General features: G+C 51.4%; 61 protein-coding genes and 1 non-coding gene across 63 annotated transcripts; 33 read left to right on the top strand and 29 right to left on the bottom strand.

The window, feature by feature from the left end:
* Window positions 1-5,047: 5,047 nt before the first annotated feature.
* PV07_08759 (uncharacterized protein) lies at window positions 5,048-5,239 on the bottom strand (the record flags this gene model as incomplete). The annotated part of the gene is made up of 1 exon (XM_016395953.1): window positions 5,048-5,239. The coding sequence occupies one exon, from the start codon at window positions 5,237-5,239 to the stop codon at window positions 5,048-5,050; it is 192 nt and encodes a 63-aa protein (XP_016245809.1).
* A 123-nt stretch (window positions 5,240-5,362) lies between these two features.
* PV07_08758 (uncharacterized protein) lies at window positions 5,363-5,629 on the bottom strand (the record flags this gene model as incomplete). Its single annotated transcript, XM_016395952.1, has 1 exon — window positions 5,363-5,629. One exon carries the CDS (start codon window positions 5,627-5,629, stop codon window positions 5,363-5,365), a length of 267 nt encoding a protein of 88 aa, XP_016245808.1.
* Window positions 5,630-12,056: 6,427 nt separating this feature from the next.
* Window positions 12,057-12,500, bottom strand: PV07_08757 (uncharacterized protein; the record flags this gene model as incomplete). Its single annotated transcript, XM_016395951.1, has 1 exon — window positions 12,057-12,500. The coding sequence occupies one exon, from the start codon at window positions 12,498-12,500 to the stop codon at window positions 12,057-12,059; it is 444 nt and encodes a 147-aa protein (XP_016245807.1).
* A 3,551-nt stretch (window positions 12,501-16,051) lies between these two features.
* PV07_08756 (uncharacterized protein) lies at window positions 16,052-16,354 on the top strand (the record flags this gene model as incomplete). The annotated part of the gene is made up of 1 exon (XM_016395950.1): window positions 16,052-16,354. One exon carries the CDS (start codon window positions 16,052-16,054, stop codon window positions 16,352-16,354), a length of 303 nt encoding a protein of 100 aa, XP_016245806.1.
* Window positions 16,355-16,382: 28 nt separating this feature from the next.
* On the top strand, window positions 16,383-16,668 carry PV07_08755 (uncharacterized protein; the record flags this gene model as incomplete). The annotated part of the gene is made up of 2 exons (XM_016395949.1): window positions 16,383-16,393; window positions 16,455-16,668. 2 exons carry the CDS (start codon window positions 16,383-16,385, stop codon window positions 16,666-16,668), a joined length of 225 nt encoding a protein of 74 aa, XP_016245805.1.
* A 483-nt stretch (window positions 16,669-17,151) lies between these two features.
* On the bottom strand, window positions 17,152-17,925 carry PV07_08754 (uncharacterized protein; the record flags this gene model as incomplete). Its single annotated transcript, XM_016395948.1, has 1 exon — window positions 17,152-17,925. The coding sequence occupies one exon, from the start codon at window positions 17,923-17,925 to the stop codon at window positions 17,152-17,154; it is 774 nt and encodes a 257-aa protein (XP_016245804.1).
* A 12,866-nt stretch (window positions 17,926-30,791) lies between these two features.
* PV07_08753 (uncharacterized protein) lies at window positions 30,792-31,591 on the bottom strand (the record flags this gene model as incomplete). Its single annotated transcript, XM_016395947.1, has 2 exons — window positions 30,792-31,051; window positions 31,141-31,591. The coding sequence occupies 2 exons, from the start codon at window positions 31,589-31,591 to the stop codon at window positions 30,792-30,794; spliced, it is 711 nt and encodes a 236-aa protein (XP_016245803.1).
* A 1,122-nt stretch (window positions 31,592-32,713) lies between these two features.
* PV07_08752 (uncharacterized protein) lies at window positions 32,714-33,322 on the top strand (the record flags this gene model as incomplete). The annotated part of the gene is made up of 1 exon (XM_016395946.1): window positions 32,714-33,322. One exon carries the CDS (start codon window positions 32,714-32,716, stop codon window positions 33,320-33,322), a length of 609 nt encoding a protein of 202 aa, XP_016245802.1.
* A 1,041-nt stretch (window positions 33,323-34,363) lies between these two features.
* Window positions 34,364-34,762, top strand: PV07_08751 (uncharacterized protein; the record flags this gene model as incomplete). The annotated part of the gene is made up of 1 exon (XM_016395945.1): window positions 34,364-34,762. One exon carries the CDS (start codon window positions 34,364-34,366, stop codon window positions 34,760-34,762), a length of 399 nt encoding a protein of 132 aa, XP_016245801.1.
* A 1,890-nt stretch (window positions 34,763-36,652) lies between these two features.
* On the top strand, window positions 36,653-36,943 carry PV07_08750 (uncharacterized protein; the record flags this gene model as incomplete). The annotated part of the gene is made up of 1 exon (XM_016395944.1): window positions 36,653-36,943. One exon carries the CDS (start codon window positions 36,653-36,655, stop codon window positions 36,941-36,943), a length of 291 nt encoding a protein of 96 aa, XP_016245800.1.
* A 2,169-nt stretch (window positions 36,944-39,112) lies between these two features.
* PV07_08749 (uncharacterized protein) lies at window positions 39,113-39,532 on the top strand (the record flags this gene model as incomplete). Its single annotated transcript, XM_016395943.1, has 1 exon — window positions 39,113-39,532. One exon carries the CDS (start codon window positions 39,113-39,115, stop codon window positions 39,530-39,532), a length of 420 nt encoding a protein of 139 aa, XP_016245799.1.
* A 208-nt stretch (window positions 39,533-39,740) lies between these two features.
* On the bottom strand, window positions 39,741-40,187 carry PV07_08748 (uncharacterized protein; the record flags this gene model as incomplete). Its single annotated transcript, XM_016395942.1, has 1 exon — window positions 39,741-40,187. One exon carries the CDS (start codon window positions 40,185-40,187, stop codon window positions 39,741-39,743), a length of 447 nt encoding a protein of 148 aa, XP_016245798.1.
* Window positions 40,188-43,462: 3,275 nt separating this feature from the next.
* Window positions 43,463-43,944, top strand: PV07_08747 (uncharacterized protein; the record flags this gene model as incomplete). The annotated part of the gene is made up of 2 exons (XM_016395941.1): window positions 43,463-43,824; window positions 43,881-43,944. The coding sequence occupies 2 exons, from the start codon at window positions 43,463-43,465 to the stop codon at window positions 43,942-43,944; spliced, it is 426 nt and encodes a 141-aa protein (XP_016245797.1).
* Window positions 43,945-44,252: 308 nt separating this feature from the next.
* Window positions 44,253-44,884, top strand: PV07_08746 (uncharacterized protein; the record flags this gene model as incomplete). The annotated part of the gene is made up of 3 exons (XM_016395940.1): window positions 44,253-44,588; window positions 44,662-44,697; window positions 44,783-44,884. The coding sequence occupies 3 exons, from the start codon at window positions 44,253-44,255 to the stop codon at window positions 44,882-44,884; spliced, it is 474 nt and encodes a 157-aa protein (XP_016245796.1).
* Window positions 44,885-47,531: 2,647 nt separating this feature from the next.
* On the top strand, window positions 47,532-48,159 carry PV07_08745 (uncharacterized protein; the record flags this gene model as incomplete). The annotated part of the gene is made up of 3 exons (XM_016395939.1): window positions 47,532-47,553; window positions 47,598-47,693; window positions 47,798-48,159. The coding sequence occupies 3 exons, from the start codon at window positions 47,532-47,534 to the stop codon at window positions 48,157-48,159; spliced, it is 480 nt and encodes a 159-aa protein (XP_016245795.1).
* Window positions 48,160-51,117: 2,958 nt separating this feature from the next.
* Window positions 51,118-51,437, top strand: PV07_08744 (uncharacterized protein; the record flags this gene model as incomplete). Its single annotated transcript, XM_016395938.1, has 2 exons — window positions 51,118-51,339; window positions 51,375-51,437. The coding sequence occupies 2 exons, from the start codon at window positions 51,118-51,120 to the stop codon at window positions 51,435-51,437; spliced, it is 285 nt and encodes a 94-aa protein (XP_016245794.1).
* Window positions 51,438-53,454: 2,017 nt separating this feature from the next.
* Window positions 53,455-54,030, top strand: PV07_08743 (uncharacterized protein; the record flags this gene model as incomplete). The annotated part of the gene is made up of 1 exon (XM_016395937.1): window positions 53,455-54,030. The coding sequence occupies one exon, from the start codon at window positions 53,455-53,457 to the stop codon at window positions 54,028-54,030; it is 576 nt and encodes a 191-aa protein (XP_016245793.1).
* Window positions 54,031-56,790: 2,760 nt separating this feature from the next.
* Window positions 56,791-57,183, top strand: PV07_08742 (uncharacterized protein; the record flags this gene model as incomplete). Its single annotated transcript, XM_016395936.1, has 1 exon — window positions 56,791-57,183. The coding sequence occupies one exon, from the start codon at window positions 56,791-56,793 to the stop codon at window positions 57,181-57,183; it is 393 nt and encodes a 130-aa protein (XP_016245792.1).
* Window positions 57,184-59,085: 1,902 nt separating this feature from the next.
* PV07_08741 (uncharacterized protein) lies at window positions 59,086-59,730 on the top strand (the record flags this gene model as incomplete). Its single annotated transcript, XM_016395935.1, has 3 exons — window positions 59,086-59,223; window positions 59,270-59,510; window positions 59,570-59,730. 3 exons carry the CDS (start codon window positions 59,086-59,088, stop codon window positions 59,728-59,730), a joined length of 540 nt encoding a protein of 179 aa, XP_016245791.1.
* Window positions 59,731-60,060: 330 nt separating this feature from the next.
* PV07_08740 (polyubiquitin) lies at window positions 60,061-62,783 on the top strand (the record flags this gene model as incomplete). Its single annotated transcript, XM_016395934.1, has 10 exons — window positions 60,061-60,315; window positions 60,361-60,709; window positions 60,769-60,998; window positions 61,081-61,237; window positions 61,510-61,671; window positions 61,756-61,920; window positions 61,974-62,065; window positions 62,138-62,325; window positions 62,388-62,626; window positions 62,698-62,783. 10 exons carry the CDS (start codon window positions 60,061-60,063, stop codon window positions 62,781-62,783), a joined length of 1,923 nt encoding a protein of 640 aa, XP_016245790.1.
* A 10,179-nt stretch (window positions 62,784-72,962) lies between these two features.
* On the top strand, window positions 72,963-73,160 carry PV07_08739 (uncharacterized protein; the record flags this gene model as incomplete). The annotated part of the gene is made up of 1 exon (XM_016395933.1): window positions 72,963-73,160. One exon carries the CDS (start codon window positions 72,963-72,965, stop codon window positions 73,158-73,160), a length of 198 nt encoding a protein of 65 aa, XP_016245789.1.
* Window positions 73,161-74,140: 980 nt separating this feature from the next.
* On the top strand, window positions 74,141-74,735 carry PV07_08738 (uncharacterized protein; the record flags this gene model as incomplete). Its single annotated transcript, XM_016395932.1, has 2 exons — window positions 74,141-74,597; window positions 74,659-74,735. The coding sequence occupies 2 exons, from the start codon at window positions 74,141-74,143 to the stop codon at window positions 74,733-74,735; spliced, it is 534 nt and encodes a 177-aa protein (XP_016245788.1).
* Window positions 74,736-79,591: 4,856 nt separating this feature from the next.
* Window positions 79,592-80,219, bottom strand: PV07_08737 (uncharacterized protein; the record flags this gene model as incomplete). Its single annotated transcript, XM_016395931.1, has 3 exons — window positions 79,592-79,831; window positions 79,929-80,028; window positions 80,125-80,219. 3 exons carry the CDS (start codon window positions 80,217-80,219, stop codon window positions 79,592-79,594), a joined length of 435 nt encoding a protein of 144 aa, XP_016245787.1.
* Window positions 80,220-84,477: 4,258 nt separating this feature from the next.
* Window positions 84,478-86,244, top strand: PV07_08736 (uncharacterized protein). Its single transcript, XM_016395930.1, has 3 exons — window positions 84,478-84,841; window positions 84,895-85,175; window positions 85,228-86,244. The coding sequence occupies exons 1-3, from the start codon at window positions 84,619-84,621 to the stop codon at window positions 85,930-85,932; spliced, it is 1,209 nt and encodes a 402-aa protein (XP_016245786.1). The 5' UTR covers window positions 84,478-84,618; the 3' UTR covers window positions 85,933-86,244.
* Window positions 86,245-87,881: 1,637 nt separating this feature from the next.
* PV07_08735 (uncharacterized protein) lies at window positions 87,882-89,338 on the bottom strand (the record flags this gene model as incomplete). The annotated part of the gene is made up of 6 exons (XM_016395929.1): window positions 87,882-87,966; window positions 88,025-88,142; window positions 88,203-88,573; window positions 88,632-88,773; window positions 88,830-89,107; window positions 89,166-89,338. The coding sequence occupies 6 exons, from the start codon at window positions 89,336-89,338 to the stop codon at window positions 87,882-87,884; spliced, it is 1,167 nt and encodes a 388-aa protein (XP_016245785.1).
* Window positions 89,339-94,363: 5,025 nt separating this feature from the next.
* On the top strand, window positions 94,364-95,044 carry PV07_08734 (uncharacterized protein; the record flags this gene model as incomplete). The annotated part of the gene is made up of 3 exons (XM_016395928.1): window positions 94,364-94,514; window positions 94,613-94,664; window positions 94,720-95,044. 3 exons carry the CDS (start codon window positions 94,364-94,366, stop codon window positions 95,042-95,044), a joined length of 528 nt encoding a protein of 175 aa, XP_016245784.1.
* Window positions 95,045-96,894: 1,850 nt separating this feature from the next.
* On the bottom strand, window positions 96,895-98,087 carry PV07_08733. Of its 2 annotated transcripts, XM_016395927.1 has the most exons (3): window positions 97,973-98,087; window positions 97,842-97,917; window positions 96,895-97,772 (listed from the first exon to the last, which is right to left on the bottom strand). In XM_016395927.1, exon 3 carries the CDS (start codon window positions 97,464-97,466, stop codon window positions 97,137-97,139), a length of 330 nt encoding a protein of 109 aa, XP_016245783.1. In that variant the 5' UTR covers window positions 97,467-97,772; window positions 97,842-97,917; window positions 97,973-98,087; the 3' UTR covers window positions 96,895-97,136. The 2 variants fall into 2 exon arrangements, with proteins under 2 accessions (XP_016245783.1, XP_016245782.1); XM_016395926.1 differs by having other exon boundaries at window positions 97,842-98,087.
* A 6,977-nt stretch (window positions 98,088-105,064) lies between these two features.
* Window positions 105,065-105,373, top strand: PV07_08732 (uncharacterized protein; the record flags this gene model as incomplete). The annotated part of the gene is made up of 1 exon (XM_016395925.1): window positions 105,065-105,373. The coding sequence occupies one exon, from the start codon at window positions 105,065-105,067 to the stop codon at window positions 105,371-105,373; it is 309 nt and encodes a 102-aa protein (XP_016245781.1).
* A 670-nt stretch (window positions 105,374-106,043) lies between these two features.
* PV07_08731 (uncharacterized protein) lies at window positions 106,044-106,349 on the top strand (the record flags this gene model as incomplete). Its single annotated transcript, XM_016395924.1, has 1 exon — window positions 106,044-106,349. The coding sequence occupies one exon, from the start codon at window positions 106,044-106,046 to the stop codon at window positions 106,347-106,349; it is 306 nt and encodes a 101-aa protein (XP_016245780.1).
* Window positions 106,350-110,772: 4,423 nt separating this feature from the next.
* PV07_08730 (uncharacterized protein) lies at window positions 110,773-110,955 on the bottom strand (the record flags this gene model as incomplete). Its single annotated transcript, XM_016395923.1, has 1 exon — window positions 110,773-110,955. One exon carries the CDS (start codon window positions 110,953-110,955, stop codon window positions 110,773-110,775), a length of 183 nt encoding a protein of 60 aa, XP_016245779.1.
* Window positions 110,956-111,180: 225 nt separating this feature from the next.
* PV07_08729 (uncharacterized protein) lies at window positions 111,181-111,801 on the bottom strand (the record flags this gene model as incomplete). Its single annotated transcript, XM_016395922.1, has 1 exon — window positions 111,181-111,801. One exon carries the CDS (start codon window positions 111,799-111,801, stop codon window positions 111,181-111,183), a length of 621 nt encoding a protein of 206 aa, XP_016245778.1.
* A 2,524-nt stretch (window positions 111,802-114,325) lies between these two features.
* Window positions 114,326-115,997, top strand: PV07_08728 (uncharacterized protein; the record flags this gene model as incomplete). The annotated part of the gene is made up of 2 exons (XM_016395921.1): window positions 114,326-114,761; window positions 114,820-115,997. 2 exons carry the CDS (start codon window positions 114,326-114,328, stop codon window positions 115,995-115,997), a joined length of 1,614 nt encoding a protein of 537 aa, XP_016245777.1.
* Window positions 115,998-116,625: 628 nt separating this feature from the next.
* Window positions 116,626-117,207, top strand: PV07_08727 (uncharacterized protein; the record flags this gene model as incomplete). Its single annotated transcript, XM_016395920.1, has 1 exon — window positions 116,626-117,207. One exon carries the CDS (start codon window positions 116,626-116,628, stop codon window positions 117,205-117,207), a length of 582 nt encoding a protein of 193 aa, XP_016245776.1.
* A 1,388-nt stretch (window positions 117,208-118,595) lies between these two features.
* Window positions 118,596-118,979, top strand: PV07_08726 (uncharacterized protein; the record flags this gene model as incomplete). The annotated part of the gene is made up of 1 exon (XM_016395919.1): window positions 118,596-118,979. The coding sequence occupies one exon, from the start codon at window positions 118,596-118,598 to the stop codon at window positions 118,977-118,979; it is 384 nt and encodes a 127-aa protein (XP_016245775.1).
* Window positions 118,980-121,413: 2,434 nt separating this feature from the next.
* Window positions 121,414-122,381, bottom strand: PV07_08725 (uncharacterized protein; the record flags this gene model as incomplete). Its single annotated transcript, XM_016395918.1, has 2 exons — window positions 121,414-122,266; window positions 122,317-122,381. 2 exons carry the CDS (start codon window positions 122,379-122,381, stop codon window positions 121,414-121,416), a joined length of 918 nt encoding a protein of 305 aa, XP_016245774.1.
* A 6,172-nt stretch (window positions 122,382-128,553) lies between these two features.
* PV07_08724 (uncharacterized protein) lies at window positions 128,554-131,689 on the top strand (the record flags this gene model as incomplete). Its single annotated transcript, XM_016395917.1, has 9 exons — window positions 128,554-128,811; window positions 128,951-129,406; window positions 129,474-129,622; window positions 129,689-129,964; window positions 130,020-130,226; window positions 130,281-130,499; window positions 130,563-130,923; window positions 130,985-131,379; window positions 131,416-131,689. The coding sequence occupies 9 exons, from the start codon at window positions 128,554-128,556 to the stop codon at window positions 131,687-131,689; spliced, it is 2,595 nt and encodes an 864-aa protein (XP_016245773.1).
* A 1,215-nt stretch (window positions 131,690-132,904) lies between these two features.
* On the bottom strand, window positions 132,905-133,225 carry PV07_08723 (uncharacterized protein; the record flags this gene model as incomplete). Its single annotated transcript, XM_016395916.1, has 2 exons — window positions 132,905-133,084; window positions 133,136-133,225. 2 exons carry the CDS (start codon window positions 133,223-133,225, stop codon window positions 132,905-132,907), a joined length of 270 nt encoding a protein of 89 aa, XP_016245772.1.
* A 9,481-nt stretch (window positions 133,226-142,706) lies between these two features.
* Window positions 142,707-143,105, bottom strand: PV07_08722 (uncharacterized protein; the record flags this gene model as incomplete). Its single annotated transcript, XM_016395915.1, has 2 exons — window positions 142,707-142,899; window positions 142,957-143,105. 2 exons carry the CDS (start codon window positions 143,103-143,105, stop codon window positions 142,707-142,709), a joined length of 342 nt encoding a protein of 113 aa, XP_016245771.1.
* An 8,126-nt stretch (window positions 143,106-151,231) lies between these two features.
* On the bottom strand, window positions 151,232-154,524 carry PV07_08721 (uncharacterized protein; the record flags this gene model as incomplete). The annotated part of the gene is made up of 8 exons (XM_016395914.1): window positions 151,232-151,781; window positions 151,841-152,102; window positions 152,768-153,093; window positions 153,277-153,371; window positions 153,432-153,480; window positions 153,722-153,981; window positions 154,316-154,437; window positions 154,503-154,524. 8 exons carry the CDS (start codon window positions 154,522-154,524, stop codon window positions 151,232-151,234), a joined length of 1,686 nt encoding a protein of 561 aa, XP_016245770.1.
* Window positions 154,525-155,149: 625 nt separating this feature from the next.
* Window positions 155,150-155,422, top strand: PV07_08720 (uncharacterized protein; the record flags this gene model as incomplete). Its single annotated transcript, XM_016395913.1, has 2 exons — window positions 155,150-155,331; window positions 155,389-155,422. The coding sequence occupies 2 exons, from the start codon at window positions 155,150-155,152 to the stop codon at window positions 155,420-155,422; spliced, it is 216 nt and encodes a 71-aa protein (XP_016245769.1).
* Window positions 155,423-155,811: 389 nt separating this feature from the next.
* On the bottom strand, window positions 155,812-156,397 carry PV07_08719 (uncharacterized protein; the record flags this gene model as incomplete). Its single annotated transcript, XM_016395912.1, has 2 exons — window positions 155,812-156,309; window positions 156,389-156,397. The coding sequence occupies 2 exons, from the start codon at window positions 156,395-156,397 to the stop codon at window positions 155,812-155,814; spliced, it is 507 nt and encodes a 168-aa protein (XP_016245768.1).
* Window positions 156,398-158,949: 2,552 nt separating this feature from the next.
* PV07_08718 lies at window positions 158,950-159,036 on the bottom strand. Its single transcript has one exon. It is a non-coding gene; the product is annotated as a tRNA-Gly (tRNA).
* A 2,325-nt stretch (window positions 159,037-161,361) lies between these two features.
* PV07_08717 (uncharacterized protein) lies at window positions 161,362-163,167 on the bottom strand (the record flags this gene model as incomplete). Its single annotated transcript, XM_016395911.1, has 5 exons — window positions 161,362-161,606; window positions 161,668-161,933; window positions 162,205-162,720; window positions 162,801-162,969; window positions 163,071-163,167. The coding sequence occupies 5 exons, from the start codon at window positions 163,165-163,167 to the stop codon at window positions 161,362-161,364; spliced, it is 1,293 nt and encodes a 430-aa protein (XP_016245767.1).
* Window positions 163,168-164,140: 973 nt separating this feature from the next.
* Window positions 164,141-164,680, top strand: PV07_08716 (uncharacterized protein; the record flags this gene model as incomplete). The annotated part of the gene is made up of 1 exon (XM_016395910.1): window positions 164,141-164,680. One exon carries the CDS (start codon window positions 164,141-164,143, stop codon window positions 164,678-164,680), a length of 540 nt encoding a protein of 179 aa, XP_016245766.1.
* A 3,047-nt stretch (window positions 164,681-167,727) lies between these two features.
* PV07_08715 (uncharacterized protein) lies at window positions 167,728-168,087 on the top strand (the record flags this gene model as incomplete). The annotated part of the gene is made up of 1 exon (XM_016395909.1): window positions 167,728-168,087. The coding sequence occupies one exon, from the start codon at window positions 167,728-167,730 to the stop codon at window positions 168,085-168,087; it is 360 nt and encodes a 119-aa protein (XP_016245765.1).
* A 9,621-nt stretch (window positions 168,088-177,708) lies between these two features.
* Window positions 177,709-177,909, bottom strand: PV07_08714 (uncharacterized protein; the record flags this gene model as incomplete). Its single annotated transcript, XM_016395908.1, has 1 exon — window positions 177,709-177,909. One exon carries the CDS (start codon window positions 177,907-177,909, stop codon window positions 177,709-177,711), a length of 201 nt encoding a protein of 66 aa, XP_016245764.1.
* A 7,165-nt stretch (window positions 177,910-185,074) lies between these two features.
* On the bottom strand, window positions 185,075-187,701 carry PV07_08713 (uncharacterized protein; the record flags this gene model as incomplete). Its single annotated transcript, XM_016395907.1, has 2 exons — window positions 185,075-187,524; window positions 187,593-187,701. 2 exons carry the CDS (start codon window positions 187,699-187,701, stop codon window positions 185,075-185,077), a joined length of 2,559 nt encoding a protein of 852 aa, XP_016245763.1.
* A 3,830-nt stretch (window positions 187,702-191,531) lies between these two features.
* On the bottom strand, window positions 191,532-192,008 carry PV07_08712 (uncharacterized protein; the record flags this gene model as incomplete). Its single annotated transcript, XM_016395906.1, has 2 exons — window positions 191,532-191,714; window positions 191,775-192,008. 2 exons carry the CDS (start codon window positions 192,006-192,008, stop codon window positions 191,532-191,534), a joined length of 417 nt encoding a protein of 138 aa, XP_016245762.1.
* A 941-nt stretch (window positions 192,009-192,949) lies between these two features.
* Window positions 192,950-194,114, bottom strand: PV07_08711 (uncharacterized protein; the record flags this gene model as incomplete). The annotated part of the gene is made up of 2 exons (XM_016395905.1): window positions 192,950-193,157; window positions 193,819-194,114. The coding sequence occupies 2 exons, from the start codon at window positions 194,112-194,114 to the stop codon at window positions 192,950-192,952; spliced, it is 504 nt and encodes a 167-aa protein (XP_016245761.1).
* Window positions 194,115-196,807: 2,693 nt separating this feature from the next.
* Window positions 196,808-197,579, top strand: PV07_08710 (uncharacterized protein; the record flags this gene model as incomplete). The annotated part of the gene is made up of 3 exons (XM_016395904.1): window positions 196,808-197,270; window positions 197,316-197,433; window positions 197,471-197,579. 3 exons carry the CDS (start codon window positions 196,808-196,810, stop codon window positions 197,577-197,579), a joined length of 690 nt encoding a protein of 229 aa, XP_016245760.1.
* A 3,753-nt stretch (window positions 197,580-201,332) lies between these two features.
* On the top strand, window positions 201,333-201,515 carry PV07_08709 (uncharacterized protein; the record flags this gene model as incomplete). Its single annotated transcript, XM_016395903.1, has 1 exon — window positions 201,333-201,515. One exon carries the CDS (start codon window positions 201,333-201,335, stop codon window positions 201,513-201,515), a length of 183 nt encoding a protein of 60 aa, XP_016245759.1.
* Window positions 201,516-201,898: 383 nt separating this feature from the next.
* PV07_08708 (uncharacterized protein) lies at window positions 201,899-202,557 on the top strand (the record flags this gene model as incomplete). Its single annotated transcript, XM_016395902.1, has 2 exons — window positions 201,899-202,157; window positions 202,388-202,557. 2 exons carry the CDS (start codon window positions 201,899-201,901, stop codon window positions 202,555-202,557), a joined length of 429 nt encoding a protein of 142 aa, XP_016245758.1.
* A 6,209-nt stretch (window positions 202,558-208,766) lies between these two features.
* PV07_08707 (uncharacterized protein) lies at window positions 208,767-209,703 on the bottom strand (the record flags this gene model as incomplete). The annotated part of the gene is made up of 2 exons (XM_016395901.1): window positions 208,767-209,316; window positions 209,369-209,703. 2 exons carry the CDS (start codon window positions 209,701-209,703, stop codon window positions 208,767-208,769), a joined length of 885 nt encoding a protein of 294 aa, XP_016245757.1.
* A 431-nt stretch (window positions 209,704-210,134) lies between these two features.
* Window positions 210,135-210,986, bottom strand: PV07_08706 (uncharacterized protein; the record flags this gene model as incomplete). The annotated part of the gene is made up of 3 exons (XM_016395900.1): window positions 210,135-210,387; window positions 210,444-210,604; window positions 210,663-210,986. The coding sequence occupies 3 exons, from the start codon at window positions 210,984-210,986 to the stop codon at window positions 210,135-210,137; spliced, it is 738 nt and encodes a 245-aa protein (XP_016245756.1).
* Window positions 210,987-215,266: 4,280 nt separating this feature from the next.
* Window positions 215,267-215,587, top strand: PV07_08705 (uncharacterized protein; the record flags this gene model as incomplete). The annotated part of the gene is made up of 1 exon (XM_016395899.1): window positions 215,267-215,587. The coding sequence occupies one exon, from the start codon at window positions 215,267-215,269 to the stop codon at window positions 215,585-215,587; it is 321 nt and encodes a 106-aa protein (XP_016245755.1).
* A 387-nt stretch (window positions 215,588-215,974) lies between these two features.
* Window positions 215,975-217,097, top strand: PV07_08704 (uncharacterized protein; the record flags this gene model as incomplete). Its single annotated transcript, XM_016395898.1, has 3 exons — window positions 215,975-216,327; window positions 216,401-216,419; window positions 216,465-217,097. The coding sequence occupies 3 exons, from the start codon at window positions 215,975-215,977 to the stop codon at window positions 217,095-217,097; spliced, it is 1,005 nt and encodes a 334-aa protein (XP_016245754.1).
* A 2,034-nt stretch (window positions 217,098-219,131) lies between these two features.
* On the top strand, window positions 219,132-219,978 carry PV07_08703 (uncharacterized protein; the record flags this gene model as incomplete). The annotated part of the gene is made up of 2 exons (XM_016395897.1): window positions 219,132-219,234; window positions 219,299-219,978. The coding sequence occupies 2 exons, from the start codon at window positions 219,132-219,134 to the stop codon at window positions 219,976-219,978; spliced, it is 783 nt and encodes a 260-aa protein (XP_016245753.1).
* Window positions 219,979-220,752: 774 nt separating this feature from the next.
* PV07_08702 (uncharacterized protein) lies at window positions 220,753-221,103 on the bottom strand (the record flags this gene model as incomplete). The annotated part of the gene is made up of 1 exon (XM_016395896.1): window positions 220,753-221,103. The coding sequence occupies one exon, from the start codon at window positions 221,101-221,103 to the stop codon at window positions 220,753-220,755; it is 351 nt and encodes a 116-aa protein (XP_016245752.1).
* An 11-nt stretch (window positions 221,104-221,114) lies between these two features.
* On the bottom strand, window positions 221,115-222,092 carry PV07_08701 (uncharacterized protein; the record flags this gene model as incomplete). The annotated part of the gene is made up of 5 exons (XM_016395895.1): window positions 221,115-221,462; window positions 221,519-221,622; window positions 221,700-221,807; window positions 221,885-222,006; window positions 222,064-222,092. The coding sequence occupies 5 exons, from the start codon at window positions 222,090-222,092 to the stop codon at window positions 221,115-221,117; spliced, it is 711 nt and encodes a 236-aa protein (XP_016245751.1).
* An 18,482-nt stretch (window positions 222,093-240,574) lies between these two features.
* On the bottom strand, window positions 240,575-240,934 carry PV07_08700 (uncharacterized protein; the record flags this gene model as incomplete). Its single annotated transcript, XM_016395894.1, has 1 exon — window positions 240,575-240,934. The coding sequence occupies one exon, from the start codon at window positions 240,932-240,934 to the stop codon at window positions 240,575-240,577; it is 360 nt and encodes a 119-aa protein (XP_016245750.1).
* Window positions 240,935-241,334: 400 nt separating this feature from the next.
* On the bottom strand, window positions 241,335-243,439 carry PV07_08699 (uncharacterized protein; the record flags this gene model as incomplete). The annotated part of the gene is made up of 7 exons (XM_016395893.1): window positions 241,335-241,495; window positions 241,606-241,894; window positions 242,024-242,099; window positions 242,194-242,531; window positions 242,757-242,933; window positions 242,988-243,290; window positions 243,320-243,439. The coding sequence occupies 7 exons, from the start codon at window positions 243,437-243,439 to the stop codon at window positions 241,335-241,337; spliced, it is 1,464 nt and encodes a 487-aa protein (XP_016245749.1).
* Window positions 243,440-260,086: 16,647 nt separating this feature from the next.
* Window positions 260,087-262,709, bottom strand: PV07_08698 (uncharacterized protein; the record flags this gene model as incomplete). The annotated part of the gene is made up of 2 exons (XM_016395892.1): window positions 260,087-262,314; window positions 262,367-262,709. The coding sequence occupies 2 exons, from the start codon at window positions 262,707-262,709 to the stop codon at window positions 260,087-260,089; spliced, it is 2,571 nt and encodes an 856-aa protein (XP_016245748.1).
* Between the last annotated feature and the right edge of the window lie 12,462 nt (window positions 262,710-275,171).

The following is a 275,171-nucleotide window of genomic DNA, read 5'->3' as shown; positions in this document are numbered from 1 at the left end:
TGCTTTCCGAGCCGCTGCTGACCACATTCCAGGATTCCCGCAGTCGTCGAGGCGTTGTATTCAATAGGGATGAGCGTTCTGCGTATGCCGGCTTTGAATTCTTCCTCTTCGTCCTCGAGAAGACCCTCCACGTCCGCAACATTGGCACTTTTTGTGCCGCAGCTCCCAGGAACAACTTGACGCGCTCCTGCAGGGCGCGGTCCGTGAACACGGTCGAAAAGCTAATTTGAGCACTATGATGTTTACATAGGAGAAGGGAGCAGCGAGCAGTTTTTACAAAGCTGTTGATACTCCTGGAGCCGTCTTGAAGGAGCAGAAGTTGTTGGTGCCTGACGCGCCGCGCAAGAAGGCCATTGAGCGAAGTCTCAAGGACGCGGGGTTGTGAAAAATAAAAAGACAACGCTTCTCGCTCTTCCGGCGGAGTCTCCAGCACAGCCTTGGGGCTCACGCGGTGGACGAAGCCACCGAAGGACTCGAGGGGGATCTTGCTGGTTAAGCTCGTGGAAGTGGAAATCGTATTGACCGCCGTGCTGGCCTTTTCAGTTTTGCTGGTTGAGCCTTTTGTGAAAGCGCCTTCATCCTCGGAGGATGTTCGTCACCTTAGTGGCGAGGACCGTACCGACATCTTCGACACGACCTCGCTCGCCGCGTTGACCAAGAGTGTCAAAGGCATCGACAACCCCTCCATCTCAACGGTTGGGCCGAATGAGAAAGTCCAGCCGAACTCCATCAATGCAGACATTGACCAACATTCACATTATGGTCGGTCTGAGAAGTGTCTTCCTGATCGGCGACGGGTCCGTTGGGCAAGGAAGCGGAAAGCAAGATGGTCCTGGAGAAGAAACTGGTCGGGTATGCGCGGAGATGGAGGATATTTCGAGTCTGCGTCGAGAACCAAGTCAAGTCCAGGAGTGCCCTGCCGAGACAGCGGTAGACTAGCTGCGCTGAGTGAGTGAGTGAGTGGATAGGTCTGCGCCGGGGAAAAAGTTGAAGTTCTGGGAGTGCCCGTCGAGTGTGTGTTTGATCGCCAAACCTTTCGACTTTTACAACTTTTTGACTTTGGCAACTTCAATGCTTGAAAGTCCCGCTCTAGGTGGCATTATGGCTGATGGTCTAGTCATAGAAACCTACTCTCGTCGATAAATGGCCTGCTCCTTCAGAAGAAAATCTTACTCGTCTCGCTGATGCCGGAATTCCGCTCGATCGTGAAGCAGACAAGTGCAACAACTGCGGAAAGCTCGGTCACACTACCAAGCGTTGCCCCGAAGAAAGAATCGTAAGTGTTCAGCCCACTGTTACGCCCATGGAATCGAGGCTCGGCAAACGGCCCTAGAACAGCCTTCGACCACATATTTCAAGGGCTGCGTAAGTGCGAGGTTCACCACAATGTCTGCAATCACACATATCTGGTCCAAGAGCCACTGCGACTGAGGTCGTCGTGTTTGCGGTGCAATTGCAGTCTTTACACCATCCACGGACGAAGCAGAGAACATAGCCTTCGCAAGGGGGCACCAGCCGGCACTGACTGGGGTGATGCGATCTCCCAGACCAGGGACCAAGATCAGGACGCCGAGGAGGAAAGTGCTGAGGGTGTTGACTTGGAGCGTCTCCTCCCAGCCATCACTGCCCTGGAGAGATTTGGAGTTCATCATCCCGGCGTTCAGTATGGCCCCGTCGATGGCCGGGAATTCAGATCTGAGACTCTCTGCAAATTTTCCGAAATCAATCTATCAGCACCAGTCGCGCCCATCTCTGTGAGCCGGTAGCCATCCAGATCCTCCGCCGTTTAATCTTGCGTCAATCCTGTTCTCACAAACCCTGTTTTCCCTTTCCCCGAAGGCCCTTTTTTTCCCCTTGGCCACCAACCTCGGAAACGTCCTGTATTACCACGAGGAGTCGGCATTAGAGGGAATGCCAGTTACGAGCTCTGGACGGGCCAGAGCCTTGTTCATGACAGGGCGTCGTCGGGCAATGAACTGCAGATCCGGCTGCGGTCACCCCAGTGCCGCAAGTGGTGATGAATGGCGTCTTGGGGTCAAGGTGCTTGATCTCAAAAACCTTTTTCCACTCCTCCTGAGGCAGCAACGCCTTGGCCTCGGGATCCAGCAATTCCCGGAATGGGACGGTGTTGGGCAACGGATGCGCCCCCGCCGGGGTAGATCTTCAACTTTCCGTTCTTCTGCAACTTGATCGACTCGTGGGCACTGGCCGCGATGGGGACGATCTGGTCGGAGCAGGTACAACTTACTCGTGGACACACGCGGACACGCTCTCTCTCCCAACCCTTCTACATCCATTTCGTAAACGGCTTGTAGCCTACCCTTTCCCCCGCAAACGGGTATCACTTTGTCGATAATAGGTTCGTTCAGGGGAGGCGAGGAGCTAGGGGTATCGCCAATAGATAGGGAGCTTTCGTAGAAGGTCTAGTAGGGGGGTTAATCTTGAGTAGTAAAGTAGTCGAAGGGAGTAAAGAAATCGTCTGCTGCCGTAGGAAAGCCAAAGCACACTATCCTCGCCGATCCTGTTCTAGTGGGGGGGGGGACCCGAAGATGTCGATACCGCGGTCGTAGCGGCCGAAGCAGTATTTTCATTCTTCAATAGTCTCGGCTTCGCTCATCTCGCAACCTTTGCAACTACAAGCCCTTTCTTGATGGCTCGGGTGCCTTTTTCGAAGGTTTCTGGATCTAGAGTATGTTGAAGTCGATCCTGTTCGACCAGCTGCGGGTCAGACAAAGCTACACAGGATCAACAACTCAACAGCAAACAAAGCTGGACAGGAACAATGACTGCACAGCAAGCCCCGGAACGAACGGCTGCGTAGCAAACAAAGCTGCACAAGAACAACAGCTGGACAGCAAGTACCGCAGTTACCAAGCAGCACAGTCTGCCTGCGCAGTTTGCATAGCATACACGTGCACACGTGCCCAGCATGCACGTGGACGTCCAGGCATTGCCTCCTTCCCTTTTCTCGCACATTCTACTTTGTCTTTTCTTCTCTACACTCCTATCCTCGACGCAGACTCACCCACTCATCAAGTTAGCTACAAGATATTTAGCCTCCAGCACCTCTTCCCCTATTGGGATGAGCCTGCCCACCGACTTCTCCTGCACTTGACGTAGCTCTCCCTCTCTATCCTTCCCAGAGACCTCAGAGATCGGCCCAACACAGCAGCACACACGCCATCAAGACAATTGAGTCAGTACGACTCTCAGGCCATTGCGGCCTCTTTCCTCGTTCCAGCCAGCGGTTCCTCCTCCTATCTCACCAAGCACCGACGGCATACCTTCGTTGAATGATGCAGCAAAGATCGAGATTCTTCACAATGGCGAGGCGTACGAGGTGAACACTCCAGCACTGACGCTTGTCCATGATAACCCTGATGGTATCCTCGGCCATGATATTCAAAGTACCTCTACAGATTGGTCCGACCACCCGAGTCGCGGAACATTCGAGCAATGCCGCTCTTTCTGCGGTTTGGCGAGCATTGCAATGTCTGCGTCGTTACTACGACTCCCGGAACCGGTCCCCTCATCTCGCCAATCGTCTCGAATACTGCGGCGGCAACATCGCTTATTACGCTACGCTGTCCATGTACCGTGCTGTATCCCTGCAGATTGGGAGTAGATGTTGATAGACGCTTGTCTTTGACAGCAGCCGCAGCTGTTGGTTCTTGCCGTCCCTCTTCATCCTCCTCCTTTGCATTGCCAAGCGCATGCATAGGTGGGCGTCGTCGTGATACGCAGCAAGCAAGATTCATTTCAGTGAGTCCAGTTACGGAACCACCCTACATGAAGGCCCCTTGACTCTTTGGAAAAGCACTCACGAATTTTCCAGAGGTTTTTTTTGGCGCTGTTCTGGCGGTCCCAGTTCAGTTCCTCCACGTCCTTGTGACCGACGCCAACGTACCCTTTGTTGGACCACGAGATGCCATGGGCGTGTCCGGGGTCCGGTCGGTAAAAGGACACATCGACGTGCTGGAAGGCCGGCTCTACGAGCTTCGAGTCGTCCCTGCTCCGAGTCCTGCCACTGGTCTTCCCCAACGAGCAGCTGGACGAGATCACGGCCTCGATCCCGCCCCATCCCCATCCCCAGCCCTATAGAGGACATCTATTCAATTCCCGTCGACGCCTCACCCGCAGATCCAGGGCGATGGCGACAACCCAGAGTCGTCCATCTTTTCGCCGAGCCTAAGGGCTAGCTGGCCTCGGCCCTCGTTGACCAAGTCGAGGACAGTGGAAGCATCTGCGATGCCTCCGCGAACGCCACCTGTCGCCTTGTTGTCATCTATCGGCGGCAGTGGGACCTACGCCGGCAACGTTCTCGGACCAAATCTATATACATACTACGGGTGAAGTACCGCTCCACCACAGAGGATTGTTGTCAAGCTTGTCCAAGTACGTGGAGAAAACTGCTCCGCGGGCTTATCGCAGGATTTAAGTCGAGGACGCCGCTGGGCCCGGACCGGTCCTTGCCATTCCGTTGCCGATCCATTATCGCTAGTCATTAATGTCCAGCTACAACTTTTTCCCCAAGGGCCAAAGTTGCAAAAGTCCCAGAGGTTGTCAATCAAACACTCAAACACACTCAAGGAGCACGAAGAGTTACTTTTGGGGGGGACAGCTGGACACAAGCTGAAAAAAAGTGGTGTTTGGGTCGACAGTTGGACCAAAGTTGCCAAAAAGTCGGTGTTTGGGACGCAAAGTCCAAAAGTTTGGCCATCGAACACACTTTGGGGCGACAGTTGGACACAAGTCGAAAAAAAGTGGTGTTTGGGTCGAAATGTTGAAAAGTTTGACCATCAAACACACTCATGCTTTGGCAAACAGTTTGTGGATGAGGTTTCGGATGGAGGCCTCTGACACTGCGTCGAGAGCACTCGGCACTTCGTCGAAGAGAAAGATACCTGTTGTTTGTCCCATGAGCCCCACCCGGGCAAACCCCAAATGCTGGCGCTCTCCACCCTCCAGAAACCCACGAGACGGAAGGCCATTAGCTGAAGTTCAGGGTAGGTTGTGCAGCCTCACCACGGCGGCAGCAGGGTCGAACTCACTTTCCGTCATCTCTAATCGCTGCGTCGTAATTTTGTGCTCGTTGCATGATTGTATCGTGGATGGCCGCATTCCGACCTTCCTCGTGCATCTCTTCGTCCGTAGCATCCGGTTTTCCGTACGTAAGGTTCTGTCTGATTATGCTGTTGAACATAAGGGAATGTTGGGGCATAAATAGGACGTACTCCATGACGCTAAGCACGATATTCGTCAGCGAGAACGCACGGATGGGAATCCTCCTTGCTTCGAACGGGGGGCTCTTAACTCACGAGCTATGCCTGGCCTTCTGGATGTCCTGGTCTCCGATGAGAACTTAACTAGATGTCGCAGTAAACATGCGTGCTATCAAGGATAATATAGTCGACTTGCCGGCACCGGTTGGCCCGACAAAGGCAACTGTCAATCCTCCTTCGATGACGAAGCTCATGTTATCCATGATGAGAGAGCTGCCGGCCACTGCTCCGGGAATTAAAAAGGTGACATTCCGGAACTCAATGGTACCCGCCTTAAGCTCGAGCTTAACACCAAGCTCGTACAAAAGCCCTGCGACCCAAACTCCATCGAAAACGAATCCTGACATGCCTGCACCACAACCGCAGAAGGCGGGGCCAAGAGAGGCTGCGCCGGTGGTTCGGATTCGGCGCACTTCTGCCGCTAGATACACCAATTCACTCTTCTCCCGTGCATGATCCGGTCATCATAACCGGGTAAACAGCTCGGATTTGCCGTATTAAGCCCTCCTGACGGGCGGCCATGCCGCAGCTGTCATATCCCGAACCGCGAAGCAGTCATTACGGCAAGCATGAGTAGGCCAAGGATCGGCGATTCGTCGCGGACCGTAGTCCAACAGTATATGGGCAATCTATTGGCGCTTTTTGGCGTCGGCCAGGTCCAATCAAAGTCTCCTGCAATGTACAATTCCTTCTGCCTCCTTATCTTGGCTCAACAAAAGCAGTTCCTTGCGCCCGATCCTTAGTTTGGCATAAATCGCCTTTTGCGCTTACGGACGGTTAATGCATGCTGCGCTCTTTTCAGAGGCCGAGGCTGAACAGCAGCCCGATGGCCCCTGCCATGTCCCCTCCCTTCTAATTCTACGCCAATGCCCGGAAGTCTTGCACTAACGAGATGATCTGGAGGCCCTCGGGGTCTTAGTGTGGTGCGGAGGATGCGGTCTCGATTCGCGGCCAGACCTGGAATTCGGTGGCCAATGTCAATACTTCCTGAATATCAGCTAGCCAACCCCGACATAGATATGGAAGACCAGCAAGACTCGTAGGGGTGAAAGAGGTGCACCAGGCCGTATGGGCATCGTTCGAGCTCCCGATATGGTTAGATGCTTCTACCCCGCCCCGGTATGGGTTTCCTATATATGGCGTTAGACGTCGTAGTAGCTTCGTAGGGAACCCGCGCACCCGCAACGACCGCAATTGGATAAAGAAAAGTCCATAGCTTTGAAAAACGCCTCGACGACTCGCCTTAGGCGCTAGCTACGACAAGCTATGAGCCTATACCCCGCTGTAGATGGGACTGAGCACCAAGCAGTTCTGAAAAAGCTTCAAGCTCTGTTTCGGCCAATACTCCACCTCTTCAGGAATGGAAATAGCGACTTTTTCTTTTCGGCCCACTCTTCTGTCCGAGGCTCCGAGGCTTGTTATGGGTTTCGGTGCCGTGCAACCCCGCTAGCTCCTTCAGCACCGCAGCCAGTCGCTGGGGAGCGTTCCGGGGAAATAGAGGAGCGGGTAACGACTCTCAGATCTGGGACAGCATGCATCATCAACATCATCATGAACTGTTGCAGCCCGATCAGTCCACTGTTGCCGCCGCTCATCCGGGAAGGCGTCGGTCGTGAACAAGAGGTTGTTGGGCCATCAGAACCGCTGCCAGCTCTCTCTCCAACCAGATGCGATTCGGTCGGCGACTTCAATGGTTCCATTGGCTCGACCGGATTTTGATGACAGTGTATCATTTCCTCCTCCGTGCACATGACTTTCTGGACTCTATGGAGCTGCAACATGCAACCTCGAAACAACATTGGTCGGCACTATACGAAACGCAAGCTTGTGGGTGCTCGATACGGTCGCCGAAACTGAGCGTCTCGACCAAGATATGGGAAACGATCCACATGTAACTTTGCTCGGTACGGCAAGACCTTTCGACATCGAATGTCCGGCTGTCCATGCCAAATTCGCCTTATGCATCACCGTCTAAAGGAGAAATCCGTTGAGAACTGTGGGGTTCGCAAGCATCTGTTGCGTCAATAGGGATCTTGCGGTCGCAACCATTTTGTCCCATTCCTGTTGGCAGGTGGCTTCGCACCCTATGCCTTGATTTCCACCGGTGACGAGAGCGTGAACCCAGATCAAGCAAACCTTGGTGGCAAGTGCAGCTACGTCTGGGTTGGCTCAAAGCGAAGGCCGTCCCGTGTGACCTTATAACCGGACACGATGTCAGACCAGAGGATGATCCCAATACGAAGCTACGTGCCTCGACCGTAGAAATGGTCGATATCTCTACCCCATTTGAGGTTGCCTTTCAATTTCCAAAATTGAATAACAATCATCAAATTCTCTTTTTTCTTCTTCGCGTTGGGGTACATTCTCACTCGTCCGCATTAACTAGTAATCCGTACCCCTTCAAGGTCAACAAATCCGTCTCGTCAAGACGTATACAGTCAAATACCAATCCACACTATTCATGGAGAAAAGCTTCGCTTACTCGAACGTGCCACAAGAAAAGGAGCCAATGCTACCACTATCTCTTCCCAACTAGAGCGAAGAACTATCGCAACATAGAGCCATTCTCGGTTGGGCCAACGACTCGAAAGGTGGAAGATATTCACCCGTACCCCAAGCGGTGCAAGGTGCACAGGCCCAGACCCCAGTACCGGATGCCGGCACCTTCTTGTTGGCCCTGGCCGTCCGCATTTAGCTCCTTTGTAGACGTTGAACCAACCGCAGATCAGTCACTCCGCGTCCCCATAACGTCTCTTTCTAAGAGTCTTGCTCTGTCGTCTCAAACTCCGGGATTCCATGCAAGCCATGCTGAGCGCGCCAATGGCAGTGCCCGTCGCAGTCCTTAAACGCAGACCAGACTCACGATACAGCAGATTTCGGCGATTGACCTGTCTCTTTGGAGCATTCTCTGTTTTTGACCGGGCACTTCAAACAGCTGTCATGTCTCGACGTACATTCCGGGTGAGGTGGCCGTCACTGAACGAACGATCGTTTAAGGTCTTAGCTCGGGACTTCTGAGAGCCTCCGGCCTCTGAAACTCAACGCCGACAATGATCTAGTACGCCTGATGGTCGTTTATTTCGTTGTGAAGATGAACCATGGGAGTAACAACCCCCATTGTCCTTTCGAATCCTCGACATCAGTTTCTACTGCCATGGGCACTTGACCCAACACAAATAGATAACTAATCATTGCGGTCCAACAACCCACTTGCGGTTTGGTGGGAGCTCTCACGCCCGACGATCAACTTTACCTACACCCCATGTACCCACACATGATAGCGGGAATAATGCGGGCAGTTGTTCCTCGTTTGGGTGATTGACCATGAAAATTCCTATCCCCTTACCTATAGTGAGCCTCGGGCCTCAATCATGCAGCCGGCGAGGTGTTGATTAGGGCTTCCTTTGTCTGCGATACAGTGGGCATTTGAGTATGGGTGGGGGTTTCGAGTTAGGGCAGCACCAGCTGTTCAGCACGCCAACAACTGGAAGATGTCTGTATGATAGATGAGAAATTGACAAAGACGAAAACAACGCTGGAAGAATGCTTGAGCGTAGACTCGCTAGACCTGTGGATACAAGTAGCACGAACGCCTAGCACTAGCAGTTCGTTTCTGACGATCAGGCCTGGCATAAGCACAAGCTCGCCCGAGAACACCTACATGCAACCCGTGCTACTGGTATTTGCATCTAACATACCCGGCGGAAGAGCAGAATTATGCTTCTGGCTCAGCGTATTAGTATTACTCCGAAGATTTGTCATCTCGGAGACAAAATCGCCACAAGTGCATATCCTCCTGAGCATTTTCCGGTTTGCGGATCGACATCTTCATACAGACGCAGTCGGACTGCTCTCGAGCGATGCATTCTCCGCTCTGAGGTATCGTCATCCTCCTGGACAGCCATGTTGTGTATATAATGCAATTGCTACGATATCTCTCCGTCGGGCGTCGGCCAGCCACAGTCTGCCCACAAAGATCCAACGAGCAGCATCAGCGGGCTTTTCCGGTTTAGAAATATTCTACGAATGTTTGGACTTCTTCCCTCGCGAAATCGAAGGCCTTGACACTGAGCTGTCCCAGAAAGGATTGCTTGAAGCTACTCGACGGAGATTAGTTCTAATCGAGCGCCGGCCACAGTCACCGATCGACGTCAAGAGGGCTCTATCAGAAGGAATAAAATGTTGTCCCCTCGCGGAAAGACGACACAGTGCAACATACAGCATCCGCTTCCAGCCTGGAGGAGGCAATGCGAGTGGTTCAAGTTATTGAATTTCAATATGCAGCTTGTCGGCGGCAATCCCCGTGGCAATGTTGGCCAGATACGCACCAGCGGTGTGGACAAATGTGCCGTGTAGACTTCTGTCCATGTTTTCATAATTGGCAGAATCTCGGAAGCGCCCCGCCAGAGGTATCGGGTAAAGAGGCCATGGGCGAGATTGCGACAGAGGGAGCGTGAGGTGCAAACAAGTAGTTGTTGAGTTGGAAAGAATGAGGGGACGAAAAGAAAGAAACGAAAGAGATAGATGGGTGGACTGGATCGAGAGTGGTGCTATGTTAGGCTTTAGTATCGGAAAATCTCTTAGATTGTCGTGTCTGACGCCGTCTTGGCCGTGTTCTCGGCGACGATATCATTGTCCATCATGAAGGGAAAAGAAGAGGACGAGGAGACCTAGAGCCGCTTGCACAACCGAAGATGAAAGACCATGGCGACGGCAACGAAGAAGCCGAAAATGATGATCTGCAGCAACCGGAGTCTAGTGATGGGGTTGCTGCAACGTAAACTCGAATGTGGCCACGGGAACAGCGCTGGAAGCTCCCGCTTCTGGACTCATTTGGCAGACGAATAAGTCAAGGTATTTTTGTCTCTTTGAAGCGGGCCTCTTCCCGGGGGCATTGTACAACTCCTTCGTCCTCTGCGGAATCAAAGACGTGTTTTTTGAAGACTCCTGCTTTAGCAATGCGGGTTCCGGAATTGTCGATTGATCCGCAAAAGTCCTAGTGCTTGGTGAGATTAGAGGAGAAATTGTTCTGTGTCGAACTTACGGCAGCTCCACCAGCCATAGTCCCCAGCAACATCGGGTTAATCTCAATGACCTTCAACAATCGTGGACTTGATCCTCTCGCTGGCGTTCGCGGTGGCTGGTTCATGGGTGTCGGCCTTGGTGGCTTGGGAGTTCTCATCTACGTCGTCTTCGTCGTCCAATGTATTTGGATGAAGGCTTCCACTACAGTATTAGCGGTAGTGGATCGGATCTCCCTCAAGGTTGGTTGGAGCTGGTAGAAGGTTGTGGATGGCATTCACCGACTGCTTCAACTGTCTCCCAATTACCGCCATCATCGACGAGAAGACGCACTTAGCGAACCATATCGCACAGCTCAAAGGAAGTCTACTGGGCTCTTCAAAAACGTACCCTGTGGCCTGATGGCACTCGAGCCTCCATCTCTATGTCGTTCCGAATTGATTTGAAGACTTTCATGGCGGAAACTAAGTCTTCGACATTCTGGCAACTCCTCAAGTCGAGGGCGAGAATGCTAGGCTTGATCACCGCAACAGTGGTCTCCATATTCCACTTCATTAATGATCGAGATCAGTTTGGACAAGAAGACAATGTCAAAGGAGGATGGAACTTTCTCCTGGTAGATTTGCTTTCTAACGCTGGTCGTTAACGCCAACGAGATTGTAGATTGGGGCCAGCTCCATGCCCTGTCCTCGCCCGGAATGCCTGCTCCAGCCCACCAATTCAAAATGTTTGAATCGCTACGATAATGACAGTGAGTACAGCCCATGTCGACTTTCTCAGTCTTTGAATGATCGTTGGGAGAGGCACAGAAGTTTATAAAGTCAAAGCATTGGAGTCGGTGGGCAATAAGAACGTCAGGCTGAATTGGCGTAGGAAAGATACAACGTCTAGATGCCCATAATATAGCTGGGCTTAAAGATGGTGCGGCGCAATATGCGACAATCTCCAGCTCACGGTCGTTTACCGACAGCCTTTCATATTCTTTGAAGGTCTAGTGGACGTGAAGAAACGGGAAGAAAGATTTGTGCTCTTACAGTTCTAGTTCGAGCTTTGTAGGGAACTTACCACCGACCTGATCCAGACCCTCGAATTTGGAACGTGTTGTGACGAACTTGAAAACTGCCGCCTAGTTCAGGCTTGGAACAATCACTGCTTGTGCGATTTGCCAACGAGGGGAGCAAGAAAAGTGTGTTTGGGTCGCAAAGTCCAAAAGTTTGATTATCAAACACACTCGAGGGCAGTCCAGCGCAGTCAGTGGAGAGGGAGAAGGCAGTCCCAGTCGACACTCGCAGACCAGAGGGTAGAGGGCAGAGGGTAGAGGGCAGAGGGTAGAGGGCAGAGGGTAGAGGGCACTTGGTCTCAGCACTCAGGCACTCGACAGACACCCCCAGATTTTTCACTCAGCGTTCCCTCTGGCACTCAGCGCAGCCAGTGCTGACGCCCAGAATCACATGCAAACGCCCAGGATCCTAGTGCCTACGCCAAGCACCCCAGAAACCATTTCTTCGTCCAAGATGCCGTCTTGTCCGAATGCCACTCGCTGATTGACTAGAAAATGCTTCATACTCCACATGGTGGCTGGCGCCGCTGCAACCCCACATAATCAAATACGAGGTCGGTGGTGGTCCACGCTGAAAAAGGTCAGCGAGGAGCCATCCCCCCCCGTAGGTTCAGTTTCTCTACCCCATGTAGTCTCAGCACTCCGTAGGCAAGAAGGGCACTTGGTCTTAGGGCTCAGGCACCCCCAGAACTTTAACTTGGGCACTCCCAGGCAGTCCCAGGCACCCCCAGGCACTCCCAGGCACTCGGTAGGCACTGGACAGGCAAGAAGGGCCCTGGGCCTGACGTTGGATCTTCTGGAGGAGCCCGGACCGCGTGCAGCGGAGCAAAAGTCGCCAGCCTCGCCTCCAATTCTCGAATGTATTCGTCCCTTTGACGAAGTTGGGCATACCAAAACTGAGTATGCGCCTGTAGCCACAGTCGACCTTCTTCTACCATTGATTCATCAACTTGAAGTCCTGCTGAAAGTGTCGACGTCGACGGAGAAGCTGATGGCGATTCCAGCTGTGATCGATTGTCGGTCGACCGCGGCCCCAAGTGCCTCCTCCGCTTGTGCGTTTCGAGGTTCTCCTTTCGCGTGAAACCCTTGCCGTGACTGCGATCGCAATCTGGGAATGGACAAAGGAAGGGTTCCATGGTCGATCTGGTCGATATGCGTATCTTGTGTACTTCCCGTTGATGCCTGGCCAGTCCGCCGCGGTATGTAAATCCTGGGATACGGCTACACTGGTTCTCCTGGCATTTGTAGGGGCGGTCGTGTCTATCCATGTGGATATTCCACTCGTAAACGCTGCGGAAAGTCACATTGTGACAGTTGCTGTGAGTGCAGTACACTTGGCCGTGCTTGTTACGGGGTGCGTCTCGGGAAGGGCGTTTTGTTGGTTGGGTTGTGGGGGGGGAGGTATTTGATAGTAAGGGAGCTGCTTTGGCGGCCATGATGATTTAGGCTTACTGTAGCGGCCTAATGGACCATGGAGGGTAGGAAGAAAGTTGTAAATGGGATGGGGATAGCGCAGAGCAGGCAGAGCAGAGCAGCCCAGCCCGGAGCGGCCCGGGGTAGCCAGAGTAGCGCAGAGCAGAGTGAGCAGCCAGAACAGCCTTGAGTGAGAAGGTAGAGAGAGTGCCAGCGCTGCCAGCTTCGGCCAAAGGACTCCAAGAGATAAGACAGACGTTGGAAGCTGCCCAACCAGGCCAGGAATGCGTCAACCAGGACTCCAGGGGACAGGACGTCGGGACAGAAGAGGCTGCCCAACCAGGCTAGGAGTGCCGTAATTATCGTTGGTGTGCAAGTGTGTAGGTGTGTGTAAGATTGGAGATTCGCAAGCTTGGAGAATTCATAAGTGGATAGGGTGTAAGTGTTTACACGATTGAAGATTGCAGATTCGCAGTGAGGGGTGGTAGCGTCGTCAGTGGTAGCACAGTCAATGCCCAGGGGGATAGATGGGAAGAAAACAGAGGTCGAGAAACTGAACCTACGGGGAGATGCTCCTCGCCGATGATTCTGAGCACAGACTACCCCAGCCTCGTACTTGATTACGCGGGATTGCATCGGCAGTCGGCGGACCAGCCACCATGGGTTTTCAGGGTCGAACGCCTCGCCCAATCTTTCGCCCTCCATGGGCTCGACCTCAACCTTGCCTTACTCTCCCGCTGTCAGGCGCAGGAAGCTACCCAATCTACTGAGGTTTGACACCTGCTCTGCCGCTGTCAAGCGTAGTGCTAACAAGGTTTGACATCTGCACTTTGCCCTTTGCTGCTTGACCGCCATCCTCCATGTCTCTCTCCCACGCTGTGACCGGGCGCCATATAGGTGAAGAGAACATCCTAAGCCAAAAAGAGAGGGGGGGGGATACTTCATGGAAGAAGAAGGGTAAGTGAGGGCGTGAGGCTGGCTCACAGTGGCCCGTATATAGGGAAGGACAGCCTCTTCGCCCTCGTCTGGTTTACTAAAACAGATCTAAATAGGATTGATTATACATAGCTATGCCTTCATCCTCGCCAACAACCCGTCCACTCCCATGCCCGCGAACTAGTCCACTACTACCGTGTGGTACTTATCCCCGCCGCCGGCACTGTGTCCAGATTCCGTTCCCATTCGGCGCCCGACACCTCCCGCTCCTGCGCAATCCGTAGTCACAATAGTAAGCGTCCGTCTTGGAACCTACCCTGTTCGATAGAGTCAGAAAAAAAAGTCAATCTCTATCCGTTTGTTCCCCAGCTACTCGCTAACCTATGTAACAATAGCAAAAGGTACCTATCATTCCCAGCACCGTCGCCGACGCGGACTGCGAGCCCTATCATAATCCTGCCCCAACACCCGCCCTAAGCCCGGAGCCGCGTCCGCGTCCTAATCTCCCTATTCCTCTGGTACTACCGGTATGCTATGATGAGCTCTACCATCGCTAACAGGACCGTGCCTACGTTTCGAGTGCTCTAGCCTTGGTCTCGCCGCTGGTGCCGGCGATCGTCGCCCGGCAGCGTGTTATTCGTCTTTGATCCGACTCAATTCCCCGAATCGATTCCGCGAGGATTAGTTCTGACGGACGAGGGACATTATCTTTCCCTCCAACTTCTTTCTTAGTGGTGAGGCTGCTTTCGGGATTACTAAGGGGATTACAAAAAGGTGTGGGAACATGACCAAAAAGGGAACCAAAAAGGGTCAAAATAAGTATCATGGCGCAACCCTGCGCGCCTGACCTGGTGGGACTACCCCACACGAGGCTGGCGGTACATTTATCTTTCGTGCGGTTACTACAACACTAGTGAGACTCTTTCGTCTCAGAATTCATATCATAATTGCCACCCTTAACAGCGATCTCTCCTGTTCTAGACTTCGAGCAGGCGGATTGTCTCCTCCCTACCTGTGGGGTGCTCTGCGCAGGCTTGAGAGAGCCGACGCAGACGGTAGTTTGCAACCCAGATCTTGACATCAGCCAAACTTGGTACGACTTGCTGATCTCCATGCCGCCTTCACGACCCTTGATCTTTGTGAAATTCAAGAAGATAGCTGACTTTATGGACGATTACCTCTTTAACTTAGGTCTCCCCATCAACCTCCCCCCCACTCTGATTGCACTCAGAGTGAACCCGAGCTTAGTATGCAGGTGGACATGGAGCCTCGACCGTGCACAGAAAGGAGTGCCTATGTTAATGCCGGCGGCGCCGAGACTAAGAGCTACTATTAAGCCATAGATAGAGAGCCGGATCCTGGCATACGCATACAAAGGTCGGCGCAGTAGCATGGCGGCTAGCAGGGTGCCATGCTGGATGTGAAGATGGCGGCCGTTGACCCCTTCGCGCGGCTTCCTCACTGCCTCCCAATCCCCCCACCCTGAGTCTGCACACAGGTCGCCTTCTTCTTCTGTGTCAACAAGGGAAAGCGGCTCATCATCAAGAGTGAAGAAGAAGAGCGGAAGCACGTGCTGCTGAACAGAGGAAACTACATCTTCAGCGAATGCGAAGGACTTCCTCGAGCTTGCTCCAGGGTGACCAAGAGATAGATCAATAGAGTCGTGGGAATTGAATTGATAGAATTTTAGTACGAAGGAGTGTCTGGAAGGTTGCTTGGTCGATTTAGATATCATGGTTGCCGCGCAGTCAGTCGCCAGCCTCGTCGCGAGCGGCGGCACGTGTCTCCACTACTGCGTGTGCACGTGATCGTGCGCCAAGACACCACCATCACAGCGCTCCTGGTGTCGCACAACCGACACGACGAGGCTCACCACTCCCTGCTGCATAAACCTCGAGATTGACCAAGCAACCTTCTCGACGCTCCTTCGCACAAACACACCTTGTTCACAGCCATGTCTGGCCATCCTCACATCCTTCCTCCTGCCTCCGTTTGGCCTGGCCCATGCCGTTCCTTTACACCAGTCATGCAACCTCACTCTCATCAACATCAATCTCCCGCTCCATCTCATCAACATTAATCTCCCTCTCCCTCGCCTCCACCTCCGCCTCCGCCTCCCTCACATCCTTCTGCCGTCGGAAGCACTCCTGGCGGCACCGTCTTGTATTCGTGGCCATAAGGCCGTCTTTGCTCAACAAGAAGCAAGAGGGTTGTGGAGGGGGACCACTTCACCCGCAATAGGACAAACTCGATGGATCACGCGCACTCTTTAAGAATACCATATCCAACGCATAGCCTTCGGGCTGAAAATTCAGAACCAGGGCACGAGAGCGAAGAGATGCTCCTCGAAGCCCATGAGACAACTTTAAGGGCGGAGGCTCTGGAGGAGCGAATACTCCGTTGGCTAGAAGCCGTTGAGGCTGGCCTTCGGGCTCAAAATCCACAATTGGAGAACGAGGACGAGGACGAGATGTTGCTCGATACCTTTGACAAGCGGGCGCAAGAGGCCCTGAACAACCAAGAAGACGACGAGGATGACGAGGACGAGGATGACGACGAGGAGGAGGAGGATGAAGACGAAGACGAAGACGATGACGACGATGACGACGAAGACGACGACAGCATGATCCTCGAGATCTAGAGGAGGGTGGCCTAGGAGTTGCGGGGCAATGCCCAATGGGTGATTACAACCCTCCATAACCACGTAAACCGTGGGAGTGCTCCGAGAGCGAGGGCGGCAGCGCGGCCGCAGCCGAGGGGAATTCGGCGACTGGAGAAGAGGAGGACGAGGACGAGATGCTCCTCGATACCTTCGAAGACAAGCGGGCGCGAGAGGCCCAAACTCATCAAGAAGACGACGATGACGACGAGGACGACGACGAGGACAACGAGGACGATGACGATGATGACGAAGACGATAGCGCCATCTTTATCTCGGCCAGGAGAGTGGCCTAGGAGTGGCGGGGCAATGCCCAATGGGTGCTTACAACCCTCCGTAACCACGTAAACTGTGGCAGTGCTCCCAGAGCGAGATAGCGAGGACTGCCGTCTAGTGGTGTTTGATAATCCAACTTTGTGACTTTTGCAACTTTTTTTCCATTGTACCTTTCGTTCATCAGTCTCACACTAGTCGCGCAGGCCGATCAGGGTCGAATGCCGAACGGGTCCGAGGAGTTGCGCAGATCAGATTCATACATCGATGGCGTGTCCTTCCAAGCTGTACATAACATTACCCTGGTACGTGTTGGGTGCCTGGGTAGCTCTGGAGTTTGGGACACGACAGGGACGCAGTGATTCCGAACTACTGGATGGCCGAAGGCGGGCAGTCGGCGACGGGCGAGCTGCTCAAGCACGTTCTGGAGACGCACCCGGCGTACAAGGTATAGTATAGGAGTTTCATGTGGGTGACCCATGCACCTTGGCTAATGTATATGGTGGCTACAACCCCCCGCCCGACCCCAGACCGAGCGCCGCTGCTGCTAACCTCAACTGCCAGATCTCGCTCGCGGGCACGGGTATCAACTTGGCCACGCTCTTGGGATGGTCCGCGTCCGTGTTCGGCAACGCACGCGTGGGCTTGTCGATCTTGATGTTCGCGCACACGATGATCCGCTCGTGACCTCTTCCCATCCTGAACGAGATGTTCATGGTCCACGGACCTTCCTCGTCAAGCTTGATCACATCGTCGATCCAGGACGAGATGATGTACCGCTCCGCCTCCGTCCACTTGATCGTGTCCGCGTTGCTGAGCCTGTTCATGATCATCTTCATGCTCAGGTCCCTGTTGATGCATGCGACCGGCATCGTAAACACCTCGCTGTACCCGGATACGTGCGAGGTGTCTCTGGATGGGAAGACGCATCCGTGGAAAATGGGATAGAGGTAGAGGTATGTGGTCAAGCAGATCTCGCCGGTGTCCATGACTTTGGGACGTTCGGGTTCACGTGTAGCCAGACATCTGGAGGCAGAGACGGACTCGAAGTCCAGCACGGATACGCGCGAGCCGCGGGATGTAATCATGTACACGAACGACGTAACCACCACCAACATGGTCGACGACGGGGATGTGGTCTGGGTGAGGGACGACTTCCCCTTGCGCCCCGGGCTTGCTTGACGCTCGACCTCGACCCCGAGCACAGGGCCTTCATCAACGAGGTGGTGGGGAGGAGGTGCTTGGTCACGGACGGAACATCTACTACAGGAGCGTGGCATTGTGGGCGCAGCTGTACTCGGAGGTCACCTCGGGGGAGTTGCTGAAGATGACCAGGATCAACGCCCCGGTCAACTACTCGAGGGCACTGAAAGAGACGTATGCGATCTCGAAGAGGGTCGCCTACCAGATCTCACGCGTGGCCCCGAGCATCTGCATCGGCACGGACAGGTTGATGTTCTGGATCGACTACTGGCCCGACCACCCGAGCATGCACTACAAACAGCACCCGCTCGTGATCAAGAATCCGGGCAGGGGGCCGGAGTACGACAAGATCATGAACACCATCCCGGCCCCGCTCAGGAGTGACCAGAAGCTCGACTTCATGTGGAAGGTCGGCAAGGTGCTGATAGACAAGGTCACATCTCCCTCCGTCATCGTGTTCTACGGCAGGTACGGGCATGAGGGCACGACCGAGTTGGCCAAGTCGGTGACGAGGATTCTCACGGACGCGGTCGAGTGGACGATCGACGACCTGTTCGGGGCCTCGAGCAAGTGGCCGGACGCGGACCTGGTGATGTACCTGTGCCAGGAGAGGATTCTCATCGGCGACGAGTGCAAGATCGGCGACGGATTCGCGTACAACAACATCAAGAGACAATATGTGCGCGTCTGTCCTTTTGCATTGGCCTCAAGTATCCACGTCAAATGCAACATGGCACGCAGAGACATCAACCCTTCTAATGTTCTCATCTCCGACAAACCGGGCCATCCAACAATCCTGGCGAAGGTCGAAGACTTTGGGCTTGCCATCAACAAGATCACGGCGGGGATCGTCTACGACTCGGCGACCACGGACTCTCAGTGTATCGCGACCACCACCACGATGGCGGTCAGATACTCGGTTCTGATCGAGCGGTTGTGCGGTGCCTTCCACGCGATGTCGCCCGCGCTGACCTACGTGCCCGAGACCGGGTGCCCGTACGTGAGGTCGTTTTTTCCACTTCATTCACTGACATCTGAAGAGTGTGCGAAACGATCGTGCCAGGAAGAGGGGAGAGCGCCTTATCCACGGGATAAACCATTTTTTATCCACTGTGGAATAGCCCTGCATGTTCTCCAGGGCAGTCTCCTCAAACGATACAAGCGCAAGTGCAAGTGGTTGTCCGAAGCCGGCTCGAACATCTAACTATGTCCAGTGGTGGAGGATGAAGACGGTGGAAACCGAGAATCTTGCACGGCGCCTCACTCGCGGTGCAGCATACACGGCGGTGTCGCGGGTAGTGATGGTGATACATTCAACGTGGTCGTGATTGGCAATGCCGGAAGTTATGGAACTTGTACGTTCACAGGACTTTGTGTCCCATGGCAATAGATTGACACCATTTCAGATGACGTTGTGGACGGGGGATCCTGGCACTTCGATAAGATGCAACCGAGGAAGATGGAAGGACCGCTGGATTCTTGCTAGAAGGATTCTATACAAAAGCGGATGAATTGGGAGCCGTCGAGTACTTCGAAAGAGAACTTGCTGAAACACAGAGCGAAAGAGCACCTCACCAGTGATTTGAAGCTCTTGCGTGAACAGGTCTCGTAGGAAGTCGTGGTCCGGGGAGTCATGGGCGATGATGGGTCGCCTTTGACGAAGCTCAATCTTTCAGCTGAGGAAATTGCTCAACATGTCTGTCACCACAAATATGTCTGTCACCACAATCCTGTCGTCCTCCTCGTTCCCATTCCCACTTGTGTTCTCCAAAATCTTAATTTGCATAAGCTCTCCGCTACGTCGTCTCACAACCGTCTCAGGGTGATCTGTGATGCCGATAAGCAATGTAGACTTCGTCCGTCCTGCTGCAAATGAAAGTCACCGAACCGAGGCCTCCATCTATCTTCAATTGACGTTTGAAAGAGTCGCCTAGCGACTTGGAGAGGGGCTTTCCTATGGATGATTTCACCGCCGATAACGAGAATGTTGATTCTGGCGTTATAGGAGATAGTAACGAGGAGATGCCCTAGCTCTTATCTTCTGGATTTCAGGGAGGTTATGATCTAGTGAATGTCCGTAGTATTCGTGCGCGGTTTCTGATGGGCCAGACCGCAGATGCTGATGCACAAAGAGTTTTCGGCCGGCGGCGGCCTCAATGGCCCTCCAAAGGGGGAAAGCTAGTGCTCAACTCCTCTCGTAACGAGCAACGATGGAGCCAGGATCGAAACAAGTATCGCTCGTGGTAGGGCAGCTTGTCTGAGTATTGTCTGAACGGCAGGGCATCGTACAATGTCTAAAATCCTGAGCGTTCCTTCCACTCTTCTTTGGACATGCACATGTTGCCGAGGGATCTAGGATTGAGGCTCAAGAGGAAGAAGGTCTGGTGGGCGGAGATCTGGTATTTAGAAAATGGTTGAGACAGATTGGAATGTCTCACTGTACCATGTCATACAAGCTGTGGTCACGTATAAGGAAGCCTTGAACATGCCCTTGCGATAATTATCGTGTTCTTCTTCTTCTTCTCAAATACCAGGCACCGTTTGGAGACGTTTTCGCTGACCCCCTCGATGTAGATGACTTCGATCGTGGGTCTTCGCCGGTAGACAAGATACCAAAGATACGACCGCAATTGCTGCGCAGACGCGACCAAAGTGCCAATCAGCAAACTTATCTGCATCATCTCCCATCAAATTTGCTCGAATGCCGTCAGTCTCGCCCGCAACGTTGCGTTGATTCCGACATCGACGGTCGCGCAATGGTAAACGAGGGTCCGGGTGAGGGCGAGGTTGGAGGTGGGCGCGAAAAGGAGGCTCAGCTAGAAATCTCAGCATTTAGCGCAGGACGAGGAGAGTTCCGATGCTTTTGGGTCTTCAATTCCCGTCGACTTCTCACCCGCAGATCCAAGGTGATCGTGACAACCTGGAGTCGTCCGTCTTTTAGTAGAGCCCAAGGGCCAGCCTCGACCCTCGTTGGCCAAGCCGAGGACAGTGGAAGCATCTGCGATGCCTCTGCGAACGCCATCTGTCGTCTTGTTGTCCAAGTACGTGGAGAAACTGCTCCGCGTCCCTATCGCAGAATTCAAGTCGAGGACGCCGCTGGTCCGGACCGATACTCGCATTCCGTATTGCACTGCTGACTCTCCAATTCCCTAAGCACATCGATTTGAGCACCAAAACATCCAATTCGCTGGCTCGGCTAGTCAGAGGATATTCTCTTTCTTCCTGGTACCACAAGGCCAAGATGTATCTTGTGACAAACGTATTCTATTGCTGGTAGGTTGAAGTGTTGTCCAACGCCATCCACTGCCATTTTGTCCTTAGACTGAACCTAAGGAAGTCAACTCCTCGACGCTGAACTCGCACTTGGAGAGTTTCACGAAGAGTCTGTGCTCCCTCCCTCAGCTTTTGTCGTACTTATCGCACGTGTTCAGCCCCCTCAATTCTGGAAAGGGACAAGGGTGGGTTGAAGGCCGTGGCCAGCTCCTGCGTCGAGCACCTGGGTGCCATGGACTGGGTCGAGGATCTGGCCGGGCGGTCATCGCTATTTACTACGGGAAACTTAGTACTAGTGCTTACAAGACTCTGCGCTCCCTCTTATGTGGCAGCTTAACGAGATGGCGATGGTCGGGATGTACGTGGCACTGAGCCATGATCGAGCCCCCAATCTTCCCACTGAGTGCGTTGATGACTTCTCTCCACCTAGGTACTTTAGATAGAGTCTGAGAACTGCTAACGATGTAAAAGCCGTAACGAGCCCTGCTGTAGGCGATATTAATGCGATTTACTGGAAGAGTGGGTGGGCATCGAGAGGGCTGCTGCTACCGAGTGTGTCTTGTGGAAAGATGGTGCTCATACCTTTCTCGATTGACTCGGTATGGACGCAGAGAGGGAATCGAACTGCACAGATGCATAGGGACAGTAGCTGGACAGGAACGGACAGCTGGACAGCAAACAAAGCTTCCCAGGAACAATGGCCGCACAGCGAGCCCAGGAATGAACGGCGTAGCAAACAAGGCTGCGTAGCAAACAAAGCTGCATAGGATCAACAGCCTCAATAGCAAACAAAGCTGGACAGGGACAATGGATGCACAGCGAACACCGACTGCACAGGAACAACAGCTGGACAGCAAGCACCACAGTCACCAAGCAGCGCAGTCTGTCTGCGCACCCTGCCTGCGCAGTTTGCATAGCATCCACGTGTACACGTGCCCAGCATGCACGTGTCCAGGACGTCTAGGCACAGCCTCCTTTCCTTTCCTCCTTTCCTCGCACATTCTGTTTTGTCTTTTCTCTCTGCACTCCCATCCTCGACGCAGCCTCACTCCACTCACATCAAGTTGGCTGCAAGATATCGGGATGATATGCCCTCCAGCACCTCTTCCACTGTTTGAATGGGCCTGCCCACCCGATTTCTCTTGCACTTGACGCAGCTCTCCCCCTCTTTTCCTTCTCAGATACGACCTCCAGCACCTCTTCTTCTGTCAGGATGGGCTGCCCACCGACTTCTCCTGCACTTGACGCAGCTCCCTCCCTCCTCTCCTTCTCAGAGACCTCAGCGACAGCACTTTCCACCCGGAGCCGTGCTCCTTGCCCTCTTCAAATCACCTCGTCCACCCCCTCGAGCCACCGGCTCCGTCCGCACCTTGAGACCAGCCACTCCTCCCACATGCGGGCAGCGCGGAGGCCAGTCAGGTCGGCAACGTCACGTGTGCACGACGCTCGACGTCCATGTATTGCTTGACAATCTTGCTTCAGATGGTCGACACTTCGCTGATGGGCCCCCGGGGGGGGGGGGGGTGGACGAAGGGATTGCCCCCTTGCCGCTATGACTGCCAGCCCAACACCGCACACACGCCATCAAGGCAATGGAGTCAATACGACTCTCAGGCCATTGCGGCCTCTTTCCTCGTTCCAGCGGTTTCTCCTCCTCCTACCTCACCAAGCACCGACAGCGTCCCTTCGTTGAATGATGCAGCAAAGATCGAGATTCTTCACAATGGTCGACCCCCATGGTAGGTAACGCCAGTCGCCTCTGCCCGTGACAAATGTATTGACACCTGCAGGGATGACAATATCGAGGGAACTGGAGGATCTCCAGGCTCTGCAAGAGGCTATCCAATCCGGTCGATCGAGCAAAGGAAGGTCACCGCCACCGGATCGCCCACTCGTGGAGGTGACACGACAGCTCCTCTACCACAAGGACAGACGCCTTTGCTTCTCGTCTTGATGGAACATGTCCAAAAATGATGGCGTTCCGGGCGAAGGTGAGTCGGATGAGCCACTCCAGCACTGACGCTTCTCTCTCTCGTCTTTGTCAAACAGCTGTGTGAAGGAGCTCCATCTTGAAGCTCGAGATGAGTGTTCTTCTCCCTGGCCCAGAGGCTGCTACAACGCTAATCGACCCCAGAGATATTTCGTCAAGCGCCGTCGGCGATGAACCTCGACCATATCGACGTGGTTGATCTGACCAGCGCTGGTGGCCCATGTTATGCAATGACTGACCCAGGTCACAGGCGACTGACTCACCTCTCGATGCTCCGGGGCATTCTGAATGTCCAACGCATTGACGGAGGTTGGACTCTTTTCCGTTGGCTCCTTATCCGGCTTCCCCGAGCACAACGAGCTGGCTTGCTTACTCCGCGATTGCCAGGGCACTGGTCGTGCGGGTGCGGTGTCACTCTCTCTCCCATGGTAGGTAAGCAGCTTTGTTCCACTCCCTCGAAGACCGTGTCATGACAGCCAACCCACTCACTCACCATCTTGGAAGCCCAAAACCTCGGCCTCGGCGTCAAGATGTTGACTGGTGACTCCATTGCCATTGCCATCGCCACGGAAACCTGCAAGCTTCTCATTCTCGGTTCTGGTTCTACCCAGTACGATCTTGTCGAGATGCTACACTCCATTCGCTTATTCGCATTGTCCTTGAGCAGACTCTGGATCCCTGCCACTCATTGATCACCGATGTGTCGAATCTACCAGGCATAATCTCTTCACGCCGGCGAACGTTCGTCGCCACTGCTCCGTCAACCAGGACGAGAGCCAGAAAACACAGTTAGAACAGCAAAAAAGACCCCAAATAGGCAACAGGGACATACTTGTGGATATGAAGTAAGATTTGCACGAAAAGGAATCCCCAGCATAACAGTCAGACGGTTACCACCATTGCCATTGCGGACGCTGACCACCTGGCGCCGATTTTACAGGATCGTCTTAACTTGTGGAGCCATAAGAGGAAGTCCAACATCTTGCGGATGAGAATGGGTTGTCTCCTTCGAAAGCCGTACGCTGAGGTAAGCTCGTGCCTAGGTGTTCGCCGTCGACCGTCTTATCTTGGTGGGTTTCGATGCAATCAATGCCTGGACTGGACACGACAACCCTTCGTTGATGCCGCAGCATTGTGTGGTCCCTGCTCACGTAGGACGCTGGCCATAGGGACCTGGGACCTTGACCTCTCGACGCCTCTCGGCCAAACACACACTGCCCCGTCGGCATCATCTCCTCCATTGACCACCGATACACACCTCTTTGACAACCCGATGGTAGCGTTCGTCTGGGCCGATCGGAGATGACGGCCTCGGTCAGGTCAGGTCATGCTGCAACTGCACGGAGATGTTGACCTCCGCACTCAGATGTGGCCGTTACTGGGCGCTGCTGTGATTCGCCTCAAGCCTAGGGGGGTGACATTCGCACCAGGAGTGAGACGCGGGAGCGGATCCGCGGAGAACAGGACAGGAATGGTCTGTCTGTCTGGCCATTCATGGTCGTCGATTCGAATTCCCGGCACCGGTATGTATGCTGCTGCTGCTGCTGGAAACATGTAAGCGAACTCAAATGGAACGCCAGCTAATCCTTCAGATGCCACTAAGACACCGCGGGCTCGAGATGATCCTGATGGGCGAGCAAGCGGATGCTGAGATGCGTGGAGTCGACGCCGATACGAAGGTCGACGATGGTGACGTAGAACAAGACGGCGCGGAGGAATCTCGAGAAACCCCCGCGGCGACATAAGCCACAGATGGCCAGGCATCACAGGCAAAGTCCAACGACCCCAAGCCTCTACCATGCGACAACGCGGTCTGCAAACGGCGCTCCAGCAGCAGACCGTGACGAGAACCAGGACCAGGACCAGACTGCACCGCTCATCCCGAGAAGAAGACGAATTGGCACGGCGTGTCCAGGAGCTGGAGCAGGAGCTGGTGCAGGAGCTGGTGCAGGAGCTGGGGCAAGTGACGGCGGCATCCTTTTCCGACGGAATCCTTTTCCGCCACGCCCGCCCTCACGTCGGCTGCAAGCGACGCGAGTCACAAGGATTCGCGAGACCGACACACGAAAGGCACGATGCGCGGGCAAGACGGACGAGATGCAGATACACGAGATGCTTCAACACGGATTGAGGGTGTCAAGGCAAGGCAGTGGTCCAAGTCCCAAGTCGCCAAAGTCAAGGAGTGGTCAAAGTCTCAAGTTGGTTGACCAACACACTCGAGTGCCGTCGAGCGCAGGCCAGCGCAGGCCAGAGGGCAGAGGGCAGAGGGCAGAAGGCACAGGGCAAAGGGCGCCCGGGCACCCAGCACCCATCACTTGCGCCGGAGAACACTTCCAGGATTTAAACTCTGGACGACTCGCCGGCGCTTGTGGAATTTTAACTTGGCCCTGGCACTCTGGCCCTCAGCACTCATCACTCGCAGGCAGGAGCCAGCTGCGTGCTCACCAGCTTCGAGGCTACCCATCCCAAGCTAGATCCATCCATCACCGACAAGTTGCCTCGAACCCACTTCCACAGCGCGGCTCTTTCATCCAGGATTTCCTGGGCCCACACCTTCATCCCGTCCAGACTGATTCTCCGCGCCAACCGGTGACAGGTCCGTCCTGACTGGCTTGACACGATAACATTGCGCAGCATCTTGTTCTCGTCCAGCCGTCCTGTGTCGTCGAATTCCGTCTCTTCTGATGGGATGCCTCACGGCCACATCCTGCCTTCACTCAGCAACGCACACCTGCCCACTTCGGAAACTGAGACGCCCACCGGGTCGACGGTTGGACCAAAGTTGAATAAAAAGATGATGTTTAGGTCGACGGTTGGACACAAGTTGAAAAAAGTGGTTTTTGGGTCGAAAAGTCAAAAAGTTGGACCATCAAACACCACTCGAGGGCAGTCTCTCGCAGTCAGTACAGAGGGAGAAGGCAGTCTACCGCAGGCCAGAGAACACTTGCAGAACTTCAACTTGTAGAAAGTGATGCTCAACTGTATGCCATTCTGGCATCTCCCCTCGCATCAACCTAGACTGTTCATCCCCATTACCCTAAGAAGAACCACGAAATCATTGACGCCGCATCTAGCTAGGCCGTTTGTGTCTCTCTGTGACTTTCGTCGCTGATGTGTGTCCGACCGTCGTCCTCGTCTTCCTCGCCGTCCTCGCCGTCCTCGCCGTCCTCGTTGTTCTCGTCGTTCTAGCTGTCCTCGCCGTTCTCGCGAGCCCCATTCGCCTTCATTCCAGCTCCCCAGCACTCAATAACCTGCGCAGTGTCTTCCATTGGCGGCAGCGCGTGGAGGGCGCCATCGGTGAGCCGAACCATGGCACCCGGGTCCATGGCTGCGTCTTCGGTGGGGACGGTGGCTGTGGTTGCATCCGGACCTGCGTCGCGCTCCTTCTCTTTCCTTGCCATACTCTTCCTCTGCCTCTCCCTCTCCCTCTCGATTTCGGCCGCGTGGAAGGACGGATGGACATAAACGATCCTGACGCCGCTGTCGAGCTCGATGATTTCCGGCATCTTGTTGTTGTTGGGGTCCGGCTTGGGGATGGATGACGCGCCCGGCACGCTGATCCAGAGGCGTCCCTCGTCGTCGATCTTGCGGGTGAAGAAGACCCCTTCCAGTTGAGCGGCCAGGCACAAGATCTGGAGGGACCGTTGTTGCTGCATCTCGGCGGGCTGGACGTAGTTGCACACCTGTCTCTCTTGGTAGTCGTGTTTCGAGTTCTTGAACCAGTCCTTGGGGAAGAGAGGGGGGTCACGAAGCAGCCCTTCCTGCCTCCGGACCTCGGCCTCTGTAGCGAGGGTGGGTGCAAGGGGGTCGATAACGACTGCGGTATCCTCAGCCTCTCTGGCGAAGAACAACCCCGCAAGCAGATAATGTTCCGGCAGTACGTTGGCGTACATCCGCTCCGCGGCCGGTGTCTCAATGTCCCGGTCCCTTGCGGCGTCGCTGGTCGTAGTATCTTCTGTTGTGACTGTGGACTCTCCTGTGGTGACGGTATTGTCGTCTGCAGTGACTGTACTTTCTTCCGGGGTGGGCGTGGTGGTATCTTTAGCTCCGTTGGCCGTGGCCTCTCCTACTGTGGACGTACTCTTGGCACGTGCTGCCTTTCGTTGTTGCTCGTGCTCGCGGTGGGACCTGAGGATGTCTTCGGTACTGAACCCGTACTTGCCTGGCTTCTCTCTCTCGTTGAGCAGGGAGCAAATTGTAACGAGTTTCGATTGAGTCGCGCTCTTGAAGGCCAGGCCGCCCCGGGTCTCGTCTTCGCGGAGAAGCATGTTGAGGAAAGGCGCTAGAAGCTCAGCATGAAATGCCGTACCGAACCATTCCACCAGGTCGGGCCGCGTCTTCAGGGAGCGCATAAAGACTAGGAGCACGTAGATGAATTGCCACACCCTTATGTCAAGTGGATTTGCCTTCTCCAAGAGGTAAAAAATCATGGTGCGGATCAGCTCGATCGTTGCATCATGGATATCCCTCGCGTTGGCCATGGCATGAGGGTCGTGGCGGTCCTCGGCCGTGATAAAATCGGGGGCCCACGCCACCATCATCGGACTCCACCTGTTATCGGCAAGGGGAATTCCCAGCAGTAATTGGCAGAGCAAGAGGCCGAGTTCGGCGCTGCAAGTGGTCAGTTCGAAATGGGAGGAATCTAACCCACGGGGCCAGCACATACCTTGGACGAATTTGGGATGTCTCAGCACGTCCACCGATCTTGATCTTCTCCAATGCCGCGTGGACAGCCTGAAGATGGTCACTCTTGTTATCCTTGTGGCCATGTGCCCTGAGAGTCTCGGGCTCCAGACAAGCAAGAATTAGGTGAGCAACAGCGGCAAGAAAGTTGTCTGTGTCGGCTCCCTCCTTATTCTGGGAAACAATCCGGTCGATGACCATCAGAAGGGCCTCCTGCGCGGCCAAAAATGGGGTCTTGACGACGAGGGACTTGGTGTAGTAGAAAAGCTTGCACACAATGGCGTCAACTGCGTCAGGCGAGGACCAAGATAGGAGTCGCTCCAGAACACCCCGGTGGTGGTAGATGCGACCGTTCGTGGGATCCTCATCCAGGACCCGAGTGTACTGCTCCATGGAAATCTCCATCCAGCGCTGCCTAGCGGCCATGTCATCGCTTTGGGTGGCCATTCTACACCGCAGATATCAGTCTCTGTTAGCACATCTGTCCATCGCACCGTAGAACCAGGGGCAGCGCCTCTACTTACCCGTATCGGGCCAAATCTCCCTTGCAGTGGACCCAGGTGAATTGGAGCTGCGTGACAGTCTCCTCCAGTAAAGACAGCTCCCGATATACCAGGATAATGAAATTGTCCAAGAACTCCTGAGATTCAGGAAGTCGGTTGCGCAGTATCTCGAGAAGGCCATGTATACCGTGGGTCCACATTCTTGTAGGCATGCAATACTTCCTTGCGAGTCTATGGAGTGCTGGTGATGCGCTGGGGTGTTGCGATTTGAAGAGAAAATTGTAGTACTCGTCTAATAGTTTGCGGTGGGAAACAAGGAGGTCCGCATACAGTTCCTCGCTGCGACTGGGGATCCACTGGCCTCCGACTAGCACCCGGTATTCATTGCCAATCTTCTTGGTGAGGGCAACAGTGCCGCCTGCTGAGTTTGCGGCGTCCTTGCCTGAATCCCCGGGCTCAAGCGGCTCCTGGGCGGATATGTCCTCGCAGATGACCATCTCGGAAGCCGCTTTAGAAGCGACCCATGCCTCCAGAGCAGCTATTTCTCTGCATGCTTTTTCGCTGTTCACCAAGCTGGCAAAGATGCGTTTCACTTCGGCGACCAAACGCTCATTGGTCTTCGAGCGGCTCTCAGGCTGCTTGAACATCGGTTTCGGGTCAAGTGGTAGGTCTTGATTATCGGATTTGGTGATCTGGGCCTCCGAAGCGACGGCGTTGGCGGACTCTTGTTGGTCCCCGTCCATGGCTGAGTCTAGAAGGAAAGGACCGTCAGAGGCGCGGCAGAGCTGCTGTAGCTGAGTCCAAAAAAGCGAAAAACGTGACTGGTGAATGGTAAATGAGGAGCAGAGCCGGAGTAACAAGGAGCACATAAGGACGGTGGCAAGCACGGTGGCAAAGTTCTTGTCAGTTAAAAGTAAAACAAAGACAAACTAGGTAAAAAGTGGGGGACAGCCGTTTGTTGCCCTGCCCAATTAGGAAGGCTAGCCAGATTAGATTTTCACGTCGGCACGTCAAACTGCCTCGCGCGCGTCCCCACTAGACAGATAGTCAATCAATCAAGTTGGTTCTACAAGACGTTTAATGTGTTACCTACATAATGGAGGGCTCAGTCTGTCACCTCTGCACCACTAACCCTCCTGCGAAGTCATATTGGAGACTGGAAAGGGTCGCCTGTACAGTAAAATGCGTCTTGCTTGTCTGTCCGAGGCGGGAGAGATATCCCGAAAACTTTCTCAAACTCCAACGTCTCGTTGTGCACCATCGAAGCCAGAACCTCATCTCTGAGTCTGAATGAGGCGTTGACCGCATCGCCTGGTTCAAGGAGAAATTTTCCTGACGCAATGTGAGGAAAAGGAAGACGCAGATAATGGACATGGCAAGAACCGAGCCCAGGGACGATGTCCATGTGCGGATTGGAGACAGTAATGCAAGGAGATGTCAACCACTCCAAGTCGTTTCTGGATGAAGCTTGTCTAGGATCTTTCGGTGTATGTACAGCACGAGGGCGATGGAGATTCCACTCACGTACAGCCACTGTCATCCTCCAAGAACGGCCGACCGACATCGACGGCTCCGCGTCCGCTTTTCGGGTCCGTGAACCATCCGATTTTGGCTTGCTGAATACTGGTCTACAAGAGCTCACAGGGGCCCAAGTTTGGCCATTGTACTAAATAAACTTGCTTTGTCCATATACTGCAGTTGCGAAGGCCATGTAAGCTCGCTTAAGAAAAGACCACGACATGGGACCTTCTGTGTGGCCCATTCTACTGTTCGTATGGCTGTCCGGGACCACAATGTCCCGCTGTTGTGACGCAGCTGGACACCGTAATCGGCGGAATTGGACCAGTAGTTACGGCTCTAGGACCGTCCCTCTGCTCACGTCGGCGGATCAGGATCGCCTCGTGCAACTTGGAGTGTGCGATTCGGGCTACAACGATGTATATCCGACTCCTCGTGAGGTGTGGATTAGCGAAGAGGGGCCTTACGTCAATCGTTTCCACAACCAGGCTGGGGAGGACTTGATTTTGGTCATATGGGGCCAAGAAATGCTTCCTCTGTGAAGGGATGCCGTGACGGCAACGGTGGAGCTTCTTTGCCCTCTAGACCCGTTGGTCATTGCTGGAAGCGTCGACGACGAATGGATTGCAATCCTCCAAATTGACGTATGGTAACATTGCCACTCACGGAGTTCCATCACAGAGGGGGGGGATCCGCCCATATCAACCACAGGGGAATCTACCATTTGCACCTGTGCCCGTATTGTCGAGATGTGATGTTTGAAAGGAATGTTCATTGTAAGATGGATATTTCCGAAACGATCGAGCTCCACGATGCCATAATAACGGCCGTTGATAAAGACACGCGGCTGGAGAGCACGAATATAGCTCTACCACTTTTCAAAGCCGTCATGTTTCACTTTCCAGCGACACGAGAAGTGGACAGATAATAGGCCAACAAACACGTCTTCTGGATCTTGGTCAACAGAAAGACCCGCCTACCTCGATCTTCCAGAGGAGGCCGGCGCGGCGGGCTTGTTGTCCAGGATCTCCTCGATCTCCTCTATGGTCTTGTCGTCCAGCTTTTCCAACAGCTTGAGCGCCTTGCAGTTGTCCACAATCTGCTCGACCTTGGTGGCGCCGAGGATGACCATGCTGACATTGGGGTTCTTGGCGCACCAGGCCAGCGCCAATTGTGACATGTTGCCGCCCAGTCGTTCGGCGATTGGGTCAACTTCTTGACCTTTTCGATCTTGGTCTTGCATAGATTGCCTCGAATACATCATCTGGGGGAAATACTGACAATATCTCAGCTAAGACAGCATTTAGCGCCGTATCTCCGCTTACCATGCATTTCGGGAATGTAGTGGTCCGCCAGCAGGCTGGACGTGACAACGTGGAGGGCTTGATTGTCGATCCAGGACTGCTTCTGATGTTCAATAAGGAACTCGGTCATTGACTCATCTAGTATCGAAGAGACTGGGCGACATTGGCAGGAGGCCAGGATAACGTCGAGAGGCTGTTCGGAAGATTGTTGCAACTGTTGAATTGCCAGGTCAAGGAAATCTACCACGTGACAGAATGTGAATAGGTAACGTGTCTCCACTCGAGCAAGACGGACTGCATCTGCTGCATCCAGAAGGCTCTCTTTCAATTTGCGGTATCGAGTAGTGCCCGAGAGCGAGTGTTCGGGGTATAACGGCACGATGGAAATAGCAGAGAACAAGGTCGAAACAGGCATTTCACTCACCTGAGAAAGGCGCAACGCGGTACTCGCTGCCGTGAGCGTCGAGGCCATGTCGGTCGCCAAAATAAGTTGCGGTCTATCGCAGCTGCGAAATGTAGAAGCTGGACCTGACCTTATCCAGGACGCGAGCTCCAGAACGACGACATCCAGGCCTTGATAATCCGAAAGGATAACACAAACAACCTCGGCGAAAGGACAAACAATCCGACCGCAAACCACAGCATGCGGAGAGGCTTTCGGTGTGAATACGCCGAGACCCTCTTACTTGGGTATAATAACATGGTCTGTTCAGTGACAAGGACATAACTCATGAGCTTCTGACAACCTTTCTTGCAAGTCCCCTTGCACCAAGACAATAGGCGGTGCTGTTCCAAATGCAGAGCTAGGGTCAAGATGCCTTTGAAACCCGCTGGGGCAAGAACTTGGTATGAAGGCCGACGGCCAAAGAGTTCGTACCGCTGATGCTCGAGTCTGCCGTCCGAGCAGCACCATAAGGCGGGGACATCGTTCGCTCGGAATCGACACCTGATTCATCAATTGGCGGGGACGTCATGTCACCAGCAACCCAAACCCGTTTTCGTGACTAGTGCTCGCACTAAGCCAGGTGGCATGCTTACAAGACTAGCGAGTCGTGGGAGTCATGACGAAATGCAGGTAGTCTCCGAGACTGACAATGTTGGCGAAAAAGTGATGGGAGTGATGGGGGAAATGGAGATGCTCACCTATTCAAACTCCATGGTGGGGCTGGTCTCGAATGCGAGGCCGTGTTGACAGCGGGAGAGACTCCCCCCGAGATGGCAGCGGGCATTAGTGCAGGCCCAAAAGCGCTTCCTGAGCTCACGGTAATCGCCGCTGTAACATTTATCATGAAGGTGGGTCTGGTCGCGGATCAGCGTGCGTCGCTGGTCTTTCCAAGAACGGCTGTCGGATGGGAGATAAACACCACGAAGGCCAACAGCACTTGATCCTACACACGTGCGGCTTGAACGAAATAAGAATCGGCTGGACAGGAGAACCTCTAGTCCTGTTCCAAGCCATTCTTCGCGCAAGCTGACACCATCCAGCCAACGCCATCAATGTGGTCGCTCTAGGTATGAGCGCTCCACAAAGGACACGGGATCGACAGGCACCAACTTCTCATCGCATTGTAAGGACGGGTATATGATAGTTCCAATGGAAGGCCTGCCAGACGCCGTACAAGTGGACAAGACTCGCGGCCACGACACAGACGTGGAAAAACTGGTGGGAGGAGAACCAGATGTCGAATTTGCCCGGCCCTTTGGATTCGGGAAACCGGGTGACGAAGAATGCCGCGCCCATGCCGTACAGCACACCCTCGAGGAACCAGTACGGCATACCGGACCGCACCTACATCTCAGCCTAGCCGTACCGGCACAAGCCTTGGATAATTGGCTCAAACCCGGAGAGCGCCGTGCAGATGAACGCATCAGTCCGATGAGGTCGAAACTTCAAACCCTGAAGCTTAGTATGCAGGACGAGAGCCGAGGATTAGAGTTAAGATGCCAATGTAGTCAAGGCGCAACGCAAGATTCTCGACATGCTGCGAGTGGTACATTAGCATGTGGTAGCACGAGGACCAGAGAGCATCGTGACGACGGCGGCGTCGACCTGAATGGCGAATGCCACGTGGTCAGCCACCAATGCCTCAGAGTAAAAGAAATTAAAGTTAAGGTGCCCGATCGCCTGACTGAAGATCAAGCAGATGGCTGGGACAAGGTGCGTATAGATATTGACCGTTTCGTTGTGGATCTGGCCCAATGACCAGAGACAGGGCGTGCACTAGTTCGCTACGGGCCGGTACCCCGATCGACAGAATTTGTTGTCCTGGTATCAAGCAGGCAGCTGCTCGTATCGAACCAGTCATCGGGAAGTGTGTGTCGACGTTGCGGTTATGAATTTGGACAAGTCGTCGCACATAGCCGAGAGGCTGGTTGCTCGCACTCGCGGCCCAGCCAACTTGAACCAGCGAGATGCGAGAATGGAGGACATGAATGTTCGAAGGGCACAACCGAGAGTGCACGAGCAAAAATGCTGTAGCTGCCACAATAGGGGCAAGAATGGAGGCTCAGAACGGGGTGATCGATCCACGGTATACTGATCGAATCCAGTAATCCAAGGCTGGTACGCGAAGCAAACTGTCCTAGCAGAGACTCATAGCCTCGTGCCTGTGACCGCCAGCGACCTCAGCAATAAAAGACGCATGAAATGCTCCTCCAGAGGACCAATGCGTAGTGAACGCTAATTGAGAGAGAGAGAGAGAGAGAGAGAGAGAGAGAGAGAGAGAGAGAGTGTGTGTGTGTGTGTGTGTGTGTGTGTGTGTGTGTGTGTGTGTGTGTGTGTGTGCTGTTGAAGGGCGGACGGAAGCTGGGCATCGTCACAGTTACAGATGTCAATTCCTTGATACGTCCAGTCTCGCACACACTTCTGAATTCGTATGGAACCTCGGACGAGTCGCACCGGTACTGTTTTTAGAGACTCGTTCTACCGTCCGTGGCTCCACCCCTTCCTACTGACCATGTCAAGGACGACACGTAGGGTTGTAAAACATGGCTACGGACGCAAACGTCGGGTGCATAAAGCTTCGCACGGACTTTCACAGAAGCCACGACAGACATTGTAGTGTAAAAGCTACCTATTACCTACCATAACATAGCGTTTGGAGGCTCAGACTCAACTCCTCCGCAACTAACATATCACAAATAGTGAGCAGGACTGATATTTTCCCGATCGTTAAAAAAGATCGTTAGGATACAAACGGTCTCGGTGAGAAAGACGAGGACTGGGAAAGTGACTTTGTCAACTATGACAGGTTCGACATTAGAGATTAGGGAGGATCCTAGCACTAAGAGCTGCCAGGACGATCATCCACCAAGCAGGGGAGACACGGACAACCATGAATCACTCGAAGGTTTCGTGGTTGGCCTAGGCGAATGCGGTACAGGAGATGAAGTCTCGTATCAGTATTATGATGAAATTCAATCTGGCGAGCTTGAATTGCGGGAGAGGTTGTTCAGGCCATCTCCCAGTCCTATGAGACTTCGATTTGCACTTCCTGCTGCCGGTGTTTATCATCTGGACCACATCGTGGATGATACCGAGGACGACATGAAGGCTTCCAAGGCTGATACTGAGGACGACAGCGATGCTGACGCCTGCAGCGAGGACGACGAGGACGTGAGCAAGAACGACAGAGGACCATAGCGAGTACTGTATTACATTGAGAATGAAAGTCAGGACACTGAGGATTAGATGGAAGACTTGCGTGGCCGTCTCTGGTCTTAACTGGATCGGAAACAGCTCGACCCGTTCCAAAAATCTATTTGTAAAAATAAGAGATGGGGGAGTACGGAGCCTTGTCTGGTTGTTTAAGCAAGCGTGACCCGATCTAATGCGCAGCCACCTCGATTGGAATGCGTCCTTCCCGGCACACTCCTGTCTTTCCGAATGTATGTGCATGAACCATGAGTGTGACCACGGTGCTGGTCACCTCGGTTCACAGAGTAAGCTATTTTCAAGCCACAGTGAAACCATTTAACGAGATATTTGAGAATTTTCTTCCACCATCATGCTCGGTAAGGAAATCAAGAAGCGAACTCCTCCCGACACATGGAAAATGAGTCTATGGGCTCCGTGATTCGCCGAAAACTTTTCTTTCTAGCTCATCTATCAACGCGGCGATCCTCTCGCGACCTTCAACAAGCTTTCTTTGACTCTTTTTGCGGGTTTCTAGTGTGCCATGAGCCTACTGTAGACGATGCCGAATACAGTCGTCATATTTCTTGAGTCTAATTCACCCCCTAGCACAGATTTATGAGGATGAAATCGGCAACACTCACTGCTGATAGTCATGGTCCATGATACGTAGAGTCCCGTGCTTCGGGAATTCCTTTCCCTTGATGTGTTGGGCGAAAGCTGAGCTTATGATTGATTGTCCGCGACCTGTGTGTCTGTCACACCATAAAGAGGAGAAGTTGTTGAGCAAGTCGGCGACCAAGAATGCTGTGAAGGACATGGGCGAGACATTGCTTCACCCAAGCTGGCGTTCAATGATTGGTTAAATGACAACGTGAGGGCAGTGCACAAGTCGCCCGGTAGAGAGAGGCTTTAAGACATTTCTCCAAGTTCGTAATCGAAACTTCGTTGTAATCCCAGATGTTCAACCATACTGTGTGCCAGGAAGGACGCATTACAACCGCATTAGATCGGGTGATGCCTCAACAAGCACGCTAGCTAGATGTTGAAGAACCTCTTGACTGTGGAAAAAGGAAGGAGTTTAAGGGAATGGTGGAGACGATGGAGGAGGGCCGCTCAGTCGCAGATCGTAGAACAGTGGGTCGGGACTGGAGCCAGGACCAAACCTTCGACCAGTCAAGCGACCTAGTCTCTGCTCCGGCCGGACGATCGTGTAGGTCTCGCGCTAGCATCTAGGGGCAACATATCTCCGGCTACCCACACTTGATGAGGCCCCAATACGGACCTCACCTGTTGGGGTATGGGACGGGACCCACGGATTCTTTGCAAACAAGAAGTAAATACTCAACTTGGATCAATCTTGCGGTACTGTATCAGACTGCATGGTACAAGAAATAAGGACAGAAATTTGCGCTCCTCGAAGCCGCCTTGGGAATGAATGCCAAATGATGCCGGCATTTCGGCCGGATCATTCGCCGTATTTTCCAAAACTGTCCACATATCAGTTGTTTCCGCCAAATAACCCTACAAGCTGCCTCAGTCTCACCCACCCTTCCTCCTCCTAAGCCACATCTCACCACAGTCCGCTAAACGCCCTCGGGTTTCTTCTCGTCCATTCGCGAAGACATGCCTCTCCACGTGTCAAGGGGCTTTATATATTCTACGAGCAGAACGGGGGTATATGTTATGTCGCAAGCTTTGAAGACGGGTGAATTCTGTCAGGCCATGTCAGTGCCAGCCAGACTGGCTTTTCCTACTTTTCACGAGTCTGTGGATGGGATACCAACCTTGATAACGTAGAATGCTGCCATCGTGAGAGTTAGAATGACATCTCGCTCGGGTCTTCTACTGGAGCATGGAAGCGCTCTGGTCCATATGAAGCGTGACCGATGGTCGAGGATGGAGGGAGTTAGGGTCAAATTGGCGTTCAAGGCAAAGTTTCAAGGCATGAGGTACTGGATCTACAATTACCGTGTCACGTCCCTTGTGGTCTTCACGGCCTTGTTTTATGGCGTGAGTGTCACCAGCATGGCGCTGGGGTGGGCTGTGATTTCGCACATGCTCCTTGGCGGTGAGGGCCAGAACAGGATCAAAACGGAAGGGAGGGAGAGGATGCCGGCGACGGGCACGCCGATCAAGACCGAACACGAGTCATCTCTGGCGCTGCCACCAAAATCAGGTCGCTGGTGAGACCAGCCCCTAGTTCTGACTTTGCTCTGCTCTTTCTACCTTGGTAAACCGAAGATGATCTAAGATATCGAAGGCACGCGGGGTCAAATTGCAGTCTATACGAAGGAGCTGGATCCAGTCGGCAAATCCAAATGCACTGCGGGAAAAAAATAAAACCGTGTCGACATTGTCAAATATCTTGAATTGGATGAAGTCGTAGCTGGGAACTTCAGCGAGGAGCTCTTCCACTCAGAACTATCCACCAGCGACGGCGACCAGAAATCACCTGGTGCCAGAAGGCACCACGTTTTGTGTCAGGATCCTTTTGGGCCCGCCCATTTTCCCATGGCTCGGGCATCAAATGCCCACCGCGAAACAAAGAGTGCATGACAAGTATAATGTCCTATATTCCGAGAATTCTGGCTTTGGATAAGTCGCAAGAAGAACAAATGTTCTGGCCTGTCGTAATGCCCAATCATGTTGACGGGGATCTTTTCTTGACGTTGCTGACGGTGGTGACAATCTTCCTGGATCGAGCAGACGAAGCGAACGACATAGGACAAACTCCAGGAAATTCACGAGAGCTTCTATTGTTCCTGGGGTCCTCGGATGTTGTTTTTATTGATTCCTGAAGAGTTTCACTTGAACCACACTGTCTCAAGGTTGGCTGTTCAGGATATTTATTATCTTTGCCCCATTACCACCATCCACTTGAGGCTCCGTTCCTCTTCTTCATGCTATGCGGTAGGTGTTGCGAACCCATGCTGGGCAGCCGATCGTACATGCCACTTGCAGATTGACTTGCCATTGTCTGGGACCTCCCTGGTGGAGGGGCGCCGCCAAAGATATTGTGAGTATCCGCAAGCGCCCAGAGAAGAGCGCCATCTTCTCCATCTCCCAGAGTAGTCTGACAAATACTTCGGTCGTGAGTGTGCAGACACGCTGATAGGAACACTACCTCTCCGGAAGTAGGCGTCGATGCTCAAGTGGCTCTGTCTCTTTCCCCCTTCGTCATAGCCATGTAGCTGAAGATGATGGCAAAAACGCCGATGCTTCACAAAGCACACCAACGAATGAAAAGAACTGCAATTCCTTGATGGAAGCTTGTTTGGGTTTACACAGTGCCTTGTATTTAAATTAGAGTGAGGGTATGGCGATAGAAACGGGTTTTGGATTTGGACAACAATCACTGGTGCTCGTCTAACAAGATTGGGAAACTCCAAATACTCATGACTTTTCCGCGCTGGTCTTGCCGGAAGGGTGTCTGTGATAGAACCAGATCCGACAGTCAAGGGGCAAGAGCCCGCCAAACCCGCAAAAGAATCGAAAAACAAGCACTTTGCAATGCTTGAACCTGAGCCCTGGCATAGCTTTACCTGGATGAAGTCGCACCTAGACGGTTCAGACACCGAGACATGTTGGAGATCGGCACGTCGCGCATCCGGTGTCCGAGTCTTTTCTATGCGTCATCAGGCTCTAGAGGATGGGACAAGGCTAGCTAATCAAGTTCAGAATATTCATCACGCAGGAGCCTCGAACGTCCTTTTCCACAATGTATCGCCACGTCAGCTGCTCGCCTACTTCTTCCGAAACTCAGGTGACGGCAAGACGGCGGGGGCGGAAGCAAATGCAATGGCAAAGAATTTCTTGGTCTTAATCTCAGTACTTGGTCCTGGGGATCCAACAGTCAGGATACAATAACAACCACGACAAAATGACATTCCCCTGGCGTTGCAAACATCTTCATTGCTATTGACCCCCGTGCTATCTGTGCGATCATGGCAGGGCTGAGACTGGGACTGGGGCGCAGAGATGCATGTCTTGTCCCCAGTCTGTCCTTGTCAAGAACTCAAATCTCCTCTCGAAGCCAGCTGATCAGTACCAATTAGCCTCCCGGTTTTCGCACACTCGCTCCCCGGATTTCTGCCATGATCGGCGTCTAGACTTCTTTTCTCCTTCTCTGTCCCTCGCAGTTCCCCGACGACGAAAGATCGACACTGTTTGTTACAAGTGGTTGTCCGTACAACCGACGAGGCGCTGGTGCATTTGTCTATTTCGCTGACACTTTGAGCGAGGACACAAAGGCCACCATACTGCACAGCTTTGTTCCAGTTGTAAAGGCTCGCCATATGATCCTCGGCTCCACAGTTGCGGCAGGTTCTCTTTTCGCGAGTAGGGCAATCCTTCGCCATGTGGTCCTCGTCACCACAGTTCCGACAGACTCGAATCTCCTTGTTTGGACAGTCCTACGGCATCATGTCAGTCTTGGTTTGGCCACAGATGCAGTGGGGACAAGACATGTTCCTCAGACTCGCAACCGGTGCCGTGAGCCAGCCCAAGCTTCCTCGCGTAGGCGGCCACGAGCTCGCCGGGACAGTCGTGGCCCCGCCGTCTGAATGCATGGATGACTTCAAGATTGGAGACCGAGTGGCTGTTGCCGGCCGTGGCTACCACGCGTGTCGAACTTGTCTAGAATGCCGGAACCCTTCTGGCCCAGAGCCCGATGAACTCGGCTTCGCTGTATACTGTCCACATGCCGGTGGCGGCCTGGGTATCAACGATCCCGGCGGCTTTCAGGAATACGCAATCGATCGCCGAAGGAAAGCGTAGTGTCGAAAAACCGAGCAGCTGAACATGAAGTCTACAGCCCAGTCAGTCAGAGGGGGGAGAGGCGTGATTAGGGAACTTTCTCGGAACATCTTGGAAGAAGAGATTGAGGAAAATTGAGGAGCACTGATGCGAAGGATAGACTGCGATAGCATGAAAGGGGGGGGGGACTGCGACGAATGTCTCCCCAGATTTGCAGGAGGTGCCCAAATTAACACCGGATATGGAACACAGTAATGTCTGCGCGTTGACCCGCGGGAATTGCCGCCCCGAAGGTGCCCAAGCTCCTGAATATTCCCGTTTCGACTTGTGAAGCTGCCGATCCATCACTCAAATCGCCCTTCAATTGATCTCGGTGGCCTCTCTGTATTTGGCCAGCTCCTGTTGCCGGAGGGCTGTGACCCCGGTCGAGCTCGGCCTTGGTTTGGATAAGATTGGCCTTTGATGCCTCCGCATTGCGATGGAAAGTACAGTACTTCTCCTTCGCCCGCTCCATGGCGTTCAGCACCACGTTGAACTCTTCAGCTAGACTGCTGTGGAGGCTATCGAAACGTTGGCTGTGGTCGAAGGTCGATTGTGTCTCGGGTATACTGACCAAAGTCGCCCAACGGATGTCCTGGGTTCTCTGTTCTTCAGTTGGCGTCATCAGAAAGTGCATGTGCCCTCCTGATGCCTCGGAATCGGCACCTCTCGAGGAACCAAGAGCAGAAGTTGAACGGCGCATGCGTCTTGCCGCGGATGAAGGTTGAGGAGGGCGCCTGGCCACACCGAGGACTTAAGCTTGAGCTTTCAATAAGTATGGCTTCGCGATCAAATGCGCCTCGTGCATGGCGTAGCCCCCCATCCCTGGCCTCCCTTCCTTGATTTCCTTCTCTCTGCGCCTTCCGATTTCCAGGCTCGCTTGATGTGTTGGAGTCACGCGGATCATGAGCACGTCACCGTCCCCCTCTTGTCTCACCCGCGCGCACACCATCCCACTCGCCCTTGCGCCCATTGGGTCGCATCAGTATCCAAATGCTCGCTTGGCCCGAAATGCCACCAGTGCGAGGCCGGCTCAGCGGGCAGTGGCAATAATTCCAAGCCCTCCCCCGAGCCGCTGCGACGATCCGTATGGATTGAACATCGGCGCTGACGGTCACCTCTCGAAGCAGGTGGGACTGTCGTCCAGTGGAAGGGCGGCGGTGGTCGACAGGTAGAGCAAAACGATCCAGCGAGGTCTCCCCTGGAGGGACTTCGCCGTGGTAAGCGTGGCGGCCAGTTCGAGGACCGCGGCGATAATGTAGAAGGGGAGCGTCGACCACGGCAAGACTGGGGACCGCAGAGGGAATAGGACGGCGTCCAGTGCGGGCGAAATTTGGAAAGGTAGACCGCTTGGACCTGGTAGGGAAGTTTGACGTTAGGAATCGCGTGATTTGCATTGTGACGGTGTCGTGACGATCAATCCAAGCCGATACTCTGGATGCAATCAATAAAGGGATGGGAGATACAGTAGCCGTGGAGGACTGGACTTGTGGTTTTGGGGGAGGGGGGGTTACTCGACGGGCACCCCCGGAATTTTGAACTTTGGGCGCTCGCAGGCGCTCGACAGGCACTCCCAGAATTCGAACCTTTATCTAGCACCCAGCACCCAGCACTCAGCACTGTGCAGGCCAGAGAACACTTCCAGAACTTCAACCTTTTCTTTTCAGCGAAGCTCAGCACCCAAGACTGTCTGGTACGATCACATCCTTCGGCATCTAGATCCAACAATACCATACCCCTTCCAAGGCTGTGACAAGCTTTACACAACCCAGGCTGGTCTAAAGTCCCACATCCCAGCACTCCCTCTGGCACTCAGCACTTAGCGATTAATGAGTTACCGTTCTGGAGTAGTCCACGAAAGATAGCAAGTGTGTGCCTGGCCTGTGTTGGGGAGGTTGCGGGCTTCCAGCGTGTCAAACAGCGGTATATGGTCATCTAAAGGCAAGATCTCTAGCGGGGTGTCTGAAGCCGCGGCCCCTGTGGCAAGCAAAGAATATTGGATTGTGTCGCGCTCTCAACCTGATGACGCCGGAAGGAGGCTCGGTTCGGAGGAACCAGCGCCACGACCCGGCCTCCTGATTGATCGTGTCCACCTGTACAATGTACAGGCAAGAACCCTACCCTCTGACTGGTCGGCTGTACGATAACTACGCAAGGGGTATATGACCGCGCAAGGGATGCAGACCAAGAGGGTCTTGGCAGCTGGAACACCGTACGCAAGGGACAGATGGCGTATGCAGGAATAAGGACGCAAGGGAGAGAGGAAAGACATTGGATACCTCTCACAGCAGGGTGTACGATAGAACTCCTTCCAAACCCTCACAAGAACCACAGCATTTCAAAGGCGAGTTCGTCCTACAACCTTTTATGGTCCCTGGGTATGAATGGTATATCTAGTCACACAAAAGGTGCTACTTTCCCAGACGATTACCAAGGGCAATTTGCCCCATCCACCGACTTCGGGGTCAACAAGTCGGTACAATGCCTACCCTTGCAGAACCACATTCCGCAATCAAGGCGGAAAAGAAAAACGCCAGCGTCGCATGTGAAGCGTGTAAATCCGCGAAAAGAAAGGTGATCACTTAACTCCGTCTGATGCTGCATCTTCTGATGTCTACTCGACAGTGTGATGGCGGTTCACCTTGCGGACTCTGTGCAAAAGGCGGATTGGTCTGTGTGCTAGATCCTACGAAAGATGGACGAAGACAAGGATCGAGATTGGAAAGGAGCCAAAAAGCGGTCGCACTGGACCGGCTGGTTGCTATAATTCAAGGCTCCCCGAAATCAGACGTCGAAGATCTGTGCCAGAAAATAAAGGATGCACTAACAATGGACGATGTTCTCAAAATCGTGAATAAATTCGGTGATGGTGGAGAGAGGATGCGCATTCAATACCTATTGCGCTGAGCGGAGTAATGCATCGAGAAACTGGGGAGCTGGGGAACTACGTAAAGGCAATGAGGAACTGGGCGAGCACAACAACGAACTCTGGGTCCTCCAGGAAAGGGAGAAGCGCAACGAAGAGCAATTTGGAGCTGTACGGGGCGGCGTCAACTCCAGCAACGAATAAAAGCAAGTGGTGTTGGTACTATCGTCACTGCTCGGCGCGTCGACAACCACCAGACGGACTGCAGGCCTCATACGCACTCGTGAAGGAGCGTCGGACGCATAACCTAGGAATGCCTGTTGCGTCGCCCAATCCTTGGTTCTTGTGCTCGCAGCTAGGGTTGGCGAAAGTTGGACGATACCATTGTCGCTGTTGCTTCAGGAATCGGGAATTTGCTGTATTGGCTGTGCCTGGCTCTTAGCTTCGCTCGCACCGGACGGTGGAACTGACTTCTCTTCGTTCTTTTGTCCGTCGACTATGTCGCTCGAGTGTGGTACATTCGCCACACCACCGCTTGGTTCACAATCTCTTCTTGACGATTCTTGAACAACTCAGCTCGATCACAACGCTCCGTGAGCTTTGCCATTACCTCCTTCTTCTCTTTATCGGGAACAGCGCCCCATGGTATGTCAATGTTGACCAATCGGAGTTTGGGCTTTCTTTACAATACGAGAGATATTCCACATCAGTCTGACAGCTGGCTGCTGAGATGCTCGTGTCTGATGTGCCGGGAACGTCGACTGGTTCCGGTTGGCTACTCTCTCGAGCAACCAAGGATTCTCCACCTAGAGAGAATAAGCGACCATTGATTGACCAGGCGAATAACAGGACTTCGAAGCGAGCTTCGGCAAACGGCCTTCGCCCCAACCCGACCTGACGCATTCGCTTGACGTATGTCAACAGCTTTCCGCTCATGCTAGGCGGTGTCGGATCAAGAAGTCATTCCTTGTCTCCCTCTCATGCAGATTTATGCAGACCGGTGCTCTTGTGGGACCCGCACCCGCCTCGGCCTCGATCTCCTTGACATGACGCTTCAAATCGGCGACAGAAGAGGCAGGAAGCGCAAGCGTAACACCGTAGCAGGGGACAAGATCCACCTCAAAGAGCGAGAGGGCGGGATTGGAACTGAATTGCGCAGGTTCAAGAATAGCTCAGGCGATGATGCGGAAGTGGTTGATCTCGACATCAATAACACCACGAACGAGATGGACTTGAATGATGAGCTGGATGAAGATGAAGGACAAGACGACGCTTTGGCCCTAATGAGACGAGGTGAGGAAGTGGGCAAGGACGAACAGACCACGGTGCCAGTCTCTCCGCAGAGGGCCTCAGAACGGTTGCTGCAAATGAGACTACGGCCTTCTGCAAAAGTAGCGAGAATAGCTCTGTATGATACCTACCTTATGTAGTTGACTGTTCAGAGGCTGAAAAAATGACGGGAAGGGTGAACGCACGGGATGTCTTCGTTGTCTTTGTCTCCCAGGATCCAGCGAAAGTTTTGTCGTGAGCGTTCTGAATTGCCTCGTACCGATAGTCCATGTCGGCATATTCGAAGCTTGATAGGATCGCTGCTTTGAGGTATTTCGCTCTGGCTTCGCTACATCACTTCCCACCTAGGACCATTCTAGCTTCGACTGCTCATGGTTGTTTTGCCCAGCTCCGACCATACATACCAGAATGCTCCGTAACCAAGTTGGCAGGTTTTATGCTCGCTGCAGATGCTGCACACAGTAAGTCTAACAAGACGCTGCGGAACGTGACACTGACGCTTCCCCCAACACAGAGAGAGCCGGCCCCGACAAGTAGTAACAAGGCATGAACGCAAGCCGTGCCGGAGGTGATGTACACCTGCTCCAGACGGTTGATGATACTACTGCCGAGGAAGTTCAGCCATTCATCTGGGCCATCACCTGCCTCCTCGTTCAACAGGCACGACCACAAGCCGAGCTGAAGACCTCAGCCAAGATCAGCGAGCGCAAGGAGGCCCGCGGACCCTTTGCCGTCCGCCTGCCCCAATACGGGGACGGATTGTTCCACCGGCGCGACATCAGCGTCGCCTCCAACGAGGACGTGTTTGGCGGCATCGAGGCCGTCTCTCAAAAGATTTTGTTTGTCAGCCATTTGTTCTTGCGGGCGGACTGGACAACGACGGTCAGAGAAGGGTCGCATCATCTCGACACGGAAGTCTGACCTGGAAGAAATTTGCGAACATATGATATTACAGATCGAAAACCCCATAGCAGTCCTCACTCAAGACCAGGTGCGTCAATTCATTGCCAGCTCGAGTCCCGTGGAAAAAGTATAAGTTCTTCATGAAGTGCGTCCAAATTGAACAGCTTGATCAGGACTACCGACTCATCGAGGAACAGTTCGACAATATTAGTGTAAAGACCGCCGTCAGAGGCCTGGATCTCAAAGTCTTGAAGGAGAAAGCGGAGATTTACTAACCTTAATACCTCTTTGTTCCGAGCAGATCGGGGTTCTCTTAGGGGGTAATTCCATGGTTTTCGTATTTCTGCGCCGCCGGCGGTTTCGGTGTTTGCTTGTTGGGAGGAAAGCGGTGTATTGGACCCAGACAATATAGCAATAAGCCTCGACTCCGGTCATGAGATGCCACCAGCCATGCCCCTCAAGGAAGAAGCCCCACGGCATGCCGATATTCCGCCTCTAACGGACCAGCAGATGCAAGCGACAGCCAGTCCAAAACAATGCTGACAGCTTTGTATTCTTCGATGGTTGCTGACCGCCCTCCAGGTCTTCTGACGCCAAAAGGCGCCTTTGAGATGGGCGTCGCCACGGAAATTATGGCTGCGGAAGGAATGGTTGTAGCAGCTTTTCTCGTGTACTCGGTAGCTGCACTACGAGAGATCAGAGTCATACCAGCCTGGTTTTACGCCTACAGCTTCGGTTACGCCAACAGAACCATCATACTGGAAAGCGTGGGTTGCACGTACCATTCACGGGTCATCGAATCCGCTCCACTCTCATCAAAATCCCGAAAGCGCCACTGAGTACTCCATAATGTGCGTGGCCTCGACCTATTCCACATCGATTCAGCTATCTTGCCCCAAAGCCAGCCTTCCTGAATAGATTTCAGTACGTCAGGTTGTTGCAACCCTGGTTGTGATGGAGGCTCGGTTCTACCATCACACTCATGTGCTCGTACACTCCAGGCTGCACCTGATCGCACCTGATTAAGAGTTAAGAGCCAGTAGACAGACAAACTCCTTCATAGTCCCTCTCTTGTAGAAACCAAAGAATCGCGCAGAGAGAGAACACGGCCTTTCTGTGCGCATTACGGTGATACAAGGAAAGGTGAACAGTCATGTATATCGACATCCACATTTTCACGTCCACGTCTAACGTCCAAATCCACAAGATGACGCGGGGGCGTTTCCATTTGCATCCTCCGTATCTTGAAAGGCTGAGGTCCAACCAACGCTTTTGCATCATTCATGGTCTCCAAGGATCACCACTCGTCGGAGTCGGTAAGTGACGGTGACATTTTCCTGCTTTTTCCTCCAAGCCCTCTCAATCCGGACCCGTGTCAGGGCGTTTTTCAAATTTGCGAGTTCGACGTTTTGAAATGTCCGTGATGGCTGACAGCGTTCCTGTTTAGCGGATATTGTCCTTGCGTCGGACACTTACTGGCTCCATGCCCCATTTTCCGAGCTTGGCCTCGTCCCCGAATTTCGGGTCTGCCGTAAACTTGGACAAGTCTAGTGGTTGAACAGAATCTCAATCCTGGTTGGGAGCCTTGCCAACTCCATATTGAGCAGGAGGCTTCCCTAGCCTGTTGGCTACCTGCTGACGAAAGTGATTGCTGTCTGGGACGTGGAATGCCGTCCTTCTCGTCCTCGCCGTCCGGCATTGACTCCGATCGCAACCATGGGTTAACCTCCAACCTGTTTGCTGCGGCTGCGGTTTGGGCACGCCTAAGCCGAATGTCGGTAGACTGCTCTGTCGCTGCTGCTGCTGCTGCGTCTACGGCTAGCCAAACAGCGACGTCGAAGAATAAAGATTAAGGATTGGGGATTGAGGCATGTCGAATGGCGGCGCGATATTCAATAATGTAGTGCAGTGCAGTGCAGTACACGCAGTAGGTGTTCATCCCCATCGACCAGCTCGGATCGCACGAATCGCCATGATACTGGGAGTCGATCCCTCGACGCCCGGCACGGAGAAAACCGGTGGAGGCGGTACTCACGACCTCCAGCACTGTCCCGGACCAGCGTGGCAACAATACCGACCCCTGTAAGCATCCAGCTCTACGGGATACCTCGGTAATCGACGCCTCGTCGCCGATGACAGACACACCGATCTGCTGGCCTATTTCCAGAACACGATTTGCCCGATCATGCTCCCGTTGCTGGATGCGGTCAGGAATCCTTGGCTTCAAATATGTATGCCCATGTGGATTGATGGATTAGAGCCATCAAAACATCGATGGTGTCCTGACTCACGCCTACCAAGTGGTGGTGGACAGACCTGGGCCGCGAGGCGAGCAAATCCCCCAGGAACTCCTTCCCACTCTCCCCAGGTCGCCATTTCCTTATAAGGGAGAGAGCAAGGTACGTCCTTGCATAAAGCAGGGAATGTCCAATCTTGTTGCTTTGCATCCCACGTCTGTTTTTGTGTGGCCACTCGTGTTCCTGCACCGGCTTGCCGGTTGCATCGGTCAGAGACCTGTCGCCATGGCTGACTCCCTAGTCACTGCGAATATCTTTCTGTATGTAAATGTCGGTCTCAGCATCCTGGCCGACTGTGTTGCACCAGGGTCGAGCTCCTAGAACCTGCCTTTTTGCCTTTTCAGCGGCCACCGCCTAGATCAGTTTGCACTTGCAGTGATCCTGATCCTGGCTTCAACACGGCCATGGGCTCCGGCACATGCCAGCGGTGATTTCGATGATCTTCTTCAAAGGCTTATGATACCAGCATGTGTTTTCTGCTTCTGGGTTGCGGGCATTTTCTCGCATCCAAGATGGGAGCCTTCACTGAGACAACCAGCCAGAATCAGTCCGCTTCTCGTAAAGTGGGTACGAGACTTCTTGCACCGCCAGCTGCCGGCGACGGCAAACCGATGAGCACGAAAAGATGTCTTGCAACATGGAATACAGTATGATTCTGTCGTACGTGGCTCTTGGCTGACATCTCTCATAGGTGGCACTCCAAACATCGAGGAAGGCTCCGAATTGAACATTGTCGCCGCTCAGGACAAAGCCTATCTCACTGTCGCAATGGGGAAAACCAACAATGGTGTGTCGAGAATAAATCTGTCTCACCAATCACTCAGAGTGACATGGAACTCTCGCATGCTTTTCGATTGAAGCGTTCACGACTTGCTGACATTGAGAACCCAGGCCTGCCCCCTGCCTTGCGAATTTCAACTTCCTCAACTGATCGCGCATCAGCCGATCCAGACGGGCGACCAAGCTCCGCCGCCACCACTGCGTTCCCCGATCCTCCCAGTAAGATTGCCCTGGACGAGAATAAGAAAGCTTCTTCCCTTGGCCCAGCCATCACCACAAACAAACAGACGACAGGAGGCAAGGAGTTGATTAAAGCATCGGCTCAAATGAATGAAAGTCTTGCAACAAGTAACAGCAAACTTGAGGATTTGAAAACTAGAGCTCAGAGTCTTGAAAAGTTAGTCAAAGCGAAAGCACACAGTCTTCAGTCCCCAGCCTCTTCACGGAAAAATGTCTCGGGGCCTCTGGGGTGACAAACCGCTCGACGTGACCTGGCAGTCCAGTCGTTCCAATAGAATCCGCAGAATCACCACGAAGCGTTCACCTATTTTCATCAACACAGTACTCTGGACCTGCCGGAGCTGACACACCCCATTTCTTCGATTTCCTTTCTCTTCCCCTTTGACTGACAAGTGGTTTTCTCGCCCTTCTCATTCTCTCTAGGCGTGGCGCCAGATGCGTAGTGAATTACCATTTCGCGCTGAGGTCGACCAGTGGCGGGCTTCGTAATTGTGGTGTTGACTTCGTGAGTACTTTTCTTTGACTTGGACCAAGTGTTATCGCCCTGCTGTTTGTTGAATTGTAGCTCCAAAAGACGGCCAAAATTGGAGCTTTAAGGTCATGGTGTCACTTTCACGAGAGCTTGTCGTCGGTTTCCTCTTGGTCTGAGTGGAGGTTCCGCCGGGGGGGGGGGGGGGAGAGGGCGGCGTTCGTGGCATCGACATTGCCGCCGTGAGAACTTATCACTAGCGTTCGAGTCATCTGGTATTTGCTAATTCCGGCCGGTTAGCGGAATGCCTTCTTTACCAGACGGCCGGACCAAATACGGGCCTCAAGTTGCCTCGTGCATGATGTTTGATACAGAGACAAATTTTATACCGGGCTACGCCCGTGGCATAATGCAGACTTTTTCATTGCGGCTCCTCGGAATGCTATAACAGATGCAGAGATAGTTTCTGTCCTCGCACTGGCGACAAAAGCCTGGGACTTGACCCTTCAGCGCTTCCAAACCCAACCTGCAACTCAGCCGATTTTTGATCCTTGATTGAAAACCTTCTGTGGCTGGACGTCTTTGATAGTCGATCTTGCTCCGCATCCGCACTCGGTGTAACTCCAGCCGCCCTCAACGTCTGGCTGTTTCAGAAACACAAGGTATCATCAATGAAACCTGGCTAAGAATTCGGACATGCTAGTTTTTAGTGCGCAGCGGCTATTGACGAAGCTTAATCAATATGGCGAATTGGTTGAGATTGAGCGGTCAGACTTCTCCATGTGCAAAGACATCTCACTCGCAGTCATGACCATCTTGTTTATATCGAGCTGTCATACCATCTACAGGGGCCATTCCGACGACCCCATTTTTCCGGAAAACTCGGGTCGCTATTGCAATGGGGATGTCCGAACTCGTCCGGCAAAGGATCGCATTGACGTCCACCATCACGTTATTACTGACGTCTATCGAAAAGCAAGGCATTAGAGAATCATAGAAATCGGACGTCCAATAACTGTGAACACTTCTGGGCTTTGAGCTTGCTGGAGGCGACCCATCACACGCTTGACCTGTCGTGGACGAAAGACCGAAAGACGCGAGCCAATGTGACATACGTCCTGATCGCCACGCTCAACAGCGCCACGTGGATCTGGGCGGTGATTATACAAAAGTAATATCGAAGTACAGATCCCACGTTGGACTGGGGCGATCAAAATACCTTTGGACGTGGGTTTGGGCTGTAGGAAAGGTTTTCAGCAGATTTTTCTTTGGATGGATTTCCTCTTGGGAAGGAAAAGTGAAATGGAATGCAAATCTCAAATGACAAACGAGAACCCACGAGCCGGGGAGACCTAGGTAATTCATATAACGGCGAGATGAACGTCGTTTCGATATATTTCCTGATCTGGTGGTGGTGGCTAACAACCTGGGGCGGCGAATTGCCGTTCAAACCAACGAGTCATTACGGATCATCATATGAGAAGGGGGCAAGCATAGTAAAAGCAACGAGGACGATCTTTCCAAGGCCTATACTATCGCCCAAAAAGGGCACTTGGGCATGTCGAATCACAGTTGGTCACGAGTGAGCTGGTTTCACCATATATAGAGGCTATAGACTATCACTGACGCTGCAGCCTCGAAAAGTCCGCGACAAGCAGCTTGGGAAATGAACAAGCGGATTGTTTCACAGATTCTGCAAGTCGATCTCATCTCAAACAGGCAGCACATATGCATTTAAATGTCTGATGACCCACTGGGAGTCGCTTGCACTCCTCAGCCAAACAGTACAGTTTCTTTCGAGGCTGGCACGCTGCGCGGAAGAGTTGGTTTGACCATTTGCTCAAGGACCCTTCTCGGTCCCAGGAGGTCGCTGCGTTGTTGAGGCCGCTCTTCGCCTTGCGCCAATTTCATGCGCTGGAGCCCGGTGATATGATCGCGAGTCACCTCTTGGCCCATTTGCGGAACGGGACTCGCCGGTCCTCATGGCCGTCTTCATGCCTCCGTTCTCGCCCAAGTCCCGCTAGGAACTCACTTGATCGTCCACACGTTCATCCCCGGCGCCGGGGAGTCTGGTCGGCCGTCGGACGGGAAGTTGGACAGGATGCTCTGAGACACTCGCCCTGAAGCACTACACTTCCAAATTATCCAGCTTCAATGGCCTCTCTAGTCTACAGACCTCTAGCTTTCGAGGCGAGGCACTCTCTTCCATGATATTGTTTCCCATCACCATGTATTCACGCTTAGCAATTTGAGACTAGCGGTTTGGGGAATCCACAAGAACTACCACTACTGGTAAAGCAGCGCTCTATAACTGGTTTATAATGCGCTTATACTGCACAATCCTCGATTGCAGGTAATTGTCCACCTCAATCTTGACTCGCCATCGAAGCCAAAGTGAAAGAGTTTGAGCAGAACAGGTCCCAAAAGGTCAAACTCGAAATCGTGCTCGAAACGGTTGTACGGACCAGTGAATCCAAAGCAAAAGTTCTACAAAACTCGTGCGATAAGGCCCTCTCAGAGTCAAGTAAACTTCGCGTCGCGGATATTTGTACTTTGACACGATTAGAGAGAGTAACCAGTAGTTCTTCTTGCGACTGCCGCGGTCTTGCTCGCGCTTCTTGAGGAGCTGGGATTCAGAGAGGTTTCGTTCAGCTTCCGAGTCCATGTTGTCGTCGGAATATGAGCCAGAACCCCCGCCAGACTCGTCGTCCAGAGCTCTACCATGAGTTATGCAGATGTCAACTTCGGCATCGACACCATGACCACCTGTATCCTGACGGTGCCGTTTGCCATTTTCTTCCACTACGCGTATGACGTTTCCCCTTACGACATTACGAAGCCACGAATGCTCCCGTTGTCCGAGATCCCACCCCAGTACATCGCAAAGCACTTCCATCCCCCCTCCAAAATCGACCGACAGGTGTGCTTTACGTTCGAAGTCGTTGTATGTCTGTTGGTACTCGTCATGTCATATCATAGCCCGTCATGTTTCTCAAGGCTCGTGCGATCCTCCTTCGTTCTCGTCATACAATGCAGTGTTGAGCCTTTCATAAGAAGGGTGGCTGATCAAAAAATGCTGTTTCTTTCGTTAGTGCTGCGGGCGAAACATCTCGATTAGAAACGTTGATACCCACTACATGAGCTGGTCGATAGGCTTGCCGGTTCAAAACCCGTCGCCGCCGAGAATCACTCTAGAAATCGATCCCCTTTGAGTGTCAGACTTGTTGATGACTCTTTTGCAGTTGTTTCCATTTTGCATCGGAGCCGTCTCTCCAGCAGGTCCTAATTCCCCAATGGCCCTTCTATTCTGTCACTCGAGCAGCCAAAATCGCTTGGTTTCTTCCGAGTTCTGCCTAGATCACATGAAGCATTGCGGACGTTTGTGGCCTAGTCTAAAGACTTCAAGTCGCCCCTTCATCCAAGTCTCTTCTCCCTTTTTGCCTCTAACCCAGCAGCAACTGGCATTGCTATCTTTGTTTCTCCCAAGCTGTGCTTTTGGTTTATTTCCCCATTTATCTTCTTCGCTTCCCAGACTGGCACAAGATCTGAGCCGAAGAAAATATCACAAGGCTAAGCACAATATTGAAGGAAATGCTGCATGCATCTAGATTCCTGTAAAGATAGTCCAGTTTTTGCAATCTCCCTCTCCGGTCATAAGAAAGTACTCTGTACCTGGGCGGCTGTGAAAAAACCCTTCAACACGCCAGCCTCGAACGATGTCTGGTTGTCCGGCGCCGAGGGCGAGAATGATTTGAGTTGATAAAACATATATGCCTGCAGGGCGGCCTGTTGGAAGAAATCAACCACCACAAGGCACAACTTCTTCCTCAGTCCGAATGGGATCGGCTTCTGACCCTTGAGAGTCATCAAGAGGACCTGATCAAAGCTGGTGCCAGCGTTGGCAAGACATCATCATGATGAAGGGCATCTTCTGTTGCGGACATTCGGTACAGGCCATGGCTCGATCCTACAGCACACTGTGGTGCGTGAGGTGCATCTGGAGACTGGGCTGCACAGACTGCGCAGCGAATGTGGGAGGAGGAGAATAGAAGAATATGCCTACTCCGCAAAACTCAATGGCGTCGATCGACGAGGGCGCCGAACCCTAGCAGCAAGTCGCCAGCCGGGCACAGCCGACGGAGGTGCATCCCAGTGAACAGCAACAAAATCCGCAATGGCTAAAGAACCCCGACCCTGTAAGTCCCGGCCTGGAACCCGCCATATCCGGCAAGATCATGGAGGGGGCGTGGTCGAAGGGGACCTAGTCCAGAAGCTCGCGCCCAAGCAAGCATGACGGATGAGGCCATGATGCTGGAATCTAACAGACCAACGCCTGCAACACGACTTTCCTCCTCGTCTAGACCGGTTCGACATTTTGACTCGAGTGCCGCCAACATTGAAGGTCTTTCGCGCAAGCTTGGCCCATCGTTTTACCATTCGACAATTCCACCCATCCCAAAAACAAATTCCCTGCTTTTTGGGGCTCCTCTAGGTCACCAGAGACTCCCGTTTACTGTTGTACACGACTCCCTCCCATCCACCCCCCCGGCCCTTGTCGAAAATCTGGGTCGTGATGGGCTTGAAACCCTCGGCCAATACCTATGCATTCTGTCAGCCCCCGGTCTTCGGTAGAAAAGGACGTCTATACTGACAGGCCAGATTCTCATCTGTGCTCCCCACTCTCGCCATGGCCCATATCTGCGATCCGCCGCTCAGTAACCCGAGTCAGGCTGCTCAAACAGTCCCTGTTTGGCTAATTTTGGCCAATCTATGGCTGCTCTCTGTGCCCCCTTCTCTCCGGCCATCTGGCCATTCCCCACTTTCGTTCCTCAGCTCGTTCTGCGACGTTTTCCGTCCTTTGCAATGTGACCAGCAGACGTATCGTTTCCCAACCGCATGGCCAACGAAAAAACCATAGTAATGGCGGAGGACCGGGTCCGGTCCGCCGCCTTAAAGACTCAACAAAGTCCCGGGACTAGGACCACGCCGTTCAATCACCAAGCACACCTTGGTATCTCTCATTGAGCATGGTGCGGTGCCTGCAAACCTAGAATCAGACATGAAATACGTCGATAATGGCGCTCGCTACGTCTGCATTAACAAATGGCCTTTTTACGTCCTGCCGGATAACCTCATCCTGGGGAGTGGATTCCGCGCTGTTGTCCCACCGGGCGATGCGAGGGAGGGCTGGAACAGCATCCGGGTGTTGCATAAAGAGTTGCATCTCCTCCAGGAGGGCATAAAGGAAAACAGGATCGTCGTGGCTTCGAATCCCGCTCGCGATCTCGCACTGTTCGAAGATGGCCAATATGCTGGTTTCGAAGCTGACAATGTCTCCGGCGAATGCACCGTGGTTTCGCATGCCCATTTCTGGACCCGATCCCATGGGGCCATGCTAAACCTCCGACAGGTCGGAGCTCTCGAAGAGTTGTCTCGCAGGTACAAATTCTTTGCCGGCATTGAAGTCGACAACCTATTTCTCAGGGAGAAGGACAGAGACGGCTTGCGAGATGTTGGGGGAAAGTACAGTCTCACCTGTTGCGGTGCGGTCAAGTTCCTTGGGCCTAGGCCGCCGTCCATCACGAATAGCCTCGAGCTATACTACTTGTGCATACAACTACTCGAAGAGCGATAATAACTCGGACTCTGCCGCGCTCGACGAGTTATGACATACTCGATCCTCCCCCCAGAATCCCAACATCAACGGAAAAAGAGACGACACAGCGCCAAAAAGGGGGCGAACGATTCGCCCACGATAGTGTACAATACGAAAATCAAGGGTCGGGAGTGAAAAAGAACAACGCAGATGCTCTTATGCAAGTCGGCGGGGGCATTGGAGGGGTGCAAAGCAATTCCGTGTTTGTTTCCCTCGGGCGTAGCTATCTCTACAGGCAGACGTCTGTGCCTGAGTGTACGGAGCTTCGGGTGACCCGTGCCCACCGTGTATTGGCTTCAAGGCCAAAAATGCTCCGGTCTTTGCGTGGACTGTCGGTTGGCTCGGCCTGCCACAGGCTTAATCCCCAATCAAACTTGTTGCCCACTCTCCTCGCTCGCCATCATGAGTGCTGTCTTTCACATGACTTCTAGCCTGATATGGGATAGTTTGGCGTTCGACTATTCCACGACTAAACTGCGATGGCCAGGCTCGTTGCCGCCGCAGGTAGCCGGAGATAAGGTCATTTCAGGAAGGTACTACTCCCTTCCCTCTCCACGGTTCCTCCGCTTCACGAAAACGGCCGAGAATGGATGGAGATTCGCAGCCAAGACGGCAGCCCATGCGGGCCGGACCGAAGTGCTCAAAACTCAGGCCAGCAAGTCTCATCCCCAGCCGGCTAGCTCCCCCTCCCAGCGTCTCCTGGTAGACGGTTCACGCAACAGCTTAGCTGGCTCGTAGGGGAGTTCTCCGTGTCCCAAGACGTAATCATTAATAAAGTGTCGACGGCTGGAGGGCTACGTATATGTAGCCCGTCCCGGCGCCAATGTCCGCTCAATGTGAGCTATCGAGAGGGCAGTAAGGAGGTTTTCAGCGGTTGCTCCAGCATCAATTTCAGGTCGTTCGACGGCGTGGCGGCAAGGCTGGAAGTCTATTTGCGACCTGCGTGTCCATACGGGGAGGGATTCAGAAGCCTCTTCCGGTGCCATCAATTCCTTCCGTTTTTCAATTGTGGTCGGCTGCGGCGTTGCTACCGACCGTCATTCTGTGAGAAGGGCTGTGTGATTTCGATTCCCCGTGGTCCTGAGTATTCTTCTGCGGGTTGGGCCCTGTGCAAACAGGACTGCTTGGGTAATTGGGGCGGGCACAACAGCGGCGTTTGTTCCTTGTTTACTTCTGGTACCCCTAGCACCGCTCCGCTCCATCTGCTTCGTGGACTACAACTGCTTTGACCCCCCGTCCAGCAGCACAGCCCAAAGTCGGCTCGATCAGCGGCTGTGTGCCTGGATGCGCAGCTATCAGCCAGGCCTCGAAAGTGGCCTGCGCACGGCCCGCGGGTAGGCACGCAGCTTGAACTTGGTGACCACACAGAAACTCGCACCCGCACCGCGCAACGCTCATGGCAGGTCCGGCTCCTACGAGGCCCGCAGGGTCGTCCCGTCCATCTTGAACACCTCGGCCTCGAGCATGCTGTCCGGGTCATAGAAGTTGCCGTAATGTCGCGCGAGCCACGAGAAGGCCCACCGAGAGGATGCTCCCTCCGACCCCTTCGTCTTCGCTGTCAGCACCGACACCACCACCACTGGCCTTATTTGCGGCTCGGCTGGTAGTATCACTACTCGCGGCATCGCACCCGCCTCGCAGATGATGGTGTTTCTCGTCCCGCCTGTTCTGAGGTCCTTTTGGCCCTGGGCCAGCAGGAGCCATGCCACAATTTTGCGGCTGTCCTCGACTAATGCCTCCTTGTGGTGGGCTGACCACGGCCGACTAATCCTGGTGGTGGTTGCTCCTCGTCCTATTCCATTGGGTCCAGTACATCCCGAAGCAACAGTTGTAGCTCTTGGGCCTTCTGATTCTGAGAGGTCTCGTGTTGCTACAAGAATGAAGCAGAAGTTCAACCAGCGCGTACGTACTTCTGGTTGTCTCCCCGTGTGCCGTCGCCTCGCGATCTGGCTCGGTCCGCAGCCTCCAACGCCGGCAAGGCAGCCCGCTTGATAACATGGCAATCCAGGTGCAAGCACCAACCCAGCCACTGTCAATGGCACTGAATCAGTACGAACAACAGTTGCAAGCCAGCACACTACCGGGCCTTGCTGCGCGCTCAGCGGGCGGAGGTTGAGGCGCAAGACACGCGCGCGATCATGCCTGCCGCACCTTGGCTACGCCGTTGCAGATATCGGATCCTTTCAAGGTGGAAGTGCACCCGATTCATGACGTGGTCGAAAAGACGGAAGCTTTAGTGGAAATATGCATTTACGGTACGGCCCGAGTTTGACGCCTATAATGCCACTCTTTTCGCTCCTTCCGTGCCTGGGAAGAAACATCAAGCACAGAGGCACATCAAGCCTCGCACAGTGCCGTTCTCGCGGTCATGATGCGTGTTCTCGAGTCGATTTTTGACAATCTGCCGGACTGTACCTGATTTTCCAGCACAGCCCAATTAGAGTTCGAGTAGCGAGTGCGGGTCATGGGCACGCAGTTTGATTGGGCGTTGGTTGATGGCAGGGCGCACAATCTAATTTAGTCATGCTGGAATAATACTTTGTAGCAGGACAGTCGACCGCGCCAGGAGAAGTAGGCCAGTCGACCAAGCCACCATAACCAATATTACATCTTCACAGTCATCACTATCCAGTAAGTAAGTACCTCCATGAGACCAACACCTGTAGACCAAGGCCTCCTTTTCGACCCTTTTTCCAATTGTATACTTAAGAACTACGAAACTAACCCTACGCGAAAGCCATGTCTTCAAACCAATCCAGCAGCGAACAAGGGCACGAGAGCGAGGAGATGCTCCTCGAAGCCCACGAGACAACTTTAAGGGCGGAGGCTCTGGAGGAGCGAATACTCCGTTGGTTAGAAGCCGTTGAGGCTGGCCTTCGGGCTCAAAATCCACAATTGGAGGACGACGACGACGACGACGAGGATGAGGACGAGGATGAGGATGAGGACGAGGATGAGGATGAGGACGAGGACGAGATGCTTCTCGATACCTTCGAGGATAAGTGGGGGCCAGAGGCCCTAAACAACCAAGACGACGAGGATGAAGACGACGAGGACGAGGACGATGACGACGATGACGACGATGACAACGATGACGACGATGACGACGACAGCATGATCCTCGAGATCTAGAGGAGGGTGGCCTGGCAGTAACGGGGCAATGCCCAATGGGTGATTACAACCCTCCGTAACCACGTAAACCGTGGGAGTGCTCCCAGAGCGAGATAGCCAGCTCGCTACGGGCTCATAGAGCTCGCTACGAGCAATAGAAAATTGCTCGTATGAAACGTTTCCACTTCAAAATCAGCAATGCCCACGGCTTCAACAGCCACGAGACCGTGCTGGTGTGCCGCTTCGAGTACAATATCTGCTACAAGGGCGCCACGAGACCGTGTCCATCACCAAGCAACCCGTACAAGTGCTGGTTCACGTACGCGGACTGGAACGAAGGGTGTTGGCAGTGGCTACTGGCTGGCGGCGCCGGCATTGAGACTGGGTCATCCTGGCCGCTGTCTAAATCCTCGTCGCCGAACTGGTCCAGTGGCCGACGCCTTGGGCGCCTCCCCCTTCCCCCCCGGGCGCCTCCGAAACCCAGGTCAGTCCAGGAGAGGCCAGAGGCCAGAGGCCAGTGGGCAGAGATCATGGCTACATGTTCACCCCAATGGCGCACCCCGACATTTGCTCCGACGTTGTGCACCCCGGCATTGTTTACCCCGTGTTTTTTTAGCCCCGACATCATGTGTGCCCCGTATGTGAACTATGACTGTGCGAACTGAGCTTGTCGCGTATAGACAAAGGAAAGCGGTGGTGTCAAACAGTCGCATGGACAAAGGAAAGGGGTAGTGCCAAATAGTCGCGTGGACAAAGGAAAGGGGTGGTGTCAAATAGTCGTATGGACAAAGGAAAGCGAAGTTTGGATTGGACGCTGAATGCATGTCTTTGAGGGAGTTCAATGCACCGCAGTCTATCCAGCGCAGTCTGTCCAGAGCAGTCATGGCGTAGTCTGCAGTCATGCAGGGCAGACATGCAGGTCAGGCAGGCACTCTGCCACCCAGCCCTTGGCGCAGTCAGTTCACCGCACAATGCTCCTGGGCTTGTCGAAATATGCTCAGTATGCTTCCGCCCAGGGCTGCGAGCAGTCCAGACGTTCCTCTGCCTCCATTGTCCGTCCACCACTCATTCTTTCTGTCGTCGGACGCGAGATGTTTGGGCGGCTCTGCTCTGCCTGCTCTCCCCTGTTCTGCTCTGCTCTGCTTGCTCTGCCTCCTCTGCCTGTTCTGCTCTGCTCTGCTTGCTCTGCTTACTCTGCTTGCTCTGCTTGCTCTGCTCAAGACCGAGAGATTGGATAATATCGAAGCAATCACTTCAGCTCTCGCCCCCAGTGGCAGCTGGCTTCACCTCACCGGGGTTTGTTCCAGAAAAAAACAAAAGAAAAAGAGCCAGGAGGGCGACATGCATATTGCCAGAGGTTAAAGAGAAGGTATCTATGGGGGTCGTTGGGAACGGATAAATTCCCCGAATCCCTCGTCTTCTTCAGCAGCGATCACAGGCTGTCCACCCACCTCGTCTGCCACAGGAGCTTCGTGGTCTGCCGTAGGAAATCCTCTGTGTGGTGGTGGTGCCGCAGTCGACAGCGACCTGGCCGCCCCAATACTGGACGACGCCCACGACATTGTTGCCGTCACGAAGAGGTTCGTGCTCAAGCTCCTTCAAGCGTGCGGCGGTGCCGAAGCCGTATACTGACTGAGGAATGGTAGTCGTGCCCGTCAGCTTTCAGAAACCCAAGGTATGCATCCTGCGGCCTTGGGTATCTACCCTCTTCCAGTTCTGCGGAACACGGTGTCCAGTGCCCAAACCTGGCGTCTAATACCGTGACACTATGAATGGTCGACGCGGATCGATCGGCTCATAGCCCACAAGTCCCAACGATGCCATCGCTGGGGATTTTGCTAATGCACATCGATCTTATCCTTCCTCGAGGCCCTCCCTTCCAAACCGGTGCCGAAGCCGCATACTGACTGAGGAATGGCAGTCATGCCGTCAGCTTCGAGAAACGCTAGGGTGAGGTCAAGATCGTGTTCAACTAGCCGTACGGTCGGCTTCTGTGCGCGATTGGAACCGACTACGGCGTTTACATCTCCGAGTATCAAAATCCTCGGGGGCGGGGTCAGGGTGAGTCTATTCTGGGATGATTACTCACTCGACTAACTTCTTGTAGGCGTTCAAGGGCATGTTTTCCTTGAACCTGAGCACCAAGTCCTGTGGCTTCGGGTCTTCCATGCCCGCGTTCACCAAGAAGGCCAGCAGTATCGTCACGCAGCTCCTGACAATCGATTCCCTTTGCGCCCAAGGTGTCTGCCATCTGACGCATTGCTTCGAGATGACAAGCTTCATCAATGTATCCGAGACAATCCTCGACAGGAGTGTCCTGGACACCGTGGAAGATGGCGTCAAGAACGGTTGCATAGACCCCGTCAAGAGATGTCAAGCTCAGCCTCCTCTCACGAACCGAATCCAGGGCTCTGTGTGGTGGCGTGCTTGGTCGGGAACATCATCGTCTCCACTCCCTGCGCTGTATCTGGATACCTGGGTAGCCAGCTTGGTACCAACTTTCCGGGCACGTTCAGAGCATCGTTCGGCATGTTGGGGGTGCCGTGCATCATTTACTACGGCAGCTAAGTCAGTCTCGTTGGCCAAGCAGTTCAAGCTTGCACCACTGCCATCTGGCCGTCGTTCGCTCACTAGGAAGTCAACCCAATTCCAGCCTCGGCCAACGTGACAGCGCAACAAATTCTGTGCTTCTCGATCTTCTGGCTGAGGCCTGGGGCTTTTTGAACTGTTCCACCCCATCCCCCTCCGGCCACCTTGATCACCAAGCAGTATCGCCGCCATCTACAATCTTGAGCCTAGCGGGGCAAAGCCCTCACGCCAGTCCGTGGAGGAGAAACAAAAGCAGACTTACCACATCACTGAACGCCATCATCGGCTGAAACTTTTGGTTTGCGGTACATGCGTTGCGCAAGACACTTACTGGCAAGACCATCACGCTTGAGGTCGAGTCCAGCGAAATCCAAGATCCAGGACAAGGAGGGCATTCCGCCCGAACAGCAGCGCCTGATCTTCGCCGGCAAGCAACTCGATGATGGCCGCACCAGGTCCGACTACAACATCCAGAAGGACTCGACCCTGCACCCGGTCATCCACCTGCGTGGCGGCATGCAGATTTTCATGAAGACACTTACTGTCAAGACGATCACGCTGGAGGTTGAGTCGAGCGACACAATCAACAACATCAAGAGCAAGATTTAGGACAAGGAAGGGATCACATCCGACCAGCAGCGCCTGATCTTTGCGGGCAAGCAGCTGGAGGACGGCCGCACCAGGTCCGACTACAACATCCAGAAGGAATCGACGCTCCATCTCGTGCCCCGCCTCCGCGGCGGCATGCAGATTCTCGCGAATTGCGGCTTCGTCCCCGTTGGCCCCGTGGCCCTTTGTGTCAAGCAGCAACTTTCCATGATTCACGAGGTCAGCAGCCAGCGTCACTGGTCAGAACCGTTTCGTCTCGGCCAGGAAGGTCTGCAGAACAGCTCATGGTTTGGGATGTCTGCTTCTACAAAGGGAGAGCTTCTGCCTGGTACTTCCGGAACTGATTTTGGTGGGTCTGCGACTGGAATTGCATCTGTTTGACCACACCACGCTGATTGTGGAAACCAGAAACCACCTTCCGCGTGTCTTGCATTTGTCGCATGTTGGACTGGATCGTTTTGGACGGCCCGCTCAATGTGCCTTGCAGTGTTCCACGAGACTCGTCGCGGCACTACACGTGGGCCGATGTCAAAGAAGCCGCTGCGGCGTTTGGAGGCGGTCTACGCAACCTCCGGGACCGGGGGAAGGGCGACGTGCTGAACATCTACGCATCCAACGACGTCGACTTTACCCCCATCGTCTATCTATGGCGTCTTCTTCGCTAGCGGCATCATATCGCCCGCGAACCCCGCGTATTCGGCCGACGAGCTGTCCTTCCAGCTATCCAACTCTGGGTCCAAGGCGATCGTGACGGCGACGGACTTCCTGCCCACGGCCCTAAAGGCGGCCAAGATGTCCAACATCCCCGAGGACCGCGTGATCCTGCTGGGTAGTAAACGCGATCCGTCGCACCGGGTCAAGCACTGGACCAGCATCTGTAAGACGTGGATGGGTGGGCGAGACTGAGTCGATCCAGCCGCCGAGGGGCAGCATCACGTCGTCGACTTCCTTGGACGGGTATTTCCCGAACAACGTGAAGCTCAAGATGATCAGCGCCTACCTCGCCGTGACAAAGGCCCACCGACACCCACCACCGATCGGGCAAAGTCCATGTTTTCCACAAAGAGCAGCCGGAACAGCCAACAACATCCCCGTTGCCCCAGCAGGCTTGCCCGTCATGCCAGACCGGAGGCTGGCTCATGAGCCTAGTATGGAAAGTATTGATCAAAGTCTACATTCCGCCAGCTGGGTCGGTCCAGCACCCCAATCCCGCGGCAATTGCTCCAGTGAGAGGCATAGCAGCGTGCCTATTCCCGCCGAGCATCCAAAACAACATGGGCAGTCCGTTCCAGTCCCTGCCGAACAACAGCGGTAACGGCTCCAACACGGCAAAGAGGATGAGCAGTTCTCTGAGGAATGAGAGGGGGTGTCAGCATCTTCTCTAGCGAGTCCGAGCTCTTCCCGTGTCTCTACCCATCGCGCTATACACGTTGTTCCGCAAGAACATCAACCAGATCACGGCGGGGATCGCCTACGACCCGGCGAGCACGGATTCACAGTGCATCGTGGCCATCATCATGATGGCGGCCAGATACTCCCTCTACTTTAGTGGTGGACGCCGTACGGCCCGGAGAGCTTGTCTCTCGACACGGCCTACTAGTGGCTGTGTCTAGCCGTGAGCATTTCTTTTCAGATCGGCCTGCACCGGGACGGCAAGGTCCCGGTGAATGCGTCTCTCCAGCGCCGAATATGGCAGTCACTAGTGGTAAGTGCCCCATCGCGTCCACGACGTTGTTTTGTCGGTCAGACACTGGCCATTGACCTCGTGCACATCCAGGCCCGGGATTGCTGCATCAGTGTCGCGCATGGCAGGCCTCGTGCTGTCAAGCTCTACGACAGCGATGTTCCCATGCCCTGCGAGTCCGACTTCCGGGCATCAGGCCTGGCGATGCGCGGCGTCTGCATGGTCAGCGACGTGTACCTGGACAGCTTGATGCGCCGGTACGACAGACATCGAGGTCAAGTGTACGGCCTGTCAAGTGCACGGCATGGCTGAGGATCACGATTTGCACCGACTGCGAGAACAGACATCCCGGTCTGATCGAGAGGCCCTACACCAAAAGGCACACACAGAGCGACACGACCGACCACATGCTCCAAAACCCACGCAGGCAGACATGCGCAGCGCCACGCCTATACGCCAGGACGAACGGCTACCCGAACACCGACGGATACTGCCCTACGACCCTGGTCCACTGCGTGTGCTGGGACGCCTGCATGATCAGCGGCATTGTCTACATGTACTTCCAGGAGGTAAATGACTACGGTAAGCTAGAGAACCCTTTGATTCATCGCCACCATCATCGTCGTCTTCTTTGGGGGAAACTTGATCCAAAGACCCCAAGGTCTCGGTGCTGGTGATTGAAGCTGGTATCAAGAACGTCGATGCTCCTGTTGCTCCTCCAGGTACCGAACTTCCATGACTGACTTGAGAGGAGTAACACCAATGAGATCCCCGAGATTTTTACTTCAGCTCGTGCCTTTGAGCTGCGAGGAAGCCAGCATGGTTAGGGCAACAGCTTGATGCGGCGGTACGATAGATATCGAGGTCAACTGCACGGCGTAGCCGAGGATCACCATCTGCACGGGCTGCGAGAACAGACATCCCGGTCTGATCGAGACCCTAAACATATACAGGACCCCGTGAACAAGCTCGCCATCGCCTGAACCAGAAGAGGACGATGAGTGTACGGCCATGACCGGCACCGCCAACACCGGCGTGACCATCCCGTTGAGCACCGGCACTTACAAGAACAAGAACAAGAATATGGGGCGTCAACAGCGTCACAATCGAGGGCTCCAACATCGGCACGAGGGCATCCGGGCCCGCCTAGACGCCGGAGAACAAGATCCTCATTATCGCGCACGACCGTCGTGCCACGGCGTAGCCAAGTTACCGTGGGTGTGTGCAAGACGGGCATATTGACGTACGGGGAGCAGCAGATAAGGCAGGTACACGAACAGGTTTCAAAACGCGACCACGACCAGGGCCCATATCGACGAACACATCCAGCTACGCGACTACGAAGGTGTCGGGTCGGCGATCCCGGCGAGGAGGAGGAACATGATGGATATATATCCCACGAGGCCCAGCACGGCGCAGTCCACGGTCAAGGTCCAGTGCATCGACAACGGCCATGCACCAAAAAGTTGCCAAAGCCAAAAGGTTTGTCCATCAAACACGAACACACTCGAGGGCAGTCCAGCGCAGTCGCGCAGAGGGAGAAGGGCACTCGCAGAACTTTAAACTTTCTTCTCGACGCCCAGCACCCAGCACTCAGTCCCAGCGCACTACGCACGCCAGAGAACACTTCCAGAACTTCAACTTTTTGCACTCGGCACTCCCTCAGCAGCGCATTCCTCGACTTAAGCTTTGTTCTCAACGCAGACCTTCCCACTCACTCGCTCACTGTTCAGCGCAGTCAGCGAGTGAGTGAGTGAGGGGCGCAGTCAATGCATATCGTTTCTGTGAATGGAGGGAGACCCCGAGTTCGCTGGCTGGCTGCCTCCTGAGCAAGTCGAGTCCACCATCTGACAAATCTGCAAATGGCAATCAACAGCGACTGAACGCTTCACGTTGCGGTTGTTGCGTCAGGGCTGGGGCCTTTGCGATTCGTCATTCTCGCACTGGATGTTCTGGAAGCACCCTAGATAGAGGCTTCGATGTTGCATGAGAGTAAGAACGCGAAGCATTAGCTAGTCAGCCGCGTCCTCCATCCAATGACCCAGCTCTCGACCGATTTTTCGCATCACGGCTGCGTAAGTCTCCTCCCATTCAGCTCGTACCGACACTAGCTGACAACGTGAGAAAGATTCGCCGCTGTGGAGGTGGTGTTTATTGACAGCGCAAACGTCAATTCCACCCCCGCATGAAGGCGATTCCGCTGGAACTTTCCACCTCCTCTTGATTGTATTATTTATACTGTTCTCCGCTGAAAAATAAAACCCACGTGTATCGACATTTGGGATCTGGCTCGACCCGCCGAAGAGCAATGTTTTGTAATGGACATTGTAGATGTAGAGATGATATGCTCTGTCAAAGGAGTCAGCTCGGTTCTCAAAAAATGTTGGCCTTCGGTATATTCCACCCTTCAATTTGGTATCCGTGGCTTCTTTGTGATTTCCTGCATCCATAAAGTCACACAGCGGATGCGTCTTGTTGAATCCGAGGACAAATTGAATCTCTCGCGACCTTGCTAACAGCGCGCACAATGGCAATGCGAATGGTCCCATGCCGTCATCCTCGCCTCCCTCTTGCACCATGCAAGCCCTCCGGGATGCCGGCACACTGTCATCAGGCAGATTCCCCCACATAGCGGTCGTCGGCGCAGGCATCGCGGGACTTCGATACTCAGATGTCCTTGCTCGTAGCGGCGTCAAGGTGACACTGTTTGAAGCCCGAGATCCTATCGGCCGGAGAGTCCATCTTAACCCGCATGCACCCTGCTACTGGATCCTCACTCAGGTGGACTTGCCGTGGAAGAAGCTCTGAATGCGGTCATGCCAACCATGATGTCTGAACCGTGCCAGTGTTTCCCGACTCACCGCAGTCACAACGCCATCAAGCAATCAACCCCTCGAAGGAGAGACTTTGTGTTTGGCATAGCAACCGACTCACTGATGCCTCCCTGCTTTTCGATGGAGAGAGGGGTCCGTCGGCCAACGGTGCCTATGGGAACCAAGCTGCGTCAAACAGTTTCATCTCCTGCTAGTGGGCGCGTGCTGGCGCAGAGAGACGAGCACGGAGGCAGGCGGCTTCCTTCAGTGTTTGGTTGGTTCTTCGGGATGATTCTACCTGGACGGACCATGCCTTGCTCGGCCGGTGATATGGGTAGGCAGTCCTTCCTCGCCTTTCAGGGTGATGTGTGGAACGGCCAGCTGTGTAGTGTGTAGCAAAGTGGAAAATAGAGCAAAGCTGTTGCCACAAGCACAATGGCATCTCGATCGTACAAAAGGATCTGGAGCGTCAAGCAGTTGCTCCTCCCAGACGGTCGATCCTTCATGTGCGGGCAGCGACAGATTCCTCTCGTCCCATTGAAATCACCAATCTTCGCTGGTCCTCAACGATCGACCTGGCTCATCTTGGCTGCGCGGAGGGGAGCACTTAGGGCAGGGCCTATCGGCTGTGGGACCCTAGTTTGTAGTACAACAGAGCACTGTCAGTTGTAGCAATCGCCAAAGGGAGATGATGGCTTGGGGCCACTCCATGAGCTGCTGCTCTGTCGACAGTCCAGGACGCCTGCAGTTTCCCGCCATTGGCTACTTTGCCGAATTGTGCTAGTCCGTTAGCAATTCCTCTTATGCATATCGATGCATGGGACGGGAGGAGCAGGAAAAATTCCATTCGCACTATCCAACTGCTTCAGACAGCTTCAGCAGGTCGAAACAGGGACCCTGGTCGACGAACAGGTTGGTAAACAACCCAGTGCTCAGAACCGACATTCGTTTATATGGCGGACTCAACAGCAACGGCGACGCAACAGTACGCAACCCTTCACTAATAACAAACAAGCTCGCATTCCGGTAGCATCCGATTTTGTTGTCGCCCCAGCAGGGCCAATGGGCCAACCCAAGCACAGCCTTCTTCTTCCCCTTGAGTATTTACGATGAGCTCGGCGGTGGCTGTGAACTTTCTGCATTGTTTCGGTTGCCTTATTTTGCGTTATTCTGCCTCATTTTGAGAAGCGGGAGCGGAGAGCTTGATTTCTGGGGCTGCACCGAACGAATGCCAAAGCTGGGCATCAGTTTGGGCCTCAGCGTCCTCTCGCCGCGCGAGAATCGGGGCAAACTTTGGTACGGAACTTTGGTACGGAACAGTTCCCTACGACCGTCCGCAACGGCTTCTGTTAATGCCGTCTTTCCAGCCCATGAGTCTTGCTTCACATTGATATCGGCCCCTTCGTCGAGCAGCACCTGAATTCGTGTCACGTCCCCGTTCTCGATCGTGCCGACATATTGTCCGAACCATAACCTGAATTTGGGGGACTACAAGGAGGCTCGTGAGCACTCCCTTCAAAACCATCAAGATAAGGCTGCATATGAAAGCTTACAGTCAAAGCGGAAGGATTTCTTCAGTCCTAAAGACGGCATAATCAACAGAGACGACGATGATAATATTGATATTTCACGACTAAGTTATGTCCAGTGGTCTTAGGATCCGAATTCCTAAGAGTTCAGAATGACTTTTCTAAGACCTTAGCCCTTCGAAGACAACCGATTCTATACGAGGGCCGTGTGACTTAGATGTGGAAAGCCGTGGTAGAGTTTCGTTAATACGGATAATTAGCGCTTTCTTAGCCCGGAAGCTATCGACTTTCTAGATAAATTGAGATATAATCGCTAGGTATACTATTATTAAGCTCGTTAAGTATCCTCTAGCTAGATACTAATCTATTCTACGATAGGAACGCTTAACTACTTAGGAAGTAATAGCCTAACCTTACTTCACCCCGATGAGGAATACGGCAGTATAGTAGCAGTAGTAGAATTCCTAGAATTATATCTCTTAAAACGAGCATTACTAGTAAGTGTGACTGCCCATCCCTAGGGAAGGTCCACTGCAAAGGACAAGGGAATGGGGCATCCTAAGGAGATATCTCCGAATGAGTAATGAGAGATGACGATAATGCGACCTGATCGACAGACCATCCACCGCGCCGTCATTGCCGAGTCACTTTGGGTTCGTCAGACTGCAATTTTAGGACGTCGAGCCAGGGGCGAAAGCCGCCCTAGACCTCGAGGACGGGTGTGTGCAAAGAAGTCGGGAGACATAGAATCCCCCTACTCCTATTTCTCAGCCCCTGGTGATGGGGTTGTGTATTTGGATACAGTCTAGGGCGGGAGCAGGCAGCAGGCGTAGCCGAATCGATAGCTCCATCATCCGAGGGATTCAATCCTCGATCGACAAAGGATCCAGAGGGGCAGCGTCGGCGACATCTGGTCCCGACGCGACGGGCACAAACGAATGTGACTACAAGAGGAACCTTGCCCTCATCTATCAGCTTTTCCAGACCAGGATACTCTGAACAAGGGAGCAACCCTATCGTACACTCTGCTGTGTTCTAGATGCTAAATCGTCCTCCATTAACATGGTTGACAGTTTATCCCAAATCCATCAGAAAAGAGAAAGAGGCAGCCCGTTCCCGTCGGGTATCAATTGTCCTCAGTCAAGACTGGCCGCTATACTCTTGCGCCATCTCACAACAAAATATAACTCGGAAGTGCGGTTCAATTAGAAAGTGATTGAAATCTCTCAGGACGAGGAATAAAGGCTCACTGCAGGTCGGTCTTTGCCACAGTCTTGAGATGCAACAAAGGAGGGTAGCAATGTACCATCGGTATGCATACGAAGCTGCTAACTAGTGCGACAAACTTGTCTAGATCGCCCGCACTACCTCGAATCGGAGTTTTCACCTCCTTTGTAGTTTAGAGGCTTGGGCTGGCTGGGCATGAGATCAGAGCATGCAGATATGACGAGTCAGTGCAGAGGTCGAGATCCAGACACGGGAAACGGTAGGACGGCGTGGGTAGGACAGCATCCCAATCCTCAACATTACTTCTGAGGACTCTGGGACCAAATGCTCGTCTCTTACAAGCACCGTGATTGGAGATCTGAAAGAAATGCCGAGCATGATAGATCATGGTCGTCTGAAACTGGTCCTTCAACGATCATGAACTACTTCGAGACCGCCAAACGCGAGGGCGCGACCCCGATCACCTTTTGGCTTGGGAGGCTTGAGCCTCCTAACTCGAGAAGAACGTGCTCCATTTTGGACTTTGCTACCGCTGCCTAGATCAGGCGGCCTGTTCGACACGACCCGGCGAATCTGAGTGCTCGGACGTCCATATGTGACGATAAGATGATGGGAAGAGAGAATTGAGTTATTGGATGGCCCTTGGTATCGGAAAGGTCGACCGTTGATGGTAAAACTGCCAGTCGATAGGAGCCAGGCCTCGAAAAGATACCCTGTCCTTGAAAAATTCGTCGGCTTGAGAACTGGAGAAGGACGTGTACGAAATTAAGTGCACCTAGAAATTCCTCCTTCGCAGCGTGGTTTTTGATACTGTATCGATAAGCCTGATACAATACTAGTATGAATCAGATAGTATTAGTATCATAATGATACTCTTAGCATTTCCGTACGCCAAGAGCTAGTCACGTGCACCACAAAAGCGAAAACTTTTCGCCCCCAAAATTCTTTCCTTCTACTAATCACTAATACTACCACCGCCACCGCCACCACCGCCACTACCACCATCACCACCATCACTAATCGTACGTACCCAGTCCCTAATTATCAGATACTTACTAACTCAATTACGTTAGTGTTTGTAATGGCACAGTGCGATCTAATCCTCTCCCCCTTCAACAGTATACGATATTAACAAAGAGTAGGAACAACGATAGATTAGCTGTCGTCCGCTGGGATGCGGCCTAGGCCGCTACCGCCCTTACTACCGCTAATTTAGTATTGCAGCGAGTACCGCTTTTACTCGTGGGCGGGTAGGAGTTAGCTCCGTACGCCCACAGTCCTTAAAGTCGTTAGGCCCTAGTAATGCTAGGTCTTGATGTAGCCTTTGTCCGTAGCTATATCATACCTAGGTAGCTTAGGTCCCATCGGCCCTCCTACATTAACGCCGTATTAATTCAATTACGTAGCGTACGACCAGTTCGGCACTGTAATCAGTGTACGAACCGTCTAACGCCTTTTCCAGAGTGTCGCTAACTTCCAGGACACTTTGGGGGGGCCTATGCTAATTATAAGTGGCGTGATTATACGTCACGTTATTCATTAACTACGGACGATAATAATAGGGAGGAGACTATAGAATTATCGTCAGACGATAAGGACGATAATAACCTTTAAATTATCCTAACTAGGGCTTCGGCCTAAAATCTAATTTAACTTTAGGTACGTACGAGATTTCTTTTTTATCTCTCTATGCGAGTACGAGCATAAGTATAAGCACATATTGTATATACCTAGTCGCCTAGGGTTATTAGCGATACCTACCGTAACTTATGTCTCTACATAGCGGATAGGATAAGTAGTCGAAAGACGAAACTAAATAAGTTAAATCGTACATTATAATCTTAATTAATATTAACTGAGATTCCACTACGTTTCTAATGTTTCAAACACTCTACATATTCAAGACTTTCTGCCCCTAATTGTGCCCTTTCCTAATGTAATGGGAAAGGTTTGGAGAGGACCTGAGATGCAAGGCGGGCGAGCGAGTTGATTGGTCAGCTTTTGGCTGTACATTGTACAGGCAAACGTTGCCACTCTCTGATTGGTCAGTTCGAGGGTACCACTTTAGCTTGGTAGTCTTTTCTTTTGTTATTCGCCTGGGCAGATAGAGAGGACAACAACAAGACAATCAATCAACTGCTTGACAAGATGTGAACGCGCCTGTTACCTACCGCCGTACGAGTTGGCGCCTATGGCTAGAAGCCTCGCCCCAGTTCACTAAGATATCGTACGACGTGCACCAGAGAAGACTCGTTCTGGTTCATCACTTATAGCTAGGATTGATAAAATATCAATTACCATATACGATAACCTTAGTTAACGTCTCCTTTATTCATCTTAACACCACTACCCTAACGCAGACTGTTTTCTAATATCGTACGGTTCTCTATTACTATAGTCTTCCTACTTATCTTAACTTACCGGACGCGTATATCTCCCTAAGTCTCGAGCAATCTAATTAAACTTATTAAGATCTTGAGATTAAGTAGAGTCTCCTTCGTACGATAAAGATACTAAGGAAAAAGGTATTTTCTCATGATAGGACTCCTAAAGCTCCTTAATCTTTTTTAAGACTAGTATTTACTATCTCTTTTTCTAATTTACACGAATATACTTCGTACGGTAATTTAGATAAAGTATAAGAGCGGCTACGTATAGAGGAGATTCGTCTATCTTTTTATAGTACTTATCGAAAACTTCCCACTCTTTCTTAATTCGATAACGGAATTCGTGATTAGAAGTATATTAAATCTATTATATAGTTAGTAATACTTTCTTTAATATTAGATATACGTATAAGAGCCTTTTTAAAGTACTAAATAAGGATATCTATTATAAAGAGCGTACGATTAATTATTACCTAATTATCTTAAGTTTCTAATGTTACTCGATAGAATAGTTAAAGAAATGTCTTAATTATACGTAGTTAATCCTAGGCTTTAAGAGTAAGATAATCCGCTTAAAGATCTAATAGGTGATTCTTTATATATAAGTCAATTAATCCCGCCTTATTAATAGTTACATTAAGTATTAAGTACTAGCTATTCCATCTCGTACGGTTATCGAGAGGGATCGTTCGATTTATAAGCTATTTAAATTCCTCCGTACGACTAGAAGAACTTCGAATATATATAACGATATTATAAAGTTAGCTAAGTAGTCTAAAATTTCGAAATAGCATTCGTTATTACTTAATTTCCTCTTAATCTTCCGTTAATATCTCTTATTCGTCGTACGCTTTAAGTTAACTAATTTCAATAAGATCTTAAAATAGAAAAGCCTATATAGCTAGATTAATAATATAACCTATATAGCGAATTCTTTAATAGATAGGGTTCTATTTAAGATCCTCTTCTACTTATAAGTGATCGGTAATCGTACGTAAAAGTGTATTATTTAAGGTTACATTATTACTAATAATTATACTAAGCTTTCAGACGATCCTATACTCTTAAAGAACTAGAAGAAAAGTATTAAATTATTTAGATTTAGTATAACTTAGAACCGTACGAAGAGCGAGAAGAGCCTTTAATATAGTATTTTAATCGTACTATATAAAATAAGTATAGATTCCTAGGAGTAGAAGTTAATTTAGTAATATCTAGATATTAACTAAGATATAAATATTTAAGCTTACTAACTAAAGTCTTTTTCGTACGATATCTTTCTAAGTAAGGTATAATTACTTAATGAGATATGGAACTGTTAAGTGTACCGTATAAAGATAATCCTTAACTTCTAGATTAAGAATATAATAGAAGGTATAAAACTTAGGCGATTTAACGATTCGGAATGAAAGATTTCGTACGATAATTAATGAAACTAGTGCCTTATTAAGAATCTCTTAATTTAGGACTTTTAAAAAGACTTTAGAGTCTATTTCGCCCGTTTAACCTTAAATCGCTGCTTATTAATAAAGCTTTTGAAGATTTTGAATTATTAATAACTGAATCGTACTAATATCCTCTTTAATATTAATATTATGCTTTAATTATAGATATTTTCGAAAGTTTATAGTAACTGTAGTTTTATACGACGAGGTAAGAGAACAGTAGGCATAATAGAGATATCGAACTCTATCTTTTGATTTAGGTTCGTGTTAAAGTGGCGTACGAGTATAAGCCTATGTTTTTGGAGTAGATATATCTCTTTTCGAGGTTATTAAAACTAAATCTATAATAGTAGAAGGCTCGTGAAGAGATGAATCTACCTCAGAATCCATATTTTATTCTTTAAAAGAATAAATGCGTACGAAGAAAAGAGAGGGAAAGATTTTTGAAGAGCGGTGTGTACGGTGTGTGAGGAATGCTAAGAAGTATCATGATACTACTAATACTAGTAATATACGCTAATACTAGTATCGTAATGATACCTTTCAATACCCGAGGTATCAAAAACCACGCTGCTCCTTCGTCTGGTATGTCTTGTCCTCAAAGGGCGTCGTGAAGTAAAAGGGAAGGAGAAGAATGTGTCACCATTCCCAGTTTTGAAAATTCGTGCGTACTCTCGGGAATCGTCCATGCTGCCGGCGAGCCAGGAGAAAGACCTACTAGTTCCATCTCGCAAGCAGACTACATTGGGGACTATGGGCCGACTTCAACCTCGGTGTGGATCAGGGGCAGCAACAGTCGCCGCTAGATACAGACCGACAGGAGGCGACGAGTCTGGCTCAAGTCACAGTCAGCCTCGCTCAACTGTGCACCCAGATCAGTGACCTTCTCGACATACACTTCTCGACGCTTCCGGAAGAGGTCTCTGCGCCGCCGTCACACCCGCCAGACGGAGCGGGACTCACGGCGACTCTGTACTTCGCCAAAAGCCAAATCAAGCAGATTGACGGGGTCGTGGCGTGCGATCGAAAACTACAGCCCTGCAGAGGCGAAATTGTAGAGAAGCGGCTTGGGTATCTAGTAACTATACTCAAACCGTGCCTTGTAGAAGAAGATTGGGACAGGGTTCGTTGGTATTTATTTGGCCGCAGATGGAAAGCGTGGTAAAGAGTTGAATCGTGACAAATGCATCAGAGGGGAAGTTACGATAATGGAGGAAAATGCGCAAAGCAGATCAAGCAGACTCGTTGGACAAAAAGGAATTGGAGGAATTGGGTGGATGAATCATGTAACCCCTTGAGCAGATATCATATGTTCTGCAAAGGTTGCCATCGCTGATTGAATACAAACCAGAAAAACTCCCGCTAAAGCTGAATACTATACAAAATGAACAGAATATTAGCTGAACCCCAGAAACCCCTTCCCTCGATCTTTGATCTCACGGTACTACAAGGAGACGCACAAGCGGCTCCGGAAGGCGTGCCGCGCGCTCCTGGAGGAGCACCTGCTACCGTACGCCATGGAGTGGGAGCGCGAGGAGATGGTGCCGGACCACCTGTTCCAGACCTTCCACAAGCACAACATGCTGACCCCCAACCTGCCCGCGCCGCTGCCAGTCGAGTGGTTGCGGAGGGTTGGCGTCTATGACATCCTGGGCACCCCAGAGGAGAAAATACTGGAAGCCCAAGGCAATCAGCAGACATTGTTTAAAGTGTAGACATACATAATGCCGCAGCTGTGCACAACTCGTCTTTACATACAGAGCCTTGTCTTAACGTCCCTCTCTCGGCCTTGCGGGAATTGGGTTTACCACCAGGTTGTTCTGTAAATTATCCAGGCTGGACGGAATGACCCACACGAGAATGACGTAAAAATGGCATTGTTCCTCCTACAAGCCTTAAGCCCTTCAGCGACATCTTCTTCAGCTGAACATATTCTTAACCTCTGAGCCCCACCGGTTCGCCCCCAAGATGGCAGTTGGTCGAATTTGAGTCATCTGGCTTCCGAGTTGCATAGCTGCCCTTTGTATATCGCGGCTGCCAGCAGGCTCTGGCAGAGTGCAGGTGCACACGAACCACCGATCGCGGCTGTCTACACGAGGAGTACGGTCCTGTAGCATAAGTTAGGCCGCGAACCCTATTTTGAAAGCTGCTTATTCCAGAGGTTACAGGAGTATTTCCAGTGTTGCTGACAGTCAACTCCACAAAGTGTCCTTGAAACCCCAAGGGCGTCTGTAAGAGAATACCTTGTAGCTCTCTTAAGAACTTGGGGCCAATAGCATCGATGTGGCTCATACAGGGTATCTGTGTGGAGAACGGCGGGCATACAGCAGTTACCAGTAGCGTCGACCTGGGATCAGGCTGAGGTGCTTTTGTATGAGAAGCATTCGGTACACATTGGTGTACCTTGTGGAGTGCCGTTGGAGTGAGGAGCTCACATCGAGGGCTGAGGGTGGAAGACCCGTACGCTACCAAAGTAACTAGTGAGTAGCCGGCTGGCTGGCGGGAAGGCAAAGGAGACGGTCTCGAGAGGCTCAACAGAAGAGATGCTAGATTGCTGGCTACCAGTGGTTTGAAGTGGAAAAGGAATGCCGCGCTCAAGTACCGCCGCACACATTGACATCATATCTCAAGAGTCAGCTCGGTGTCGGGTCGGGAGATATCTTTACATTTCACGTCCAAATTCTTCGGCAAGACGATGGCTCCGGTCATGATCAACTTCCAGATCAAGTGTGCCATGGCTGATATGTGGCGTGAGTTGCACAAGGACGTTCTTGAAGAATTGTCCAGCATGTATTCGAGCGTGTACAGTGGAGACAAGCTCAAGAACTGGCCCACTATCTTCATCCTGGCATTGGTCCTCTTGGCTATCTGGGAGTGCATGCAATTTGACTGCCACCTCCGAGGGGTGTCTACCTCGACCCACCTTTTGTTTCGTTTGATTGCCTGCACCTTGCCACTCTGTTATTATATCCTCTTTCGCTTCTGTGTTTGTCGCGCCGCTCAGAATATCGCCATGTTTGTGATCGCGAGAATCATCATGGGCTTCGGCACCGGCGCCTCGTCCATCGCCGCACCCGTGTACTTGTCGGAGACAGTGCTTGCGAAGCTCCGTGCTGTTTCGCTGGCCCTTCTGTATGTCTTTTGGTATGTCGGTAAGTCATTGCTCGTCTTCTCCTCTAGCAGATTCTGGAGTGATGGAAAATTGACAATTAGGCTTCATCTTTTCTTGGCACCAGCGAGAAGATGGAGATGAGCAGGGTGGGCGACGCCCAGGCAGAGATAACGCATAATTGATCGAGCCATCCTGCCGCAATGCCTCCCCCGCAATGAGCTTCCTAGTCTGCATCGTTCGCGTCAATTCGTGAAACATGGCCATTTCCAGGTATCCAAACCCCTTTGATTATTCAAAAGCTTCCCAGTAGCGACGATGCATGTTGTGCGCATGATCTTCGGTGGAGAGTAAGCAGAAGGCACTATCCTCGCCCTCCACCCTGTCCTCCGTAAACTCAAGGTCTGGCGCGCCAGAGGCCTTAGACCGGGTGAGTGGCAACGAGTCTGCTTGCCAATAATAAGATGCCAGAAGTCATTCAAAATATCACCAAACAGGATATCTCCCTGGCGCACGGTCAGATACCCAGCACCTGCTGCATTGGGCAGGCCCCTCCAAGGGCCAGAACATGTTCCCTTGCTCGTGATCGACGAAGCATAAGAAGTATCTGTTCTCGAATGCTCCTTAAAAGCCATGGCACGGCGAAAACACATCGGTCGCATCGGCCAGGTCTGGGCGTATCGATGCGGTGAAAGCACTGAGAATATAGTTGACTGTCAGCCCCAGGCCCGAAAGGAGCTTAACTCGGCCGACAATGCGCGGTCGTGGAACGCGGGCGCCACCCAGGTGGGAGCCATGGCAGTGGATTCAGAGGAAGTGCTTTGGTCAACCGAGAGCAGTGCCTCCTCACGGTGGAGCCAACTGTTCCGACGGCCCAGCTCCAGCTGAAAAGAGACATCACGGCAAGAAACAGTCTCTTGTGGTAAGCAAAAAACATTCCTTGTTTTCTACAGCTCTCTGTCCGAAGCGGCGATCCGAAGACTTCACAAGAACTACGTGGACTTGCTGTTCGCACACAACAGGAGCTTCCTGATGCGAGTCTTCCCGTCCGGGCGGAAGCCTGTCCTTGTGCGCGAATCTTTCACTGTTGCACAATCTCTCTTCAGCGTGACCAGCACCGCAAAGAAAGCCAGCTTCGATTGGCCAAACCAGCCCTCGATGTGCAAGGCCACCCATTCTTTGTGGACTAACTCCCATTAGAAAGGCAAGGCGCCCTCTCATTCGCGCTTTCAGCTTGGGAGTGGCTTTGATACTCTCATGTGGACACTGATTTGCTTACGGCGGTCAACCGACGCCAGGTGGTGAGGCTGAAATGTACCCCTGAGAAACTCGTATCCCTTTTGGACCGCCTTCCCTTCCTGGTACAAATTTATAACCTGCAAAGGAGATATTGAGCATCGCGGCCTGCGCCGTTAGCTTCAGCGTGCACAAGGGGCATACAAGGACAACATGGCTGCCAAGAAGCTTTCCCTCACTGGGTTTGGCGGAATTAGTACAGCCATCCAAGCTGGAAATACCACAGGTAACATAGGCAGAGGAAGCTGGGCCCGCCGAAGACGAAGACGACCTTGCCGCCGAGGTTGCCTTTGTCCGGGTTGAACATGTAGGGCAGGACGAATTGCCACATGACCTTGACCGAGTTCTGCAGCGTGAGGCCGATCGCGATGGCCTTGACGCGGAGACGAGCCGTGGCAGTTAGTAAATACCTCCTTCGAGATATAGAGTACGATATCGTGTAGAGGAAGTTAAAGACAATAAACGCTAATAGGACTCTAAAGAAGAAGAAAAAGGTACTTATATCCCTCAACCGAAATATGGTCCCATGCTGGAGAATCCAGAAGCGTGCCTTTATCTGGACTGTCGCGGAGAGCACCTGTTGCAGCCTGGCTGGTTGAAAATCTACCCAGCTGAGAACAGATTCAACTCCACAATTTCTACCCTCTTTCGTTCTCGAGTAATAGAGGTACCTATGTAGACTCACAGAGTGAGACGAGGCTGATGCTGCCCTGTGCTCATGAGCGGTTTAACCGCTCTTGTCTCCTTGTTTGGCAGGCACATGCCTGCTGGGAAACCTATTTTACTGCAGCGTCTCGGTGACGATCTCTTTCGCGGTCAGAGTCGTAGCGCCTGCGATCTCGGTCTCTGTCTCGATTCTTCCTGTTGTTCCACGGCAGGTCGATCGTGAAAAATATTTTGTCCTTTGCATTTCTCCTGTGCCCGCCATACTCAGGGGCATCTACGAGACTCGAGCTGTGCTAGAATGCGTCTTGGAACTCTACTCAGGGTCATGTACTCCGTACGAGGTAAATGCACACAGTTGCACCGATATATCCGCCGCCCAGCATGAACAGGCCGAATGCGGTGCTGGCCAATTTGTCTTTGCCGCCCTGATTCGGGTTCCAGCCATGGATCACTAAAGAGAGTTGCAGCCACGAGCGACCGCAAGCCGGTTGGTGTGTCAAGGTCTGCCGCTTCAGGGAGTCTGAGCCGACGACTAGCCATCTCCAGTGTTAATAGTGGCGGCCTGAGTGAGGACGCCACTTCGAACCGTCCTACGGCAAGTGGTCAGGCCTTCAATCATGGTGCGGAATCTGTCGATGGAGTTTTCGAAATCGTCGTCCAGGTTCGAGTGGGAAGAAGGACGAGTCTTGAGTGGTTGTGAGACGTTGCGATAACATGTTCACTAGCGCGCAACCTTCACATCCTTCAAGGATTTCTCAGAAGTGAACACCGGTGCGTTCTCCTTGAATGTTTGTTCCTTACATGCCGAGATCGTTCAGGTCGGCCATTGGTACTGCGGCCGGAACGGCCATTGAACAACTTGGGGCCCCACTGCGCCTTTGCAATGGAGCTTTTCTTTTCTACGCAAGCCCCCACGGGAAGAGTGCTCTATACTCCTTTCTCTTCTTGCGGACGCCAGTCAGCATGTTAACTCTGGCTGATGGCACGATATCCGGCGATGTGGACGGAGCCAAGACCCGGGCGGCACGGCCATGTATAGAATGCCCAAATGAGGCCACCATTGACAGCTCCCGAGCTTTGTCGACCCAGCTTTTTGTGGCGTCTGCAGCGAGGCCTTCGCTGGCAAGGGGCTGGAAAGATGAGGAGGCATGAATGAGAGACGAGTTATGCAGCAAGAGCAATTGCTTGTGTCTTCTTTCCAAGAATCCATTTCGCCTTGGTCTTACTGCACCTCCTTGGGAGTAACTGCAGCACAAAACAATTGCATGCCTTCAAGGGCGAGTGCAAACGTGGGGATTGAGAAACGCTCCGAACAACTCGAGTGCCCAGATCCGTACATACCAAATTCATGTTCCAGGAATGCGTCTTCCAACTTTCGATGGAACTCGAACTGATGATCGAGCCGTTAGTCTGAAAATCCTCCTCCTTCACTCGCGACTTGGGCTTCCTGCGTCGGGTGCTCCCACTGCATCAGATTGGTAGGCGGAGCGGGCAGGAGAAACACAGAGGCTGAGAAGAGTGTCGAAGAGATCCTTTTCAAGCTGACGCGCAAGACCCGGAATCATGGGAGAGACCTATTCTGTACGAATATCACCACAGCCTTCTAAGTGGCACCGACTAGTCCACCCTCCTCCTCCCCCTCCCCCCCCTCCAATCGACCTCGAGGCTATTTGCGGGTGGTTGCAGATGTTCTTGCAGGTATTGCGCTGCTTTAGCAAAAGGTCCGGCTTCCATAAATGATCACCAACGAATGCTATCTTCGAGAATGTCAGCTGTGCCATTTTCTCTCCCTCATCGACACCGACGCAGGTCAAATTGGTTTTTAGGTTTAGGTGCAGCTCGTTGATGGAATAGAACTCTGAATAGAGAGAAATGGGTGGGAAGTCTGGCCACAGGCCTGAAAAATTTGTGAAGCGGAGTGCGAGTGGAGTTGCTGAGCATTCCCTGCAGGGCAAAGGTTTTAATTATTGATTTGTTTGTAGGTATGCCACTCGGGCGACGACGGAGCTGGTGAGGCCTGTTTGGGCGAGTCGCGGCAAGGACGTCACTGGGCCGCGACCTTCTCAGTTAACTCTGAGATTCTTGGACCTATGTAGCTCAATTGCTGGCGCAGAGTGCGAGTCGCTTCCCAGCGGAACTGGCGCATCCGCAGACGAGCTACTGTCAACTCTTCCTCGCTCTCTTTACAGCGCTGCAGCTGTTCGAGGTATGCACACAGCCGAAAAATCACCTCAGCGGCCTGCTTCTCCCATGATGGATGTAAATTCGCTAACAAGGCCAGTACGTGAATGACATGGGAGAAACTCGATCAGGCTTCCTGACGCACCACGAGGGAATGCTCAAACTCTTCCAAATTTCCGGGCCTGAATCCAAAGATTAATCGTATCCGTCCATGGCTCCTCAAGAATGGCATCGCGGATTCCGATGCCATATTCAGTGGGGGTCGAAGATCAAATTTGCGCTGCGCAATAGTGCACCTGACGCGGTATACCGGGCCCGACATTGTCCAGAGGCAATACGTTGAAGGCAAAGGCGTTCACTGCTGGAAGCTCACCCAAAATCCGATCCAATTGACATTGGTGTAGTTTCCGTCCCGAAACAGAATTCTTCCACAGAGAAAACTTGTCGAGGAATTCCTCCAATCCTTTGGGGTCTTTGAAGAGATCACCGTGTCTTCAGTTCGGAAAGAGAGGTGGAAGTCACGCAAGAAGCAACGGGGGAAGCATTCGCGGCATTCACCTGATTCCCATGGTTCGCAAAAGGTGCAACTGGCAAGATAGTCAGTCTTAAGTGAGTGGCGAAACATCATCTCGCAAGTTACGGGGTCCACCGGGTCAAGTTCTCAAATAAGTTTGGTCCGCAGCTGGCTCTGTCACGTTGGAAGATTGTCAATTACACCAGTGTGTGCAACTCGGCAAGTTTGAGACAGACCGGACCAGATCCTTTGTCCCGCCCGACGAAGAGTTCGAGCTGATGCTACTTTAACTGGAGCTTTAACCAAGATGTTGGCGGTCATGGACATCCTCCGCGACATCCAAGTTGAGATTAATGTGTGGTACAACGATTGGAGGAAGATTATGCTGCGACTGATGTCTTTCGTCGATCTGGTCGGCTTCCAGGTATCGTTTCGGCGCTGCGCTTGGTCGAAGGAACTAACGGAAAATGCTTGTTCAAGGGCAGATAAGTGAAGGTAGCATTGAAATGATACAAGTATTCCATTTCCCCTCCGAGTGCTAGAACGTTTTGAATCCAAACAATATAATCTTGGTCCGTGTTTAGAAATGTCGTCCCGTAGCCCGCTTGGGCCAGAAACTCCTGGGGCATCCGAGACATGTCCGAGTCCTGCACACGATGGTGCTCGCCGTGGCCGCCGCGGATGCCGCTCGTTTTCAGATTCATTTCAAGAACGCACAAGCTCGTCCCAAGGCGTGTTGCTCCCGGAGGCGTCTACGTCGCCTACGACGTGGAAGGCGACATCCTTGCCCAAGCCCGCGCCCATGATGGCCGTCGGCCTTGGGCGTCGAGTTAGGCTTGGGTTTTTCCATGTCAAGATACAGCTGCCGCGCTTGTCGGTTATGTCTGCCCTTCGAACGGCAGGCAACACATACCGCTCCCGCTGGCGGTTTGAGATCTGGCCTCGGGTCAAAATCATCGCTCTTTTCAATTGTTTGGCGTGTCTCGGCTGGTCTTCTGTCAACGTCATCGTGGGCGCTCAATTCCTCCGCGCAGTTAACGACAACGTACCGCCGGCGGCTGCCATTATCTCGCCATGGTAATATGGCGTAAACAGACCGTCCAGTATGCTGCTGCTCTCGCTTTTGAAAGCGATGGCTGGATTGGCTTCGACCCGTGAATGCTGGGCCACCAAGGCATTCTCGATAGGCGCGGCGTGGCGGACAAGCCAGTCCTCGTTTTCACTCGGGCCAAAAGGAAGCCCGATAGCGGCTTGAATGCTTCAGCTAATCTAACGCTCGTTGTTGAAAAATTCAGATTGGAACTCAACATTTCATCTCCTCATCATCGTCTTCGGCTCTTCGAAGTCGTCGTCGTCGTCCCTGCTATTCGGTACAATCCCACGGCCGCAGTTGAGCTTCGAAGCATCGCGCGAAAAATCCGAACCATTGCTGCCCACCGCCAAAACCCGCACACACCCAACCCATTTATACCTGGTTCTTCCTCCCCCTCAAGAGCTCTGAGCCTTTCATTCTTTCAAGTTGCAAGACTGAAGATTCAGTCTGCCTGTTATTGGTAATCCTATCTGCTTTTCCTCCCGTACCTCTCCCATGACCCCCGGATTCTTGTCTCATGACCTCAAGACTGTTACTGCTCTGGCTCAGGAGTGGAAGAAAATCGGTGGCATTGATGAAAGCCATTCAGAGGCGAACGCTGTAAGTCGAAAGGCCCGTCCTATGCTATGGGAGATCCGAGGATACATCGAGATTTGTAGCTTTAACATAAAGGGGATGGGGAATGTGTGAGAGAGACTTGGGTTGTTGCAACTAGCAGCTTCATCGTTGGGCTCGATGCTCCTCGAAGTACCCTGGGGGAAGGGTCCTAGAAAATCCTCTAGGTGCACTGGTATATGCTCGAAGCCATCGCCGGAATCCTCGTACTGGAGCGTTTCTAGGTCACCGTGTTCCCGTCAAAAGTGCTGCTCAAACGTGAACTGGGTAAAAAGCTCTTTGAATATATTTTCCCTGGCGAGCTGGTGCTCAAGGTGGCTGAATTCAATGGCTACGTTTGGAAAGACGGTGCTTTCTGACTGCACTACTCGCTACCTTTGCGAATTCTTTTGGTCTGACACGTAGTCCAATTGGGCAATCATCCACATCAAGTTGGCGTCGGCGTTGGTCTCTCTTCGATTTGGAGAGCGACACAGGCTAGAGCTACGAGAGTGGACGGAGGTATACTTGTGCTGGTAGCCGGTCTGGAGTTGGATGTCACGGCGTATGAAGAGATTAAGGGAGCCAGAAACCCCGATTATGTAGAACTCGGCATGTTGTACCCGTGGATAGGGATTCCCAGCCATATGGGCGGCCTGAATGTAATGGTCCTGACGCATCCCATCCCATCCCATCCGGTTCTGAATGATGACTTTCCATTTTCCGCTCTCCCCTTGCCACACAGCCTCGATAACTCTGTGTTTGAACTTGATATCACGATTCAAGTTCCACTTTTTCGTTGTTGCTTGCATACTCGTGAATCTGTATGTTTGGCCTATGTTTGGCCTGGTGGCCCCAACCCTTACTTAAGGCCGCGACAGCCCGGGAGCCTCACTTCCGGGCCACCCAGCTGATTGCCGTTGCCAATCAATCGATATGGCCATCCGAGAGGGGCCGCCAACCTCAGTCAATGCGAGCTGACTTTGCTTACTGTGCTCTATCATAGCCCGTGATGCCCCGGAAGGTCCAATTCAGGGAAATGCGCTTCTCGGTCTGAGGACTAATCCATCAGTGGCATGCCTTTCGCTTCATGGCATACCCGCAGAACACGTCGTCAGTAAAATGCAGATCTACCTGTCGATGGTGCACATTTACTTAGTGAGGTTGTCTGGTTGTTAATCCCTTCTGCTACTGCCGGATCGGCCATTTTGAGCAAGCAGGGTCGTCCGAGATTGACATGCGGACAATTATATCTCCGACCCCTGAATGCCCAGACCAGGCAGTTGTGGCGTCTATCTACGCCACGACAGCGCCACGTTCAATCACACGACATCTGCACCTCCCGCAGGCATCTCCTTTCTTTGAGTGAAAGTGCACCATTATGGCCGAACGGCGAATGCAGAAGGAGACGAGGCAGAGACCGAGAAGTCCTTGGGCACGCAAAACACCAGTCGAACGCAAAAGTAAGAGATCAGACGCTGCGCTCGAAAAACCAGAACGACATATGAGATCCATTTCTCGAGCAGACCGAAACAGTCCTTCACCATGCCGTCCTCGTCAGGGCCAAGTCAAGCTCTTTGCCATACGAAGAGCGTCCAACGACGGACGGGACTTTGGTTGGAATCATCCTGTCTAACATGTCAGATCTCATGATTCGGGATATCAGGTCGACTTTGGGTGGGACAAAGTATTTTCGGCCCTCAAATAGAAAATGCCCGACGCCGCTCTCCATTTCTTGCCCACAGTCCCTTGGGACAGCATGAGAAGCGGCAATGGATACTGGAGCTCCGAGGAAGACAGCTCCATTTCCCAATCCATTTATCTCAAATAGCAGGCTCTGATCTCTTGCTGAGGACAAAGTGACGATAGATCATCTCTACCAGCTTGTAGGCGGCGAGGCCTTCGGAGAGGTTTGAAGGGAGTGCGGCTTGCCCGCCGGATTCCCGCAGGCTCCATTGCTATCCTGCTGGGCAAGTTCATCGATGGTCATCATCGAGTTGTGTCGTGGTCTGGAGGGCTGAGCGACGAGATGTGTGGACCTGGTGGGGGCGCTAGGTAACTGCAATCTACACCTAGCAAGGTAGAGGTAGGTAGGCGAGTTTTTGGTAGATAGGTAGGTAGGCAGGTGCCCGTGTGGAAGAGCACTGTAGAACAGAGCAGACCTCCGGCCTATATATATATACGGATTTGGACTCAAGAAGTGAGTTCCACAGAGCCTTATGCACAGTCCCGTCGTCTGTACCCAACATTGGGACGGGTCTGCTCTTGCTTTTGCCCGTTTTATGTCTCCGGCGAGGCCGATCAATGCGGCCGTCTCCATGCGCCAACACGATGGCCAGCTCCTCAATGAATCATCGGAGTCACAAAATAGCCGGGAATGCGAACATGTCGCTGGCCCTGCACCATCTCCTGTTCATCCTCCAAGGGGCCTTCCATCTTCCGGTGTCCAGCCGTAGCACAACGTGTGACAAAGGCCAGTACGGCTTGCGACAAAGGCCCGAGCGGGTAGTGATCCCACGGCCCAAAGCGGCTCACGGTGATGATGCGTAGCTATTCTTGGTAGTAGCCGTAAGGATTCGCGAGTACAATGTTGAGGCAGATGCATCTGAATGGCGGCAATGGACAAGGTAACGTCCAAGCGCGAGAACGCCAATCGCCGTAGCCAGGCCATGGGCGTCTAAGGTGGCGGAGCATGGCCGCTTATGGCTTGCGGCAAGAGGCACCGACCATTAATTCGTCCTCCCAGCACGTATCGAGGCCGCTTGCATGTGACAGGCTTGCAGATGGCAGGATGGCGGCAGACGAGGCCACGGCGTCACAGTCAACCGACACTCTCACACGCCGCATGGCGTCACGCTTTGCACTTGGCGGTCGAGTTGCAGGCTGTCGTGCGGCAACTTTGACCAAAAGCTAGAGACATGGTCGATCATCGGGCAACGGACTCGCAAGGCGAAAGGACAAGTATCTAAGCGTCTGCCCGCCAGTCATCAGGGTCGTCCGTCGATGCATCCCAGCAGCCCGGTGACGGCGTCGATCGGGTGCCGAAGCATCTGGGTCATAGTATGCGTTCCAATGGCATCGCCCCTGGTGGTTTTGGCCGGAGCGAGTTCCTTGATGGTGTCGACAAGGCCCTTGTATCTTCGTTGAGTGCATCTCCGCGACTGTGTACGTCTTGAAAAACCTGCTGTGCTCGTCCAGGGTACGGGCGGATATCGTCGACAGCCTTGTTCGCCTTTCCCTGGACCAAAGGTCCTTCGGATGCCACAACACTGCTGTGAAGTTGTGCTTGCTGAGCAGCTTCGTGTGGCACTCGGTCGCCGTGTTGGCCTCGATCGCGTTGTTATCGCGATTTGCTTCTCCGATTTCTTAACGGAGCTCGGGCAACCTTTCAGTAGGTTTGGGCCAATCTTGAAGCCTTTGGTCAAGACGGCTCTTGGCAGCCCCTGCGTTCTTGGGAGCAGCCCCTGCACCTCATGACGTCCTCACTCTTCAAACTCTATTCTGCCAAGCCCGCACCTGCTAAAGGCCCAACTTTTCTCTTCTTCTCTTCTTCTCCTCTTCTTCTCTCTCTCTCGCGAAATCTGGTTTGTCTTGGTCCCTCGACCTGAACACCGCGTTTCGGCCCTCACCTCGATCCCACCACCTTCCCTCGTTCGTCCCTTGCACCCTTTTGTTGCATCTTTTCCTGTCTCATTTCGTCCGAGTCCCCCAACTACCACCATGGCTTCTACCAATGGTCCTGAAGCAGAATTTTCTGATCCAGAACGCATTCGCCTGATCCAAACTCTGAAGGACAAAATGGGCGAAATACAACCGACGGCCTGGGCTTGTCTCTGGCTTTCTGATATCGAGAAGCTACGGGGAGCTGCAGGAGGCTGGCCGACGGCGCTAATGGCAATGGCATTCCATAATATGGAATGCGACACAAAGCTTGCTCAAGCATGTACGGTGACAAGACCAAATCGAGCACTGTAAATTACTAACAATACTGTTTAGGGGCTCAACGAAAGCGAGCACCAGTCTCTACCGCTTCTACCCCACAACGCGTCCCCACGCCGCAGGCATCTGCTACTCCCATACGGCCTCCTCAAGCACAGCCATCTTCAGCACAGTCATCTCCCGCATTATCACCTCTGGCAGATGGAAGACGTGGACAAAAGCGAACCGTTAGTGGACGACCGATTTCGACCCCGTTGCAACCAATTGCTCTAGGGTCGCCATCAGCAAATCAGCAGTTTTCGCCATCTGGTGGTCGTTCCAAGAGCCAGCGAGAGCGAGTAGGTCTATTCTGTTAGTTTCCAAAGTTTGATTTATGCTAATAATGCCCAGTGCTATCAGAGAGACCAGATGAAATGTGTTCTGACAAAGGCTGGCGACCCAATTGAGGTTGCCCATATTTACCCATTCTCTCTGCAAATCGAACTCCGCCCTGCCTCGCAACAGAGTGGAACGTCCTTCTGGACCATGCTCCGAATGTTCTGGTCCGACGAGCGTGTGGATGCTTGGTTCAACGCACTCTTTCCTCACGGTACTGAAACCTGTCAAAATCTAATCGGTCTTTGCCCAAACGCGCATGCATACTGGGGAAAGGCGTATTTCGCCCTGAAGCCGATCCAAATGTCAGATGACAAGAAACGGCTGGATATTGAGTTTCATTGGCTGTCCTCAAACCCATACGCTGAACGCGTTGACCTCGCTCAAGTCCCTTCTTTAGCGATCACAGATCACGGTCCAAACGAAACGAGGCTATTTGACGTTCAGACTTTGGAAGTCATCAGTTCCGGACAACAAATCTGTCTCACAACCGATGACCCAGAATTGCGACCGCTACCTAATATGAAGCTACTGGAGATGCAGTGGTATCTACACCGCGTGACGGCAATGAGCGGAGCAGGGGACCTCCCAGACGATTTTTTTCACCAAAGTGACGACGAGGACGATGTTGGGGTCGATTTCGAAGACGACCAGGGAAGGGGTGATACTGAGAGCGACTATGAATGGGATACGGACAGAGAGACTTGGGCACGTTCTTAGGAGCAGCGTTTCCCTTTTCGACTACGAGAAACCCCAGTGCTCCAAGGAATGATTGGGCTCCGTGGTGGGGGTGGTGATAGAGGCCCCGATCCAGATTACAGCAGCGAAGACGATGAAGAAATTGATGAGAATGACGGGTTGTCAGGTTAGCTGAGCTCCACGAATTCCTCGAGGATAACAGTCATACCTATGTATTTGTGCATACGGACTAGATATGGGTAGCGAAGTAGAAGAAGGTAGTTACAAACATGACACCTGCAAGATGACGGCATGGTGCCTGGGGTTGGCGACGAGGACTTCACAAAATTGTGCCGAATTCCCCATCGAGCTGACTCGCGATTCAAAAACCCAAAGCCCGGATCGGCGCAATGATAAGCAGAGTCTAACGCCTCCAAATCCTCCAATAAATCGAGATCAGTCAGATGACGACTGCTCAGGTGGTGAATGATGATGAAGCCAAAAGGATGTGGACACATGGATGGTAAGAGGGTGATCGCGCGGGAGGAAGCTATGGCTAGAATACGCGCTGCGGTGGAGGAGCGTAACACCGGTATGTCCTCATGTCACCTACCACAGCACTTTCACCTAGCGTGGCTTCACGGGACATATTCATTGAAGCTCGTACGGACGCGCGCTGCGTGTCATTTGATTCGGTTACGTTTCCTGAGGCCCAGGATGATTTAAAGCAGCGCCGAAGGTCTTCTGCTGAACATGCCAACTCAATCAAACCGCTTTCTCATGGTCCTGAACACCAGTTGGGCTCGCCGCTGCAAAGAAAGAAGCCGAAACTCGTAGAGAAAAAGACTCCAGTTTTTGCCATCGGCTTGCTATTCTACTTGCCCCGCCCTCGCGACGTGCGTCCAAACACTTCATCAGCCCGCCCATCATCACGAGCCTCGTTTACGCCGTCGCCACCCTTAGAGATCTCATAACAGGCGGACAGTGATTATTCAAGACACCTACAAGTGCCGTGCCCAATATGGAAGATAAAGGCCCCGACAAATTTGACGATGCAGCGGAGACCAAGCTTGTGTAAGGCTATCCCGAGCAGTGGACGACCGTATTCTTCGTAACAGAGCGAAGGACGGATCTTGACTTGACTGGACAGCGAGCGCCGGGCCTGCCCTTGCGCCTGACGGTTGGGAGCCCGTGGCGGACGGATTTGAGTCTGCGGTGGATGGTTGCGAGCCTTTGCCTATTGTAATGCCCGTTGCTGGTGCATTTGTTGCATTTGCTGTTCCGAATTCTGCTGGGGCAGGACACCGTTGAAGAGGTTCGCGAGGGGGTAGTTTTGGACCATGTGGGCTGCATGCCACTGCGCCATCGCCGCCTTCGGCTTCCTGAGTGCTTTTCTCAGCCCCTGGATAATGCCTCCGCCTCCGCCTACGCCGCCCATGTTGTGCTGCTATGGAGCTAACACGGGAGGGGGTTTTGCAATGGCCGGTCGTGGGGCGGGCGGTGCCACGGGTTGCGGACGGAAGCCTCCTTATTGTTCCCAGGGAAAAGGTAGATCCTTTTCGGTTATTCTCATCAGCTTCTGCCATTTATCGGCCTCCTTTTATATCAATCCTTGCACAATCTCGCGAAGTTCATCTTTGTGGAGGTTAGCGTTGGCATAATGCCCAAAGATCTTGGTGTTCGTGTTCATGACGGCGTGGGCTCGGTTCTTGCAGTGAAGTTGTCTAACGTCGGAATATAAAGGGCATTTCCTTCCAACTCTCAGGACTCCCATCTGACTGCGATCATAGTGTTCATGGGTAAGTCTGTTGGCCTGCCACTTCCAGGCGTCGAAGTTGGACCGCTGTAGGTCTACATTATAATTGAGCGGGAGGAGGGATACTTTACAAAGTAGCGAGCCGTCCAATGCGTCAGCTCACACGATCCAGCAGCAGCCCAGACAGAGTAGATGCCCAGACAGAGTAGATGAGACCAAGCGGGGGAGGGATTCCTTACCATTGATAGTGGCGACATTCCTCGTTCTTGCACATGATCTTGTTGCACCCAGCCTCGAGCTCTTGCCCACTGTCGCATTGACTAGAAGCGGAACCTGTTGGCTACTTATCGCTTCTCGGCTATCGTGTCTTCAACTCACTTGCAACGGCGCACCCTGGCAGCCGACATGGCGTCGCTCAGCAGCCTGTTCAGCTGGATTCTCTGCTCCTCGACGTCTGGATTCAACTGCGGCATCTTGGCTTCTTCACACGTCTGGCCTGGATGCCATTCGCAGCAGCACTGCCGACAGCTGACCTGGGCACACTTCTGTACCTTACACCAGCAGCGTGGTTGGGCTTTCTTATCCGGGAATTCTGAAGGGTCTTCGATGTAGTCACAGACGGGGCAGGTTTCGAGGCCCGGCATTGAATTCAGGATGTCTTCTCTCTCCTTCAGTTTCACCAACTGATCGTACTGCTTCAGGCTATACAGCCGGTTTTTCTTGCCGATGCGCGTCATTTCTTGGCCCATAAAGCCAAATTTTTCCGCCAAAAATGCCACACCACATGGAGGGGGACACTTGACTGGGTCGCTAGCGGCCGCCACATTCACTGCTATCTCGTGGAAGCACTTGCGGCAGTAGGAATGTCGTGTTTCGGCCGTACACACCACAAACCATGTTTCGGGGATATGGTCGAAAGAAACTGGGCTGAAAGTCTCGATTAGGCGTTACATCACGGTGCTAACGCTAGGGGGCAAGAACGCACCATTCAATCCGAGGAACCCCTGGTTGGTCATGCCCATCATCTGCCGGTTTGGCTTCTTGATCGTTAGCTTCATCCGCTGGTGCCGCTAGCTCTCCTCGCTCCGCGGGGTCATCTATAAGAACGACTTCCTGGCTAGCATTGCCTTGTACCTTTTACGAATGTGAATATCGTGGCGAAAGACTTATAAAGGTCCACCACATGCCTTGAGCTTTTTTGCACTTCGATGCTCCAATATGAGGAACCGCTTGGCAGCCAGGATTTCATCCTGAGTCGATCCAAGTCTTGGTTGCTCTTGCCTGTTCTTCTGCTCTAGATCCGCTTCCAGTTTGTCGGCAAGTGATCCTTTTTTCTTCCCCTCTACCCACTTGCACAGCTTGATGAAGGCATAGAGCACCGTCTTATTTCGCAGCGTTTTGCCTGCTTTCATTGGCTTCAGGTCGTAAATTCTTTCGAAACCCTTAACCAGAGCCTTTCGACTACAAGAGCCACAGTTAGCATCGTTCTCGTCGTAGATGAGCGATGGCAGATAAGCACTCTTGATCGTGTCTGTATTTCCCGCGCGCCTTATGGGGGATCTTGACTAGATAGCATTTGATCATGCCATCTGGGTCGTTGTCTACGTCGACACTGCCTTCAGCAACATCTACATTGACATTGTTTGCAGCAATGACGTCCGCAGCAACATTGCTGACCTCAACCACGGGCATAACTGGTGGTGGTAGAGAGATGAGCGAACGAGCGGCTGCTTCCGCCCGCGACGACGGTTGGGGGACGGGTCGAAAAACATGGTGGTCAATAAGAAAAAGGACCGAAAGACGTTTTTAAGGAGGACAACTGGCCGGATAACGGGAACCGGTGGCCGCTCTGCCAAACGCCTAAGGTAGCAGACGCGTGCCATGGCAGGACGCGGACGATCCAACATTGTGCCCAGAGAAAGAAAGCCTCTAATGGAACACCAAGCGCCGGTTGCATATCCTTGACGGAGCACGTAGGGCTGGGTCAGAGCTCCTATTGGAGCAAGAAGTGAAGTGCTGTGTACTTTTGAAGATCCTTCGTAACAAATGGAGGCTGAGGGACGTCTAGAGGAGCCTCGGGCGGAAGTAAGCTGATGATATTTCGAGTCTACGTCGAGAACAAAGTCAAGTCTAGGAGTGCGCTACTAGGTGCTGAGTGCTGAGTGAGTCTACTGCATCTCGTCTATCTTGCTCGCGTATCTTGCGTTGTCATAAGCTTACCAAGCTAACCTCGCCGTCGACACACCTCGTTGTCGATCCAGTAATAGAGTCAACGGCGAAGTATCGACGGCGAGGTAGGCTTAGCTTGACGTCTGTATATAGTAGCGAGATGTAAGATATACGGGCTACACGATACACGAGATAGAGATCTAGAAATCCGAAATCTAAAATATTCACAATGCTGAAGGGCAATGAAGGAGCTGCTCGGTAAATTATTCCTGTAGGAGCGCCGAAATGCACCGCTCACGATCGGCTGGCAGGTGCACGCCCGAGCGAGACCCATTAGGTGCGAGGAAGGCCCATCTGGCCGGCCACCGAGAGGCATGTAGGGACCCTGTGTCCGGCGCCTAGTCGAGCAACGTGTACGGAGGGGGGGGGGAAGGAAACGGGGAAAGGGCAATGGCGCGCACGCATACACACGGGTGCGCAGGGCGGTGCGCTGAAGCATTTCCGGCCACGGCGAGCACGCAAACAACACAAATCTCGTTGTCAGTTGCCCATCAGGTGGTACTTGAGCTACGCGACGGCCACCGGGAAGTTCACCGGCTGGCCAAATAGGGCTTGAGCTGGCCAACGCTTGGTTGGGCAGAGGGCCGTGGGATGAGGCGCGTCATTACGAACCTGGACTCCTGTCGCTTTCTCAGGTACCGTGCCTATCTCAACCTACGTTACTCAATGCTCAAAACCTCTCTCACAGAACATCCTGTCTACAAATGGCCATCTGGCTTCACCCTGTGACCTTTTTCCTTTTTCTTGGACAACTCCAATGGTGCTGCTGCGCTGCAAGCGGAACGCGGTGGCAGGCAAGGCAGGCGGCCTGATGGTGCCAACGTCGTCACCGGGTGCCAGGTCTTTGCGGGCAGCGTGTGGCGCCATAACGCCTTCTTTCTGATCACCGTAACACCATAAGCACTGATAAGCGACGACCAGCACCCCAAAATGCCCCAAGACGCAGGCATTAGTTTTGCACTTGGACCACGTTTTGGCTTAGGCAACTTTTGTACGTTAACCACCTTTTGTCTTGGGTAACTTTTGGGCTTTTCGTCCCAACACCACTCGTGTCTAACTGTCGACTAAAAACACACTTTTCGTCCTCCTTGAGCGTGTGAGTGTGTTGGAGTGTTTGATTGACCAACTTTTAGCATTGGCAGCTTTTGGACTTGGGTAACTTTTGGCATGGACAACTTTTGCACTTTGACCACCTTTTATCTTGGGCCACGGTGTCGACTGTGCCTGTAGAGGGCTTAGAGCCTGGTATTTTGATGCATCACAACGACAGCGGCAGCTGGTTGACCAACGTGGCGTGGACGCAGGCACCTACTGACCTGAGTGGAGTTCGCAGGGAGTTCACCAGACGCAAGCAAGTTAGTGCGCAAGTGGTGTGCAACTTGGATTGTGTGTGTGTATGTGTGTGTGTGTGTGTGTGTGTGTGTGTGGTGCAGACAACAAGTTGAAGTAGCTGCAAGACATGGGTGTGGGTGTGGGTGGGTGGGTGAGTGAGGGAACAAAGTCCACGGGCTGGGATTTCGCACGGCTACTACTGACTTTGTGCCTGGTTTGGAAGGTATTGAGGCTTTCCTCCAACGACTTCATCTGATCAGCCCCCATGTGCTAGATCTTGGACTTGATGTCGTCTTGGAGTCTCTTCACTTCTTTCTCGGTCTTGATAACAGCCTGCAAGAGAAGGTATCGAGGCTTTCAAGCTTCAGGCAGGCCATCGACATCAGATCTTCGCAAGAGAAAGCAGTCGGAAAGGCCGAAAAGATGGTGGATCGAGGCCATGAGCTTCACGACGCAATTCTGACCGAGGAGGAAGGCAGGTGGCCTGACGAGCAGTGGCGTCATATTGTGGCAGTATACCAGGGTATCGTAACTCCTTCCGGCCTCATAGCCCGGAAACCCTAGCACCCCAGCGGCTGCCGAAATCGATCAGAGCTGAACTTCAGAAACTGTCGCAAGGGACATGGTCAAGAGAACCCAACTTGTTCTTCTCCTCATTCACGTCGTGAGATCCCGGGTCTGAGAAAACCCCCCCGTGGGCGCGTTTGCAAAAGGGGTGGGCAGGTGGCAGCACCACCAGAAGAGAGCTGCCTGTCCTCCGCGTCGGGTAATCGTGAGAGAGAGAAAGAGAGCAGTCTGTGTTGAGTTCAATCGTCATCTTCTCGTTGAATTCTTTGCATGCGCTCAACACATCGCAGCAACACTCGTTTTCACAGTTTCCCACTTCTCACCTTGTACCAATCACCACAGCAGACGGCTTGCTAGCCACTCCTGAGCAATTATGATCAGGTACATCTACCGCCGTGATCGCTCTTTAACGGGCAATCAGTTGCTTCATGTCCCTGTCGGCCAGGGGTCAGCGATTTCAGGCTCGCAGCGCTGGGACATGTCTATATCTTAACAGCAGAGCACGGCAAGAAAATAGCAGTCATTTTAAACGGCATGTGGTTGCCCTCCAATCTCCAAAGGAATATTCCGATCAACTGCTTCTATCTTCGGTCAGCCTTGATCTTCGATGATGGATTTTGTTTGCTAACGTCGTCACAGGAGCTACAGACCAAGCCACTCACATTCGGGCGTCCGAAAAGCACCAGGATTTGGAAGGAGAAATATGATCCACCAAAATAAGACCGTGGCCTTGGCCATCCTCAGTAGCATGTCGAGGTCACTTCCGCGAATGTGGCGTTGTGGAGAGAATCGCGGGTGATATCTTTGCCAACGGACTTCGTGGCCAGTAAGGACACATCCTCTTTACTCAGCCTTCTCTGTGCTAGACTCGGGCGCAGGCGCCGCCTCGGACTCCTTGGGAGCTTCGCTTGACTGAGCAGCTGGTGCCTCTTGGGACTCGGCCTCGGAAGAGGTCCAGAGAGTCTATGGGGTTTGAACACCGAATGAGCCTTGCCGTATGGATCGAACAGATTGTTCACCGAGGGTCTACGCTCAATCTCCCTTCGAATGAGTGTTTCCCTTGTTCGGGCAGACATGACAGTGAGAGAATCAGAAAACATGAAACTCCCCCCCCCCCCCCCAAGTTGACCATGGGGTGATGTCATTTCAAAACTCGACTCTGTGACTCTCGAACGAGTCTCCAATGCCAGCTTTTTATCAGAAGTTCAATTGACATCGCGTCTTCTCTATCGGAGTTTTATGCCAAGTCGTAACTAGCTCAGCATCTTCTCTCCAACTCAAATCGCTTCCATCATCTTGATTCGATCGGCCACATATGCGAGGATGCCTAACAGTTGCTGGTTTCGCTTCACCAGCCTCCCCCACGCTTCTAGTTGATGGGCACGACCTTTTTTCTTCAGCGAGCCCCCTTGGATCAGGTACCGACGAACTGTTGGTCTCCGAAACCAGGCAAAAAAAGAAAACAAAAACTTTGTACACCGACAGTCGGGCGTTCAGCATAAGACCCACCGCCACTTTGCTTGTGCATAATGGGGAGGAAAAAGGAGAAGGAGAAGAACACAATAATGATGAGGTAGATGAGGCCGATTGTGACGGCCGGTGTGGCCTATGCAGGTGTGAAGGGCCGGAGATCGAACAAGGAGAAGCTAATTGTCGGCTTCAATGCTTGCGGTGCATGAGAGTACGTGTTTGCTTTGGACCAGGTGCGACAGAGACATGCTTTCGCTAAGAGTGTCAATGTGACTGACCAACATAACCACCCTGGAAAGTATCAACGCCCTCAAGCTCCCTGCTATACTCGAATGCCCCAGAATTCGTCAAAGCAACTGACTCGACTCGAGCGAATGGAAAGCATTCAAGCATGGTTGGCAGGAACAAAGGGACGCCGTAAAGAGGACAACACTGTCGTCAACTAGAGTCAGCGCAAGGCCTGGAAATCGAGACACCCAAGTGAGGAAAGAACTCACTGCCGCCCAATAGAGCAAGACCATCATATACGTCTGCAGAAAGTAGCCAGTGGATTGGATCATGTGTGCCAAGGCAAGCGAGCTACTGACCCGAACCGCAAAAAGAGCAGATCCTTCCGCTCGGAGGTTGCCGACAACCTACCAAACAGAGGGAAGTCGATTAGCAGACCGTCTCGATTACACAAGCTCTCCAAGAAAAATGGAACAGATGCTGAGGAGCTGTCCCAATCAACAATCCGCCCAAGTGGTGACGTTTTCTATTTCGCTCAGTGCCCGGACAGATATCGATGCAACAAGAACTCGGCGAAGTTTAGACCTACTGCAGCTACTCGAGGCTGAAGGCTCAGGGTTCGTTTGTTGGTGACCAGGGGGCAGATGGCTGCTGCAATCGACAGGCGCCTTCGTGTGGTCTTGCAATTGTTCAGGATATATATCGACACCATGACGTGATAGAGGGCCCTCACTTCGACTCCACCATTAGTGACTTGATGACCACCAGCTTGAGGCCTGATATGACAGCAACGAGGGCATTCTTCTCTAGCGTAGAGAATCATCAGCCTAGGAACCAGTCAGGTCTTCGAACGTTTCATTCCGGCATTTCTTTGTTGGCAGAACAGGGACAATGTCAACAACCAATCTGACCACCTCTGAGACGACGGGCGACGCGGGAGTCGCTTACGATGCCTTGGTCATTGGAACTGGGTTTGGCGGCATCCAGATGCTGCACGAGTTGGGCAAACGGGGATCACCTTCTGCGATGCTAGCGGGATCTAGTACAGGTTGATGTCACTCATCGCTTTAACAAACCCTGGCGGCTAGAATACACAAGAGGAAAGCATGTTGCATAGTAGAAAGGATTTGATTCCGCAAGGCTGGTTTGCAGCCAAGGTCACCGAGCCATCAGTGTTGATTTCCGCCACCTTGTATACTTCAGTGCATGCGGCAATGATCTGTAGATTGACACGGTGACTGAAGCAGACGCCTCCCCTCGTCCAGATCGAGAGAGACTCGAGGAGTGCAGCGACCGAGCGGGTGGGCAGACCAACTTGGGAAACTGCATGCGGTGTGTTCGGCATTGAGAGAGGACGAAATTGAAGCGTTGAGGAGTGCGGAACGGGCATCCCGGATGCTTTTGGGTGAGGATTTTGATCGTGACTGGACGGAAGAGGAACTCGTGTCTTCACTGGGCGCCATGATGGAGATTGATACAGTCACCGAGGAGACGGGGGTAGGCGCTGGACGCAACAAGCTTGATCTGAACAAAGCAAGGACTATCGAAGAGAAGGATGAGATGAAGGAATAGAAGATGAGATGGTCAGGGGACTTTTTCTCCAAAGCTTCTCGGTGCTGTGGATGCGCAGTCTGGAGGATGCGAGCATGACGCCGAAGCATAGCTGGCGACTACCCCCAAGAGGGCGCCGAAGAGATATAGGTGTTGCAGCATGCCCCTGGCTCAACAGCTTCAGAAAGAGGCTAATCAGATGCTTGAGCGAGCGCCCAATATAATTGCACAGCCGAAGGAACTGTATCGACCAGTCCAACGATAGCGAGAAGAGCGAGCAGGTTCAAAGGATGCGATCGATCTATCAGAATGCCAAGGAGGTCACAGCTTGGCTGGGACCAAACAATCTTACGATGGAAAATGATGAAACAATACAATGTTAACAAAACTGAAAGGAGCTAGGGACAGGTCTTGGGTGACGATGCACCAGGATCAGACGAACAACATCACCCTGCGAATAGACCATGGCCACCATACGATGCGCTCTCTCATCATCAGCGAGGAGAAAGCACAGAGACTCAGAAAGAATTTGGCAACGAGCTGGCTGAGCGTGCAAGAAGAATTCAAGAGGGTCTTCCAAGCCGCAGAGTCGGAAAAGAACTTACGCTGCCGCTTTTGAGTGGTGGCGTGGGTGCTGCCTATCTTTGGGCCAGGCCTCATTGGTTTTGTTGGGTAAATACATTCTTGTGAGGTTTCTTCGCATATCATGCAGTGTGGCAGTTCGCGGCTGCACTTGGACAGCCTTGCTCAGCCTCGAAGCTCCAAATACCGGCAAGGCTGGTAACTTGTGATATCAGACTTCTAGTACACAATATACACCGCAGTTTACTATTCCAGACTGCTATCCGCTAGCAGTCAGTCGTCTCTTTTCTGATTGCACTTGCAGATACAGCCGAGGTCGAGGTCAGTCAGCGATAAGCGCAAGGATTGTTACAACACGGCGAGGAATGGACAAGAATAATGGAAGGGACGGTTGCTTATAGGGAAGCCCTACAAAAATGAAGAATCAAAAAAGCCCCAGCCCCGGCACGCAGCAGTATAGATTGAAATAATATGGTGGACGAGTGTAAAGAGCAGGCTGCTGTCAGCTTGGAGGAGGGATTCCGTCATGGTAGCCAGCGCGCTCGGGAGGACGGCCCGAGTTCGCGGTACTCTCTCGATAGCTGAACCTGGTCCTTTTTCCCTTCTTTGCAAAGTCGCAGAATTTTGATTAAATTTTCATCGTCCTGTCCTGCTAGTCCTTTTTTTCCCTTAGCATGACCTGAAAATCATGATCGTCCTGGCCTGCTTTCCTTAATGAGTATGCCATCCTCGTCCCCTACTTTCAATACGGTTTCGGAGGAGACCTTTGAATTTGCTGATGGTCACAAAGCATGTGGATCGCAGAACCAGAGTAGCCGAACAACGCCCAGACCTCGGGTTGTGGCTCCGTAGCACGCCGTCGGGACGAGAGTTGGCAATGTACGAAGCGGATTGAACCCGTCGCGCCCGCAGAAGAAGCCGTGCTATGGGGAGAGAGAAGAGAGAGAGAAGAGGGAGGAAGGAGGGGGGCGGCGGGTAGGAGGAGGGTGAGACCTACCGAGTTCGGAAAACCCCTTCACGACATATCTTGTGAGCCTTATGGAATGTCGCATGCCTCGCCAAATCCCACGCAATAATGTCCCGTATCGGATGCTCGAGCGCCTTGCAAAGTTCCTCAACGGCCCCGTCCTTATCGGATCCGCTGCCGACGAGCGGCGGCAAGGGTAGGGCGACCGCTTCCTCTGTAACGCTGGCTACAGTCTACATCTTTGACCACCGGCCGTGCTCGTTCTCGACTCATCTCCGTCTGCTACTCGGCTTCGTTTTCCCATCTCGATTACACCCTCGACCGGGACTTGGTCCTTATCAAATTGATCTATACTTATGATATGGAGATTAGCTATGGGTCACGAGGAAGACGAGTCTCTTGCTAAAGCTATCTGGTGGCCGACTATCCCGGACTAGTAATCTCGCTTGGGGATGCACATGAAACGCTTTCGCGTCTGGCAAGCACACACACGTCGCCTAAGCAAGACACCCAAGCCCAGGTGAGGCCAGTAGTGTCAGTCAGCGCACGTCCTCGGCCATCATCTCATGCAGTGCAGCCATGTGGGTGACCCACCCACCCTTGTCCCTCTCCACATCCAATGTCCCTGTCCCCTCTATCTGGTAGTGCAGCCAAGCCAACCCCGCATAGGTCGCCATCCGCGCCCAGCAGCCGAGTCGAGGTGTTTGTCGAGCACCACCACCACTGCGACCAGCAGTCGGACGACACCGACTTCGCTGGGGGCTTCGCACTCCCTCCCGCCGCCTTCATCCGGCCCTTCTCCCTTGCTCCAGCCGCCCCTCGCAATAGGTGGTGGTTCCCCACTGCCAACTGGCGGGCCAGGCAGCAGAACGTGGTGTCTTTGGAGGAGGACATGTAGACTCGGGCATGTTTGAAGTGGATGGGTGCATGGAGCCGAGGTGCAGACCGCTCTGTCGTCGTCTTCGTAGTCGTGGGGATCCTTCTTTTCTCCCCCTTTCTGTCTTTGGCTTACGCATCTGCCTGTTCGTCGTCGGAGTGGCCCTGTGTTGTATTCTTGATCTGGCTCTGGGAAAGCGTCGCCGTTCGAGGTGCATGAGAGGAAGGGGGGTTGGCGTGTTAGTCGGCGGCGCGGCGCGTTCGTTTTCGTATTGCTTTGCTTGTTCGGCAGAACTGTCCTGCTCTCAATCCTGCTTTCAATACCTGCTCATCACATGGATGCTAGCATCAGCCAGTTGCTTCTGTAGATCAATCTTGGCATGTCTTGCTCACCTTCGACACATCCGTCGACCAGTCCTCTTGGGGAGGCAGCGTTTCAGCCCGGGGTGTCGATGTTGCAGTCGGTGCTCTTGGGGTATGGTCAATTACATGCTGCCCGGCGAGCGCCAGCGGTAGTGCCCTACCATCTCTCTTCCACTCTGCGAGAATCCGTCATAAAGCTCGCAATGCGGAGCGGGGCATTCGAGCGCGTGAGGAAAAGAAGAATTGGGATGGGGGGTAAGGGGAAAGATGAGGGAGTCCTGAGTGTTAAATAGTCCTTGTGCGGCGTCCAGCTGTGTCCGGGCTTATGTGTCTGTCGGGGTGGCGACCTAGGGGCGGGTACCGTGCGACACGAGCTGCCTGTGCGGCCGAGTGGACGGCAAGCCTGGATCAATCGGAATCCTTGGGACCTCACGCGTCGTCGGACTTGCATGCCTAGAGATGCGTCGGTGCCCTATGAAGCTTGCTGACGCTAGGTTGGGCGCAATCTAATCCGCTTAGCGGCGGTGTTGCCGGTTCTGGGAAGATCCGCGTCTCTTTTAACGGCTGGGAGCCACCCACAAATTCCCAGAGCCGCCCGTCTGAAAACCCTTGCAAAAGTTCTGCTCGCTGGATATTACGTGATGCATCATCTGGCCTCAGCTCGCTCCCTCCTCGCACCATTCTCGCAATAATGCCTCCGGTTTGCCGCTCCTTCTCGTATTCTGGTAGGATGTGGCAAACTCTCATCCGCAGTTTGCTGTGCCTCCAGCTCCGTAGAGAACCCTCATCCTCTTCATCACGATTTCGCCCAGGACTCATCTTTCGGCTGCCACGAACGCTCAGAAGGAGGACTGCGTCTTGCAATCCTGCTGCAGAGTTTTCACCTGGCATCCGTTGACAGGCACAACCGGCGAGTCTCGCAGCGCGAACAACCCGTCATAGCCAGCATCCTCCTCCCTTGACACCTCCGCGTCGTCTACCCCCGACAGCTGCGGCGGTGACCGTGTTGTTAGCATCGCCAGCTTCGGATTCCACGTTAGGCGTACTTTAATTTGCGTCCGCAGTGGCGGTGAAGGGGCCGAGGCGGAGCCCGGAACCGAGCACCCCGGGAACAGGCGCTGGGAAAAGCGTGAGGGGAGCTAGCTCACGGCTTTCATAGACGTGCGCCTCTCCATTTACGTCTGGCATCCAATACCAATCCCACCAGCCGAGCCCGGTGACAAGGGCTACCAAGTCTCAGGCTTCTCGCGGGACCACTGGAGAATGCATGGCGAGTAGTATATAGCCAAGCCAGAGGGCAACGCACACAGCATGTCGAACCGCGGCCTGGGAAATGTGCGGCAAGTAGCCAGCTGCAGCTAGCGTCACGAGTTGTAGCTGATACAATGCTGCATGCATCCATCGCAAGTGTACTAGTGCGTGGTTCTTTAGTCGTCAGCACCGGCAAAGGGAATTAATCAGGGCTCTCGTCACGGGCACGGGGATGAGATGAGATACAAGTAGTCCATTTCAACTACAAATCCAACCAGAGCTTTGGAATGGCCCATGCCAGAGAACCAGGATGCAAAAAACACACAATGTTGAAGCAAAACGAGCCGCTGCAGATTAGGAATCTCATCATTTGCCCAATTCAGATCCGGTTGACTTGGCAGAAAGGGAGCCAGATAATACTGATCTGGTGTCCCCTCGGCGGCAGCCATCCGTTCCCTCACTTTTGCCCGGGCGCGGCGCTCCTTGGGGTGACCATCAAAATCGACAGGTTATAATGCAGCATGAGTTCATCTATAGGCAGGTTAAGGAACAGGACTTTCGGCATCTCCTGTCAGTATGGTCAATTCGAGTCCAAGCGACTTCAACGACTCGACAGCGTTAGAGCCCCCCCGACGGATGCTGTCCTGCAACATAAACGAGCCTGCATATTTGTCGCCAATAGCAAAATGGGGCTTGTGCTTGATCCATTGTCCACGGTACCTTTGGTTTCCTCGTCAGTCGATGCGCATGCCAAAGACGTCGCAAAGCGAGTCGCCTACTTATAACCAAACTTTGGACCAATGTCGCCCAGTTAGAAGAACTGACGTCGATCCTCTTCAATCACTGTTATTTGTTCAAGGAGCTCATATTGTGGTTGTGAAAACGCACAAGTGGAGGCAAACTGCTCGATTCCGACCATTGTAGGCTTGAGCGACACGATGGTGTATGTGATCAGATCAACAGTGCCGCCTCCTGCATCAAGACGCGGCTCCATAACACCTGGTAGCAATCAGAATTGAGTCGCACATGCTATCACTGGTGTGTGGCTTACATTGTGTAGCCAGAGTCGATGTAGCATAACGCAGTACAGTGACAAAAGCTCCCGGCTGCCTTGAAGAAGAATCTCAACATGTCGCCCGTCGACGCCCTCGCGAACCACACCATCATTTTCGATAGTGGCAAGGAAACTGCCAGCTCCATGGCTCTGGTATTTGCTAAATTGCCAGGTCTTGAGCTTGGCCTCATCGGCCCGTGTGATTGAGGTTCCTTGGCAAGGTCGTTTGCGCTGGACGCAATTGTTCATAAGAGGTGGTCGGGCGCCTGCCGAACACGACCTCCTGGTAGCCACATACGACGCCCCAGTCGTCCTATTCGGGCGGGATCCTCGCGTCGGCGGATGACACCGGAGTCGTATGCGACGGCTCTCCGGATCCTCAACCCGATATGACGGCAATCCTCGACGTAAGTTGGCACCGCGTTTGTTTACCTCGAAGACAACGCCAATTGACATACCAACACCACCGAGAGTGGCTGAAATCTGCCGCTTACACAGGCCAGTTCTGGCGGACACTGGAGGGCGGCGTCGAAGAGCGGGCGAATGCTGGGGACGTGGAACACGGGCGGCAACGGGTGGCTTGAGAAATCTCATTGACATCAGCAGCTGTTCTCGCAGGGACCGGGACAAGGGCAATGATTCCTTCAAGTTGACAGGCAGCGTTGAGAATCGCCTGAATCGCCTCGCAAACACCATTTTTCCCGTTCAAGAAAACTTCGACATTGTTTCCAGCGATATCTCAGTCCGTGAAATGAGCACAGGCAATGACTATGTCGTGAGATAAGCGAAAACCGGACATCTCTGCGATTTGTGCTGCACCTCAAATCAGCATCGAGGGTGCACGGATTGATTCTGATTGAATCGGTGCCATGACTGCTTGAGTTGGCACTCTTTGCCTCTGGAATTCCTGTTGTCTTGTCGATCGCATTGCCTGGGTCCGCAGCACGGGGAGGAACTCAAGCTGTGGCCGACTGAGGAACTGACTCCACACAAGAATATCAAAATGGGTGACCCCAACTCGGTGCCAGCAGCACCAACGGATACGATCTCGACACGTCTCGAACTCACCATATCCCCCTGATGGACATGTTGCGAGGCATCTTCGGCCACAAATGCCAACGCGTCGATAGTCTACGCAATTTCGAAGGTGTGGTGCAGCCCTCCAGCGGTGCCAGGTTTCATGGTAGTTGTCCATGGTTTTGAGGCGATGTGGTTAATTCAGAAGAGGTTGAGACGTCATTGGGTTGAATGGGGCCCGGTCGCCTGGTGGTGGTCCGGGCGGAAGAGGATACGATATATAGCCTTCGCCGCGTAGGCGTTAGAGCTCTCTAAACTCATACCGCAATCTCTTGTCGGCGACAGTGATGGGGGGTCGCGACCGCGCTCTCGTCTGCGCCATTCGCGATAGTGTCGAGCTGCAGGAACTGGGCCACACTTGCGCTCTCAACGCCGGGCTGCCACAGTCAAACGAGGACCAACGCAGTAGCCACCGACAATGATCCCGATGCCGTGCGGGATGTACGCCAGCCCAATCTGCAGCACTATGGGTTGGCCGTCTCCGCAGCAGCCAGTCTGGTCAGCTCAGTTCCAGTGTAGGCGAACGCCGCGGTGACGAAGACACTGCAGAAGCCGTGAAAGCCGTTGAGGAACACCGACCAACGGTAATCACATCCGTGGGAGACATTTCGCAACGGGGGGAAACCGAAGAGGAATTCGTGCAGAGGCTGGTGGACGAGTTGGACGCGCATTTAGTCGAGATCGAACCGGAGAAGGTCGTCGCAGCACCGGCAGAATGCCATCGCGGTCAGCGTCGACACAATCACTGTCGAAGAAATAATCGTCGTCCCACGAGGAACCGAATTTCGAACTCAGAGCGGCTCTGCCACGGGCTGCCTGTCTCCCTCTCGCTGTTGACGCAAAGGCTCAGCGGCATTGATGGCCGCTTGGATTTCTTTATCGCAAAGAATATAGCCCACACACCTTTCCTACACCGTAGACAAAGGCAGAAAGGGGACTCCTGCAAGACCGTTGACAGAAGGAGTATTACACCCGTCTGGCAGTCCTACCTTTGGGAAAGATGTGACTTGTTGGAGTGAAGACACTCTGAAACCTGCTATAAGCGACCCGAATAGGCCGTATGAGATTCCGAAACAGATGCCGGCGGATCCGTAGATAGCATTCAGAACATACGCCGGGGCGAATTTGGGTATGGTATATCACTTTTAGACCAAGGAAAAGCGTCAAGGATACATCTTCGCTTCCCTACGCCTCTTTTTGCAATCCAGAACCAGGTCATCTCACTGCAGTCACAGCGTTCGTCGCCCACGAAGAATGGCACCACTGAGCAGAGATTAGTCGATTTCGCTCAGTCTTTAATAGTGCGAAATCCTCCCGAGGAGAATGGTAATTTCCATTAAGAGCCTACCACTGCTAGCAGTCCACTCAGCGTCATTAGTGACATTGACACTGAGCGGCGGGTACATGTGGCTTTATCGAGGACCCGGAAACAGGGCGATATGCATTTTTAGAAGGAATATACAACGGACATTGCCATTCTCTTTGAGGAGTGCAAGGAGAAAAGAAAGGGACCCCGACATTAGCTTCTTCGTGGCGACCCTCGCTGAGATGGGGGAGAATTGGCTTGTTGCCAAACGGTACAGCAAAATCCTGAGCCGAGTTCTAGAGGAGTATCGTCAGTCGCAGCGAACCAGCGGACGTCAATGTTTCCATTCATCAGCAAGCAGTTGCTGAGAGACCACCACAGCCCAAGCCGATGCCGTACATTCGCAATCGACCATTGTTCAACCTCGGAAAAGTTCTGCTTGAGCTTGCTCGTTCTCCGTCTCCTTCTCACTCTCGATCTGACGACGGACTGCTGGAATATGTCTTGGGCAATGCAGTCTCATTCGCGTAGACGGAGCTAATTCTCGCTTTGGCGAAGAATGAAATTTCCACGTAGATGTGCGCCTTGCGCTCCACGCCTTCACAGTGGGATGAACACCTCTTAAGAAGGTCGTCGAGGCTCTGAGGCCAGCCTCCGATGACCCCGAGTTCTGGATTGAGCTGTGTCATTAATGTCCTAGCGTTATGTCATGCTGATGTTGCCCATTTGATCGATTGTGATGTTGCAGCCCAGATATTTTGCTCCATCTCGTTGATTGAGCTGTTGAGGGAGCAGCTGCACCGCGACGAAGAGTACCGAGAGCAAGTTGGCTATCGTCGATGATGAAACAATCTTACCGTGATTCTTTGTGGCGCAGGGCGTCATTCCCAAGGAGGCTGTCCAGCAGCATGTTTCCTAGGAGTTTATATGGAAATGATTAGGAAAGGGGAAAGACGAGTGAGCTTTTTTTTGGGGGTTTCCTGGCTGGGTTTGGTGATCTGGGTGGTTGAGGACGCAGGTTTCAGCAACCTGGAGGGTGGGGCCTCCTGGGCCTTTGGGCCTTTTTGAATTTGCGTCAGTTCTGCACTTTCGGGGTCTGCAGGGACTCCGGCGGCCCATGAGTTGCCTATTGCAGACCTTTTCCAGTCTGACCGTGTCATGTGTGTCAGGAACCTGGTCTGCAGGGCACAATATGGTGATCATTTGACAACCAATGGCAGCGCGCGGCCCCCGGTATACCGACATGCAGATCGTTAGGGAGCCAATTGTGTCACGCCCCGTTCAGTTTTGCTAGCCTGCCCAGGCTAGCCTTGGTTACCTCTCTTCCCATTCTCTCTGTAGCCGGGCGTCGGCCACATCCCTGGGCCATAAACCCAATGGCATTGACCATCAGGCCGCTCCACTGCGGCTCTTTTTACGGTATGTACCTATTCTCCCATACCAAGTCAAGTCCCATCTTGGAATTTTCCTGCTCAACGCCACTGCCGCTGCCACGTGATGGCCGCTTCACCGGAATCTTCCCGCTGGACGATCGTTCTGCGACAAGGTATATCAAAATCGGGGTAGCTACAAGAGTATGGGTTACTTCAGGACCAGAGGCGGATTGGGGATACGTTATAAGGGCAGAGACAACCGAGGAGCGGCAGGGGGACCAACCGAGACGAGGGTGTTCCGCGGACTTGAAGTGGTCCGAAAACAGGAAAATAGCCAGGGACCAACGCAGCTGTGCTGTACCATCGGAATCACCTGACGAGGAGAGACAACGTGTGGCAAAAGCCGCTTGCGGGCTAGCCAGTGCGTGGGTCGTAGGATGGGAGCTGCCACCGCGACCTCGTCCCGGCCAATCTCCTTGCCAATGGCCTCAAAGCTCACCTTTTGCGCCTTCGCCTCGAACAAGGTTACAGAGGATTTGGGGAGGTTGGGATGTTGAGATACCTGGTCCTGTTAGTTGCCACGTCGAGCTTGTCCTTGAGGCGGAGCAACTCACATCCAAGTGGACTCGAAGTCCGAGGTGGGATAGTCCAGGATCGCGGTCGCGGCATGTGGATGTTGTGATGAGGGCTTATTTGGCATTGCTGCCGTGCTTTGATGTGGAGCGGGAGGTGGCGTCGGCTGCGCAGCATAGCGATACCAACGCAAACATTACTGATCTGATTCGATATGGCAAGAATTCCATGCAGCATCGACATTGGCATCACAGGGACTGCCTTGGCCCTGAGCTCCACCATGACGAATATGAGAATGAGTATCACGCTCAAGATTATGGCGACAACTGTTATCCAAGTCGTCGAGTCTCGTATTGGTCGCCTTCACATTGCCGGTGGCCTTCACATTGCTAAACTGTGTGGTTGCAGACGCATTCTGTCGGTAAGGCATAGCGAGAGAGGTGCCACGTCCCCTATCCCTTCTCTTTCACATACAGCTTCCCGGAGCAAATTGGACTCCGGACTTATGGGCTCCCGGGGCTGCAAAACGATGACACAAAGTGCGCGCGTAAAGGCGGATTTCCGCCTGTCCGGAGTCTATAACTAACTACATTGCGTGCCATTCAATCCATACGCTGCAATGGATATCGACACGCCGCATCGCTTGAATCTCCTGGCTGAACAAGCAGGGGACGCGGATGTGACGGATGACGCCGAGGAAATGGACACCGACGGTGACGGGGATTTCTTGGACATTGCAGAACGAATGGATATGGACGAACCGTCTCCACCGCCACCACATCCCATAATGGATTCCTTCAGTCTCCAACCAGCTATGTTAGACGCCTCCCTCGTTGGTGGCACAGATATGAGCGTCTCCTCTGATACTCTGTCCCTTCATATGGCCTCCATGCAACCTACACCCTTTAATTCTATGGATTCCGTGTAGTCAAGCTTCTGTGACCATTCTGACAGATGACGTCTCTCGAATACCAACCTGACCAGCTGGCGGAACCGGATGACCACTGGGGGACCGTTTTCCTGATCGGTTGCCTCCTTTGATGAGGTTGGAATTAGGTGGCGCGGGAAGGCATGGGCTGCGAGGACCCACCTCGAGATTGCTCTCCATCTTTCGTTGCTGGGATCTAGCGGAGCAAACCAGACAAAGACGTGAATACAATGATGATCAAACAAATTTTTTTAGTCGGGACGCAGCATAAAGCCCAGGCACTGCCATGCAGTAGTGGCAGTAGTGGTAGTGGTGGTCGCTTACAGTCCCATCGCTCCAGCGGCACTGTAACGCCAGCACCAACACAGTCAATGTCGGCTTCCGCTCAACCAGAAGAGAAAGATCCCCACACCCTCGATCGCGAATTAAGGAACTGTGAACGTATGTTCAAGGAACAACAGGGGCGAGAGAAAGCAGCCAAACAAGCTTCGTCCTGTACGTGCAGGAATGGGTGGGTAATGTGAGCAGGCTCTGCTGCCGCTCCGGACTCCATATCTTGACTGTCCCATCCCAGGATGATGAGGCAAAAGTTGCCTTCGACGTGAGGTTCCAGCTGCATGAGAAGGCTTCCTGCGAGTGTTTTTGGCAATTGGGATTGTCGCCGCACGAGATGTCCAATGCGATAATTAGCGCGATAGAAGGTGGGACGGGAGAAAGCCCCCAGCCTGCCGAATCTCAGCCTGAAAATCTTGTCCAGAGTGGCACCGATCGCCATCTCCCAGAGATTGATCCACGGATTGGGTCATCCCGAAGCGCTCAAGGATATATTGCTTCGGGTTTCGGCGTTGTGGCAGGTGTCTTTGCAGTCTTTTCCTTCGGCGAAGTTCCCTGCATGAGGCAAGATATTCTGTCCAAGCTTCCCGTCGTCGGCAACTACTGGATCAGGGAGGTGCCGCCGGAGGACAACCCTGCGTGAGCTGGTCTGCCTCGTCCAACAAAACCACCTTGAAGTTGGGGCATGGGTACTTCTTGCGGTATTTATCCGAGAAAGGGTGTGTCAGGTGTTGCGATGCGAACTGTTTGACTCGTTCTCTGATCACGGAGAGGCCTCGTTCGTCCGAGGCGTTGAGTTCGATGACTCAGTGGGCCGGTCTTTGCCAAAGATTTTCACCACTGCAGCTCCATCCGCATCTTCTCCATGGCCTTCATCGGGAGCCTGGATTCGAATGAGGCGTCTAAAATCAGTTGGTAAGTGCTCCCTCTGGGCAAGGGGTTCATCTGACCCGGTGATGCAGCGGACAACGATCTGCCCGCCACGTTGATTCTGCTGGTGTCTGTCGCCGGCGTCGCTTCAACCGATATGTACTTGTATCCGCCAACTCTCCGTTCGGCGACCAATGCCTCAGCCACCTCCATCCCCTATACAGCCACAGCAAGTCGGTAAACTCCCTCCTCACCAGGAAGCGATGGTGGAAGCATGCAAAGCTGGTCGACTGTCCGATTTACAGAAATTGTTCGACGAGCACGACGTCAAGAGTGGCGACGACCCCGTACCCAGCAGCAAAAAGTCGTTCAAAACAAGTGCCAGAAATCCTGCAGGAATGAATTGAAGACCGACCGGGATCCGCCAGCCCGCGTTGCTCTTAAAGTCCTTGGTGCCCAAGTTGACCAGTGAGGCTACCAATTGACCTAGGATGATCATCAACTGGATCGTTGCGTTCCTTTTGTCCCAAGTTAGCTTAGATGCTGATCAAACGCCACCCGGACCCTCCATCACGGTCCCAGAGTTCAAACTCACCCCTCCCCCTGCTGCTGCTACTGCGGCGACGACGTCCCAGCAGGATGGATCCAATCGTTCGACCCCTAAGACACGGCACGAGAACCCGTCGCTGGACTTCTGGGCCTTTTCGTGCATGGCGACGCCAAATAGACGGAATTTCCGAACAAACATTTCCCGTAACGATAGACCCGGGGGTCCACTGGCCGTCGTGGCTCCATTTACAACATACACATATGAACTGCCTACAACTCAAGGGGAACAGCTGGCGTGCTGATGGTGACTGACGTTGAAATGGACAGCGAGAATTCGAAGCTGGATATTGGCATTATTCAGCAGGTGACTGATCACGGTCAAGGATGGCTTTAACTAACTTGTTTAAACGCGGGTGGACAATGTCAAATCACTTTTGAAGAACTTGATGGACTTGGTGTCGGCCATTGCAGGATGTGATTCTTGTAGATCTGCTGCATCAACCTCGAAGCCGAAGCGCTCAGCCTGCAGGAAGAGATCCTGCCTCCTTGGCACGTCCCAGCCTGCATGGCGGTGCCGTCGCCTGATATGTGATATCCCAACGGTGCCGTACAATGGACCATGGTGACCGGTCCAAGGGGGTAACAGCGAAGAGAGTTTTCCAGTTGTCGCGGGGTGGCTGCATTGACGAGGCAGGCCTGACTCTCTCGATCTCGAAAACAGAAATAGCAACGACGCAGAGTCTGACATGTATAAATAGATAGGGGAGCCCTAGGTACGACTATTCTGGGGGCTGCCGCCCGACCAAACATGAGCCCTCCCTTTTCTACCGTCAAGACCGTGCCTTCATCTACCACGCTGGTGCTCTTGAGGCACGAGGATGTTGTACGACATATATATCCCCACCCTAAGCATGAAGTTTACGAGCTACGGAATTGATCACTTCACCAGAGCGGGTGACCGATACGAGGAAGAGCAGAGAAGGAAGGAAAAGAAGGGCGAGGAACGCAAGCAAAAAAAACAACGCAGGAGAGAAGAGGGACGCGAGAAGGAAGACCGACGCGAAAACGCGAAAGAAGCGCAGCCTGGGCATCAAGGTATGGGGGAAGGTTCGAAATCCAAGCACTTCACATGCCAGCAGACTCACGCTCAGGTCAAGATGCGCTAGTGCTCGAAGCCAGAACTGAAGACGATGGATCCGTGGCTTGCCCAAGCTCTGGCGAAAAAGCCAGTGGTGTTGTTGCCTCCTCCGAACATGCAGCCAACTCAGTGCCAAGCCTTCCGCCGCGTCTGTCAAACGCCATCGTCCCCAACGACGCACCATCTCATTCGGATTCGGAGCAGCCCACCCTTCTGGCATGCACAGTCCCGAATCCTGTGTCGAGACTGCCTCCTTCAGGGTTCAACCAGTCACAGATAAAGCCTAAAACGCGTCACTTAATATACCTAATCGGGTTAGACTAAGAAATAAGGGCACTATAAATCTTTCCTAAATAGGTCTAGCTGCACCCAGTATCACGCGATGTATTCAAACTTTTTGCACACTTTCGTCGGGCTGGGTTGCCAGATGCGGCGCACATGCTGGATTACCACGAGCCGCCAGCAGCCATCTGTATTGGTCAGTTCTAGACACTTATATCCTGGCGTGTCCAAAACGCCGACCCTCTCGGGAAGTAAGCGATTTAGCGTATGTAGGCGGCAGCAGTGACGCTGAGAACGAGCCTTCTGAATCACCTGCCCCTTGCATGGCGTCTCTAGCCAGCCTATCGCTCAGCCAGAAACGTCGCCGGGAACAAGAGGACATGGAGGAGAAAGACATGAACGAGGACTTTGACTACTCAATCGATAGCTCAAGATCGTCGGTGGCCAAGCGGCACATGCGGGAAGCTCGATCCCGGGCTCAGAATGGTCAGGTGGGGGAGGTGGGAGCTGCCAGGACAAGTTCAAGCGCTGTTTCTCCAGGATCTCGCAAGCGCAAACCGCCCCGGGTGTCGAGATACCGCCGGTGTGCTAGCATATGATACTAGCTCTGGGCCAATGCAGGCTCGTTATCCGCCCATTGAGCAGTGGAAGGCCGCTGGCCGCGTTATTTCCAGACTTCGTCGAGCTTTCCTCGCCACTAGTTGCGCCTCTTGCGCTCGTCTCGGGGATTAAGACAGGAGCAATGACAGGCAGTTCCAGTAACGCATGAGTTCGCGACATTTTACTCGCCAATCGGACATGCCGTACTACACCCAGGTGCCCTCCTTCCCATCCTAAAACTGGGGATAGTCGACACTGGGGGAGCCTCTGTCCTACAACAACAAATGGTGGTTGGGCCAATGGAGATCCTCCCTGTACAACACAAAGCTGCCAAGCTGGAGAATGGTCACTTCCAGACGCCTCATCTACCCATGATTGGTGCAGCAGCTTGTTGTGGACAAAAAATGGCTGCTTCTTATCAATTGGAAAAGTCCGATGGTCCTTCAGAATCCAGTAGGTGGATGTTCTTCCATGGCCGAGACCAATCTGGTTCCGTGTTGATAATCCTTCCAGGTTTCAAATCCAGACAATGATGCTATTTTTTCCCTTCTTTCTTCGCCTGCTCAGCCAATATGAAGCCGATATTTGTTTATACGGGACGGTCTCTTGACACACACCACACACCATGAACTACAAGCCACGGCAGGGGGCCGCCACGCCCTTCGCACAATGCCATAGGTCTTTGACTGCTGGAAGTCGGGGGCGAATTGACAAAGGGGAGCGTGCTTGATGGTTGGAGAGCTGTAGGTTTATCATGACATCCTGTGTTCTCACGTATAAAAACTCCAAAAAGCTCTCGCTATGTTCATTGCTCTGTTCTCTTGCGACTTCCCGTGGCAATCAGTCACTCCTTGTTCCGTTTCCGTTTTCTTCATGAAAATAACCAGCGCTCGCTTCGGACCACAGATACTCAATCGCAACAACTACATATACAATATTGTCCCTGCCGTCACACCAGGCCATGGCTTCCCGATCCAACCAGACAAGCTTTCGACTTTCTCATGCTCCTTACCCAGCAGGTGATGGAACAACAGTGCGAGTACCTACCTTTAACAGTGTTCAGTCATTTAACCTCTCGTGCCCGATACTCCAGGGAACTGGTGTAGGGCAAATTCGGCATTATGACCGTCTCTGCACTTGTTGTGCCCACCCTAACGACAATGAGGTGATTGATCCAGATCATCCCCCCGAAACTCCGACATCCAGGTTTTTCGATGGTGCGTAGTTACGCATCCCTCCTATCCATTTTACCAACCTGACAGTTATGAAGACCAATTACTCGATTTCGACGGCAACTGCGGCGACAGCGATGGCGTCGTTGTAGGTGACAATGACGGAGAGGTCTACGATGGTCCCCTGTTCGGGATCTCGCAGCAATCTTAACCAGCTCCTCCACCAGACAAGCCGTCAAAGCAGTCTGGCTCCCGAGTCCCCAAAGACAAAACCCAAGCAGGCGGACCTCAGAAGAAAGGGGGAGGGAGGGGAGGTACCCCATTGTCTTTTTTGTTTTTTTAATTTCTTTGATTTCCTATTGGTGGTCTTGTTGTCTTCGACTCTTTCCGACGGTCCGGGCAAGGTAAATCGTGATGAACATCTGCATTGTGAAGCTGTTGTCTGCTTCCTAGTCCTATTCGTCGTTGGCAAAGTCGTAAACTTCCTGCACCGGGGCCGGATGCGTCGCCTTGTCGTCATAATCTGGTGTGCAGGGTACGGAAGGCAGCTCGTCGTCGTCGCTGGGTGCCTTGGGCGTCGCCGGCGCGTCATCCTCCCCAACCTCCGGGGCCCAAGCTCCAGTTGTGCTGATCGACATGTTGTCGTCTCTGTCGTCTAGCTGAGTAGCATTTGCTCCGGTCAGAAACTGGGCAACATGTGGCTCAGGGATCGTCCTATTATCGGAGCCATCTTCACTGGGCTCCACATCGCCGGGCTCCACATGACCATCACCGAACACCGCACCATCGTGCTCGAGACAGTCGCGCTCGGGATGGTCGTGTCAATTCCTCCGGTTCTCTTGTAACTGTGCATCTGTAAAGAGTTATTCTTTCGAGGACAACGCTGGAAGTATGGAGACGATTCGATCCCGCGGCTGGGATGGGTCTGCCATGAACATCTGACACCGACGCGCGGGCCACCGCTTTAGGGGCTTCTCCATGAGCATGTTGTTGAGGAGGGGACGCCACTTCGGATCATAGCACAACTTGATGAACTTACTGACTAGGTTCATCCAACCCCGAACCTCCGACGATGACTGCGGATATATGTCGACGTAGGGATTGTCGCGAATGGGGTCGTGGCCCGTAAAGAGCACCACGGATAGAACACCGAGGGACCAGACGTCGACTCGTTCGCCATAAGGCTTACGATCCAGGATCTCGGGCGCGCAGTAAAATGGCGACCCAGCCTGTCCCGCCACGAGTTGCCTGGTCACCTTCACCGCGCCATGGTCCGTGAACTTGCAGAGCCATCGGGCCGACTTGCCATCGCCCTCGACGACACCCATCATCACATTGTCAGGCTTAATGTCCCGATGCATTATGCAGTTTTCGTGATAATGCTGTGAGCCGCTCAGGGGTTGCTTGGTAATGTCGACCCTGTCCAAAGGGAGGTACAAGTCCTCTTCTTTCGCCCAGAGACAGTCTTGTAGACACTTGGGCATGTATTCCTCGATCAGCCACGGTCTGGCATCAGGTCCGGCATCATTTCTATCTGGGAAGGCGTAATCAATTATCTGATTGATATGAGGCTGAGGGAGACCGAAACACGTTAGCAGATACCTATCATATAATCTGCCTTTCCGGTCGAGGGTGGCCGAATAAGGAAACGGGCAAAGAATAAGGGTAGAAAGGAACAGAGGGACGTGCTCACATGCTGCATGTTCTGCATGATACGCCATTCATTTTCCAGCATTTCTCTGAAGTGCTGGTTTGTGTTCTCAGCGCCGTCTTCCTTGTGATGGATCTCCTTTGCGACTAACTCCGTCTCTGGAGGGGGTTTTGGGATTGATTGGAGCTTGGGCAGGCAGTCGAGTTGCTGTCGTTATGTATCTGGACTGGGACCAACTCCGCCATGCTGAGAACCCGAACGACTGACAACTTTGACAACTTTGACACGAAACACATGTCGGTAACCACCGCTCGCAATACGCCCCCACTCCTCGTATACCGTGGAGTTCAGGCCTTTCCGGGTCTCACGAGCGTATGAGGGTGTCGGGCCCAGAGTGTGGAATTGCCGGTTGAATTGATTGCTGCTTTGGTCGCTTTTTTGGTTACTTTTGTTTCTCGATTCTTGCCGGTTTTCGCAAGCCCCCAGAACGGTTGTCCGCAGGATGGTGTGGTTTGTCGGCGGATATTTTGGTCCTTGCATGCCTGTCCGAGGCTCGTGAAGAGTTCTGCTCGCCCAAGGTCGACAGGGCCGTCGTCTCCTTGCCTGAGGTAGATCTCAAGGGGCCAGCTCGCCCCAGTCCCCCCCCTCTCTTCACCATTTCCTCCATCGCCGTTGCTTTTCTTGCCGTTCCTTCTCTTGCCGAAGGAAGTTCCTGTTACTCCAATGCTTTTGTGATCTTGCTTCTTCTTGTCGGACTGTTCTGGGGCTGGCAGCGCGTCTTTGCACTCCTCCCGTCTGGAATCTTTCCCTCTGAACGTTTTCTCTCTGGACTCTACCAGTCCCCGATCCCTTTTTGGGCGAAGCGTTGCGGTTGATAGAACGAGGTGCCAGTGGCTAAGTGTGTGTCGGTGATGCGGCCTGCAAATCTTCCGTGCTCTGGTTCGACTCCTGCATCTCGTTTGTGAATTTCTTCAATAATTCAAACTCAATGTCCCAGTACTCCTTCTCGGGCACTCCGAATCCAATATTCTCGACTTCTCGGCGCGGAACACCCAGGCCTGACAGTACCAGGTTCAAATTCTTTGTCGTTTTGCATTGCTGTCGCGACCCCGCGTGCAAGGCGTGTTTGGCAGCCAGGCCGAGCTTGAAGTCTCTTCATATTTCCAGTACTCTTGCTTTTCAATCTGCTCCCGATTCTCTTCCATAATGGCATGGCTCTCCCCCGCCCACCCTTGCTCTATGAGCAATTCGCACTCGGATCTTGAGGAGGTCTTAGGCACTTCATGTTCAGGTTCGGGCGTCTGGTCGAGCAATCGCCACGCAGCTGCAAAAACGGTCGAACTTGCGTCCATTCGGACCTAACGGGTCACGGGCCGGTCGAGGGCAAATCGACAGGAAGACTGAAAGGTTAGTTGGAGTGTTTGTCGCGGACGGTTTCGTAGTCGTAGTGGAGGATAGCTTTCGTTGCTTCCAATGTTCGGAGATGTTAATTCGAGAGATTCTAGGTTAGTGTTGATGGCGAAAATGGGAGAAAAATGAAAATTCAGACAAGAAGCGTCGCGTGCAGCTGCCTGTCTGCGCAACAGGCTCCCGTCTGCCAGTGGTAATTAAATTGGCGCCCCGCACGCCTCGGCGAACGGTACAAAAAGTGTCTGTCCCCAGTGCACGGTGTCCCTCCCATTTCGGGCGTGTGCATTAGCTAAGAACCTATCTCATCAGCATCTTCTGCTGTCTGAAAAGCAGGCCCGCGGATCTGAGCCACCCCGTCAGCACCTCCTCGACCTCCTCCCCTTCGACAAACCTCCCTCCCCCTAACCGAATTGATCGGCTTCCCACGCTACTGCAGCCAGCTCAATGTATGCACCCACGACGAAGCCCAATGGACCGAGCAAGACGCGATAGAAGTCTGGGAGGAATTGAAGGCGCTAGTCCAGAAGCGGTATGAGCCATGAATGCTCTCTATTCTCGGGCGCACACGGAATTTCCGGATGGATGGCAGGGGGACCATGCGCCTGACTTTGAACACCGACTCCCTTCTAGCCAAGCCCGACCTGAGTGACCTCAGGACCGACCTGGCTCAGCTGCACAAATATACAAAGGGAGCCCCTCTTCATGCTGGTAATGCCGCGGCGGGGGCGGGACCCAGCTATGGTGCGAAAATTTGAGGAATTGGCAGCTCTTGGAGCTCGACATCCCCCGCGAGGCGCGCGCCACGCTTGCTGCCATCCTCTTCAACCTTGACTTCGCGCCCGGCACGCCGCTTGGGATGGATGTCCTGGAATGGATGTGAATGGATGTTCAACGACTTGACGTGGGACAGAAAAAGGCAACGCTGATATGTCGACGCTAGCCGAGACATGACACTACACAAGAAGTTGGACTGGGAACAAATGATCGAACGCCTGAAGTCGCCGCACCTCGGGCTCGAGAACAACATGGTTCAAGGGACCTTCAATGCCTTCGAGATCCTCTTCCATGCACAAGCGCTGCTCGATCCCCAGGATCGAATAGCCATCCTCCAAAGGCTACTCCCCTTTGTCGACACGGCTCATCCCAACAAGCATAAGGGAGCCCAGGTAGCCAATCTGATCTCGGCCATGGTCCCGACGGCCCCAGCCCCAGAGTCTTGCCCCAACTGCCAGCCGGCCACCATCCGGCCCATGCTTTTCAAGCTATTCGTCATGCAAAACCATGGCTATCAAGCCACCGCGAACTATGTTCAGCTCTTCTCCAGATTTGCCGCGTCCCATCTGGAATGCGAACACGTCTCCTTTGGACCGCACGGCATTTTTTGTGCGGCCCAGTCGGACGCAATTTTCGGGGCCATTTCCCGGCTGATGCATCCTCTTAGATGACAAGGAAGGCGGCCAGTCGTTCCATGACCCTTCTATCCTTGAATTCCTTCCGTCCGACTTTCGTGAAAAGCGAGCAACTCTTGCCGGCAGAATCACCGAGTGGATCGTATACTCGCTCTCTCCCATGTGCGAGACGCTACAACCCTCGATGCTCTCAGGCCTAGAGAGTCTTATAGGTTCGGTGTGTCTTTTGTACCACCCAGAAGCCGACCCCCCAGACATTCTGTTTGTCTCCCGGCTCCTTTATCGGGTGGCCTACTCCTTCAGCCTACGATACTACAGAGAGCAGACTGGCGAGCTGAGAACGCCGCCCGCTCGGCGGCTCAGCCCGGAATTGAAAGAGAAATTTGTTCTACTGCTCCGATGCGCGCTCTTTTTGGGCGTTTTCTCGCTGCGGATGGCACAAGAGGATCGCTACAGCTTCCCAATCAGTTCTCTCTCCCACGATAGCCTGCAACTGTTGGCCGACCTCGAGCCCGATCTGATCGTCCCTAAGGCGCTTAAAAGTTTCTATGTCAGCCAGAACAGCAAAGTCGACGGAGACGCCGCCTATATGAGCCTATACTTGTTGCAACAGCTTAGTAACATTATGGTCCGAGAAAAGGGGCTCCGGTGTCACGCACCGTCCTTGATGGAGCTCACCTGCGCCGGCATCCATCCAAACAACACCAAGTTCACAGCAGTTGTCGCCAGGCTCGTTAAGACTACCATATGCAGCTTTCCGTGGTTGCCCCTAGCCGAGAAGGGCAATTCGGACATTACGGTCGACGCCGAGCACTCGATGCAATGGGGGAATGGCGAGATGGAACGTCTATACAAGGCGGGCTCCGAGGTGAAGGTGCCGTACAGTGAAGAACTTTCCGACCACGACGAGTCTACCTTGCTCCGGTCCGCTACAACTCGCGTTCCAGGCTTTGCCAGACAGTTCCTACAGAAGGCACTGGGCTTCCTGGTGCAGGCTTACAGAAGCGTAGACACTAGACAGAACGCTAACTTCGGCCTCGCAAGACGACTCGGAACTCGATGCTGGCACGTCCGACTTGACGAACGCAGCCTGCGAATGCCTTCGCCTGCTGAGCCGCGATCAGCTCAAACAAGCCATGCTAGAAATTGCCAAAAAGTTCTTGTCGACGCCTTTGCCCTAAGCGTCGAGCTATGCGGCGAGAATTCTTGAGGCTGCGGTGCTGCAACATCCAGATGGGTGCCTGGCCATCTTCGTACCAGAACTCATTGCCAAAATCAAAGATGAGCTTGGCGACGAGTGGAACGACGCCAGCCGGCGCCACACATCCCTGTCGTCTTTAGAGTACAATCTTCATTGATATGTCAAGCTCTTCAGCCGCTGCCTCCGGCTGGGCGGCGAGTCGACTCTCCAGTACACAGAGCTGGTCCTAGACCTAGTCCAACATGTCGAAAAGTCTTCGATTCTCCGCGCCTCGACTCTCTCGGACCGCCTGATCGCGCAGTTGCTAGCTGGCTTGACCAGGACGTATGCGGTCAGGTAGGATGAGGTGGTCTCGGGAGGCTTTGCCGGCTGCTGTGCGAGCGATGGCTGATATCAGGTGAAAACAGAGATCATCTGGCAATTGCCCTCGCGCGACAGCCTCTCGAAAGCCTACGAGATTTTCGATGTTCGGCTGTCCTATCACGAGGAAGAATTGGCTGGCTGGTGCGTGAATATCCGTGGAGCAACGTATCAGAACACAGAGATGGCCTGCGACACCTCGCGGATGCTCTGAGCGGCGCATCCGAACTCTTCTGCGGTGCAGCAACTACGTGGACCCCAGCTTGCCTCCAACAACATGGAGAGCAGCCACGGTGATGCCCCGGACGTGGCCGGCGACAAGGCCGCAGGCGTGGCGTGGCATGCAAGGGACAAGATACACGAACGACGGAGCAGCATCCTGGTGGCGAGCAACAAGGCGGCGTCGCCCCTGGGCCTGCCCCCGTACCCGCCCAACGCGGACCTGGAGGGCAAGGCGACCCAGATTTGTGTGACGGTGGCGTGGCTGCGAAAGGAGACGCCCCCCGACGCGACGGTCCGCTCGGACAGCTACCTGCACGCATGCCTCATGGCGACTGCATGGCTGCACGGGACTATTTTCTCATCCGTCTCGACTGTGCTCGTACCGCTGCTGGGCTGCTTCTTCGACGAGCTCTTCCACATGCTCAACATACGCCACGCCGACGAAGAGGCCGTCCGACTCAATGCGAGCAACAGGCTGATCGAGCTCTCCAGCCTGCAGTTCGGCAGGGACGGGGCCCGGACATATCTGCAAGCGGTACTCGAAAAGGTGTGGACGGATCCCGACGGCTTCATGATTCGTGCTGTAAGGCTAAAAACAAAACCTCGCTCGCTCTCGAAGCGCAACGACCAACCCTAAGTCTATAGGTTTACGGTGAGCCCACACCAAAACTACAGAGTAACTTCCCATAGCCTTACTCCGTACTTTACAAAATACCGTTATACTCGCCGCCCCACCCTCGGTCTCGCATCGTCACCCAAACATTGCCGTGTCAAACACCCCAGACCAACAACGACTTCAATCGGCTTGCGCGATGGGCAACCATAAGACGGAAGAGCCGGCACCGTGCACCATACCTGCGCCCGGCATCTGTGCTCGTTCGGTGAGTTGAAAGGATGAACGTCTGGGTTTCGTGTTCCGTGTACGTGCATCCGAATGAACGACCCAACTAGGCAGGTAGTAGATCGATCCCGCTGCACATCCCCAGAGAGTGGGCCGCAACCTGGTGTTCGCGTCTGCGTCCACCTCTCCGATTTGCTGTGTGGGAGTTGCCATGCATAGGCGGTTCGGGAGGCGCCTTGCAAGGGCGCGTCGGCGTCCAATCGACCGTGGGCGACCGGCAAGGCAAAAGGAACCGAAGGTACCATCCTTGGATTAGTTCAGCGCCTGTGGCCATCGTCTTCCTACCTGGCAGGCAGGGCTACTTCACCTTCCCATTCCACCTTGTGTCGCTGTTTTTGTGTCTTTCTTTCCATTCTTCTCTCGTGCAGTGGTTTTTGTTTCTTTTGTTTCTGCTTCCTTTCCTACCTTTATTTTTTTTCCCCTTCTCTTCTGCTTCAATGGCCGACCCAAATGAGATTCTTCTCCAGCAAGCTATGACTACGCCAAATACCGCAACGACGCACATAAGGAAGAGAAGAACGAGGGTAACAAAGACGAGTACGACAGTCTTGAACAAGAGTTCAAAAAAACACCCAACACAGGTAACGGCGGAGCTGGGGAGATAGCCACTAGACTGAACTTGGAAGAGAAATTTGTCCGAGTTTGGTTTCAGAACAGGTAATCATCTGCCCATATCCCCATTCCCGGTCTAACTCGTCTCCAGACGTGCGAAAAAAAAGAGGCTCCCGCCCTGAAGCGGGTAGAAGGGCAGGGAGAGACAGATCAGGACCCCGGCGTAGAAGGGCACGGAAAGATATATCGGTACCCCGGTGCCGATTCGACATCAAAAGGACCTGTCAAGCCGTTGCAGCCGCAACCAGACCCCAGACCCAGCTTGTTCAAGTTTCACGTAAGCATAGCTTCACTCAGCTTCTGGATATCTCTTCAAGTGCGGGATGCTATGCAAGCGGAGCTGTACGACGGACTATACCTCTTCGGCGTTCGAATGGGAGTCGCAGCTTCCGGCATCATCAGCTGCACACTGATCGCATATACGCTGGTTTACATCTTCGGGTTGTTGTTTGACTTCTGGAAGTTCCTGGGATATTACAAAGTCCACGACAAAAACTGCTGTGGCTCAAAAGATGGAAATAGTGGGAGTCCTCTTGGAACTGTACTATTCTGCGGAGCTCAAATTGAACCTGAAGTTCGAGATCGAGGTGCTTTACAAAGACATTAAGCTCGACTTCAAGAAGCTCGAACCTGCTACGGTCATTCGAGACCAGCCGCAGACAGAAGACGATGTGGCAAACATACCTGCACTCCCGGACGACCTGGAAACCCTTGACGGCATGTCTTTGAATGGCGCCATAAACCGGGCTGTCCGCGAACGTCTTTCCGGCCCCGAGACCATGGCCACTCTTCCAAATTTAGAGGACGTGCTCAAGTATCCTCCCACATCTGGCTCCCCCGCAGATCAAGCAATGGTGAAGAGCATCATCTACCGCGCTTTCGACCTTTACCCATAGAGCGCAAAAACAGCTCTCGATCAGTGACAGCACCGACTCCATGGAGGACCCAGCACAGCTCGACAAGCCGGGTGACCAGGTTCGGATGAGCCTTGATCTTGAACGGGAGAAGGCTGGAGGTGGATTCAAAGGCCACAGTGCCAAGCTAGGCAAGCTCATTATCAATGGCGAGGGTTTGAAGATGTATGACCTCGTAGTGGCAGCTTGTATGGGTGTCTGGTGGCAGCAATATGCGGGAAACATATCGTCTTATTGGGTCTGGGACTGTCGCTTCGCAAAGGAGGGGAGTAGATGGCAGGGGGAGGAGTCGGAGGAGAGGATGATTTGCGACTTCGGCCATCTTAGCACAGAGAAAAAGTACACTAGAATGCCGACATCTGGGGGGAAACTCGTGGAATGGTAAACGAAGGGTGGGCGAAGTCGGCCGTTTGTTCGTTCGCTGGACAACTGAACAGATAGTTGCAGAGTGAATACGGGCTCGCTGCGAAATAGATTGAGAATTCATTTCCAGACGGACCCGCACTTTATATTCAATCTCATCTAGACCCCGTTCGATTGAGGGCCAACGTCGACTGGAGACAAGCCAATTTGACATGAGGCGATATAGATGACATCTTGACGATGGAATCCTGATAGTTTTGGTAAGTCCGCGGAACGGGGGGAAGAGGCCAAGGGCAGCCTCCAACCACAGGCGGCCAGAGTCACTGCAGCCTCCCCACAGGCCCCCCCTAGGCGTTTCAGATGCCGCCCAGGTTCCGTCAGGCTTCGTTCCTTCAGTTCCTCGCTTCCATGGAGAACTTTAGCCGCATCTTGATCCAGCGCCGGGAATTCTCTGCCTTGCACACTCTCCGATCTGGATGGCCTGGGCGGTCACTTCGACCTACGACGAACTTGGTCCACGTCTTGATGTTCTCCTGAAGATTACTCGTCCATCCTGTAGCGGCATAGTCAGGCACTCTGTAAGACACCTGGGCAATCTGCTGACGGAGGGCGACGTGTGCTTCCGGGTTGAGGCGCTCTGGTCCCGCCTCGGCCGCGGCCTTCTTTTATGCCACTCGCTGTGTGAAACTCTTGATGAAGTCGAGATGATGAGCGGTGCCAAACTCGGCGGCGACGCGGCTTGCACTGTTAGGCTTGACTCGCCACATGGAGATGGGTGGAGAGTGAAGGGTGATGACGGAGGGTATGGTATATCGCCCCTTCCGCTTGCTTGTAGGACGCGGCCCACCGACTCTTATGTATTGCACTCACGCCAGCCATCTCCGAGGTACTAGCTGCGCATGATGGTGAGACAGCAAGCAGGTGGCCCTGATGGAGGCTTTGGAGATTGAATTCGAGATGCGCCTTGCGGATGCACCGCCCAAGCGCTGCCCAAGTGCTGCCCAAAGGTGACCTAGCCAGCGAGGCGGCCGTCCACAAGTCTACGTAGAACATTTACATCCAGGCGATATCGAATCCAGGCGGTACGCATGCAGGGCCACCAACTGATCAGTTGATGGTGGGCTCCGCGCGTCGGCCACTCCCACGCCCACCGCAACGCAGCCACAATCGAAGAGCAGTCCACCACCTCTGCTATGTCGAAGGGGCCGGTAACGTCATGGTTGGCGTGGCGCACCCGTCGGTTGCGGACTATGGCGTCGATCTCGGCGAACCGCAGTTGCGTGGGACACGATCGGGCTCTCCGGCGAAATCCGCAGGGTCCTGAGCAGGTCCTACTTGACCCCCTTATGTTTGAACTCCTCTGTCCAGTCTGGATCATGAACCCCCTTGTCCGGTAGGCATATGCGTTTGAATTGCTTTGGGGAGATAGAAGTTGCCAGGCATGCATGGTCTTTGTTCCTGACGAACACCGGAGGCCGGCAATGTCGCCATGACTCCTACGGCAACGGCGCGAAATCAGACTCGACGTCGAGGAGAGGCTGCTTGCCCGGACCAGCAGCAAACACGCATCGGACGTGACAGCCACTTGTTCGGATCTTGGTACACCGCGGGATCGTCCATGTGCTTCTCGACCATCATCATCATCCTGTCCACGACTAGACTCGCATGTGCTGGGGCCTGTAGACCGATGGCTATGAAGTGTTCTTCTTCGTGGAGGCTGTTTCTGTCTAGAAAAAGGCCTGCCAGGGTTTTGAAGCTGTGCCCGGAACTTGTGGCCACCAATGGTCTGCGTCACCGGGACCACCATACCTGATGGCTTCTTCGGCAGCCCGTTTATGGCGGTGCGTGTGGAAATAGCAAACAACAGCATGTGTGGACCTTGTCCAGAGACTGTGGCGCTTGGAGTGACTGACGGACATCAGCTCCACATTGACAAGTATGAAATGTCCGATGGAGAAGACAACCGCCCTGAAACGCGATCGACTCTCTCTACCATTCGAGACGGCGGTGCAAATGGCGGCTTGGAAGTCGTGCTTGGAGAATATGTCGCGGACTAAGAGCACGAGCATATCCTCCATCTAGTAGCACCGCTCGGGCGGCGCGCTCCCGAGCAACTTTCCGGGCTCCCGGAAGCTGCTGAGGAAGGGTGCGCCATTTTCTGGCCCGTGGTCGCTTCTAGGACTGAGAATACCGTATTTGTAGTATGCCATGTTCCGGCTGTCTTGAAATGGTCTACCAGCCTCAAAATCTGCAGCCGGTCCGGGGAGCATGATGACATGCTCGGCAGCGCATAGCAGATCTCGCGGAACTCGACGTCCGATGGGGATGAGGCATCTCGCGCACTCTTGTACGCTGCGCAGAAGCGTACATGGGCCCCGTGCATGGTGGCGACGAGGTTTTGGCCTGCGCAATCGAGGGCAGCAGATGCTTGTATCGGCCTGGGAGCTAGTAATTTGTAGGCGGCGACCGTTTGCTGGCTATTGGGCTTCGGTATCGGCGCGGGAGTAGTGGCGATGCAGGCGTGCACGGCGTCCGAGGGAGGCCCCCACCAGTGCCGATTGGCGGGTTCGAGAAACAGGGGTATGTCCGCCGGCACCTCGTCCATCCAAAAGTGGCACATGCCATCGATGCTGAGCATCTGGTCCAGCAAGACAATGTGCCACCACATGACTACCTGCCTGCGCCACCACCTGCTGTAATCGTGACAGGAGTAGAGATCGTCCGCCCCGGAGATTTGATGCAGCAGCCTGGGGTGTTTTCCGGCTTCGGCCGCCGAGATGGTGAAAATGGCCTCCAATCGCTCATCCAACTCCGCATAATCCTGCCGCATGGTGGCCAGCCATATTTCGTACTGTTCGCGGTCGAGGATCCTGAGCGCGACCGTTTCCCCCAACCTGTCTGAGTCGCTGTGCGCGGTTCAGATTGCAAACGGGACGTACTAGAAGGGACGCCTTACCAATCATTATAATAGGCATAGAACTTCTCACGAAATCGAACGGCATATAAACCTGGAGTCGCCATCCCGACAAAGAAGTAAATCAGGCGCGGTCTCTTTGCCCGGCGCCTCTGCAAGAATATCCCTGAATGTGTAGTTGTTGCGGTTCCTGAGCACGCATTTCCATGTCTTGTGTGTCATATTTTATTATTTCATGTTTGTGGTCGGGTATGGAGAGAATGCGGGTCGGCGAGGGCCTGCGTCGTCAGCTAGGTAGGGTGGGCGGTCGAGCTGCTCAGCCAGGGCACGGCGGCGCACGGCGACGCAGCGCCGCAGAGGATGGATGTGGATAGAGAAGAAGAGAATATGAGGGACGAGGCAAGCTGCTGCGACGAGGATGACAAGGATGACCACTCCTCGAACGGGGAGGAGAGCGAGGCCGGCGAGGGCATGGGCGACGCAGACTCGGTGCTGGTAAATGTGGCGCCGCGCTGGAAGTGGGCACTCCTACCCCACGGCACCTTGTGGTACTGGGGGATGACGGCCGCGGCAGCAATTGGATGGCTCGCGTACTCGGCGCGGGCCGAAGGACATCCAAGGGAGCGCGTATAAGAAGATCCCAGAACCCTCGAATACGAAATGTTAAATCATTCTGGCTCTGAGTACATTGATATTGTTCGCTGCACGAACCGTTTCCCGTGGATTCCCAGGTTTCTCTCTGGTACTGCCGCACCATCACTACATCTTGCTTATCACAGAGTGGGGCTCATTTTGTTTTCACTATCATATTAATTATTGTGACGAATTCCATTTCAACAATCGTCGGATCAGGACTGCATCACAACAGCTTTTCCACCACTTCGAATTTGATGACTGCAATCTGCGTTGTTAACACCAACCAACTCAGCAAAACAGGCCTCATAGTGAGAGAAGTGCAAGGGAGAAATTGGGGTTGAGCGCTCAAGGAGGAAGAAAGAGAAGGAGGTTGAGCAGGAGGGGTCCGCGTCGAGAGGGGAGAAGGTACGCAAGGTCCGGGATTCAATAAAAACCCCGGGGGGGTTTTTCCCTGAGCAATCAGGTTTTTTTGTCGTTTTTTTCTTTCTTAAATTTTTGTTTTTGTTTTGCTTAATTGTTGATGTGTGTGTGTGTGTGTGTGTGTGTGTGTGTGTGTGTGTGTATGTATGTGTGTGTTTGGAACGGGGGGGTGCTGTTTGTTGCGCTAACCCTATTAGGCAGGTTAGCTGGCCGGGTGACACTGAGTCACTAACTGTTTGAACTCACGAACATTCAACTTTTTTGGATGCAGACCCACTCTGGCACCCAGCACTCGCAGGCAAGAAGGGCACTCCCAGAATACTTCCAGAATCTCAACTTTTTTTTTCACTCAGCACTTGGCGACTCGACAAGCGCGGGCGTCACAGATACAGAGAGAGCCTAAGGCCAGCACCGCGCGGAACGCACAGCCAGCGGCGACCAGGAAGCGTTGAGAGGAACACGATGGATGCCACGACGGTACAGTCCACGGTCAAGGTCCGCATCGATGCGACCATCCACTTAAAAGTGGCAAAAGTCAAAAAGTTGTCCAAGGCCAAAAGTTTGGCGATCAAACACACTCGAAGGCAGTCCAGCGCAGGCCAGAGCGCACAAATCTCACGGTCGCCATCTTGCTTTCGACCAACCATCCGCAGCCATGGATGTTGACAATAGACCTTGGTTTCTTCGGTCACCGACTTGTTATACGAGCCGCCGACTTTCAAGCTGCGCACAGTCATCGTTGTGAGGCAGAGCGTCTTAAAGCTGTACTATTGTGGTCTTCGCACCTCTTACTCTCCGCCCCTCCCAGTCTCTGTCCCTCTCAAAATCCCCTCCGTCTGCCCTGTACGAACGATGAGTAAGTTGAGGATGATGGCTGGGCGACCCCTCCGGGCTGGATTCCTGGCAGTAGCGACAGCAACGTAGCGGCATATGGGAAACGATTGCGGGCTCACAGGACTGATGATACCTACCAAATGACGAATATGTCTGCCACAACAAAATTTGGCTGATGGAAACACACCTGTACTGGTCGAAGCATCTGCTTTGAGGGGGCTACCTCGCTGGCTTCCGCGGAAGCAGTGATCAATCCGAAGAGATCTGACCCGTACCAAATATCAGACCCGGACGCAGTCTACGCGCTCTTCCTTACTTTAGTCTGGATTATCCTCTTGCTACGTCTTATTGGGAACTCTACCATCACATCATATCCTGGATCTGATGGTGCCCGCCACATTATCCGCAAGAGGCACGTCGAAGGCATCGTCGCCACCGTTGTTCAGACGGCAACTCCACACAATCTTCCAGATTTGGATGTCATTCCGAATGGGATGCATATGGGCTTCTGGGCCAATGGTAGTGTCCAAGGTAAATACCATTGCTCTTCAACGAGGAATGCCTAGTAAGCGCAAGTCATCAGCTTGCGTTGATTACGTCCCTGCCCTTTGTACACACCGCCCGTCGCTACTACCGATTGAATGGCTCAGTGAGGCCTTGGGACTGGCTCAGAGAGGTCGGCAACGACCACTCAGAGCCGTCACGTAGATCACGTCGTCGACGGAGAGATCCTCGCATGGCTCCAAGGCGCTGCGGGAATCCCGTCCCAGGGAACAATCGACGTCTCTTCTAGGAAGCTGTTGGGCTCTAGGCGCAAGGCCAGCTGGATTCCTCCGGTTGGCTGCGGATATCCAAGATGCTGCTTGGGCAACACGCCTGGTGAGCATGTTTGTTACGGCAGCAGGGGTAGTGAGAAGTCCAATGGCGGGCAGCACAAATCATCGTATCCTGGCCCGCTGTGGGCAAGGCATTGTCTCAGCATCCGGATTCCCTACGTGCACGACACTACTGTACACCAGTTGGGGGTTGCCGCGGTGTTGAGTTGCATTAAACATGAGGGATGCACAATAGGATATTGACGGGTAGAAAAGTTTGTGCAGGATTTGGATCATTGTTGACTACAGCGGAGGTCAGTAAAGAGGAGTGAGGAAGAGAAGTCGGGGAGAGCGAAAAAGGGCATTGGCGAGGTTGGCTTCGTTTACCAAGGAATATCCTTTGTCCACCTCCCGCAACAGCCACCGTCCCTGGTCAGAGAAGATACTGTGCACAGCATGTCGTGATCATGGGCGCTTGTGGAGGAATATTGAACGGTCGGCCCAGAAGTCTATGGTCATGGTTGTAGTACGTGATGGGACGCGGGTGAGACAAAGACGGAGGGCACAGGCGGTGGGATGCAGGGCACAACGCATCGAAGGGTTGGAGCTGGAGTTATTCCATATCTTGAGGGCGAGTGAGAATCCAAGTTGGAGATGGTCAGAAACCTTCAGCTTTGGGGTCGTTGGCGCATGCGCGAGGAGGAAGCCCTGAACGTGCTGAAGCACGGCACCACGACACCCCCAAACAGCTCGGAGTCACTCGTGCACGACGGCATCACCCGGGTCGGCGATGGTGAGGACGAGGCCGTCATCAGCGGCAGAGAGACCGTGCTAGGCAATGAGTGGGAGAGGGGGGGAAGAAAAGGAGGTCTATTTCGTGCTGGACGACGAGATCGGACTGACGCGCGTGAGCAAGGCCATATAAGAGTACAAGGACCGGGTACTTGAACGGGTGTTGACAGAGACCGGGACCACCATCGAGCAGTTCACCGTCTGGACCTGGAATCCAGCTAATCCTAGCGCTTCGCAGCGCATTGTTGATTGCATTGATCCAATTATTCATCTCGTCTTCAGTTGTAGCTTGGTAAACTCGCTTATACTGAGGTGTGATTACCTCAAAGCAAAACCGCCGCTCGGCATCCCGAGCAATACGGACGGATACCATCCGAAGGTCAATTGGCTCACTGCTTTTCGCGGCCCCTCGAGCAATGTGTGCTCCTGAGGGGAGCGCCACCAAAGTGACTTGACTTATGACCTCCTTCTAATTACTTGGTGGCTTCTCCGGCACCGGTCAGACATGAGCTGGGACATTGTCAGGCCAGCATAAACTCGCACCAAGGCAAGAGTCGGGTTGGGTATGAACCAAGAGTGCAGCGAAGACTTTACAAATTCTAAGGGTCCCCTACCAACCCCCTCGCAAGAAGCAAAAAATGACCCTGTCCTTCGACCTTTGCCATAGCCTCGTCCAATTCCAACTCGGATGAAAAATCTTTCAAAGTTCACGCCTCTTCTTGGAACCAGAAGGGGGTCTAATCTTGCTTCTGCCAGTGGTGAGATATCTGGGTCACCGCGACACAACAGAATCCTACCTATCTTGTGGTCTTCTCCCAAGCCGACGAGACGGAAGCCAACTGCAAGCATGCAGGCATGTGAGAAGAGGGCAATGGCGGTGAATGGATCTTTGATGAGGAGCCGTCGTCAAGCTGCGTGTACCGCCGGCGGAGGGCCATATTGTACTCCACCATTCATCCGCGTCCACACAGTCTCCGAATTGCATCTGTAACTCCCGCCTCCAGGCGGTGTCCATTCCGCTTTCAGTTCGAGAACACGACACCTGAGCGGCCTTGAGGTGCTGGGTGTTTCGAAGATATGTCCGACAGTGAGCTCCAGTAGCTCCCAGTTTATTTTGTCGACCGGCATATGCCAAGTCGCTGCCCACAGAAATCGGTCCGCCACTGCAGTCTTCTATACGGTGTATGATTAAGTCGTTCATAAAGTCGCTATTTCTGAGTTAGTTAGAACCCGAAAGGTGGCTATAGGACCGGATATCCTCCGCCACTGCCGCCATGGTATCTGCGAGGTTGGCAGCGACGCTGGCTCCAGTGAATGCTGACAAGGATTGTGGACCGTTAAGCACCGTGTGAAAGCCGTAAGGACCTGGAAGCTGTTCGCTGATTGAAAATTCAGAGGGATGCCATTGATTGGACACGAAATAAGTGCGGCGGGGAGAGATGATGTCCCTGAAGAGAAAGAAACGGCCGCTGTACGCGGATTCCTCTGTGTAACTCTGAATGATGAAGGGTGCGGGATGGAGCATGGCGAGCTCACGCACCCAGGTTGCCAGGCGGGCGATTCGCCACTTTCGCGTCATGCGTGCGGGGTGCAAAACCGCATCGCCGCCGGCACGTCAGGCCTGCGCCCTCACCGGCCGCCGAGCCGGGCCAGCAGCCTGAAAACACGGGATTGTCGATTCTCAACCTGGCCAAGCACGCCGTCCTGGCCATCGTCAGCACTCTTGGTCAGACTCTCGGTCGTCACCTTCTCGACTGAATGTAAGTCTCGTCCCCGACCCCACTATGCTCGGCACCGTATTGAACCACGCGGTGGTTAATCTGTAATCGACCTTGCCCGGGACGCCGCGCTGACGCTCACCTACCCGGCCGACCTGGCGCTGGAAGAGCCCGGCTTGCATCTCCCGAGGGACACGGCCCGGCCGACAGACACCTGGCTATGATTGGCGGATATTACGTCCCTCCACCTCCTTATGTAAGTCGACATTTGGAGAATCTTTTTTGAAACTTGAAGACCATGCCGCAGTCAACCATTCCAAGTCTTCATGGCTCCGATACAACCCTCACAAGATAGCCTTGATCGGCGGAAGCTAGGTTGCGGCTGTTGGTAAAGGCATCATAAATACTGACTTCTTCCCCTTGCAGACCGACTCTTTCTGTCACTCCATCCACCACCGCAGTCACAGTCACCTCGTTGACCACTTCTTGGATCACCACCATTACTACCCCCGCGCCATCCACTCCTACCTCTGAGGCCAGCAGTGAGACTCCAGCCGAGACGCCAGGTGTTCCAACAATCTCCACTACTCCAACTGTTGAGACAACTCCGATTCCTCCTTTTACACCAGTTGAGAGCAGTGTTCCACTTACACCTGTGCCCAACGTCTCGACTCCGTCGTCTGAGAGCAGCAGTGTTGTTGAGACCACACCATCCAACACCGCAGCCACTGTCACCTCGTTGACCACTTCTTGGATCACCACCAGTACTACCCTCCAACGGTCCCCCGGGGGGGGGGGGGGGGTGGGTGGTTTGAGTATTTACAGAAATACTCCCTGTGCAGAGTCCTAACACCACTGGAATATCTTTCTGGGGACTTGGAGCAAAATAGACAAAGACAGAATCCACAGTCGGTGGTGGTAGCACTACACGAAGGCCCCTGAACATATAACCATGAACATTGGTCTTGAAATTGGACACGTGCAGGCGGTGCAAGAGGCATTTCTTTCACATTGGGGAAGGGAGGGGCCAGGAGGAGGAGGCTTTCGGGCTTGCGCCGACGACCATGACGTTCCGGGTCCATCTCAACAGCCTTCAATACGGACATCCGCGCCACATTTTCCTGCGCGGCCGCAAAAAGGTGCTGGATGCCGCCATGGACGGCTGGCTTGCGCCGTTTCGGGTCAAGGCCGAGCTGGAGTACGTCCAACGAAACCGCGGCCTTCTGAGCCTCGGCCGAGGCCCAGATTGGCTCGGGCATCCAGACCCTTCCCCTTCTCGGGGCCGCCTACCACCTCTTGCAGACGAGGACGGTGTCTCTTCTGTCCGAGCTTTTCCCGCTCGACATGCACGGAGAGCACAAGCCAATTAGAGGGGCCCTGGTCGGAGGGAAAGGCATAAACTAGTTTTTGAGCTGGCTCCGCTCCAACGCGGCACTCTACTCAACGGATCCGCGTTGCCAGGGTCTGTCTGGTACAGGGCCTGATTGGCAACGAGCTGGACGAGGGCCACACGCGCTGCCCAACTACGGGCATGACGCCCTTCGCCAGCAGATCGGAAAGGTGAACTTCATCACGCCAAATTACGCCGACAACACCAAGGTCAACATCTCAGGCATCCTGGGAAAGTGGCAGCTGTGCTGCTTCAACGAGAAGATGCACGATGGACGCAAGCCCACTGTTTGGAGGGCCTCCTTCACAAACGCCAGCTGGAAGGCCCTCATGCAGAAGTTTGACTGGAAAACCCCCTTGATGGCCGTCGACCGCGCTATCTCCATGAACTTCCTCTACTGGATATGCGACAACTACCAGATCAATTCTTGGGGGACGTCATGGGAGTATTTTCGTCAGTTCAAGCAACTTTACGCCAACGTTGCCGGCCAGTACAAGGACAGAAATGGCAGCAAGGAGGTGCACAAGGTACCCTTTTCTTTCCACCTTCCCCCCTTTTCCCCTTTGCTATGTGTTTGGCTGACGTCTTACCAAGTATCACCACTCGTACCTAGTCCCCAAATTCAAGCTTCAGCCCCCCGACATGGCAGGCAAGCAAACGGGTGATTCTAGGGGTTTACCCGCCTTGCAAACCCTCAATATCGTCTACGATACAGACATTCTTCCCCACGAGGATCTGCGTGCGTGATTGAGCGCCATGTACGACATTCTCGCCTTCACAAGCTGCTGGCCGGCCGAGATCGTGGACAGCGAGAGGAAGCGACCAGACGATGGCACCTGGGACGAGCTATTTGCTGACGACCGTTTTGGCGTATCTCTGGAAGACTTCCCCGAGACTCCTGCTGACCCTGAAAAGCAGTTGGAGAACCTGTTGATCCGGGAGCAACTTGATCGTGGTCGTCCGAATGCCTCTTGCTATGAAGACGTCAAGTTGATGATTATCCGCCACCCTGAGACGAGCTGCGATACTCCAGCCATGGCCGCCAAGTTCATTCATCACAAGGGAGCTGACAACAAGCGGAAACCGTAAGTGGTCGTGGCCCCAATTGACATCTGAATTTCTCCCTAATAGGCTATCTAGAACTATCTTCTTCTTCACTCCTGCAAGGAAGTTCATTTTTTGCACCGTCACCAAAATCATCAGCTGTGCCGTCAGAGACGGCGCTTTCGCGGCCAAGAATCTCCACACAGTCGACGATGTTTTCAGGATACGCAACAAGAAAGGGACCACCAAGTGTACGCCAGTAAGATGGCACTCGGACTGGCTCAAACGCCCCACTTTCCGCAAGTAGGACGCATCTGGTATTTCCCTGACGGAGCCGCTTCCGTACCACCAGCTTAGGGATATCATGGCGAGACAGTCGCTCGACTATGGATGCGAAACTGCCATCGAACCCAAGGCATGGCGTTGGGATGCTGCCAATGCGGCTAATGGCAAGGCATCTGACGTGGTGCGCGACCAAATGATGCGGCATGATCCCAAGTGGGAAACGTTCAACAGTGTCTACATCAACGAACACGTCGAGTTTGACTTGCAGAATGTTTATTGCAAGGAGCCCACGTAGGGCGCCCTCATTGCCATGCTGTCGCATATCGATCTCATGCGCGACCCCCGTGCCACCAGTAACATGGTACCACAGGAGATCTGGGACCAGCTAAGACCCCACCCGAACGTTCTTGAACTGGAGAAGAAGCGCGTAAGGCTTAAGGTAGGTAAATACTACTACCACGGTAACCTGAATAAGGAGGATTCCAAAGAGATTGGCAAGACAATCCGGGCGCTTAAGGCTCAACGGGTCAAGGACGTCATCAAGCAATACCGAAAGTTCTACTTTGAAAGCCGGCCCACATGGGACATAGAGCAACAGGACGGAGGCAGCAGTGACGACGTGGACATGGATGACCCCGACGAGGATTTGGATGACGGCTTTCACCGGCCTGACATCGACCTCGACATCCCAGAGCGTGCTCAGCTTGCACGACTGGTGTACAAGCAAGCAGCCAGAGGACTTGAGTGAGGACGAGCTCACAAGATGCCGCATTCAGTTCGGGGAGTGCTTGGTGGCTCTCATGTCGAAGCAAGAGACAGTCAGACGCGACATCATCGCACAGAGAGCCGCAGAAGAGGTGGAGGTAAAGGCTTCTCCGAGATCGAGCAGAATCGACATGGATGCCATCCCCAAACACGACAGCAGCGACACGACCACCACGGCCGCCACGGACACCAGAATCACCAAGCCTGTAGGCGATGATGTAGCCGCACTCGGCGACCCATTCCCCTGCCGCATGCACAAGTTCCAGTGCACAGAGTGCATCGGCGACGAGGAACTATTATACAAAGACCGCACCTTCTGCTACACTCGCGCCTCAAGCAGGAACGACCACTTCGACAGCTGCCATCTCCCAACCTTGACCCAACATCTGGCCCAGGGCCTCCTCAAGTGAGCCCACCCCAAGTGCAGCAAGATGGTCGGCAGCTTCAGCAGCATGGAACAGTACATCAACCACCAGCTGGCGGTGCACCACGTCAGAATCCGACGCGTCGCAGGGAGCGCGGCTCACTCACGAAAGTCTTCCCCCGGCGCTGGCAGGAGGAGGAAGAGCAAAGAGCCCGACTTGATTATGTGGAGTGTCGAGCCGCCTGCGACTCCTGCCGGGAGCATTGGCCGAGGGGGTGTCTGCCAGGCGCAGGACGGCGCGACGGAGACGGTGCAGGCTGCGCAGGTGCTGGATGTCGCGCCTCCCGCGTGAAAAGCGATGGTCACGGTGACCACCTGAGCGGCCCAGGCCCAAGGAAGCTTCTTCAGCAGGAACATGATGGCTCAGGACCAAGGAACTTCGTCTGGCGGGGAACCGATGGCTTGGGAGGGGCAAGATCCCTCGATGGTGCCTGAACCGCCTCTCCCATACACTAATGTCTTACCCGTCGTCGCCGCCTGCTGATGATACCCCAGCCGTCATCACCGTGTGCCTTTTGACGTCGCAAAGGGGAATTGGTAAGCCCACAATGGCTCGGCCGGCATGTATATAGTTGGATGGAACATACTTAATGCTAATTGACAGCTTTAATACCCCCCTCAATCCTCTCGCCGACACGATTTTCACGTCAGCACTTAAGTCGGTGTCGACTGTCCGAAGATAAAATCAGTGCACGGAACATCCCAGGTTCCGATCGATTCCAGATTGGACGTGATCAGGCGGGCGACTGCCGCCGCCGCCGGAACTCGGATGGATTCTCTGAGCCTCGACGGCGCCCCCGAATCCTCCTTCTTATACCAGGGGATTTGTTAGGCGTCCCGGTAGAACACCGAAGAGTCGTATGACGCAGTAGCGGCCACGGGTCGAGGCACACGAGCTCCTCGCACCAGACGCTGCCAGTCAACACAGGCTGCTGATAATCCCCAGGGGCAAAAAGGGTCCAACACGGGCCCGGCCAAGGAAAAGCAACGGCCGAGGTGGTGCAACGCAGAGGCTGGCGCTTAAGGTCAATGGAATGGGTCGTAAGTTGCCGTACCTAGACTGGGAATTTATCTTACTGCCTTTTGTAATCTTTTACCCCCCCCCCCCTTCTTTCACTTCCTTTAAGTACCCCCTACCCGCTATCATCCTCTTGGTCTCAAACTCCCTTTGACCTTATACCTACGTAGTGACCCACTGCGACATGTCCTGAGGATAAGAGTGGGCTGTAACAAGGCAGACCGCGCCCAACGCTCCACTCTCCCAGGGCGTGGGCTACTCGACGGCTTCTTACATAGTACATAATCTTTTTGGGCGGCACCTCGTTCTCGAGGGCGGCAAGCAAGCCCTCGCAGCCCGGGTTGGTGGGAGGAAAGCCGGAAGGCTTTGACCCATTCAATCCCCTGCAAGTTCTCAGACTCAAGAGAGTCTCCCGAACGCCCTCCATTAGTCATTGTGCTCTTAGAGCGTGTGTTTTGGTAACTCCTGCTAAAGCCCAGGCTCGTTGGTCTACAAGATATTGAAACTTCCGGTGGGAGTTCTGCCAAGGTTCAAGTTCCCGTCCACGAAACTCACCGTGTCTTGGGCATCTTCGATCTCTTCGATGGTGTTCCGAATAGTTTGTTTCCTTTCGGCGGTCAAACCTCCCGCGCCAGATTGAACCCCAGAGCTCAACAGATCCCAGCAGTGCTAGAATGGCATCGGTTAGCTATCTAACTTAGCAATCTCCAGCTGTCGTACTCCCGCATACTCCTGCGCCTGAGCATGCAGGCACAATGTGAGACCCTTCTTGATTATGAAGCCGACCTCAAGGGTCTTCACAAGCTTCATCTCCGGGCAGAGAGTCCCAGGGGATTGACAAAACTGGGGTCAACCGTTGGACCATGCATGGCTCACAGACCGGATCAAAAGTCTACATCTGGGAACTGTGGATAAGAAAGTGGCAGCGAAGTCGCTGGTTACCTGTGTGTTCGAACAAGGAACGTTATACAGGCTGAGGTTGTATAGCACGAGCTGAGGTTGTCCAGCGGCCTCGTGAAGTAGGTGTACCAGTTGCTCTCCCAGGTTGTATTCTGCGGGTTAGGTCCATGGCAAGTGGTTTGGAAGAAGCCGAACTTCCCTGTCAGTAGATGTACTGTTTTGATGAAGCTGCACCATGAAGCGGCAGAAATCCTCAGGTTCGACCATCGTAGCCACAGATAAAAGACGAGAATGTGGCTTCGAAATCAACATCGGGAGATGAAAGCTGAGCTCAGCTGTTGCTTCGTGACTGCAGTGAATACAGAAGATACCGTACTGCCGAGGATGAGTAGGAAAAGTTGTGAAGGCAGACAACTCGCGTCCAGCACGCGACAAGGGACGAAGCGGCTTGGAAGTCGTTGTTCGAGCAGGCCGATCCAAGATTGGAGCTGCGGAACAGTAACAAGATACCTGGCAACATCCACGCCGTGATGGACCTGGCATTGAGGGGATGAGATAGAAGAAGTGATTACATAGAGAAAATTATACGTGTAAATGAAGCCGTTAAGAGGTTGCTCTAGCTAACTAGGGCCACGAGCTTGGTGAGCTTAGCTTATGCCCTTATCCACCGGCCGAGCCCCCTTTCGTCTGGGGGTGACAACGTCTTTCTGGGGGCGGTGAAAAGCGGGCGAGGTCGTGCCTGGTTTGGCAATTGGGGAACGGAGAAGCCAGCTAGCTACTGGTCCTGGCGAGCTGGGAAGCCGGGAAGTTCGTCTCAGGCAAAGCCCTAGGGTTTAACAGACTACCAAATGTCTCCTGAAATCCTCGCTTGTAAGTACGAGACTGCTCAGCGTCAAGAGTGGAATGAGAGCAGGTATTGTGGTCGTTGTCACTTGTCTCTATCCAAGAAGACATGAGCATGAAAGGCGACAGCTCAATGATGCGCTGTAAGTATCCTCGAGTACCATGGTCATTGACTTGGATGCTGACAGGAGGTGCTTCGACAGATCAAGGTCAAGGGGGCGGTCAGGCCATTGAGGACGGGGCCTGTCTCGGCGTGCTCTTTTCGGAAGGTACCAAGCCGGAAAATATCCCTCAACTGAATAGGAATACTGTGGAACTAGCGCTTTCGCCGTCGAAGCCGGGCCCGCTGAAGGGATCCCCCGGGATATTGAAGTACTGCCTTAACCAAGGTTCTTGCGAGGATAACTCTGAGGGTTGCGCCGCCCAAGAATCGCGCTGGCTGCTCAATGTAAGGATACTGCGCTCTTCAAACGAAGTGGGCCGGGAACTGAGGACGATGAGCATACCCTCACCTCTCTGTGCAGCACCGTTAACCAGCACTTTCTCCATTGCCACGCACGCATCCGAGATCAAATAGCGCGTCGCGGGATTATCTGTGCAGTCGAGGACAAGATCATCTCGCTAGGCCGTGTTTAAATGCATTTCCGCAGCATCAATGGGTGCTGATATTCAGATTGGATCAAATGGGACAGTAAAGCTACTGTCGCATTTGATCCACGCCTGGGCGCAGTGCCGGGCCGTCGGTGCGTGAGATTCGTGCACGCTCAAACCGTGCGAGTGATGTCAACTGAACATCCCCAACCCTGCATTCACTCCGCCATCCTCCACCAAGTCCAGCGATTCATTGTCACCTCATAAGCCGCGTTGGCCGTCGTCGTCTCTCAGCGCGGAGCCCCAGTCATATCTGAGTGCTGCTCGCACCGACCGGACAAGTGGGCCACCGACGTCGTGCCGGTGGAGATCTGGAGGGGCACGGGCGCCTGGAGCACCTGGTTCTACAATTGCACGTTCTGGCCCGTCGGGTCGGTTCGTCGATCGGCATACTGGTGCTGGTCAGGTTGCTGTAAGGCAGCTCGAGCGCTTTCACGTGGACTGCGGGAATCACCTTGGCCGCCGAGAGTGTAAAAGAGGATGAAGTGGGGAAGACCATGGGGATCTGCAGTTTGGGGATGAATCTGGCGCTGCTGGCCGGCTATCACCTTTTCACCGAAATCTCCCAGGGAGGCACGTTTCCTTTGGAGCAAAGCCGTATCGATCAAAAACGACGCTTCCGCGCAGAGCTGGAAAGGCAGGCCTGAGCCCCTTCGTGCATTGGTCTTGTGGCCCTTCATCGAATGTGAGGTAGAGGGAGGCACTGTTCCTGCTCCTCCCAAGTGCGCATCTCAGGGCCGACCAGGCAGGCCACATTCCTTCGCCATTCAGACGACCACATCCCTGACAAGCCTGGCTATACACCAAACATATGGATAGTTCCTCTGGTACCAGTTTGACAAAGGTCTTCTTCAATGCAATTCTCGGCACCGTGGCCCAGCTGCCTCCGAGACCAACATGATGTTAGTCAGGCGTAGGATCGGACCCATATGCGTCCCCGGATCCACCCGAGAACCCGGGAAGATCGTGGGGCTTTGATCGGCGACTCCCTATTGCAAATGTCTTTCTACTTTCCGAGGAAATAGAAACTAGAGCTCGCTGGATGGGGTTGCTTCTTCTGTGAACGCCAGCTCCTCACCGTTGCTGGAAAAGTAGCAGATCCTGAGAGACCAACAGGTGATTCCAGGAGCTATACATCTAGACCGCAACCTTCGTCCCGAGCCTGGGTATCTGGGCTCCTAGCCAGTGTGAGATGGGATATTCCTAGTAGTTAGTTCCACGTGGCAAAAGAGGGGTTGGCAACGCCACCTACGTAGTATACAGCGGTCAAAATTGCTGTGAAGGAAAGCATTGTGCGAGCAGCATTGAAACCGCACCTTTTGCACAGTTCATCGCCCGCCGGTTTTCGTTCTGAACTCATTGACAGAAGCCGGGATTGTCGCAAGAAGGCCAACGGCTCGTAACATGGCATACGGCAGGACGGACAACACTTTGTGCCGTTAACCAAACAAGTCGGCGACATAGGTTGCGACCAGCACGGGATGTCGACTGGCACAATTGTGCTGTCGAACTTCTGCCACCGGCTGAGTTCGAGACGCGAATGGCACTGGACGCGACCACACATGTCGTGTCGAACTTTGGTTCGCTGCTGACGTGGGGCATGGCTGACATGGGCCCCAACACAGCCCGAGCAGCAGAACAACATAGCTGGAGCTATGGCAAATCCGCTGCGTTTACGGTGGGACTGAGAGCTCAAAGGCAGCAAAGTACGTGAGTATATGGCCTGTGCGCAACCTCGCTTGAGAAACAGGGTGGGCGAGCAGCAGAACAAAATAGCTGCAGCTCTGGCTCGGTTCAACCTTCTGACCGGAGCCATCGCTAAGCACGGCATGTGTGCGTGGAGTAACGCTATGGCATGGCCGTCAGAGAGCGAGACCAGATCTGCTGTATCGAGGCGCAACGATGTGCACGGTATCGCTTGGTCTGTCCAGCACTTGCAGGGCACAAAGCAGGGAGAGCAGGCAGAGCAGGCAGAGCAGGCAGAGCAGGCAGAGCAGGCAGAGCAGGCAGAGCAGGCAGAGCAGGCAGTGAGTGGCGTCGAGAACAAAGTCCAAGTCCAGGGTGCCCTGCGAGTGCTGAGTGCTGAGTGCCAGAGTGTCAGGAAAAAAGTTGAAGTTCTGGAGGTGCCTGGGAGTGCCCTGCGAGTGTCGACGAGTGCCAGGAAAAGTTTTTTGCCGGGCAGCCCAGGGACTACCCAACAATGTTGCTGCCCAACAGAATAGCTAGGAGGCAAGCTTGGGCGTAGAAGCCAAGAGCACAGGGCACAGACTTGGGCATGGGCAGCAGCCTAGAGCATGGGGATAGCATAGCGTATGGGCGCGGCATTAGGCATGGGTAGTAGTAGGCTTGGGCTCCGTTCCGCGGGGGATGGGAAGAGAAAAAAGGTAGAGAAACTGAACTCACGAGGGGGGAGATGCTCCTTGTCAATGATTCTGAGCATAGACCACCCCAACCCCCTATTTAATTACCCACCATGTGGAGTATGAGGCATTTTTGCTGCTACTCAGTGAAGGGAGTCGGTGAGTGAGGGGAAGTAGCGTGAGGGTGCAGCGCTTGGCCCATTCCGTCGATCAGGGTATTGGCCATGCTGTGTCTGGGTGTGGGTTTGGTGTTCCACACGACTTTCTGATATGTGTGTCCCCTGCGGCGTCAACCCTGCCACGCACTCGGACTGGCCAGTCTGCCCGCTTCGCCTCAGCCTCTCAGAGGCCGTCCCGACCCAGTCTGCATCGATCGCTGCACCGCCACATGTAGCACAGCCCACGACGGCAGCATGAATAGGTTTGTCATTGCACTCTAGGTTGGAAGGGGATCCGCGGAAGCATGAGATACGACCGGGTTTACTTGGAGACTCTGACGCGTGCTTTACACAACCTCTCTCCCCGTGCTGACTGCCATTTAGAAAATTTCCATCCTCACAACCTCTGCGTGCTTACGTGCCGAAGGCATCACTTCGTTGGTTCAATACTCTCACAGCTGGGAAGAGTCCGGGGAGCTCCGAGCCACCTCCGAGCAAAAACAGAGGCGGTAGGAGTTTAGCGGTGATTGGGGGATCTTGCGCCATCGCCAGGGCGGCCATGCCAAACATTTTGCTGGCCAGCAGCCGCTCCAAACGAAGTGCCAAATGATCCAGCTCCTTGGAGACAAACTTCCCTACGGCGCGGCCAAAAGTCCCACCCGGTCGAGCCGCCGGTGGTATTTCTGTGCGGCTGGGTCATTGCAAACGCTGCACTGTCGGGGTCACAGTTCAGCTCGAAAGCCCGGAGGGGCAGTTTCCCGCACCCTTAATTTCTCATAATTTGGTACCACGCGGCGTCGAGCCACCCGTTATACGTGCCCACGTCCGACGGCGTCGTCTTTATCACGCGCGGCAAAGACCGGAACCCGTCCCAATGGTCGGTGCCGGGCTCAAAGAACAAGACCGGCCAGGAATCGTCTGCGAAACCGGCCTCGCTACAGCTTAATCTTTGCAAAAGTATCATGATTTCCAGCCGCACGTTCAAACCGACATATAGTACCAAGCTTACGGCCTCAAAAGAGTAGGGGAAGCCCGTCCGGCCCGAGACCATGAGTCCCTCTTCATCTTTGTCGAAGACACCAAGCATGAGTAGGTCTGGCAACCTGGCAGACAACAGAATCGGGAGGCGTGAGCTTGACAATCCCCAAGAGTGCTCGGTGGGTTCTGTCTTGCCGCCAGGTGTGTCACAGAATTTCGCGCATGCAGCCATGTTTTGAGAGGTTCGTTCTGATCAGTGGATATCTTTTAGCGAGTGCAAAGAGCCGAAGGCCGACAAGCGGCATGCAACAACCAGCGCAGGGACGTCCAACCAACCTTCCGAGATGGGTCGGAGACGCGATATATAAGCCAAAAGAGGCGTCAGGCAAAGGGAATCGAAAGGTTGGGACGCGTGGAATATTTGCAGTGGCGACAGCCTTGCCTGTTGTCAATCCACTCGCCTGACTCTCACAAAAGCTTCCTAGTTGAGGGCCTCGGATCTTCCTCGATTCGCTTTTTCAACATCGTCGGTACCCGCCTGAGAACCCTTGGGCCTGGTACTTGTCTGCTATCGCTGCCAGGGAGTTCCTACCATGGACAGCTGAGCGGGTCGTTACCTCGTCGGCGCAAGGCAGACTTCTCAGCCGTGTGCTTGGCTACGTTGCATGCAAAGCCTCTGCATCTTCAAGTGCCAGTCTCGTCAGCATTTGACCATTTCGAACCTCGTAAGGCTGGATAATATTGAACTGGGGCGAGGCATCTAGCCATAGGCGCCAACTCGTACGGCGGTAGGTAACAGGCGCGTTCACATTTTGTAAAGCAGTTGATTGATTGTGTTGTTGTCTGTCTATCTGCTCAGGCGAGTAACAAAAGAAAAGACTACCAAGCTAAAGTGGTACCCTCGAACTGACCAATCAGAGAGTGGCAACGTCTGCCTGTACAATGTACAGCCAAAAGTTGACCAATCACCTTGCTCGTCCGCCTTGCACCTCAGGTCCTCGCCAAACCTTTCCCATTACAATATGTCGATCCTTGAACCGCATTTGTCAGAAACCGCTAGACCAATGTGTGTTTCTAGTGACGGTGGGATATCGGAACTGACTAGAAAGTCTCTGGATCTGCTGACTCCCTACAGATGGTGAGCATCTCGGCGGACGGCGAGAATCTCGGTTGGCAGCAAGCGTCTCGGCAAAGGGCGGGAATCCCGTCACCCCAGCTTATCCGCAGGTGGCTTACGGGTAGATCCTATCAGGATCCCGAGGCAGAGCGCCGGGAATCCGCTGCTTGACATGATGGGCAGTATGCTGTTCGGTGGACAGCAGCCTGGGGCGAAACCGGCGACGCCGAGGTCGGGCACGCCGAAGCCTCGTTCTGCCTTGTTGTGCCTCGTGTCATGAGATCGACCCTTGTCCCTGCCCGCGGCCAGCCTCCCCGAGCAGCCATCTGGTGGCGAGAAGTCGTATCTAATAAAACAAAATGAGCCGCGTGAGGAAAGTGCATGGACGGTGGTGAGGGTGAAAAGGACTTTAACGAGGCTTGGCAATGGGGACAAAGGGAACTGAGCCAAAAATGAGGAACTGTGATGAGGGTCAGTTTTAAGAGGGCAGCCGCATCTACCCCGGTCCATCGGCCAACCGTTCCTGCAGAGATGGTTGTGCGAACAGCGCATCTGATGCTCATTGTTCTTTTTGTATATCATGTGACGAGCTGGGTTATCTGGCATTCTGTACGGACAACCGGTGGAGACTCTAACTGAGAGCCCTGCATTTCCAGGGCACTGGCAAAAAGGGAAGCTACCAGTATTACTGCAATGCCTTCCCCCCCCCCCCCCCCCCCCCCCCCCCCCCCCCCCCCCCCATCCACTCGCGATCCCTTGCAATAGAGCCCGATCGCGCACCGAGGCCCAAGATCGAAAGAATTCGGAGAACTACGATTCCTCTTCCTCTGCGCCTGATTGACGAGATCCATGTGCACTGCTGGGTGTGCGGCGTAAAGTGCTTTTCCTCCGGGGCGTCTCGCTCGCCAGCTGTAAACTCGTTGTTACTCGCGTAAGCCGTTGTGCCTTGGACTCGTCGGCGCCGTCAATGGCGTTGGTCGGCGCCCTGGCAATGATAAAGCTATGGGCGGCGAGACTTTTCCTCTTTCCGTGGCTTGCCTGGTGTTGTTGGCCCGCCGCCCTTCCAGGAACGCATTGTTGTTTCCTACGGTCGGGTCGATTAGCATCCCGGTCGAGGTCCCCAACCCCTCCATCGACAAGTCTCGATCGCAGCCCAAGATCCGCAGCAAGTACCGGGGATGGTTAACGTGAAGACTGGTTTTGTTAAAAGAGGGGAAGAACTCGAATTTGTCCACAATGCCGATCAGTCCCAGTTGTACACCTGGTCTTCATGTGTGCGCAGCGAGGCACATGAACAGCGTCGAAAGATCCTGCAATGCTCCAGAAGGGAGATCCTCTCGGCATCGCTAAGTGACTTACCGCAGTTATCTGAGGTGCAGAGCCTTCCCTACCTAGATGGTGTCATTCGGGAGCCTCTTAGGCTGCGCATTCTCTCGCCTCCCATCCCTTTTGCATGGCGTCTGCCTGCTCTGTCTTCGGCAAGGTGATATGACCGTCCCGGTCCTTTCAAGGCTCATGTCCTGCACTAAACCAACACATCACTTCCCTGCCCAATGCACCGGACCTCCACATGTATGATCCGGCGAGGCTGCCGAGTGTGGACGGCCGCCTCTGCACGACCGCTCCGTGTTTGCCGGGGGACTGCGGAGCATTGACTTGTCCCGCCGTGTCCCTTCGCGCCTACGCTCCCCTCCCATCCCTTCGCGACGTGTTGCATCGAGATGCATCCATGGTGTGCTCTTGTTTCCTTCTCCTGCTCTCTCTTCCGTTCATTCTAGACGGCGTCCTTTGCGATAGGGTTCCTCGTCATGAGCACTCATATGACGATGACCTTCATGACTGGATCCTGCATTTCAAGTCCTTCCATGACATGTGCCCTTCACCCGATAGATTCTTCATCGTGGGTCCTTTGATGTGCCTGATCCCTCACTCTGATGTGGGTCGAGACATTCGCAGCAACGCGTGTGGCCGTAATGCCACCGAGAGGCAATGCAGCCTTAAGACCATCCAAAGTTGCAAATTCAACATAACCGAATCCCTTAGGCTTGCGATCTTGTTTGTCTTCCACAATGCGAACATTTATAAGCTGGCAGTAAAGAAATCGTTTATATCTCCCTGTGTAGCGTCGAGGGATAGATTTGCTGGATGTGCAGTGAAAGGGAGTTGCGTAGGGAGGGGGAGTTGTTCTCTTGCAGGGTATGTGTCTCGTCGTTCTGGGGGATTTGAAAATGCGAGTCGGATGTCGCAGCCCAAGCACGTCGCTGAACGCACTTCGACCAGACAGAAGCCTGAAATTGATGTTGTTTGAGAGTAGACGAGGTGCAGCGCCGTGTGGTTGGCGGCGCAGTCGATGTGCACGAAGGATTTGAAAAATCAACAATGGGAAGGAGCCCACACGTGGCCCGATAGAATTCCAGAATCCGTAGAAGCTTGCAGATACGTTATAAAGGTATCGATGTTGAACGAGACATTTGGAAATTGAAAGCGTCTGTGTCATGTTCTTACTCGCTGAAATCAAAGTGGCGATGCTGCGCCAAGCTGCCTTGCATAGATTCGCCTTGCATGGACGGGGTGTGCATAGGCGGTCCTTACATGGGAAGTTTCCTTGCATCAAAGGCACCGGTTCGATTGAAGGCAGCGTGTTGATAAATAATCAGGCTCCAAGGGAGTCAGAAGACCCGTCAGAACAAATTGGACGGTCGGCGAAGGGTCTAAATGCAGAGGGCATTATCGGGCTACCCGGCCACCCCCTCGTTGGGTCTGGCCGCATATGGACCAACGAGTACTCCGAGCCCTTCAGGGCCGACTATGTGATTAGTCCTGGCCAGCGAAGTAGGTCCACAACATGTTCAACCGGCTGCATCTTGACCCATGAAGCTCGGGTTGAACCGCGCCAATTGATCAAGTCACGCGGCGGTCCCTTCCACGGCTAATTTCAGTGAATGGCCCCGACCGGTCAAGCAAGCCCAGGACATGTAGACTTGCGTTTTGGCCGGTTGCCCACTTGGACACCACTGGAATACAAGATGAGGAGCGATGACTGACAACACTGCGTCGTGAACGCCATTGCTCAAAGGCCAAGATCCTGCCAAATCCGTCAATCAAGGTGCCACAGGGGGCATGGAACCGGAGGCCGTGTCTCTGAGCCTGAAAAAAGGCCTAATATAAGGCTGGGTGGGAGGTTGAGGCTCTTTTTCCCCATCGGGATCCAATAATGGCAAGAAAACGTGCCACTGGGGATGACTGAAGAGATGCAATTTGGCAATTTGGAATCTGCTGTCTGGTTACAACCTGGCTTGTGGGACGGTCAGCGCACCGAACCAAGACGTGTTCTTGTAGCTCTGTCTCAGCCCAGACTCGTCCGCCATATATGACTGAACAATATCGGTGAAGCCCAGAAGCAAATCAAGGCCCAGCTGCAAGACCGAGTTGATCAGTTCCCGGATGAGGTGGGTGTTTCTACCGTCCTCCAGGAAGCTATACACTCGTTAGCGCCAAGTCCTTCACTTTTCACCAAGACTCGTTCCCTCTTACCTGTTCAGCTTCTGGACAAAGGGAGGTATTTGTTTCTTCTTCGCTTGAGCCTCTCTCTTTGCGACCTGTGCTCTTGCCTTGATGCGGATCGACGAGATTGAATACGGAGAGCGCCAATATGAGGCCTTTTGCCGCTCCTCAGTTCCCATGTTGTTTGTTAGGAGATGATGGACGGCGTTATGATGGATATTTGCGACAAAGGCTCTGAAAGGGGGGGTATCCGACGGAAGAAATCAGATCTGACAGGAAGTGACGGCTCAAAAAGAGCTCGACTTGAGAGGCTGAGCAAACTTCATATACCGAGTATTGGGGTTGGCGACAATAATGATTCTTTTGGAAGACGTCAGCAATCAGAGAGGGGGCTCTTGCCTGCGTGGTGACGGAGAAGAGGTTGGCCGCCCGGTCCGCTTTGGCGTGGCAGAGGCGGCTCAAATCGGCTCGTTCTGCGACCCGTTCTGCGACCGCAATCTAGGCCACATTCCAACAACCACACCGGTCATCGACGCGAGCCTGACCGCCTGATAGCCTGCAGCATACGCGGAGTCCGGTAACGGCGGCTGCATTGCGACCCAAGCGGTACCTTGACAGAGAGCCTCGCAGCGACCTCTCGCGAGACCACACCCGGACCTTCTCAACTTGGCTTAGCTCCACGATGATGCGAGGCCGCAGCAGCTCAAAGACCATGTTTGCATGCGGCTCTGCTAGCAAGAAATGACACTCCACATCTGGCCGTCTGGCCTCTGAGGAAGATCAGAGCTCGTGGGGAGGCCTGCTGATTAAGGTTGACAAGAGGAGAGATTTCCGACACCCTAAGGCGCATCCACCGCTTCTCTTTGGCCCAAAACAGCACCGCCATCCGCATTTTGGACGCCACGGAGCAGTGCCAAATGGAACACATCCTCCCCAGGAACTACTCAGAAGACAATCCGAACGTAACCCAGAACTGCCGAATTTTGGCACCAGAGGAGGCGCAGTCGGCCCGCAATCGACGGTCGACACAGAGGCGGCGACGGTGCTTTTGACGACTGTGTATGAGGAGGCACACAAACCCGATAGCGATTGAGGGGGGAGGAGGTGGTATCGGAAGCGCCGGACCTGGGCTCCAATGGTCAAGACCGTACCCGCGCCGGGCAGGTTGGGGGGTCACATGGGCAAAAGCAGCTGCCAGCCTGTCTGGCCTACCCTCCTGGCGGTGCATGTTGCGCCGTTCGAAGTTTTCCGAGTTGGTGGTTGGGATCTACGGTTCTAGGTTTATGTGTGGGTAACGACGCTATAGAATGCGATGAAATTTGGCTCTGGCTATCTGTACAATGGCTTCTGCTCTCTTCCTGGTGATTTGTACCCCACGTAGACCGTCCGTCGCGCGCTCTGTCGACGGCTCTCCATGCCCATCTCGTGCGGTGCTTCTACCATTTTCTCTCCTCATCCCTGGGATGCCAATACGACCTCCTCGTCTATACCTTCCCAGCGCATACAGGCATCAGTATCTAGAGCGTAAAGTGTCTGTTAGCAGTCTTGACTTCTTTCGAGTGCGACGGTGTACCCACACGTCACTGCCAAAGTCCAATCCCAGGCGCCCGCAAGGTGATAACGGTGCAGGGACATGGAACCTTGGAGAATACACTGCCAGATCACCGGCAGCAGGCCCGAGAGGGTGCTTGGGCTTGTCTGGTCCAGAGTGGATCTTCCTTCTCCTCCTCCTCCTCCTCCTCCTCCTTCTCTTTGACCTGTTTCTCCTCCTTCTTCTCCCTTTATTACATCTTATGACAAAAGCACGAGGAGAGAACAGCTGCCCATGGCGAGATAGCCAAACGGAATATCGGCGAGTATTGGTTTGGACGGATTCGTTCCGAATTACGTGTCTATGCCACTGTTTGCAGTAGGTTGCGTTCTAACCTGGGGCGCGGACAAGTTTCATGGTCCTTTCCTTTTCTCCCTCCGACGTCTTTTGCACTTCGCTTGGGTTCTTTACTGCGTTTGATCCCGCTCAATTATTGCTTCCTCTTGCCTTGCCCGGATACCAGACTCAGTGCGTGATGCCGCCCATGCTCACCCATGTCTCTATCGAAGGGGTTAAAAAGTGTAGCCAGTTGGGTACGTACTTGCAAAGCTTCAACTCTCGTCTCAGAAACAGCTCGACAGGTAGAAGACGGTCGAGTGAGAGTGACGGGTGGCGACAACATCGGGAGTATCGGTTTCCCAAAGTCGCGGGGCAATCATGCTGGGGTTTGCCAGTATGGTCTCGCCTGCTGGAAAAACATGAGAACTATAGTTGGATGTATAGGCCAACTAGTCGAGACTCATTGGCCCCGCGTGAATTCAAAGTAGATCAAGGGTCGTGGTTAAAAGGGAAGGTGAGCGGTTCCCTGCCGAAGGCGGACAGTGAGGCTGTCCCCCTGCTCGAGGAGCATTCCTCGAGTTTTGCTTGGATCTGGATGGTCGTCCCTTCGATGATCTTCAGAAGGGCTTGCTGGACGCCTTCGCCTGACACATCCTTGCCATGGCTGACCTTGGCCGTTGCTATTTTGTCGACTTCATCCAGGCATATCTTTTTCAATCGGCAAGGCTGCAAGAGTGCACTTCTATCAGGGCGAAATGGCGCAGGCGGGGATGCGGTTAGGCTAATCGATCGCAGAAAGAGCGGGCTGGTTGAGAGGTGCGGCCGTGGTTGCGAGACCCAGGCCAGAAGAGCCTCCGCTGATGATGAAGGTGCGGTCCTTGATTTGCATGGCTGTATGGAATAACTACCTCAGCATATTCCTGCTGGAGTGGAAACCTCCCATCGGCTCGACCTTGGTCGTGATAATGAATTTGCGCGTAGATAATCTACCTAACGCCTTCGGGAAGGGCGACCACTGTGTCGCCCAAAAATAAAATGTGATACCACCAAAAGTCCGCGATCGCCGATCGCCCTTCGAGACGAGATACACCACCACACAATGGTTTTGCAGGGCAGGCCACACGGCCTAATGCCGAGGACTCGGCGCATCTCACAATCATCCGCTTCGTCCTAGCTGGGTTTCTGTTCTACCATCTGCCTCTTCTGGTGGCCTCCTGGGACATACAGTGTGCTTTGTGGCCTTTTGGGTTCTCTCTTCCCCCTCCTAAGTCGCTTCTCCAATTGACTACGATGGACGGGGAGAGATTGACGTCCAGCAGGACGAGCTGACCCAGTCGATCGCAGCCAGACCACTTCCTTTCAAGTATGGCGGTGACGGATGGTTGGAGACGCCGAGGGATTGGCGGGGTGGCTGAACGTCTGAGTGGCACTGGGTACGAGACTCGGTCGGAGGCAGAGAACCTATTGCCGGAGCCGAAGCGAGTCGATCGTGGCCCCAGGATCCGGGACTGTCCGTTCCAGGATGCCCGAGCCAGATCTGTTCAGCCCAATCAGATAGCATATCGCCCAAGACACGTATTATGCAGCTGCACACAACGAGAAAGCTGCCTTGGCCGTCACCGCGACCCGGGCAGACCTCTCTTGTCGCCTCTCTTGTCGCAGGCATTTGGCAAAGTAGCCTGCGGACTCATCGCCCAAACGGCCCAGTTAGTAATCGCTCGACAGAAGGAGAGACATGCCTAGGCAGACATTTTCTGGCTGGCCAACCTTGGCCGGACCCTATCTTGGGACAGCGGGTAAGAAACGCCCTGCGGCGCAGCATGTGGTCTCAGCTCTTGCCAGGATCGCGCAACCAGGGGGCTGGCCTCATCACGAACGAACTGATGCTGACCCATATGGCCTAGCAGCCAGCGAATGTCGTAATGACACCGTCCAGCAGCGGGTCTTTCCCAGTGGAGGTCGTGGTAGCATAAGCAATCGCTGACGGACGTTGAGTGTTGCGACCGCCATTGCCAAAACGATTGGGGGTTTCGTCCCCAAATATTTTGCGAAACCTGATGATCAATACCATCGTCCCATGATTTCACCACTCTGCGCGAAGGCGGCAGGTTTTCAGCAAGGGCAAAAATCTCAAGATCCACTCCTCGTCGCCGCCTGCGAATCCCGGGCATTGCCAATGCGTCGACGCCGCTCGAATAGCCATTCGAAGTTTTTCCCGGCAAACAGGAGATGCATGGCAGCAAACTCGATGTCAAACAGAGACCCCCCACCGAAAGAGAATACCAGGCACCGCCAGGACGGCAGAAACGGCCACCGTCACAGCGCAGCAGAGACAGAGCCTGGCGAGGGGCCATTTCCTCGATCCCTTCGTGTGTCTACATGCGTGGCAGACCCCAACCGGGAGCAAGAGCGGGAAGAAGGGCAAGCCCCAAACGAACTGCAAGTCTTCAAAGAAATAGACCGGAAGAGCGCCCAAGGCGAAGAAGACGCTTTCGACCACGAACACGACGTAAAAGAAGGGAGAGTTCCACTTGATGACGGTCACGCTGCCGCAGGACCAGGGAGCGTAGATGGATAGAGAGCTCGTATTCTGTAGAGAGCCGATCAGCTGTTTGACCCAACACATGGCCCAAAACAAGGCCTCTCGTGGCCAGCGGAGGTGGAAGACGCCGTTCAGGAAGAGACAAACGGTCGAAGCTGAGATTTTCGGCATGCTGTCGCCAGCCAATCGTGGGGCCGAAAAACAAAAAAAGTAAAGACTGACGGGCGGCACAACGCATGGACCATGACAACGGCGGGAGAGTAGATATATGGCTCTCAAGGAGCAAATTGTGCATATGCGTCGACAACAGGGGCTTGGAGGCCATAGCATCACGAATAAGCGCATCGCGACGCGACCGGTCAGATCCGCCGGGAAAAGCATCAGTAAGCCTGCGGTACCACCACATCGGCCAAGAACCATGCCCATCTATGAGCTGGCCCCCTCAGCTGCCAATTGAACACCGATCGAACACTTGATGCCCATCCCATATCCCATGCTCGATTGCCCATGTGGACTAGTCGCTGGAAGGAACAGAACTCTTCACGGTCATCGCGTGCCAAAAAAAAACCCAAAGGACCACCACCACCACCACCACCACCACCATGCAGAAGGCGATAAATGTGCAGTTGCGAGCTTGTCGATTCACAATAACCATGCTCCCGTGCTCGGCCGTTTCCTCCTCGTTACTGCCTTCAATGCCCCGTGTATTCTTCTCGTTCTCGGGGGTTGAGAAGGAGCGTGTCTTGGTCGCCTTGGGCCATATTGAATGCCATCACCATAAAAAAAATGAATAAAGGGAGAACACCCACTCGTTGGTGCTTTTTTTGCTACATATCTGGCTCGCTTTTCTTTCCCCGCTTTTTTTTGGATGCGCTGAAGCTTGTGTTTGGGGGTTGTTGCAAAGAAGACGAGGAAAGATGAGGGTGTGTGGGCAGGGCACGACACAAAGGACTTGCGAATACCACGGAGAAGAAGGGGGGGGGGGGGACGAATGCGACCACAGACAAGGCTGGACGGACAAATGGGCCCCCAGGCGGAAGCAGGCTGAGAATATTTCGACGAGTTCAGCGAGTGCGCTGCCAAGGGCCTGCTGAGTGATAAATCCGAGGAGTTGAGGAGGGAGATGCAGCGGACGGACTCCCGGGTGGGTTGGATGGAGTTCCTGGAACATTCGGCGGCGGCACAACAAGAGATCGATGACCAAAACATATAACACCACCAGCGCTGCAAGCAGCATAGCATAAAGAAGAGGACCCAGGCGGGGATGATGACTTTCTCGACGGCAAACTCCATGGCGCGCCAATCTGCAGTCAATCTTCCGCATTGCGGCGTAGAAGAGGCTTGACGAGGTATTGCCAATGCCAATGTCCAAGCAGTAACCGGGTTCGACAAAGTGCATTCATTCGGGGAGACAAAGGACGGACCATCAATCACAACATGCCCTCACATTCTCCAGTCCTCCATTCCACGCCGCCTCGCTGTAGTGTGAGTGCTGGGTGCTGGGTGCTGGGTGCTCGGTACCAGGAAAAAGTTTAAATTCTGCGGGTGCCTATTACTCGAGTGCCGGAGTACTTACTGCTCCTGGAATTAAACTTTGGGCACGCCAGAAACCACTTCCAGAACTTCAACTCGCGCATATCCAACCCCAAGAAGCCAAGACGATGCCCGGGCGCAGTCTATTGTCTCGAGCTTGTCCTTCCCTCTCAAACCTGGCCCGTCATTTCATAGTATGGATGATCCCAGCATCTGATGGCAACTGGGTCGCAGATTAGTTGGTGTGTCTGGACACGCAGGGGCAGCGCACTCACGATCAATGATGTATTCCTCCCACAAGCCCCGTTGGTAATCAACCAATCCTTTTGGCTCCAACTTGTCGCTGTGTTTGACCACCGTTTCTCCCATCTCCTTCAGCTTCTCCAAAGGAAGCAGATTCGCGGCGGGGACTTGCGGCGCAGTTTGCGAGAAATGCCGGCTCAGCGCACTCCCCAGGTCGTGGAGCTTGAGCAGGTCACTCTCCAACTGCTCCACCTTGTCCGCGCCCAGCGCACGGAGTTCTTTATCCCCCTTCTTCCCGATCTGCGAGGTCGCCGTCTCGAAGACCGTCACCAGCAGCTCCCCCATCTCTTTCGCGATCGTCTCGTCGAATCTTTCCCGCATCGGTTGGCCGAGCAGCTTCTGCCCCAACTGTTGGCACTGGCGTTGCACAGGTTGCGTCAAGGCCTCCGACTCGACAAGAATCGTATACATGAGCGTGGTGGACTGCTGGCCCTCCGCCGATGGGCCCAGGCTGACCAGTGTCTGCCCCAACGCCTCCGATACCTTCTTCGTGGCAGCTTGATGTTGTTGCGAGGGTATCTCGCCGCCCGTCCAGAGCCGGACCAGCATGCTTGCCAGCGCGTCACTCATCAGATCGTGTTGACGCTGGAAAAGGGCCAGCCAGGCGTAGTTGAGATGCTTCCACAGATGCTCGAAATTGGGCGACATTCCGCTGACTTTAGCATCAAAGCGGTTTGCAGCCACTTGCTCAGTTCCTGTGACCGGGAACCATGATTAGTGCCAGCCAGCCAAGCAGAACGGGGGGCAAGGAAGAAGCACGGCCGACGCACCAATATCAGTGTGGTTGATCAGCATGTCCGTGACCGTCAACAGCTTGTCGCCGGCAGCGACCAGCGCATTTTTCAGAGTTTCCTGATTGACCGCGCCAATTGCATTCCTGTAGACGGGAAAGTTTGCATCCACCGACTCCGACGGTGCTTCTTGCGCGGTCTGGTCACCAGCAACCTGCATGACTTCCTGCTGCTTCGCTTCATTCTGGAGGTTCACTCCCTGCTGGACCGCTCTCTGGTCGATCATGTACGACAGGGTTTCGGCGGCGGTGGGATGGCTCTTCGGGAGCAATAGTCGCTGTGGTAGTGGGTAGGTCTCGTGCCTGATGTATGGCCCCGGGTGACCTTGGTAAAGCCCGCCAGTTGGCACCATCGCGTACTGTATATGCGATGTAGGTAGCGGGGCCGTTGCGTTGCTGCTGACATACCTCGGGTAGGTGCCGTCGCTGAGCCGGTTTTGGTACATCGCTGGCCGGAGGGGGGGTTATAACAGGCGAAGCAGACAATGAGGATAGGGGGTGAGAAAGCCTGGAGGTCCCATCCCCAGGACGAAAGAATCTCCCTTCATATGCAAAGGTTTAGCATGGAGACAGCAGTGCTGTCGTGCTCATCACTGCAAGGGCCTGCAAATAATCGACGTCATCAACTGCAAGGGTCTGCAAATAATCGATCTCATCAACTGGAAGGGGTTGCAAATAATCGACGGACCGCAGCAAGGCGTCGGGCCGTAATCATCGAGCGTCCTTCTAACCCTGCACTGGAATGCGTTCGTGCTCCGAAACATGTCGAATAAAGAGATCTTCAGGGGGACGATCCGTGCGGGTGAAAGTCGAAGTTCTGGGAGTGCCTGCGAGTGCCGAAAAATTAAAATTCTGGGAGCAGCACTCAGGCACTCGACAGGCACTCCCAGGACCTTGAACCTCATTCTCACACCCTCCCACCCACCCACACTTACGCACTAACTTAGTTTTTAGATTTCGGATATCCAAATCTCGGATATCCAGATCTCGATTTTCTAAATCTTGGATTTCTAGATCTCGGTGGGGCCAAGCGCTACACCCCTCACGCTACCGAGTACTTCCCCTCACTCCCTAACTCCCTTCACTGAGTGGCAGCAAAAATGCCGCATACTCCACATAGTGGGTACTTGAATACGAGGCTAGGGTGGTCCATGCTCAGAATCGTCGGCGAGGAGCATCCCCCCCCCCTCGTGGGTTCAGTTTCTCTACCTCTTTTTCTCTTCCCATCCCCCCGGTACTTTAAATACCTTGACGGAGCCCAACCCTATTACCCATGACTAATGCCGCGCCCATACCCTATGCTATCCCCATGCTTGCCGAGGGCAGCGAACATCCTCAGGATGGTGACTCGCGTATCTGTGCATGCCTTGACTTCTCTCTCATGCCCAGCCATGCGTTCTTCGGACGCCGTGGGGGCTCTTCGGAGGTGTTGATTCTCCTTGCTGAGCGTCTCCAGCTCTCCCTCGTCCCCTATCTTAAGCCTCTTGGTCTGCCCCTCTTCGTCGTCATCGTCGTCTCCGTCGCCCTCGTCCAGCCAGCGCTTGCGCGACGCGGCGCTTGATTCCTCTTCCGCTTCTCCAGTCTGCTTATGACACCGATGAACGTGTTGCTTGAGGTTCTCTCGTCGGGTAAATCCCTTGCCCGTATACCGTTTGCAGGTTGAATGTGGACAGAAGAATAAACCGCCCTTGGTGTTGCCGTTGCGGTGTACTTCTTTTGCGTGACGGGTCAGTCCAGCGGGGTACGTGAAGCCAAGAAGGTTCTCGCACCCGTCCTCGAGACACTTGTACGGGCGGTCATGTTTGTCCATGTGGTTGCTTGTGCCAAGTCAGTTATTGAGCGTGTCTCGGCGTGGGAGTTGGAGGCAACAACTTACTTCCACTCACACATGCGAGCAAACTCCTTGATATTATTCTCTCCACAATCTTCCCGGGTGCATACGAATTTCCCCTCAACGTTCTTAGTTGCTTTGCGCTGCGGTCTGGCCATCTTTTTGGGCTCGGCAGGTCGCGCGGGCGGTGAGTCTTTATCGCCCTCGACTAGACAAGTCGGTGTCAGTCCGCCGTCCGATGGAGCGTCATCAGCTTCGGCATTCCAACCTCCCTCACAAAACCGGAGGAGCTCGAGATCATCGGTCTCTGGCTGCGTTGTGTCAGTGGGCTGGTGTTGACGATCAGGTTGAAAGGATACAAGTGACATGCCAACGACAGTGACCATTTCAACGAGGCCAGATGCTGGTAGGATACTACGGGTCAATGCAATGGATACCTGTGAGTCGAAAGGCTGCTTCCAGCCCGAGGAGACGAGTTCTTGCGCTGGTATTTATCATATTCCCCCGTCTGGCCGAGCCCAGTGGATGCTTGTTGCAATGGCTAAGTGCGGTGGGTGGCTGGGGTTGGACACGTCAGTGCGGAATGCAGGGCGAAACCGTATGTGGACCTGTCTGACTCGCCGGTGGCTCGACTCTCTCCAATCAGCACGCGTTCTGTTGCGTCACACACAATCCAGCGGTGCATTCCTTTCAGCTGATTCGCAACTCTTCCAAAAGGGTCATCCCGTTCTGTCCCTCTTCCTTCCGTTCTGCCAGACGACAAGTCCTAGGCGTGAACGAGCTCCTATTCCCCGCGCACGGAGTGGTGATGACACACCACGCTGCTGCTAGAAGACCGTCTCCGACCGAGCCCACGGAGAAGCTGGGGGAACATGGTTACTAGGTGCCGGGAGAGGGGAAATTGGATAATTGCAAAATAAATGAATTAGTTTGAAAGTCTCTGAAATGCTATCTCCAAGCCTCGTAAGGAACCCAGAGCGTGGCCTCCCGTGTCAGATCTGGCCTTTGATGATATGACGGGGTTTCTCTCCTTGATGTCCATGCTGCCGCCATCGTCGTCGTCGTCGTTGTCGTCATTCTTTGCCGCGTATTCCACTGTTGCCGTCGTGGCTATTTCTGTTGCCTCCGTTGCCACCCCAAATGCCGCCGCCATTGCCGTTGGCGCTGCCGCCATTGCCAACGACATTGCTGCCACCGCAGCCACCCACTCAGCACCACCGTTGCCGCCACTGTTGCTGTCGCCGTTGCTGTCGCCGTTGCTGTCGCCAAGGTTGCGGCTGTTGTTGCGGCTGAGGTTGCTACTAGGGTCAGCCCCCAGGGTGCCATGCTGACGTTGCTGCTGACGCCGCCGCCAATGCTTCTGCTACTGCGGCTGCCACCACAGCCCGCAGGTTGTCGCCGTTGCCACCGTTGTCGCAGTGGGTACCTCGGTGGTGGCGGTGGCTGCGTCTGCGCTGGCATCGCTCTTTGTTGTCTCTTACGAGCCGTTCGGAAGCACTGTCCGCATCGGAGCAGGCTCGGCCGCCTGGCTTCCGTCGCCGTCGCTGTTGGCCGGTCCTGCGGATTGTGCAGGTTCCTGTTTGGTGATGTTAGCAGTTGACTGGTTCGCTTTGGGAATAGGGTAGGCTGCTCCAACCTTCTCCGCGTCTTCTTCGGCCTTGCCAGCGACTACCCCAGTCACGGATCTAATCGATGTGATTCAGCCTCAACAGGCAATGAATTCATGAAATTGCAGTACGAAGGACTATCTGAAAAGGTTGAGGCAGTAGTGCGTGTGTAAGAACAAATCTCAAGTGGCTGGTGACAGTGCCAAGAGATCTGGTCCCAAATGGTACTAGTACTAAGGGACCAGGTCCGTGACAAGTAGGCGTGATTAATTAGTACACGGTAAAATCGCATAACAGCCGGGGGGGCACTTCCACTCACATGTCTAGGGCCACATCTCCTTCGCATTCAAGAAAAATATCACTCAAGACAGTCTCGTCCAGCAAAGCCAACATCCTGTAGACCAGGAAGTTGAATGTGTTCCTGATGTCCATGACCTTCTCCCTGTCTTCGTTCTGGACATTGTCGGATAGATCGCGCAAGAGTTTGAGAAAGCCAAGAATGCCGTTCTCGAACCCATGACAGAAGGTGAGATACAATTTCAGCCAGAGGGTTTTGGGGGCGCGGGCATCACTCAGCCGCTTGCTCCACGTTGGTACCGAGGGAAGAAGAAAAAGATGATGGTGATGGATAAGAATAACAAGGTCGATCACTTCAAGTGGCAACTGGCACAGGTGGTGGATTGATGGCGGCTTTGCGCAAGAACAAAGATACGCAGGTCGAGAACGAAGTGGTCAACACCAAATGACGCATTTGAGATAGTTCTTGATAGACTACAGCAACCATCTGGCTCTGCCACTGGCTTGATCACCTCCTTTGACCCATGCGACATGCAGGGTCGGACTCTTAAGGCATCCAGGCAACAGCAATTCACCCCGAACATGTTCAGCTCGGCAGTCGTCGAACTCTTCTCACACCACGTTGAACAGTAACCACATGCTGCAGATATTTCAGCACTTCTGGCTGATGGACATAGTGATTCTTCCAGGGGTATGTCGTCAGGTCCTCCTTGTCCCAGATATATCGATAGACTAAGACTGAGGTTGTATCAGTTTTGTGCGCCTTTGGAAAAGATTATGGTTACGGGTTGGCCCAAACATACCCATTGAATAAGAGTCTGACATGGCTATGTGCAGAGCGCGGATGTGCTGCACGTGCGGCTTCAGGACGGTCAGCGGGTTCTACCACGTGACTGTGGGCATGCTCGTCCACGAGAGCCCGAGCGGAATGCTGCACGCGTTCTGCACTTCTGCCACTCAGCAGCCTCTCGACGCACATTACCGCGTACGCCACGATTTGGCATGCGGAAGACCAGAACGTTAACAAGGAAACAAAGACCGACAGTTAGCGGCGTGCCCGCATCCTCTTCAGATCCTGAAGGGCCTGTCGACTCGGCTGCAGAAACGCTTGCCAAACTGAGCACCAAAACGTGGAACAGGCCAACACAACCCGAAAGCGCCCTCCCTCCTGCGATCTGGACGTTCAGAAACCCCGCAGGATTCCCAGTACGCCATGTCTCGATCGCTACAAATACTCGCGCCGGCCCCAACCCCGCGTGAAAATGGTTGATGCTGCGACACAATACTCACCTCTAAACTAACAGAAAGTTGAAAAAACTCCGACGGTCCATCTGGACGACCTGTGACACAGAATGCGTGATGGTAACATACGGAGGAGTTATGAACTGCGCTTGAACGATATCGACGACCTTCTCGTAACTTGGCTGTGTGTATTGCGCCTACGCCTGGCATGGCTGCGATTATACAACCATTTGGATATATTGACTGGGATAATATCTGGAGCATTGCTACTCTTGCGATTGGCTATGGAGCCTACCAAAAGCACACTGAGGGCAAATTGGACCGGCAGCTCGCTGGGTCCGTCGCCGCTGGGATTGGCGCTTTCGTGGTTGCAGATTATTTTGGCAGCAAGTAAGTTTGGTTTTCTTCTTGTGATCTCTCTAGAAGATAAGCTGATGAACTTTCTAGGTGGCTTCTCGAGAACAAGTACCCGCCAAAATAGACGGCGACTGACACAGTTTAAACGACTCTCTGGTGGCAGTGGTGGAAAGGAATTGTGTATGTTTTGGCGCGGACACTACTCGGTTGAGGCGCCGAGCCGCATTCGCCGTCACGAGAGCAAGCCACTCCCATAAATTTCTGTCCCATGGCTCCTCGAAAACCACAAAAAGGCACAGACCTGAAGCCACGAGCCCAATTACTGCGAATTGATGTTCCACCTGCAATTTGCTTCTGCGGCGAACCTCGTCCGCGACGATCAGGTGCGGGGGGAAGTTGCCGCGAGCCACTGGGGCGCTGTAACACCAAGAAGTAGATATTATACATCTCCAACAATTTGCAATAGAGCGCACTAATAACCCGCCACATTTTACAGTAGAGGATGGTCTGGGCTTAGTCTGAGGAGTGCTTCTGGACCATGTTACTGTATTCGGATTCGATCGTAGACAAATCTTGGTAGATACCCTTGACTTTGGCGACAAGCTGCTCTTGAGCGGAATAGGATTCGGGGTCCTGCGGTGTTGGGTCTTGTTTCCGGCGCCGTTTCGGGCCACATCGCGCACTGGCGGGGTGGATGACAGTGGTGACATTTGTGTCCTGGCCAGTGGCTGTGGCCGTCTCAAGCGTCTCGTCGCCAGCTTTTGTGTTGTTGGTCTCCTTGCTTTCGCCGACCCCGACATTGTTCTCGTCAGGCCGAGGATACTCTCGTGACAACGTTGTCGAGTCGCTCAACGCGACGGCATGATCGGGTTCCGAAGAGGATGCAAGGCCATCCCAAGGCCCACCGCCCAATAGGCCACCGCCAGGTTCCCAGCATTCGTTCCCGCAATTTGCTTCTGAGGCATGGCTACTGGTATTCTCCTCGACTACCAGTGTGGTAAGGAGAAATGGCTCGGATGTATTTGGGATGTATTTCGGATGTATCTCGGATACTCAAGGCTTGATATCGCTGTCAGGAAGTCCTTCGCACGTTTGCCATTGAGAAGCCACTTGACTAGCCCGCAATTGAGTTTGACTACGTGATCCTGGCTAATCCGGCCGAGGAATAGTAATGCGCCGTGAAGGGCAGCGAAAGGTGCCAAAGGGAGCTGGAGGGCTAGCAGATCCTCTGAAGGGCTGTAGAGCGGGCTGTAGAGCGGAACTCGGAGAGCCGCGCACCCAAGTGTTCTTGATCATGCCCAAGTGCAACGAGGTGCAAAGTGCGCCCAGGCCGTCGTCCCAGGGCCTCGAGGGCGTTTCTCAGGGGAGTCCAGTCCTGAAGGCAAGCTAATGACGACACGAACACAGCACCACTGCGCCAAGTGTGCAAAGGGGTGCGCACCAGGGAGAAGCGCATGGCCTTCCTCAAACAATATTCCAAGGAAGGGCTGATTCTCCCAGAGCTCCACGCCGTGAATCCCTCGTAGTGGGCCTTGGCCTCTCTCGGGGCGTTGTCGCATTTGGGAAGGTGCCGTTACGAAAGGAATGGGCCCGACTCCCGCTTTTGGGAGCATTGTGCTGGAAGGGAGGGGGCAACTGGACTGTAGCGACCCGGCTTAGAAAACACCGCATGCTTCGGAGGGCGATGGGCCCAGGGCGAGCGCGGAGATGCGTTGAGCTCTACAATTGGCTGCTTGGTCGACGCGAGGGACCTTTCCCTTTTTGGCGCTGATCCCTGCTCGGGCGACACGGGGTGGAGACGGCAGGTCGGTAAGATTCCTTCCATGAATTTTATTCGAAGATTCTGCGACCCAGTGAGCTTCTCCTTGGGGCGCCAGCGTGCCCCTCTCCTCGGCAATTTCCTTTCTTTGCGTAGCGCAAACCAACTTCCCGATCGCAATGCTGCAATGATGTATAGAAACGCCGAGCGCGAAAGGCATCTGCCACACGATTCGGCCGTGTTCGCAGATGGGACGAGGCTCTGGCGATGAGGGGGGAGCCGGCGAGCTCTATATATTCATTCAACCCTCGCTCCCTGCTCAGCGAACCGCTCACATCCTCTCAACCAAAGGTCTTATCTTTCAAAATCCCCTGTGATCCCGCATCCAAAAAGACGTCGAAGTGGCAGTTAGAGCAAGCATTCCAGTGTCGCGGCCTGAAGGCTAGCAGACCTTCTTGCTTCAACAACCCTGTGGATCCTTGCTCTCAGGATCTTGCTGAGGTAACGGTCGAGATTGACTCAATTCGTCACTTTTTCCGGGCCTGCTGGGTTTTTGGGGAGCATTCATGTTGAGAAAGGGAAAGAGAAAGGAGAGGGTGTGAGTATTTCCACCCGATGAGCCCGGAAGGCAATTTGGCTGACGTTTGGAAGTGTTACCAGAGCGTCCACAAAGTCGCCCTCCCCGGCGTTGAGCAGCACCACCGCCGCCACAAGTACGGAGTGAGTGGTAGACCCACCAAGGGGCTGACGTCTGTCCGTTTGTTCTGACGCTGCCAAGGCTCCTTGAAATTCCCGTCATCCACAGCGCCGACTTGGATCCAAGTTCAAAGATCTGGGCCACCAACGAGGTCATCGGTCTGTGAGGAGAGGCAAATCCGGCAGGGCGGAATCCACTCGAACGTTCTCAAATCCAATTAGCCAGGATCACGTAGTCAAACTCAATTGCGGGCTAGTCAAGTGGCTTCTCAATGGCAAACGTGTCAAGGACTTCCTGACAGCGATATCAAGCCTATATCCGAGATACGTCCGGAGCACTACCGTCAGCATGCCCCCCCCCCCCCCCCCCCCCAAAACCCAAAAATCTTTTCTTCTAGTTTTGAAAAAGACAACTTTCCCGGAGCAGCACAACTTGGGACGGTCCGGCAGAGAGGAATGGCACACGCGACCGTCGAAAACACGTGATTTCTGTTCCATGTCAAATTGAGATCCTCCATGCGCATCGTTGACGACCGTGTGGATGAGGAGGCTTGACCCTCCCTGTCGCTTTTGGAGAGAAATGCCACTGCCGCCAAGCTGGGGCGGGATTACGGCTGCTGGCTACAGGGCACCTGCAACATCATCAGCGAAGACGTCAACGTCCAACATGAAGACTAACAATCTGTTCGTCTTGACATCTGTCAGATATGAAGTGGACCGGGTGGCGTTTCTGGTGTGCGGTGAATGGGTGCCGAACCTTGAGGGATACGCGAGGATATATCCCGTCGGCTTTTGCATGAACCTGCCGACGCCGCCGACTTTCCCCTCGGAAGAGGAGAGGAGTGTGTGGCTGGAGACGGTGGTTCTCCTGTATTCCATGAAGATGCGCGAGGGAAACTGTGGCAGTGGAGATAAACCTCGACATCTTGGGCATGATGGAATACGTCTCCGCCACACGACTCGATAGATGGTTACGTGGAGCAAATTTGCTGCTCAAATGGTTTTCCTCCCGGTTGGTGGTGAAAATGATGGCAAAGGTGCTTTTCTTCACCGCCTACCTAAATTGGATGCACGAAGCGTACCGCTTTGAGTCAGCAAAGTGCTTGGTCCGTGGGAATAGAGATGATGCTTAAAACTCAGCGAACAGTAGAAGAGTATCCATTTCTGAAGCTATGCATGGAAAAAGAAAAAAATCTTGCTGAAGTCGGGATTTGAACCCGAGTCCTCACATATTCCAAACGGAGATTGGGAATGTAAAATGCTAACTACTACACTACTTCAGCCAGGATTGTTTATAAAAGAACTTTCAAGATAATAAATAATAAAGAGGCAAGTTCTCTTGCGAGCCACTCAAAACGTTAGAGCGTACATGCCGGCTCCTGATTTGTCGGATGCTCAAGAGACCCACAGACAGAGATGCATGTCTAACATAGTAGGATGATCACCGATTGATAGGAGTGGCCTCAGTTGTAAAACGTTGTGGCAAATCGGAGTGGTAGCTAATAAGCGGCAGAAAAAAGTACGTACCCAGCCACCCATGGTCGAGGCGGCGCGCTCCTCAAACTGGATGGCACACATGGAGGTAAATTGCTACTAATATGTAACTCCACACACCTGGCCGGTGAGATCTTGACATTACCAGCCACCGAGTGTAGCAGTCACTGCACTCACCAAGACCCCTTGTTCCTCACCGACTTCCAGACCGGCTTCCCTAAACGATCCAACCGTCGCATCTACTTTGCACCGTCCTCGATCCTTACAATCCATTTTTGCCAAACGCTCGTCGGCACGGCAGGAGCCCTTGGGTTCGCCACCCGCCGGCCTGTCCGGCGCGAATGGACGGGCACGCTACTCACACCGACGACGTCGTGGGCTGCTCCACAGGCGGTGGGGCTGCTCCGGATGCTGGCGTCGCTCGCGGCACTGCGCGTCAGCGGCTGCGCCAAACCGCACGGGAAGCGCGCGCGCTCTGAGCCTTGGTGTTTGTCAACGTGTTCAGGGGGTCGCCAGGGGTAAGGAAAAACAAAACATGCATGATGAACAAAAAAAAGAAGGGGGGAAGAAAGAAAAAGGGAAAAAAGGGAAAAGCCAAAAAAGGAAAACTAAAGACGTGAACAGAAATGGGATTGCGGACCATTATGACCTCGTACGCGGTCTAGTGAGTAGATAAGACGGGTATCAAACATGCGCTGCACCCTGCGGTAGAAAATATCAAGTATTTATCTATAGAGGCACGCAACCCAGAGCCGCTCGCCGCAGCGTGTTTTGGGACAGACGCCGGCTGCCTGCGGGCGGCCGTGCGCGCAAAGCAATCGGTGACCAACGACGGCGTGGTCATTCCCTCCCTCCCCCTTACAGACGCACGCACAACAGCAACAGGTTTGAAGCTCAATACTTCGAATGCATCATGCAGCTTTGCTCCGAGCCACCCATATTGGCCACGGGGCCCGAAATACACCTTGAGGATGTCTCATCCATCGAATGCTGCGTCAACTGCTGGCGTACGGCATCGCCAGTGCATGTTCGAGTCCTCTCTGCATGTAGAGGATTCCCGGCCTAAAATCCTCCCTTGGCTTGATGCACGAGCAATCACATGCGTCATCTCGCAAACGGCCTGCTCCAGTTCCCATATTGCACATGGTCGAACCCACCGGATTGACCGCGGAAATGAGGGATCTTGTTGCCCAGCTATCTTAGTTTTTGCGCGTCCATAGGTGCAAGGGGCGAACAGGCCAGGCTGAACTACGCCGACGGACAAGCCTCTGCCAGTCTGCACTGCGGGATGGGGATACGTGAGCTCTCACGAATCCCAAATGGTGGACGACAAAATCTCAACTATCCATCGAGCGTCCAAATGGCGCGTCCACTCCGGGCCAGGGCGAGTTCTTGTCAATGACAGTGTTAGGCCAATTACAAAATTGGCCCTCGGCTCGTTGCCTTGTCACCCTCTTCGTTGCTCTTGCTGGACGTTGGCATGGTGCTGGCTTGACGCTGGCGTGGTGCTGGTCTGCGCCGTGAATGGGGTCGGAGGCGGACGGGACGTCCATGCAATAGGCGGCACGAGTAACGCTTCACCCTCGTCCGCGTTTGAGGAAGCATTGATGGGATCGTCTTGGCGGTCGGCAAGGGTGGCTGGAAATGGTTCGCTGACATGCATGGTGATCGCCAGAAACCGCGTCATTGGCCCTCCTATAGCGCGTCCAGTCGATTGGCAGCAAAAGAGGCTGTTGCAAGGCATCAATCCACCCCACGGCCACCCTCCCCTCTTCGTCGCGAATTCGTGTCGCTCAGACGTGCCAGCTGACGCGCGACCGCCGTGCCTCGTGCGCGCGATCAGTGGTGCGTTTTCCCCATGGGCCCGGTGCCGCCACCATCCCTGCCTGGCGCTGCAGCAGCTGCGATGCGCGGGCTGCTACTCTTCCTCCCACTCCTTGCACCACCGCGGCATGTGGCTGTGCAAGTTGTAGCGGTGCTGGTCCCAGCTACCAGCCTCTGCCGCCCACATTGTTGTGCGCGTTCCCGAATATCACCCCTTGTTGCTGCCGCATCGCCGCATCCGGAAGTGCTTGGGGTTGTTGACCGACGCGTACGGCTTGTTGCGCCACGGCTTACTGTGCCCCGAGTCGTTGTGCAGCAGGCTGTGCTACCGCTTGTGTCGCCGGTGGTTGATTTGCTGCGCTTCTTCTCCAGGGAGCAGGGTTGGCTCCGAGATCCCGGTTATCAGATCTCATCAGGCTGGCCCAGGTCTTTCCTTCCTCTTCGACCATCTTTTGTATGAGGCTGTTCAAGACATCCTTGTTGACGCCGTCGCCGTACTGTTCCAGCATCCTGTCTCCCATTTTATTAATGCCCTCTACTCGGTTCAGACAATGAAGTTGGTGAACATGGCTGAATAAAGGGCATCGACCGTTGACCTTGAAAGACCGTAGCAGCGCTAACGCGATCAAAGTGACTGTAAGCCTTGTCGTCTGCTCGCTGGATCTTCAAATGATAGTCGTCCCGTAGCTCGGCTAGTCGGGCGGCTAGAGCCCGAGACTCATTGCTAAGAACCTTGCGGGCGAGACCTTGGGGGTTAGTTTTTAACGTCTTGGGCGCGTCTTCCGCCTCCTCCATCTTCTTTTGCGCCGCCCAGATGTCATCCTCAACGTCGATCGCGACGAGCGACTCCCTGCAGAAGTAACTAGGCACACGGTTCGTCAGTTCAAGGGATCTACAGCAGGCAAGGCGGTGGAGTGAATTTGGCCAGGGGCTATATATACCATTGATAGTGGCTGCACTGGCATCGGATCTTGTTGCACCCGGTGACGAGCTCCATCCCGGCCTTGCAGCGGCCAGAAGCAGGAGCTCGTCAGCTTTTCTGTGTCTGTTTCTTGGCCGTCGTGTCGTTTGGTCACTTGCAAGTGCGCACCTGGCCTTCCGACTTTGCCTCGTTCAGTAGCTGGGTGAGCTACCCAGTCTGCTCTTCCACACCTGGTGCCAGGTCCGGCATTTTGGCCTCTCGGCACGTCTTTCCATCATGGGCCGCGCCTCCGCAGAATCTGCAGCTGCGCCTGCCACAGCCGTCTCCCATGCACGTGAAGATCGGGTTCTCGTGCTTTGGGGAATTCCCGAAGTTCTGGATGTAGTCGCAGAAGGGGCAAACCTCGTTGCCCGGGATCGCCTTTAAGGCGTTGTCGATCTGTTCCTTTCTCCACAAACTCCCGTACAGTTCGAAGTCGAATAGGGGGTCGTCTGGTTCTATGAGAAATTCAAACTGATCTGCCGAGAACAACATCGAACATTGCTCGCCAGGGCATATGACTCGGTTTGCTAGTAGTGCAATGTCATTCTCGGCCATTGCCTTGAAGCACGGGCGGCATACTCCATGTTTCTCTTTTTCCTCATCTTTCGTGCCGTTATCTTCATCTTCTTTGTCTTTCATACACCTCACGATATCTGCCTCGGGGAAATCATCCCGGCAAGCCAGGCTGTGAATGTTTCTTCAGCGCTTTGTCTCTTGCGGTTGTAGACCGCGGCCGGGCTCGGTTTCCGGAAGTTGAAGGCTTACCACATGATCTTTGGTGTCTCTTCCTTGGCTGGCTGGTCAGGCGCGTCGTCTGGCTTGGCCTCGCCCGGCTCGTCGACCACCTGCACATCATTGTCGCCAGTCAAGTCCACCGGCGTTATGGCGGCAGCACCAGCAGCGGGCACAGCGGCCAAGTTACCCCCCTCTTCTTCTAGAAGAGCCACCCAAGTCAGCCAAACAAGGAATATCTCCTCCTCTTGGGAGAATAGGCACATATAGGCGGATGAGGGTAGCGAGTGCGTATCATCACACCTTGTTTGACGGGATAGATGCCTCTTCTCCGGAGGAACCTCTTCGCGGCGACAACCTCATTCTCCACCGAGTTATCGGGCCGTATGGCCTGGCCCATATCACCAACTTCCAGCCCAGGAAACGGTTGTCCGTCTAGCAATGCGCTGTCATGCAGGGGGATGAAGGCATTGAATACCGTTCTGTCTTAAGCATCACGGCCAGGGAGCATAGCACAGTTTTTGCAGTGCAGTGCAGTGCCCTCGTTCAAGGGTCGGCCGGCAGGCAAGCTGATCGGTTGGTTCCTGTGTGCCTCTCAAGCTCCCTTCATTGGCCTCGGCCAAACTTGGGCCCATTCGCCGAGAGCTAGTCCCCTCTGTCACCTCTCCACCCTCTGCCTAAATTTGTTCGTGTCTCGGCAATCTGCCATTCTTGCCCATCCCAAGTCATCTTTCATCCACCATTCCTCTTCTCACAAGAGCGGGCTGCGCACAATCGGCAAGCACGTTTAACTTGACAAAATCAGCCCGTCAAACCCGTCGATTTTACCACATCAAATACAAAACTCTTTACGAACCGACGCGAGCCACCGAGGCCACTCGAGACGAGAGCGTACGCAGCACGCAACGAGGGAAGGGAGGCAATGCACGCCCGACATTAAGACGCCATTCCAGTCAGAGATCCGACCCACGCTCGCAAAGCAGCAGTGCAGGGGGCTGTGGGCTTCGCTGCCTGACAAAAAGGTGCTCGACGTGGCGCGGAAAAATATTTCGTTCGCGTGGTATCAATTCAACACGACACTTGTCATGATTCAGATGCTGGAGTCTAAGGCGGAGGAGGAAGGGATTTGGAGCAGCAGCTCGGTCCTCTTTGGCGACGGAAGCAACAGCCACGAAGAACCTGAACTGTCTCATAGCTACTGGCTGGATGTGACCGACAGTGGTGCCGCATTCTGGTGGAGAAGATGGGAGCTACGAAGATCGAGATGCGAACGCATTTGCAAAAAAAAGATTGAGCTAGACGTATTTTGAGGGGTGGAACGAGGCTATTTGAGGCCCATTGCGGCGGATGAGGACGATAAATATCGCGACGCCATGAACGAAACATGGGGGCACACAAGATTAGAACCTCCTTATCCTCCTCAGCCGACGACTCGACGAGCGACTGTTCGACAGACGACTCCTCGACAAACGACTCTTCAAGCATTGAAATCTCAGCAGCCAGGGAAATTTGGCAATATCACGGCAAGACAGGGCGAGAAAGCCCGGTCAGGAGCACAGGAAAATAAGGCGCATCTCAGGACTACGACACGGGGGAACGAGGCACCAAGGAAAGCCCGAGAAGTCCCAGGCAACAGCACCAACTCAGGTCCAGTCGGCGGCAACAGCTTCGCATCGACAGCAGCTATGGGAAAGTCATCAAGAATCGCGTACGGCTTGAGCCCCGACAACATCATCCGCATCGACGACGACAACGACAACGACAAGCGTAGCATACGAAAACGGCCAAACCCCAAGACAAATCAATCTCCAGCCAGCAGCCGAGTTATCGACGCTAGGGTCGACACGAAAAGGCAGCGAGGACGCACGCAACGGCCTAGAAAGATCACCAGTTCCGACTCCGCAGTCCGCTGAAGTGCTAGTAGAGCGCCTAAAGGGTACGTACGACTTTGCTGAACAAGCATCAACAGAAATCGCACCACTGGCGAAGCTTGGCTTGACCCATGGGCGATCTTTGCCCACAGTGCAGCAGGCTCGCACCAACGTTGGCCCTGGGAGTGCCAGAGGGCGGACATCCGGGCGGCGAACATTTCCTTTTGTCGGCAAACTTGGTGACTTCCTAGTGTGGAACCGATCCAGCTGGTCCGCTTTTCCCAGGAGAAATTCAAATGCTCATCCTCGGACACGATGTCGATATAGCAGATCCGGTTGATGGCCATTCTATCAAGCACAGTGGCGAAAGAACCTTTTCGCGCAATCTCTTGGAATAATGTGGCCAGAGTCGAATCAGCCTAGAGAGAGTTGACACCATCCTCTGCATTGACGGGGTCTGCTGAGGATGGGTGTAAGGATGATGTGCTGCCTCCGAGGGATGGTAGTTCTCGTTCGCGCGCAGTTCATTCTCGCGTGCGAACGACTGCCCAAGATGATCGATCTCGAACTGACACCTCCATCGACGCTCAGATCTAGATTGCTTATCAAGGATCGACACTCCGATCAGTGTTTCGATCGCCCCCCCTTCCGGAAGACGGCGAAGGCAATATGTTGTTGCTACAAGAGCAAGTTGTGTTGTCGGTCACGCTCGGCTCTCGGTTATTCAAGCTCAGTCCCCCGTGTTCAAGCGCCGGCCCAGGACAGGGGTGGCTCGCTCAAACAGCGCAGATTGCTGTCGCGGTCGAATGGTGGATCTTCTCGGCATCCTCGCAGCTAACATGCCCCCACGTAACAAGATAATGCCAGATTCCTTGAGCACGAAGCCGTTTCTGGAGGGCGTGGCTCAATGAGCTGACGAAGTTCAGTCTTTCGATTGCCACGTATCGACTGAAGAGAGCCCTCTCTGTCAATGAGTTTGAAAAAATCAAAGCCGAGCATGAGGAGAAGGAGAGACCTCTCCGGTGCTTGCGCTCCCTGCACCGGTACCTTGGCCCTTCGAGCCCAAAACCGACAGCCGTAGCGCCAGGAGTCAGAAAGCCCACCCCCAAATTGAAAGTCGATGCAGAGGGGGCCACACAACCTGAGTTGACATGGTCTGAGTTCACATTGTCCCAAGTTCACACAACCGCGAATCGGGGCCTTGAGGCCGTGGTCATTTGGTTTTATTTGCAACTGAACTGATAATAGGGTTGAATCGACCATCAGCTCCGATAAGACTGGCGGACGACCAGTCAAATGCGAGCACGATATCAAATATATGGAGGGCGATGATGACCATTTGTGAGCTTTCCTAGCTGAGGTTCCACCACCACTCTCGGAGAGTCGGTGTCGTCGACGTGACTCTTTGCCGTCCGCAATGCTCGCCCGTTGTTGCAGAACCTGCCAGCCCATGGTGCCCTCTTAAAATCGTACAATTTTCCGGGTGATGAATTTCTTGGCCCACAAGTCCATTCGAACACCTTTCGCTATCTCATCCTTTTCTTTTCTTCTTCGCGACCCGCGGCCCGGATTGCCCCACGCATATCACACCTTCTAAAGATTTAGCTCAGTGTCGTCCAATGTGTGAGCACGATGTCGCTCTGCCATAATGGCGCCCTCCAATGTTTCTGTCGTGGTCCAATATCACAGTCACTACCGACCAAAAGGCCATCACCAGAGGAATTCAGATGTCGGTTTTTTTTGGCAAACGATCGCTCCAAGAGGCCGACGCGAGCTGCACTCTCAAGACAACCTCGGTGCACACTGTGCTACATACACTGACACATCTGACTGTCAAAAATCCTCTTCTGGCATTCCCCAGTTCGTCACCACTGCAAACAAGGGAAAAAGAAATTTCTCCCGGTGTGGCATAGAAGAACTTGCTGTGCTCGATTGCTGTGCTCTACTCCCAAACCGCTGAGCTCCTTGGCTCTCCTTCCTTTTCCTCGTTCCATTGCCTTGTCCCTTGGTATGCAGTCGGGTTGTCGGCTACTGCTGGAGCTGCTGCAAATCACCACCGCTCCCACACCTTTATTCTTCAGCGAATTCTCGGTACTCCGTAATCCTCGAGGCGGCTAGTCAATTGCAAACTAAGATATCGACGAAAATGGAACGTGGCGGAGGCCCATTGGGACGGCAAGGAACGAGGAAAATCAGTCGAACGCAGACGAGGATCGGCAGGACCAAAACACAAAACCGGAACGCAAGAAAAGAGTGGACATGTGAATGAATTAAAGCGAAGAAGAAGTAGCCAATAAGGTCGCGCGCGTCTGAAGCAAGTCGATGGCGTAACAACAGGTGGACGTTTGCGCTATTGCGGCCGAAACACCACCCCTCCCAACAACAACAACCATGACCCGACTCTCTCTTTGGTCACACAGGCGAAAGCGCACAAAGACCCTGGCCACCCAGATCCAACTCATCTCAGGTTTGCCTGTTAGCAGACTGTCCATTTGACGTGGTTGTCCGAGCGGTATCCGTCTAAAGGTCTTCCGCAGCCGCCCCTAACGGGACGTAGTTGACACCCTTGGAGTGATGCGCCACATTGCGCGCTCGCTAGCACATAGCAGCACAGGGTTGCATAGAGCAGCCAGAGTAGCGCTTCGCTGACGGAGAAATTTTGCACCTCTCCTTCGCAGGTTGGACGGTGGCTATCTCTCCACTTAATGTCTGGCACTGGAGGCTCGTATCCCGGATCAAGTGGGGGCCAATGGGTCTCCGCTACAAAAAGGCCAACGTCACCCACCCGGAGCTGGGCGTCACGGTGCAGTTGCCCATCATCAGCGTCAAGAGACCTTCGTCTGTGTAGTATTCTTGTGGCCTGAAGAGCTTCAAGTCTTCGAAAAGCAAAAGACCTGCGTTCGCCAAAGTACAGGCAGCAAATGCGCTCAACCTGACCTGGGTGCTCCAGCAGCAGAAGAAGAAATGGGAACAGAACTGGGGAAGAGAAGGAAACGCGCGCCTTATCCACCCTTGACGGGAAGGGTTATTGGATATGTTGGGTATGATTGTGTCCGATACTTCGAGCCCAAGACCGCTCGGCCTAGCGAATGTGTAAGGCAGCATTGGGGAAGGTGTTGCTGGTTTGGGGTAATGGTTGCAATTCCCCGAGGCGCTGCATTTCCACAGCGCCTAAAGTGAACGAGGTGTCGAGAGTCGCCCAATTCGCGACATCGGCCGTGTTGGTCGAGGCGCCCGAGGCGCTGGAGCTCGAGGAAGAGCCGGAAGAGCTACTGCTGGCGTTGGAGAAGGCCAAGGAGCTGGCGAGCCAGATGAAGAACATTGCCAGCGTGGACGTCGTGGCCGGGAGCCACTATCTGCAGGAAGACAATCCACACCTGATCGGGAGGGAGACGAGGAGCTTTATCGAGCGAGTCTGGAAAGAACGGGAGCCGAAGCCGGCCCTCTGAGTCCCCGTAGTAATTGTCCCTACAGCCCTTACAGAGAGGTGGGCATCGTTTCTGGCGCGGTAGTCTCTGGCAAGACTGTCGTCGGGGACGCCGCTGCCCCGAGTCGGTCGCTCGCTAGAGAATGCGCAGGCCGCGATCGATGGAATGGCATTGGGCTTGCCCGAGCGGCTTCAAGCAGGTGGTAGTTGAGAATATGGGAACGTAGGCGGAGAAGTTGTAGACGAGGTATTGCTTGTTTTCCTGTCTGATAGAGTCAGTCAATGGCGTAAGAACACCCAGCACGTTCCATGATATTGAGAGTGTGAGGGTGCTCTTGGGCGGCAGCGGTCCGCTTGAGAATCCACTTGTAAATGTAACAAGGCAGATGTTGCGTAAAGATTGAGTGATGATGTGACTGGCAAAATTCTCTGCTGGTGCCTGCCAGATTTGGGATTTGTAAGGGGCAGGCGCGACTCGCATGCTCAGCCTTGTCGCAGATGCGCGGAAACCAGTCATGCATTACAGAAAGTCAGAAGTACCAGGGCGCTTTATATCGCGAAAAGCCCTTCAAGGCCGCGAAGAGGAAACCTGCCCCCCAGCCCCTGCCCTGACCTTGCACAAAAGACCTGGCCCTCACAAAGAGCACATCTGTGGGTGAAATGCAGAGTATCTTGGACGCGGAAACGCAAGAGACTAAGCCACATCATGTGTGACAACTCAGTGGAGGGACCTCTTCTGCGGTCTCTCAGTCGCATGCTCCTTCTTGTTGTTTGTACAATCGCACGTCTAAGCCTCTCAGGTGGATGCCGTGCCTCTGCATTCGTCAATGATCAACACGTCTGAAGCTCTGTGTCAGTATGGGCAAGTAGAATATCGAGTTCAAGAACTCGGGCGGTGTCACCCTGCGCGGCTGGTTCTACACGCCCAACAATGCCCCTGCCGGCAAGCTCCCGACGCTGGTGATGGCGCACGGCTTCACAGCGCTGAAGGAGATGACGCTGGACTTTTATGCCGAATCTTTCCCTGAATCTGTGCCTCAAGTATTTTGTCTTCACCTTTCTCTCGCTGCTCTACTTCTCTGAGGAGAAGGCTGAGGGTTTCACAAAAAGTACGGCCTGGTCATCTTTCCGCCCTCCATCTTTTCTTCCATTGCCATCTCTTCGTAAGTACTCACTGTTTGGTCCCGGTCTCGAGGACCACAGGCGCAGACACTGGAGTACTTCCCGCTTCGCACGAAAACCCGTGGTCCGGCCTAAACCCTCCCTGCTCTCCCGCCCAATGTCGATCCCCTCGACGTGGACCCCGACTCCGAGTCCTACGACTGCCTGGACCAGATCCTGAGCCTGTTCCGCGCCAACACCTTCTTCCGCAATTTTGAAATCAAAGGTTTCTCCCTCACGCCCAAGCCCTTGGACAACTAAGTACCACGCTGTTAGTTGTTGCAGATCTCGTTGGAAATTGCTGAGACGCACATCCAGTTCAACCACCTTGGTACAATCTATGATTTCGAGTTCAGGGTGTGGGCCGGCATGCAACATGGCAGTTCCGTAGAAGGAGAGTCACATGGACGCTGCGATGAGCGGATTCAAGAGCTCCATTGGCGCAACCTTGGCACTCGAAATAAATTGTTATGTGTGTTGGTCAATGACGGTCCCGTCCATCAAATGGATGACAATCGAGGGGCCATTCCGTCTCAGCTGTGAGGATTGTTGTCTATTTGCCGACGATGAATGCTGGGGGCTAGAGAAAGGAGAGTCGAAAAGAAGACTTGGTTCAGGATTAGGAATCAGCCCGATGGTCGCATTCCGACAGGTTGGAATGCATATGTGAATGGCACGACGTATTTTGCCTATGGCGCAGGCAACGACGATTCTCCCGGGGGTCTCGGCGCCGCAAGACTTTTGCTTCTGAACAACGACGATGATCCTATCCCCTGAAACAGAGGAGACAGCTTGAGTTTTGACCCGTACTTCGTATTGTATGCCCTGGTCTGCGAACAGTCTCCAGACTTGATAGAGAGAGGTGGTAACCTGCAGCCTTACGGGATCCTTGCTAGGACAGCGTTCGAGGCATTATGTGTCCGCACTGCATCAGTCTCTCAGACTCGAAATTCGCAAGCCATTCTCTTAGAAACCCATCCTACGAATACCAACAAGACAGAACTATCAGTTGGCTCAATGAGTGAGGAGGAAGCAGGATTGACAATTTCTGAAGAAATGCGCAGAGACTGGCTCTTTGGAAGGGCGTGCAGGACAGCGCGCAGTCTGCCGCGTCGTGCAGACACTCTCCCTCGAGCCATTGAACTGAAGAGCCTGCAGGAAGAGAAGGATATACACGAAAAGCTGGCGCTGCTGCTGCAAGAAGGTACCAGCCTCCAGGTCTCGCAGAAGGAAGATACAGGCCAGAGACAAATCAGTGGTATGGGCGAGTTGCATCTTGAGATCGCCCACGATAGGCTTGTCAATGATTTGAAGGCCAAAGCCCGCATGGGCAAGATTGCAATTGGTTATCAGCTTCTGATGGACTTTCTTCAATGCATCGACTCGTTTCTCAAGCTCACTTCGCGTATCATCCAGAGGGTCGGTCCTCTCATGCGAAGCTGTGATAAAGGTCAAGGCAGGTTATTGACATGCAAACGCTTTGGCCTTCCAATTCTGACAAACAGGCTTGCACTCGCCAACTGGATAAAAACGAGCGTCGTTAGTTGGAGTAGTTCGAGATTGGGCTCGCTGTGCAGCGCAAGCCCCCTTAGCATGCCTTGCCATCATTTGCGTCCTCTTGGTTTTCTGGGTGAGAGGTACATCTTTAGGGGAAGACTCACTGTAACCGAAAGTGACGAAGCAGCTATTTGCATCAACGTTAAACTTCGGATTTGTGATGGGCTGAACCCGTGAGATGATTTGGTGTCCTCTCAGGCACCTGCGTTTCCGTGGCAACGGGTTGTGTACAAGTAGATGGACAGAAGGCAAACTACAAGAGCCCGCGCAAGGGATGTGCCGGGACCAACAAAGCTCGGGCAATAAAATCATACTCCTGCCCGTGATGTCTAAGTGTAGAGCTGATTTCTCTGGGGTTGGCTGACTGCGGCAGTCTGGTGGGCAATCACCATGATGATCTCTCCAAGTCGTCAATTTCTCACAGCTACCGTCTTTGTCGACCTTTATCTGCACATATCGATTGCTACCACTGCAGTCCAGCATCTCTCCACAAGAAAGAGAGAGAGATGACATATCGTACCCTCTAACCTGTTCAGCGTCTGAGAATGCTCAGAACACTGTGGAAACCCTTGCATTCCGCGGCAGCTTCAGTCTTCCACTGGATACGAGTCATTATCTCGGCCACGAGGATAAGGTCGATGATTAAGGGCGAGCTCGGCCAATAAGGAGTCCTCGCAGACATTGAAAATGCTGGTCGTCTAGTGGCCCCCCATGAAGATTTCGGTATAGTACTCGTCTAGGGTTCGCTTATTGTCTCCAACGGCGGGCATGCACTTGATGACAACGGTGTGGCCGCCTCTATATCATCCCGACTGAATCCAATACACCGGACCAGTTCCCCGAGGACTTGCGAGCACTGAGTAAAGGCTATATATGCTAAGATGAACTCTTTGCCTCTCGAGTGATGATGCATCATGCCTCAAGCTAACGTCGGTCGCTGTGGGTGTCGCGCCGGCCGCGACTTGGTGGCCCCCATTGTGTCCATTCCGGAGAAGCATTAGGCAACCCCCGCTCATTTCGTGTCCCATGAGGATGGGCTAGTCAACACCGTGGTTCCAGAACATTTCACGAGGGTTGAATATGTATTTTGATGCTCGCGGCTGAAAGGCCAGTTCGCGATGGGCGCCGCCATCGTGACGGGCGTCCCGTCCGGGGCTTTCGCTCCAGGCGTCGTCGCGGGGACTGAAGAGTATATAGCCCCGTTCAGGCTCCATAGCCCGTTCGGGTCCATCTGCGGCCGGAGAGATGCTTTCCTGCTGCTCTTTGTAAGGACCATATCTATATCACCAGGCCGTGTACCCCCGTCATTAATAAATCCGCGCCTCTGATATACGAGCCTACATCTGATAAGAAAAAGATAATGGGCTTCGGTCTGCGAGACCATGCAGCGGAATTACGCAGTGGCAGGCGTCCATATCAAAGCTGTTCAGGCCTTTGGGGAGAGATCAAGGCATCGTAAGACAAGTTGCCTCAATCCATACTAGACACGATGGCGCCCATCGAGCGAGCCGTTAGATTTTCTGGGCAGAAAAGTGCATCTCGTGTTCAATGTGTCGTGCGCTGGATTGATGGTGACCAACCTGAATCAATTGGGGGTTCGAGGGATGCAGGGCGCCTCCTTGAGATAATTCCGTCAGGATTTCAGGTGCTGGTCATGGACAACCCACCCAGGACAATCGCGTTGGCTCCCGAAGGCACGGTTCTAGCTTGGGCAAAGTTCCGCAATATCGGCAGATAACAAACTACCAAACCACCGCGCTTCTTCACTGCCCTGATAGTCGCCATGCGTGGAAGCCCCGGGGAACAAAGCTTTGTCCAAGCTTAGCTCTCAAGGCCATTAACCCAAGCGCAGACTGGGTCGGTTGTCATCAGGATGAAAACTTCGGAAGGAGGTACGCAAACTACACAGAAGAATGGAAAACCGCTGCTGAGCCACTAAAATGAACAGGAAGAGGCTGTGATGCACGACTATCTCAAGCAAGAGAACCCATATAAGATTGCGCTGCAGGTGCCACTCGGAACGGTGGCGGCGGGGGCAGTTGCAGCATAGATATGCGCCTCTGATTCGAACATCCTGCCGCATAGTCCGAACTCGTTGGCAGACGGCTCTTTAACATCCGGTTGACAACATCTTGTGTCACGGTGGCACAGGTTTTCGAAGCCAGAGTCCTCAGATCAACAAACTTATAGGTTCAAGGTGGAACATGAATGCCAGTTGCAGAGAGAGGCTCTTGTAAGACAGCTGTAAAATCTTTGGCTCATGTATGGGCTAGGGCCTCTAGCATATTGGACGCTTGGTCTGGTAACCCTAGAGCCGCGAAACAATGTTGATGATGCGTCAGAGCTCGAAATATTAACCCTCATCACTGAATCCTTTGATAAAAACGACCTTGAGCTAACGGACTCGCCTGTAGCCCTTTAACATGTGCATCTGAAAAAGCTTTCTCTGCACCGCTCTTCAGACTCTCCAGATCTTCGAGGTAGCTCCTGTGGACCTATGCGCCGAGCTTGGAGATTGTCTCTGCAGATACATCGCTTCGTGCGAGTCCCAGCACCTCGTGGCCGTGATCCAGGAGTTCTTTGATGGTTGAGACAAGCCAGCTTCGCGCCTTGGATGTCGCGAGCAAACTGAGCAAAGACGGGCCTCTCCCGGGCCATTTCCGCAAACTGGGCCTCCGTACCAGTTCAACTTCATCTTCAGCCGATTCATGACGGGTGCGGTTGCAGATTGGCGCGGATTCATTCGGCAATCCTACGAGTAAGGAGGGTCCTTATTGAGCCAAAGCGGCTAACATTGCCGCCGAGAGCCTACATTTGGAACAAGGTAGTCCAAAAATGAGGCATCTCAGCCAGAACCGTGTGCTGCGGGTGGGTACGCGGTCCCAGCCCCGTGCCGCTACAACGTGCAGGTGATTATCGAGGGAGTGGATTTCTTCTCGTGCGGGATCTGGCTGTTGGGAGGTCAGGCCAGACGGAGTATGAGGAAGTTGTGCGCCATTTCGAAGACGGCCGGAAAAGGGGGGGGGGGGGAAGAAAAAGAAAGCCCCTGGCCTAGGGCTCCTGCTCGCTGGAAGCCCGTGGGCATGTGCGTCGGAGGTATTGGCTTATTTCAGCTTCTCAGCGCGACAGGGATCCTCCGGGAAGCGGGAAAAAGACGCGTAAGACAAAGGACCACACGCTTTTGGCCCAAGGTCGCCAATCCTGGTTCCGCGGCCGTATCATTACGTGTTCTGCAGCCCCGTCGCGTTGTGCCAGGCTCCCGGCGGCGAAGTGCAGAGCGCAAAGCGACGTGGCCGAAGCTGGTCCATCTAGCCGAGGTAGGTGGCATTCGAGCCCAACAGGCTGCAGGAGCCGGCGCCGCAAGCAGGCCAAGATTCGGAACACTCGTTGTGTCCCCAGCCGGGGAGCGACTTCTTTCGGCACGAGCTTGCCTGACGCTGAGAACACCTGCAGCTTGACCTGCTGCAGCTTTTACCACGGGTTGGTTCGACGTGAGCCCCAAAATGACGGCGACATCGCCGTTGCGTCAAGCCGACGTCGTCTTTCAAGGTGGCACGTCCTTGGATATCATTATCGAGAGCCCAGACCGCGACCGTCGGTTCGAGGACATGAAGGAGGTAATCGAGAAGCATTTGGCCGCCATAGCTGGAGGGAAAAGTGCCAGCCAGGCAGTGCCGAGGTCAGGGGTTTCTGGGACTGTATCAAGTCCAGAGTCCAGCACATAAGGGCACGGCACAATGCAGCCGCCAGCCATCCCGCCCTTAAGCCGCGGGCGTCCGCGCAGCTCAGCTCCGGGGAAGGTGTATGCACCGGCCAGTGAGTGGGCTGCGACGACCAGTCAGTCACGCTACCAGGCGCGTGTGGGTCCAGGTCCAGGTCGCGCAGCCGGACCGGATAACCTGAGGTCCCTGAGCCGCTTCGTTGTGCCGCCACGCCCAAGTCTGAGGCATCCCCCTTACCGGTGGCACGCACCCTTCAAGTTCTCGCTGAATTGCCCATGTGGTCCGCCGTCTCGTCTCGGTGGCGGCCTGGACCCTCCCTGGCCACGACTCACTCCGCTGTGGGCCGCTCTGGGCCGCCATGGTGTCCGCCGCAAAACAACCGGGAGCCCCGACCGACGGCGTCGCACGCACGGCAGCCTTTGCCGCGAAAACGAATGCCCAGGCCGATTCCGTAGCTCGCAGGCAGGCAGGCAAGCAGGCAGGATCTCGACGAAGCAGCCCAGCAGCCCAGCAGGTCGCTTCTCGCCAGGCCAGTTGAGTTGCCCCAGCGGCATTCCGCGCAGGACACGAAGATGCAAAGACAAATTGCAACACAAGGCCCCTGTGGCCGTGCCGTCGACCGCACCGATACGCGCGCGAGACAGCACGAGACGAAGATCCACGAGATGCTTCGACAAGGCAGTGCGTGTGTCGAGTTTGAGACGGCGAGCGAGTGTGTGCCACTTTTTTCCCACACGCCAAAAAGTGGTCGATGCCAAAGTGGCCGATGCTAAAGTTGCCCAAGACAAAAGGTGTCAAAGGGCAAAAGTGGTCAAAGTTGATCAATGTCAAAAGTTGCCCAAGTCCCAAAGTTTGGTCAATCAAACACTCCAACACACCCACACACTCAAGGAGTACAAAAAGCGTGTTTTTGATCGACAGTTGGACAAAAGTGGTCAAAGAGCAAGAGAGCAAAAGTGGTCAACGTGCAAAGGTGGCCAACGCCAAAAGTTGCCCATGCCAAAAGGTGGTCAAAATGCCCAAGTGCAAAAGTTGCCCAAGGGTAAAGTGGCCAACGTGCAAAGGTTTGGCCATCAAACACACAAACACACTCGCGGCGGCATCGGCAAGTAGTTTTGCAGTCGACAGGTTCGCCAAAAGTGGCCAAAGTCCAAAAGTTGCCCAAGTGCAAAAGCTGCCAATGCCAAAAGTTGGTCAATCAAACGCTCCAACACATTCAAGGAGTACGAAAAGTGTGGTTTTGGTCGATAGTTAGTCAACACGCAAAAGTGGCCCAAGACAAAAGTTGGTCAAAGTGCAAAGTTGCGAAAGTGATCAAAGTTAGTCCATACTAAAAGTGGTCCATGCTAAAAGTTGCCAATGCCAAAAGTTAGTCAATCAAACACTTCAACACACTCAAGGAGGACGAAGAGTGTGTGTTTGGTCGACAGGTGGTCAAAGTGCAAAAGTGTGGCTCCCAAACACCCTCACGGCGTCCGACCTGCAGTGTTGCGGTCGCCGGTCGTACCGAGGGAGTCTGTCTGGCCTTTTACGCGGTGTCTTCGAACACCACCACATTCCCAAGGGAGGCTCTGCCACCCTGCGTTCGCCGGCCCACGGCTCCCACCCTCGACTCTCTCTCTCCCCCCCGAGAATGATAGGTAGAGCCGAGCCCGCGTACGACGGTGAGAGAGAGAGAGTGCCCTTTGAGCCTAGCCTGGGCTGATCCAGACAGAGTTCGGGGTCATCCGCCTCGTTACCTACCGCCCTTGATAGCCTAAAAGTCAGAACAAGACTAAATCGTCGATCTCTAAATCTCGGATTTCTAGATCTCGGATACTTAAATCTCGGATCTGGGATCGGAATCTCGGATCTCAAATCTCGGATTTCGGATTTTTTAGATCTCGGATACTTGAATCTCGGATTTTTAAGTGGCTCTCTAGATCTCGGATCTGTATTTCGGATTTCGGATTTCGGATTTCTATACCTTAGAGTATCTAAGGGCGGGGAGTTAGTGGGTGAAAGTTGAAGTTCTGGAAGTGGTTTCCGACGTGCACAGTGCGAGTGCGGGATATCAGAGTGCCCGGGAAAAGTTTGCGTCTGCCTGCGCTTGCCCAAAGTCTCAATTCTGCGAGTGCCCTTCTCCCTCTGCCCTCTCCCTTCTCCCTACCCCGTTCTCGCTCTACTCTACTGTAAATTGCGCTGCACTGCTACAGACTTCACTGAACTCCCTCAAAGACATTTAGCGTCCGATCCAAACCGCACTTTCTTTGTCCATGTGACTATTTGACACCACCCCTCGATACAATCATTGGCCTACCTCTTTTCGCCCTCTTCCTTCGATTAGCAGCGCCCGGACAGTCTGCGAAGCCAGCAATTCCTAATTCGTCCCACGTCCCACAAGAGTGCTAAAGACATTCCTTTCAAACCAGAGACATCAGATAACAGCGGTTTGAGTGTGAAGAGGAGGCGGAATCATCGACATAGAGACTGGGTCGTCGTCGTCGTCGTCAAGCTGGTCCAGTGGCTGATGCTTTGGGCGTCCCCTTTGCCTGCTTCTTCCCCTCCTTGCCCTAGTCTATCCTCCCCATAGGTGGAAATGACAGACCCTTCGCACGCAACTGCCCTCAAGCTGGTTCTCCTGGCGATTACGGGAGGCGGCTGGGCTGGCTGGGGCAGCACCGACGGAAACACCTGTGGTGGCGGGTCAGGTCGTCTCGAGAATACTACCGCTGCGGAGGGCAGAGTCACAGCGTGGGAAGCGCTTCCTGACCTTGAGTGTGGCTCTCGCCAACAACCAACGTCCTCCTTTTCTGCCAGTCAGCGGCGTTCCTTACAGTCCTTTCCAACAGCCGCCCGCGCCTCCTTTTCTGCCAGTCGGCGCCGTTCCTGGCGGTCTTTGATCTCATGTTGACAAATCGGCAGACGCTGCGAGTATTGGGGTAAGCGGGGCAGGACGATAGAAGGTGTCGAGGAGCATCTCGTCCTCGTCTCCGTCCTCGTCCTCGTCCTCGTCTTGCTCGTCCTCCTCTTCTCCAGTCGCCGAATTCTCCTCGGCTGCGGCCACGCTGCCGCCCTCGCTCTCGGAGCACTCCCACGGTTTACGTGGTTGTTGAAAGTTGTATAGGCACCAATTGCGCATTGCCCCGCCACTCCTAGGCCACTCTCTTGGCTGAGATAAAGATGACGCCATCGTCGTCATCCTCGTCGCCCTCGTCGTCGTCTTAACTAGTTTGGGCCTCTCGCGCCCGCTTGTGCTCGAAGGTGTCCAGGAGCCTCTCATCCTCATCCTCATCCTCGTCCTCGTTCTCGTTCTCGGGAGCCCGAAGGCCATCCTCGATGGCTTGGAGCCAACGGACCACTCTTTCCATCGGCTCCTCTGGAGCCTCCGCCGTAGCTGGCGGTTCGTACGTATCGAGAAGCATATCGTTGCTCTCGTTGCCTCTTTGGCTGAGAAATGTATTTGAAGATATGTCTTTCGCGTAAGGTTAGTTTCGTAATTCTTAAATACACAATTAGAAAAAGGTTTGAATGGAGGCCTTGGTCTGTAGGTGTTGGTGTTATAGAGGTACTTACTTACTGGGTAGTGATGATTGTGAAGATGTAATATTAGTTATGGTGGCTCGGTCGACTCACCTACTTCTGGTGGTGCGGTAGACTCTTAAAAGGAGGTTTCGGTCTGTAGGTATAGATACGGATGTAGTTAGGATTGCAGAAGATGTAGAACGGATAATCGAAAGAAGAGGGCGAAAAGAGGGAGGTATTGTGTCGAATTATCGGACACTCGTCGTACGCTGCTAATCGAAGTAGAAGTGGCAGGCATTGGGTCGATTGTATCGAATTGTCAATAAACGGAGAACCGTCGAAGCGGGAGGGCGAAAAGAGGCAGTTATTGCGAAGAGGTGGTGTCAAACAGGGATCGAACGCTGAGTTTGGGGGAGTTCTGTGTAGTGAGTGCACCGCAGTCACAGCGCAGCCTACAGCAGTGCAGCGTAGTGTAGCGCAGTTGTCACGGACCACTGATCCCTTGGGACTGTCACGTGCCACCTAGGATCAGATGTCTTGGCACGATCACGTGCCATTTGAGATATTGTTTCGCACACAGAACCTCAACCTTTTCAGATAGTCCTTCGTACTGCAATTTCATCAACTCATTGCCTGTTGAGGCTATCACATCGATTGGATCTGTGACTGTGATATCCCGGAAGTCTTTTCCGGCCGGCATAGTGCTGGGTGCAGAGTGAGTGCCTGGAAAAAGTTGAAATTCTGGGCGTAGCACAATCTCATCGTACTTTATACGCGCTACCCAAAGAAGATTTGCAGCATGAGACCCCAGCTTCCGTCCGCTCTTCCTCTCGAGCCTCCGCCCTGAACGATGATTCATGGGCATCGAGAAGCATCTCTTTGCTCTCCCGCTCCGATTCTGTATTTTGAGCCCGAAGGCTAGCCTCAACGGCTTCGAGCCAACGACTCACAATTTTCATTTTCTCTTCCTCCCCAGCCTCCGCCGCTCTTAGCGCTTCGTACGCATCGTGAAGCATCTCCTCGCTCTCGTGCCCTTGTTCGCTGCTGGATGGGTTTGAAGACATATCTTTCGCGCAGGGTTAGTTTCGTAGTTCCCAAGTACATAATAAAATAGTGTGAATGGAGGCCTCAATCTATAGGTGATGGTCTTATGGAGGTACTTACTGGATAGTGAGGATTGTGAATATGCAATATTAATTATGCTGGCTCGCACTCTCCGGCTTCTGGCGGCGCGGTCAACTCTTGAAAGGAGGCTTCGGTCTGTAGGTGCGGATACGGATATAGTTGGGATTTTAGAAGATATAGAACGGATAATCGAAGGAAGAGGGCGAAAAGAGGGAGGTATTGCGTCGAAGAGGTGGTGTTTAATAGGGATCGGACGCTGAATTTGAGGGAGCTTAGTGTAGTAAGTGAGTGCACCGTAGTCACAGCGCAGTCTATAGCAGTGCAGGCAGGGGAGGGTAGGGTAGAGGGAGAAGGGGGCAGGGAGAAGGGCACTCGCAGAATTTAGACTTTAGGTAGACGTAGGAACTCAGGCACCCGCAGAACTTCGAACTTTTTCCTGGCACCCAGCACTCAACTCTCTGTAGCGCACTCACTCACCCACCCACCCACATCTTGCAAACTTGATGGCGTACTTGTCCGAGTTCCATCGCCAGTTGAACTTTGCACTTGAACTTTGTCAGCGAAAACAAAACTTGCTCACTTGAAAACTTGCTCACTTGAGAACTTGCTCACTTGCCAACTGGAAACCCGCATTCCGGCACTGTTATCATGATTGCAGTCTTGGCCTGGTTGGCAGCCTCTTCTGCTCTGCTTGCTCTGCCTGCTCAGCCTACTATCCATGCCCTGCCCTGGTCTGTGCTGTTCAGCCTGGTCTGCGCTTCCCTTGCAATGTGACCTATCATATTTTGCCGTTCAAAAATATGATCTGCCAGCTTCGTCCTCAAAATATGACCTGTCAGTTTCCCTTCCTTGGAACATATGAGCTGTCACTTTTTCTCCTCGAAACCGTCCCCAAAGTGTGATATATCGTATTTCTTGACGGAAAGACAGCGCCCAAGTGTGACAGATCTTTTTTTTTGGACGAAAAACGGCATTTTGCACCCCAAAATGTGACCTATCGCCTACGCCGACTCTCGGAGCGGCCGAAGACCTGCAGCGGCGATTGCTTCTCTCACTTTGGTGTTGCAGAGCTACTTTGCGCAAATTCGCGCAGTTTTTAGCCAGATTTGCCCCAAATTGCCCGGAACTTGGCCAAATATGCCCTATTTTGGGCATCTGAGCTGCCTACGTGGCTGGCAGCCACCACATTTCGAGCCAGGTATACTCTTTCGGCCACGTGCAGAGAACGACCGTCTTATTGGCTCCATATCAGCGGGGTAACTTGCTCTCAAATTTTACACTCGCGCGACTGGCGCAGCTGCTCGATGGGTCTACGGGCTCACTGTTGGGACTTCTCGCTGCCGCTACTGGCGCATACTAACAGAGAATTAATTTGCTCAATATTTTTTCGTTCGCGCGGCTCCCGCAGGATAACGGGGTGCAACTCCCGCATTTGCAGCTGTTGATTCCGGGGTCACTAAGGGTCGAATTGCCCTAGCATGACTGGGCCATGGCACGCTATTCCTTTGGCGGATTTTGGACGCTAGCAGGTGCTACTTACACGCTGGAATGCCTCACAGGATTTTGCACACTAGCCAATACGATGATCCCTAATAGAACTTTTACACACTAGCGTATACATTATGACCATCCTGATAGGACTTATCACGCCAGCCTATGCATAAAATATCCCTAATAGGCCTTTTATATACTAACGTATGTAGTGTGACCATCCTATTAGTACTTTTATACACCTTTTTATACTTTTAAGACTTTAGACGCCCGCTTATGTAGTACAATAATCCCAGGACTTTATACGTTTACACATTCCTTCGTAGACTCTGGCCTTAAGAATCCCGTAGCTAGCTATATACATACTTAATTTATTAGCTACGATAAGGGCCTTAGTGCTAATCTCTATACGACTACCTTTTATAATTTCTAAGTCTAGCTACTAACTCTAAGCGAGCTAGACTATCGGTTCCATAATGTATTGTATACATCAGCTCGATTCCTACGTATGGACCTTACACTAGCTCGACGAATTATACTACACGCTGTGAGCGGTGAGTCTGCGAGCGCTACCATGTCGATTGCATACTACGCAAGTAAAGACTCGAACCCTGACGGGTCCATAACGCCACGTAAGCACTCTTTGCTTCTAGAACTTCTCTGCTTCCAGAACTTCCCCTCCGCCTCCAGGACGCATCCTCTCTGCTTGCCAGCACATTTGTGGATATGCCAACGCATTTGCCAACACATGCACCATGATGTGCGACGCTATTCCATACCGTGAACCATCTCACGCCATTCCACGCCATTCCAACCATCATGTGAACCCCGTCTGCCCAGCCAAACTCAACTCCAGTCCAAGTCGACATGGCCGTAGAACGCATCTACATTGCGGGGACAAAACGAAGCGCCCATTCCATGACCGTCGCGGCCTCACGACGTCCTCCAGATTCACCGCTACGACGCTGAATGCCGCTCTCAGGAGCGCATGTCAACTACGTGCAGCAGCAGGATGCGGTGTTGTGTCAGGGCCAGGCCTGATTTGTCCGGCGAGACCAGCTCGCACCGTGACCGACGCCTACAAATGCATCCCAGACCCTCAAATCTGCCTTGCCGTCGCTGCTCCTACCCTATGTCTAATCCTTTGGTCTCACCTGGTCCCTGGCATCGCACTAGTGGCACCGTAGTTATGCTTAATATGTAACCTATCATCTCGGTATCATCGTGGTTATGCTTGCTATAGCGTACTTCGGCTTTCGGTGGACGTAGTGGTGTCTCGCATACCTAGGTATTTTTAGGGCCGTAGGGCCTGCAGCTTATGCTATCGCGCTTCGGTGCCTTGTGTTCGAACTCTATGCGTTCCATTCTTATGCTGTCACTCCATTAGTGCCTTGGATTCTTACTTTCCATCTGTATCTTCGCTACCGAATCAGAGACAGCTCGCTCATGTAGACGCATGACCATTAGCACAGTCCTCGGGTCGAGAGCCACTCAGGCCGGCCAGAGGATTGAAGAATTCGCGCTGCCCACGGCTAAGCAAAGTGGAAGAAGTGAAAGTGGATATGATGTAAGGAATGGATATGCAAGGAATGTTCTTTCCTCTCTCCCTCCCCTCTCTCTCTGTCTCGGAAAAAAAAACTGTGGCCCCGTGAGGCAGTTCCCCCCACTCACTCATTACATATATGTCGTTGGGAAGCCGGCCAGCCTGCGTCCCCGCCATCCATCAAGACTCCAGGGCCATCTATATGATGTCACTGTTTTAACCGGCCCTCTTTGTCCGGTCGAGCCCCAAATCCCCTCTCAACCAACTCGAGTAGACTTCAGAGTGCTCGCCCCCCCTTCTTTAAATCGTAGCAGAACGCTTCGGGCCCCCATCGCACCCAGGCCCCGGCCGAGGTGGTCGCTGTTCAACATACACTGGTAGCAACTGCTGTGGCCTGGACCGGACACCAAGTCGTATTTGCCGCAACCGCCGTCCCATCTGTTGCAACCTCTGCCCCGTCTTCTGCAACGATTGCCCCATCTTGCACTTCACTTCCTTCCAAAAGGTCTCATCCGCCTCCCACATAAACTTGTAGCCTTGGTTGAGAGACAAGAGCGCCTGATCCAAGGTGACGATGGCCTAGAATACGACCGTCTGCTGAGCAATAGAGTTGATGAACTTCTGGAACACCCCATCGAGGCTCTGACAATCGCGCCAGAGACGGAAACATAAAGGAATGTCACGCGTAATGGCCGATATGCCGAACACAAGCAGCTGAAGGAGATGCCGTCGGACCACTTCGATCCACCCTTGCCTCTGCCAAAGCGTGAGGACCCTGCTGCAAGAGGTGCTGAGTTGGGAATCGGCAACGATCTTCGGTGTCTTTTCTAGGAAGGGACCGGCCTCGCTATTGATATAGCTGTCGGCACCGGGAGCATAGTTGCCATCGAGGTAGCCATGAATTTTGGGACCGGCCTCGAGGGTCGGACTAGACTTAACGGGAGCCCTCGGTCCCAGTTGTTTGATGCTACATCATCAGAGGTCAGTAAGCGTTCCACCCATTCATAACATAAGGTTTGAGAGGTGTTGGGCTGCTAACACGTTTTGGTAAAATGTCGATCGAGTCCTGTTGAGACTCTGTGTTCTCCCACGACAGCCACCACTGTGTAACGAACAGGCCCGCGACGAAGACTGCAGTCACCCCCATGCTGAACGGTATCGACAAAACCCTGAACTTCGGCCATGTGATGGAGCACACGCTGATGAATACCGAGACCGAAACCTGAAGACCCTTGGCGGCGGCAAAAAGAAAGTTCCCAGGACCGTCCGACTTTCGAAGCGACTCCTTAACAAGCGCGAGAGACTTCTGCCTTGGCGCCTCCACTGTCTTCTCTTCGATCCAGCCGAATACGTGTTCGACAATGTGGGTGGTGAGGGCCGCCCCGAGCGCTCGGACATGGCGGCCGATGCCGAGCTCGACGATGGAGTTGATGAACTCCGAGACGCCGACAGAGATAAAAAAATTCAAGAGCACGCTGAGCTTGAACCATGGAAGAAAATAGGACTGAAACATAGCATTGAGGATGGCCAGTGTTAGATACCACACGATTTCTCTAAGCTTTCGGACGGTGTGCTTGTCCAGACGCTTGTCCATTCCACACATCAGACGCACCACCAGGCAAATTGCGCTCCAGGCAAGGGCGAGGCGATGGCGGTATAGATGGTATCGAGGTAAGGTATCGGCAGCCACATCGCCGGTAGGGGGTTCCATGTTGTCATTGTTGTTTGTGGTGTCTTGCCCATTGGTGTCATCTTTGCTGGTGGTATGGCCGTTGGCGGTATGGTTGTTGGAGGCACGGCCGTGGTTGTTAGAACGGTCGTCGCTACTGTCGCCTTTCGTCAGACCCAGAAGTGACGTTCGCTCGGTCACCATTTCGATCGGTATGGACTATGGATGGGTAGTTCGCTGGCTAATGGCACTGTCGGTACTGGTCTGTCCAGCAGTGCGGAGCGAATGAAATCGGCCGGGACAAAAATGCCCGTGGCACGCAGCAACGCGGCGACAGGAAGACGGAAAAACGAGGTTTTGGAAGACGCAGAAACTGAATAGAGACAACGTTTCAACCGGCGAAAAACGAGAGAGACCACGGGAACGGGGAACGGATAATGATAAAGAAATCGATCTATTGACGCATACATACCACACCGATAGCCAGGTGCGAGGAATTTGAGACAAGTCCCCTCTTCAACAGATATATTCCCACCCTTGCAGGCATGGTCGGTCGAGCCTCGAGCTGATGCAGGCACTTGCGGCCGCCACTCATTCCTAATTCACCGCACTCATAGCCGCACCGTCATACCCTGGGTGGTGGTAAACTGGTCTATTCAGCAACTCGCGGTGTTAACGTGGCTTCCTCATTTATTAGCTGACGTGACTGGATGATCTACGAAGGAGAAGGGAATCTCTGACGCGACGTTGGTGGATCTTACTGGGCAGACCTTTCCAACAGGACGACGCGCTCCGTGTCGGTGGCCCAGTCGACGAGCATCCATTCGTCCTTCGCCCAGTCCCTCGCCGCACACGCCCCCTCCTTCGTCCAATTCCGTCCATTTCATTTCCCTGTCACTGCATATTGGGGATTTCAGCCCTGGCCGCACGCAGAACTCATATACCAGAGTATATGCACGCACCGTCTGCATGCATTCACCATATCTCAAGGCGTTCGTTCGTTTTAGCGAATTATTCTCGTGGCAAAATAATGCTAAGGCTGGTGGTATAATCGCTGATCAAGAGACTATGTCGAACTCATGTTCCTGAAGACCTGATATGGTTGGATTATGGTCCATGGATGAGTTTGTCAAGCCCGAGTGGCCCGCGCCAGAGGCCCGCGCCAGAGGCCCGTGCCAGGGGCTTGTGTCAGAGGCTCGCTGCACACGTCTGAGCAGGAACACACCCATTGCTTCATTTACCACGAGCCTCTCGTTATTATCTCGCGCTCTTCCTCCTCTTTCTTCTTCTTGTCACGCGCCTCCTTCACCTCCCAGATCTTCCTCTGGATCTTCCTCTTGTTCGCCTTCAGCTGCGCGGTAGCGGCCAACATCTTCTTGAGGGCCTCCACTCCGAGCGGCATGGTGTCGCAGTTGTAGCGGTATGACAGCGAGTCCGGCGCCTTCATGCTTCTTTGGCTCCTGTTCTGACTCTTCTCTACGACGACAACAGGGTTTTTTCCTTCTTCCTCGTCTGCTATGGGGCCCGTCCACCGCGGCAGGGCGCCGACGCCGCGGCGCCACGCCAGCGCCGCCTTCTCGTCGCCGGCCGCGAGGGCGACGGCCTCGGGATCCAGCACAATGAGCTCCCCCTCCTCGGTAAGCGTCGCCATGCCAACCCGTAGGCGACCGTGGTCCGGCTCTCGCAGGAACACGAGCGTGTGCTCTCCGTGTACGATAGGGTAGGGCCCGCGCATGGGCAGTGAGTGCATTTCCGTGATCTTACCGCCCATCAGCTCCCGCGTGGCGAGGCTGAAGGCCTCGGGCGGGAGGGGCCCGGTCACGATATTTTTGGACTGTTCGCTCCCCGTGGCCATCAGCAGTGCGAAGGCCAGCGTCCACCGCTCCGATATACCGTCGTACCCATGATCGATGAAGGATCTGTCGGACATGAACCTCTCGAAGCGCGCGATCGACGTGTAGAACTCGGCGAGGGACCCCCAGGCAGCGTCGTGGTACGGCAGCGCGACAACCTGGGCATGGGCTTTGTTCCCGTCGTCATAGTCGTGGATCCCACCGATCGTGCTGTAGCAGCAAGGGTGTAGCATCACGGCCAGTGTGTCGAGGTCGACGGCCTCGAGGCTCAGCTTTCCCGCAGGGATCGACAACTGGCCGGCCAAATCTGGTTGCGGAGCTAAAGGGTCTACCTCTGTGGTCCCGAGCATCATCCACATTACCTGGCGGATCCTGACTGGCCACGGCGATACAATGGGCGGCGCGGGCTTGTACGGGTGCAGGCTCTTTTGGGAACGATGGGTATGGTTGTCCTGCTCGGCAAACGTCTCCAGAGGCGTGAGAAAGCCAGCGCGGGTTGTGACCTTGGCAATGCGGCCCTTTGAAGCCTGGGCGACATCCTCCCGGGACAGGCCCGGATTGTGCCAGATGATGAGCTCATCGAGCGTCGTTTCCGCGACGATGGCGACGATGTCGTCCTTCCCGAGCAGCCGGTTAAAGGAGATGTCGAGTACCCGGAGGTCCTTGGGCGCTATTTTGTACACAGCTGCGTTATGGGCGAGGGCGCCTTTCACAAGCTCGACCACCTGCTTGCCGGATAAGTCCCGGAACTGGTGTAGGTCAAGGTCTTTGATGCCCGTTTTGGCGAATATGAAGGCGGCCAGGATCAGCGGTACGGCTCCCGGGTGCTTGGGGGCGAAGTGCTCTGGATGCTTGTCCATGAAGCACTTGAGGAGAGGCCGATAATTCTTGTGCTGCCGCTTTAGGTTGCCCAGAGTCTGTGGGGAATAGGAAACCAGCAGGTGCTCTATGAGGTTCCAAACGCGCTGCTCGTCCTCGTTCGGCTCCGCACCCCTCTGGCGCTTCCCTGACGTTGATGCAGTCTGTTGCTTTGTCTCTGGTTCAGGAACTTCAGGCGATCCTTCTGTCTGGGCCTCTGTCTTCTTCAACGCAGATGCTTTTTCCTCTGCTACCTGCCGATTCTTCTTCTTGGTCTCGGCGACGTCGTCGTAGTCGGTTGCGTCCGTGTCAACGCCCGAGTCGTCGTTGTCTGAATCGACTGATGGCGGCGGTGGTGGAAACTTGGGCCACACCTCGTGGATCGCGTCGATTGACGTCACCGGGGCAGGCTCGTACTCCCCTTCGATATACACACGACCTCCGTCGCGGTCTCCTCTGTTCGTCAGGTCTAAGGCCTTAAGCCAGTGGTGCCCGTCCAGCGGCTGAAGCCTGAGGGTGCGGTATAACGCTTTTTTCCCCCCGCACGAGTTTTGAGCGGGCAGAATCATGGCGTAGGAGTGGTCGGTGATATCGATGATGGTACATCCGGGCTTCCACATGTACTTGCCGCCCCAGTCGGGGGCCGCGTTCCACCGCCGCGTGCAGAGCTGATGCAGGAACGAAGAATCCCAGCTTGTCGTGGAGGCACCCAAGTACAGACACGTTTGGATGAATGGGAACCGGGGTGTGTGGGCCTCGACGCACTCCTTCTCGAGCTTGCGTATCTTTTCGTTCAGCAGTCGTTCTTGGACATGACGCCAACGCGTGGGAAGGGGCCGACGCTCCTTTTCGGCAGCCCAGTATTCCTCGTCCGGATTCCGCTCCCATTCCTCGTCGGAGATGTTCTCTGCGTAGGCCAAGTCGAGGGCGACATATCTCGGATTCTTCTTAAGCAAGGTCAGAACTCTACTAACCACTGCCCCGTCCGGCGTCAGCAGCTGTCTTTTTTTTTTTTACAGGATATATAAAGGAACAGCGTCATACCACAAAGCGTTGACCAGCTGGGTTCGGCTCTCGGTATCTGAATGCAGGCTATGCAGCGGCGCCGCCCGTTGATCGTCGCGATGATGTGTATTGGGTGTACGAGGCCCATCGTGGTCAGTGGTCACAAGAATGGAACCAGTAGAATGATGAATCCAGCTATATCACGTTGCAGAGATGGTGGCAGGGAAAGAGAAGGCGAAGAATAAATGAGAAATAAAAAGGGAGGAGACAACAACAAGGAGACAACAAGAAATGCAAGACGCGGGTGGTGCTGAGCAACGTGAAGTTGCATTCCCTTGGCGCATTCCCATGGCGCATTCCCGTGCCGACAGGGATGGACAAACAGGGGTCCCATCGTCTCGATACGGAAAAAAGGCCGGGGAAAACACCTGCGTTGTCATTGGTGAGGATCGTTTCCGATGGCAACATTGCGAGCAAGAGGCTTGGGGAGCAAATGGTCATGACAGAAATAAGCCGTGACTCGAGCGTTCTTTCTTGTTCATCGCTCTGCGTGTGGTGTGGCACGTGGCCTCCGGGACACAGCCTGAAGTTGCATCCCGCAACGTGGTAAATAGCTTTCTTTGACAGTGGGTTTCAAAATCAAAACTAGTATTAAACTAGTTTGTACGTTCAATCTCCAAAGGTAAGGCTACAGAGGTAAGGAAATGACTAGTGAGACATCATTCATTCATCCATCTATTTCCATCTTCTCGACATCGCCCTCGTACCCTTCATCAACTCCCTGTGCGTCGTCCTCCTTATCGGGAAAGTGAAACCAATCCCATTCCATCCTACCAATTTGCGCTCTGTAGGACTCCTTATCGCCATCGGTCATGTAGTCCGCCACGTCCACAGCCTTCCTCATGGCTGAGAATACATGCTCCCAGGGCTCTTTTCCCCCCGGGTTCTGCGCGAGCGCCGGCACCTTTGCCTGCAGGCGGTGCAGCATCAAGCGCTCGAGATCGTATGCGTTGCGGCTGTGGGTCTCGAACGGGAACGGATCCACATTTTTGCGGACCGGGACCTCGTGAAATGGCTTCTTGTCGTATTTCCAGGATGAGATTTCAATGTCCCCCGGCTCCTGGAGGGGTGTCCCCATTAGGCATAAGAGGCTCAGGAGGGAGGCGCCCAAGGGGAGCGTGACGATGGGAGGTGTCGTCCAGAGCAGCAGGCCGACGATGCCCTCATGGTCAGACCGCACGATGATGTTGTCGGCGTCGATGCGGGGGTTGTGCAGTGCCATGGGCCAGTCCTGCGACTGCTGCTGCACGTTGATGTTGCGGCGGCGGCGGCTTGGGAGTTTTTCGCCTTTTCCTTTTTCGCCTTCCGACCCCAATGCCAACAACGGCGCTGCGACCAAGTCGACCAAGTCCCACAGGATGCTGGCGTATTTCTGGCGGTGCATTCGCATGCCCAAATAGCTCGTGTCGGTCGAGAACGGCTGCCCCGCGGGACATTCAATCCGCCATACAAACAGCTGCGGGTACCCGGGCGACAAATCCATGGACCCGACGTAGGTGTAGTCGGGGACGAGATCGCCGTAGACGGCCCGAGCGCAATCGAGCTGGCCGTCCTTGTCCAGCTCCTCAAAGGTGAGGTAGAACAGGGTCATCATGCCATCATCATCTTCGGCCTCGACTTCGGCCTCGACTTGAACCATGTAACCTTTGTCGAACTGGAACTGGGAGGGGTATGCCACGATGCCGGACGGTTGCTTGAAACCAGGCCCAGACGGCCACTTCCAGTCCGATCCCACCTCGTACGGGCTCGTCTTGTACCGGCTTTTCATATGGACGCCCGAATATTCGCTCTTGCAGAAATCTTCACAGGCCTCTCGCTTCACGTGCGGGTTGCGTCGGAAGAATTCAATCACGCGTTGGAGCGCCTTGGGCTGAAGCTGCGGGAAGTTTAACAGGTCTGCTCCCGCCTCCAACTCGGCCTTCGTAGAAGAAGTATCATCGTCATCGTCACTGTCGGTGACACCGTCCGAATTACACTTCTGCTCCTTCTTCTGCTTGTCCATGGACTCCAGTGAGCGCGGCTCACGTCCCTCGTCGATACCGTACAGCTGCTTGAGCAGCTTCGGGTAAAGCTTATCATTAGTCCTGACCTCTTTGTCGTATTTATCCACGTCCAGTTCGCCCTGATATTTTTCGACCAGCATTTGGTACTTGTAGCTTCTTGGATCTCTCCCCGTATCCTCGTCGGAGGAGGAGCGCAAGAAATACCCGTTGTCGAAAGCCGGATCAACTGGTTCCGGCAGCTCGGGGTCGGACGAGTCGTCGTTAACCACGTCCGGGTCCGACAAGTCCATGTTGTCATCGGTCAGACCGGCGTTGTCGCCTAGCTGCAAGAGGAGCGCATTTTCACATTCCTCGAGCACAGCATCGCAGTGGGTTTCCCAATCGTCCCTGCCGCAAAGGAACTCGGTTTCCAGCTTGGGGTTCTCATCGCCCTTGCTGTCTCCCTCGGCAGCTAGTCTTTTTTTCTCTGCAGCATATGCAACGGCGAAAGCCCGGGTAATAGGACGGTAGTCACGGGACTTGGGTTCAGGCGGCATGTCGTTTTCTCGTCAAGACATAAGCTAGATAGAATATATCAAATGAATAAAACTGAAGAGGAAGAAGAAGGAGTTGGTTTGGGAGGCGTGGGCCAAAAGAGCGGCCAATTAAAACAAAAAAACTGACGAATCAGAAACTGACTTGGTTTGGAGCTAAAGAAACGCAGCGTGCCAGACAAGCTTAGGGGGAGATCGTCTGCAACGGGATGTTTACGACGCGACGTTGGTTTGTTTCCCGGACAAGCATGCTGACCACGCATACTTGCCCAACTCGGTGGTATGCGACATCAATAAATATCCAGAACAGGACACGGTAACTAGCTGCGTTCTCGAATTCCCGATCACTGTTGCACCATATGTTTGCCGAACCACACAAGTCGTGAGATTTACACTATTAACCGAGCGTGGTCAGGAAGTTGTTACAAAAGAGCGCGTGGTATGCAGCCAATACCCGTTCGAGATGAAGGAGTTCGTTCCACCGGAGACGGTCATTAGCGGGACTAACACGATTAATCAGACGTTTATGAACGTGTTCTTGTGTGTGCAGGTCCCGAAAAAGTGGAGAAAGTATCATAATACTTCCGATACTTTCGATACTTTCGATACTTTTCGATACGGTATCAAAACCACCCTGAAAACGTCGACTTGAGGGAGATGGACATCCAGGCTATCCGCTGCAGCAGTACTATATGTACCGCCGTGTTGACGACTATCGCGCCAGGAAAGGCTCAGATTGCGGGCCAATATGTAGATGATCGGTGTAGGCGAGCGCAAATTCTTTCAGACTTGGATTGCGGACCTAGCTAGTCAGACGGAAGTCATCGAGTTTTGTTCCTAGTGTTGCGACTGCTGTCAATGAAAGAAATTATGCTTTCTACTTGGACATTCCATCGATTCGAGATTTCGCCACGAACTATGTCATGCTGGCCGACTTCCCGTTGCATGACCCGGCCCAGTATTGCACTCGACCAGCATTGGGACGTGGGCTTCAAAATCGCGTAGAAGGCGGCCCAGACCGTCTGTGCACAGTCGACGTTCGGACACTGGTAGAAGAGAATCGAGTAAACGTGGCGGGTGCATGGCGATCAAAAGATTCGTAGATACAAGGTTGAGTCGGTTAAGGGGAACCAGACGTGCGCTCATCTCATGAAGATTCTTCTTCGACGGCGTGTGAGTGCCGCTCACGCACAGCCATGTAGGAGAGGACTCTCGAGAACTCAAGCTGCGCGAGATACACCGCTTCGGCTGGGATGGACGCGAGATAAGATGCTCTGATGTCTCCTGGCACATGGCCGTCAAACACAGGGCCTGGAATGTTTGTCATAATCCTGTCATGGGTCAGCTAGGCAGCCGTGGCAGATCGTGACAAAGACGCACTATTACAAAGTAAAAGCCGGCTTGATGATCGGAGCTACTGAGCCGTCCTCACGCAACAACTCTAGTGATCCTCCCAGCTCTGACAGGTCCTTGGCCACAAACTCGTCTTCAACGGCAGGGCAGGCCTTATATGAGCAGAGGCTATGTGACTCAATACATCTCAGGGAAGGATGAGATCCGATACACTGTAATACGTACGCGGTGAGCTTTTAGTCTGGAGCATACATTTTTTTGGACCGACATACCAGATACCCTTTCCTTTCGCAACGTGTGCAAAATTGATCCAGGTGAGGAGGACAACGCATCGAGCGTTGCAGGTGTCGCGGAGATGGTGTGTCCAGATCCAGATACTTTGAGGCATCTGTAGCGGCAGTCAAATGACCCTTAAGTTTGGCAGTTTTCACCACAGGCAGCTCATCTGGCGCTTCGATAGTGTCAGTGAGGCCATTCCCAGTCTGCGGTCCAGCCACCCGGGGCATGCTCTTTGTGCTAGCCTACGTCGCCACGCCATAACGCCCTCCCGAGTGTGCACACGATTTCTTGGAAATGCCCCGTGCTCGACGTATGTCGTGTATCTTCTCTTCCAATCGCGATCGCGAGCGATGAGTCTGCTGCGTCTGGGGCGATGACCTTCCCCGGAACTTCATTGGACTCGGTACGTTCGCACACGGAAGAAACGAGGCAGCTGAAGCGTTCTAGAGGCGGATGCCGAAAGGTCTGGGAGGCAGTCTGGAGGATTTCTCGGTGAGAGGTAAGGTTCACAGTGGAGCTCATACGCCTTGCGAGCATCGCCTGTAAGGAGTTCTGTCGTGGACATCGTGTACCTCACGAAGTTGGTGCCTCAATCCAGATAAGAACGAAAGGTTGGTCATCCTAGCTGTCGGAAAGTTCAGCATAATGCTAGCCCACATTGCCAATATGAGTTCCCAGTGACGATGCTGATCGAGTTCATTGACTGTCCGCTTTCGACTACTGTGCCACTGGAATTGACGTATAACCAGGAGCGAGATCCATTCTGAGCCTCACGGTTTGACGGAGAGCCCTTCTCACCCTTTGTTCCGCCTTGATTTCAATGTCGATTAGGCAGTATCTCTCACTGTCCTTCCGCCTCCGCTCGACACAGGAAGGCCGGATCACTGCCGGTAGCCAGATCAGCCCTGAATACACTTGGAGAGTCATTGTTCATCCACGTCTCAGCATTGTTCTCGTTCAAGTTTAGGCTTCTCATAAGCGAATATTGCGAGACTTTTTGGCTTAGCGTCATAGTCACGACCCCCAGTGCGTTTCAGAAGTCGAAGTTGCCGGTTTCCAGCTTAATAGCCCGCTTGAAGTCCGTCATCGACGGCCTAGGTAGTCTACGAGGTCTCTTGCCTCGTAGGTCGAAGGAGGCGCCGCCCAAGACGTACGCTTGATGCTCCGCCTAGCCGAGGTTGTACCACGAAACGGCTTGGGCGAGTTGGTCGGACGAGGACGTATAGACGATGCGTTTCTGCGCTAGGATTGCGGCCACGAGATACTTGTCCGCTTTGTCTGTAGGAGTTGGAGAGTCGGTAGCGGCCGTGAGGAATCCAAGGTCGACCTTGTCGTCACCGGCGGCGTGATGTGGAAATTCCTTGGAAGCATTGTGCCTGGAGCACCAAGTTTGATTTATCGCGTAGTTCCAGGGTTGTAGATAGGCGTGGATGCGGATGTGTAATTGGAGCATTTATTACGTGCATGTGCCGAGACCAGGTAATCCGGAGGGAGAATAGGAATGACCATATCGACGGCGAAGTCGGTGGCGCCGCCCTTGTCCACCGCGGCCATAGACCTGTGAGCACAACGCGCGCCCTCGCAAATCCGCCGGACCGTGTCTGAACGAGCCTCTACTTCTTCGACGTGGGCCCAAAGTCGGCTTCCACAGGCTGACCACAGCTTTCTGCCCGGCGTAATCCACAAACACCTAAATGCCGTGCCCAGGCTTTAGCAAGAGAACGGCTACTCCTGAGAAGCCCGCGGAGGATATGTGTGCTTTGATGATAAGTGCAGCCGGCCGGTTGGAGTAGCCTCGTGGGCGTTATATTCGTCATTGTGTTCCCTGTGGGCACCCTCAGGTTACAGTGGCGCTGGTCGATCGCTTTCAAGGTGCACTGGATGGTCGAACTCTTCGCGATTAGCAGGTTTGGAGGCACGCGTTGGAGTGACAGAGGTTTGGTGGATTCGTCAACAACGCTGGAATAGTTGTAGGTGCGGATACCGATGTGATTAGGATTGTAGTTATATCACCCCTGAATACACTTGGGTAGTTACCGGCGCGTAATCTGAGGTTGGAATAGTTGCAAGTGTAGATGCAGATGTGATTGGCATTGTAGCCAGGTTGAACACGCTTGGCTAGAACTTGCTTGCTGATCACCGAGGAGGACAGTTGACACTTCGCTTGACGCTTTGTCAATATCATCCATATCATCCATATCGTCAGTGACGGTACCACTGTAGGCAGTCTCATCATCGATTCCAATGTCTCCATAACCGCCTTCAAGGTCTTCGTCCATGTTTGGCGGGACTTCCTCATCGACTTCATTGTCATTATCGGAAGGAGTGGCCATGACAGAATAGTTACGCTTGATACCACGAGTGCGACGAGCAGGGCTAGCGAGCTCTTCTTCCCCAAGCTTGACAGCAACGTTCTTTTCTGCAGGGAGCCACAGGCCTTGTGATGTGATACCTCCTTGAAATAGAGGTATTGTTACAGGCGTGTCCTGATGCCCAACGATAGTTGCAAAGCTAGACCGCCTTGTCGAAACATGTCGCACACAGCCGGCGGCCGATGGTGGTGCGAAGAACCCCATAGCTAGCTAAAACTAGGAAGGCGACAGATGTAGTGGGGGACTCGCTCGTCTATTGGGAAAAGGGTATTCTGTGGAAGTATCTGGCTAGGTCTGAGGTTGGAATAGTTGTAGGTGTGGATGCGGATATAGTTGGGCTCGGCGACACTTAGAAGGTTCTTCGTCTTCCCTGCCTTGGGTCTGACGACCACCCTATCCAAGATACGGTGGCATTGACTGGCAAAAGAGTGGCGAGCCCTCGGGTCGATAACATTACTCCAGCTCTCAGCTTGCGACCTTGTAAACACCCGATTTGCCAACTTCCAATACATCTTTCTTCACCATAGACGCCAGAAACTCATTCAGCTCCTCGTTACTAAAGGGGAACCCCCCCCCCTCCAGGACCACAATAGATAAGGCTTTAGAAGGAACCATCCATCGTTGTGCTCTGTGCCGGGGGGTCACCGGTGGCGTAATCTGAGGTTGGAATAGCTGCAGGTGGAAGTGGATGTGGATGTGATTGGCATTGTAGCCAGGCGGGATACGCTTGGGGAGTCACCAGCGGTGTGATATAAAGCCTTAAGAAATAGAAGTATTGTTCCTGGAGCACCAAGTAGTCTGGAGGGAGAATGCCCGTGTCGGCGGCGAATTCAGTTTCGTTCCAGGCATAGACTAAATCTTCATCGCGCCAACCGAGGTAGATTTCTTTGAGAGGGACCTTAACGCCGAACTTTTTGAGCAGTTCACCGACTGCACCCTGATCTTCTAGCGGCGCCGGAGGGAGGTTCTCTTGGTCGTGATCTGGTTTGTGTTGTGATCTCGAAAGATTGCGAGTGCCACGGAAACCACCTCCGCCTGCAGTGGGAACACCGAGGCTGGGATAAATTCAGCTTCAGCTTCAGCTCTAGCGGAGGAGCAGCTAGATGACAGCAGCACCCACCTGCCATGTGATGTTTTGGGGGGAGGGGGAGGCGGGGGTGGAAGGCGCGGTGTTCCCAAGTAGGTCGTGGAGGACTTTCGTGTAGGAAAAGATTCAATCAGTTGAGCCCGCGGCGAGAATACAAGCACAAGTGGCAGGTGTTGTTCCACGAGACTCAAAAGCGCGACGACGAATTCCCTGTGCATAGGATGGCGGAGCCACAGAACTCAGTTCCTGGAGGTTGTTGATGTGTACTCCGTAATTCCGTGCCTGCGCCTCTCGGCCCCTCATTTCGCAAAAGATCCCTCAGCCTCGTCGCCACAAACACTGCCTCTTATTGGTTACCGCCACCCAGCCTCGTCGGCGCATGCGCAGCCCAAACATCATCTTATCGCCACCAACACTTCCCCTCATCAGTTACGGCAACCCAAATATCATCTCCAGAAAGGTGCTCCCTGTTGCTGTTCAGCATCTGGGCCATCTCATGACATCAGCAGCAGCATCGCCGTCCTCTCTACCTCGAGGATCCTCTCAAACAGTCGCTTTGAGACTCTACCTCCGCAAACACCACCGCGCCAGCTCTTTCGGAAGCAGCTCAAGACCTCCAAGAATGTTTCACAACCCTCGCGAGAACGCCTCTTTCCCGATAGACGAACGAGTCCCCTCCTACATCGGTCGCCTTCCTAGTTCCAGCTGGTTGGCCATGGAGTTCTTCGCTGCAGTAATCGGCGCTGTGTGCGTGCGGCGTATTTCGACAGGGTGTTCTGGCCTCTCAACTATGCCACTATCCTTAGCCATCAGGACACGCCTGCAACACCGGAAAAGACTACGCGAGAAAGACCTGGTGCTCCAGGAATAATACTTCTATTCTCAAGGAGTTTTCACATCACGCTGCACCGGTGACTGCCCGTATTCAGCCTGGTTACAATCTCAACCACATCGGCATCTACACCTACAACTATTCCAACGTTATTGACGAATCCACCAGACCTCTATCACTACAACGTGCCTCCAAACCAGTGTGGTCGGCGCTGGTGCCACCGACTTCGCCGCCGACACGGGCATTCTCCCTCTGAATTACCTGGTTGGGATAAATTCAGCTTCAGCGAATGCGAAGGAGAAGTTAGAGCTGGTAGGGGCGCTGTGCATAAGTGGCATTTTTTTGCCGTTTTACATTGCTTGCAGGGTCGTTCGCCATCGCAATCAAGACTTTCGCGAAGACATCGGTCGCACTTGCCGTCTGGTATAATGCTAGGGACATTAAGATTAGACGGTACCGATGCGATAATGAATTCATTCAAGGAATTATCATCTTGTTCTGCGAACAATCCGGGCTAGAACTCGAGCCTACTGTGCCTTTTTTCTCATTATCAGAAGGGCACCGCGGAACGAGGACACCGAACAACCAGGAATAAGGCAGCAGCCACGATGCAAGACCAGACTGTCTGTACTCAAATCACGAATATTGTCACCGAGAGAGGCAATAAGCTGCTCCGAACGGGGAGGATACCAGAAATCCTCTGGGTGGAGGCAAGGGTGATGTGAAACAGCCCAAATGGCTGATCAAGTCGACCAGAAGTACTTCAAGGAGCTCGAAGCATACAAGTTCAACCTGAAACTCTACGAAAAGCAACAGGAAAGAGTTCGCAAGGTCAAAAAGCCCTTCATCAAGCTTATCGATCCCTCGATCCTCGGAGAGATTTCGGGAGCGCAGCCCCGTTTCACCAAAGGCACAAACATACATACGGCAAACACTATGGCGCAAAAGAGGAATATGAGGCAGAAAAGAAAAGCAACACTCGGAAATAAAGAGGCATGGCTTACCCTGACTAGCCACTATCAGATGAACCTGACTATGCAAGAGTCCCTGGTGCTCAAGGAGATCCGAGAAGTCAAGCTGGCGGATTTCAGGAACATGCAAGATTACATCACTAAGCTCGACAATATCAATGCCGACCTGAAATCACTCGGTCCGACCCACGAGCTTCTCAAAGAGTGCTACAAGTTTTTTTTTCTTGGTAGGCGTTGCCGGCGGTGGTCTTGTCTGCAGCCAATCAATACAGGTGGCTACAGATACATGCCAAAGGGGAAGTGTTTGGCCAGGGGCCAACAACAGTCGGCGGCTCAGGTGAGCTCGCTCGCTCAGCATTATGTAGATTCCATGATTAGGCCGGCTTCAAAGTGTGGATTGATCTCTTTCTGTTGTCTTCAACCACAGCTATCCCGACGTCTTGGTCTCTGGAGCCCTTCAGCCGGAGCTGGTAGCGTTGACACCCTCTTCTGCTCTACACTGGTCTGCCAGTTATAACCTTCCTAGCGAGGCGTGATCTCTTCCTAGGTTTCTTAGGGACTTCCTCTTCACCATCTTCCTCTCTTACGACTTTGCGGTTTCTCCCTCCAGCCTTCTTTGGTGGAGCGGACTCGTCAGACTAGGCATCTTCGTCCTCGTCTTTGACCTTGCGGCGTGAGGCTTTCTTACCTCTCTTCGCTTTGGGTTCGGATGGGGTCTGCTCACTCTGGTCTGTTCTGCGAGATCCCGACGTCTTATCTCTGCAGTCCTGGCCTGGTTGGCAGCCTCCTGTCCTCCTAGATCCTACTGTCTTGTGTCTTTGGGTCCTTTAGTCGAAGCTGGCAGCGTTAGGCAGCGAGACCTATCGAGAGCGCTCGACACCGACAGCGGTCCCAGCCCTCTTACGGAAGGCCGTAAATAGCTGGAGTTCGAAACGCTGGCTTCCGGGCTCAGCCTTTTCAGGTTCGACCATTTTCCTCCGCTTCCCCTTTTCTGTAGAAGAGAGAGCTGGCGCTTTTCTTCAACTTTACGTCGTAAAGCATTCGTGGCCAACCACACTCAGTCAACCCCAAGGCACGTATTATGAACACGACCACTCCAGGAGAGACAGCGCCAGCGATGTATCAACAGACTCCGTTGTCCACTGGGGTCTTGCTCCTGCAAGTTATTTCTCCCCGGTCCCTCCTCACAACCTAGCAGCGCTCACATCATCTTTCCGCATCATCTGTTCCTGGCTCCTACGCCAGGCGAAGGAGAGCGATGGGAAAAGGCCGGAAAGGTTCGTTCTCCCCTTCTTGTTGTACAGGGTCTTCCTGTCGCGGGACGGGCTGCTGCACCGGCTGCCGCTGCCGCTTCCTCCCAGTACTGAAGGCGCGGGACAAGAAATTGCTTAAGTAGTTCGTGGGGTGGGCGGCAGCGAATGCTTATTGCCATCGGATTTCAACTCGTCTACTCCACAGGCGCCTACAAATCCTAGAATTCCCTGTTAGCATGGGAAGCGGAGACATAGAGTTCCTGGAGGTTGTTGATGTATAAGCAGCTGTGAAGGGTAGGTTTTTGCCAGCCTCGCCGCCACCAACACTGCCCCTCAAGCCGGTTGTTCATCCAGCACCATCGCGGGTGGCCATGTCAGAAGTTGAGTTAAAGCTCCTCGCTCATACCGGTTACTAGGATGGGCGCTAGGCCAAGGGTTTTCTTGGAGGATGAGGCGGAGGACGCAAACTCGAGGAGGCACAGGCCTGTTTGGCCGAAACGAAGGAGGGCGCCGCCGAGAGCCATGGTGTTTGGGCGTCGATCGAGAGTTGATTATCAAATGGAGGGCTTATCCACCTGAGCTAGAGGATGATATGAAGAAAACGGAAGTACTGGTCTGGGTTGAGGTGGCTGGTGAGCCGGAGCCCAGCCAGCGCCCCGGGCTTTGGGCCGGCAATGGCTGCGAAGGAGCAACCACACAATGTTGCGGAGTGTGCCGGCCAGTATGTCGTGTCCTTGATTCCAACGGAAACTCTTCAAGGAAGCTTGAAGCAGAACCAGACGTCGCAAAGGACACAATTAGAGACTTGGTTGCCGTCCTCCTGGCCTACCAGAATCCAATCAATATTCGTTGCTGATCGGCACATAGTCCGAGTGAGGTTTGTCCCGGGGAGCATTTGCCACACTCCCGAGCTGCTTCGTCCATCCCGCATGGCTTTCCCATACCACGATCACCATCTCCTGCTTGGGATTGGATGGTTTTTTTTGCAGCCACCCAACTTCCACCGCCCCTGCAACCCATAGGAGTATCTTGTCGGCATTATTCTCCCAGACAAAGGCTCTCGAGTCTCCCGCCTCCGAAACCTAGCCTCTCATTCTGCTTTGGTGTCAGGGAGTGGGTGAGAGTCCGGGACGGTACCAGAGGCTGAAATCACCAGCAAGATGTTTGAACTCGACACGAGCATGTAGCAGTGGCTTGTCGGGTCTTAGACAATCCTCATACACAGCAGTGGTGGCTCAACTACTTGGTGCTGTTTCTCTTGACCTCACTGCGCGGTGTTTCCCTCGTTCAGTCTTGCAGCCTACAACCACAACTTTTACAATTGCTCCTCGCCTGCCGAGGAACCACCGCTCCAAAACGGAGAGGATGCTCTGGCTGACTGATGGTGGACCAAACAGATCCACGCCCTGCCCGAATACCAAAACCAGGAGAAGGTCATGGGAGTCCCTGTCCTCCCGTTCGATAGCATCGTTGAGATATGGATAGAAAGTGTCGACAAGTATGTACGGCACGTCAGCCAGGAGGATATTATGACGGCGCTTGCTGGTGAAGAATGCCCTCCCTCTGTCTCTATCAGACCAGCTTCTTGTGCCAATGCTGCATCTCTGCAGCCGACGAACAGCAGTTCATGACTCACGAGGACGCTTTCATCATGGTTGGTTATGAAACACTCGAGATTGGTGTTCAGATCTCGAAATCTTCGCCTTCTAGCCACTGTTTGCACCGCCAATATAGCAGATCGTGCTTCTCCCCGCAAGCCAAACTACCCCCAGGTGATCCTTTCTCCCGCCTATTCCCAGGCATGTCAAGCAGGACCCTCACCCCCATGGTCTTCTCTTGACAGTAGGCCAAGTACCCAGTAGGTGGCTTTGCGGGCGGATATGGTCAGCAGAACGGTAACCCATTTGGAGCCCGACCGGTGGTGCAACAGGGCGGAAGCCTGATTGACTTGTAGACCTGGGGAAGTACGATTTTGTTGACATTTTGGGAGGGGTCCCTGGCTAAGAGACGGAATTCTTTTGCATATCGATCACCGAGCTTGAGATCTATCGATATAAGGGCAGGATGCTCGCGATCGACCATCATTTATGCCAACCCTCTGATATCATACGACTATTGGCCTGCCGCGAAAACCCTTCGACCGCGTCGACTCAATAAGTAGCCTCTAATGCAAGAGAGATAATACAATTCATTTCATACCTTATAGAGTACATCCTTGACGTATAGGATCAAGTACGCATACCAGCAACGTAAGGAAGCCGTGTCGTGGCAGAATATTCCTCTCGACCCTCAGTAACATTATTTGCAAACCTACCCGAACTTTGCCGCCAAATCCCAGACGCGTTAGAATATTAACAAGAGAGGGAGCAAAAGGATCACAAGATGAGCATCCAAAGAGACATAGTGGACGGCTCTAGCGTAGCCGCGAGGGCGAAGGGGAAGGGAAAAGCCATCTAGATGAGGCACCTCTTTCGCTTCACCTAATGAGAACCACGGCAATAAGAGTAGAAGCAATGGATACAATGATTCATGTTATTAGTTATTCAATCCCCGCAACAGCCAGCGACATACGGCCAAACGCCAATAAAATCCCCATCGTCAATTGGAATGTCTAATTTACTACGATCTCCAATACCAGAGCAGGATAACCCCATATACCGTGACCACATGCCAGCATCTGTGTAACACACCCCTCCAGCCCTCCAGTGTCGACCACTCCATGCACGTTTCAGCCGCGGCCAAGGAGATGCGTTGGCATACCAGCTTATGCCAGCCTGATGGCGCATACAACCATCAAGCATCTACCTCCATCCCCATCGTGGGCCCAGCCTCGAGTTGTGTTGATCATTCCGGGACCCGAGAATATCTTGAAATATGCTGAATTCTCATCCTAGCCGCGAACCGATACCTATTCTTCCTCGCGGCTGTGCGATGGGTGCGACAGTCGTCCCGACTGTTTCTTCCGCCCCTTGTCGCCTCATTGTCCCACCATGCCCTTTTTCTCGTTGCGACTATACCGTAGCTTGCATCTACCCCATGGGCGTAGAGCCGGTTCCGGTCAAAGCCTTGCTGGACGAGATCCACTCGTACCTACCGACCGAACGCGATCAAAACAGGCATGTGTTGTGGAAGATCGGAACGCACAATATGGTGATCGCCGTGCTGCCGGACATTGGGAAACAAAGCGGCCGCGACTGTGGCGATCTAGCTGTTGAGTGATTCTTCCCCTCCATTCACTTCAGCCTGTTAGTAAGGATTGGCGGTGGGGTGCCGGATGAAGAGGAGGACGACGATGATATTCGCTTAGGCGACGTAGTGGTGAGCAAAGCCACGGCCACCTTTAGTAGAGTGGTGCAATACGATCTGGGCAAATATTCGAGCGGTGGTGGCTTTCAACGAATAGGCGCATTAAACAAACCTCCTGCCCTGCCTGCTCCGGGCGAGCATCGAAAAGCTGGCGGCCGATCACCGAATCCATGGTTCCAGCGTTGTCACAATATCTGTCCGAAATGATCAGAACATATCCCGCGAATAACGGAAGAATCCTCCCACCCGGGCGTTCAACGGGATCAGCTGTTTTCAAATGGACCATCCCCATCTAGATGGTTCTAACTGCAAGAAGTGCGACAAGCAATGGATTGTCGAACGAGAGCCTCTCCACAACCCTGCACCCGAAAATTCATTACGGGACGATCGGCTCGGCGCACGCCGTGGTCAAGGATACGGCTCTGCGGGAGAAGCTGAGACAAACCTTAGCGCTCAAGGGAGTGGAAATGGAGGCGGCGGGATTGATGGACTCCTTTGCCTATCTCGTGATTCGAGGCATCTCTAACTATGTGGACTCGCGCAAGAAGTTCATCGGTATATCATGGGTGGGTGAATCGATGCCACTCCCAGCCACTCAGCCACCCGCAGGCACTCAACAGCCACCACCCTGGAATTTAAACCTTTTCCCACTACCCTACGCCCACCACCCACGCCGGAAACCACTTTCATATATCGTTCCACCCGTCCATCCGTCCATCCACCCGTGCCATACCGATGAACTGACCCGCCACACCTAATAACCCCCCCTAAACATCGGCATCAAGGACTGGCATCCATCATGGCCAGTAAGGCTACCGGCCTCCTCTTGGGCCTCCGAGGACTCGCTCAAATCCAGGAAAAGTACGCTACTCTCTTTGATTGGACAAGGGACGACGACACTCGCCACGATCTCGAACAGAAACTGTTCCAACACATGTTCGATGTGACGGGTTGAACCCTGAAGGAGGCTCAGTTCGGAGGAACCAGCGCCCAAGCCTAACAGTCACGTATGGCGGAGAAACAATATTCCGTACGCAAGGGGAAGAGAGACAGGATGTAACGATCGCGTACGCAAGGGATGGATAGCATATATAAAGATGGAGAGAGGGAGTGTTCTTCCTTCTTTCCATCCTCAAATTAATATCATGTCGACCACGAGCGGAGACCATCAGGATTCTCCCGAGGCGAAGAAGAAATCCAAGTGGTCCGCCGAGGAAGATGCCAAAATCATCCAACTCCGTCAGGATGGCATGAAGTGGGACGACATCAGCAGGCATCTGCCAGGCCGCAGTGCCAACAGTTGTCGGCTTCGTTATCAAAATTACCTCGAGAAGAAGGGCGATTGGGATGAGAATCAAAAGGACATGCTTGCAAGGTTGTACGTGAGGTATGAAACGTCGCACCGGACCCCCGAAGCTTTGGTACAAGGGACTGACTGACTCTTGTCCCAATCAGGTTTCGAGAAGACATGTGGGCGAGAGTGGCAGAGGAAATGGGCACCCCGTGGCGAGCCGTCGAGGCCATGCACTGGCAGATCGGCGAACAAGAAATGGCGGAGCGGACCGGCGTGACACCATTCTCCCTCAACAACGCAAACGGCGGCATCGACCCAACAGTCCTCCCGCGGACACCGCAACGGCGCCGCAGTGGACCTCCTCACCACCCGCCACAAGAGCCTCCGCCGTTCAGTGCGACGCTGCCTTCGTTTGCAGATGTGTTTGCAGATTTCAAGCAAGGACTGCCGCGAGCCAGGTACGATTATAATCGTAACTAGATGGAAAACTACGGGCGAAGCTACGCGAAAGATGGATCGCGACCCAGTGGGGCGCCTGTACTTGGAGCGATAATTGGAAGTGGTTTCCGGCGTGGGTGATTGGAAAAGGTTTAAATTCCAGAGGGGTGGCTCTCGTTTTAGCCCCCAAATACTTCTCCTAAAGTGTTATAATACCTCTAATACTACTAATACCAGCTAATACTAGTATCATAGTGATACCTTTTGATACCCGAGGTATCGAAAAGCACGCTGCTTACAACTATCAACACCACCACCACCTTTTCACCTCGCCCACCCGAGTCCTGGGAACAATGTCGTTTGCAACTGTACCTCTTGGTCAATAATGTTACAGTTGAGCTCAAGACGAGATTTGTTTACCGTTGGCCTATGCATGGCTCGAGGTATGGAGACAATGAGAGACGCTGTCAGGATTTAGGATAGTACCTCCATCCCATTCCTTGACCTGACTTGCATTCCAGCAGCCAAAAGGACGGAATGTCTTCCCCCCTGGTGACGGCTCATGAGCGTGGTCAATGGGCCAGGTATGCGAGTCAATCAGTTGTCAGAAGATCACTATGCTGTGCCCAAATGCTCCTCAAGAGGCCTCCTGGATGTATCGAGTGATTGCACATGGTGGCCCTGCTCTTTCCCATGATTGGAAAACGATAGGCTGACCCCGAAGTCCCCACTATAGCTTGGCCTAATGGTGTCGTTTCCGGCAGATGCAGCTCCCTTAGCCTAGGGCACACAACTCACTCATCGCAGGCTTGCAGTATTTTCATCCTCCTACACCGACTATGGATTTGAGCCCTGACTGAGTCTCTTATTGTCTTGCTGCAATGGTCTGGGGTGTGTCTAGCTGGCTCTGGACCACGAAAGAGTCCCACAGAAGTTCTCCTGTCGAGTTGCTACTCGCACCACTACTGCCACGAGCAATCTCGATTCTTCAACCTCAACGAAGACCGCCGTCCCTTCTTCAGCCTCGACGAAGACCTTCAAACCTCGATCAAGGCCTCCCTTCTTGAGCCTCAACAAAGACCTCTCCCCCTCCTTCGGCCTTGAAGAAGAAACCTCAGCGAGACAACCTCGACGAGACAACCTTGAAGAAGACAACCTTGAAGAAGACAACCTTGAAGAAGACCTCTCTCCCTTCTTCAGCCTCGACTAAAGACCTCTCAGCAACCTTCGACTGTCCATACTTAAGTCGTTGTCTCTTGCCGGTAACCATAGCCTTGGACTTCTCTTCATGGATCAGATGGTCTAAGTCCTCCAGCGTGGCGTCGCTGCATACACGGCGGGACACACGAGATCCGTCCAAAAAGGAAGCAAGCCTCAAGCAAAGATGGCTGAACGCAGACTCATTTTACTCGAGTCTTATTACACCAAAGACAACAACAACAAGCAACTCTGGTACATCACAAATCTTCCCGGCCTGCCGTTTTATGACAATGTCAACGACTATGGATTTGTCCGCCTAGCGGCCTGCCCACTGGGTCGCTGACGTGGTGTCGTACGCCGATCCCACACTAACGGTGGCGGGCGTGTCTGGCCTCTTCAATGTCATGCATAGGAGATGGATTCAAGTAATGACTGCTCATCTGGTCGGCCTCCTTCTGGGTCTGTTGAGCCAGGAGTATTCTGCCACGCCAGCATATCTCATCAACACTCTCTTCGGCGTACTACCCGAACCAACCAGTGCATCACCACCAGCATCATCATGAGCGACTCGATCCGACTCCATATAATCCCCTTGAAGAAGGCTGGGAAACAGAGGTCGAACGGAGTCGTCGTTGTGGGAGTGTGATTAGGATCAGTTTGCACACCAAGCGAAGGAGTGCGTCTGCTGAAGGTCATCCGCAGAGACACAGGGCGAGGAGTCTCAAGACTCGTGGCAGAAGAGAGAGTGAAAGCAAACATTCAGACGACGAGAGGCTTCCTCTACTGCAGACGACTTGACACGATGCATGGACGAGACAAGTCGCTGGCGGAACCAGGCCAGAGGAGATTGCTCTCCGCGGCGCAGTCTCGGTAGAGACCTATGAGTACGGAGCGACGAGAGCCCGAGCTCGAGAACAGGATTCCCAATCCGTCCCACCGCAGGTTCATCGACACCATCTTCACCAACCCCCCCCCCTCCGAGAACCCGAGCCGGTCATCGAGGAGCCCGTACCTCCTATTGAGCCAAACGCCCAGCCCCCGATCGAAGCGGTGGATTCTAACCGAGAAGGACTAAGTGAGCTGCCATTACCATTGCCATCCGCGCCGCATTCGGACATAGGAAAAGATCCAACACCACCTCAAGATGAACTCCCAGAACAGAAATTTGGACAAGCTCCCAGACACGCCCCACCCTGAATCCGCCACTGTAGCTGGCGCCGGCGTTCCCCGACTCCTCACCGTCGAGCCCGAATAGTTCGTCTGCACCTTGGTCTCATCGACCACAACATGTACACGATGGAGCCCCCACGCCAATCCTCGCGGTGAAGGTGTTGTTGCAGTCTATGAACTGGTTCCCGATCAAGGGGTGACGCCACGGGTGGGTGCAAACAGGCCCAAGTGTGAAAGTTCAAGTGGAGTGGCCACGAAGCCCACGGAATTCCGAGAAGCACGTAATGAAGTTGGCTACAAGATATGCGGCGGGCGGGCGGGTGGGCGAACATGATGAATATGGTTAACAAGGCAAAATGAAACCATGTACAGCACAGCGCAGCGAGTATAACGAGTGAGCGGGTGGGTGAATCTACGTCGAGAACAAAGTCAAGTTTTAGCGACTGCGCTGCTGGGTGCTAGGTGCTGGATGCCAGAGTGAGTACTGAAACTGAGTTCCAGGGGAAAGGTTTCAATTCCAGGCGTGCCTATCGTGTGCCCTTCTCCCTTTGCCTTTTCCCTCTGCACTGATTGCGCTGGACTTCCCTCTGCCCTCTGCCCTCGTTATCCAACTATTGACCAACTTTCCACCCACTGTGCAACAATGTCTCAGCTCACGATTCATTTCAAATGAATATCGGCGAATAAAGCGTAAGGGAAAGATGAGATAAAGGTCAAAGACTCCAATGGAGGTTTGAGTGGACCTTAAGTCGTTGTCGAAGAATCAGTTATGCAAGCCGGACCACCAAGCAGAGTACCACCGGAGCCAATTCGATCGCCCTTCCTCCTCCTCTACGTCAAAGCCCTTCCCGACGTCTATAACCTTGCAGATATAAAATCTAGTCAGCATAAAACTGCATTTCCACCCACTCTACAGCAACGTCTTAGCTCACGATTCATTTCAAGTGTCGGCGAACAAAGTATAAGGGAACGGTGAGAACTACTAATGGATGCCATGCGGGAAGGTAAACGGCGCAACGGACGTCAGTGCTACTGGCTGGGGCGGTAACCTAGCTCCTACTTCCGCAGTAAACGAATCTGTTCGTCGACAGGTTCGTCCCATGACCGACGATCGGAGCCTACATACACATCGAGTACATCTCTTCGTTGGCGCAGGCGGACTCGTTCACATCTATCTCCAGGCTGTCGTTCGACACCTTGACCACGGCCAGGCGGACAATATTGTTCGTGTCAGTGTAGCACTTGTCACACCAAAAGCCGCCCTTGCAGTAACAACACCAGCGGTAGCAATATCAGCGCCGGCAGCAAAAGCAGCAGCGTCACCAACACGTCTATAAAGATCCGCCACCGAGCCGCGCAGCACCACAGTCTACTTATATTAGCGCGGCTCATCTTCCCATACTCTTAGCCATCAATTCCCTATCCGACAGTTTCGCCAGCCGCTGTCCGTAGAAGACATAATATCTAGGTATAATAGCGGACCACTAGCTCTACAAGAGGCGACTTTAACCTCGAGGGTAGTCGGACCATCCCGTGTCCTAGTTCTCATCTACAATACCGTCCAGAGTATTTAGGATAGTTAGAGACTAAAAGAGAGCTCATCCGAAAAGCGAGACGTTCTAACTCGGCCGAAACGGCGGACTCTCCAGCCCGTTCAGCCCTTATAAAATTCTAAGCTCACCCACACCGACGACTAGGTTGATGTCCTCAGCTTTTACGAGCTCAAACTCCTACTATAAGAAAAACTCTAAATCGGGTTTTCTACGATATCCTCTCCGACAACTCAGCTATCTGGAGAAAAAGCAGAATCAATCGTTATGGTACGGCCTTGCTAGAGTGTCCTAAAGGACTCACAGTTCATTCTCACCTTCCGCCCTTGCAATCTTCACAAGCGCAAGATGCAGCATCCTCCACTCTGTCTCCTTTCCGCCGCCTCCACACCATAACACCCCATTCTTGTGCTATGCTTCCCGCTGCCGCCACAGGCACCCTTTGCATGCTTTGCTAACGTCTGGTTCCTTTTTTTTCCGGCTCCAGACTCCGATGGAGAGTGTGGTAATGAGCGAAACATGGCAGCGACCACATTGATCCAGAGCGTGATGAGGACCACACCGTCGATGAAGTCCCAGACACTTCGCAAGGGGGCAGGTGGCGTGAAGAAGAGTCCATCCGCCAATGACATTTGTCATGTCATGCACCATCGTAAGATTTTTCGCCACCCATATCACCGCCATCTTTATCGAGCGACCACTCTAACTATCTATAGATCATGGAAGCCTACTGCGTCGTCTTGCTGGGAAACTTCATTGCTCTTCCTCGATTTGCCCAAGACTTCGGCCAATACAATGCCAGCCAAGACAAATATTTCGTCACAGCCGTATGGCAGTCTGCTTTTCAGTGTGGCGGGCAAGTCGCTGCCTTCATTGGAGTTTTCCTTGCCGGACCAATCACTAGTGCTATCGGATACCGGTTGGCAACGACTCCAGGAAGCATCTGGGTTGCAGGGGCTCTCAGTTCAAGAGCAGGACCTCGCTGCAGTACGCTGGTGCATTGGCGATGAAGACGCCCCAAGGAACGCTTTCGAGAACCTGGGATCCAAACAGGACTCCCAGTGAATTGCCAAAATAAAAGACATAAATGAAGCCGTGCAAAGCCACGAGGCCGCCGATGGTTGGCCGAGGACGTGAAGGGGTTGGCCTCGAAGATTTAAGAGCGGGACGACAAGATGGATCTTCTCCTCAAGCGACAAAAGCAATAAGATGAAAAGATCAACCTGTTACTTCATCATCTTATGAAGGCTCGATCAGAACCACCTACGGCCAATATCGACGTACCTATGGCAGACCGGCAAAGCCAGGTCGTGGCTACAACGTCCTCGGTTCCAAGCCCGGCAAATCCCAGTCCTACTCAGCCCCGGCCTCCACCTTCGCTGTTCCGCCGATAGGACAGTAATTCCGAAGTCAGCTCTGGATCACAGTCCCAGAACACATTAGCAGCATCCATCCAGCACCTACGAAATTCGGAAATAAAGAGTATAGATAGAGAATCTCCGGCATCTTGTTCTAGCTCTTGTACCAGCTGAACAATAGTTGCTTTATGTGATAAACGACTGTCTCCTCTATACGTTCTCCTTGCCGCTCCCTCAAGCTGGCCCCGAACTTGTCGACGCGCGTGATTGCCTCCAACATCTCCGTTCGATGCGCCGAGGCGTGGCAGGCCGCACCATCTGCGATATGGCGTGCCGCTTCAAGCTGAGGCTGACAGTCGATGCTCTGTCTGAGCCAGCCCAGTGACTCTTTCTGCTCTGCCTGTCCGAGGTCCGGGGCATTGTCAAAACCGAAGGATGCCTCGTAGGCTTCGTCTTTGGCGGGTGTTTCGTCTAAGGTATGCTGGAGGACCGTATTGACCAAATTCTGAGAACCATTGTAGGCAGAGACGAGCTCGTCAAGCGCCTGAGTCTTGGAAGGGTGGAAAATGGATCCAAATTGTGTGAATTTCCGATGTATCGAGGACACATTTGCCACTGCGGCACGTCTCTTGGCCCGAACGAGGCTGCGATGAACTTGGTCTAGCATGTTGTCCCACTGTTGCATTTCGCTTTCGGTCCGAAAGCTGAGGTCAGCTAAGCAATTGGCCAGCTCTGGCAATAGGATGCAAGACTGACGAGTCTCGACGACCGCGGCCATGACGCTGCTTGCGGTACGGAGGTGGTTCAAATGATGAGAGCGGGCGGCAGATTGGAAGCGAGGTTGCCGCGTCGTACGGACCCGCCACGAGACCTTCCGGGAGTCGACGAAACAAAATGCGTCCGAGGGAGAAGGTCCCGAGCACCATGAGGACACAGAACAGCCAGAGAGACGTCGACGGCTTCAACAACGGCCAAGCGGGCGTCGGCGGCGGAGGGCCTTTCGTCGACGATGTGGGCTCGTGCCAACCACCGTTTCGCTCCTCCACCTTCAGTCTGTATTTCCCCATTCGTCCTGTAGCGGGGAGGGCCATCGTGTGTTGTAGGTTGAGCCATCGTGGGGGAGTGCAGCAAGACTCTGTTGCGCGGCAGATCTCGAGCGTACCGCCGGTGGTAGGACGACCATAAGGGGTAACTGACAAAGACGGCTACTTCTGGGGATTCCTGGCGTGGGAATGGGAAGCTCCGTATTTGCAGAGATCACTGCCTTTGCCTGCTGTTTTGCTACCCGGCTGCCTGAGGCCTCAGACTCCTTACCACCTTCAGACCTGAAGCCTCTGCACGGACCAAAATCCACAGACCTTCTCTCTGCTCACTTGCCTCTTTCTCGTTACGGTGTCGGCCGAGGGGTTGAATTTTTCTCCCGGAACGTGGGTAGTCGAAGTCCGTTTTGACATGAGGCAAAGGCTGATGAGCGGCACGGGTTGTTGACACCTTGCTCTGCTGCATTTGGTGGACACCCTTTCTATACAATGTTGGCCGGGCCGCAGTCGGTGTCGTGGCGTGGCTTACCCACGCCTGGGTCAACTATGTCCGCCAATACCTCACCCTCTTCGTTAATCGGGGCCTCGTTGCCACAGCTGAGGTGGCCGTCGCCGTATGCTTGCTGTACTGTGTGTCCAAATGCTGGCTGCACCGGGGGGACCGCAGGGAAGTCGGGTGAGCGATAGGCCATCATCGGATGGAGGAAATCGACTCTGATGGCACCGACGGCAGTGCTGACGAAGACAATGTCACACCGGCTCTTCGGGTCGTAACGAATTCAGACACATACTTGGCTTGTTGGATGTCGGGTCTGGCGAGACTCCCGGAGTTGACTTGTGCTCTGTAGTTGGCATTGAACTCACATGTCCTCTCCACCCGTTCCTTGAGCTTGTCAAATGACACACTGGGAACCAGGCCGTATACGGCCTTCTCGACGGTGTTCTTGTCTTTCTTCAATATTTTTGTTGAGCCCGGCGACGTCCATCGAGTCGATGGTTAGCGACCTCACCAGTCTCTCCACGATGTCATAGGTTTCTTTCTCTTGAGACGCGCCATGGGTGTCGACCGGCTGAGGGATACTCTCTGGGGGGAGGGCCGCATTCAAGGGAGGATAGGTACGTGGGGTCGGATTTTCGCCGGAAGCAACACGAGTAGTAGGATCGGCCGAGATGCGAGAGTGTTTCGTCCTTGCCGCAATTAAGGGAGGATTCACGTTGACCGGCGACTGGAGTGCTAGCACGGTGGTTATGGGAGAGGTAGGCTTGTCTTGACTCTTGAGAAGTCCCTCTCTTGGTGGTACCTCCTGTAAATCAAAGGTCAGCCTGTTCGACATCCTTGATCACGTTCAAGCCCTGCTCTTTCTAAGTATGCACTATACACCGGATCGATCCAGAAGGACACCAGGAGCCCGCGTGCTCGTTGAAGGTGTGGAAGGGCTGGCGCTCGCGAGGGCAACGGTGGGATTCGCTGTTGGTGGTGGAGAGGACGGAGTTGCAGTTGGACCCTGAATAAAGGGAGCTCGCGGAAATGGAGGGACGATTATATTCTAGAGGCACGTTGCGGTAAGCCAATCACGAGTGAGCTTCCCGATTAGGCTCGTGTGTGGCTGATTAGCCTTTGCCCTAACATATTCCGGCGCTCGTTTGAGCCACAAGACGTCGTCTGCAGTTTATTCATCCGCGACGCTGAACGCGAAGTCGTTGACTATGGCGATGGATTCTCTGCTCTTGTGCTGAGAAATGCCGAATCGTGGATGGGCAACTTGTCCGAATTCACCCAAGCCGCGCATCGGCAACTGGACCGACCGTGGAAGGCCGGCAAAAGATCCAAAAAACCTGGCAAGCACATCCCATGCCACACAAAGAGTGGAGATTTCGAACAATTCCATCCAACAGCGTGAATTCCTTCCGCACAATGCAATTCGATCTTCGCGTACTCCTCAGGTCGCGATCTGCATGTGCAACGACACCACCCAGCGGATCATCAAAAGCATCCAGACATCGAAAGCAACCCACAAAGAAAGATTGAGTGACCATATGAAGTGGACTTGACGGACTTGACGGACTTGACGGCATCGGGTACTTTACGTTTCCTCTTTCCCTGTCATTTAGTGGCCACGGGAGAAGAGCATGGAGGAGAGGAAAGCCATGTCAACTGGTAGATGATCTAGTCATACGCAGGACCACAAGGGAAAATATGACAGGATTCGCTTCTGAGAACCATCCCATACTCCCTAGATGTAGTTCACATCATGAGCTTCCTAAGAAGGAATCCGTATCTGTGATGATAACTAATAAACCGATGGGAATGGATGAATAGTAGAGAGGGAAAGCGGCAAACATTAGGACTTGTTCAAATCCTCTCTGGGTAGACTGCCATCAAAATGGTATCGAGAAGCTTGGAAGCTCCTGCCTGGAGTATCGGGCGGAGCTGGAGCTGGTCACAGGCGCTGGCTGCCGTCTCACACAGCCTAGCTCCTACATTCGAGGCGTGTGGGACCAACTTGATTGATTGTCTATCTATCTAGTGGCGGGGCAGCTCTAATTCACCACCCAGACCAGGTGAAAAGAAGGCACATGAAGGTGTCTAATGGTGAAAGAGGTCTCTATCCCCTAGCTCCCTCCCCTGTCTCCCACTCATTTGACCGATTCGCATCATCCTTTATTATTAACTGCTTCTTGTTTTGTCTTCTCTTCTTTATGGTGCCCGTGTGTCTTGATTGTTTGTTGTGCTACCTCGGACGCCGCTGCGACATATTTCTCTCCTCTATTCCGGTTGTCTGTTACCCGCCTATCTGGAACGAAAGGGCATGACGATAAGTCCTCCCGAGGCCGACCGCAGGCAGATTTAGGTGTACTAGTTAACAGTCTGATGTATTGACCCTCCTGCTAGCTTGAGTTCAGTCACCTCGAGACTCCGCCCTTGGGAGTGATTACTCCTCTAAAACTGACTCTTTAAGCCTGAGCATCACTTAATGCCCTGAGGAGAATGGGCGAACATACTACGCATACCGGCCGCCGGAACACTATCTTTATCCGAAAGATGAGAAAGAATAGGAGGGACTCGAAATCGGCTACTATATCTTGTATAAAGAGCTTGTCTTCCAGCTCCTCGAGCGCTGTTCTCGACATCATCCTACAATATCCTCATACCATAGATGGCGAGGCGGTCCTCCTTACTCACAGAGTCCCACGAGTTTGAAAGCCACAGCATAACATTTTCGGCTTGAAAAAAAAATCTGATCCCTTGATTTTCTTCACACTCTAGAACAGAGGAAGCCTTAATAAACAACTCGCCGCGGCGAACTCTCGCCAATGAGTGGTGCAATTGTTTACCCATCTCCATAACTGTCCATAATCTCGCTCAGATTCTTGCCTGTCGCGAATGTCCATTACCTCCATTCGCTCCTCAAAAACACCTCCACTTTCCCATAGGCCTGTACTGACGACAGTGTGTCCTCGCGAGGTCTATCTTTCGGTTCAAGGCAAGTCAACTAGCTCCACGGCTCCTTCGGCATTTCCTGGCGGGATCATTCAGCCACCGATGTACAGAGTCTAGGTACAAATACTCGAATTTCACTCCCAGGGCGGCCGCGTTATAGTGCTGGTGGCATTACCTCACGTTGTGAAGTCCAGTATGCGTGAGATTGACATGGGCGTCAATGAAGAAATGGCTGGAATTCATATCAGAAGTCGGACCTGGCGTTCTAGAGTCGAGGGTTACGTCGATGGTGAATTTGCTCAAGTGGATGTCACTCGCTGAGGTCTGAAGACAAGTGTCATTTGTCCGATAGCTGGATCTCGCTGTCAACTCCATGATTCTGCCCGGCTACGGAGCTCCGGCAGATCGATTTTGAGTCCTTCACTTTTTTCTTCAGCGTCCTTTATGCTCCTCACTGCCCTCTATGGTAGTTTTCGCTGGTGGCTGTGAGACCATCCAGAAGTGACTAGGAGGACTGGCGCAGTGAGTGAGTGAGTCTGCGTCGAGAATAAAGTTAAGTTGTGCGAGTGCTGAGTGCCGGTGTGCCTGACTGCGCTTCTCTTGCTACTCGACTGGTGTTTGATGGCCAAACTCTTTTGACTTTTTGTCCCAACACCACTTTTTGGCAACTTGTGTCCAACTGTCGACCCAAACACCACTTTTCTTGCTCCTTGAATGTGTTTGAGTGTTTTGATTGACAAACCTTTTGGCTTTTGCCACTTTTGGGCTTTGGCAACTTTTTGGACTTTGGACTTTGAACCGCTTTTTATGTTGGACAATTCTTGGGCTTAGGCAGCTTTTGGGCTTTTGGTGGAAAAGTTGCACTCCAGCCTGACTTCACACAACACAAGTTCACTCATATCGTCCAAGTGGTACATAACCCGAGTTCATATGACTTGAGTTCGACACACTCACTACCTTATTGAAGCATCTCGCATATGATATCTATATCTTGTCTACGGTATCCTGTCTGCTATGCCTCGTCGACTGTACTCTCGTCGGTCTTGCCGCCAATCTTCCATCTCGCGAATCTGTCTCGCGAAACGGTTCCGAGGATCTTGCATATTTGTCCAACTGTTGACTAAACAACCGCCATGATAAGAAAGCAGAAACTGCATTTTCACCCACTGTACAGTAACATCTCAGCTCACGATTCATTTCAAGTGAATGTCGGCGAACATAGCACAAGGGAAAAGTGAGATAAAGGTCAGAGACTCCAATGGAGGTCCCGTCCTCCCCCGATCGCAGCGCTGCCGGTGGCGCGGATCGAATTCTGCAATGCATACAAGCCACAGAGGTTTGTTGTTTCGTAACCCTAGTGGGAATGGTTTCGTGGCCTTAGGGGAAGGAGTATCGGTACCGCTGTCGGGCCTCCTCCAACGCAGCCACCCGCAGCCCTTGACAGGTACCCCCTGGAATTTAAACTTTGGGCACTCAACGGGCACTCAGGCACTTGGCAGCTCCCCCCTGGAATTCCTTGCCAACGGCCACCAGCCTCGCGGCCTTGCCAACACGGACGGCACCATTCGACGGTCAAAGCTTTGGATGCAAGGGAGATCGAAGTGTTAGCGCCGGGGGGAAGGGGGGGACATGTAGAGATGCTCCGGACGGCCAATCATGATTTTGATTGTTAGCACAGGGAGGAGGTTTTCGCAATCAAAGTCATGATTGACCGTCCGGATCGTCTCGATCCCTTACACGGCCAAGAAGGCTACGAAAAGCCTTTGGCATGACACTCACGACCAATCAGCAGGAGAGGTTTATAGGGCCCACTAATCGGGGCTGTCACAGAGACCTTCCGTAGCAAGGGATGGACCTAGAGGTAAGGGATGGACCGAGAGGCACTCGAGCCTACGAAGGGGGTATTTTCCTTGTTTACAGGATATAATGGTAGACGTCGCTCCTGACTTGACACTTCTTTATCTTGACATTTTTACTTACTCCCACCCACCTCCAAAGACGACCAACCTCCATTCTGACTTACAACGTCACGCACTGGGCAAGAACGACACGGGCCTCCGACCGACGAGAGAGAGAGAAAAAAAGTACTCGCTCGCCTCGAACAGCAGCAGCAGTCTGTTGGCCCCGATTCGTAACCTCCGGTACATTTAGCGACATAATCTCAACCCTAAAATGTCGACCATCCTCACTATCCAACCTGGCAACGAAGACGCCTACGCGTTCCACGACAACACTAAGAAAGTCTCTAAGGCAGAATCTATGGGATGGCTGAAAAAGTATAAGGCGGAACTCAACGGGGTGAGGCTGAGTCGGGCGGCCCAACCGGTCTGCCGCGGTACGTCCTGCGTGCCGATCGAGGCGCTAGAAATTTTCGAAAACGACCTCGAATACGCGCAGGTCCAGGTCAAGTACTGGGCGCACCACGACGTACTAGTGGAGGTGGTTGAGATTAAGAGACAGGTGGACCTAGATATCTTCTTTACCAGACAATAGTGGATATATCATCAATACATGGACGGCTTTGCGCAAAGCGCCTGAGGCGGCGGCGTCGCCCGGTCTCACTTCCTACCCTTCTCCCATCCGAGCTACGAGTTCGACACAGACCTCTGTCTACGGTCTGGGCCACCTCCTAGCGCTAGTCGCGTCCCTTCTCCTTCTCTTGTGTAACCTACGTATCTGCTTCTGAGTGGTGTCAAAGTCGGGCATCATGGAACACAGAATCTCAGACATCTCTGGCAAACTCGGCACCGCGGACGAGAATGAGAAAGACCTGTCCCCCATCGTGTCGAATGAGCAGCAACATGACGGGGTCAGGCATGGCAGGATCACTCCGATGTCGGTGGCCTTCATCGTCGCTTGGGCAACCGATAGATCCAGATCATGGCCATCGGTCAGTCCATCGGCACCGCCGTCTTTGTGAGCATCGGTTGTGGGCTCTCCGTGGGCGGGCCTGGCAGCTTGCTCATTGCATTCTTGGTCTACTGTGCCTTCATCGGTATGATTACCGATTGCACAGCTGAGATGATGATATACATGCCTGTCTCGGGTGGCTTTCTACACCTGGCGGGTGAATGGGTGGATGAGGCCTGGGGCTTCATGGAAGGCTGGAACTTCTTCTTTTATGAAGGTCTGCTCATCCCATTTGAAATCACCGCTCTTACTATCGCCTTGGGCTTCTGGTGGGACAATGTGCCCCCCGAAGCTATCTGTATTCTGGCCATCTTTGCCTATGGGTATGTCAACCTCTATGCTTTTCCTGCCCATCACTGCCTCGAAGTCGCATCCTGGCTTTAACTGTACGAGCAGGGCTTTGAACTTCCTGTCTGTGCGATATTATGGTGAAGCTGAGTTCTGACTGTCCACCGGCAAGATCCTGCTCTTCTTCATTCTATTCTTCTTCACATTCATCGCTATGGTGGGAGGAAATCTTAAACATGATCCCTATGGTTTCCGCTACTGGCGATTCGGCGTCTTCTACATCGGATCCGCAATTTGTGTTGGCATTGTTATCGCATACAACGACCCGATGCTACTTCGAATCCTCAGTGGCTCCCAGTCTGGCGGTGGTACTGCCGCCGCATCACCCTACGTGATTGCAATGAAGAACCTGGGAATCAGCGGTCTACCGCATCTGGTTAATGCCCCGGTCTGTACTTCTATCTTCTCGGCTGGAAACAACCTGATATTTGCCGCCTCACTGTCCTTGTACGGTCTAAGCATGCGAGGCCACACTCCTAAAATCTTCACGAAATGCACCAAACGAGGTGTCCCAATGTATGCGCTTGCAACGACCATGGTCTTCCCAATTTTATCGTTGCTCGGTATCAGCAAGGGATCGGCCAAAGTCCTGACCTGGCTGATCAACATCATTACCTCCGGCGGAATTATCAACTTCATCGTAATCGGTGTGACCTATATCAACTTTTACCGTGCGACTGAATCCCAAGGGTTTGACCGGAGGAGCCTCCCTTACTTTGGATACTTTCAGCCATATTGTGCCTAGATCACGACTGTGGCCGAGATGATCATCGTCTTCTGCGGCCTCAACGAGCTCGCCACCGATGCCACTCTGCTTGACGCCGCCTAAAGGGACTCGGAAGTCTCAGTCCTAACTGCTGTTGACACACATCATGCCTAACTCAATCTCAGCCGCCACCTTGTGCGCTTTCACCAGGTGGTTAGTGAAGATGGCAACCTCTAGCCACTGGGTAGTATTGTTTGCTCTTGATATAGCTTCCTCGTCGTCCTTGAATGAGAAATAACCACAAAGGGGCCAAAGATCTATTCTATATGCATCAGATCATTAGCGTCGGTCAAGACCTTCTGCTGTATGAAACAGCCGTTCTTCCTTTCAGTCTGATAGGGTTTACCGCTCATGAGCAAGGTGGCACCCTCAGTTTTGCCTACCTTTACAAATGACAGAACGTGGTCGTATTGAGTCTTGGAGACTTACGGACCTTGGAAATTGGTTTCTTGCCACTGAAAACCCACGGCCGAGATCTCCTTGACGGCTTGTTGGGACTTACCGAGAAGTGACTCGTAGATGCCTTTGTGTGTATAATCAGCGTAGTGGCTGTACAGATCTGACCTTGGTTCGACATGATTCTAAAGTGTGACTATTTGACTACCTGGTCAAGTTCGGTATCTTTGAACACGACCGAGGGCGATTTGCCCCTAGTTTGCAGGTGATGTTTTCCGGCGTCTTAGCCCCAAGAGATACGACTAACCGAGGCGTGGTGGTCGACCCAGTGAAGTTAATTTTGTTAATCAGTGGGTGCTTCACCGGAGCTGAGTCCGCCAACCAACCGTAGCCGTTGATGAAACTGACCAACCCCGGTGGAAAGCCAGCTTCCTTGACGAGTCGGTAGAGGACGGAGCATGCTCAATGGCGTATGCTCGATGGCTTTCAGCACCACCGTGTTGCCAGCAGCGAGAGCGACCATGATTCCGGCAGGTGAATCGAGCTTACCATCGACAAATGATAATTCCATGGGATGATTGGCGAGTGCACACCTATCGGCTGACGGATTGTATACGTAAACCTTCAAGGGGTGGTATCAATCGTCCTGCCGGAGATCTTGCCTGCTCAGCCACTGTAGTAGCGGATAGTGTTGATTGTCTCGGGGAGATCTTCAGTGAGCGCCACCGTGTATGGCTTGCCTGTGCTGGACCAAGAGCACTTTGCACTGCGTCCAGCTCATAGACCGAGGTAGGCACACCGTTATCCACGCATCGATAGAAGCAAGGAGCTCTTTTGGCCTCAATGAAGTCTGCTAGCTTGATCGTCAGCTTGCCCCAGTCTGTCTCCGATATGAATTTCCAGGACGGCCGAGTCAAGGCTGCGATCGCAGCTTTCACTGCCCAATCAACTTCTTGAGGATTAGCTGCTTGCATGATTACGATCACCTCCTACATACTCACATGGAGTCCATGGTCAGCCATTCACATGTCAGAGAGAGTGGGAGTTTGACTCACGCATGATCAATGGAGCCTATGGTTGACTGCCCTGAATCAGCCACGCTCTTATTGTCGATGAACAGCCCCATCGGCTGCTAGCATTTGTGCCAGTTGGGAGTGGTGATTTCTTTGATCAGCGACATTCTAGTCCTGGTTAGCGTCGTTGAGCTGACACCCAGGATTCACGCAGTCACGACAAAAACCGTTCTATCTGCGAACGCCTCAGATGCGACTGACGAAGAGACAATAGTACCTGGTCCGAGTCAGAGGAACCACATCGTCAATCTTGATCTACAGTGAGCCCATAGATACGCTCGATTATCGCACTCCTCGAACGAATTGGGTAAACCGACGCGGGAACTATTTGCCCAAATAGTGCGATGATGAATGCCTAGCCTTCCGGAAAGATTGAGGGGCGATGGATTCTGTTTGATAAACCCGAGCCGGGTTAAGGATGGCGGTTTTATATACTTTGTAGCCGTTTTTGTATTGGCAGAGGCTCAAACTAGCAGAACACGACCCCCAAGTTTCCAAGGTGCAGCACATCTAGTGAGTGTTTAGGTATGTAAGTTCCTCGCTCATGAGTGGACACTGTACTTGTCACGTAGTCATCGGCAATCGTGGCGATTCCACGTCCAGGTCAGCCCTGGATTCACCTAAAGATGACCACGCACTTTATAACGGTATGTCAGCCCATGCAGGAATACCAATATATTTGAGTCACTGTTTGCCTTTGTCTCACTGAAGCACACTCCCATCGCACGACGGATCACACCGTGGCTGAGGTCAAAGCATATCACTTGCCGCCGACTGCAAAGATTCCGAATTCACCATATCCTCTCCTCCACTACCGAAATGCTCTCCCAGGGGGCAAGGAAAGGAATATGCAGCTAGCATTCTACGACAGGTTCGTCAAGAATGGGTGGTCCGTACAGTGGATGACACGATATGGAAAGACTCAGAGCTCTCGTTACCACTCATCCGCCTATGAGTGCATGGCGGTGCTGAATAGCACTACAATAATCCGCTTCGGTGTGGCCGACACGTTCGATGACCTCGAAGAGAATACTAACGGTTTAGGAAAGGAAGATGGAGGAGCGGACCTGAAAGCCAAGCCAGGCGATGTCTTTGTCAATCCGGCCGGCGTCTCGCATAAAACGTACAATACCCCACCGTTGGAAGAATTCAAGCTCCTGACTCCGGGGGATACACATCGGATCACTGCCGAGGACGAAAGGGCTACGATCGAGGAGGTTAAGGTGTCCGGATTCTGCATAATCGGCTGCTACCCCAATGGAAGCGTGTGGGATTGGGCCTTCGGCGGAGACAGTGAGGGGAACTACGAAACGGTCTGGGCAGTGCCCAAGCCAGAGAAAGATCCCATCTTTAGTACCACCTCAGAGGGCTTAGTGGGACTGTGGAAATGAGCTTACAGCTCGCAGGGTCAGCCTTGTACAATCTAGCATGTAGACCCTTGAAGCTCTACCGCGGCGGAAAGTCTCTACCGTGTATCTTTGTACTTTCTATGTCTGAGCTCCACATAGCCGCCACAAGCCCACCACGGTAACACGCGCGACGTGACAGTGGAAAGCTCGTCCACTGGGAATACCAGTTGTACTCTGCGCCGCCTGCCAGAGCGGGAGCCCCGGACTTAAGATATTCACAGATTCACTGAGGCTGGGTCGAAATTCAGTACAGCCATGACATTCACTCTCTGCATGCCAGGAAGCAGCTGCAGGTAGGCCAGAAATTGAGGCGCCGAAGCACCACCTGCAGTGAGTTCATCGGATACATACGTGGAGTTTCCAAGGGGGCTCCTATGATGGGCCTTAGTGTTGTATTGCCCAACATCACAGGCAGTGCGTGAGTCACCAGTTTCACGCAACATGTACCGGATCCTACAGACCCTTTTCCTGCTGGGCTCCGCTTGGACGATGCGTGGCATATCCCCAACAAGGCGAATAGCGTTGCCTCATATGGTCTAAGTGCGCGTTCGGGCCTGTTACTCGCTATATCAAAGGGTGATCGATCATTGTTTTCCTGACATCTCGCTTGGGTCCATGCTGTAGAGAGCAATACCACCATCGTATCTAGATCTATTCTGCCCGACTCCGCTCTTCTCACTCCATCTCTCGGTCGTTGTTGTGACCATGATGGGCACCTCTAGTGGCAACATAGATATCTAGAACGTGCTCGAGATCCTATAATTTAGCCCGCATGCCGAATGCGTCGTGAACCGCTCGAACTGCCTCTTCGGCACAGCTGTATGATGATTGATATCCGCCACTGCCGTGGCCGTAATTATGCACCACCCATAGACCATCGATCTGCTCCTTTTCGATCCTCGTGCCACCCTCTCTACAAGTTCGGAAGCCCACCGAATGCCGCATGACGTCCAAATGCTCAATTCCCTTGCCCCCAGTCAGGCTCGGGCACAGAATCACAGCACGTTTCATGATCCTTTCGGCCAACTCAGGTTCAGGCTGTGTGTTGCGATTGCCTTTTTGATATGTGCCACCCAAGACTGTGCCACCTCCTGCGGCACGAGTCATCAAGTAACATACTATGGCTCATCTCCGGAGTCGTGGGTGCCAGTGACACCCATGATCTTGTCGGATTCATTGCGGACGAGAACCACCTGGCCTCGAGCGGGATACATTTTGTCGTCTTCCACGGCCCCCAATTTGGAGGCCATCAACCCCGAACAATTGACCACCAGGTCGACCTTCTCAGCGGGATGGATGCTTGGAGCCGCCGCATCCCGGACATGTTTGAACTGCTTCCGCTTGAATGTGACCTTTCGTTCGAGGCACTGGGATACCAGCCACGGTAGGTAGATGGCAGTGTTGATACACACAGACATGCAAAGGGTAGCCGAGTCAGCATCCGAGGGTGTATCGAGCTGGTGGAACTGGATTTACACGTTAACATGAATGAACGTACAAGATGGAGGACTGTCCATCTAACATTTAGCACTATTGTCTTGAACCACGGGTCCACCGAGGAGAGCTCAGAATACCCGTCTCCCGAAGGAGTTCCCACATCTTTTGCTCGTTGATGAATTTCGCAATCTAAACACTTATGTGTTAATAGTTGCCCGAATCGAAGAAATACCTCACACATTTGCGAGCGTCGGAGTCAGGGTGACTTGCCTTGGAAGTGAATGCCGGCACCAGGGCGATTTCTGACGAGATCCTGGAGCACTTTCCAAGTGCTTCCCTCCCATTTTGACTCTTGACTGCCTCGTAACGATAGGCTGTGGCATCAACGTGAGTGGAGCGTCTCGATGAAAAATTCGCGATGGGGGTTCTACTAACGTCATGTAACTGGCACCTGCCCAAGGCGACGCATACTCCTTGTCATAATCGCCGGGCATGTGCTTTGCGGCAACGACGATTCGATATTGCGGGTCTTGCGACAATAGCAGCGCCGTGGTCAAGCCAGAAACACCTGTGCTGGTGTGCGTCAGCACCTGTGTGCACCATGAATGCTAACCTACATAGCAAACTCACCCGATAACCACGATATTCTTCTCCGCCATGTTAAAAATGCGCAGATCTAAACATCCCACAATGGAAAGTTTAAAGAAACGACAAAGCAACGCAGAAATGACAAGCTATGAACAAATACAAGAGAAGGTCCCTGTCAAATCGCAATTGCTGGCAGATGAGGGAAAGCATGCGCTGAGTCTGGAGAGACCATTCGAAGGAACTCTGACCTGACTCATCTCGCCTGCTGAGGCTCCAAAACAGGCTCTCCATGACAGACAGCCCACGAGACCCGTCCGATCTTCTCAAGCGGTCCCCTCATCCACTACCGAAAATGGTTGTCAATTCCGTTCCCCGCCCTCGCATAGCGGCGGCGTGTCATTCACCGCACCACCGTTAGTTAGACTCCTTCGTCTCAGAATTCATGTTATAATTGCACCCTTAACAGTGATCTTTCCTGTTCTAGGTTGCGCCGTGATACCAGGCGAGGCGAACGCCGGGTTCATCGGGTCCGACCCTATGCGTCGCATGCTGTAGTTGATCGATGCCGCTCTACGACGGCGGCGCAAACGCGGATGTTGTCGCTGAAGAGCCGTATTTCGGAATGTTATCGTGACCGGAAAGGCGCTCAAATACATCATGAGAACGTAAGAACCACTCGTCCAGGAGTTTTTGAAAGCCGCGCCTAACTTTCCCGGTCTAATGGATTTATTCAACTTCGACTATCTCCCTTGATGATTGAGATGATTTAGTGGTGTTCGGAGGACATAGAGTAGATTGGCTCATAGGATCGTACCCTTTTAGGTAATGTACGTGACTGTTAAGAAGCTTAGTTTTGTTAACTATCTGAGAGGAGAGAACGCTCTTATATAGACAAAGGAAACACTACTAGATAGTGATAGAAATACCTCGAAGGTAGATTTCTAATCACTATTAGTAGTCAATCACGTTATAGTAACGCCACCCTTAACGCCACCGCCTATATCACGTGATCTAGTATAGACTAGTAGCGTTAACTAGTCACGTGATAAGACGCTAGGCCTAATTAGGCCATACGCCTAAATGGCGATATTCCACAGGTGGGACGGCGACTTGACAGAATCCTGGCATGAGAGCGTCCAAAGAAGAAATCCACGGCTTAAGTTCTCCAAAAAGCACTATCCAGAATCGCAGTAATTTCAAATCTGCATCTGCGCTCGAAATGATCCCGACACATTCGCTGACGACATAGTTGCGGATCTACTCGTAGAGCAACCCTCCCAAATCGTTTGTCACGACTCCGTCATTTGAACATGCATCCAGAGAAATGGCCGAAGAGGTTGCCAAAGACCCAGAGAGCCAATGACGGCATCCTCAATGTCGTAAAGTTCCAGCAGTTCAATGATGTTGTTGTTCTTCGACGAAGCGACGTCGGCGCTAGATACTTATACCGACCAGACGCTGCTACAAAACATCTGACCACCGCGTTAATATAGGGTAACGAAGCCTGGTCGTCAAAGCTCGGTAAGCGATCGTTGATTTTCTTGTTTACTGATAAATATAGAACTGTACTTTCGTCGAGTTTATTATTCTTATTTCTAAGTATCGAGCGCCGCAATCTCGCTAATCTAAAGTAAGACCCGATTTTGGACGAGAGGAAGACAGCGGGCCTTATCTTACTACTGATATACTATAAACGTAGAAGTTAAAGGAACTCTCGAATTGCGGAACGTTAAGTATATCTACCCGTCGTTAGCTGCGGATTGAAGTACACAGTTATTGAACCGGTCCTACCATCTACTTACTTGTTAGTGAACTATATGAATCTGATATTTACGCTGGTGACGCTATCAAAATTCCTAATAGTATCAGTCAATAGATCGGAATGACATAGTTATCTCGAAATGATTCTTATCTACGTCTAAGAGGGAGACGTATAGGGTGTCAGAAAGCTTTTATAATCCGGCATTTATTCCCTTAAGCCGTTGTGAGGGGACCGTCTAGCGTCGAGTTCGATTTTAGATACGAAATGTGAATGCTACGAATGATTTATTAAAAAAGCTCTTAAGCTATGCTGGACCGACATATATCGTTATCGATAGTATACGAGGATTGATCGATTTAAGTAGTAATACTCTATTTCACCTTGTATAGACTACTCACTGTTTAATCCCGATAAGTAGTAGCGAGTTCTAATTGTCTTCTGGATTATCCGTTCGGGAATACTTACCAGCATAAGCACCGTGAAAACCTTAAGTGCTCCCGTTTCGCGAATGAATCGCGCCTCTTGATGTCCCAAAGGCCACCACTACTTGCAACAATGGCTCTTTAACGAATGCATTGATAGCAGGATTCTTTGTGTCCACGTCGCTATTTATGCGCCCGGTGTGGTACGAGACGATGATCCGTCTGGTCGTTGAGCACTTAGTTAGCTTAAAGAGAGTGACTAGGGCGCCTCCTCGGTCCTCTCGTCGCACGGAATGATGTTCATGAGCCCCTCCTTACAGATGAAGTAGACGCTGGTGGCGGCCCCACACACGCTGACAACCCCGCGAAACGTGAACAGCAGCCTATGCGTGTCCCTGTTGGTATAGGTCTCCAACTCATCATTCGAGTTCGACTCTGAATGAGCTGGCCGGTCTAATCGTCCCACTTGTTCATGCGGATCATTATCGACGCATAGGTGTCGAGGCTCCAGTCTCGGAGCACATTCATGCTCACGCTGGTGCCCGACCAGCTGTACGTGTTAGCGCGTCTATTGGCAGTCAGACGCCTGACCATCTTCACGATCCTCTTCATGGAATGGAACTCGCGGTAGTACATCATCGATAACTCGCCACTATACCCGTCCCTATACTCGTACCACTCCTTGGGCGTAGCGCTGGGGCCCTTAGTCATGCGCTCGACGATGTTGTCGAAGTTCTCGATCCTTATTGTGTCTTAGGGGTACGAAGACGAAATCCACCGCGAGGCGACGACGAACCTATTCAAATCCTTCTAGTATATTAACCCTACAGGCGCAAAGCTAACCCCCGACTACGTCCTTCGAGGTGATCCTCACGTTCTCAAAGCTCTTATGCACCCTCGCCCTCCCGCTGGCGTAATCAAGGTTGAATCATACGGCGTACCATACGACCCTACCTCATAGGGACGTCATCAGACCGACGACTATAGTGCCGCCGTCAAGATACAGGAGTTCAGTCGCATTAAGATAGAAGCGTTAGGTCGTATCACAGTATGGACAAAGCTTGGAACTAGGAAGAGATAACCGGTGGAGGGCAAAGATCAAAGCGAGTCACGAGGAGGAGCAAGATTGATCCAGGAAGATACGAGTTGTGGGGGGCCGTGACCAGCGTTGCCAGGAATCGATTGCTCGATAAATCGATTCCCTATAACCTAATTGGCTAGAATGACGTTATTCCGTACCGACTTGCCTAATGCGGTATAGGCCGTAGCTATCCCAGTGTTTCAGGTAATGCGCGGCCTGAAAAGTCGACACCGCAAGACGATTACGATCGTCTATAACCGTCCTCTTTAACTAACTAAAGACCCTCTCAAGTTCAGTAAATGTTATAGGTATTGATAGAGTGTTAAAGGCCCACTAGCGAAGAGCGCGATACTCGTAGGTCATCCACCAGCGGAATAGGTTCTCGGCCTTCTAATCGATTAAGGGGGTCGGGCCGCCATTAATATAGTAATCGAAGACGTCCTCTAGTGTACGGGGCTCAGATCTCTAGATTTAATTAATAAATGTAGATAGAGAGGACCGAGGCTCCTTAGAACCGTTCTCAGGCGAATTTAGCTTATAGAGTTTCTCCTAAATCCCTCTGTTCTTTTCGATCATAGACTTAATTATGGCGCGCTGGAATGGACCCCAGGGTCGATGCATCTAGGGATCTCGAATTTGCGCCTGCGACTTCTCGTGACTGGGAACTCGAGATGTTCGAGTCATTATGTCGTCTGTTACTGATCCACAGTCCCTTTTACAACAGTAGCAACTTATTGCAGGAGCTCGCAGTTCAACTATTCAATGACATGCCAGCCGAAGAGACCAGCTTCATTGACTACTTTGACGGGATCTTCGAATCGAGCGCTCAAGAAACCAACTCTCTCTGCATGAGGCCACTGTTCAAAGAGCCAGTCGAGAGAATACTGAGGCGCAGTATTACCACCATGGAATCTAAAGCTGGGGTTCCGGCCCCTAATCCCCAGATCTCGATTATGTTGTGTATTTATTACTCTCTCGCTAGAAGAGTCGATCGTGAAATCTGCCCGAGAACCCTCTCACATAACCGCTTCCATCTCTTACCCAATAACGCGTAGTAAGACGACGAGGGCGGCCATCACTGTCATTTAGGGAGAAATTCATCATCACTATCGCCTAATTATTACGGTATGGAGATACAGGATATGTTTATGCGTCGTCGTCTCGGGTAGTCGCCCTTAAAATGGCCGATGATGTGTATTAACGCCCCTCCTACGTCCATCGTTAGTCCCTTAGTTATAGGACGATTAGTCTAGCATGCGACTGAAGGGAGCCCGTAGCTTCTAGGTGGAGAGTATCCTACGGCTCTCGACTAAAATACACCTATCTAGTAATCGACCCTATACGAACCGATAAGAATATTTTACGGAGGCGTAATTGTAATATAGCTAGCATTATTAGGTGTAGCGGATATAATTACTCTATTAATTCTAACGAATTTACATAAGGTATATCCTTTTATAACTCCTATTTAAGAGACTCTAATATTATTATAATTACCGACTAAAAGGGCCGGTGTTACGTATAGTGTAGATCGAGGTCTCGCGTCTATTAATATATGTCTAAACTTGAATAATCTGGAGCTCGTAGCTAAAGGCGCTCTCCCTAAGCGCGTATGGATTTATTACTCCTCTATAGCGTAGGATAGGCGGACCTACGCTTATAATATAGACGATTAGTATAGTGAGGCTAATGAAAGTCGTACTGTAACCCCCTATCGCTAAAAGTAAAACTCTACTAAGTACATCGATTCACTTTACGGCAATATATTCTTATGAAATCTAAACGAGACTAGCCTCTTCGTATTCCTCACCTACGTCTAGCCTTTAGTAAGCGGATTATGTGAAACTAAATATCCTTGCATTCCTAACTCCCAGCTAAAGTCGTGACTATAAGAGAGCCTAACTTCGCCGCTATAGCGCGAGTGATAATAATATCGGCAGCTGATTATTATCTGCAGGCAGAGCCTGGAATCACCTACAGAGCACATTATCGTTAAGAAGAGGCCATAGGTGGTGTAAAATGAGGCTCGAGTCTCCCACTGGAAGACCGGCATTGTTTTTAGCTGCGCTGTCGAGTTTAAACATGGACACGAGGACGGTTGGAATTGACTCTAAAGTCTCCTAGAAGTCTTGAATTTTTGCCCTGGATGAAGCACCTATGCCGTGGTGGCTAGACACGCCGCAACGACAGTGGTTGTTGTTGAGCCGTCGGAACCTCCTTTGCATACCGCCTCCTTTGCATGCCGGTTTTCTCAGGCATGAGCCTGTCAGGCGGCCTCCGACTATAGTCACGAAGATGGCGGTGTTGGTGTACGTTCTCGATATACTCGGTGCAGTTAGAGTCGATATGGTCGTTAGTCGTGGTTTACTTGACGGATTTGCAGTAGATTGGGCATGCTACTATTATGGATGTTTCATAAGTTGATGTATTCGAATCTAGAAGCAAGCCGTTACTCTCACCCTCTGTTACTTGATGGATGTTGACTCGGTAAGCCTACGCGACTCTGCGGTACCACTGCTTGTCCGCTGTGTGTTCGCCGTCATCTGAAGCTTCGCTGACCATCTCTATCAACCACTCCCTACTAGACTTCTCCATTTCAGCCCGCTTGTCCGCATCGATAGGCCGGAACGTCGTAACTACGGCCTTAAGGCCTCTATTCGCCTTAGCTAACGCATTAAACTCGTCGGCATTCATGGATTTCACGATTCCTCCTTACTCTTCGGTCTGGATCTTTAAGGCAGCCGCCTAAAGGGTTAAGAATGGCGACATTTGAAATTGGTTATTTCCTCAGTTAATGAGGACCTAGGTTATGTCGAACGTGGGTTTTGGTGGCTCTTCTTTCTTCTCAGCAGGGTGGATAAGGATTTTTGAAGTAACGGTGTCCTAAGTAGCCGTGTCCGAAGTAGTAGTCGCTAGAGGATTGTTCGGAATGGTAAGGTTTATTCTGACTAATATACCTGATTCGCACGTAAGATAGCGACACTTAGAGTGCTCCGGACACTAAGATCGTAAAAAAGGTGAATTTATCGTGTGTGAGGAAAAAGATGAAGATGGATAGAGCGCCTAGAGTACAAAACATCGTAAGGTTATATATATAGGCGCGAAGTACGCCAATACGTAATAGGAAAGAGGCCCTTCGTGTCCGAGAGCTATTTAGCGCAGGCGCCGACGAAAAAGAGAAATAGGAAAGGTTCGTGGTGAGAGATGGCAAATAGAGGTGTAGGCGTCCTCGAGAAAGACGGAATTAAGGCTCGTTCGTCACTCCTGGTGTGAGGGAGGGGCCTAAGTGGCCAACAGAGCCAGCGCGTAGGAGTGCTAAGCGATAAAAGTTGAAATTCCGGAAGTCCTCTCCGGCATTCGGAGTGCGCTAGGTACTGGGTACTAGGTTCTGGGTGTCGCGTATAAAGTTTGAATTCTCAGGGGCTGCCAGAGCGCCGGTGAGTTATCCAAAGTTTAAACCCTAGGAATGCTGGCCTACGCTGGCCTACGCTTGAGTGTGTTGATGGCCCGACGTTTACACTTTTTGACTTGCGCGACTTGGGCGTGGGCCACCTTTTTCCCAAAGGCCAAAAAGTTGCACACCCTCACTGACTTGACTTGACTTGATATGCCTTGACATAATATTATACCCTTACTCTTGTTGAAGCAGCTCGTGCACCTGCATCTTGTCCGTCTTGCTCGCGCATCGTGTATCGTGCAGGCCGCATGTCATGCAGCCAATATGATGGCGTGATGGTGTGCTTACGTCGTTACCGGAGATGATTTTCGTGGCCGTGGCCGAGTAAGTGGCCGTAGGCGTCCACTTACTCTCGAGTGTATTTGCCTGTACTGCCTCTCTTCACGACCCATCATGCTTAATCTAACATGAAGTCCTCGTCGACGTCGATATAGCCGAGTAGTTCCTTACGATCGGATCACTGTACCTCCAAGCGCGCCAGCTCGTGCAGGAAGAGGGTGCCGGCCGGCCAGACCGCCAATCTACTTTCCGGAGTTGATTTCCGGATGGGCGGCGGTGGAGGTGAGGTCTTTCAGCCGCTATAATGGCGGCGGTGCGTTCGATTTATGCTACGGTAGCGGCGGTAGATGGAGTCGCTAAGTAGGTGCTTGAGTCTGAAGTCGCCTTCTAGGTCGACAGTCCCGTGTTATGCAACAGCGGGCGCCAGATGTGTATATAACTCCGACGTAGTATCGATCAGGCTCTCTCGCACATGCCGTTGAAAGTGGCTGGCGCCGTCAACGGTCACACGGGGAGAAGACAATCCTCCGCAGCGCGAATGCTTAATCATGGAAAGAATGAAGAGCCTCGGCCTGTAGCCAGCTATGGAGAAGCTTCTGCCAGTAGTAGCCAATGAAGAGGCAATGCTGTGGTGGTGTGTCGACGGTCTGGACGATACTTGGATGGGTATTACGATGCCTTAGGGTCAAATATCCATCAAGTATCCATCTCTTTCACAGTTTGTTCTGTCTATCTGAACAATCTGGATGGCCTTCCTGATTGCCGTGTAGATATTGCAAGTGATCTTTCAAGCTGGATGGTCTTCCTCGTTGCTGTTGTTGCCTTATTTCAGATGTTGCCTCTTTGCTGAGGCTGAGGAGGTCTTCGTCAGGCTCGAAGCTCCTTGATTGGACAGTCCTACGGCATCATGTCAGTCTTGGGTTGGCCACAGATGCAGAAAGGACAGGATAGGACACACCTGCGCCAAGTGCTCCTCAGACTCGCTGATTTTGGCTCTTGTAGGCACGACCACGAGCTGGCCACAGTCAGTCAGTGAATGGCGTCGAGAATAAAACAAAGCAACATAAAGCAAAAACAAAGCAAAACACTGTACTGACTGCGCTGTAACTAGTAATATTCACCCCGACATTGTATGTGCCCCGACATCATTCACACTATGTCCCGTAGGGTAGATAAGGGTGTCGGGGTATTGATTGAATGCCCCGTCTATGAACTGGGGGTGGACTGCTTAACTGCGCTGGATAGACTGCAGTGGACTGCGGTGGACTGCTTGACTGTGTTACGGTGGTGTGCGGGGAGCCTTTGGGCTGAACAGCGGAGAGTAACGCAGACCAGCACAGTAGCATAGAGCAGTGCAGCATAGAGCAGGCAGAGGAGACCAGGTAGAGAAGCGTCAGGCCTGGGCAATGGTCGAGACTATCGAGGGACGGACGGTGGTGCGAGAGCGCAGGGTTGTCGAGGCCAGGTAGAGCAGAAGGGGGGCGTACCAATGAATACTCCCGACGTCAAGGGCGGCTCAAGGACCCAAGGGGGCTGCCAACTGGGCCAGGACCACATTCCAGGCCTTCGCAGGACTGACACTAGCGCCCAGTGCCCAGTGCCACAGTGCCAGAGTGGGTCTGCGTCAAAAAATGCTTAGATTGTGTGAGTGCCCTTCTTGCCCTCTATCATCTTGCCCTCTACCATCTTACCCTCTACCATCTTACCCTCTACCATCTTGCCCTCTACCATCTTGCCTTCTACCATCTTGTCTTCAACCCTCTGCCCTCTACCCTCTGCCCTCTACCCTCTGCCTACGTCTCCAGAAGAAAATCTTCCTCGCCTTCTCGCTAATGCCGGAATCCCGTTCAATCGTGGTGTATATAAGAGCAAAAACTGCGTACGTGCCCAGCTCACCGTTACTTACTACTTATGTGGCGAGAGTCATCGTGCTCGTGACTGTGGCCAAACTAAGACTGACACGATGCTGTAGGACTGTCCAAATAAGGAGATTCATGCCTGACGAAGACTTCCTCAGCCTCAGCCTCGAAAGACGACTTGCAGCATCTACACTGTAACGAGGAAGGCCATCTATAAAAGGTAATATCTGCAATAAGGTAACATCTATAAAGAGGTAAAGTCTGTAATAAGAAAGACCATCTGGCCCATAATTATCCTGCCTCGGCCTCGAAAGACGACTTACAACATCTATACTATAGTAAGGCAAAATCTATAATAAGAAAGACTATCTAGCCCGAGACTGTCCTAGCCTCAGCCTCGAAAGACGACTTGCAGTATCTACAACGAGGAAGGCCATCTGGCTCGAGATTACCCTCACCCTCAGCCTTGAAAGAAAACCTACAACATCTGCACGGTAACCAGGAAGGCCATCTATAATAAGGTAACATCTATAACGAGGAAATATCTATAATAAGAAAGACTATCTGGCCCGAGATTATCCTCACTCTCAGCCCCTTATCCTTACCCTTAGCCTTAAAAGAAAACTTACAATACCTATAACGAGAAAGGTCATTTATAAAGAGGAAGACTATCTATAATAAGGTAATATCTATATAGTAATGAGGAAGGTTATTTATAATGAGGAAGACTATCTAGCTTAAAAGATCACTTATAATATCTCCCCTAGCCTTAACTTATAATATCTATACTATAATGAGATAGTATCTATAATCAGATTATCCTATATTAGCCTCGAAACATCGATAACTTATAATATCTACATAGTAACTAGGAAGACTATCTAGCTCGAGATTATCCTGCCTCGTAACGGAACTTACCGTAACTTCAGACGAAGGCTATCTAGCTTAATATTACCCTTAGCCTTAGCCTCGAAAGGCTACTTATAAATTCTATAACGAGGTAACGTCTATAATAAGAAAGACTATCTAGTCTAAGATTACTCTCACCCTTAGTCTTAAAAGAGAACTTATAATATCTATAATGAGGAAGTTAATATAGCTTGAAAGATCACTTATAACATCTATAATAAGGAAGGCTATCTATAATAACTTATAATATCTATATAGTAACGAGGAAGACTATATAGCTCGAGATTATCCTTAGCCCCGAATTAGCCTTAAAAAATAAGTTATAATATCTCTAATAAGGAAGGCTATAAAAGATACCTAGTCTTTATTAATTAGAGCCTAGATAGCCTACCCCTATAGAATTAAAACGCTATTATCTTCTCTACGCCCTCTCCTACGAAGGATTAATAACTTATAAGAAGAGAACTTACCGAACTATAGTAATAAAGACTATCTAGCTCGAGATTTCTCTTAATCTCTAAAGACGACTCGTAATATCTATAACGAGGAAGGCCATTCTTCTAGATAGGGAGCTTTATTAACTAAGGTTAACGGCTCTCTCTATGAAAGAACTCCTTAATAGTTATCTTAAACGCATCTACTACCTTCTTATAGGACAGTAATCTACTCTATTATAATCTAAGCCTAGCCACTATGTCTAAAAGCGCCCTAAGTGATGTAAATCGTAGCCTTATAAAGGTCAGCGTTCTTAGCCTCGAGATTTTCCTTAGCCGTAGCTACGAGATTATCCTTAGCCTCTACTGCAATAAGACCGTCTAGCTCTAGCCTATCTCTAGCCTCGAAAGACGACTTACCATAGCTACGTTAACGTAATATCTATAATAACGAAGGCTATCTATAATGACGAAGGCCGTCTAGTCTAAGATTATCCTAACTGTTACAAACCGACTATATGGGAGGCCAAGGGGAAAGACAAGGAGGAAGGTTAACCAAGGAGAACATATCAGACGTTAGTGTCTTAGTAAACATATTAGCATAACCTAGTAGGGTAATAGAGTAACATACCTAGATAGGCTCAGAAATATATTAACATATTTAATATATCTAATAGAGTAATATATTAAATATATATCCCGAATAGTATATAGCCGTACTTAGCTATATAGTTCTCCTTATAGTCAATAATAGTTATATAGAATTAAGTTCCTCATAATCATCTACTATACGTATAGATCTACATACTATACACTTAGTTTCTAGTCTTAGCTATAGCGTCCCTCCCTACTATATCACTAAGTAAACTACCGCGGGTTTGCCTGTGGACACCTCACGTGTCATATAGTAGCTCGTAACACTAACCTTAGCCTCGAAAGGTAACTTATAATATCTCCCCTAGCCTTAAAGGACGACTTATAATATCTTTAATGAAGACTGTCTAGCTTAAGATTAGCCTTAGCCTCTAAAGACGACCTATAGTATCTACATAGTACCGAGGAAGACCATCTAGCCTAAGATTACCCTCAGCCTTGACTGCGATAAGGGCTCTATATCCGGTTAAGCATAATCTAGGTTATGAAGAGAGGTAGGATAGGTAAATACACGGGAAAGGCCACGCCGACGGCTACGGAAATCATCTCCGACAACCACGCTGACAACCACGCCCGCGCCCAAGTTTACGGAAATCAACTCCGACAACGACGCCAGCACGCCAGCACGCCATCACGTTGGCTACACGACATGCGCGCTGCACGATCCACGGTGCACGAGCAAGACGGACGAGATGCGGCAGCAAGGCAGTGAGGGTGTCATGTCAAGTCAAGTCAGTGAGCGCCGGCCAGAGGGCAGAGGAAAAGGTCAAGGGCAGAGGAAAAGGTCAAGGGCAGAGGAAAAGGTCAAGGGCAGAGGAAAAGGTCAAGGGCACTCCTGGGAATGTAAGCTTTGGACAACTCGCCGGCGCTCGACAGCACCTCCAGAATTTAAACTTTGGGCAGCCGCAGGCACTCGACGGGCACTTGAGAAGTACCCCCTGGAAGTTCAACTGTCCTGGCACATGATTTCCTGGATGCCCAGCCTCCTTGGCGTAACTTTCCTCAATATCAAGGTCCTCTAGCACAGGTCCTCACTTTGTATTTATTCCTCACCCTTCCTTCATCCCCATCCAACCTCTCAGGAGCCACGCGCAAGCATACGAGATCTCGGGATCAGCTCTTGACTTGCTGATCGGCCCCGGCTGGACGTTGATCGCTAAACAATGGCACCCCAAGGGATCGACGTCTTGCCGGACGAGATGCTGCTGAAAATCGCCAAACTCGTCGCGAATCGGGGCCAGCAGGACATCTGCCACTTCGCGCTCTGTTCTCGACGGACCCGCCTCGTCGGGACCCCGGAGCTCTACCGCAATGTCCGCCTCACCGACGCGAAGGGTGTCTCGCTGCTGCTACGATCTTTCTCCAGCTCCCACGATCTCACCGGTCTCGTTCGCTCCCTGAGCGTCGAAGCCCCCGATGATTTCGAAGACGACACTCAGAGCGACGACGACGATCAGGGCGGTGACGATCAGGGCGACCACACTCAGAGCGACTTCGTACGAGACTGTCTACCTTCACTCCCCCGAGACCGAACCACTCCATTCCTCAACTATCTCGCCAAGAGGGACGAAAACTTCAAGCGCAGTCTCCAAGCTGGCTTGGTGGAAGAGTACCGGCTTGCCTTGCTGGTCTTGCAGCTATCCCAGCTGACCGAGCTTCGCTTGGATCTACCTTGGACCCCCCTTCCCGTCGTCTACCTCATGAACTTCGCCATTCCCAAGGGGCTGTTCGGCGACCTCTCCAAGATCACCATCGGCAGCACCTACGACGAGGAGAAAGTGCCGATTTCCCCCTTTCTCCTGCAACCGTCCTTGACGACTTTCACGGCGTTCGGGGTCGACGCCCGGTTCGGCCTTGTCAACAATAAAGCCGGGTGTCCCACGGTCCTGCCGATCCGCCATCTTGATCTCGCTTTTGTCTTCATTCGACGCTGGGACCTGTTGCCACTGCTCCGGGCCTGTACGCACCTTCAACGGCTGCGACTGTGGCGGCCTCAAGACGACGAGGACGAAGGAGAAGAGTGCGACATTGTCAAGGTGCTGGGTGAAAGCGCGGGCAGCACGCTCCAAGACCTGGACTTCTTTTCGTCGACTCCCTTGGATCGGAAACGAAGGCCCGACATGACCCAATTGCGCCGCTTGGTGCGGCTGCGGATGCCCTCGACGTGGATTCTCCCGCCACGAATCATGGACTCCAACGTGAGCATAATGCTTCTTCCCCCGCGGCTCCGGGAGTTGACGCTGTACCTCAAAGAGCATCAAAAGAGTCGACGACTGAAGAACATGTGGGTAGCGTTGCTCTCTTTGATCAACCGGCAGACGCAGACGCCGTCGCTCACCCTCCTCTGCCTACAATGGCAGCCGCACCAGGTGGACTGTGAGCAAGAAATAGCGGCGTTGCGAGGTCTCGATGAGGCCGCCCGCCGACGGGGACTCCAACTGCGTCTGGTGGAGCAAGTCTTTGAACGTTCCAGCGTCAGATGTCGAGAACTCATATTGCCTCGAGAGGGTCCCAATGCTGGAAACGACAAGCAGGTGGTCTGGGTGTGGAATGCACCGAGAGTATCACCAGTCTAGGCCATACTCGCTACTCGATACATGTACTTTCTGGTGACATGGCCATGCAGGTCAAGCTTGGGTGGTGGTCTGTATCGAAAAAAAAAAAAAGTTCAAAAGTTGAAAAGTTGCAAGTTCAGCGTGTTTGAGTGCTCTGTGCATGTGTGGTGAGGGGTTGTGCGGGGAACAAAGGCAAGTTAGTGGTGGTGGTCACGCTGTCATGACAAATGGCAAAACAACCCTATATCGCGCGACCTCCACATCGCGCTTGTGATTGGTCAACACTGCCAAGAATTCTGTCAGACAGAAAAATAGTTTTTTCAAATGACAACACCAGACACTGTACTTGCGCCGGAGAACACTTCGAGACTGTTAAACTTTGGGCACTCCCAGCCACCCGCAGGCACTTAAGCACTCGACAGCCGCCACCCTGGAATTTAAACCTTTTGCCAGAACTTCACCTTTCACCCATTGCCACTTGACCCACAAATTCTCTTTCTTGTGGCATCAGGAAGATTGACAAGTCATCACTTGAGGCCGACGATGACGAAGTTTCAGGTTCAAGGCTCCGTACTTTGTAGGAGATAGAGAGGCTCTGCTACCAAGGTATCGTTTCAAAATGCACTCAATGTCACTGCCGACTACCGTCTTGTAAGGTTGAAGGCTCGATAATCTCCAAAGAGTTGTCGACGCTTAAGATAAGTACAATAAGCTGTCTCGTGTCATCGCCCAGGCTTTGACTCGCCTACTGGATGGCCACATTAGGTGACATAGCATTTACGTCTGAGGTTAGTCTGCCTGGTTCTCCCGTGCGGTGAACCATCTTCAACCCTCCTAGCCGTGCGCGTAAGCGTTTCGTCTCCAATCAGAGCAATTTCGCGATCGCAAGGTCTAGGTCGTAGGCTAAAAGATGCCGAAATCGCGGCTATGAGGCGTACCGTGGCCATGAACCTCTCGAGATATGAGACGCTGAGATACCCCGCCAAGCTCTAATCAGTCAAGTAGCATTTAGCACAACGAGGGGGTCGCAAGCATCGTCGTTTAGGAGTTAGGAGTTCAGCATTCTGCCTTGGCGCCACGCATGTTCAATCTCCACCGCAGTGGCCGACGTGCGAAATGAGTGGCTGCAGGACCATTCGTATCATGCTGAAATGATCCGAAATTGAGGTGATCGACTGGAGAGATCCATCTAGGTTAGCGTTGATAGTGGCGCCGTTCCTCTGTCCAATCTGAGACCTACCTCTAGATCTTTATATCTGTAGTCACGATATTCGTGTGTGCCCTCGATCTAAGAGCATGCCACACCCTGTTTCCATAAGTGAACAGCAGCGTTGCCAGGAATCGATCAATCGATTGATCGATGAATCGATTCCTTGATCTTTCGATCAATCAATTAATCGATAAAGACTTAGTATGCTTAGCAGTGACCACAACGCAAAATTCAGTATCTAAGCGGATTGTGATGGGTTGAACCCAGGAGAAGGCTCGGTTCTGGCGAACTAGCGCTAAGACTAACGCTAGGAAATACTGCCTCCTGATTAGTCAAGATTTACCTATATAATGTATAGGCGAAATGCTACCTCCTGATTAGCTAAAGGCGTATACGGTGTAAGGGATACAGAATCCTGACAGCTAAGATACCGAACGTAAGGGAAGGTAAGGAGTTAGAATAAGTACGTAGGGGAAGGTAAGGAGCTAGAATAAGTACGTAAGGAAGGAGTAAGGAGGTAAGGACACTAGTTACCTCCTTACGGCGCATTAGAGGATATAAGAAGAAGGGAAGGATAGCCGTTCCTTCCTTCTCTCTCCTTAGATTTATCCTCCTTATTACTAGGTTAGTTAGCTAGTTATAGAACTCTTTCTAAACCCTCACAAAAAGTATAGAATTTAGGTGATTTAATAGTTTAAAATAAAAGATTTTATATAATAATTAATAAGATAAGTACATTATTAATAATCTCTTAATTAAGTACTTTTAAAAAGACTTAAGAATCTATTTTATACGTTTATTTATAAATCGCTACTTATTAATAAAGCCTTTAAAGATTTTAAAGTACTAATAACTAAACTATATTAGGATCCTCTTAAACTTTAATCTTATACTATAATTTTAGATGTTTTTAAAAGTTTATAGTGACTATAGTTTTATGCGATTTATTGAGAAAATAATGCGTATAATATAGAAGTTAATATCTATCTTTATATTTAGGTTCGTATTTAAGTAGTATATAAGTATAAGTCTATATTTTTAGGGTAGATATATCTCTTTTTAAGATTATTAAAACTAAATCTATAATAGTAGAAGACTTATAAAGAGATAAATCTATCTTAGAATCTATATATTATCCTTAAAAAGTGTGGTGTGATGGGTTGAACCCAGGAGAAGGCTCGGTTCTGGCGAACCAGCGCCAAGACCAACGCCAGGAAATACTGCCTCCTGATTAGTCAAGATTTGCCTATACAATGTACAGGCGAAATGCTGCCTCCTGATTGGTCAAGACGCACACGGTATAAGGGATATAAAGTCCTGACAGCTGAGACACCGTACGTAAGGGAAGGTAAGGAGTTAGAATAAGTACGCAAGGGAAGGCAAGGAGCTGGAATAAGTACGCAAGGAAAGGAGCAAGGAGGTGAGGACAATAGTTACCTCCTTACGGCGCGTTGGAGGATATAAGGAGAAAGGAAGGATAGCCATTCCTTCCTTCTCTCTCCTCAGATTTGTCCTCCTTATTACTAGGTTAGCTAGCTAGTTGCAGAACTCTTTCCAAACCCTCACATGTGGAATATCGCCATTTAGGCGTATGGCCTAATTAGGCCTAGCGTCTTATCACGTGACTAGTTAACGCTACTAGTCTATACTAGATCACGTGATATAGGTGGCGTTAAGGGTGGCGTTACTAGTGGTGTGATTTATTACTAATAGTGCTTAGAAATCCACTGTTACGAACCGACCATATGGGAGGCTAAGGGGAAAGATAAGGAGGAAGGTCGACTAAGGAGAATATGTCAGACGTTAGTGTCTTAGTAAACATGTTAGCATAACCTAGCGGGGTAATAGAGTAATATGCCTAGATAGGCTCAGAAACATGTTGATATGTTTAATATGTCTAATAGAGTAATATATCAAATATGTATCCCGAGTAGTATATAGCCGCACTTAGCTATATAGTTCTCCTCGTAGTTAATAATAGTTATATAGAATTAAGTTCCTCACGATCATCTACTATACGTATAGGTCTATATACTATACACTTAGTTTCTAGTCTTAGCTATAGCGTCCCTCCCTACTATATCACTAAGTAAACCACCGCGGGTTTGCCTGTGGACACCTCACGTGTCATATAGCAGCTCGTAACACGAAGTCGGGCTCTCTCATAGTCACGGCTTTAGCTAGGAGTTGGGAATGTAAGGATATTTAGTTTTATACAATCCGCTTACTAAAGGCTAGACGTAGGTGAGGAATACGAAGAGGCTAGTCTCGTTTAGATTTCATAAGAATATATTACCGTAAAGTGAACTAATGTACCTAGTAGAGTCTTACTTTTAGCGATGAGGAGTTATAGTACGACTTTCATTAGTCTCACTACACTAATCGTCTATATTATAAGCGTAGATCCGCCTATCCTACGCCGTAGAGGAGTAATAAATCTATACGCGCTTAGGGAGAGCGCCTTTAGCTACGAGCTCCAGATTATCTAAGTTTAGATATATAATAATAGATACGAGACCTCGATCTACACTACGCGTAATACCGGCCCTTTCAGTCGGTGATTATAATGATACTAGCGTCTCTTAAATTAGAGTTACGAAAGGATATGCCTTATATAAATTCGTAGGAATTAATAAAGTAATTATATCCGCTATACCTAATAATACTAGCTATATTATAATTACGCCTCTATAAAATATTCTTATCGGTTCGTATAGGGTCGATTACTAGATAGGTATATTTTAGTCGAGAGCCGTAGGATGCTCTCCGCCTAGAAGCTACGGGCTCCCTTCAGTCGTATACTAGACTAATCATCCTGTAACTAAGAGACTGACGATGGACGTGGGAGGGGCGTTAATATATATCATCGGCTATTTTAAGGGTGACTACCTAAGACGACGACGTATAAACATATTCTGTGTCTCTATACTGTGATAATTAGGCGATAGTGATAATGAATTTCTCCCTAAATGGTAGTGATGGCCGCCCTCGTCGTCTTACTACGCATTACTAGGTAAGAGATGGAAGCGGTTATATAAGAGGGTTCTCGGGGAGATTTTACGATCGACTCTTCTAGCGAGAGAGTAATGAATGCATAATATAATCGAGATCTAGGGATTAGGGGCCGGAACCCTAGCTTTAGATTCCATGATGGTAATACTACGCCTTAGTATTCTCTCGACTGGCTCTTTGAATAGTGGCCTCATGCAGAGAGAGTTGGTTTCTTGAGCTCTATTAATACCTATAACATTTACTAAACTTGAGAGGGTCTTTAGTTAGTTAAAGAGGACGGTTATAGACGATCATAATCGTCTTGCGGTGTCGACTTTTCAGGCCGCGCATTACCTGAAACACTAGGATAGCTACGGCCTATACCGCATTAGGTAGGTCGGTACGGAATAACGTCATTCTAGCCAATTAGGTTATAGGGAATCGATTTAGACTCGATGAATCGATTCCTTAAGGTGCGATGCTGAGTAATCAGGAATCGATTTATCGAGCAATCGATTCCTGGCAACGCTGGTCACGGCCCCCCACAACTCCTATCTTCCTGGATCAATCTTGCTCCTCCTCGTGACTCGCTTTGATCTTTGCCCTTGTTCGGAGGACATAGAGTAGATTGGCTCATAGGATCGTACCCTTTTAGGTAATGTACGTGACTGTTAGGAAGCTTAGTTAAGTTAACTATCTGAGAGGAGAGAACGCTCTTATATAGACAAAAGAAAACACTACTAGATAGCGCTAGAAACACCTAGAAGGTGGATTTCTAAGCACTATTAGTAATAAATCACACCACTAGTAACGCCACCCTTAACGCCACCTATATCACGTGATCTAGTATAGACTAGTAGCGTTAACTAGTCACGTGATGAGACGCTAGGCCTAATTAGGCCATACGCCTAAATGGTGATATTCCACAGCCCTCCACCGGTTATCTCTTCCTAGTTCCAAGCTTTGTCCATGCTGTGATACGACCTAACGCTTCTGTCTTGATGCGAGTGAACTCCTGTGTCTTGACGGCGGCACTGTAGTCGTCGGTCCGATGACGTCCCTGTGAGGCGGGGTCGTATGGTACGCCGTATGATTCAACCTTAATTACGTCAGCGGGAGGGCGAGGGTGCATAAGAGCTTTAAGAACGTAAGGATCACCTCGAAGGACGTAGTCGGGGGTTAGCTTTGCGCCCGTAGGGTTGACGTACTGGAAGGATTTGAATAGGTTCGTCGTCGCCTCGCGGTGGATTTCGTCTTCGTTGCTGGCGACCGCGATCAAGTCACTCTTCATCTGCACCATCCCGAGAATGCGCTCCTCGAACGTGCCCGTAGCCACAAAACGGTAGACAGTCACCTGCTGCGTCTGCCCGTGGCGGTGCGCGCGACCGATCGCCTACTCGTCCTCTGACGGGCTGAATTGGAAATCCATGAAGATGATGCGACTCGCCCCTTGGATGTTCAGGCCGACGCCTCCCACCCGTCTAGTCAAAACCATCACGTCGGACTGGTCAGACTGATTGAAGTCCTACGTAAGCTGGACTCGCTTACTCGCGGTCGTTCCGCCGTGGATGGAGGAGACGGAGTACCCCTGACCACGTAGTAGCGTCACCAGACAATTCATTAGTATGCTGAGTGAAGATCAGGCATTTTTCCTTTTATGGATGGGGAGCGACGGCCTTCTTTACAATCTTAAGGGCGATCTAGATGCGGTATGACAGGTCGGGCGCGAAAAGCGTGGGAGTTGGCCAGTTTCGGTGGTCCCGGAAAATTTTGGAAATAGCCTTGGTCACCACTTCGCGACCGTCGGCGGGGATAGTCCCGTCGTCGTTATCCTCGTCGTCGTCCGAAGAAGGTGATGACACTATCGTTACTATAGTGTATCTCCAGCGCAGACGCTCTGACGGTAGCTAGTAGGGAACCAGCCGGCAGCGACCTGCTCTACGAGAGCGAAAGCCTCGTCGATAGTGTTACTGAGGAAGTCGGCGGTCAGGCCGACGCAATGGGGGGTTTTGATAAGTTTTACCGCGCGGGCTAGGTTTGTCGTAGGGTTCTTCACCCGGTGGACTTCGTCAATGAACACAAGGGCGGGCTTCTTGATGAGTACATCTTTTGTTTTCTCGTCGCCAACACCTTCCCGGAAAGCCTCTATACCAAGGACGAGAATCCCACCACACTGTCCCCACCGGTAGATATCCCCCGGTCCGATATAGGGGGTCGGACTCTGGTTCCTACTTCTAGAGTTCGAGGACCTAATTCTCCACTAGGCTAGATGGGCACAAAATTAACGTAGCGTTAGCTTGGAGCTTATCAGGGAGAAGGTTCTTCTGGTCAGTTAAACGACGCATACGCCAGAAGAGGCTGAGTAGTGCCACGGTAATGGGCGTCTTACCAATACTAGGGTCACCATGCAGTAGTGCGCCACGTTTCCCGTAGACAAGGTCGCTAAAGAGTACGCGGACAGCCTCCTGTTAGTATGTGTAGAGTTACTATATATAAGGGGGAGGTAGGTAGACGTATAGGGGGATAGGGCGTAGGATAAAGCGGGCCTAAGTACTATACGTCTCCGTATTTCTAATGGTGAGCATTAATCGCTTATCCCACTCCTCCATAGCCTCTAATAGCGACTGGGTAACCGGACCGTGACCGGAGGGAGAGGGATGATTAAGCGGTCTGGGCTTAAGTCCGCGCGAGGTGGCGGGGATAGTGGTACTCGATACGAACGTCACGTCGTCCTCGTCGTCAGCTAGTGTAGGGGGAGCGGCGGCAACGGGGATAGTGGTACTCGCCACAAACTTCACGTCATCCTCATCGTCAGCCGGCGTAGGAGGAGGAACGCGGCCGCCGCCTAGTTCTTCGGACGCAGGGCGCTTGAGGTCAGTTCGGTTGTCGCCGCCAGTCTAAAACAGCCGAGCCCGGCCAGAGTGATCGTCAGTGGGAATTCCTAACCCATCCTCACTCGAGAGGGACGGTTTAACATAGTCAGCGTAAGTGTCGTCAGGACTGTGTTCGAAGATAGTGGCTTCATCTTACCCTTGGAGGGACTGCGTAAGTGCCCAGACCATAAATTAGTTATCCTAGATCTCTTCTACGGTCGTCGATAGTGCGAGACACTGCCGACGTACCTCCTCTTTAGTCGCATAGCTCTCCTTCCGTATGTAGTCCACAATCTCACTTCGGCGCGGTTTAAGGTAGGATATGTTGTCCGTATATAGTTTGAGCGCATTCTCTAACGTCTCGTCGCCCGTATTGCATTTGGAGAGGATTTCCTTGAAGGTACGACGGTACTCCTCGAACTGTTGCTGGGCACGGTTATGGCCTATTGCGTCGACCACTCACTCAATGGCTCTATCTACCTCATAGGGTAAGAGAGGGTTGCGCGGGAAAATGTTAGGCGGGAGAGTATTGGGCGGGGGGCCGGGGGGGTGCGTCTCGCCCTCGTCGTTTTCGGCCAATTCTTCGTACGTCTCTTCGTCGTATATCGCCTCTGGTTCTGTGGAATCTCCAAACCTCTTATAGGCGCGATCCTTATCGTTGTAGTCCTCCGGTGGGTTACGGATGAGAATATCGCGTAAGAAGTCAGGGAGTTCGTCGAAGTTACCGCCCCTCGCGAGTAGGAGACGCCTAAGTCTGTCCTCTAGGTCTTCTAGAAGTTCATCCTAAGTTATTGACTTATCCGTCGCCGCACCTTCGCCTCCTCCTTCTGAGTGTTGTTAGCCTTCGCCTCCTCCTTCTGAGTTTTAGCCTTCACCTCCTCCTTATGTCGGCGTAGTCTAGGTAGCTTCTTCTTATAGTCGGCCCACGACATTACGTAGGTGTCCCACCTCCCGGTAATTATCTAGGTAAAATTGTTAGACGAGGCCCTCGAAGTTAGTAGGAGGGAGGCTATCCTCATCCGCGCCCTAGTGGCGATTGATAATATCATAGAGGTCTAGATTCTCTAGGTTCTCACCGCGGAGTTACTAAAGGAGCCGGGCTTTACCCGAGGAGCTGTCGGCTATCTTAACGAGAGGAAGAAAGGCTGGCGACGTAGTCACAGCGAAGAGAACGAGGCGTAGTACAGTAAGAGAGGTGAAGGTCGTGATTAAGGTAGGCGTAGTGTGGTCAGATAAAAGAGAAGAGTAGTTTTGAATTTAAGGTAAGGGTGAAAAAAAGAAAAATACGGTCTAGGTGAGGTGAAATCAAGATTGATAGTGAATGAGGGAAATCTCTACCGTCCACCCAGATTTCTATTCTGCCGCACCGGATAGAGCGGGTTCGCTCCCGAATGTAAAAGCCACTCTCTGGCGAGCATTATTTGTTTTTGGGGGCTCACCGTTAACAGATACTATTTGACGAATTGAAGGTCCTTAGGAGTCCTAGGAGATGGCGCGGCAAGCTAGGTGGGAAAGGACTAGGATACTGTAGGTACTATGTATCCCCCGATAGACGGCGAAGGACGGGTCGGACGCTACTTTAGGAGTCCATCTCTCCCTTCTCCGCGAATTTCATCGCGATCAGATAGTCACTTTTCTCAGAGAGTCCCAGGCACGTCATGTAGTATAGCTTTTGAAAGGGGATCGCCCTATTAAGTCTGTCGAATTCCTAAGCAAACTCGGCCATTCGCAATTTAGCATCCTGTTTATCACGGCTAGCGTGACAGGCTACCCCGCACGAGGCTAGTTATCCCACACGAGGCTGAGCGCACACTTGTCTTTTGTGACGTCGCAGTCACACCGGTTTTAGACTCCTCCGTCTGAGAATTCATATCTCAATTGCACCCGTAACAGCGATCTCTCCTGTTGTAGATTGCGCCGTGATACTCAGCACCCTCGATCACGCCCGACGACGCGTCCGGTTCGAGATGCAGATGCAAATTCATGCACCCCGCTATGTTACGCCTTCTAAATCCCCCCGCATTTCCTCGAAACGCGTTTGCCGCCTTTCTGCGCATGAGCGCCAGCGGCGATTCTTTCACGACAGTGACGACACTTGGATGCAGCATCAGCTGGCCCGCACCTGGGCTTGGAGAGGATGTCGCTCCTTTTGATGCTGTCTTGGAATACAGTATCCAGGTCAGACGTATTCCTTCGAAAACGCGCAGTGAGTGCTTCCGAGGGCTGCCCCTTTTTTTGTCGCGTATAGTCGCTCATTATTGTAGTCTATTCTTATGCGCACGGCTCCTTTCAGCATAACAGTCACCCGCACGCAGCCGGGTAAAACACCCCGGTATGGGACCCTAAGCTACAAATCGTGGTTGGTGCGCAGATACTAATTCACCGCAGAAAAACAGTGCGTCCGGATTATGCCGAAACCCCTGGCACGTACGGGAAGCCTCCACCGCGTAAATGCCTTACCGTTGTCGAAGATAATGGCGCGCAAATCTCTTCCCGGCTTCAGGACGGCGATGATGACACGGTGGCCGCTGCAACGCGACGCGTTAAGAGTGTTGAACCGGAAACAATGAATGGACATACCAACGGACATGCCAATGGGCACATTAAGCCGCCGGCGAATGGGCACATCACTAAGCTTCGAGGATCGTTCTAGTCTTGTGGTGTACGGGGATCGAATTCGTTGGCGTATACGTACTAGAACGCATAGGGGCCTGTCCAGGGGCCGGTAGATGGGCGCGGTGCTCTGGTCGTAACGATGTCTCGCTCGCCTGCTAACAGCAACAACAACAACACAAACAAACCAAACAATGGAGGTCGGCGTGTAGTTGCTGTAGCAGAATCGATCGCAGGACTGCCTGCAGCACGTCGCAGAAACAGTAACAAAGGAAGAATAGAAGGTTTCGAGCACAACTAGCACTCTGTTCGCTATCTTGAAGCAATGCCGTCTTGATCTGTTGCTGTTGCTTGAGGACTATCAAAACTGTTGCTACTCCGCCATCAGTAAAGCACGTTGTACAGTCACGTGACTGTACAACTTGGCCACCACGCCAGCCCATTACACCACAATCGCCGATTGTTTCACCATTGAGTATTGCCCTAACCTGATTAGGAAGGTTATCCGGCTAGTTTTTACACGCCGGCAAGTCAAACTGCCGTGCGACCGTTCCCACTAGAAAGAACAATCAATCAATTCATGAAGTTAGTTCTACAGGTTATGAGCGCCTAAACGCTTAATTACGCGTTACTCAAGCGTCGTTTGGTTCATCCTAGGTCATCCTTTCCTGGCTATCTAGCAGGAATAACCTATCCTTCGTTCTACGGGTTGTGTTATTGGTTATGCAGCAACGGTATCCTAGTTGGAACCGTGTAGGCAGTCAAACTAATAACAAATCGCGCCCACCAATCTCAGGCGATTCTATCACGGATCGGCCTATTAATCCCTCTATCATTAGATAGACTAATACCGCGGGGTGCGTAGCTATACCTAGATCGCCGAATTAGCCTCTGGCAGAGCGTCAACCGAGCGCCAATCAGTCATAATCGGAAAATTCCTACTAATCCTCGATCACAGCCCCTACCTAGCCTATCCCACCACGAATTCCTAAGCAAATTAAAGCAGAAAAGGTGGAACAATAGGTAACATAGGGGGGTCCAATAATCGCAAGAATCGCTTAATCCTATAAGGTAAGTCTAATTACGCAGTCTAGTTACCAGCCTATAAGATAGAACTCCGCGCCTAGGAGTGCTATACTGCGATCTCACGACCGGTAGTTATGAATCCAGAGACACTGGATACTAAAGTAAAAGCAAAAGTAACGTTAGATTTCCTAGCGCATAAGTAACTACGACCTGAAAAGGGTTTTGATATCCCTACGCTTAACGCGAACTATGATCAATGGCTTAGTTAAGAGATTAAGAGATTTAAGAAATGGGAGATAGTGAACTTAAAGGCATAGGGGGTGATCTACAATCTCTATACTAATCACGTTAAACTACTTATTATATATAAGAAGACCGCAAAGGATATTCTTATAAAGCTAAAATAAGCTTACGAATAGTAAGGCCTCGCGGTAGTCTATCGATAGACGATACTAGTCAATAGTTACCTATCTAAACAGTTCGTAACACTAGAAGAATACGTTAATAAACTACGCGCTAATCGATTAGGTTTTGAGGCACTTAGACATAATTTCAATAACGATTTCTAGGTATCTATCTTTCTTAATAGATTAGGCGAAGATTATAAACTAGTAACGTGGGTGCATAGCGAGTCGCGCAGCATAGCGATTCGCGCACCTAACGACCACCGTACGACAATCTAATTCAATTACACCACTAACCTAAGATAAATTCACTTAATCTACTCAGAACTAGATACATTAGATATTTCTTTATCCTCTTGACATGTACGTGCATTGTGCCTAGGCTTTCCGCAGGTACCACATCGTCGTTGAGTTAGCTTACCCCCTCTCGTACGACTACCACTTACACGCTTTTCTTACTCCACCTACTTATCCACATCCCTCTAATCGATCATATCCTACGCATCTCGTATAGTAAGTGATCCTCCTTATTAGATCCGTATCCTTTTCTCTCTACGACGCTTACTTAGCGTACGATTTACCTCTTTAAGCTCCCGGATACGATCCTTTATCAATACCATTTAATGCATTATAATAGTCGTACCTTTCACTATCTAGTCTATCGCCTTATAAATCGCTATTAGAGAGCTATCTTAATATTAAGCGACTTTCCCCTTAATAAAATCAGACTATAAAGTTACTTCGTACGTAGTCTATAGCGTCTTAGAGACTTAAGGGGTAGTTATTAGCGAGGGGAGTGTTAGTAGTATTAGCATCCGAAGCTTTATATCTAGCTTCGAAAGGACCGTATCTAGATTAAAAGGGATAAGCTCTACTCCTCGGAGATCTCCTCGTACGTTATCTTCGCCGAAGGAAGTAAAAAAAGCGTTCTTAAACGCGGTAAAGAACTCAACCTTAGTAATATAGGTTACGTATATCTAGATTAGGTTCTCGATTTCTTTACCGTACGATCGCTTTAAGGGACTAAAATACCTAACGTTAAGTGATTAAAGTAGATATAATGAATATATAGGCATATAGAGTGTAATAATGTTATTCTCCTTATAGTAGGCCTTAAAATCCACTAAGTGATGACTTTTATAGCTATCTAGGATTAATAGACGAAACGTACCCTTCGTATAACTACGACTATATTTATTAAAGTATTTAACCTAATTAAGACTAATCTCGTTCGTTATCCATCTATTATCGCTAAGTGCGATAACCTAGTTAGATAGAAGGGGACTGTCTCGGTACCATAATGCGAGGTGATACTTACTAGCGACCACAATAAAAGGCGGTATAGCCTAGCTATATAAATTAACACCCTAGATCACTATAGCCTATTCTCGATTGCTAGGCTATACTATCTTAACCTTTCCATACCCTTCAGAACTCGTTATAACCATTACGGATAAGATTAGGCCCATCATAAACCTAGTCTCGTTAAAGTTCTAAGTGTTATCTTTATGGATCCTATACTTAGCTATTACGTTCTGTATAAGGTTAAACTAGGCTTAAATGATTACTAGATCTTCGTATTAGGCTCTCTAGTAGTCGTATCTACGTATAAATCGCGTTTATAGCTCTTAATGTCGTTTAATAAAGTTCGATGCCTAGCGAGGTCCGACGCGTAACGCGCTACGCGTCGTACGTAGTTTATTAGCCATATCTCCTACACTACTAAGTTGGGGAGGAAATCCTAACGCATATAGGTTAAGGACCTCTCGTACGAGGACTGATTCTTTAAGGTTAGTTAAATTTCGAGAATTCGCTAGTTAGTCGCATTAGAAAGGTCGACTCTTCCTTCGATTACGGAGGGTTACTTTAGGGATATTATAGACTTTAGTAATAGATCGTACACTCTATTTAGGATCTTATTTAAGAGCTTAAAGGGCAAGAAGTATTCTGGCTTCTTTCTGAGTTAATTTCATTTATTTTAGTGGAGTACTTAAAGAAATAAGTTAAAGGTAATATATAGCGCGGAAAGTGCGCGACTCGCTATGCTACGTGACTCGCTATGCACCCACGTTACGTATCCTCTATAGTTCTAGATATAAATAGAACTTCTTTAGGTAAAGCTATATATTATTCCGTTCTATCTAAGGAAGTCTTAATATAATATTATATAAGGCTAAACTTAAGATAATATATAGGAAGGTAGTTTTCTTATATCTATTAATATTAATCTTTAATTTAGCTACTTTTAAGATTAATAAGTTCATTAATTTATTAAATTCTATAATAGATTAAGAAGGAATCTATATATATTAAAGATTCTATTAAGAAGTAAAATAAGCGTTAATAAGATTATATAATTAATACTTAGAATTTATAAGTATAGATATAGAATACTCTTTATTTACTATTAAAGGTAATAAGAAAGATAACTTATTTATTAAGTCTTAAAATCCTCGTTAGGCCTCCTAAATCTTTATACGCTCCTAATAGCGACTTTTATTAGGAGCTACTCGTTTTTTAGATCCTCTTTACCCTCTTCTTCTATAGTTATAGTAATAGTTATTATATATCCTACTTAAGGATATATTACTAGAAGTAGGGAGTATTAGTGTATAAAGTATTCTCCTAATCTATATTAAAGATAGCGTCCTACTTCCTTTCACTTATCTAATATTTCCTTAGATATCTATTAAGCGCGCTACGTATATATAATAGCTATAATAGTAGTATCTAACAGCTCCTACTCTATTATATCTTCCGCTAGAGTAACCTTAATTAACGTTAATAAGCCCTTTATTATATAGGGCTTATCCTATCCCTTCTTATATTAGAGATTCTCTAGGTTAGTACTAACGGTATAAAGTAATATATAGTACTCCTTATAGGACCTAGAGATAGAGGTTACTATAATTATATTCTATAGCTCATATAATAGATAGTTAACTAGGAAGGTCTTCATAACCTAGTTATCCTAACTAAGACCGCTAGCGTCTAGTATTATATAGTCGAATTTAGTAAGGAACGTACTAAATATCTTTATCCCTTACTATATAAAGCTAAGTTTCTAAGATACTTACTTAGTGACTTTATAGTCTTTATACGCCGCCTATAGTTACGTAAAAAGACCTTAAACCGTTATCTAATCTATTAAAGTAACTATATCTACTTAGGCGCTAACTTACGTAAGGGCTTCTCCTTATAGTCTACTATATATATACTAAAATCATATAATCTTAGTATCCTTATCCTTATTAATACTAAGCTTCGCCTTTATCTATATAAGCTATAGTCGAAATTCTATCTACTTTCTACTAAACTTAGAGAGTTTAGGGAGTTTCCGATATTTCTAATCTAATAATTTACATATAGCTATTAGTTCCTATACGTTACTATTCTCCTATAATATTAACTTAGGAGTAGAAGTACTCCTATTCTACTAATTCTAGAGTAGCTACTCTAGACCTTCTATTCACTAGTTCTATATCTAAACTATTTAATATAACTATACTACTCACTCTAGGGGTGGAGTTAGATCTAATATAGATAATAAATCTATTTCTATTATTAATATATATAGAGAAGGTATAAGAAATAGGAGATTTATCCTAATATAAGAGTTTAGAAAGAGTTCTATAATTAGCTAGTTAACCTAATAATAAGAAGGATAAATCTAAGGAGAGAGAAGGAAGGAATAGCTATCCTTCCTTTCTCCTTATATTCTCTAACGTACTATAAGAAGATAACTATTATCCTTACCTTCTTACTCCTTTCCTTATATACTTATTCTAGCTCCTTATCTTCCCTTACGTACTTATTCTAACTCCTTATCTTCCCTTACATATAGTATCTTAGCTATTAGGACTTTATATCCCTTATACCAGATGTGATAGGTTGAACCCAGGAGAAGGCTCGGTTCTGGCGAACTAGCGCTAAGACTAACGCTAGGAAATACTACCTCCTGATTAGTCAAGATTTACCTATATAATGTATAGGCGAAATACTACCTCCTAATTAGTCAAGACGCATATAGTGTAAGGGATATAAAGTTCTGATAAGCTAAGACATTGTACGTAAGGGAAGGTAAGGAGTTAGAATAAGTACGTAAGGGAAGGAGTAAGGAGGTGGGGATAATAGTTACCTCCTTACGGCGCGTTGGAGGATATAAGGAGAAAGGAAGGATAGCCATTCCTTCCTTCTCTCTCCTTAGATTTATCCTCCTTATTACTAGGTTGGCTAGCTAGTTGCAGAACTCTTTCCAAACCCTTATAGAAGTAATATCTAGTAAAATAGACTAGATATACTAAACTAATATAGAAACTAACTAATATACTATAAGACTCTATTATACTAGATATATATAAGACTTCCTAAGTAAGTATAGAAGGAGAGGGGGAGTAATATAATAAATTAAACTTAGGAGAAGGCTTAGTTTTAGTAAACTAGCGTTAAGACTAACGTTAGGAAATACTATCTCCTAATTAGTTAAGATTTATCTATATAATATATATGTGAAATACTATCTCTTAATTAGTTAAGATATATATAGTATAAGAGATATAAAGTCCTAATAGTTAAGATACTATATATAAGGGAAGATAAGGAGTTAGAATAAGTATATAAGGGAAGGTAAGAAGTTAAAATAAGTATATAAGGAAAGAAGTAAGGAGGTAAGAATAATAGTTACCTTCTTATAATATATTAGAGGATATAAGGAGAAAGGAAGAATAGCTATTTCTTCCTTCTCTCTCCTTAGATTTATCCTCCTTATTATTAGATTAGCTAGTTAGTTATAGAACTCTTTCTAAACCCTTATAATATAGTCTATATTAGGTCCTAAAGGCTATCTTCTATTCTTTACCTTCCTTAATATATGTATAATTTACGTATCTCTTATATTAATTATTATAAAATACTTTATTTCTCTAAGCCTATCCCAGAGCTTATTAATCTATAGTAGTAAGTAAACGTTTTTAATAGTAATATCGTTTAGCTTACGATAGTCTATATATAATCGTAATATACTATCCTTCTTGCTCGTGCACCGTGTATCGTGCAGCGCGCATGTCGTGTAGCTAACGTGATGGCGTGCTGGCGTGCTGGCGTGCTAGCGTCGTCGTCGGAGTTGATTTCTGTAAACTTAGGCGCGGGCGTAGTTGTCGGCGTGGTTATCGGAGATGATTTCCGTAGCCGTCGGCGTAGCCTTTCTAGTGTGTTTACCTATCCTACCTCTCTTTATAACCTAGATTATACTTAACTAGATATAGAGCCCTTATCGTAGTTAAGGCTAAGGGTAATCTTAGGCTAGATAGTCTTCCTCGTTACTATATAGATATTATAAGTCGTCTTTAGAGGCTAAGGCTAATCTTAAGCTAGACAGTCTTCGTTAAAGATATTATAAGTTATCCTTTGAGGCTAAGGGAGATATTATAAGTTACCTTTCGAGGCTAAGGCTAGGATAATCTTAGACTAGATAGCCTTTATCGTTATAGATAGTCTTCGTTATTATAGATATTACGTTAATGTAGCTATAGTGAGTTATCTTTTAAGGCTAGAGATAGGCTTAGACTAGATAGTCTTATTACAGTAGAGGCTAAGGATAATCTCGTAGCTATAGCTAAGGAAAATCTCGAGGCTAAGGACGCTAACCTTTATAAGGCTATGATTTACAGTACTTAGGGCGCTTTTAGATATAGTGACTAGACTTAGATTATAATAGAGTAGATTACTATCCTATAAGAAGGTAGTAGATACGTTTAAGATAACTATTAAGGAGTTCTTTTATAGGGAGAGCTATTAACCTTAGTTAGTAAAGCTCCTTATCTAGAAGAATAGCCTTCCTTATTATAGATATTACGAGTTATCTTTAGAGGTTAAGAGAAATCTTAAGCTAAATAGTCTTTATTACCGTAGTTTAGTAAGTTCTCTTCTTACAAGTTAGTAATCCTTTATAGGAGAGGGCGTAGAGAAGATAATAGCGTTTTAATTCTATAGGAGTAGACTATCTAAGCTCTAATTAATAAAGACTAAGTATCTTTTATAGCCTTTCTCGTTAGAGATATCGTAACTTATTTTTAAGGTTAATTTAGGGCTAAGGATAATCTTAAGCTATATAGTCTTCCTTATTACTATATAGATATTATAAGTTATTATAGATAGCCTTCCTTATTATAGATATTATAAGTAATCTTTCGAGCTATATTAACTTCCTTATTATAGGTATTATAAGTTCTCTTTTAAGGCTAAGGGTGAGAGTAATCTTAGACTAAATAGTCTTTCTTATTATAGACGTTATCTTATTATAGAATTTATAAGTAACCTTTTAAGGCTAAGGCTAAGAGTAATATTAAGCTAGATAGCCTTTATCTAAAGTTATAATAAGTTCTATTTCGAGGTAGGATAATCTCGAGCTAGATAGTCTTCTTAGTTACTATATAGATATTATAAGTTATCGATATTTCGAGGCTAATATAGGATAATCTTATTATAGATACTATCTTATTATAGTGTAGATATTATAAGTCGAGGCTAAGGGAGATATTATAAGTGATCTTTTAAGCTAGATAGTCTTCCTCGTTATAAATAACCTTCCTTATTATTATATAGATATTACCTTATTATAGATAGTCTTCCTCTTTATAAATGACCTTCCTCGTTATAGATATTATAAGTTTTCTTTTAAGGCTGAGGGTAAGGATAAGAGGCTGAGAGTAAGGATAATCTTAGGCTAGATAGTCTTTCTTATTATAGATGTTACCTCGTTATTGATATTACCTTATTATAGATAGCCTTCCTAGTTACCGTATAGATGTTATAGGTTCTCTTTTAAGGCTGAGGGTAAGGATAAGGGGCTGAGAGTGAAGATAATCTCGAGCCAGATAGCCTTCCTCGTTATAGATACTATAAGTCGTCTTTTAAGGCTAAGGCTAGGATAATCGTAAGCTAGATAGTCTTTCTTATTATAGACGTTACCTCTTTATAGATATTATCTTATTATAGATATTACCTTTTATAGATAGCCTTCCTCGTTATAGTATAGATACTATAAGTTATCTTTTGAGGCTAAGGCTAAGGATAAGAGGCTAAGGCTGAGGAAGTCTTCGTTAGGTATGAATCTCCTTATTTAGATAGTCCTATAGTATTATATTAGTCTCGGTTTAGCTATAGTTACGAGTATGATAACTCTCGCTACATAAGTAGTAAGTAACGGTGAGCTAGGTACGTACGTAGTTATTATACTTATATATACTACGATTAAACGGGATTCTAGCATCAGCGAGAAGGCGAGGAAGATTTTCTTCTGGAGACGTAGGTAGAGGGTAGAGGGTAGAGGGTTGAAGATAAGATGGTAGAAGGTAAGATGGTAGAGGGGAAGATGGTAGAGGGTAAGATAGTAGAGGGCAAGATGGTAGAGGGTAAGAAGGGCACTCGCATAATCTAAGTATTTTTTGACGCAGACCCACTCTGGCACTGTAGCACTGGGCACTAGGCACTAGGCGCTGGTGTCAGTCCTAGGAAGGCCTGGAATGTGGTCCTGGCCCAGTTAGCAGCCCCCTTAGGTCCTTGAGCCGCCCTTAACGTCGGGAGTATTCATTAGTACGCCCCCCTTCTACTCTACCTAGCCTCGACAACCCTACGCTCTCGCACCACCGTCCGTCCCTCGATAGTCTCGACCATTGCCTAGGCCTGACGCTTCTCTACCTGGTCTCCTCTGCCTGCTCTATGCTGTACTGCTCTATGCTACTGTGCTACTCTCCGCTGTTCAGCCTAAAGGCTCCCGCACACCACCTTACGCCGGTATAGCATCGCTTATTAGGATATGAAATAAGTAAACTATATGGACTAGCGCCGATTATAGTTAGCTTAAATGGAATGGTTAGCGACTATTACTAGCCTACACCTACTGTTAGACCGTACGAGTAAGTTTCCAATGTATCCTATCGAAGGTTAGAGGATCCGTAATATAGTCAAGCAGTCCACCGCAGTCCACCGTAGTCTATCTAGCGCAGTTAAGTAGTCCACCCCCAGTTTATAGACAGGGCATTTAATCAATACCCTAATACCCTTATCTACCCTACGGGATATAGTGTGAATGATGTTAGGGTACATATAATGTCAGGGTGAATATTGCTAGTTATAGCGCAGTTAGTATAGTGTTTTGCTTTGTTTTTGCTTTATGTTACTTTGTTTTATTCTCGACGCCATTCACTGACTGACTATGGCCAGCTCGTGGTCGTGCCTACAAGAGCCAAAATCAGCGAGTCTGAGGAGCACTTAGCGCAGGTGTGTCCTATCCTATCCTTTCTGCATCTATAGCCAACCCAAGACTAACATGATGCCGTAGGACTATCTAGCTAAGGAGATTTAAGCCTAACGAAGACCTCCTCAGCCTCAGCTCGAAAGACGACTTATAATATCTACACTATAACGAGGAAGGTCATCTACATAGTAACTAGGAAGGCCATCTATAACGTAATTATCCTCGGCCTCGACTATAATAAGGAAGACTATCTGGCTCGAGGTTATCCTCAGCCTCGAAACATCGTTAACTTACAACATCTATAACGAGGAAGACTATCCGGCTTAAAAGATCACTTATAATATCTATACGGCAACTAGGAAGGCCATCCAGATTATTCAGATAGATAGAACGGACTGTGAAAGAGATGGATACTTAATGCATACTTAACCCTAGGGCAAATATACATAATAAACTATAATAGAGATAGATACTTAACCCTAAAGCATACATAACGAACTATGAAAGAGATGGATACTTAATAGATATTTGACCCTAAGGCATCGTAATACCTATCTAAGCATCGTCCAGACCGTCGACACACCACTATAGCATTACCTCTTTATCGGCCACTTCTAGCAGAAGCTTCTCTATGGCTAGCTATAGGCCGAGGCTCTTCATTCTTTCCATAATTAAGTATTCGCGCTGCGGAGGATTATCTTCTCTCTATATGACCATTAACGGCGTTAGCCACTTTTAACGGCATGTGCGAGAGAGCCTGATCGATGCTACGCCGGAGTTATATATATACTTAGCGCCCGCTATTATACTATACGGGACCGCCGACCTAGAAGGCGACTTCAGACTCAAGTACCTACCTAGTGACTCTATTTACCGCTGCCACTGTAGTATAAATCGAACGCACCGCCACTATTATAGCGGCTAAAAGACCTCACCTCCACCGCCGCCTATCCGGAAATCAACGCCGGAAAGTAGATTAGCGGTCTAGCTAGCCGGCACCCTCTTCCTATACGAGCTAGCGCGCTTAGAGGTATAGTAATCCGATCGTAAGGAACTACTCAGCTATATCGACGATAATAAGGGCTTTATGTTAGATTAAGTATGATAGGTTGTGAAGAGAGGTAGTATAGGCAAATACACTCGAGAGTAAGTGGACGCCTATAGCCACTTACTCAGCCACGGCCACGAAAATCATCTCCGGTACCGATGTAAGCACATAGCACACTATCACGCCATCATATTAGCTGTATAACATACGGCCTACACGATACACGATACGTGAGTAAGACGGACGAGATATAGGTGCACGAGCTACTTTAATAAGAGTAAGGGTGTGATGTTATGTTAAGGCATATTAAGTTAAGTTAAGTTAGTGAGGGTGTGTAACTTTTTAGCCTTTAGGAAAAAGGTGGCCTACGCCCAAGTTACGCAAGTTAAAAAGTGTAAACGTCGGGCTATCAACATACTTGAGCGTAGGCTAGCGTAGGCTAGCATTCCTAGAGTTTAAACTTTAGATAACTCACTAGCGCTCTAGTAGCCCCTAGGAATTCAAACTTTATGCGCGACACTTAGAACCTAGCACCTAATACCTAGTGCACTCTAAATGCTAGAGAGAACTTCCGGAATTTCAACTTTTATCGCTTAGCACTCCTACACACTAACTCTATTAGCTACTTAGGCCCCTCCCTCACACTAGGAGTGATAAACGAGCCTTAATTCCGTCTTTCTTAAGGACGCCTACGCCTCTATTTATCATCTCTCACTACGAACCTCTTCTATTTCTCTTTTTCGTTAGCGCCCGCGCTAAATAGCTCTCGGATATAAAGGGTCTCTTTCCTATTATATATTAGCGTACTTCGCGCCTATATATATAACCTTACGATGTTTTATACTCTAGGCGCTCTATCTATCTTTATCTTTCTCCTTATATATAATAAATTCACCTATTTTACGATCTTAGTTTCTAGAGTACTCTAAGTATCTCTATCTTATGTACGAATTAGGTATATTAGTTAGAATAAACCTTACTATTCCGAATAATCCTCTCGCGACTACTACTTTAGATATAGCTACTTAGGATACCGTTACTTTAAAAATCCTTATCTACTCTACTAAGAAGAAAGAAGAGCTACTAAAACCTACGTTTAATATAGCCTAGGTCCTTATTAACTAGGGAAATAACTAATTTCGAATATCGCTATTCTTAACTCTTTAGGTAGCTACCTTAAAGATCTAGACCGAAGAGTAAGGAGGAATCGTGAAATCTATAAATGCTAACGAGTTTAATACGTTAGCTAAGGCGAACGGAGACCTTAAGGCTATAGTTATAATGTTCTAGCCTATCGATACGGATAAGCGGGCTAAAATAGAGAAGTCTAGTAGGGAGTGGTTAATAGAGATAGTTAGCGAAGCTTTAGATAACGGCGAATATATAGTGGATAAGTAGTAGTACCGTAGAGTTACGTAGGCTTACCGAGTCAATATCTATTAAGTAATAGAGGGTGAGAGTAACGGCTTACTTCTGGATTCGAATACATTAACTTATGAAATACTTATGATAGTGGTATGCCTAATCTACTATAAATCCGTTAAGTAAACCACGACTAACGACTATATTGACTCTAACTACACTAAGTATATTGAGAACGTACACTAATATCGCCATCTTCGCGACTATAGTCGGAGGCCGCCTAATAGGCTCATACCTGAGAAAACCGGTATGTAAAGGAGGCGGCATATAAAGGAGGTTCCGACGGCTTAACAACAACCACTGTCGTTGCGGCGTGTCTAGCCAGGGTGGTTTTCGATACCGTATTGATAAGCACGATACAATACCTAATATAGATCAGAATGTATTAGTATTTTAGTAATACTCTTAGTATTTCCGTACACTAAGACCTAGTCACGTACAGCACATAAGCGAAAACTTTTCGCCCCTAAAATTCTTTCCTTCTACTAATCACTAATACTACTACCGTCACCGCTACTATCGCTACTACTACTATTACTACTATCACTAATTATACGTACTTAGTCCCTAATTATCAGATACTTACTAACTTAATTATGTTAGTGTTTATAATAGCATAATACGATCTAATCCTCCCCCCCCCTTTAATAGCGTACGATATTAATATAAAGAGTAGGAATAACGATCGATTAGCTATTATCCATTAGGATATGGCCTAGGCCGCTACTACCCTTACTACTACTAATTTAGTATTATAGCGAGTACCGCTTTTACTCGTATATAGGTAGGAGTTAGCTCTGTACACCTATAGTCCTTAAAGTCGTTAGCCTCTAGTAATACTAGGTCTTAATATAGCCAATATGAGGGTTTGGAAAGAGTTCTATAACTAGCTAGCTAACCTAGTAATAAGGAGGATAAATCTGAGGAGAGAGAAGGAAGGAATGGCTATCCTTCCTTTCTCCTTATATCCTCTAACGCGTTATAAGGAGGTAACTATTGTCCCCACCTCCTTACTCCTTCCCTTACGTACTTATTCTAGCTCCTTACCTTCCCTTATATACTTATTCTAACTCCTTATCTTCCCTTACGTACGGTATCTTAGCTTATTAGGACTTTATGTCCCTTGCACTGTATGCGTCTTGACTAATCAGGAGGTAGTATTTCGCCTGTATATTATATAGGTAAATCTTGACTAATTAGGAGGTAGTATTTCCTAGCGTTAGTCTTGGCACTAGTTCGCCAGAACCGAGCCTTCTCCTGGGTTCAACCCATCACAGCCTTTATCTATAGCTATATTATAGTTAGGTAGCTTAGGTCCTATTAGCCCTCCTATATTAATGCCGTATTAATTTAATTATATAGCGTACGACTAGTTTAGTATAATAATTAGTGTATAAACTATCAAATATCTTTTCTAGAGTGTCACTAACTTCTAGAATACTTTAGGGAAGTCTATACTAATTATAAGTAGTATAATTATACGTTACGTTATTTATTAGCTATAGATAATAATAATAGGGACGAGACTATAGAATTATCGTTAGATAATAAGGACGATAATAACTTTTAAATTATCCTAACTAGAGCTTTAGCCTAAAATCTAATTTAACTTTACGTACGTACGAGATTTCTTTTTATTACCCTATATAAGTATAAGTATAAGTATATATCGTATATACCTAGTTACCTAGGGTTATCAGTGACACTAATATAACTTATACCTCTATATAGCGGATAGGATAAGTAGTTAAAAGACTATTCGTATGATAGGTTGAACTCAGGAGAAGGCTCGGTTCTAGCGAACCAGCGCCAAGACTAACGCTAGGAAATACTATCTCCTAATTAGTTAAGATTTACCTATATAATGTATAGGCGAAATACTACCTCCTAGTTAGTTAAGACGTATACGGTATAAGGGATATGAAGTCCTAATAGCTAAGATACCGTACGTAAGGGAAGGTAAGGAGCTAGAATAAGTATATAAGGGAAGGAGTAAGGAGGTGAGGATAATAGTTACCTCCTTATAGCGCATTAGAGGATATAAGGAGAAAGGAAGGATAGTTATTCCTTCCTTCTCTCTCCTTAGATTTATCCTCCTTATTACTAGATTAGCTAGCTAGTTGTAGAACTCCTTCTAAACCCTCATAGAGAGGGAGTGTTCCTCCTTCCTTCTTGCCCTCCTTAGATTTATCCTCCTTATTACTACGTTAGCTAGCTAGTTACAGAACTCTTTCTAAACCCTCAAACTTCTCTTATAAAAGGAGACTAGGAAAAGTCGACGACCTTAGGTAGTTCTAGTAGTGACCGCTTAGAGTCAAGGATATGAGAAAAGGAAACGCTTGATAGCGAAGCATAGTATAGGTCCTTCTTACTAGGTCTTTACGCTGTCCAGTCGCAGCGCTAGTAGCTGAGTCTAAGTGTTGAAAACGTTTTAGCGGAAGTAAAGGAAGAAGGGGAAAGGAAATAGGCACTCCTACAGTTGATTCCTAAGCTCGAAGTCAGTACCTACTGAAGGGAGTGGCTAGTTGAGACAGAGTTCTGAATGTGAATGTTTTTTGGGACAATAAGGGACTGCGTTTCCGTAGTCTATGAACGCGCGCACGGCGGAAACAAACCGGGTTCTTGAAGACATTGGAGAACTTAGAACTAACGCTTAAGGCGTTACTACCACCTATTACGGCAGGAACAGAAGGAAACAAAAGTAAGAAGTATTCATCTGTCTGATCTGGTCTGTCTATGGAAAATAGGAGAGGCCTGCCTACAGTGCCTTGTGGAAAGCTCTTCTATCAATCCATAATGCCACGCGTTATCATTTCCGAGTCTTCTTCGTTGGCGACAATAAACTCTCAGTCTCTAAATCCCCCGGTGATACGTTCCTCGAGCGCTTAGGCGACGTTGGTGGCTCTACCGCCCCTGGTGCCAGTAGAATAGGCATAGTACGCTTGAATGGCCTCGGCGTTTCATCCCCTGCTTGCTGGTCCTCATCCTCATTCTGAGTGGACCAAGATGGAGTGTCTTGATATTGCAAGACATGATCACGGGGTGGCGAGATTTGCTCAGTGTCATATGGTTCGACCTCGATGTCCTCGTGGGATGCGTCGCTCGGCGTTTTGCATCGAACCTTCTTCCCCGCTTCGACTACGTCGTGGACACGTTCCGCGCGCTCCTGCACAGCTTTCCAAAGAGTGTCCAGTAGGATTTGGCCAATCTTTCGGGGTGTCCAGGGCGGTAGTGCTATCGGAAACCATACAGTATGATACCCCGGGTACGTAATTCGGCGGCTCGAACGCTGGTAATCTCGGATGGCGGACACCACGGAGTTGCAAGCCGGACAGCATCTCTTTGAGACTGCAAGTATATTGCCAATAGTCTTGAATCTGTCAATGATCTCCGGAGGTACGATGATGTCGCGGGATTTGAGACAATCTGATATCGCCCTGGCACTGGCGGTGGAAGCGGGAAAAATGCCTTTGATTGACAGAGCATGCAGTGTGAGCATAATGGTCTCGCAATGCATGGTACCTTTGAACTTTGGATCATCCCATTTAGACTGTGCATCAACATGGGGCCGAATACCAATGAGTCTAGCAGCTTGAATTCCTTCGTGTGTATAGCGCTCCAGCCACTCTCTAAGGGATTCCGCAACTTCGGGTTCGACGCGCGATTCTTCTAGCTCTTCTAGTACCTCGCTGATACTTCGCATACGTTGGTCTGCGTATGAGGACTTTACCTCAAGAGTGTGGATCTCTGCCCGTGGCACTAGTCTCTTTAGCGACTTCGCAATGGAGGAGCTCCGACTTGGTGACCAAATATGGACGTTTCGAATCGCTTCGTAGTGAGTGATAACAAGCTCTAACCATCGAAAGCAGGTGTCGTGCCATCCCGACCGCGGATTTTCTTCGATGGCACAGATTGCAATTACTTCTTCTGCGTTTGCTTCGTCGTCAGTCAGGTCGTCTAGCGCCGTTAACTCAAGCGGTTGATCGCGGGGCGCCGATGGACTGAGCGCGCCGATCGATGGTGGCGAGGAAACAATGTCTGAGGAGGGGGATGGTGTACGAGGGGAAACGACTCCTTGCTCAATTCCTGAAGTCGGGGTAGAGGGCTGTGAAACTTGTTCTGCAGCAGGAGGGGTATCTGGATCCGATGGCGGTGCGGGGCTAGAAGACAAAATATCCTGGTCGCCATGTTCGGAGTAAGTGTTGATGAGGGTTGCATTCCGAAGCCCACAGACGTTTTCGACCCATGCGAGTATTTCCTTGATTTGGTCTCGGAACCGAGTGAAGAAGAGCCAGAGACCTTGGTTGAGTTTGAGTAACGACATCATAGCTATCTCATAGCTTTCCCTGTTGAATGGTGTTGTCCGATTTCTTGACGGCTGACTGTCCCTAGCCTTCTTCACTTTGTCTTGGAATAGCTTCAACAATGAACATAGTACAGTGGCGAGGAATCGTCGGCCTCGGGCGTCGAATTTCTGCGGTAGCGGGGCGTCTGCCGTAATGAGCTGGATGCGCAGGAACTGAGATATGAGGTCCCTTTGGACGGGTGTGAAAGTCTTATCTTTCATGCTGTCTCCAAGTGCATAGGAATCTGCATCTTGATCTTGCAAACGCTCAGCAAGATATCCGAAATCTTCGCTGGTCGGTGGACTGCCATCAAGTAACATGATGACTTGGAAGAAGTTTCGAGATTTAATACCCAGGTCGAATCGAGCAGATAGTCGCGGGAAGCCGAGACACATCGTCAAGAGGCCAAAGTTGTCGAAGGCATGTTTGCCAGCTTGTTTGGAGGACTGGGTGTGAGCGTGTTTGAGTAGCGTCAAAGCTAAGTGCGGCACCAAGGCGAAGGGAATCTTGAAGGAGTATTCCTTGACTAAGTCAAGATAAGTGCCAAATGGGTCATTCGTAAAGCCTGATGGCACTCCATAACTGGCGAAATCGACGGAATATTTGATGGCTTCGGCCCTTGCTCTCGGAAATTCGTTTTGCTGAGGATTTCGAGTAAAGTAAAGGTCTTGAGTCTCGTCGCTCTCATTTTCTAAAGACGTGGTTAGAACGGGTTTTCCCAGTAATTCATCTGGTAGACCTACCCGTCGATGTCGAAGTCGCGCTGAATACTGTCAACTCTGCTCCGGTAAAAGGCCCAGGTAACAACGCGATCACCTCGGATCCGCCGCGATTAATAGCCTGGCAGAAGCTGTTCAAGATTTTGTACGTCGATGCATGTTCGAGCTGCTTCTCCTCTTTCGTTTTCTTATCCTTTTTCATATACCCGCTGTGCGGGACCTCCTTGCCTCTAACAAGGGATTCCGTCCATTTCAGGATTTGTGATAGCGTACGAATGGTGAAATGTTCTTCCTGCGTTAGGAAGAGCTCTTCAAACTTGAGTGGTTCGTGCTGGTCAGGGTGTGTGTGTGTCTGTGCCTTGGCCATCTTGTGCGTTTCCTGTCGCGGTATGAGGAGCGGGGAGAAGCGAGAAGGATTTTCTGAGATGAAGAGGTTGAAATACCCAGAACAATTTTTGTGAGGACCTGCAGGGGATGACTCAGGACCGTGGCTTGGCACCACCAAATTTTAACTGCGGCATGTTGGGGACAGATTCTGCTGGGCATACGTCATGCACGGCCTGGAAGCGGAAACTCTATATTAACTCCGTTCCGCACCCCTATGTTGTCCTAACAGGTCATGTCAAGGATGCCTTATTGAAGATAGGCAGTACTCAGCGATAGATAGATTCCATGGTAATAAGTATCCTTTTACATCCCGCAGTGACAAAAACTCATAGTATGAGGAGAGGATGCTTCTCGGATCCGAGAAGCATACTTTTCTCCTGCGGACCGTGTGCGGCCTAAAGTAGCTTAGCGCGGTCCGGCTTGGCGCGATCTTGATTGTGCTCAGCTTCCCGGTCCTGTTTGTGATAGGTCAATCATCAGCCCAGCCAATGACCGACGACAGCTCCTCCAACCCAGCCTCGTGGAAATGCGCCAGGTCTCCTTTCTGGTCCCGTTTGGCTTATTGGAGCAATGGACAGTACTCGCAGGTCTCTTACCTCCCGCCTGCATGTCCACCACATGTGCCGGTGGTCGTGATACGAGGTTAGTGCCTTGTAAACCTAGTGAAGATTGTAGATGGGATTACCAACAACGCTCGTGGCTTTCACATCAATGAATCCTCGTTGTGGGTAAATATAGGAACTCACACTGAGTACACAATGAGGCTCTATTTCGCCGTGTATGTGGCCAGGTTGAGTTCAGGTTTCGTTGTAAACCGGCTCCTTTGTAAATTTGGTCGGAAGGCTTCCTCAAGCGCCCAGAAAACCGCGTGAGCAATGACGACCATGTGGATAAGAGGACGCGGACAGAGGCCACCCAGGAGCAGCAGGCCCCAGGCCGGGAGAGACGGCGCATGGGCGCGGTGAGAAGGGCCCCGGTTGGTGCTTCTGGTGGTGCTGCCGACAGCAGGGCGAAGAGCCCAGCTCCCACAAATGACGCATTTTCCCTGAATACTCCCCAAGACACGGTCCGAGGCGCCACGCTCGTCGACGACACGGCCTCTTTGCTCGTGAAGCCGCTGCTGATGACCCAGCCCAGCCAGTCGATGACGTGCATCGGCAACCACGTATCCCAAGCTTTACCGCAGTCACTAGTTAGTCTGGAAGGCTGCCTTAGCCGCCGTCCTCTCTACCTTTCCTGTTGACGTTATTTTTATTTTTATATTTTATAAAACGGTTTGGGTAGCGGAAGAGGCCACCTTAGTGAATAACGAGACTCGCTATATCGGTTTATGTCTCGATCTTAGTGACGACTTACCTTTTAGCCTATAATATAGCCTAACTTAGCTCTATTTCTAATAGTAAGGAGCGCGTTACTACTAAGAAAGCGTATATCTTAGTATCGATATTAGGGTTTAGTTATAAGATTCTTCTTATAATATAATTAATAAATATATAATCGATCTATTCTAAAGTGTAGTACTTAAGGAAGAAGATAAGATACCTACGAAATACCTAAGATATACCTTTATAATACCTTAGAGAGGCCTAATCTACCTATACGTACTATATATAAGTTCTCTTTATTTATATCACGAACCTTCTATATTATGAGCCTTCTATCTCTATTAAGATCCTTCTATTCTACTATAAGCCTTCTTCTATCGTAAACCTTCGTTACTTTTAGAGGGCGAAATCTAACCTTAGATTATAGGGTCGATAGCTACCTTACTGCCCCTTCTCTACGACTATATAGTAAGGGATTATCTACCCTACCCCTAGCGTCTCTTATCTCTATATATTCTAGGCGTAAATTTACCCTTAGGTTAGGTAGTGTGATGAGTTGAACCTAGGAGAAGGCTCAGTTCTGGCGAACTAGCGATAAGACTAACGCTAGGAAATACTACCTCCTAATTAGTCAAGATTTACCTATATAATATATAGGTAAAATACTATCTCTTAATTAGCTAAAGGTGTATATAGTATAAGGGATATAGAACTCTAATAGCTAAGATACTATACGTAAGGGAAGATAAGGAGTTAGAATAAATATATAGGAGAAGGTAAGGGACTAGAATAAGTATATAAGGAAGGAGTAAGGAGGTAAGGATACTAGTTACCTCCTTACGGCGTATTAAAGGATATAAGGAGAAAGGAAGGATAGCTATTCCTTCCTTCTCTCTCCTTAGATTTATCCTCCTTATTACTAGGTTAGCTAGCTAGTTATAGAACTCTTTCTAAACCCTCACAATATAGGCGACTAAGGGAGAAAGTAGGAAGGAAGGTTAACTAAGGAGAATATATTAGGCGCTAATATCTTAGTAAATATATTAGTACGACTAAGCGGAGTAATAGAGTAATATACCTAAGTAGACTCCGGAATATATTAATATATTTAATATATTTAATAGAGTAATATACTAAATATATATCCCGAGTAGTATATAGCTATACTTAGTTATATAAGTTCTCCTTATAGTTAATAATAGTTATATAGAATCGAGTTCCTCACGATTACCTACTATACGTATAGGTCTATATACTATACGCTTAGTTTCCGGTCTTAGCTATATCGCCCCTCCCCACTATATTACTAAGTAAACTACCTCGGGTTTGCTTATGGACACCTTACGTGTCATATAGCAGCTCGTAACATTAAGGAAGGGATAGTTACCTAGTCTCCTAACCTCCTAGATTTCTCCTATATGCCGGCCGTAAATCTACTCTCGGGTAGGTCGACGGCTACGTCGCTGGCGTAGGAGGCACCTGTAGTCATGTACGCACGGGCCTTAGTTTCTATATCATAAGGTACATTCCGATATATTTCACTAGGCAGAGAACGTGGCCTATTCTGGCTGCCGTCAGGGTGGCATTTGCCTTACAGAGACTCTCCCCAGTACTGGCGCGTTCTCCTGCCGTCCCTGCATTCGCCGAGATCGCGTCGACACGCTTCTCGGCCGACACCTGTCCCAAATGCTGCAAAGGGGCATTGACTCCGGCAGGCTGGTGGGTGAGTGAATTCTTGTCTGAATTCCACTTCCAGATCGACTACCGACGCGGTAAACAAGGCACCAAACCGGACGGTCTGACACGCCGACCTGGATATAAACCTACGGACGCAAACGATGAGAGACTTCGTCATCAACATCAAGTGCTATTGAAGCCTTACAACCTTGGGAAAGGCGTTGGTGCGTTACATGCTAGTCAACTGAAATCGGCTCAAACCCTGCACACTGGTTTTTAGACTCCTCAGTCTGATAATTCATATCTCAATTGCACCCTTAACAGCGGTCTTGCCTGGTTTAGGTTGCGCTGTGATATACAGTCCGTACGCGACGCCTCGGATTTCAGATTCTCGACACCAAAGCGGCTGTATTCTATGACGTGGCATACTGTCTAGAGAATCTGAAGAGCCCGTTCGCGTCACCGGGTTCGACAGAAATTTGCAAATGTTACGCGAGCTCTTGAACAGATGGCGGCTTTCGAAAAAGAACAACCCCAACCCCGAGGGGGCAGAAATATCTGGCAAGGAATCCAGCCGGGTGGCATTTCGGCCGACTTTGGGGAGAGGCACGCTGAGAGGATCAAAGCTGGTAGACGAATCTATCGCATGAAATGGGGAACTGACCAATGCGATCTGGGGCCTGCCGCGCCACTGCAGACTGAGTTGTGTGCTGGATGCAGATTGACATTCTGGAAGTGGTTTCCGGTGTGTGCGCAGTCCTAGGTGCTAGAGTGGGGTCTGCATTGAAAAAGGTTGAAAAAGGTTGAAAACTTGAGCGCAGTGTGCAGGTGTGTGAGGGGTTGTGCGGGGAACAAAGGCAATGTGGTAGTAGTTGTCACGATCAGGTGTGAGATTTTCCAGTTCCATGGGTAAGACAGCGACTCGTTCTGTCGACCTACCTTTCGTGGAAACTGCCTCTGGCATCCCGGCGGACGTGGCCGTGAGCATTTCCCACCAGTGTGGCAGCGGCGCCGAAACTGGCCGCAAGGAAAATCAACGCCAGGGAAGACGCACTATGCTTCATCTTGATGTCGACGGTGCTCAGAGGATATTCGATCGGGCCGCAAGCGTGCTATATGTGCGATGCAGCCGTCCACGCCTGGCTAGTCTGTATGTCACGCGAGGGCAAGTCCGTGGTGGTATTTTTATTATTCTGGAGAACCTTTCTGGTGGGCAGCACCGGCATTCCGACGCAAGAGCTGCACGAGGCAGCCCGATCATGTCTGTGCGGCTCCGGAGATTCTCACTCAATGCCCCTCTTCGGTAGTCTAGTCCAACATCACTACGTCCGGGTTTGAACCACAGGTGTCCTTCAAACCTCACTCGTAAGTTGTCGCCAAATCTATACCCAGGGACTGGCTTCGGCTCACAAAAGCGGAGTTTGAGTGGAGAGCCACCTCAAAACCCCCACTCAGACTCCACATTGTGTCGGCATCTCGACCGGTCCTTGCTTTGTCTCCGGTGACCCACATGCGGGTAAGCGACCGCGCCACCGTGAGCGGCCTAGACCATTGTACAGCCCCGTTTCTCCCATATCTCAATTGCCGAGTCTCGTCCTTCGAGACAGTTTTTCCATGTACCCAGCATCATGGAAGTCCCTGGTACGAGCCACACCGCTCCCTTCCTAGCGGCGATTCCAACAGTCTCTTCTGTCGCCATATTGCCCCCACATTGTCCCATCATGGCCGTAGCCATCCGTGTGACCTTGTTGAAATCATCGGATGCACCGCTCTGAATCGCTCGAGCTGCGTCTATTTTAGACCCGAGTTCACACATTGGGGGGGGGGGGACACATAATGTCGGGGGCACAAAGTGTGACGGACGACATGCGGTGGGCACGTAGCAAGGGGCACGATCTCGCTTGAACATCTCGCCCCATCCATCAATAACTCACAAAAGCGAACGAGCGAGCGAGCGAGCGAAGATCGTGAACAGGACAAGAAAAACCATAATGAAACAATACAAAATAAAATAAAGTACAGCATAGTCGGTGAGTGAGTGTCGAAGTTCATGGGGGATTCGCTCAATGGCTTACATTTGTTGAATTCCACTCCAACCGGAAAGCAAATTTGTGCTCACCGAAACTCAGAATCATACCGTTGACGAAGGGCAGGACGAAGTTTATCGCGGCTCCTCTCAGGATCGACCATATCGTTGGCGGCTGATGTCTTACAACTGGATCCAGCTGCGCCAAACAACCCATTCAAATGGGAAGCGGCCTCAGGGCTTGGTAAGCAACTGCACCTGGACGTACCTCTTGTTCCACAAGCCTTGCCATCATGGTGAGATACCCTATAGATCATAGCTGCTACCTTTGTTCCATGAAGACGAGCAACCCAAAGGCACAACAAACATGCTATGGCGCCCACAGCATCCCTTACTTTCGCTAAAGAGGAAGGATACCACGTGCTAAATATGGGTTCGCGGAGAACAGTAATGTCGAGGTGAAATTTGCGGTAGGAATAGACCAGTGTTGTCCATTCAATTCATTCACAGGGGCTCAGGGAATGGTAACAACAATTTCGCGGATTGCTGAAGAGGAACATGAGCAAAGACAAATGCAAGTCCAAAGAGCGGCAGCGTCAGTAATCCCGCAGTGGTCATAAAGACCCAGACGAAGAACAAAGGTCTTGGGCCGTCGAAGCTGAAGAGTTGAAAAAAAGGACATGGAGAAAGAGGACACATTGGCTCTGAAAGGAGGATGGAAGCAGGTGAGGTGATGATGGTGCGCGATGGAGACCACATGGTACGTGTCAACAGCCCTGAAAGGTGCAAGCCCGTGGCCGACGATGGCGGTGGAGGCCTGAATCAAGTTGCATCAGGATGCCGGTTTAAAATGGGTTTCGCGAATCCCTCTACCCAGGGGAGAGCTTTCGATCCAGCTTTTGAAGCCATTCGATGCGTTCGAATCGACCCTCAGGGCCTCAAAATATCCGTCCTTGCCTTCGAGGACGACATCGCTCACAAAGATTCCTGTGCGACCAAGGTCGTCTTTGGTACAAGGGACTGCATCCTTCCCGAGGCTCCAAGGCGATTTGTCCACATTTACAATCCGCTGTAGTACAAGAGCCGATCAAAATCAACAAGTAGGTCGACGATCCACATCGCTTTGTCGAACAGCATAGTGCTATTGAATAGACAGAAGAACAAGAGGAAAGGATCGTTTGGAAAATCGACTTCCGGATTATCATAATGGTCAGACAATGTGTTACGAGCTGCTATATGACACGTGAGGTGTCCACAGGCAAACCCACGGTGGTTTACTTAGTGATATAGTAGGGAGGGACGCTGTAGCTAAGACTAGAAACTAAGTATATAGTATGTAGATCTATATATATAGTAGATAATCGTGAGGAACTTAATTCTATATAACTATTATTAACTACGAGGAGAACTATATAACTAGGTACGGCTATATACTACTCGGGATATATATTTAGTATATTACTCTATTAAATATATTAAATATATTAATATATTTCTAAGCTAACCTAAGTATATTACTCTATTACTCTACTTAGTTATATTAATATATTTACTAAGATATTAGCGTCTAATATATTCTCCTCGGTAGACCTTTCTTCCTACCTTTCTCCCTTAGCCTCCTATATAGTCGGTTCGTAATACCTCCCCCTCCTTTAACGTATACGTTACCCTTAACGTACTTAAGGTAAGCGTATCCCTTCCCTTTCACCTCTTATTTCCTCCTTATAACTAATTATACTAAAGGTTCTAAAACTCTCTTAATCCTAATAATACCGTAACTTAGGTAATACTATTATAAAGCTTAGCTCCCGCGCCCCTAATCTCTACTTAGAGTATACTAAATCGCACTCTATTTACATTATTCGTTATAACTATTTAAAGTACGGTCTCTATATTAAAAAGAATATAACCTATTATAGTTACTTTTCTAAGGCTAAGTTTAATCGACTTAAAAATAAGAAGTAGGAGTTAATTTAGTAAGACTAAGAGGCCTAAAATTTAATATTAGCCTTAGCTAAATAATTATTAGAAACTTAGTAGCGCATTACTAATATAAATAAAAGAGTAGACATCTTAATAAAGCGTTAGGAGGATATAGCGGATCGTAAGGTAGCGACTCTAGGCCTACTTAATAATAATAATAGTACGGATATAGCGATAATAGATATAGATCCCTTTATTTAGGATAATCTAGCTTTTAACGCGGTTATTTTTTCTAATCCGTCCCTCCCTTTTCTTAAGTTTAGGGATATAGAGTAGCCTCCTAAGTTATCTAATTAATAATTCTTTAGTACTATTACTCTTTATTCTAATCCCTAAGCTCGATTCTTAATAATCTAATATAGTACTAGTAGTATTTAATAATAAGTATCTTAGATATATTTTCTCTTAGTTTCTAGATATTAGGTTCCGTTATTAACTAATATACTAAGTATTACGTTAGTACTAGGAACCCTTAATAGGCTAATATCTTTTCTAGCTTTATTTCTTATATCTCGTATAGTCCTATATCAGTTATTCTTCGTTAATATCTAGTATTAGTCTTATCTTCTAGTTCTTTAGGAATAATAGGTTACGTACCTATTTTTTAATAGTATTCCCTCTTCACTCTAGATAGTAAGTTATCGCTATATTCCTAGATATTCTCTAAATTATCGTATTCTAACTACTTAACTAGGTATATATCGACGTATTTAATAGCTTCTAATCTAGGGCTAAAGTTAACTAATTTCTTAATCTTATACTTTAGTTCTTCCGTTTCCTTATCGACCTCTACTAGTCCTAGTTTTACGTTTAGATCCTTATATAGTTCTAGTAGAGATTTATGGAATACCGGATGTATTTCTAATGTCCTTAGGAGATCTAGTTTATACGTAACTAGTCTTAGTTTCTTTTTAATGTAATATAGTCCGATTTTAGTGTGATCTAGTTTATCGCTTAGTCGTTTTATTTTGATGTTTTTTCTTCTTATATAGACTATCTCTCCCTCTTTAAGGTCTAGTCTCTTAGATCTTCTTTTATTTTCTCTTTTTACTATTTTTTCTAATATTTTCTATAATTCCTTTTACATTATATTATGTAGTTCTTTTATTTTATCGACCTTAATCCTTACTTCTTCTGATATTAGTTTCTTAAATTTTAGTGTCTTAAATATGTTTAGATAGTGTCTATATATTACTAGATGATGGTCGTATCCTCCATATTATAGTATCTATCCGTTAGTCTTAAGTAGCGTATTAGGTTCGGGTCCTACTATCCCTATATAGTCTAGTCTTCTACTTAATATATCTACTCAACCATTTTCAGTTCCTTTAATATAATAGATTCTAAAGTCGTATCTTACTAAAGTTTCTACCTATCTCACTTACCGTCTATTTAGGTCCTTTATCGTTATCTAGTAAGTGAGGTTTTTATAGTTAGTAAATATCTATACCGGATACTTTATCCCTTCTAGATATACTCTCTATTATCGTAATGCTTCTATAATAGTAAGTAATTCTTTATTATAAATATTATAGTTTAATTCTAGTTAAGTTATTTGTCTTAAGTAGTAGACTATAGGTTATAATCGGTTATTCTTATCTTTCTATATAAGATATACCCCTATTACCTTATCTAACGTATTAATTTCGAGTATTAACTCCTTTTCTAGGTTAAATAATATAAGAATAAGTATAGAGATTATTTATTCCTTTAGTATCTTAAAGGCGTATTCGCATTTATCGTCCTAGTTAAAGATATAGTCTTTCTTTATTAAATTCGTTAGAGGTACCGCGATTCCTAAAAATCCTTAGATAAACCTTCTATAGTAGTTAATGAGACCTAAGAACTATTATACTTCTTTTATACTTATTAATATAGACTAGTTATTAATAGTCTAAACTTTATTAGGGTTTAGTACTAGTTCTTATAATAATACGATATAGCTTAGGAATACTATTATATATATATAAAATTCGCATTTACTTAATTTAATTAATAGATCCTTTTCTTTTAGTGCTTATAGAATCTTTCGTATATATTAGATATACTTATCGTAAGTCTTAGAGAATATAAGAATATCGTCTAAGTAGGCGACGATAAACTCGTCTAAGTACTCTCTTAGGGTATTATTAATAAGTTCTTAGAAGGTAGTTAGTGTATTAGTTAGTCTAAAGAGTATTACTTAATATTCGTATAGACTCTATTAGGTCCTAAATACCGTCTTTCACTCCTCTCCTTCCTTTATTCTTACCCTATAGTAAGTATCTCTAACGTTAATTATCGTAAATTATTTAGCTTCTAAGAGTTAGTCCTATAATTTATCGATTCTTAGTATTAAGTATCGATTTTTCCTTATTATTACGTTAAGGCGTCTATAGTTAATATATAGTCTTAATCCTCCGTCCTTTTTTAGTATAAAGAGTACTATATAAGCTACTTTTAACTTTAAAGATTTAATAAACTCCTTTATAAGATACTTATCGATATACTCCTTAAGGAAATCTTCCTCTTTTTTAGATATTAGAATTAGTCGTACGTAGTATTCTAGATTATTTTCTTCTTCTAAGGGTATCTTATAATCCTATAGTTTATATTCTAATAAGGCCGCGTTACCTTCTCTTTCTTTAGCGAGGTCTTTAAAGTCTTTATATTCCGGTAGTATTTTCCTAATACTAGAGTTAGTTAGTATACGTTCTATTAGTCGTACTAAAATCGTTCTCTTTAGAGCCTTTAGGGATAATTAGTCCTCCCTTTATACGGTACTACATTTCGTAAATATTACTATCCTTATTCGCTAGTTAATAATTAGATTATGTTTTTAAAGCTAGTCTATTCCTAAAACTACGTTATATCCTAGGATATCTATTATATCTAGGTTTATTATTTCCTTATATTTCGTAATTATTAACGGAATGTCTTTTATTTCTATCGTTATCTATCTTAATAGTCGTCTATCTACTATCTTTAAGGAGTATAGAAGTCTTTTCTTTACTTTATATTCGTATAGTTTTCTAACTATAGTCGTACTTATATAGCTTTGGTTAGCTCCTAAGTTAATTATAATAGTAATCTAAATATTCGCTAATTCTACCGTAAAGGCTACGTAACGATTATCTAATATAGTTATCTCTCTTAACTCTTAAGGCTTTCTAACCCTTAGGTTATTATTATAACTCCTCCGCCTTATTAAGTCGTCACTTATAGGTTTTTTAGCTAGTATATATATCGCTCTCCGTTCTATTAGTATTTAGTATCGAAATACTCTTCTAATATCTTAAATATCTCGGGGTATGCTAGGACGTTCTCAATATCTAGATTAATATTATAGATATATCGGTATTTTATCTTTATATCGTATTTCTCTTTACTTAGGTAGTAGAAATCATCTATTATAAAGTCTTTATCTACTCTATCGTCGACTATTTCTTCGATAATAAATAGCCTATATAGATCTCCTCCGCTATCATTACTATTAGTAAACATTATATTTAGTATATTTTCTTAGTAATGTAAGTATAATTGTCTTCTTTATTAGTATTCTTATTTATTATATATTCGGCTTATCTCTATAAGGTCGGTATAGACTCCTTTAAGTATTAGTATATAGGGCCGTCTTAGGTTAATATTCTAGTAATATAAATAATCTCTATATTACCGTTAGTAGTCTTTATCTTCGTATAAAAGTCTTTTATAGTAATAGTCTAGATCTTCGCGTTTATTAATTATCTTTCTATTCCTTAGGAGTCCTAATATTAATAGAATTAGCTTAAGAATAACTCCTTTTTCTCGCTATACTTCTTTAAGTTCGTTCCTTTTTATAATAATCCTCTTTATAGTTCCCTCTAGAAGTCTTATTTTAACTATTATTAGTTCTATTAGTTAGTAAACGTATATATCTTTTTTATATTTATACTCCTAGTCTTAGTATTATTTTATATTAATTCTCTTAAGTAGTAATTATAGTAACCTAAAAGGGTTATAAACTATATATTAGTATAGTATTTTAAGGTAATACTTAGTCTTATAGTCATCTATCTTCTAGAAGTTAGTAACGATCTTAATATTATACTTATTACTTTCTAGTACTATATACTATTAGTATATAGTATCTTCCCCTAGTATAAGGTTCTCGTTTAGTTCTTAGATAATAATGTTATTATTTACGTAACTATTATAAAGTGTATATATTAGTTAGTAATCTATAAGCGGGTCGATATTATCATATAATTCTCTAATATTAGTCTATACCTCTCTAATATACGTAATTACCTAGTAGTCTTAATATCTTTCGTAGATATAGACTAATTATACTATTCTAGTGCCTTCTAGTACCATTATTATATTAAGGCTCTATTCTTATAGCGATATAATTAGTATTGTAAACGCTTTATCACTTTTTCCTATATGCGAATGTATCCCTAGAATAGTGCATTCTATTTCTATAGTCTAATAGATTTCTATCGTGATTAAAATTAGTTTATTAGCTAACTACCCTAAATCGAATATAGAGTAGAGATACTCTACTTCTAGTCCGTAATTATCCTTATACTAGTATTTTAATAATCTCTAGTAAGGTATAATTATTATTATTTCCTTATTATTATATTTAATTACGATAAATATAGTAGGTTCTTCTAGTTCTAGTATACGCATTATCTAGAATCCCTATTTATTATTAGTATTCTCTTAGTTAGCCCTAAATACTTCCTAACGCTTTAGCTTATTAGCTCGTCTCGCTACTCTTCTTTATTATTTTAGAAACTATCTACTCCTAATCTTTTCTAAGTAGTAAGTTATATATCTATCGTTATAGTACGCTATCTATAATAAGAGCTAATACTGTAATTCTTCTAGTTATTTCCGTTCTTCTAAGGTAGCTTCCTCCTTAGGCTTTATATCTTATTTAGATCTACCTATCTTCCTTTGAGATTCCGTACCTAGGTAGTCCTCCTATACTATATTACTCTAACTATTAGCTACTATCTAAGCTCCCTATGAAGTATTGGCCTTTATTTCTTCATAACTAGCTATACCGTTATCTATTATATGTAGCGTTAGACCGTTCTTATAATCTTTCGTACGGTATTCGGATTTTCTATATTCATAGTATAGATTGTTTTTCTTATGTTTCTCTCGCTCCGACTATAGTAATCTACGAGACCTATCGTTCCTAGCCTTAGATTATCCCCCTCGCGCTTTCTAGTGAGTGGAACTACCGCGTTAGATTATATCTAAGTCTATTAGTTCTCTATAGTATTATTTATTCTTATAAGTCGTACCCCCTATAAAAGTCCCTTTCCTTTCTATCTAGCGTTCGTATAACTAGTTATTGGTCTTAATAGAGAGTTTAATAAGTGATTTATACTCGTTAAGATAATCTATCCCTATTCTATCTTTAATTAAATCCTTTAGCCCCTAATAATAGACTAAG

Source organism: Cladophialophora immunda, assembly GCF_000835495.1.
Source record: "Cladophialophora immunda strain CBS 83496 unplaced genomic scaffold supercont1.5, whole genome shotgun sequence".
Taxonomy (NCBI): Eukaryota; Fungi; Ascomycota; class Eurotiomycetes; order Chaetothyriales; family Herpotrichiellaceae; genus Cladophialophora; species Cladophialophora immunda.
This window is presented reverse-complemented; position numbering and strand designations above follow the sequence as displayed.

Coding starts and splice junctions, on each gene's coding strand:
- PV07_08736 (XM_016395930.1), top strand. CDS start 84,619: ATGGCTTCTACCAATGGTCCTGAAGCAGAATTTTCTGATCCAGAACGC. Junction 84,842..84,894: donor CACAAAGCTTGCTCAAGCAT/GTACGGTGACAA, acceptor AATACTGTTTAG/GGGCTCAACGAAAGCGAGCA. Junction 85,176..85,227: donor CCAAGAGCCAGCGAGAGCGA/GTAGGTCTATTC, acceptor AATAATGCCCAG/TGCTATCAGAGAGACCAGAT.
- PV07_08733 (XM_016395926.1), bottom strand. CDS start 97,466: ATGTCCTCCTCCAAAGACACCACGTTCTGCTGCCTGGCCCGCCAGTTG.